At 40.5% G+C, this 288,358-nt stretch overlaps 3 protein-coding genes and 1 pseudogene across 13 annotated transcripts; 2 read left to right on the top strand and 2 right to left on the bottom strand.

Annotated features, from left to right (window-relative positions):
* Window positions 1-48,353: 48,353 nt before the first annotated feature.
* On the bottom strand, window positions 48,354-54,791 carry LOC148977685 (uncharacterized). Of its 7 annotated transcripts, none has more exons than XM_089134053.1 (16): window positions 54,283-54,791; window positions 54,046-54,117; window positions 53,219-53,508; window positions 52,990-53,014; window positions 52,775-52,884; window positions 52,153-52,278; window positions 51,893-52,010; window positions 51,570-51,632; window positions 51,071-51,125; window positions 50,805-50,896; window positions 50,492-50,609; window positions 50,281-50,388; window positions 50,034-50,199; window positions 49,689-49,823; window positions 48,821-48,974; window positions 48,354-48,442 (listed from the first exon to the last, which is right to left on the bottom strand). In XM_089134053.1, exons 4-13 carry the CDS (start codon window positions 52,996-52,998, stop codon window positions 50,102-50,104), a joined length of 897 nt encoding a protein of 298 aa, XP_088990179.1. In that variant the 5' UTR covers window positions 52,999-53,014; window positions 53,219-53,508; window positions 54,046-54,117; window positions 54,283-54,791; the 3' UTR covers window positions 48,354-48,442; window positions 48,821-48,974; window positions 49,689-49,823; window positions 50,034-50,101. The 7 variants fall into 7 exon arrangements, with proteins under 7 accessions (XP_088990179.1, XP_088990178.1, XP_088990177.1 ...); XM_089134052.1 differs by having other exon boundaries at window positions 52,990-53,120; XM_089134051.1 differs by lacking the exon at window positions 52,990-53,014 and having other exon boundaries at window positions 54,323-54,791.
* Window positions 54,792-99,312: 44,521 nt separating this feature from the next.
* On the top strand, window positions 99,313-101,592 carry LOC148977686 (uncharacterized; annotated as a pseudogene).
* Window positions 101,593-110,577: 8,985 nt separating this feature from the next.
* Window positions 110,578-243,265, bottom strand: LOC120492429 (neuronal pentraxin-1). Of its 5 annotated transcripts, none has more exons than XM_089134058.1 (7): window positions 242,770-243,265; window positions 242,218-242,422; window positions 193,367-193,486; window positions 188,618-188,737; window positions 112,249-112,493; window positions 111,898-112,077; window positions 110,578-111,796 (listed from the first exon to the last, which is right to left on the bottom strand). In XM_089134058.1, exons 1-7 carry the CDS (start codon window positions 243,184-243,186, stop codon window positions 111,575-111,577), a joined length of 1,509 nt encoding a protein of 502 aa, XP_088990184.1. In that variant the 5' UTR covers window positions 243,187-243,265; the 3' UTR covers window positions 110,578-111,574. The 5 variants fall into 5 exon arrangements, with proteins under 5 accessions (XP_088990184.1, XP_088990183.1, XP_088990186.1 ...); XM_089134057.1 differs by having other exon boundaries at window positions 242,218-242,425; XM_089134060.1 differs by lacking the exons at window positions 188,618-188,737; window positions 193,367-193,486 and having other exon boundaries at window positions 242,770-243,264.
* A 23,475-nt stretch (window positions 243,266-266,740) lies between these two features.
* Window positions 266,741-272,595, top strand: LOC120484925 (uncharacterized). Its single transcript, XM_089134609.1, has 7 exons — window positions 266,741-266,920; window positions 267,068-267,185; window positions 267,991-268,116; window positions 269,318-269,913; window positions 270,244-270,403; window positions 271,915-272,050; window positions 272,378-272,595. Exons 1-7 carry the CDS (start codon window positions 266,741-266,743, stop codon window positions 272,406-272,408), a joined length of 1,347 nt encoding a protein of 448 aa, XP_088990735.1. The 3' UTR covers window positions 272,409-272,595.
* Window positions 272,596-288,358: the final 15,763 nt, after the last annotated feature.

Here is a 288,358-nt window from a genome sequence, read left to right on the forward strand (position 1 = left end):
CTTTGGGTCACCTAAGAGGGGGCTCCCGGCGACCAAACAAACTATAAGTAACTGGATTGTCCAGGCTATTACTGAGGCTTACAAGGTGCGTGGGGTTCCTTCACCTTTGGCCTTAAGGGCTCACTCGACTAGAGGCATGGCTTCCTCTAGGGCCCTTCTGTCGGGAGTACCTCTGCAGGAGATTTGTGAGGCAGCCGGCTGGGCTACCCCGCATACTTTCATCAGGTTTTACAGTCTCAGCCTTCCCAGTACGCCCGGTGCACACGTACTCGGCCCTTGCTGAGTGCCTAATCAGTTTCACTCTGGGGCGGGTCTGTTCGGTGCGTGGCCTAGTGGGTACTCGTTCCCCAAAGAGTCGATTTTATCGACGCAGTGTTGAGTTCCCTCGATAGGGAACGTCTCGGGTTATGACTATAACCCTTGTTCCCTGAGAAGGGAACGAGACACTGCGTCGTGTTGCCACGCCCGCTTTTCAGACCCTTGAGCGTCTTGCTTCATCGCGAGGCTAGTGTGTGTTGTGACAGCGTCACTTTTATACTTCCGGGTATGCCGTCACATGTTACGTCACGACGCAACACCAATCAGGATTGGATTAGTTTCATTCATACTTCAGAGGCGCACGCTTAGGGAGCATCCCCAAAGAGTCGATTTTATCGACGCAGTGTCTCGTTCCCTTCTCAGGGAACAAGGGTTATAGTCATAACCCGAGACGTTTCATCGCATTGCATGACCTATCTAAATTGTTCCTCGTTATGTATGCATGCAATAACTATCCTCTGTGCAATGAAAAGAAAACACCTAAGATGTGTTTCATCGCATTGCATGACCTATCTAACTTGTTCCTCGTTATGCATATACACGCAATAACTCGCTCTGTGCAGTGAAAAGAAAACACCTAAAAGATGTGTTTCAGTGCATTGCATGACAGATCTAACTTGTTTCTCTTTATGCATATGCAGGCAATAACTCGCTCTGTGCAGTGAAAAGAAAACACCTAAGATGTGTTTCAGTGCATTACAAGACATATCTAACTTGTTACTCGTTATTGCATATGCACGAAATAACTAACCTCTGTACAATGAAAAGAAAACACCTAAGATGTGTTTCATTGCATTGTATGACATATCTAACTTGTTCCTCGTTATGCATATGCACGCAATAACCTCTGTGCAATGAAAAGAAAACAACTAAGATGTGTTTCAATGCATTGCATGACCTATCTAACTTGTTCCTCGTTATGTATGCATGCAATAACTATCCTCTGTGCAATGAAAAGAAAACACCTAAGATGTGTTTCATCGCATTGCATGACCTATCTAACTTGTTCCTCGTTATGCATATCCACGTAATAACTAACCTCTGTGCAATGAAAAGAAAACACCTAAGATGTGTTTCATCGCATTGCATGACCTATCTAACTTGTTCCTCGTTATGCATATGCACGCAATAACTAACCTCTGTGCAGTGAAAAGAAAACACCTAAGATGTGTTTCAGTGCATTGCATGACAGATCTAACTTGTTTCTCGTTATGCATATACACGCAATAACTCGCTCTGTGCAGTGAAAAGAAATCACCTAAGATGTGTTTCAGTGCATTACATGACATATCTAACTTGTTACTCGTTATGCACATGCACGGAATAACTAACCTCTGTACAATGAAAAGAAAACACCTAAGATGTGTTTCATTGCATTGCATGACATATCTAACTTGTTCCTCGTTATGCATATGCACGCACAACGCATTCTCACCCCAAGGCATCACCTTTGACCATGCTTCAATATTTGACGTTTTAGGCGCCCTTTAGCGTCACTTACATGACGCGATCCTACGGCGTCATCTAACTGACGCTAAAGGAAAGCGTCAGTTAGAGGACGCGGTCAGGTTTAGGTGTGGGGTGGGGGTAGGGTACACGCGATCCTAGGGCGTCATCTAACTGACGCTAAAGGGCGCCTAAAGCGTCAGATATTGAAGCATGTCCAAATGCTTCCTAAGGCGTCAGTTAAGTGACGCCTTGGGGGTGAGAATGGGCTGGCACGCAATAACCTCTGTGCAATGAAAAGAAAACAACTAAGATGTGTTTCAATGCATTGCATGACCTATCTAACTTGTTCCTCGTTATGTATGCATGCAATAACTATCCTCTGTGCAATGAAAAGAAAACACCTAAGATGTGTTTCATCGCATTGCATGACCTATCTAACTTGTTCCTCGTTATGCATATCCACGTAATAACTAACCTCTGTGCAATGAAAAGAAAAGACCTAAGATGTGTTTCATTGCATTGCAAGATAGATATAACTTGTTTCTCGTTATGCATATGCACGCAAATAGCTAACCTCTCTGCAGTGAAAAAGAAAACACCTAACATGGGTTTCAGTGCATTGCATGACATATCTAATTTGTTCCTCGTTACACATATGCACGCAATAACTAACCTCTGTGCAATGAAAAGAAAACACCTAAGATGTGTTTTCTCGCACTGCATGACATATCTAACTTTTTCCTTGTTATGAATATGCACGCAATAACTAACCTCTGTGCAATGAAAAGAAAGCACCTAAGATGTGTTTCATCGCATTGCATGACCTATCTAACTTGTTCCTCGTTATGCATATCCACGTAATATCTTACCTCTGTGTAATGAAAAGAAAACACCTAATATGTGTTTCATTGCATTGCATGATAGATACAACTTGTTTCTCGTTATGCGTATGCACGCAAATAACTAACCTCTCTGCAGTGAAAAGAAAACACCTAACATGGGTTTCAGTTCATTGCATGACATATCTAACTTGTTCCTCGTTATGCATATGCACGCTATAACTAACCTCTGTGCAATGAAAAGAAAACACCTAAGATGTGTTTTATCGCACTGCATGACATATCTAACTTGTTCCTTGTTATGATTATGCACGCAATAACTAACCTCTGTGCAATAAAAAGAAAACAAATGAGATGTGTTTCGTGGCATTGCATGATAGATATAACTTGTTTCTCGTTATGCATATTCACGCAAAAACCTCTCTGCAGTGAAAAGAAAACACCTAACATGGGTTTCAGTGCATTGCATGACATATCTAACTTGTTCCTTGTTATGATTATTCACGCAATAACTAACCTCTGTGCAATGAAAAGAAAACACCTGAGATGTGTTTTATCGCACTGCATGACATATCTAACTTGTTCCTTGTTATGATTATGCACGCAATAACTAACCTCTGTGCAATGAAAAGAAAACACCTGAGATGTGTTTCGTCGCATTGCATGACATATCTAAATTGTTCCTCGTTGCAATGAAAAGATATAACGTGATTTTTCATGCATTTCTATTTTACAAACTAATTTATTTGTGCACAGACGAGAAAACAACACATGAGCTTTACAGTGCATAGTATAGCTATTGAACTCATTTCTGGTAAAAGGGACCTCAGAAGTTTTTAAACAATATAAGCTTATTAGACACCTTTTGATGATATATAAGCTATATAAAGGTTGAACTACAGAACATAGTTCTGGCCCACGAGTACTAGATCTTAAACTTTCTAAACATGCTCATTGACTCCTTTTGCTGTTACTGCTGTTATTGTTATCTGACCCATTGAACTCATTTCTGGTCAAAGGGTACTTGATCATTAGGTTACTATACATTGATATTTACTACTTATGATGTTTTATGAGCAGGAAGATATTTGAACATATACTGAACATATATCTGTCCCACGAGTACCTGATATTGAACTTTCTATACATACTAAATAGACTACTTCTTATGCTACTTCTTAGACTACTTCCTAGGCCTAGAGGTTCCTTATTGACTCACAAACATAGTCCTTGCCGACGAGTACTAGGTCTCGAACTTTTTGTATAAATTCTCATAGACTCCTTTTGATGCTTCTTAAGGCATATAGAATGTCCATATCTTAAGTATTTAACTCATATCTGGTCAAAGGGTCCTCAAAAGTTTTTAAACAAGAAAAACTTTTAGACTCCTTCTGATATTACATGAGCTATAGATAGGTTCCTTTTTGACCTACTGAACATAGTTCTGGCCCACGAGTACTTGATCTTGAACATTCTAAACATACTCATTAACTTTTTGTCATCAACTTTTGAAGTTACTGAAGCCATACAAGAGTCCTTATTTTAACTACTGAACATATTTCTGGCTAAGGTGTTCTTTGAAAATCAGGATACTATACAGAATGACCTCTTATCATGTTATTTTAGCCAGACAGATATTTGACCTACAGACTGTTCTTGCCCATGTGTACTTGATCTTGAACTTTCTACATACTCATAGACTCCTTTTGATGGTTCCTAGGCCATATAGAATTGTCCACATCTGACCTATTGAAATTATTTCTGAAAAACTTATGGGCTCCTTTTGATGATATATAAATCAATTGCCAAAAACATTATAAAAACTCTATAGTAATTTGGACACTACCAACCACCTAGAAACACCACAGGAACCACACAGACTACCATAGTAACCACCTAAATCACCCTAGCAACCACCCAGAACACCTTAGCAACACTCTAGCAACCGCCTAGCAACCACCCAGAACACCTTAGCAACACCCTAGCAATTAACCAACCCTAGCCACCACCTAGCAACACCCAAGCAACCACCCAGAACACCCCAGCAACCACCTAGCAACACCCTAGTAACCACCCAGAACACCCTAGCAACACCCTAGCAACCACCCTGAATACCCTAACAACCACCTAGCAACCACCCAGAACACTGTAGCAACCACCGGGAACACCCTAGCAACCGGGTGGTGAGATTTGCCACTGCAAGCAGCACTTCACATTTTCTTCTGGAAATGTGCCATAAATGTGTTACATAGGTCAAAAATTGACCCATGTATAGCTAATACAACATCAGAAGGACTCTATAAGTTTATATTGTTATGGTAAAAGGGTCCTCAAAAGGTTTAAAACAATATAAACATATTGATTAGTTTATATCATATTACATTATATTACAAAAAGAATTTATTAGTTAAGAGCTAATTCATGCCCAAAAACATTACAGAAACTCTTTAGTAACCATATGTGAACACTACCAACCACCTGGTAACACCATAGCAACAACCCAGAATACCATAGTAACGACCTAAAACACCCTAGCAACCACCCAGCAACCAACACCAACAAACAAGAACACCCCAGCAACCACCTAGCAACACCCTAGCAACCATCCAGAACAACCTGGCAACCGCCTAGCAACATTAGCACCCAGCAACCACATAAAAACACCATAGCAACCACCCAGAATACCCTAACAACCACCTAGCAACCACACAGAACACCCTAGCAACCGGGTGGTGAGATTTTCCACTTCAGGCTCAACTTTACATTTTCTTCTAGAAATGTGCCATAAATGTGTTCCTGGTGGTCAAAAATGTATCTATGTATATCTAATATAACATCAGAAGAAGTCTAAAAGTTTACATTGTTTTAAACTTTTTGAGGAACCTTTGACCAGAAATGAGTTCAATGACATCACGAGAAGTAAATCTATCGGTATATTAACTCACAGATCAAGTACCCGTGGGACATAAATGTGTTCCTGAAGGTCAAAAATTGTCCTATGTATATCTAATATAATTGACCAATGTATATCTTATATAACATCAGAAGGAGGTCAAATATTTGTCTGGCTGAAATTGCATCATGAGAAGTAAATCTCTCGGTATACTCACCCATACCCGTGTATAATATGAATATCAAGTACCCGTGGGCCATAAATGTGTTCCTGGAGGTCAAAAATTGACCTATGTATAGCTAATATAACATCACAATCTATAAGTTTATATTGTTTTAAACTATTTTGAGGAACTTTTCACCAGAAATGAGTTCAATAGGTCAGATATGGACTTCTCTATGGCTTCTTAGGAAGCGTCTATTGGAGTCTATGAGTCTGTATGGAAAGTTCAAGATCAAGAACTTTTGGGCCAGAAACATGTTCAGTAGGTCAAATATTTGTCTGGCTGAAATGACATCATGAGATGTAAATCACTCTGTATATTAACCCACAGATCAAGTACCCGTGGGCCATAAAAGTATTCATGGAGGTCAAAAATTGACCTATGTAATATAACATCAGAATGTTATATTACATAGTCTATGAATATGTATGGAAAGTTCAAGATCTAGTACTTTTGGGCCAGAAACATGTTTAGTAGGTAAAATATTTTTCTGGCTGAAATGATATCATGAGAAATAAATCTCCAACCAACCAGAACACCCTAGCAACCACCAAGCAACAGCATAGCAACCACCCAGAACACCCTAGAAACAAACCAGAACAACCCAGCAACCACACAGAACACCTTCGCAACCACCCAGAATACCCTAGCAACTGCCTAGCAACACCCTAGCAACCACCCAGAACAGCTTCGCAACCACCCGGAATACCCTAGCAACCACCCAGAACACCTTCGCAACCACCCAGAATACCCTAGCAACCGCATAGCAACACCATCGCAACCACCCAGAATACCCTAAAAAAAAAAACCTACCAACCACCCAGAACACCGTAGCAACCTCCCAGAACACCCTAGCAACCGGGTGCTGAGATTTGCCGCTTCAAGCTCCACTTCACATTTTCTTCAGGAAATGTGCCATAAATGTGTTCATGGAGGTCAAAATTGACCTATGTATATCTAATATAACATCAGAAGGAGTCTAAAAGTCTATATTGTTTTAAACTTTTTGAGAAAGCTTTGACCAGAAATGAGTTCAATATGTCAGATATGGACTTCTCTGTGGCTTAGGAATCATCTGTTGGAGTCTATGAGTATGTTTGGAAAGTTCAAGATCAAGTACTTTTGGGCCAGAAACATGTTCAGTAGGTCAAATATTTGTCTGGCTGAAATGACATCATGAGATGTAAATCTCTCGGTATATTAACCCACAGATCAAGCACCCATGGGCCATAAAAGTGTTCATGGAGGTCAAAAATTGACCTATGTAATATAACATCAGAATGTTATATTGCATGGTCTATGAGTATGTATGGAAAGTTAAAGATCAAGTACTTTTGCGCCAGAAACATGTTCAGTAGGTCAAATATTTGTCTGGCTGAAATGACATCATGAGATGTAAATCTCTCGGTATATTAACCCACAGATCAAGCACCCATGGGCCATAAAAGTGTTCATGGAGGTCAAAAATTGACCTATGTAATATAACATCAGAATGTTATATTACATAGTCTGTGAGTATGTGTGGAAAGTTCAAGATCAAGTATTTTTGGACCAGAAACATGTTCAGTAGGTAAAATATTTTTCTGGCTGAAATGACATCATAAGACGTAAATCTCCAACCAACCAGAACACCCTAGCAACCACCAAGCAACAGCCTAGCAACCATCCAGAACACGCTAGAAACAAACCAGAACACCCCAGCAACCATCTGGCAACACCCTAGCAACCACCATTAACACCCCAGTAATCGCCTAGCAACACCCTAGCAACCGCATAGCAACACCATAGCAACCACCCAGAATACCCCAACAACCGCCTAGCAACACCCTAGCAACCACCCAGAACACCTTCGCAATCACCCACAATACCCTAGCAACCGCATAGCAACACCATAGCAACCACCCAGAATACCCTAAAAAAAAACACCTAGCAACCACCCAGAACACCGTAGCAACCTCCCAGAACACCCTAGCAACCGGGTGCTGAGATTTGCCGCATCAAGCTCCACTTCACATTTTCTTCTGGAAATGTGCCATAAATGTGTTCCTTGTGGTCAAAAATTGATCTATGTATATCTAATATAACATCAGAAGAAGTCTAAAAGTTTACATTGTTATAAACTTTTTGAGGAACCTTTGACCAGAAATGAGTTCAATGACATCACGAGAAGTAAATCTATCGGTATATTAACCCACAGATCTAGTACCCGTGGGACATAAATGTGTTCCTGGAGGTCAAAAATTGAATATATATCTAATATAATTGACCAATGTATATCTTATATAACATCAGAAGGAGGTCAAATATTTGTCTGGCTGAAATTACATCATGAGAAGTAAATCTCTCGGTATACTCACCCATAGATCAAGTACCCGTGGGCCTTAAATGTGTTCCTGGAGGTCAAAAATTGACCTATGTATAGCTAATATAACATCAGAAGGAATCTATAAGTTTATATTGTTTTAAAATATTTTGAGAAACTTTTCACCAGAAATGATTTCAATAGGTCAGATATGGACTTCTCTATGGCTTCTTAGGAAGCATCTATTGGAGTCTATGAGTCTGTATGGAAAGTTCAAGATCAAGAACTTTTGGGCCAGAAACATGTTCAGTAGGTCAAATATTTGCCTGGCTGAAATGACATCATGAGATGTAAATCTCTCGGTATATTAACCCACAGATCAAGTACCCGTGGGCCATAAAAGTATTCATGGAGGTCAAAAATTGACCTATGTAATATAACATCAGAATGTTATATTACATAGTCTATGAATATGTATGGAAAGTTCAAGATCTAGTACTTTTGGGCCAGAAACATGTTTAGTAGGTAAAATATTTTTCTGGCTGAAATGACATCATGAGAAATAAATCTCCAACCAGAACACCCTAGCAACCACCAAGCAACAGCATAGCAACCACCCAGAACACCCTAGAAACAAACCAGAACAACCCAGCAACCACCCAGAACACCTTCGCAACCACCCAGAATAACCTAGAAACCGCCTAGCAACACCCTAGCAACCACCCAGAACAGCTTCCCAACCACCCAGAATACCCTAGCAACCACATAGCAACACCCTAGCAACCACCCAGAATACCCTAGCAACCGCATAGCAACACCATAGCAACCACCCAGAATACCCTAAAAAAAAAACTACCAACCACCCAGAACACCAAAGCAACCTCCCAGAACACCCTAGCAACCGGGTGCTGAGATTTGCCGCTTCAAGCTCCACTTCACATTTTCTTCAGGAAATGTGCCATAAATGTGTTCATGGAGGTCAAAATTGACCCAGAAATTAGTTCAATATGTCAGATATGGACTTCTCTATGGCTTAAGAAGCATCTGTTGGAGTCTATGAGTATGAATGGAAAGTACAAGGTCGAGTACTTTTGGGCCAGATATATGTTCAATAGGTCAAATATATTTCTGGCTGAAATGACATCATGAGAAGCAAAGCTCTCGGTACATTAACCCAAACATCAAATACCCGTGGACCATAAATGTGTTTCTGGAGGTCAAAAATTGACCTATGTATAGCTAATGTAACATCAGGAGTCTACAAGTTTATATTGTTTAAAACCTTTTGAGGATCCTTTGACCAGAAATGAGTTCAATAGGTCAGATTTGGACTTCTCTATGGCTTAGGAAGCGTCTGTTCGAGTCTATGAGTATGTTTGGAAAGTTCAAGATCACGTACTTTTGGGCCAGAAACATGTTCAGTAGGTCAAATTTTTGTCTGGCTGAAATGACATCATGAGAAGTAAATCTCTCGGTATAATAACCCACGTACCAAGGACCCGTGGGCCATAAAAGTGTTCCTGGAGGTCAAAAATTGACTTATGTAATATAACATCAGAAGGAGTCTTATAAGTTTATATCGTTTTAAAGTTTTTGAGGAACCTTTGAACCAGAAATTAGTTCAAAAGGTCAGATATGGACTTTTCCATGGCTTAGGAAGCATTTATTGGAGTCTATGAGTATGTATGGAAAGTTCAAGATCAAGTACTTTTGGGCCAGAAATATGTTCAGTATTTCAAATATCTTTCTGGCTGAAATAACATCATGAGAAGGATCAATTAATTACCCACAGGCTAGAAACATGTTCAGTAGGTCAAAAAGGAACCTATGTATATAACATCAGATTGAGTCTATCAGTTGATATTATTTAAAAACATTTGAGGAAACATAGACCAGAAATTAGTACAATAGGTCAGATATGGACTTCTCTATGGCTTAAAATCAAGTACCCGTGAGCCAGAAATATGTTCACTAGGACAAAAAGGAACCTATCTATAGCTTACAAATCATCAAAAGTCAATAAGTTAATATTTATTAAAACCTTTGAGGACCCTTTGACTCTTTCGCATGGATTCTACTACTAATTCTTTTGTCCACTGACGAAAAAACATCACTTGAGCGGTCGTGCAATGCAATAACTTACTCGTTCCTTTGTGCAACAGAGGAACGCATGCAATATCTAACTCATTCCGTTGTTCAACGAAAACACATCTAACGTCTAACGTTGTGCATTAAAGAATATGCACGCAATAACTAACATGTTTCTCTGTGCAATGAAAAGAAAACACCTAATATGTTTCATTGGATTGCATAACAATCTAACTTGTTCTTCGTTGCAATGAAAAGGCATAACGTGATGTTTTCTCGTCTGTGCACAAACAATCTAGTTTGTAAAATAGAAATGCATGCGAAAGCACATGAATACATTTTCTTTTCATTGCAAAGAGTAACAAGTTCGATATTTTATGCATTGCAATAAAACAACACCCGTTGCTTTGTGCAATGAAGAGATGTGGATTGTGCATGAAGAACGTTGTGCATCAAAAATACCATATATGTAATATGCACTTTATTGCATTCAAGAACTAAACCCTTCCTTAGTGCATTGACTGGATAACGTGTGTTGTTTCATTGCAATTCTTACATTTTCTAACTTATTTTTCTTTGCAATGAAAAGAAAGATAAAACACGCGTGCTTTCCATGCATTTCCATTCTATAACTAATTAATTTGTGTTTTGACGAGAAAACATCAAAAGAGCGATCGCTTTACAATGCACACACTAACTTGTTCCTTTGTGCAACGAAGAGATTTGCAATTCTTGTGCTTTAGGATTGCATTGCACATGCACACGATAACTAACCTCTGTCAAATGAAAAGAAAACACCTAAGATGTGTTTCATTGCATTGCATGACATATCTAACTTGTTCCTCGTTATGCATATGCACGCAATAACAAACCTCTGTGCAGTGAAAAGAAAACACCTAAGATGTGTTTCATCGCATTGCATGACATATCTAACTTGTTCCTCGTTATGCATATGCACGCAATAACTAACATCTGTGCAGTGAAAAGAAAACACCTAAGATGTGTTTCAGTGCATTACATGACATATCTAACTTGTTACTCGTTATGCATATGCACGGAATAACTAACCTCTGTACAATGAAAAGAAAACACCTAAGATGTGTTTCATTGCATTGCATGACATATCTAACTTGTTCCTCGTTATGCATATGCACGCAAAAACCTCTGTGCAATGAAAAGAAAACAACTAAGATGTGTTTCAATGCATTGCATGACCTATCTAACTTATTCCTCGTTATGTATGCATGCAATAACTATCCTCCGTGCAATGAAAAGAAAACACCTAAGATGTGTTTCATCGCATTGCATGACCTATCTACCTTGTTCCTCGTTATGTATGCATGCAATAACTATCCTCTGTGCAATGAAAAGAAAACACCTAAGATGTGTTTCATCGCATTGCATGACCTATCTAACTTGTTCCTCGTTATGCATATGCACGCAATAACTAACCTCTGTGCAGTGAAAAGAAAACACCTAAGATGTGTTTCAGTGCATTGCATGACATATCTAACTTGTTCCTCGTTATGCATATGCACGCAATAACTAACCTCTGTGCAGTGAAAAGAAAACACCTAAGATGTGTTTCATCGCATTGCATGACCTATCTAACTTGTTCCTCGTTATGCATATGCACGGAATAACTAACCTCTGTACAATGAAAAGAAAACACCTAAGATGTGTTTCATTGCATTGCATGACATATCTAACTTGTTCCTCGTTATGCATATGCACGCAATAACCTCTGTGCAATGAAAAGAAAACAACTAAGATGTGTTTCATCGCATTGCATGACCTATCTAAATTGTTCCTCGTTATGTATGCATGCAATAACTATCCTCTGTGCAATGAAAAGAAAACACCTAAGATGTGTTTCATCGCATTGCATGACCTATCTAACTTGTTCCTCGTTATGCATATACACGCAATAACTCGCTCTGTGCAGTGAAAAGAAAACACCTAAAAGATGTGTTTCAGTGCATTGCATGACAGATCTAACTTGTTTCTCTTTATGCATATGCAGGCAATAACTCGCTCTGTGCAGTGAAAAGAAAACACCTAAGATGTGTTTCAGTGCATTACAAGACATATCTAACTTGTTACTCGTTATTGCATATGCACGAAATAACTAACCTCTGTACAATGAAAAGAAAACACCTAAGATGTGTTTCATTGCATTGTATGACATATCTAACTTGTTCCTCGTTATGCATATGCACGCAATAACCTCTGTGCAATGAAAAGAAAACAACTAAGATGTGTTTCAATGCATTGCATGACCTATCTAACTTGTTCCTCGTTATGTATGCATGCAATAACTATCCTCTGTGCAATGAAAAGAAAACACCTAAGATGTGTTTCATCGCATTGCATGACCTATCTAACTTGTTCCTCGTTATGCATATCCACGTAATAACTAACCTCTGTGCAATGAAAAGAAAACACCTAAGATGTGTTTCATCGCATTGCATGACCTATCTAACTTGTTCCTCGTTATGCATATGCACGCAATAACTAACCTCTGTGCAGTGAAAAGAAAACACCTAAGATGTGTTTCAGTGCATTGCATGACAGATCTAACTTGTTTCTCGTTATGCATATACACGCAATAACTCGCTCTGTGCAGTGAAAAGAAATCACCTAAGATGTGTTTCAGTGCATTACATGACATATCTAACTTGTTACTCGTTATGCACATGCACGGAATAACTAACCTCTGTACAATGAAAAGAAAACACCTAAGATGTGTTTCATTGCATTGCATGACATATCTAACTTGTTCCTCGTTATGCATATGCACGCACAACGCATTCTCACCCCAAGGCATCACCTTTGACCATGCTTCAATATTTGACGTTTTAGGCGCCCTTTAGCGTCACTTACATGACGCGATCCTACGGCGTCATCTAACTGACGCTAAAGGAAAGCGTCAGTTAGAGGACGCGGTCAGGTTTAGGTGTGGGGTGGGGGTAGGGTACACGCGATCCTAGGGCGTCATCTAACTGACGCTAAAGGGCGCCTAAAGCGTCAGATATTGAAGCATGTCCAAATGCTTCCTAAGGCGTCAGTTAAGTGACGCCTTGGGGGTGAGAATGGGCTGGCACGCAATAACCTCTGTGCAATGAAAAGAAAACAACTAAGATGTGTTTCAATGCATTGCATGACCTATCTAACTTGTTCCTCGTTATGTATGCATGCAATAACTATCCTCTGTGCAATGAAAAGAAAACACCTAAGATGTGTTTCATCGCATTGCATGACCTATCTAACTTGTTCCTCGTTATGCATATCCACGTAATAACTAACCTCTGTGCAATGAAAAGAAAAGACCTAAGATGTGTTTCATTGCATTGCAAGATAGATATAACTTGTTTCTCGTTATGCATATGCACGCAAATAGCTAACCTCTCTGCAGTGAAAAGAAAACACCTAACATGGGTTTCAGTGCATTGCATGACATATCTAATTTGTTCCTCGTTACACATATGCACGCAATAACTAACCTCTGTGCAATGAAAAGAAAACACCTAAGATGTGTTTTCTCGCACTGCATGACATATCTAACTTTTTCCTTGTTATGAATATGCACGCAATAACTAACCTCTGTGCAATGAAAAGAAAGCACCTAAGATGTGTTTCATCGCATTGCATGACCTATCTAACTTGTTCCTCGTTATGCATATCCACGTAATATCTTACCTCTGTGTAATGAAAAGAAAACACCTAATATGTGTTTCATTGCATTGCATGATAGATACAACTTGTTTCTCGTTATGCGTATGCACGCAAATAACTAACCTCTCTGCAGTGAAAAGAAAACACCTAACATGGGTTTCAGTGCATTGCATGACATATCTAACTTGTTCCTCGTTATGCATATGCACGCTATAACTAACCTCTGTGCAATGAAAAGAAAACACCTAAGATGTGTTTTATCGCACTGCATGACATATCTAACTTGTTCCTTGTTATGATTATGCACGCAATAACTAACCTCTGTGCAATAAAAAGAAAACAACTGAGATGTGTTTCGTGGCATTGCATGATAGATATAACTTGTTTCTCGTTATGCATATTCACGCAAAAACCTCTCTGCAGTGAAAAGAAAACACCTAACATGGGTTTCAGTGCATTGCATGACATATCTAACTTGTTCCTTGTTATGATTATTCACGCAATAACTAACCTCTGTGCAATGAAAAGAAAACACCTGAGATGTGTTTTATCGCACTGCATGACATATCTAACTTGTTCCTTGTTATGATTATGCACGCAATAACTAACCTCTGTGCAATGAAAAGAAAACACCTGAGATGTGTTTCGTCGCATTGCATGACATATCTAAATTGTTCCTCGTTGCAATGAAAAGATATAACGTGATTTTTCATGCATTTCTATTTTACAAACTAATTTATTTGTGCACAGACGAGAAAACAACACATGAGCTTTACAGTGCATAGTATAGCTATTGAACTCATTTCTGGTAAAAGGGACCTCAGAAGTTTTTAAACAATATAAGCTTATTAGACACCTTTTGATGATATATAAGCTATATAAAGGTTGAACTACAGAACATAGTTCTGGCCCACGAGTACTAGATCTTAAACTTTCTAAACATGCTCATTGACTCCTTTTGCTGTTACTGCTGTTATTGTTATCTGACCCATTGAACTCATTTCTGGTCAAAGGGTACTTGATCATTAGGTTACTATACATTGATATTTACTACTTATGATGTTTTATGAGCAGGAAGATATTTGAACATATACTGAACATATATCTGTCCCACGAGTACCTGATATTGAACTTTCTATACATACTAAATAGACTACTTCTTATGCTACTTCTTAGACTACTTCCTAGGCCTAGAGGTTCCTTATTGACTCACAAACATAGTCCTTGCCGACGAGTACTAGGTCTCGAACTTTTTGTATAAATTCTCATAGACTCCTTTTGATGCTTCTTAAGGCATATAGAATGTCCATATCTTAAGTATTTAACTCATATCTGGTCAAAGGGTCCTCAAAAGTTTTTAAACAAGAAAAACTTTTAGACTCCTTCTGATATTACATGAGCTATAGATAGGTTCCTTTTTGACCTACTGAACATAGTTCTGGCCCACGAGTACTTGATCTTGAACATTCTAAACATACTCATTAACTTTTTGTCATCAACTTTTGATGTTACTGAAGCCATACAAGAGTCCTTATTTTAACAACTGAACATATTTCTGGCTAAGGTGTTCTTTGAAAATCAGGATACTATACAGAATGACCTCTTATCATGTTATTTTAGCCAGACAGATATTTGACCTACAGACTGTTCTTGCCCATGTGTACTTGATCTTGAACTTTCTACATACTCATAGACTCCTTTTGATGGTTCCTAGGCCATATAGAATTGTCCACATCTGACCTATTGAAATTATTTCTGAAAAACTTATGGGCTCCTTTTGATGATATATAAATCAATTGCCAAAAACATTATAAAAACTCTATAGTAATTTGGACACTACCAACCACCTAGAAACACCACAGGAACCACACAGACTACCATAGTAACCACCTAAATCACCCTAGCAACCACCCAGAACACCTTAGCAACACTCTAGCAACCGCCTAGCAACCACCCAGAACACCTTAGCAACACCCTAGCAATCAACCAACCCTAGCCACCACCTAGCAACACCCAAGCAACCACCCAGAACACCCCAGCAACCACCTAGCAACACCCTAGTAACCACCCAGAACACCCTAGCAACACCCTAGCAACCACCCTGAATACCCTAACAACCACCTAGCAACCACCCAGAACACTGTAGCAACCACCGGGAACACCCTAGCAACCGGGTGGTGAGATTTGCCACTGCAAGCAGCACTTCACATTTTCTTCTGGAAATGTGCCATAAATGTGTTACATAGGTCAAAAATTGACCCATGTATAGCTAATACAACATCAGAAGGACTCTATAAGTTTATATTGTTATGGTAAAAGGGTCCTCAAAAGGTTTCAAACAATATAAACATATTGATTAGTTTATATCATATTACATTATATTACAAAAAGAATTTATTAGTTAAGAGCTAATTCATGCCCAAAAACATTACAGAAACTCTTTAGTAACCATATGTGAACACTACCAACCACCTGGTAACACCATAGCAACAACCCAGAATACCATAGTAACGACCTAAAACACCCTAGCAACCACCCAGCAACCAACACCAACAAACAAGAACACCCCAGCAACCACCTAGCAACACCCTAGCAACCATCCAGAACAACCTGGCAACCGCCTAGCAACATTAGCACCCAGCAACCACATAAAAACACCATAGCAACCACCCAGAAATGAGTTCAATATGTCAGATATGGACTTCTCTGTGGCTTAGGAATCATCTGTTGGAGTCTATGAGTATGTTTGGAAAGTTCAAGATCAAGTACTTTTGGGCCAGAAACATGTTCAGTAGGTCAAATATTTGTCTGGCTGAAATGACATCATGAGATGTAAATCTCTCGGTATATTAACCAACAGATCCAAGTACCCGTGGGCCATAAAAGTGTTCATGGAGGTCAAAAATTGACCTATGTAATATAACATCAGAATGTTATATTGCATGGTCTATGAGTATGTATGGACAGTTAAAGATCAAGTACTTTTGGGCCAGAAACATGTTCAGTAGGTCAAATATTTGTCTGGCTGAAATGACATCATGAGATGTAAATCTCTCGGTATATTAACCCACAGATCAAGCACCCATGGGCCATAAAAGTGTTCATGGAGGTCAAAAATTGACCTATGTAATATATAACATCAGAATGTTATATTACATAGTCTGTGAGTATGTGTGGAAAGTTCAAGATCAAGTATTTTTGGACCAGAAACATGTTCAGTAGGTAAAATATTTTTCTGGCTGAAATGACATCATAAGACGTAAATCTCCAACCAACCAGAACACCCTAGCAACCACCAAGCAACAGCCTAGCAACGATCCAGAACACGCTAGAAACAAACCAGAACACCCCAGCAACCATCTGGCAACACCCTAGCAACCACCATTAACACCCCAGTAATCGCCTAGCAACACCCTAGCAATCGCATAGCAACACCATAGCAACCACCCAGAATACCCCAACAACCGCCTAGCAACACCCTAGCAACCACCCAGAACACCTTCGCAACCACCCACAATACCCTAGCAACCGCATAGCAACACCATAGCAACCACCCAGAATACCCTAAAAAAACACCTAGCAACCACCCAGAACACCGTAGCAACCTCCCAGAACACCCTAGCAACCGGGTGCTGAGATTTGCCGCATCAAGCTCCACTTCACATTTTCTTCTGGAAATGTGCCATAAATGTGTTCCTTGTGGTCAAAAATATATCTATGTATATCTAATATAACATCAGAAGAAGTCTAAAAGTTTACATTGTTATAAACTTTTTGAGGAACCTTTGACCAGAAATGAGTTCAATGACATCACGAGAAGTAAATCTATCGGTATATTAACCCACAGATCTAGTACCCGTGGGACATAAATGTGTTCCTGGAGGTCAAAAATTGAATATATATCTAATATAATTGACCAATGTATATCTTAAATAACATCAGAAGGAGGTCAAATATTTGTCTGGCTGAAATTACATCATGAGAAGTAAATCTCTCGGTATACTCACCCATAGATCAAGTACCCGTGGGCCTTAAATGTGTTCCTGGAGGTCAAAAATTGACCTATGTATAGCTAATATAACATCAGAAGGAATCTATACGTTTATATTGTTTTAAAATATTTTGAGAAACTTTTCACCAGAAATAATTTCAATAGGTCAGATATGGACTTCTCTATGGCTTCTTAGGAAGCATCTATTGGAGTCTATGAGTCTGTATGGAAAGTTCAAGATCAAGAACTTTTGGGCCAGAAACATGTTCAGTAGGTCAAATATTTGCCTGGCTGAAATGACATCATGAGATGTAAATCTCTCGGTATATTAACCCACAGATCAAGTACCCGTGGGCCATAAAAGTATTCATGGAGGTCAAAAATTGACCTATGTAATATAACATCAGAATGTTATATTACATAGTCTATGAATATGTATAGAAAGTTCAAGATCTAGTACTTTTGGACCAGAAACATGTTTAGTAGGTAAAATATTTTTCTGGCTGAAATGACATCATGAGAAATAAATCTCCAACCAGAACACCCTAGCAACCACCAAGCAACAGCATAGCAACCACCCAGAACACCCTAGAAACAAACCAGAACAACCCAGCAACCACCCAGAACACCTTCGCAACCACCCAGAATAACCTAGAAACCGCCTAGCAACACTCTAGCAACCACCCAGAACAGCTTCCCAACCACCCAGAATACCCTAGCAACCACATAGCAACACCCTAGCAACCACCCAGAACACCTTCGCAACCACCCAGAATACCCTAGCAACCGCATAGCAACACCATAGCAACCACCCAGAATACCCTAAAAAAAAAAACTACCAACCACCCAGAACACCAAAGCAACCTCCCAGAACACCCTAGCAACCGGGTGCTGAGATTTGCCGCTTCAAGCTCCACTTCACATTTTCTTCAGGAAATGTGCCATAAATGTGTTCATGGAGGTCAAAATTGACCTATGAATATCTAATATAACATCAGAAGGAGTCTAAAAGTCTATATTGTTTTAAACTTTTTGAGAAACCTTTGACCAGAAATGAGTTCAATATGTCAGATATGGACTTCTCTGTGGCTTAGGAATCATCTGTTGGAGTCTATGAGTATGTTTGGAAAGTTCAAGATCAAGTACTTTTGGGCCAGAAACATGTTCAGTAGGTCAAATATTTGTCTGGCTGAAATGACATCATGAGATGTAAATCTCTCGGTATATTAACCAACAGATCCAAGTACCCGTGGGCCATAAAAGTGTTCATGGAGGTGTAAGAAATTACAGTCTGCTCTGATCAAACTTCCACTCCAATATAGATTATATTGAAATGTTCCTTCACTTGAAAGAGCTTATTTATCATAGAATCAATTCCTTACAATCTTAAACAAAATCACAGAGTCATGGTTATCACCTATAGAGTGGGAAAGACAGTGGGTATTCAAGAACCATCTTGATTAGGGAGTTTCTGAGAGATATTATCACCTTTAAACATTTGACCGTATCAGTCTAACACTTGTATCGTTCTCTTCGATTTACATTTAAAGACAGAGTTTGGAATAACAAAGACATAGACACGGAGGCACCACTTGTCTCGTTCTCTTCAATTTACATTTAAAGACAGAGTTTCAGCTCCACGCTGATAGAGAAGACGAATCTGTTTGTCTTGATTTACATTTAAGAGAAAGCTTCATTTACATGCTGAGAGGGAAGACAGATGTAAGACTGTATAAAATGTTTGCGCTGGGATGAGCTCGGGTTGCTTTGTGTGCCTTGCCACTGCTATGCTGTAATAAACTTCATTTTTGAGATCTTCGAAGTCCACTTCATTTTTTCTTACATTGGCGAGCCACCCTTCCAGGAGGTTTACAACAAAAAGCGGGGAAAAGGTAAGAAAAAAAAGCTGTTTTCTTTCATTTATGCTGTTTTGTCAGGAAACCCCTTGTTTTAAAAAAATCTAGAAAAGGAAAATTTAAGGACAGAAGAGAATTTGGTTTATTCAGTCTTAGCAGGAGGAGTTGTTAAGCCTATTCTGTACAATTTTGTTTAAGATTCTAACGGAACTGAATCAACCCGAAGATAGTGTGGTGACAGAGTTGTATTAGAATTGTTGTTTCTAAAGTAATTGAAACAAAGTGCTTAAGTGTTAAGTTTCTAAAGTAACTGAAACTTGGGATCGGTCTCTAATAATTCTGTTGAGATTCTAAAGTAAGTGAATAAACCCGTCCCGAAGTAGTGTGGTGGCAGAATTATATTAGATTTGTTGTTTCTAAAGTAACTGAAACAAATGTGTATGTTTCTAACGTATTATGTTGGTGAAGTTGTTATAATTCTGAGGAAATTCTAAAGTAATTGAATCGACCCGACGCAGTGTGGTCACAGAATTATTTCACAACTATTGTGTGTTAGGAGGAGTTGTTAAGCCTATTCTGTACGATTTTGTTTAAGATTCTAACGGAATTGAATCAGCCTGAAGCAGTGTGGCGGCAGAGTTGTGTTGGAATTGTTGTTTCTAAAGTAATTGAAACAAAGGGCTTAAGTGTAAAGTTTCTAAAGTAACTGAAACTTGGTGTTGGCCTCTTATAATTCTGTTAAGATTCTAAAGTAAGTGAATAAACCCGAAGTAGTGTGGTGGCAGAATTATATTTGATCAGTTGTTTCTAAAGTATCCGAAACAAAAGTGTATGCAGCCTACTTGAAACCGATTGTGAAGTCGTAATAATTCTGAAAAAATTCTAAAGTAATTGAATAGATCCGACGCAGTGTGGTCACAGAATTATTTCACAACGATTGTGTTTTGTATAGTAGATTAGTGAGTCTGACACCGTGACTGTGTGAAATTTAAAACAAAAAATCCGAAGCAGTGTGGTAGTGTTTTAAATTTTAAAAATATTGTTTAAGCCCAAAGTTCTGTGGATAAGTCAACTGTTTTAAGAAAATAACATAAAACCCGACGTAGTGTGGTTTTGTCCGACGTACTGTGACAGTGTTATTTTTTTTAAACTGTTTTGTTCAGTGAAATTTATGGTTTAAAAAGACTGTGGCCATGGTTAAGTTAAGCCTCAGGTAGTGTGGCTATCTTGTTCATTTGCGTCCGAAGTAGGCTACTGGAGCTGTGAATAATTATACGAATGGTAGTTATTTAAAATCAGACTTTGTGAATAACTATTAGATCACGAGATAGTCTAAAGCCAGATAAAACTTTTGAAAATGGAAGAAATTATTGTGAAATACATCGCTAAACATGGTTCTCAGGGAATGTTTGACGGAATAGAGAATATTGTTGATAAACCATATGAGTGGGCGATCTCTAAGTTTGAAAATGATCCCAAAATGCCTAAGAACAAAAATGGGAAAATTGCTAATGCACTTCAAGCTTTTTTTGCTTCATACAAAGTAACTAGGAGGAGAGTAGATGAGTTAGAGGCTGAAAATTAGCGACTCAGTGTTGGGGTGATTTCTACAAAAAATTACCTGGCTAGTGAAACGATATGGAAAGAAGAAAAGGTCAAGATGCAGAATGAGATCGCACTTCTTAGAACTAACAATAGTATGCTCAAATCATCTGTGGAAATATTGTCCAAAAATTTGGAGGAAGCAAAGGCAGCTTGTCAGTTCATGATAAAGAGTGACACAACTGAGAAAAACCATAGTAACACATTGTTAGATGTCAGATTGTGTAACCCAGTTCCAGAAATGCCAGATTTGCAGGAAGATAGAGCTGAGGGTTGGGAAAAAGATTCTCTGTCATTCAGTAGCCAATACTCAGACTGTAGAGTCAGATTTCCCATGGCCCCAGTCCATACTACGACGACTATGCATGCTAGTGAAGGTAGAGAAGAGCCAATGACCTCTACCATAGTCCGAGGATTTAATCCAACTGAACTAGAAACTATGATCAAGAATATTGGTAAATTTGATTCTGCCAAACAAGATCCATTAGATTTTCTGAAAAACTTGGAGGAATATGCTGAAGTGTACAATTTAACAGATGGTGAGGTGTGTGTTGTGTTAAGAATGTGCTTGCCTGACACTTTGTCTGGAGCCTTAACTCAGAAAGTAAAGGACAGAAATGCTAATAAGTCAGAGAGGAAAAAGGCACTGCTTGAAGTCTTAGGTGTGATGTCAGTTAATTGGGATAGAATATCTGAGATGCGCATGAGGAAAGGGGAGCATCCAGCAGCTTTTTCAGAACGATTATTGGAGATGTTTAAAACTTTCAGTGGCAATCCTGATATTACTAAGAATGATGTCAGTTTCAAGACTGCCTTGATTAACAAATGTGACCCACTCACCCGGTCTGCTGTGACAATGCTTGTGACTCCACTCTCTGAATACACTGACATTATTGGTAAAATGACACAGTTTTACAACAATAATACTAATAGTCAAATGAAAACGGTCAAATCTAGACATCCAGTTGCTGCCGTTGGCGGGAGAGAATGTTGGTCTAATGGTTTCCATCATAGACCAAGGATATTTGCAAGAATAAATTCAGAAGGTGTTGTTATTTGCTATGCATGTGGAAAAGCTGGTCACATTGCTAGACATTGTCAAGACAATGAGAGACCTCTACAAAGCTTTGTCTGTCATGCATGTGGAAAGGATGGTCACATTGCAAGGCACTGTTTGGAGAAAAGAAAGGAAGATCAGGAAGTTGTTTGTTTTGCTTGTGGGGCACAAGGCAAGAAGGTGTCACTTGTCACACAAAAGAAAGTTGAGCTATCATGGTTTGCTTAAGAAAATAGGCAATTTAGAAACCCAGTTGGCAATGTTGAAAGGAAACAAAGAAGCGATTCACACCTTGTCCAACGTATCACCGCATGAGCAACAGGAATGTAGCTCAGTCTCAAGCAGATGCTGATACAAATTAGAATTAGGTTTATGATAGTAACACGTTTTAGAAAAGGATTTACTATCAAAAGGGGGGTGATTCTTTATGCAGTTGTAATTTATAACAAATGTTTTAATGACATTATGTTTAGGAATATATATTTTTTTGTTTTAAATGTTACCAATGTTTGATGTTTTGAGATTAAATTTCTGTGACTTTGATGTTTAAATGTGAAAAGATGATTGTGGGGGAAACGGGGGGCAACCTCTTCTTTTGGTCATTGTTTCAGATATAAGCATCGAGATGTTTGCCTGAAACGTGTAACCTCCTGGAGAAAGATGACATGGTCGTTTGAAGGACGAGAAAGAAGTAGAACCAGTGGAGCCAGGGGATTCTCTCAAGAAAAAGAACAGAATACAGAGATTTCCAGACCTGCAAGATCCAGAACTCCAGGCTTAAGAGACCTAGAAACCCTGAGACCCACCATGGGATGGATGGAACTGATGAAGAGGCACAGACTCGAGCACAACAATGACTGCGTCTTCTAGAAGAACTTATGGTCCATGTGAAAAAGAATAGACAATGAGAAAAGAAACAAGAAGAGATCAAACCATTTCAGAGACTATAGACAGCAGTCTTTGCACATGGAAAACAAGTGGGCAGAGGACATACCCACTCTAAGAAATGCACAAAGACACAAAGACTGAACATGAAGAGACAAGTATATGCATACTCATTTGCATTAGATATATTGTTGTCAAGTGGATGCACACATGTGGATAAAGGATGTCCACACTGAGAAAATGAAAAACCACACACACCCACACACACACACACACACACACACACACACACACACACACACACACACACACACACACACACACACACACACACACACACACACACACACACACACACACACACACACACACACACACACTCACTATATTGTCTATTGATTGCTGATTGTTTGAGTTATCAAAGCTAAAACAAAATGCTAACATCACTGATACACATTGTGAAGAAAAAAAAAAAACGAAGTTTTGACAAAAACAAATGCATGATGGAGACTTGGCTATTGCCTATACTGGTTTACTTTGAGATGTAACCTTTAAAACTGCTGTTTGTGTATGTATCATTCTTATTATCGGTCAGTGCGTTAGGTTATGTTGTATGTGTTCCATGTTGAAACGTCAGGTTGAAGATAATTCTATGATCAATATTGGACGTTCCCGTTGTATGTGATGGTTCTTGATTACCTCTCTCAAACCCAAATATTTTTCAAAAAAAAATAAAAAAAAATCTTAACACAAACTATGATAGGTCTGCTCAAGTGAAGTAGAGCTGTAACCAGTGTGCATGAGGTGTCATTCCTATGACGGGTAAGACTTCTCCGATGGCCATAGGGGGGCAACCTAAGCCAGGGTGGCACCGCCACTGGGCACCTGCCCACCAGGAAAGGGAGGTGTTATTTAGGAAAAGGGAGTGGATGTGATGCTACTTGTGGCCAAGAGCATCAAAGGGGGGAATCTGTAAGAAATTACAGTCTGCTCCGATCAAACTTCCACTCCAATATAGATTATATTGAAATGTTCCTTCACTTGAAAAGCTTATTTATCATAGGATCAATTCCTTACAATCTTAAACAAAATCACAGAGTCATGGTTATCACCTATAGAGTGGGAAAGACAGTGGGTATTCAAGAACCATCTTGATTAGGGAGTTTCTGAGAGATATTATCACCTTTAAACATTTGACCGTATCAGTCTAACACTTGTATCGTTCTCTTCGATTTACATTTAAAGACAGAGTTTGGAATAACAAAGACATAGACACGGAGGCACCACTTGTCTCGTTCTCTTCAATTTACATTTAAAGACAGAGTTTCAGCTCCACGCTGATAGAGAAGACGAATCTGTTTGTCTTGATTTACATTTAAGAGAAAGCTTCATTTACATGCTGAGAGGGAAGACAGATGTAAGACTGTATAAAATGTTTGCGCTGGGATGAGCTCGGGGTTCATTCTGACGCTGGTGAACCCAAGGTGCTTTGTGTGCCTTGCCACTGCTATGCTGTAATAAACTTCATTTTTGAGATCTTCGAAGTCCACTTCATTTTTTCTTACAGAGGTCAAAAATTGACCTATGTAATATAACATCAGAATGTTATATTGCATGGTCTATGAGTATGTATGGAAAGTTAAAGATCAAGTACTTTTGGGCCAGAAACATGTTCAGTAGGTCAAATATTTGTCTGGCTGAAATGACATCATGAGATGTAAATCTCTCGGTATATTAACCCACAGATCAAGCACCCATGGGCCATAAAAGTGTTCATGGAGGTCAAAAATTGACCTATGTAATATAACATCAGAATGTTATATTACATAGTCTGTGAGTATGTGTGGAAAGTTCAAGATCAAGTATTTTTGGACCAGAAACATGTTCAGTAGGTAAAATATTTTTCTGGCTGAAATGACATCATAAGACGTAAATCTCCAACCAACCAGAACACCCTAGCAACCACCAAGCAACAGCCTAGCAACCATCCAGAACACGCTAGAAACAAACCAGAACACCCCAGCAACCATCTGGCAACACCCTAGCAACCACCATTAACACCCCAGTAATCGCCTAGCAACACCCTAGCAACCGCATAGCAACACCATAGCAACCACCCAGAATACTCCAACAACCGCCTAGCAACACCCTAGCAACCACCCAGAACACCTTCGCAACCACCCACAATACCCTAGCAACCGCATAGCAACACCATAGCAACCACCCAGAACACCGTAGCAACCTCCCAGAACACCCTAGCAACCGGGTGCTGAGATGCCGCATCAAGCTCCACTTCACATTTTCTTCTGGAAATGTGCCATAAATGTGTTCCTTGTGGTCAAAAATTGATCTATGTATATCTAATATAACATCAGAAGAAGTCTAAAAGTTTACATTGTTATAAACTTTTTGAGGAACCTTTGACCAGAAATGAGTTCAATGACATCACGAGAAGTAAATCTATTGGTATATTAACCCACAGATCTAGTACCCGTGGGACATAAATGTGTTCCTGGAGGTCAAAAATTGAATATATATCTAATATAATTGACCAATGTATATCTTATATAACATCAGAAGGAGGTCAAATATTTGTCTGGCTGAAATTACATCATGAGAAGTAAATCTCTCGGTATACTCACCCATAGATCAAGTACCCGTGGGCCTTAAATGTGTTCCTGGAGGTCAAAAATTTACCTATGTATAGCTAATATAACATCAGAAGGAATCTATAAGTTTATATTGTTTTAAAATATTTTGAGAAACTTTTCACCAGAAATGATTTCAATAGGTCAGATATGGACTTCTCTATGGCTTCTTAGGAAGCATCTATTGGAGTCTATGAGTCTGTATGGAAAGTTCAAGATCAAGAACTTTTGGGCCAGAAACATGTTCAGTAGGTCAAATATTTGCCTGGTTGAAATGACATCATGAGATGTAAATCTCTCGGTATATTAACCCACAGATCAAGTACCCGTGGGCCATAAAAGTATTCATGGAGGTCAAAAATTGAACTATGTAATATAACATCAGAATGTTATATTACATAGTCTATGAATATGTATGGAAAGTTCAAGATCTAGTACTTTTGGGCCAGAAACATGTTTAGTAGGTAAAATATTTTTCTGGCTGAAATGACATCATGAGAAATAAATCTCCAACCAGAACACCCTAGCAACCACCAAGCAACAGCATAGCAACCACCCAGAACACCCTAGAAACAAACCAGAACAACCCAGCAACCACCCAGAACACCTTCGCAACCACCCAGAATAACCTAGAAACCGCCTAGCAACACCCTAGCAACCACCCAGAACAGCTTCCCAACCACCCAGAATACCCTAGCAACCACATAGCAACACCCTAGCAACCACCCAGAACACCTTCGCAACCACCCAGAATACCCTAGCAACCGCATAGCAACACCATAGCAACCACCCAGAATACCATAAAAAAAAAACTACCAACCACCCAGAACACCAAAGCAACCTCCCAGAACACCCTAGCAACCGGGTGCTGAGATTTGCCGCTTCAAGCTCCACTTCACATTTTCTTCAGGAAATGTGCCATAAATGTGTTCATGGAGGTCAAAATTGACCTATGAATATCTAATATAACATTAGAAGGAGTCTAAAAGTCTATATTGTTTTAAACTTTTTGAGAAACCTTAGACCAGAAATGAGTTCAATATGTCAGATATGGACTTCTCTATGGCTTCTTAGGAAGCATCTATTGGAGTCTGTGAGTCTGTATGGAAAGTTCAAGATCAAGAACTTTTGGGCCAGAAACATGTTCAGTGGGTAAAATATTTTTCTGGCTGAAATGACATCATGAGAAGTAAATCTCCAACCAACCAGAACACCCTAGCAACCACCAAGCAACAGCGTAGCAACCATCCAGAACACCCTAGAAACAAACCAGAACACCCCAGCAACCATCTGGCAACACCTTATTAACCACCATTAACACCCCAGCAATCGCCTAGCAACACCCTAGCAACCGCATAGCAACACCATAGCAACCACCCAGAATACCCCAGCAACCGCCTAGCAACACCCTAGCAACCACCCAGAACACCTTCGCAACCACCCAGAATACCCTAAAAAAACACCTAGCAACCACTCAGAACACCGTAGCAACCTCCCAGAACACCCTAGCAACCGGGTGCTGAATTTGCCACTTCAAGCTCCACTTCACATTTTCTTCTGGAAATGTGCCATAAATGTGTTCATGGAGGTCAAAATTGACCTATGTATATCTAATATAACATCAGAAGGAGTCTAAAAGTTTATATTGTTTTAAACTTTTTGAGAAATCTTTGACCAGAAATTAGTTCAATATGTCAGATATGGACTTCTCTATGGCTTAGGAAGCATCTGTTGGAGTCGAGTATGAATGGAAAGTACAAGGTCAAGTACTTTTGGGCCAGATATATGTTCAGTAGGTCAAATATATTTCTGGCTGAAATGACATCATGAGAAGCAAAGCTCTCGGTACATTAACCCAAACATCAAATACCCGTGGACCATAAATGTGTTTCTGGAGGTCAAAAATTGACCTATGTATAGCTAATGTAACATCAGGAGTCTACAAGTTTATATTGTTTAAAACCTTTTGAGGATCCTTTGACCAGAAATGAGTTCAATAGGTCAGATTTGGACTTCTCTATGGCTTAGGAAGCGTCTGTTCGAGTCTATGAGTATGTTTGGAAAGTTCAAGATCAAGTACTTTTGGGCCAGAAACATGTTCAGTAGGTCAAATTTTTGTCTGGCTGAAATGACATCATGAGAAGTAAATCTCTCGGTATAATAACCCACGTACCAAGGACCCGTGGGCCATAAAAGTGTTCCTGGAGGTCAAAAATTGACTTATGTAATATAACATCAGAAGGAGTCTTATAAGTTTATATCGTTTTAAAGTTTTTGAGGAACCTTTGAACCAGAAATTAGTTCAAAAGGTCAGATATGGACTTTTCCATGGCTTAGGAAGCATTTATTGGAGTCTATGAGTATGTATGGAAAGTTCAAGATCAAGTACTTTTGGGCCAGAAAAATGTTCAGTATTTCAAATATCTTTCTGGCTGAAATAACATCATGAGAAGGATCAATTAATTACCCACAGGCTAGAAACATGTTCAGTAGGTCAAAAAGGAACCTATGTATATAACATCAGATTGAGTCTATCAGTTGATATTATTTAAAAACATTTGAGGAAACATAGACCAGAAATTAGTACAATAGGTCAGATATGGACTTCTCTATGGCTTAAAATCAAGTACCCGTGAGCCAGAAATATGTTCACTAGGACAAAAAGGAACCTATCTATAGCTTACAAATCATCAAAAGTCAATAAGTTAATATTTATTAAAACCTTTGAGGACCCTTTGACTCTTTCGCATGGATTCTACTACTAATTCTTTTGTCCACTGACGAAAAAACATCACTTGAGCGGTCGTGCAATGCAATAACTTACTCGTTCCTTTGTGCAACAGAGGAACGCATGCAATATCTAACTCATTCCGTTGTTCAACGAAAACACATCTAACGTCTAACGTTGTGCATTAAAGAATATGCACGCAATAACTAACATGTTTCTCTGTGCAATGAAAAGAAAACACCTAATATGTTTCATTGGATTGCATAACAATCTAACTTGTTCTTCGTTGCAATGAAAAGGCATAACGTGATGTTTTCTCGTCTGTGCACAAACAATCTAGTTTGTAAAATAGAAATGCATGCGAAAGCACATGCATACATTTTCTTTTCATTGCAAAGAGTTGTTCGATATTTTATGCATTGCAATAAAACAACACCCGTTGCTTTGTGCAATGAAGAGATGTGGATTGTGCATGAAGAACGTTGTGCATCAAAAATACCATATATGTAATATGCACTTTATTGCATTCAAGAACTAAACCCTTCCTTAGTGCATTGACTGGATAACGTGTGTTGTTTCATTGCAATTCTTACATTTTCTAACTTATTTTTCTTTGCAATGAAAAGAAAGATAAAACACGCGTGCTTTCCATGCATTTCCATTCTATAACTAATTAATTTGTGTTTTGACGAGAAAACATCAAAAGAGCGATCGCTTTACAATGCACACACTAACTTGTTCCTTTGTGCAACGAAGAGATTTGCAATGCTTGTGCTTTAGGATTGCATTGCACATGCACACGATAACTAACCTCTGTCAAATGAAAAGAAAACACCTAAGATGTGTTTCATTGCATTGCATGACATATCTAACTTGTTCCTCGTTATGCATATGCACGCAATAACTAACCTCTGTGCAGTGAAAAGAAAACACCTAAGATGTGTTTCATCGCATTGCATGACATATCTAACTTGTTCCTCGTTATGCATATGCACGCAATAACTAACATCTGTGCAGTGAAAAGAAAACACCTAAGATGTGTTTCAGTGCATTACATGACATATCTAACTTGTTACTCGTTATGCATATGCACGGAATAACTAACCTCTGTACAATGAAAAGAAAACACCTAAGATGTGTTTCATTGCATTGCATGACATATCTAACTTGTTCCTCGTTATGCATATGCACGCAAAAACCTCTGTGCAATGAAAAGAAAACAACTAAGATGTGTTTCAATGCATTGCATGACCTATCTAACTTGTTCCTCGTTATGTATGCATGCAATAACTATCCTCTGTGCAATGAAAAGAAAACACCTAAGATGTGTTTCATCGCATTGCATGACCTATCTACCTTGTTCCTCGTTATGTATGCATGCAATAACTATCCTCTGTGCAATGAAAAGAAAACACCTAAGATGTGTTTCATCGCATTGCATGACCTATCTAACTTGTTCCTCGTTATGCATATGCACGCAATAACTAACCTCTGTGCAGTGAAAAGAAAACACCTAAGATGTGTTTCAGTGCATTGCATGACATATCTAACTTGTTCCTCGTTATGCATATGCACGCAATAACTAACCTCTGTGCAGTGAAAAGAAAACACCTAAGATGTGTTTCATCGCATTGCATGACCTATCTAACTTGTTCCTCGTTATGCATATGCACGGAATAACTAACCTCTGTACAATGAAAAGAAAACACCTAAGATGTGTTTCATTGCATTGCATGACATATCTAACTTGTTCCTCGTTATGCTTATGCACGCAATAACCTCTGTGCAATGAAAAGAAAACAACTAAGATGTGTTTCAATGCATTGCATGACCTATCTAACTTGTTCCTCGTTATGTATGCATGCAATAACTATCCTCTGTGCAATGAAAAGAAAACACCTAAGATGTGTTTCATCGCATTGCATGACCTATCTAACTTGTTCCTCGTTATGCATATCCACGTAATAACTAACCTCTGTGCAATGAAAAGAAAACACCTAAGATGTGTTTCATTGCATTGCGAGATAGATATAACTTGTTTCTCGTTATGCATATGCACGCAAATAGCTAACCTCTCTGCAGTGAAAAGAAAATACCTAACATGGGTTTCAGTGCATTGCATGACATATCTAACTTGTTCCTCGTTAGGCATATGCATGCAATAACTAACCTCTGTGCAATGAAAAGAAAACACCTAAGATGTGTTTTCTCGCACTGCATGACATATCTAACTTTTTCCTTGTTATGAATATGCACGCAATAACTAACCTCTGTGCAATGAAAAGAAAGCACCTAAGATGTGTTTCATCGCATTGCATGACCTATCTAACTTGTTCCTCGTTATGCATATGCACGCAAATAACTAACCTCTCTGCAGTGAAAAGAAAACACCTAACATGGGTTTCAGTGCATTGCATGACATATCTAACTTGTTCCTCGTTATGCATATGCACGCTATAACTAACCTCTGTGCAATGAAAAGAAAACACCTAAGATGTGTTTTATAGCACTGCATGACATATCTAACTTGTTCCTTGTTATGATTATGCACGCAATAACTAACCTCTGTGCAATAAAAAGAAAACACCTGAGATGTGTTTCGTGGCATTGCATGATAGATATAACTTGTTTCTCGTTATGCATATGGACGCAAATGCACGCAAAAACCTCTCTGCAGTGAAAAGAAAACACCTAACATGGGTTTCAGGGCATTGCATGACATATCAAACTTGTTCCTCGTTATGCAAATGCACGCTATAACTAACCTCTGTGCAATGAAAAGAAAACACCTAAGATGTGTTTTATCGCACTGCATGACATATCTAACTTGTTCCTTGTTATGATTATGCACGCAATAACTTACCTCTGTGCAATGAAAAGAAAACACCTGAGATGTGTTTCGTTGCATTGCATGACATATCTAAATTGTTCCTCGTTGCAATGAAAAGATATAACGTGATTTTGCATGCATTTCTATTTTACAAACTAATTTATTTGTGCACAGACGAGAAAACAACACATGAGCTTTACAGTGCATAGTATAGCTATTGAACTCATTTCTGTTAAAAGGGACCTCAGAAGTTTTTATTTAATATAAGCTTATTAGACACCTTTTGAGGATATATAAGCTATACAAAGGTTCCTATTTGACCTACTGAACATAGTTCTGGCCCATGAGTACTAGATCTTAAACTTTCTAAACATGCTCATTGACTCCTTTTGCTGTTACTGCTGTTACTGTTATCTGACACATTGAACTCATTTCTGGTCAAAGGGTACTTGATCATTAGGTTACTATACATTGATATTTACTACTTATGATGTTTTATGAGCAGGAAGATATTTGAACATATACTGAACATATCTGTCCCACGAGTACCTGATATTGAACTTTCTATACATACAAAATAGACTACTTCTTATGCTACTTTTTAGACTACTTCCTAGGCCTAGAGGTTCCTCATTGACCCACAAACATAGTCCTTGCCGACGAGTACTAGGTCTCGAACTTTTTGTATAAATTCTCATAGACTCCTTTTGATGCTTCTTAAGGCATATAGAATGTCCATATCTTAAGTATTTAACTCATGTCTGGTCAAAGGGTCCTCAAAAGTTTTTAAACAAGAAAAACTTTTAGACTCCTTCTGATATTACATGAGCTATAGATAGGTTCCTTTTTGACCTACTGAACATAGTTCTGGCCCACGAGTACTTGATCTTGAACATTCTAAACATACTCATTAACTCCTTTTGATGTTACTGAAGCCATACAAGAGTCCTTATTTTAACTACTGAACATATTTCTGGCTAAGGTGTTCTTTGAAAATCAGGATACTATACAGAATGACCTCTTATCATGTTATTTTAGCCAGACAGATATTTGACCTACAGACTGTATTTCTTGCCCATGTGTACTTGATCTTGAACTTTCTACATACTCATAGACTCCTTTTGATGGTTCCTAGGCCATATAGAATTGTCCACATCTGACCTATTGAAATTATTTCTGAAAAACTTATGGGCTCCTTTTGATGATATATAAATCAATTGCCAAAAACATTATAAAAACTCTATAGTAATTTGGACACTACCAACCACCTAGAAACACCATAGGAACCACACAGACTACCATAGTAACCACCTAAATCACCCTAGCAACCACCCAGAACACCTTAGCAACACTCTAGCAACCGCCTAGCAACCACCCAGCAGGGGCGTGGTAGTGGGGGGAAAAGTGGACCTGACTACCCAGGGCCCCGTCTAGGGAGAGGGCCCTTTGAAATGCCACCAATTTTTAAAATTTTTTTTTTAAACCTAATTAGAATTAATTGGGCCCTCCAATTGATGTCATTAATAATAATTTAAAAAAAAATATTGACCAAAATGAACTCAGTGCCAGACACTCTGGACCCCCTTCCAAATGGTTTAGTCCGCAACGCGTCGACCGCCCATAGACGCAGCGGGCGGCAAACAAGTAATAACGCAGTGAGTCTAGAGCCTGTAACGGGAGCCTGATCTGATCATGCTGTGCAAAAAGCCCAAATCGGGCTTTAAAAAAAAGAAAGAGAGGAAAGAAAAAGATGGGAGGCAGAATGCGGGGAAGCAGCTGATGACTGCTTTCTTCCCAAAAGGTGAACTGAGTTTGCTATATGCAGCTAACGTTACATCCAATTAAAGTTAACGTAACTTAGTCAACTCCAGACAGCTGCTGCTAATGCAGGGTTCCAGACTGCGACCAAATTGGTCTCATATGCGACCATTTTTTTGAGAATTTGATTGTGCGAGTTAAAATTGTATGTGATGTGGTCGCGTCGCATATATACGAGTGGACGCTCGCGCAAAAGAACACCGACCGTTGTATCAGCTGCTGCAGACTGCAGTCCGTAACTTATGTTCAAAACGAACGAGTAGGCTACATCATGAATCCATTTTCCAAACCGTGTTTTTGACTTATCCTGAATCACTACGCCTGTTATAAGTGTTTATATTCGGACTATTTTTTTATCCCGGATTCCCGGGGTTGACTCGGATGCGAAGTTGCCCAGTGACTGCGTGACTCGCCATAGACATTATGGAGAGAAGTAGCTCCGGCAACAGTGTTCTTCCGCAAGACACATAGACGTCACGCACGCATTGCACACTGATGGTGGAACACGCCAATTACGAATTCATGAATAAAAATATAAAAATTAAAATGTCTCAGGAAACAAATTATTACAAAATGCAGGAGGTAAGGAGTGTGAGATTTCTGATTTTTGAACTAACTTATAAAATTTGATAACGAAAAATCTGTTTTAGCTTGTTGTAATACTCTAATCTTTTAAAATGTAATGTACCAACCTGATCTCACAGAATTCCGTGAAATGAACACGGACTCTTAACTCAAAATCCGTTGCAGTGTCACGGATTTGCCAAAAAATCCGTGATGTGCCCACGGAATTGATGCCTATGTAAGTCAATGACAGGCAGCATCCGTGGTCTACACACGGGCTGTTACAATACCTGCGCGCTCCCCCAATTGACGTCGTTTTATAATTTGGAAAGATATATTCTGAATTTACTTAAAGTACTTTACTTTACATATTTGATTTTAACTTGATATTGCATTGTTCTGTCGTCGTTTGATCGCTAGGATAACGTCTGGTCACCCTGAATTCCGTGACCGTACCACGGAATATTCGGTGGTCGCCACAGATTGGTTCACCGTTACTGGACGATATTGCTGCTGATTTTGATACTTTAGGTTGGCTATTCAAGCTGTCTGGGTTTGTGATGCATGTAGTCTAATTAAACTGTGAACTTTTGTATCTTCCCTGACCAGTTATAGCATTTTGCTTATTGACAAATGATGGGACCACGGGTTTCTTCCGTGACCGTACCACGGAATATTCGGTGGTCGCCACAGATTGTTTCACTTTCACTGGACGAGGTTGCCTATTGCTGATTTTGACACTTTAGGCTATTCAAGTTGTCCGTGTTTGTGATGCATGTAGTCTAATTAAACTGTGAACTCCTTATCTGACCAGTTTCTAGCTTTTGCTTTTTGACAAATTCTGTGATGGCACCACGGATTCTTCCGTGATGGGCCCACGGGTTTCTTCCGTGACCGTACCACGGAATATTCGGTGGTCGCCACACCTTTACTGGACGATATTGCTGCTGAGTTTGATACTTTAGGTTGGCTATTCAAGTTGTCTGGGTTTGTGATGCATGTAGTCTAATTAAACTGTGAACTTTTTATCTCCCCTGACCAGTTTCTATAGCCTTTTGCTTATTGACAAATTCCGTGATGGCACCACGGGTTTCTTCCGTGACTGTACCACGGAATATTCGGTGGTCGCCACAGATTGTTTCACCTTTACTGGGCGATATTGCTGCTGGTTTTGACACTTTAGGCTATTCAAGTTGTCCGTGTTTGTGATGCATGTAGTCTAATTAAACTGTGAACTTCTTATCCCCTGCAGTTTGTACAGCCTTTTGCTTATTGACAAATTCTGTGATGGCACCACGGATTCTTCCGTGATGGGACCACGGGTTTCTTCCGTGACCGTACCACGGAATATTCGGTGGTCGCCACAGATTGTTTCACCTTCACTGGAGATTGCCTATTGCTGATTTTGACACTTTAGGCTATTCGAGTTGTCTGTTCGCGATGAAATGTAGCCTCATTAAACTGTGAACATATTATCTCCCCTGATCATTTTGTGTATAACAGTTTTCCACATTGTCAAATTCTGAATCCGTGATGGACACACGGATAACTGGCAGGCTCGATCAATCAAACTCCCCATCCATCAGCCTGGTGTAAATAATATTTGGACTAATTTACTTTTTTTTTTTTTTACTTTAATTTACTCAATTGACAGATAGGCATATACAGACAACGAAAAAAATGATAAAGACTTATAATAAATTAATGTTAAATCGGACGTGTTGCCATGGCGGCGACCCCACGGCACTTTCGCGGTTTTTCCGTCATTGCGTGGATCCCCTCTACCAATCGGTATGTATCTCAGACCTGCTACTTATTTACTAAATATAAATGTTGAAATATAAGTTTTAATGCGTTTTAGATCGCTTGTAGGCTATTGTTCATTGCTAAATATTTGACATGATATCGTGTCTGTAAATAACGTTAGCTGCTAACGTTAGTTGTTTTTCTCTAAAAAAAAGTATGCATTTTAAGAAATATTTAAAAGACGTTTTCTCAAAATTATTATTTTTTTGTCATTCTCCAGTAACGTTACCAACATATCATCCTCTGTAGCACCATGTACACCAAAGAAATATAGTGAAAATCGTTTATTTTTGATGAAAAGTGAGATGAAAGCATAACGTTAACGTTAGGCCCTATCCTGAAATCCATCTGATATTCTTTTTCCATCTTGTGTAAACTAAATGAAAAAATAATTTTCCACCTGGATTTATCATGTGTTCAGATTTGTTACCGAAAATATATATGCAAAATTGTGCATATTTAATGAGATATTTCCTATTTTGCATAATTAAACATACAAATTTCAAAAACTTATAATACATTGTTTTTATATACTTGTGTAATTAATCAACTGAGGAAGGTTCATGGTGATCATGGTAATAGATTCATTTATTTTAAAAATTTTACCCTATTCACCTTTAGTGTCTCGCAATGTAGACATTATTTTTTTTTTCTCAGAGATGCATCTAATTATGCTTTCTTGTCTGTTCTACAGATTATTTGCATCTTATCTCCATTTCTCTGTCTCTATTTCAGTTTTATATAGAAAACAAAGGCACTTTTAAGAGCCACTCTTTCAATTTCTCTCTCACTCTGTTTCTCTCTAGTCTCTCTCTCTCTCTCTCTCACACTCTCTCTCACTCACACACACACACGCACGCACGCACGCACGCACACACACGCACGCACGCACGCACACACACTCATCTTCATATTTGTACTGTTTGTCTATTGTCTGTATTTTTGTATTGTATCTGTGCACCATGTCGGAAAACCACTCAGCAGCCTTTGAAGATCCCAATGAGGCCAGGGTGAGATATTTTGTAACTTTACACCCATATCTATGTCAAATAACTATTGGTACTACATATTCTTTGTTTGTTGTAGTTGCTGTTGAGGTATGATGTTCTAGACATTTACGTAATGTATTATGGAGTAGTGTAGTATTTTATATCTTGTAGTTTTTGAGTTGTGTTTTTTATTGTTACTTACTAAAAAAGCATCCATCAAACATAACCATAAGTTAGTTATCAAAGTCTGATATTTCGATGTTTGGAGTAAATCCAGTAACTTACTAAAACTTTATTATAACTGAACCTGGTTGAAGTCATGTTTGTGACAGACATTATGCCTCCTGTCTGGTTTACAGCATCAAAACATGTCAAAAGGTGGAGGGCTCAAGAAGACCTGCCCAGCATGCAAAATAACATTTTTAATAGCTTCAAGAAGTGCCCTATGTGCAAGGCCCCACAGCCTAAAAATGTGCGCCTAAACAAAAAGATTGAAAAATTCGAGCAAAAAAAAAAAAGGGTTGCCAACACAAAAAAAATCAGGTGACCTCACATTTGTGGGATGATGCCATCATTTTGGTAAGTAACTTTTCTTGTTCTATGTCACCATAGTCCAGTTATTTTGGGGTACTGGGGAGACTTTCTGGTTTTGACTGAGACAAGATAATGCATTAACATATTTATGGAAGCTATTTATTCAACAGTTTTACCATCTTAAAGATCAAAATCTTGAATACAGCTATTCCTTGTGATGTTCCAAAAGCCTGCTTCTACGCTAAATATTTCTTGTTGACCTGCATTTGTGTCCCAGCTTTGTGCTATTGTGATAAGCAGACAAAGATCCATACACAGCCACACCAAAGCACTTGTAATTGAAATGTTTTAAATGTTTTTTGTTTTGTTTTTATCTTTAGATAGAGAAGCTGCACGCAGTTGGCTGGAAGACTTTGCTCCTGGTGGAATATCCACACAAGAAGGCCAAAATGATCTTACCTAAAGATGAATTGTTGAGCAAAGGTGCACAGAGATGTGTGCAAAACATTTATGAAATTTTTTAAATGATGGTTGAAGGTAAAACTATATTTATATACTATAAACTTTATATATGTATTTTTTTATATATTATTATTTAGGGGTAGATGGTGTTGAGCAATCAATGATTGTAAATAGTAAGGGCAACTGTGCTTCTCTGTGTATCTGAGGCTTGTGGATTTTGTATTATTTTGCCTTAGCTTTCACTTTTTGACCTAATTGCGTAAAGTACATTTTTTGTGTGTGTTTGTATTCTTCTAGTGAATCCAGAACAGGCAACAGACAGTAGCCATGAGCCTGAGGAGGCTACTGTCATTCTAAATTTTGAGATAACGAACCCATTAAGAGAACAAGGTGCGTTTGGCTTGATTTGGTGCCTTCACTTTATTGTGTTCTCTGAGATTTTTGTGAAAATATGCATTAGCAGCAGATGTCTTTTCACTACACCTATTTAAACTTTTATAAGACACAATGTCACCATGTCACTCATCCTCAGATTCAGTAGCCACAATATCCGTGGACCAGGGGACTGTGGCTGTGGGTGATCAATCTCCTACTGGACAAGGTCTTAAGCTCTTCAGCTTTATTTAGGTTCTTTCACAAAATTCACAACGATTTCATTTTAGCTCAAAATAATTCCTAAATGATGTTAAAATTACCTCATTAGAGATTAGCCCAATTATTTTTTCTTCTCCTAAAATGTTGAGATGCTTTCACCCCTAAGATTCTTTGTGAATATAGACCCTAATTGTACTGTGTGTTATATAATCTGTGTATACACGTTAGAGAGACAACATCTTCTTTTCACTCATTCTCATCCTCAGATTTGACAAGTGGCATGACTTTGGACCAGGGGGCTGGGACTGAGGGTGGTCCAGAATTGTTGCTAAGCCCTCCTCCTACAGTACAAGGTTTTACAGTGTCTGAGTTCTTCCAACCATAGTCCTGTTATTTGAGCTCACTGTATGCTGCTGTCAGTGGGAACAAGAACGAGAGAATTTGGTACAACATAGAGCTCATGGTCTCAGATGGTTTGCTATGTAGTCTATGCTATACCAAATTCTCTTGTTCTTCTTCCTACCAACAGCACTTGGGAAGTTCAAACAACAAGGCTATGGTGGGATGATGTACTCTGTAGTATCGCTTTAATATCTTTTTTTTTTTTTCAGGTCTCTGTTATGACCTAATTGTATGTATATTATGATGATAGTCAATGCTGTCTCTTCACTCATTTTAGATTCAGTAGCCACAATTTCTGTGGACCAGGAGGCTGGGACTGTTGCTGTGGCTTATCAACCTCCTACTGGACAAGGTCTTAAGCTCTTCAGCTTTATTTATGTTCTTTATCTTTGAAAGAATATGCTTAAGCTTCAAATATCTGTGCTGTACTGAACCAAGTCTATTTGTTTATATAGGGAAAAGGCGAAATCAGAGGAAGAGAGGTCTGAAATCTGACATCTGATATTCTGTCATCTTTTACATTATCAACACAAAGTATTAATTTAATTGTTGTGCGGGTATTCCTGATATTATTGTTTTAATTAATTTCCATATGGATTGAATGCATAGTGTTCATACTGTAGATAAGCAAGTTTTCAAGTATTAAGTATTTTCCAAGGCTACAATTGCATTTGGATTATTATTTATCATTTCTCTTATGTTGTACAGTGAGAACAAAAGATTGCCCCCACAACAATCGGGATGTGCACCCATACCGTGGGATAATACGGACAAGCAGAGAAAGGTAGGATTGGAGAGGTAGTTAGATTGTGTTATCTGATATGATGTCTTCCCTACAGAAAATACATCTTGGCTAGCATGTTTTGAAACTGGTTTGGAGGATATGCATAGTAAAACTAGGGGTTGTAAGCTCATTTATGGCTATTTCGGGGAGGAGCATGTGCGCACAATCTTCCGGTGACTGGGATTTATAAAGTGAATTTTGTGCAGGTTCTGGTGTACGAACGGTTTTATAAGTCTAAAAAAATTTTTGTGAATGCCATTTTTGCCTTTCGGCCACACATACACTTTTATTAAGGATCCTACACACACAGTTTTATAAATGAGGCCCCACGAACCTATCCATTGGGATATTTGTTTTCTGCTTTAACCAATCGCTACTTGGTCGTATGTTACATGCTGGAACGCACCATTTCTCTTTCAGCCCACTCTAGCTTAGACCATCCAGCAACCAGCATAATTTTTCTGCAAGGTTTAAACTACAGCTAACTTCATATAAAACTGTGAAAAGGTATTTGATTAAAAAATTAGAAGTTGTCCTGCATCACGGGGTGTCAGTAACTGAGTGCTAGTGCTCCTTCTTGGGCACACTACTCAAGGCCCAAGACACTTTATAAGCAACATGCCACTGAACCATGTTCAAGTTACTTAGCATCATAAATTAAATTAAAGTGTACCTTAATAGGTGGGACCTGCAACATCTGCTTAGATGTCAACAAAGCTAACCACTGTATCTGTTATAATGCAGTGCAGGAAGCAGGATCCAAATGCAGCAGTTTTTTATTAAATAAACTAGAACAATGACTAAGACTAAGAATAAACTTGAACTATGACAAAGGCTAAGACTCCAGAACAAAACCGACAACATGCAACAGAACAACATACAGAACACACAAAGACTGAACTAGCCGCATGGCTTAAATACAAAGGCAAACAAGCTAAACGAGATAATGAGGGGAGTGGCTAATCAGAGACACCTAGTAAGACTAATAGACATAACGGGAACTGCTAAACATGGAAAAAGACGGGAACACAGACAAGGAAACATGACAGAACAAATAGTGCCAATTGGCTTTATGCCCAGCTGCACTACTTCCTGAACTTCAGCCAGCTCCTTGTTTCCTGTCTCCCATTATTGGCCAAATTGATTAATTCAGGTGTGCCTGACCTCAGTAGTCATGGCAACAATAATCAGACACCTGAATTAATCAAGCTTGGCCAATAATGGCAGACAGGAAACAAGAAGCTGGCTGATCAGGAAGTAGTGCAGCTTGGCATAAACCCAATTGTATCACCAGGGAATTCTTAGTTGTCCCTTGGATAAAATTTGCCCTTGATCCATGTCTCTAAATATTTATTTTTAAATGCCTAGAAATATCCTTTAAAGGTCCTTATACAGTATTTGATGTGGAGAAAGGAACCCTCTTCCCTGTTAACTACATGATGTTTGCTATCCTGACAGACTATTGCCTGCAAGTAATCAGAATATGGACCTGATTGTTGTTCTGGGAAATATTCTCGTTCCTATTATCTTTACCGGTAGTCGTGGAAGACTGGTTAAAAAAAAAACTGGTTAAAAAACGACCACTGCTCAGAAAGACAAAGGACCTTGCTGGAAATGAACATTTGACCTCCCCCTCATACAGTCTCACCTAATCTGCATTTCATTCTCTCTCAAGAAACATATGGTTATAATGTGAATGATTATCATTGAGTATTACGTTTAGTATCATTTAAAATGTCTCAGAGTGAATGGTACAAATGTCTCATTTCCAAATAAGTACAACAAAATGTAATAAGGTTTTTAGAAGTTTTTAGAAAACTGGCACACAAAGGAAGATGGCAAAGGTTTTATTAGATAAATTATTGAAAAGCACACTAAATTGGGTTAGAAATTGTTTGTGTAGGGAACCCTTTTATTGGTGCATTCTCTATAACAATCATGCATTAGAGAACTCGAAAACTAGATGTCACATCTCGAGGGGTTTTCCTCTTACAATAATTACTGAAATTATTTGAAAACTGATCAAATGTCAATCCAAATCATTCCTTTTAAGTTTACATTGTAAATCTGTATCCAATATTTCATGTTACACATTTTCATGTTTTTTTTTTTTTTGTTTTTTTTTTGTCTTCCACAGGGGAAGACCGAACTCCTGTACGACTGGATGCCCTGCGATCTATGGTATGGTACCCTTGCTTGGACAGTTCACCCTTAGGCTACGTTCACACTGCAGGGGCTCAATTGACCTTATGCACAGCTGCACTACTTCCTGAACTTCAGCCAGCTCCTTGTTTCCAGTCTGCCATTATTGGCCAAACTTGATTAATTCAGGTGTGCCTGATTATTGTTGCCATGACTACTGAGGTCAAGCACACCTGAATTAATCAATTTGTCGAATAATGGCAGACAGGAAACAAGGAGCTGGCTGAAGTTCAGGAAGTAGTGCAGCTGGGCTTATAAAAAAATAAAAATAAAAAATTTGCAAGGCCATTCACATTTCCAATTAATTGCGACCTTTTGTGTAGTTAATTGCATATCTCCTGTGTAAACGTGAAATGACCCAGAATTGACCCGCATGCACAGAAGAGTACTTGTTTGCAGAAGTTCTGATAAGAGCCCTCGAGTTTGGCCTGAATAGAGCTGTCCCCCCAAATATTAATTAAATCATAAACCTCGCTTTACTTCCATTGACTAGTCTCAGCATCGTCCCCTATAGTTGTTGTTTATCTTCTTATTCCCGCCTACTTGAAAGCACAATTATGACGTTTGTCGCGTATCAATGACGTGCGGGTCGGATACATGTGACCGGGCCGTTCAGACTGAAGTCGCATTTCAAAAGATTGGATACATATCGGATTTGGACCACATACCCTATTGGCCTGGGTCGCATTTGAAAAGATCGGATCTGTGTCGTTCAGACTGTCATGAAAAGATTAGATACAGGTCACATAGGGTCAAAAAAATCCGAATTGGTCCCTTTCAGCCTGCAGTGTGAACGTAGCCTTAGTATACCACATTTTTTACATTGCAATGCACAAAACAAACCTTCCAGCAACTTCAAAGACAACACGATGCATGGCAAGCAACTAAACCAGTTGGTTAGAACCACTGTGTTTGACAGATGACATTGAGCCAAAAATTAAAAAAAAAGGAAAATAAACATGTCTCAAGTGTATTTTGACATTGTAGATTCAAAGGGAACTGCTGAATAAGAACAATTGACTTATAGCCAATTGATAGTTGTAATGGATATACCTAAAGTTTGCCACACCCTTGACTATTCATTACCAACCCTACTATCACTGAGTGCTACATTGGCTTTAAGCGAGGCCAGACAAGATTGCATTATAAAAATTCAGTTTTTAAGTCTTTGCAATCTACTTTATACTACTGTGTACTCTATGTACAACTATCTTAATTTGATTAGGTTATGAATTAACAGTTGTAAATGGTGTTGTCTAGAATTTTTTCTTTGTTTATTAAAAAACTCTAGGTGCTATTTTCAAGCCTATGGTTAATCTTAAAGGACAACGCTGGTGCAAAATGAAGTTTTGGTCTACTTACACATTTGGTACATAGTCACCGTTGTCTGAGATTTGTTTTCATGATTATCGAATGTAAAGAGTTTTATCTCTAAAAATTGTTTAGCTTATAATGCTAGTATATGGGGCATATGGAGTAATGAAAATAAAAATCGCTAGTTTATACCACTAACAAGGTTCAAAATAGCCCCACACTAACACAGTAACATAATGAGGGTCCATACATGCAAAACGAAACATTGAGAACGTAAGTGTACAGAGCGTTTAATAAGAAGAAACTTTGTAAAGACAGTCCACTTCGTGTATACAGGCAGCAGCCATCTTTGGAAAACAGTCTCGAGCAGTCGAACCATGAACGCTGAGCCAAGTTTTGGCTCGTTCACATCTCACCGGCGCATTTGGCTCGGTGTTCGTGGTTCGATTGTCAAGACTGTTTTCCAAAGATGGCTCCTGTCTGTATACACAAAGTGAACTGTCTTTATAAAGTATCTTCTTATTCTCTTCTATTCTCAAATTCTAGTTCTCAATGCTTCGTTTTGCATATAGGGACCCTGATTATGCTACCGTGTTAGTGTGGGGCTATTTTGAGCCTTGTAAGTGGTATTAACTAGTGTTTTTTTTTATTTTCATTACTCTAAGCCCTATAAACTAGCATTATAAGCTAAACAGTTTTTAAAGATACAACTCTTTACATTTGCTAATCATGAAAACAAATCTCAGGGAACGGTTGACTATGTACCAATGTGTAATTAATTTTGCGCCGGAGTTGTCCTTTAACATCACTCCTATTGAATACCTTGTCTTTCATCTTAATTACTGTTCTCTATTATTGTGTAATCGTGTAGTGTAGATGTTACAGCATTGAATGTTAAGTCATTATTCATACCTTTTTCACTAACCATTTATCTCTTGTATTTTTTAGCGGGAAAACCTGGCCTCCAACCTGGCAGATGGCTTGATACTCACTCCAGTTTTATTTTGTTTCTGTCATAATACCTACACAAAAGTTAAATCCAAATTGATCCTTGGCTAGATTGTTTTTTATGATATTTTGTTCATTTTTTTTGGTAGGTTTGTATTGTTTTAATAAAGATTTGTATTTACTAAGCTTTTCCGTGTCATGTCTAACAGACATCACTCCCACTCATGTGACCTAGCAGAGATCTTTGTGTAGTAATTTTAATAATAGGATGTACATGAAGACTTGAATAAATATACTAAGCTTTTCTTTTAGTAGGCATCATACTAACAGCATTTGGGCTTGTTGGTATGAAGGACTGGGGACATTTGTATTACACATGACAGTTTTTTTTCTAATCTCTTGTATGTTGACTGTTATTATTGGGAATCCATTTCATTTGATTCCTTCCTCCATCTGTCAAAGACTGGTACACACTATATAACGTCCCGTTCAAGTCGCACACCAGTCTTCATTTGTTGTACCAATGGTTACATTGCAGAAGAGTTTGTGCTGTTAAGTAACAAATGTTTACTTTGGTCTCTAAAATGGGAACTTGGGGCCCGGGTGTGTTGCCAGGTAAAAAAAGGACACTGCAGCCAGGCTGTGGGCAGTTGACGGACAGTAACTTGGGGCCCTATCTTGCACCCAGCGCAATTGACTTTGTACAGCATGTATCATTCCTATTTTGCACACAGCAGACTTTTCCCTCCACAGACGCAAACATTCCCTGGAGCTAATTTACAGGTTTAGAAAACAATCACGCCACTCAACAGGAAAAGCCTAGTCTAAAGTCAGTGGCGAGTTGCGCATGTTATTCATGCTATTTTAAGGGCACCTGGTTGGCCATAATCAATGTAGCGTGTGCACAACGAGCATACACTTTGCTTTTCTCATGTACACACAGATGCAGCAGTTTTCATTTTTTATAAAACCATGAACATTTTTACAAGGAAACATTCACAAATGAGGGGAATCATTGTTGTGTCCATGAAGATGTGAAAAACAGGCATAAATCTAGCTTACACATTCATCCAAATTTTTATACGCCTGTTTGAACAAAGCTAATTTGGGTGGGTTGCTATGGGAGATGGGCCCCATACAATGCCACGTGTTTTTCCAGCCCTGACGAGAACGTTGCTCTCCTCGCTTGTGAAGTGCTCCTTGCACACGCATGGAAAATCCTCCAATATAATAATTGGAAAGCGCACCTGCTCCTAAAGGGATAGTGAGATGTCGCTCTGATCTGGTTTATTTCATGTTAGGCCCAAACCACACCTATGAACAATGTAGCTACTTCATTTTAGATTTGCGTTGCACCCAAGAATCCCGTTGGTAGGCTATAATAGCAACAGCACCCAAGGTCCGGCCACAAAGTTACTGTTTCATGTTTTTATGTTTTAGATGTTAAAATAGGGCTCTTTCTTTGTCTCTCAAACATGGTTCAAGTTATGTATGAAATGGGGCTCAGCTCAATAACAGTCAGTCACTGTTGAATTGCAATGACTTTAAACAACAAAGCAAAATGCTCCAGGTCAAGGGATGAAATGCCATACAGTAATCTAAGACAAAGCAGGCTGTTGTATACAATGAATCTTCATATTAATTCCTAATATAATACACTACAGTACGTGCTAGAGGTGAATACACTCTAGATGTGATTAATATGGATTCTGTCCTCCATTAATTTTTTTTCAATTGGGATGTTTGCTAATGCCAGCCATAATGGGCAGAATGAATCTGCCTTATGTACAGTGTATCCTCTACAGGTTCTTTTTCATCCTTCCTCCAGTGTCCTCACTGTCCCATCAGTTTCCTCATCATTGTGGTAGTTATACTGTAACTGGCTAGTCTACTGTATTTCTAAGTCACATGTATAATGTCCTTTTCCCTCTTGATGTTCAGCAGACCATCTTTATAGAAATCACTAACTAGACTTAGACAAATGTACACTTTAACATGGGTAGAGTAAATGCTGACAAAATACTGAATTTGTCCTTGCATGATAGTGATTAAGCTGATGTGTATCCAGGGGAGGGCTGGGTCAAAATAATATACAATGAAATAAGACTTAATTAGGGGGCAGGAGGATTACAACAAGAAGACTTTTGTGTCAATCCTTTCTAATTTCCATCAAGTGTGACTGTCTGTCATTCCTTCCATACCAGGTAGTGATGAATAAGATATATGGCATTATAGAAGAGTTTGTTTACACATAACATGTCCAGATCATGTCTGATTAATGTGTTGTTATGTTAATGTTAATATGATGTTAATATCCCATTTCAATTAATTCATTATGCCTTATGTGAGACGCCATAAATGTAAAAATATCAGGGCTCAACTAATAACTGGGATTTGGCCTCCTCCTCCTCAGGATGAAATTTGCTGGTGGTACTTCATTCTACATCCCAATTATCCTCCATGGAGCACTGAGACTCATACTATATCTGATGGGACTGATGATGGGGGTATCATCTGCAAACTTGATCTTGGTCGTTTCTCCTCCAGCAGTAGGAGCAATAACTGTACTGTACTGCTGCTGGTGATTTGTACTACTGATCCTCGTGACCCGTCCTGCGCCACCCATGAACCCATGTCTTGTGCCACCTGTCCTATTCACTGTGCCACTGACTTGCTGTCCCATGCACTGACCTGCACAACTCATTTTGTTTTGTGACACTTGCCTACTCTCACATGGCACTCACTCAATATCCCATCTGATGTGCCTACTGTCCGTCATTAGTCACTGTCCAATGGGTTAGGTTTAGGATTAGGTTAAGGGTCAGGTTTTTAACATTTTGTAAGTCTCACGGGACATAGACTAGTGGTACAGGACAATAAGTGAGTGGGGCAGGACAGTGTACAGGACAGACGAGTGGCACGAGCCACCAGCAGCAGTATAATACAGTGTTTGCTCCTATTACCTCTCTACAGCCTTATGGTGGCCTATCTGTATTGATGTTTCCATATTGTTAAAATTGACCAATTTAATTATATGAAAGTATCAAGTGACACAGATCTATATTGCTGTTCATGACTTGCAGGCTGGAGAACAGATTGAGGATCTATCATGTTATATGCTAAGCTATGCACGCATAGGTGTTAATTGACTCCAAATGTAGCAGAGTAAACAGCCAGGTTGATGGCATTTTCCACAGCCTGGTAAGCAAACTGATAGGGATCCATGATTGATGATACAATAGTATGTAGCATGAATGCAGACCAAAAAGTCATTTTTTTTTTTGGTTTTTTTTATCCAAATCAAGTAAAATCAGAATCAAGTCAATAATTTTTTTTTTATCCAAATCAAGTAAAATCAGAATAAACATGGACTTGGAGCTTATCATAACTTTTAAAGACACATTCTACTTTCCATTTTCAGAAAAAAAGGGTGTCTGGCAGATATAGGCTTAGTCAATGAGGAGTTGGTCGGCTGGTAAATTGAGAAATGTCCAGGGATGAGAGATATGAGACTGTGAAAAGTGTGAGTGCTGGTGTTCTAACATGCAGCTTAATTATACTTTCAGACACTGGCTACGACCTTGTTGTCCTGTTTCCAACTCTGAACCTATCACCACTAATACTGAAATGATCACTTTTTTCATGTTAATTTAAATACTATCCTGCTTAAATACATTGGTTTTGAATATATGAAAAACAAGATTAATGGGTTTTTATCAAATCTCTGATCTGTCAAGTCAACACAGCGCGTTAAGTACTGCCAAGTGACACCAGGTCCCATGGACAATTTTTGACTTTTGATTTCACCAGTGCCACGTCTGCATCCTGAAGAGTTTTTATATTATGACAGTATAATGTAAAATGTAGATTTTGAATAAAGACTACAAGGCAATTATGTACTTTATGCACTTTTTACAATCACAAATTATTTACACTTTCAAATTCATTCAAGTTTATTGTAGCCATTTCCAGTTGAAGAAATCTATCTTTGTGTGCTCACATGTACCACAAAACACATCTGACACAAGAAAATTCAATAGAGCATAAATGAGCTCCCTATTGTCCTTTAAGTGCTAAAGTTGAGGTTGAAATGTCACAGTCCAGAATGCATAAAACAGTCCACCCAGAGGGCCAATCCATTCAGTCAATATTGCAATTATATTACACACTCATGATTGAAGTATATGAAGTTGCAGTGCAAAATAATTTCACAATTAACAACACCTAATGTTGATAACTGAATTATCATAGGGTTAGTGCATATTTACATGTCTGATAGCTTGGGGGTTAGCCTGCTAATAAAAGGTAGCCAGAGTCTGGCCATTCTGCAGCGATAAATTATTGCTTGCTGGAGGTTGTTGAAGACAAGCTGGAAATTGTTGAAGTTGAAAAAGAAAGGATCAGCAGATTTTAAAAACAAAACAGAGTGGTCTCCTTTCTAATCTTCTTCTGACTCTGGACTACTAAGGTTATATTCGTCATCAGTGTCCGATCTGCATTCTGTGTCCTGTATCTGGAGGTCATCAACTATAGCACTATACGTGCTCACAGCTTGTTGGCATAAACTCTCCAGTGCATAAGACCTCCGCATGAGGACACTTTTGAAACCAGCTGCAGCATCCTCTGACAAGTCACCAAAATCTGTAACATACATAAACATGGGAATTACTAATATTGTTCAAAAATTATAGCATGTAGAACCACATATGACATAAAAATGTTACTTGTTCTCAAATTCAATTGAACTCAAATTCATTGAAACTGTATGTTTAACATCCTATATACGGTACCCTTAAACGTCGGTTATATTGACGATCCTGGGACGTCATACAACTGACGCTTTACCTTTAATGTCGGTTAGGTGACGGGGTAGGTTTAGGATCCGGTAACGTCATCTAACCGATGTTTAAGGGTACCCTAAAAAGGCAGATGTTGACGTATGGTCAAAAGACGTCCCAAGACATCAGTTATATGACGTCTTGGGATGAGACTGCGCTGTAATAGCCAATCACAATTTACCTTTAATTTTCCGATTGGTTGATTTTGTGGCACACTTGTAACGCTCTTGCACGTTGAGCGAGCATGTCAAGAGTTGAGCGCGCACAGAATTAAGAGGTTGAGAGAGAGAGAGAGGGACTTGACAGGAGTGCAGAGAATAAGTTTGAGAGAGCACCTGTAAACAGAGTGAGAGGGGTTATTATTGCACGTGCATATGGCTAATAGCAAATACATTTATTGAGCACAGAATCATTTTTTTTTCTTTGCTCAAACAATTTTTTTTTTTTGCGATTGTTAATTTCTGTTCAAAATATAATGCATTGGGGGGGGGGGGGGGGGGGGGGCTAAACAAAGTGTGAGGGTGGAGCAGAGTCGTACAACTAATGTAGAAAACAATAAAACTTGTGGCTCTTTTCCACTGACTGGTACCAGATCCACTTGACTCTTTTGGTTCCACCTCTGTTGAAGTTCCAACAATGATGTGCAGATAGCTCTGTGGTCATTGTTATTGCTAGCATCATGTTAACGTTCTGAGCAGGTCCTCAACAGCAGCTTAGAGTTAGCGAGACAGGACAGCCGATAGAGTAAATATTGCTCCCCAAAAACATGTCTGTAATGCGATGATTTCAGAATACTGTTGATTTTATCTGTTCTGCTGTAGTGATTGCTGTTACAAACTTTTACAAAATGGTGATGCAAAGATAGTTCACTTCAGTATCGCTATAGCAACCGGTTCCATGAAATGGTACTTTTATGCAGTAGAAAATTAAACCAAAAATTTGAAACCAAACCAAGTAGTCATGTTGAGGTGAGTGGAACCAATACCATTCAATGGAAAAGGGACTATACATATGTTAGTGAGGAAAAAAAAAATCCAAATTTGACTTACAGCCCATTCTGATGTTCTCTTTCAGCTTCTCCACTCCCTTTATCTCCTTATGGAGAGATGTGATGTGCTGAGACATCTCCTTAACCAGGATGCTCTGCTCCTCCTCAAGAGACCGTTTTAACCTGAAGGAGTGACCTTTAGGTAGTGGGAATAGATGGAAATATGAAAAAGTGATTTAGTATTTACGATTAAGTTATAAACTAAAACATATGAGAGAGAGAGAGAGAGAGAGAGAGAGGGAGAGAGAGAGAGAGAGAGGGAGAGAGAGGGAGAGAGAGAGAGGGAGATTTTGCAGTATACAGACAGGTATACATTTTCAAGAACATGTCAGGACTACCACCATACCATCCTCACGTCTCTCCCAAGGCAGGATGTAGTCCTCTGTCGAATTTGAGCCCAACTCCTCATCAATTTTATCTTCTGCAATAGCATTGTACAGCTGGATCTTTTGTTTCATTTTTTTTTAATTCTCTTATTTTTCTTCTTTTTCTCTGTCTTGTCTGGTTGCTATCTGCAAAGCGAAATAAGAAAACTATCAGGAAAACTGTTTTTGTTTGTTTGCAATGTGCCATTTGAATATCAGTCAACCAACCATGCTGACGATAGAGTTCCTGCTTCTTGCGTAGCAGAGCCACTATGATGCTCTCTATCTCAGCCCTGAGATCCTCTGTTGCTCCCTGTTCTGCTGTGCTCCCTGGCTCTTAATAGGAAACACAATTATTTCAGAAATTGTTTAATTTAAAAATGTCTGATCACCTTAAGTAGTTAATATTTGAATAAACTAATTAACAGATGTGATTTACCTGTGACTGTCCACTGCTGAACATCACACACCCACTGCTGTGCTGTTTGTTCAGTGATGTCATTCTTCTGGCGGAAATCACTGAAGCTGGCAACTTCCAGCTTTACCTTCTCGGAAATCTTTAAATCACACAAAAATAAAAAATACCATACAAGCTTTCAGACAATACCGAGATCAAATTGAAATTCCATAACCTACAGTTTATAAATTAATAGATGAATGAGCTTATTACAGATGGATAGACGCCAGCTCTGCAGTTTGTTGTTAAAATGTATGTTGTGTCAGGCAAAAGGACCATTGGGAAATGCCCTTACTTTGATGTATCTGCAGGCTAAGACTTTATGAAGGTTCTCTGTCTTTTTTCTGTTCCACCCCATGGCCTGTTGCGTAAGCATATTCTCTCTCCCTGATTACAAAAAAATATGCATGCATGATTGGATCAGTTTACATGAGAAAGACCATTGCAGTTAGACATGACCAAACACAAAAATTACTTTAGTGCAAGGATAACATGAAAATTACATTTTAGAAGTCAGAAATACCTCATCATAGTGTATGGTTTGTATTGTGTCATACCAACCTGCCTTTGTCATGTACTTTGTGACAAGAGCTGCCCTGGATAGAAAGCTGTTTACCTAGATAAACAATACAGAAATTAATGTATTCCTATATAACATAAAAAAAAAAATGTATGTATATGTGAACATGTAGCCATACTGTTTTATTGTTTGTCTTATTGTTTAACTAATATCTTATCAGATAATGCAGATAATGAATTTGCAGATAATGAATTTCCCTAACATGATCAAATGAGTGTATATAATTAAATAGTGAAGCTCAGAGGGAACAAAGCTTGAAATAGTGATGCATCATGCATAAAACACCACTGCTCACTTCACTTTTTTATTTCAACAAAATATGTGTTGCAACTACAGTTCAGATCGTGCTCTGATGGTCATTCGAGCAAGCATAGATCTTTGTTTGGTACCCTGATGTACTTTATCCTTCACACACTGCTTAAATGTATCAGTAAAATCTCCTATATCTACATAGTTACAATAATGTCTGTAATAACATACTTGCTCAACTTCCTCTCCAACAGTGTTCCCTGCTCCATCCTGATTCATACCGCCCCATCTCACCTGCAACAGTGTTGGATTAATTTCATACCATAACTTTAAATAATGTCATTTATTATGTGCACATTCAAATCTTTTTCACTTTAAAGGTGTCATATTTTATCTGCATAATATACTACACAAGATATACTAATCACAGACTTACAACTTAGTATATTACTACTAATAACAATTTAAAATAATAAAAAACAATCATTGCACGACTTCTAGCACTAGCTGCCTGCTGGCTACTGTTGCATCTAAATTTCAGTAATTTGAGGTACCTCGCATTTTGCTGTATGAGCTTTGGCATGCATCACACTAAGAAATGGCCTCATTTCCATCAGTGGTTGAAGATCGGATGATTCTTCAGTCGCTTTGCTTAGGTATGGCTGCCAGTACCTAAAAAGAAGCACAGCATTAGTAGGCATTAACTAATACTTTGCCTGGCCATCAATATAAAATGACTGAAAAAAAAAAACAGGCACTTGCCATTTAATGTACAGTAGGTTGACCAAGTTTCAATATGAAAGAGAAAAATTACCTGCAGACAACATCCATGCAGAAGAAAGTGACATTGGCCCTCTCTGACAATTGTTTCTGTAAAAACATTGGGTCGGCAAAGACCTCGCCACGGTAGTGGTCCAGTCCACGCAGCAATATCCCGTGTCTGATGCACAAGAGGACAATATTTTTAATGATCTGTTTACACAATAAGACCTGTGGAAAACAGAGCTAATCAAAAACCTCTATTCAAAGCTTAAATCCATTTGCACATACGCACGCACACAAACACTCATCCCCATCAATCCTCAATCGCAAACACTCATCCCCATCAAGTAATTTATTTTAAAAATAAATAAAGTGATGAAGCCAATCAGTATATGGGGATGATTGGGAGGCCATGATGGACAGAGGCCAAGGAGCAAATTTGACCAGGATGTCGGCATTACACCCGACTCTTTTTGAAGGACAACCTGGGATTTTTAATGACCACAGAGTCAGGACCTCAGTTTAACATCTCATCTGAAGGACGGAAAGGACTTTACTTCCCATTAGGAAATACCTGACTCTGAACCTGACTCTGATGCATTTATCCACAATTGAGTTTCCACAGGGTGTGACAAGTGCAAGTACAATTGCATACTTCTGATCTACCCACATACCTGCAGACTGCCACTTGTATGCCCTCTTCATCTATTTTGGACGATGATTTTTTTGACATCTCCTTACTTGCCCTGAACCTTGAAACGCCACATGTTCCACTGTTATCTGCCTGTAAAGTTAGATATCACTCATCTTAACAAATAGAAAACAGAAAAGACAAACAAACAAACATAAACAATAGATATACTGTCTTAATATGCAGTATTAGACATACTCTTGTCATGCTGCTGCCTCTGATGCTGGACAATAAAAGTCATTTACTTCACACATCACATCTTCTGTATGTTTGCAAAAACAATATTCGAAAAAACTTTTCTGGAACGTATCTGCACAGACATTCCCTGGCTATGACATAAAAAATTTTTAGTGTTTACAGAAAATAAATATCACAATATTAGATACATTAATATGATTATGTGTTACAATGATTCAAGCAGATTTACCCTTCCAGCCTGAACAGAACGGTGCTCCAGTAGCTTTAAAAAGGCATGCCTTGACATCGAAGGAGCCGAAACTTTAATGTGAGCAAAAGCGTCGAAGACGTCAAACCTATATAGTGCATTTTTGGTTGACATCTCTTTCAGCGGACAGTTTAGCATCAAGCAGCACTGGCCTTGCTGCTTTTGCCCTTGTATCAGCGTGTAGCTGCCGCTGTGCCCATGCTGTTTTTTTTCAGCTGCCACATTAACCTCAACTGAGTCAAGCGTGTCCCTCAGCTATTGAAGACGTGTATCTAAAAAAAATAAATGAAAATAAATAACTGTTAAACAACCCTTCGATTGAGTGAAGGCACAATAGGTAAAATTGACTGAATGGTACAACAATAATTATTAAAATCTGACATTGACCAAGCCATACATGACAGTGTCCATTCAATGTTGGTTTAATGTACTGTATATGGATTTGATCATGGTATCACGAACCATTGTATCACAATGGTTTCACAAAACGTGTAATATGCTTCCGATAATAGACCAGTTTGAAATGAAGAGTAGGAGTGTCTATCACTCCCCAAAATAGGAAAAAATTTCTAAAAGCGAGCTATGCAAAAGCAATGAGTGCAGAATTGTAAAAATTTATAATATAATGCACATTCTTTCTACAACAACAAAATACAAATACAAACACAAACCACTTTTAATGTAGTTACGTGGAGAAGAAGTGTGAGACATCAACAACAATGAATCGAGGAAAAGTTTACAGGGTCATTAGAAAAGTTGTTGATATGGAGGGATAGGAAATGTTATAGGGATTATACAGACATACTGACCAAGACTTGCAGTCATCTCTTCTTCGATGTGAGGGACTTCCTCAGACACTGTGATCACTTGAACTTCAGAAGCTGTAAAGGCCAATGCAATAGGTTATCTATTCTATCAGGGTCTTACTGTAAAGCATCATATATTTCACCCCAGAAAATTCACAAAATTCCATCATACATCTCACCAGCATTTAGATATTAGATAATAATCATTATTAAACTATAACAGTGTAATAAACAACGAACCTAATGCACAACGTTTTTTGTTTTTTTTGACGTTTCTTACGTCTGTTACTTGTGGCCGCTGCGCTTGCGACTGCTTTCCCTCTCTTAGTCCTCTTTCTTTTTTGAGGGACATGGCTTCCCATTGCAGCCTATATGAAAATAAAATATTAATGTTTTCTAATAGAATATCAGACTTATGGTTATGTTTGGACTTTGGACGCAAAGTAACTAACATTAAAAAAACACAAAACTAAAACTACAAGACATAAAATACTACACTACTCCAATGTCCATTAAATGTCAAGAACATCAACAGCAACTACAACAAACAATCTGTAATACCAATAGTTATTTGACATAGATATGGGTGTAAAGTTGTCAAAATTTTCAGCAGCCATATGCCATCTGACCTCACTAGGATCTTCGAAGACTGCTGGGTGGTTTTCCGACATGGTGCATGCACAGATACAATACAAAAATACAGACAATAGACAAACAGTACAAATATGAAGATGAGTGTGTGCGTGCGTGCGTGTCTGTGTGAGTGAGAGAGAGAGAGAGAGAGTGTGTGTGTGTGTGTGTGTGTGTGTGAGAGAGAGAGACTAGAGAGAAACAGTGAGAGAGAGATTGAAAGAGTGGCTCTTAAAAGTGCCTTTGTTTTCTATATAAAACTGAAATAGAGACAGAGAAATGGAGATAAGATGCAAATAATCTGTAGAACAGACAAGAAAGCATAATTAGATGCATCTCTGAGAAAAAAAAATTAATGTCTACATTAATGTGAGACACTAAAGGTGAATAGGGTAAAATTTTTAAAATAAATGAATCTATTACCATGATCACCATGAACCTTCCTCAGTTGATTAATTACACAAGTATATAAAAACAATGTATTATAAGTTTTTGAAATTTGTATGTTTAATTATGCAAAATAGGAAATATCTCATTAAATATGCACAATTTTGCATATATATTTTCGGTAACAAATCTGAACACATGATAAATCCAGGTGGAAAATTATTTTTTCATTTAGTTTACACAAGATGGAAAAAGAATATCAGATGGATTTCAGGATAGGGCCTAACGTTAACGTTATATGCTTTCATCTCACTTTTCATCAAAAACAAACGATTTTCACTATATTTCTTTGGTGTACATGGTGCTACAGTACAGAGGATGATATGTTGGTAACGTTACTGGAGAATGACAAAAAAAATAATTTTGAGAAAACGTCTTTTAAATATTTCTTAAAATGCATACTTTTTTTTAGAGAAAAACAACTAACGTTAGCAGCTAACGTTATTTACAGACACGATATCATGTCAAATATTTAGCAATGAACAATAGCCTACAAGCGATCTAAAACGCATTAAAACTTATATTTCAACATTTATATTTAGTAAATAAGTAGCAGGTCTGAGATACATACCGATTGGTAGAGGGGATCCTCGCAATGACGGAAAAACCGCGAAAGTGCCGTGGGGTCGCCGCAATGGCAACACGTCCGATTTAACATTAATTTATTATAAGTCTTTATCATTTTTTTCGTTGTCTGTATATGCCTATCTGTCAATTGAGTAAATTAAAGTAAAAAAAAAAAAAGTAAATTAGTCCAAATATTATTTACACCAGGCTGATGGATGGGGAGTTTGATTGATCGAGCCTGCCAGTTATCCGTGTGTCCATCACGGATTCAGAATTTGACAATGTGGAAAACTGTTATACACAAAATGATCAGGGGAGATAATATGTTCACAGTTTAATGAGGCTACATTTCATCCCGAACAGACAACTCGAATAGCCTAAAGTGTCAAAATCAGCAATAGGCAATCTCCAGTGAAGGTGAAACAATCTGTGGCGACCACCGAATATTCCGTGGTACGGTCACGGAAGAAACCCGTGGTCCCATCACGGAAGAATCCGTGGTGCCATCACAGAATTTGTCAATAAGCAAAAGGCTGTACAAACTGCAGGGGATAAGAAGTTCACAGTTTAATTAGACTACATGCATCACAAACACGGACAACTTGAATAGCCTAAAGTGTCAAAACCAGCAGCAATATCGCCCAGTAAAGGTGAAACAATCTGTGGCGACCACCGAATATTCCGTGGTACGGTCACGGAAGAAACCCGTGGTGCGATCACGGAATTTGTCAATAAGCAAAATGCTATAGAAACTGGTCAGGGGAGATAAAAAGTTCACAGTTTAATTAGACTACATGCATCACAAACCCAGACAACTTGAATAGCCAACCTAAAGTATCAAACTCAGCAGCAATATCGTCCAGTAAAGGTGTGGCGACCACCGAATATTCCGTGGTACGGTCACGGAAGAAACCCGTGGGCCCATCACGGAAGAATCCGTGGTGCCATCACAGAATTTGTCAAAAAGCAAAAGCTAGAAACTGGTCAGATAAGGAGTTCACAGTTTAATTAGACTACATGCATCACAAACACGGACAACTTGAATAGCCTAAAGTGTCAAAATCAGCAATAGGCAACCTCGTCCAGTGAAAGTGAAACAATCTGTGGCGACCACCGAATATTCCGTGGTACGGTCACGGAAGAAACCCGTGGTCCCATCACGGAAGAATCCGTGGTGCCATCACAGAATTTGTCAATAAGCAAAAGGCTGTACAAACTGCAGGGGATAAGAAGTTCACAGTTTAATTAGACTACATGCATCACAAACACGGACAACTTGAATAGCCTAAAGTGTCAAAACCAGCAGCAATATCGCCCAGTAAAGGTGAAACAATCTGTGGCGGCACCGAATATTCCGTGGTACGGTCACGGAAGAAACCCGTGGTCCCATCATTTGTCAATAAGCAAAATGCTATAACTGGTCAGGGAAGATACAAAAGTTCACAGTTTAATTAGACTACATGCATCACAAACCCAGACAGCTTGAATAGCCAACCTAAAGTATCAAAATCAGCAGCAATATCGTCCAGTAACGGTGAACCAATCTGTGGCGACCACCGAATATTCCGTGGTACGGTCACGGAATTCAGGGTGACCAGACGTTATCCTAGCGATCAAACGACGACAGAACAATGCAATATCAAGTTAAAATCAAATATGTAAAGTAAAGTACTTTAAGTAAATTCAGAATATATCTTTCCAGATTATAAAACGACGTCAATTGGGGGAGCGCGCAGGTATTGTAACAGCCCGTGTGTAGACCACGGATGCTGCCTGTCATTGACTTACATAGGCATCAATTCCGTGGGCACATCACGGATTTTTTGGCAAATCCGTGACACTGCAACGGATTTTGAGTTAAGAGTCCGTGTTCATTTCACGGAATTCTGTGAGATCAGGTTGAATGTACATTTGAATGTTTAATGATTTTTAAAAGATAGAAATATGATGCTAATAGAAAAATGACAGACACAGAAGATTATGATTCAAATGTAAATAGATAGATTGAATGTAATTCAAATGTAAAATTCTTAAAATTAACGATTAAAATTACTGTCCAAAATCCATGAAAATCCTGAAATTTGGCAATGATAATTAATATATTACAGGTATTTATGGTAAGCCTTTGCTGGCTTTGGTCCATTAAAACCACTATTCATCGGCATGCATTGATTAATCCCATGGCATGTAGCAAAAAAAATAAAAAATAACCGCGACGAAATCAAATGCTGATGCGACCAACTGAGAAAGTTGGTAGCATCAGTTTAACCTGGTTTCTGAGGGTACAGTTGTCTCTCGTGTTCTTGTGTTCTCCTATTTAAAAATAAATGTTTTTCATTTAAAACTTGCATCAGTATCATGGATCAAAATGTTAGTACACAAAACCGATGTAGCCTAAGGTTTAAAGGTATTTGAGCACAAGTAGGCCAAATGCATCAATTCAGGTGGTGAATGAAAGAACCAGTCATTACTATAATCTGATTTTATTATTTAAACACTGTTTATATTTGTTTATATTCAAATAATTAAAAAAATACATTTCATTCAAAATTGAATTTTCACTTTGCTAACCCGCATCGTAAAATGCCATGTGCAGGGGGCCCATTGACATTGAGAGTGTACAGGGCCCAGAATTTGGTGCTACGCCCCTGCCACCCAGAACACCTTAGCAACACCCTAGCAAGCAACCAACCCTAGCAACCACCTAGCAACACCCAAGCAACCACCCAGAACACCCTAGCAACCACCTAGCAACACCCTACTAACCACCCAGAACACCCTAGCAACACCCTAGCAACCACCCGGAATACCCTAACAACCACCTAGCAACCACCCAGAACACTGTAGCAACCACCGGCAACACCCTAGCAACCGGGTGGTGAGATTTGCCACTGCAAGCAGCACTTCACATTTTCTTCTGGAAATGTGCCATAAATGTTTCACATAGGTCAAAAATTGACCCATGTATAGCTACAACATCAGAAGGACTCTATAAGTTTATATTGTTATGGTAAAAGGGTCCTCAAAAGGTTTCAAACAATATAAACATATTGATTAGTTTATATCATATTACATTATATTACAAAAGAATTTATTAGTTAAGAGCTAAATCATGCCCAAAAACATTACAGAAACTCTTTAGTAACCATATGTGAACACTACCAACCACCTGGTAACACCATAGCAACAACCCAGAATACCATAGTAACGACCTAAAACACCCTAGCAACCACCCAGCAACCAACACCAACAAACAAGAACACCCCAGCAACCCTAGCAACCATCCAGAACAACCTGGCAACCGCCTAGCAACATTAGCATCTAGCAACCACATAAAAACACCATAGCAACCACCCAGAATACCCTAACAACTACCTAGCAACCACACAGAACACCCTAGCAACCGGGTGGTGAGATTAGCCACTTCAGGCTCAACTTCACATTTTCTTCTGAACATCCGCTATGCTAATTATTTCCCATCTGCCTTTCTGCTGTTATCTCGGGACGCTTGTCCCGAGAAAAATGGAGTTCGTCAGGTCCAGTTTTGTGTCCAGCCTCTCACGGGGATTTCGGATGCCCCAACGCCTGTGATGAGACGACTCAACGCCTGTGAAGAGACGACTCAACGCCTGCGATATGTTATGGCGCCGTTTGATTCATAAACAATATTTATATTTAATATTTATATTTAAACAATATGAATGTAAGCCAGAGGAGAACTGGCCCCCGACTGAGCCTGGGTTCTCCCAAGGTTTTTTCTCCATCCAATCTGATGGAGTTTGGTTCCTTGCCACTGTCGCCTTGCTTTTGGCTTGCTTTGAGCTTGCTCAGTTGGGGTTATTTAGTGTTTAGCAATGTTGTTGATCTATGTTGTGCTACTTTCATGTTATCAGTGTGAAGCTGCTTTGATACAATCTGTATTGTGAAAAGCGCTATATAAATAAATGTGATTTGACTTGACATGACTTTCTTCTGGAAATGTGCCATAAATGTGTTCCTGGTGGTCAAAAATTGATCTGTGTATATCTAATATAACATCAGACGAAGTCTAAAAGTTTACATTGTTTTAAACTTTTTGAGGAACCTTTGACCAGAAATGAGTTCAATGACATCACGAGAAGTAAATCTATCGGTATATTAACTCACAGATCAAGTACCCGTGGGACATAAATGTGTTCCTGGAGGTCAAAAATTGACCTATGTATATCTAATATAATTGACCAATGTATATCTTATATAACATCAGAAGGAGGTCAAATATTTGTCTGGCTGAAATTACATCATGAGAAGTAAATCTCTCGGTAAACTCACCCATAGATCAAGTACCCGTGGGCCATAAATGTGTTCCTGGAGGTCAAAAATTGACCTATGTATAGCTAATATAACATCAGAAGGAATCTATAAGTTTATATTGTTTAAAACTATTTTGAGGAACTTTTCACCAGAAATGAGTTCAAAAGGTCAGATATGGACTTCTCTATGGCTTCTTAGGAAGCATCTATTGGAGTCTATGAGTCTGTATGGAAAGTTCAAGATCAAGAACTTTTGGGCCAGAAACATGTTCAGTAGGTCAAATATTTGTCTGGCTGAAATGACATCATGACATCTAAATCTCTCTGTATATTAACCCACAGATCAAGTACCCGTGGGCCATAAAAGTATTCATGGAGGTCAAAAATTGACCTATGTAATATAACATAAGAATGTTATATTACATAGTCTATGAATATGTATGGAAAGTTCAAGATCTAGTACTTTTGGGCCAGAAACATGTTTATTAGGTAAAATATTTTTCTGGCTGAAATGACATCATGAGGAATACATCTCCAACCAACCAGAACACCCTAGTAACCACCAAGCAAGAGCATAGCAACCACCCAGAACACCCTAGAAACAAACCAGAACAACCCAGCAACCACCCAGAACACCTTCGCAACCACCCAGAATACCCTAACAACCGCCTAGCAACACCATAGCAACCACCCAGAACAGCTTCGCAACCACCCAGAATACCCTAGCAACCACATAGCAACACCCTAGCAACCACCCAGAACACCTTCGCAACCACCCAGAATACCCTAACAACCGCATAGCAACACCATAGCAACAACCCAGAATACCCTAAAAAAGCACCTAGCAACCACCCAGAACACCGTAGCAACCTCCCAGAACACCCTAGCAACCGGGTGCTGAGATTTGCCGCTTCAAGCTCCACTTCACATTTTCTTCAGGAAATGTGCCATAAATGTGTTCATGGAGGTCAAAATTGACCTATGTATATCTAATATTACATCAGAAGGAGTCTAAAAGTCTATATTGGTTTAAACTTTTTGAGAAACCTTTGACCAGAAATGAGTTCAATATGCCAGATATGGACTTCTCTGTGGCTTAGGAATCATCTGTTGGAGTCTATGAGTATGTTTGGAAAGTTCAAGATCAAGTACTTTTGGGTCAGAAACATGTTCAGTAGGTCAAATATTTGTCTGGCTGAAATGACATCATGAGATGTAAATCTCTCGGTATATTAACCAACAGATCCAAGTACCCGTGGGCCATAAAAGTGTTCATGGAGGTCAAAAATTGACCTATGTAATATAACATCAGAATGTTATATTGCATGGTCTATGAGTATATATGGAAAGTTCAAGATTAAGTACTTTTGGGCCAGAAACATGTTCAGTAGGTCAAATATTTGTCTGGCTGAAATGACACCATGAGATGTAAATTTCTCTGTATATTAACCCACAGATCAAGTACCCATGGGCCATAAAAGTGTTCATGGAGGTCAAAAATTGACCTATGTAATATAACATCAGAATGTTATATTACATAGTCTGTGAGTATGTGTGGAAAGTTCAAGATCAAGTATTTTTGGACCAGAATTATGTTCAGTAGGTAAAATATTTTTCTGGCTGAAATGACATCATGAGAAGTAAATCTCCAACCAACCAGAACACCCTAGCAACCACCAAGCAACAGCCTAGCAACCATCCAGAACACCCTAGAAACAAACCAGAACACCCCAGCAACCATCTGGCAACACCCTAGCAACCACCATTAACACCCCAGCAATCGCCTAGCAACACCCTAGCAACCACATAGCAACACCATAGCAACCACCCAGAATACCCCAGCAACCGCCTAGCAACACCCTAGCAACCACCCAGAACAACTTCGCAACCACCCAGAATACCCTAGCAACATCATAGCAACACCATAGCAACCACCCAGAATACCCTAAAAAAAAACCTAGCAACCACCCAGAACACCCTAGCAACCGGGTGCTGAGATTTGCCGCTTCAAGCTCCACTTCACATTTTCTTCTGGAAATGTGCCATAAATGTGTTCCTGGTGGTCAAAAATTGATCTATGTATATCTAATATAACATCAGAAGAAGTCTAAAAGTTTACATTGTTTTAAACTTTTTGAGGAACCTTTGACCAGAAATTAGTTCAATGACATCACGAGAAGTAAATCTATCGGTATATTAACCCACAGATCAAGTACCCGTGGGATATAAATGTGTTCCTGGGGGTCAAAATTTGACCTATGTATATCTAATATAATTGACCAATGTATATCTTATATAAAATCAGAAGGAGGTCAAATATTTGTCTGGCTGAAATTACATCATGAGAAGTAAATCTCTCGGTATACTCACCCATAGATCAAGTACCCGTGGGCCATAAATGTGTTCCTGGAGGTCAAAAATTGACCTATGTATAGCTAATATAACATCAGAAGGAATCTATAAGTTTATATTGTTTTAAACTATTTTGAGGTACGTTTCACCAGAAATGAGTTCAATAGGTCAGATATGGACTTTTCTATTGCTTCTTAGGAAGCATCTATTGGAGTCTATGAGTCTGTATGGAAAGTTCAAGATCAAGAACTTTTGGGCCAGAAACATGTTCAGTAGGTCAAATATTTGTCTGGCTGAAATGAAATCATGAGATGTAAATCTCTCGGTATATCAACCCACAGATCAAGTACCCGTGGGCCATAAAAATTTTCATGGAGGTCAAAAATTGACCTATGTAATATAACATCAGAATGTTATATTACATAGTCTATGAATATGTATGGAAAGTTCAAGATCTAGTACTTTTGGGCCAGAAACATGTTTAGTAGGTAAAATATTTTTCTGGCTGAAATGACATCATGAGAAATAAATCTCCAACCAACCAGAACACCCGAGCAACCACCAAGCAACAGCATAGCAACCACCCAGAACACCCTAGAAACAAACCAGAACAACCCAGCAACCACCCAGAACACCTTCGCAACCACCCAGAATACCCTAGCAACCGCCTAGCAACACTCTAGCAACCACCCAGAGCAGCTTCGCAACCACCCAGAATACCCTAGCAACCACATAGCAACACCCTAGCAACCACCCAGAACACCTTCGCAACCACCCAGAATACCCTAGCAACCGCATAGCAACACCATAGCAACCACCCAGAATACCCTAAAAAAAACCTACCAACCACCCAGAACACAGTAGCAACCTCCCAGAACACCCTAGCAACCGGGTGCTGAGATTTGCCACTTTAAGCTCCACTTCACATTTTCTTCAGGAAATGTGCCATAAATGTGTTCATGGAGGTCAAAATTGACCTATGTATATCTAATATAACATCAGAAGGAGTCTAAAAGTCTATATTGTTTTAAACTTTTTGAGAAACCTTTGACCAGAAATGAGTTCAATATGTCAGATATGGACTTCTCTGTGGCTTAGGAAGCATCTGTTGGAGTCTATGAGTATGTTTGGAAAGTTCAAGATCAAGTACTTTTGGGCCAGAAACATGTTCAGTAGGTCAAATATTTGTCTGGCTGAAATGACATCATGAGATGTAAATCTCTCGGTACATTAACCAACAGATCCAAGTACCCGTAGGCCATAAAAGTGTTCATGGAGGTCAAAAATTGACCTGTGTAATATAACATCAGAATGTTATATTACATAGTCTGTGAGTATGTGTGGAAAGTTCAAGATCAAGTATTTTTGGACCAGAAACATGTTCAGTAGGTAAAATATTTTTCTGGCTGAAATGACATCATGAGAAGTAAATCTCCAACCAACCAGAACACCCTAGCAACCACCAAGCAACAGCCTAGCAACCATCCAGAACACTCTAGAAACAAACCAGAACACCCCAGAAACCATCTGGCAACACCCTAGCAACCACCATTAACACCCCAGCAACTGCCTAGCAACACCCTAGCAACCACCCACAACACCTTCGCAACCACCCAGAATACCCTAACAACCGCATAGCAACACCATAGCAACCATCCAGAATACCCTAAAAAAACACCTAGCAACCACCCAGAACACCGTAGCAACCTCTCAGAACACCCTAGCAACCGGGTGCTGAGATTTGCCACTTCAAGCTCCACTTCACTTTTTCTTCAGGAAATGCGCCATAAATGTGTTCATGGAGGTCAAAATTGACCTATGTATATCTAATATAACATCAGAAGGAGTCTAAAAGTTTTTTATTGTTTTAAACTTTTTGAGAAATCTTTGACCAGAAATTAGTTCAATATGTCAGATATGGACTTCTCTATGGCTTAGGAAGCATCTGTTGGAGTCTATGAGTATGAATGGAAAGTACAAGGTCAAGTACTTTTGGGCCAGATATATGTTCAGTAGGTCAAATATATTTATGGCTGAAATTACATCATGAGAAGCAAAGCTCTCGGTACATTAACCCAAACATCAAATACCCGTGGACCATAAATGTGTTTCTGAAGGTCAAAAATTGACCTATGTATAGCTAATGTAACATCAGGAGTCTATAAGTTTATATTGTTTAAAACCTTTTGAGGATCCTTTGACCAGAAATGAGTTCAATAGGTCAGATATGGACTTCTCTATGGCTTAGGAAGCATCTGTTGGAGTCTATGAGTATGTTTGGAAAGTTCAAGATCAAGTACTTTTGGGCCAGAAACATGTTCAGTAGGTCAAATATTTGTCTGACTGAAATGACATCATGACATCTAAATCTCTCTGTATATTAACCCACAGATCAAGTACCCGTGGGCCATAAAAGTATTCATGGAGGTCAAAAATTGACCTATGTAATATAACATAAGAATGTCATATTACATAGTCTATGAATATGTATGGAAAGTTCAAGATCTAGTACTTTTGGGCCAGAAACATGTTTAGTAGGTAAAATATTTTTCTGGCTGAAATGACATCATGAGAAATACATCTCCAACCAACCAGAACACCCTAGTAACCACCAAGCAAGACCATAGCAACCACCCAGAACACCCTAGAAACAAACCAGAACAACCCAGCAACCACCCAGAACACCTTCGCAACCACCCAGAATACCCTAGCAACCGCCTAGCAACACCCTAGCAACCACCCAGAAAAGCTTCGCAACCACCCAGAATACCCTAGCAACCACATAGCAAAACCCTAGCAACCACCCAGAACACCTTCGCAACCACCCAGAATACCCTAGCAACCGCATAGCAACACCATAGCAACAACCCAGAATACCCTAAAAAAACACCTAGCAACCACCCAGAACACCGTAGCAACCTCCCAGAACACCCTAGCAACCGGGTGCTGAGATTTGCCGCTTCAAGCTCCACTTCACATTTTCTTCAGGAAATGTGCCATAAATGTGTTCATGGAGGTCAAAATTGACCTATGTATATCTAATATAACATCAGAAGGAGTCTAAAAGTCTATATTGTTTTAAACTTTTTGAGAAACCCTTGACCAGAAATGAGTTCAATATGCCAGATATGGACTTCTCTGTGGCTTAGGAATCATCTGTTGGAGTCTATGAGTATGTTTGGAAAGTTCAAGATCAAGTACTTTTGGGCCAGAAACATGTTCAGTAGGTCAAATATTTGTCTGGCTGAAATGACATCATGAGATGTAAATCTCTCGGTATATTAACCAACAGATCCAAGTACCCGTGGGCCATAAAAGTGTTCATGGAGGTCAAAAATTGACCTATGTAATATAACATCAGAATGTTATATTGCATGGTCTATGAGTATGTATGGAAAGTTCAAGATTAAGTACTTTTGGGCCAGAAACATGTTCAGTAGGTCAAATATTTGTCTGGCTGAAATGACATCATGAGATGTAAATCTCTCGGTATATTAACCCACAGATCAAGTACCCATGGGCCATAAAAGTGTTCATGGAGGTCAAAAATTGACCTATGTAATATAACATCAGAATGTTATATTACATAGTCTGTGAGTATGTGTGGAAAGTTCAAGATCAAGTATTTTTGGACCAGAAACATGTTCAGTAGGTAAAATATTTTTCTGGCTGAAATGACATCATGAGAAGTAAATCTTCAACCAACCAGAACACCCTAGCAACCACCAAGCAACAGCCTAGCAACCATCCAGAACACCCTAGAAACAAACCAGAACACCCCAGCAACCATCTGGCAACACCCTAGCAACCACCATTAACACCCCAGAAATCGCCTAGCAACACCCTAGCAACCGCATAGCAACACCATAGCAACCACCCAGAATACCCCAGCAACCGCCTAGCAACACCCTAGCAACCACCCAGAACAACTTCGCAACCACCCAGAATACCCTAGCAACCGCATAGCAACACCATAGCAACCACCCAGAATACCGTAAAAAAAACACCTAGCAACCACCCAGAACACCCTAGCAACCGGGTGCTGAGATTTGCCGCTTCAAGCTCCACTTCACATTTTCTTCTGGAAATGTGCCATAAATGTGTTCCTGGTGGTCAAAAATTGATCTATGTATATCTAATATAACATCAGAAGAAGTCTAAAAGTTTACATTGTTTTAAACTTTTTGAGGAACCTTTGACCAGAAATTAGTTCAATGACATCACGAGAAGTAAATCTATCGGTATATTAACCCACAGATCAAGTACCCGTGGGATATAAATGTGTTCCTGGGGGTCAAAAATTGACCTATGTATATCTAATATAATTGACCAATGTATATCTTATATAAAATCAGAAGGAGGTCAAATATTTGTCTGGCTGAAATTACATCATGAGAAGTAAATCTCTCGGTATACTCACCCATAGATCAAGTACCCGTGGGCCATAAATGTGTTCCTGGAGGTCAAAAATTGACCTATGTATAGCTAATATAACATCAGAAGGAATCTATAAGTTTATATTGTTTTAAACTATTTTGAGGTACGTTTCACCAGAAATGAGTTCAATAGGTCAGATATGGACTTTTCTATTGCTTCTTAGGAAGCATCTATTGGAGTCTATGAGTCTGTATGGAAAGTTCAAGATCAAGAACTTTTGGGCCAGAAACATGTTCAGTAGGTCAAATATTTGTCTGGCTGAAATGAAATCATGAGATGTAAATCTCTCGGTATATCAATCCACAGATTAAGTACCCGTGGGCCATAAAAGTTTTCATGGAGGTCAAAAATTGACCAATGTAATATAACATCAGAATGTTATATTACATAGTCTATGAATATGTATGGAAAGTTCAAGATCTAGTACTTTTGGGCCAGAAACATGTTTAGTAGGTAAAATATTTTTCTGGCTGAAATGACATCATGAGAAATAAATCTCCAACCAACCAGAACACCCGAGCAACCACCAAGCAACAGCATAGCAACCACCCAGAACACCCTAGAAACAAACCAGAACAACCCAGCAACCATCTGGCAACACCCTAGCAACCACCATTAACACCCCAGCAATCGCCTAGCAACCGCATTGCAACACCATAGCAACCACCCAGAATACCCCAGCAACCGCCTAGCAACACCCTAGCAACCACCCAGAATACCTTCGCAACCACCCAGAATACCCTAAAAAAACACCTAGCAACCACCCAGAACACCGTAGCAACCTCCCAGAACACCCTAGCAACCGGGTGCTGAGATTTGCCGCTTCAAGCTCCACTTCACATTTTCTTCAGGAAATGTGCCATAAATGTGTTCATGGAGGTCAAAATTGACCTATGTATATCTAATATAACATCAGAAAGAGTCTAAAAGTCTATATTGTTTTAAACTTTTTGAGAAACCTTTGACAAGAAATGAGTTCAATGACATCACGAGAAGTAAATCTATCGGTATATTAACCCACAGATCAAGTACCCGTGGGACATAAATGTGTTCCTGGAGGTCAAAAATTGACCTATGTATATCTAATATAATTGACCAATGTATATCTTATATAACATCAGAAGGAGGTCAAATATTTGTCTGGCTGAAATTACATCATGAGAAGTAAATCTCTCGGTATACTCACCCATAGATCAAGTACCCGTGGGCCATAAATGTGTTCCTGGAGGTCAAAAATTGACCTATGTATAGCTAATATAACATTAGAAGGAATCTATAAGTTTATATTGTTTTAAACTATTTTGAGGAACTTTTCACCAGAAATGAGTTCAATAGGTCAGATATGGACTTCTCTATGGCTTCTTAGGAAGCATCTATTGGAGTCTATGACCCCGTTTACACCTGGTATTAAAATGCGATCTGTATCCAGATAAGTTATCCGGATAATAAGTACTGATTCCATTTACACCTGGCCACATAAATGTGTTTTTGCAAAACGGATATAAATCCGATCTTCACCTCCTGCGTTATATGCAGATTTATTGGATTGCACGCCACCAAAAGCAACAGATCTGAGCGGCATTTTATTGATCATCCGCTAATTTCCAAATCAGAGACATCAATAAGAGAGAGTGGCAACAGGCCTGGTAAGATAATTTCGTTTCTTTACTTGAAGATGTGTTAACTGCGTCTGTGACTTACTTTCACTTTTATTTGCGATGTTTGCACGTTGAATAGACGCTCAGCTGCTCATCTGCGGTGATGCGTGTCGCGTGTCGCATCTGACTAGGCTATAACATGACGTATAGCCTATATAACACGCTCTCACTCGTTTATTTTTTAGCATTTTTGGGAGGAGTAAAATATACATATGTGGTTTCAACAACCAGATTGCGTTTACACCTAGTAAAGATCCGGACACAATGCGAGCCAGACTACCTCCAGATGTGGTCAGGCAGATCCGATCACGATCCGATCACAACGCGTTTACACCTTGCATTAACATGCGTTTTTTATTATCCGGATAACTTATCTGGATACAGATCGCATTTTAATACCAGGTGTAAACGGGGTCTATGAGTCTGGATGGAAAGTTCAAGATCAAGAACTTTTGGGCCAGAAACATGTTCAGTAGGTCAAATATTTCTCTGGCTGAAATGACATCATGAGATGTAAATCTCTCGTTATATTAACCCACAGATCACGTACCCGTGGGCCATAAAAGTATTCATGGAGGTCAAAAATTGACCTATGTAATATAACATCAGAATGTTATATTACATAGTCTATGAATATGTATGGAAAGTTCAAGATCTAGTACTTTTGGGCCAGAAACATGTTTAGTAGGTAAAATATTTTTCTGGCTGAAATGACATCATGAGAAATAAATCTCCAACCAACCAGAACACACTAGCAACCACCAAGCAACAGCATAGCAACCACCCAGAACACCCTAGAAACAAACCAGAACAACCCAGCAACCACCCAGAACACCTTCGCAACCACCCAGAATACCCTAGCAACCGCCTAGCAACACTCTAGCAACCACCCAGAGCAGATTCGCAACCACCCAGAATACCCTAGCAACCACATAGCAACACCCTAGCAACCACCCAGAACACCTTCGCAACCACCCAGAATACCCTAGCAACCGCATAGCAACACCATAGCAACCACCCAGAATACCCTAAAAAAAACCTACCAACCACCCAGATCACCGTAGCAACCTCCCAGAACACCCTAGCAACCGGGTGCTGAGATTTGCCGCTTTAAGCTCCACTTCACATTTTCTTCAGGAAATGTGCCATAAATGTGTTCATGGAGGTCAAAATTGACCTATGTATATCTAATATAACATCAGAAGGAGTCTAAAAGTCTATATTGTTTTAAACTTTTTGAGAAACCTTTGACCAGAAATGAGTTCAATATGTCAGATATGGACTTCTCTGTGGCTTAGGAAGCATCTGTTGGAGTCTATGAGTATGTTTGGAAAGTTCAAGATCAAGTACTTTTGGGCCAGAAACATGTTCACTAGGTCAAATATTTGTCTGGCTGAAATGACATCATGAGATGTAAATCTCTCGGTATATTAACCCACAGATCAAGTACCTGTGGGCCATAAAAGTATTCATGGAGGTCAAAAATTGACCTATGTAATATAACATCAGAATGTTATATTACATAGTCTATGAATATGTATGGAAAGTTCAAGATCTAGTACTTTTGGGCCAGAAACATGTTTAGTAGGTAAAATATTTTTCTGGCTGAAATGACATCATGAGAAATAAATCTCCAACCAACCAGAACACCCTAACAACCACCAAGCAACATCATAGCAACCACCCAGAACACCCTAGAAACAAACCAGAACAACCCAGCAACCACCCAGAACACCTTCGCAACAACCCAGAATACCCTAGCAACCGCCTAGCAACACCCTAGCAACCACCCAGAACAGCTTCGCAACCACCCAGAATACACTAGCAACCACATATCAACACCCTAGCAACCACCCAGAATACCTTCACAACCACCCAGAATACCCTAGCAACCGCATAGCAACACCATAGCAACCACCCAGAATACCCTAAAAAAAACACCTAGCAACCACCCAGAACACCGTAGCAACCTCCCAGAACACCCTAGCAACCGGGTGCTGAGATTTGCCGCTTCAAGCTCCACTTCACATTTTCTTCTGGAAATGTGCCATAAATGTGTTCATGGAGGTCAAAATTGACCTATGTATATCTAATATAACATCAGAAGGAGTCTAAAAGTTTATATTGTTTTAAACTTTTTGAGAAATCTTTGACCAGAAATTAGTTCAATATGTCAGATATGGACTTCTCTATGGCTTAGGAAGCATCTGTTGGAGTCTATGAGTATGAATGGAAAGTACAAGGTCAAGTACTTTTGGGCCAGATATATGTTCAGTAGGTCAAATGTATTTATGGCTGAAATAACATCATGAGAAGGATCAATTAATTTTCCCATAGGCTAGAAACATGTTCAGTAGGTCAACAAGGAACCTATGTCAGATTGAGTCTATCAGTTGATATTATTTAAAAACAATTGAGGAAACATAGACCAGAAATTAGTACAATAGGTCAGATATGGACTTCTCTATGGCTTAGAATCAAGTACCCGTGAGCCAGAAATATGTTCACTAGGACAAAAAGGAACCTATCTATAGCTTACAAATCATCAAAAGTCAATAAGTTAATATTTATTAAAACCTTTGAGGACCCTTTGACTCTTTCCCATGGATTCTACTACTAATTCTTTTGTGCACTGACGAAAAAACATCACTTGAGCGGTCGTGCAATGCAATAACTTACTCGTTCCTTTGTGCAACAGAGGAACGCATTCAATATCTAACTCATTCCGTTGTTCAACGAAAACACATCTAACGTCTAACGTTGTGCATTAAAGAATATGCACGCAATAACTAACATGTTTCTCTGTGCAATGAAAAGAAAACACCTAATATCTAGTTTCATTGGATTGCATAACAATCTAACTTGTTCTTCGTTGCAATGAAAAGGCATAACGTGATGTTTTCTCGTCTGTGCACAAACAATCTAGTTTGTAAAATAGAAATGCATGCGAAAGCACATGCATACATTTTCTTTTCATTGCAATGAGGAACAAGTTCGATATTTTATGCATTGCAATAAAACAACACCCGTTGCTTTGTGCAAATGAAGAGATGTGGATTGTGCATGAAGAACGTTGTGCATCAAAAATACCATATATGTAATATGCACTTTATTGCATTCAAGAACTAAACCCTTCCTTCTGCTTTGACTGGATAACGTGTGTTGTTTCATTGCAATTCTTACATTTTCTAACTTATTTTTCTTTGCAATGAAAAGAAAAGATAAAACACGCGTGCTTTTCCATGCATTTCCATTCTACAACTAATTAATTTCTGTTTTGAAGAGAAAACATCAAAAGAGCGATCGCTTTACAATGCACAGACTAACTTGTTCCTTGTGCAACGAAGAGATTTGCAATGCTTGTGCTTTAGGATTGCATTGCTCATGCACTCGATAACTAACCTCTGTCCAATGAAAAGAAAACACCTAAGATGTGTTTCATTGCATTGCATGACATATCTAACTTGTTCCTCGTTATGCATATGCACGCAATAACTAACCTCTGTGCAGTGAAAAGAAAACACCTAAGATGTGTTTCATCGCATTGCATGACATATCTAACTTGTTCCTCGTAATGCATATGCACGCAATAACTAACTTCTGTGCAGTGAAAAGAAAACACCTAAGATGTGTTTCAGTGCATTACATGACAGATCTAACTTGTTTCTCGTTATGCATATACACGCAATAACTCGCTCTGTGCAGTGAAAAGAAAACACCTAAGATGTGTTTCAGTGCATTGCATGACAGATCTAACTTGTTTCTCGTTATGCATATGCACGCAATAACTTGCTCTGTGCAGTGAAAAGAAAACAACTAAGATGTGTTTCAATGCATTGCATGACCTATCTAATTTGTTCCTCGTTATGTATGCATGCAATAACTATCCTCTGTGCAATGAAAAGAAAACACCTAAGATGTGTTTCATCGCATTGCATGACCTATCTAACTTGTTCCACGTTATGCATATGCACGCAATAACTAACCTCTGTGCAGTGAAAAGAAAACACCTAAGATGTGTTTCAGTGCATTGCATGACAGATCTAACTTGTTTTTCGTTATGCATATGCACGCAATAACTCGCTCTGTGCAGTGAAAAGAAAACACCTAAGATGTGTTTCAGTGCATTACGTGACAGATCTAATTTGTTTCTCGTTATGCATATGCACGCAATAACTCGCTATGTGCAGTGAAAAGAAAACACCTAAGATGTGTTTCAGTGCATTACATGACATATCTAACTTGTTACTCGTTATTCATATGCACGGAATAACTAACCTCTGTGCAATGAAAAGAAAATACCTAAGATGTGTTTCATTGCATTGCATGACATATCTAACTTGTTCCTCGTTATGACATGCACGCAATAACCTTTGTGCAATGAAAAGAAAACAACTAAGATGTGTTTCAATGCATTGCATGACCTATCTAACTTGTTCCTCGTTATGTATGCATGCAATAACTATCCTCTGTGCAATGAAAAGAAAACACCTAAGATGTGTTTCAGTGCATTGCATGACAGATCTAACTTGTTTCTCAATATGCATATGCGTGCAAATAGCTCTCTGCAGTGAAAAGAAAACACCTAACATGGGTTTCAGTGCATTGCATGACATATATAACTTGTTCCTCGTTATGCATATGCACGCTTTAACTAACCTCTGTGCAATGAAAAGAAAACACCTGAGATGTGTTTCGTCGCATTGCATGACATATCTAACTTGTTCCTCATTGCCATGAAAAGATATAGCGTGATTTCGCATGCATTTCTATTTTACAAATTTATTTGTGCACAGACGAGAAAACAACACATGAGCTTTACAGTGCATAGTATAGCTATTGAACTCATTTCTGGTAAAAGGGACCTCAAAAGTTGTTAAGCAATATAAGCTTATTAGACACCTTTTGATGATATATAAGCTATACAAAGGTTCCTATTTGACCTACTGAACATAGGTTACTATATCATTAGGTTACTATACATTGATATTTACTACTTATGATGTTTTATGAGCCGGAAGATATTTGAACATATACTGAACATATATCTGTCCCACGAGTACCTGATATTGAACTTTCTATACATACAAAATAGACTACTTCTTATGCTACTTCTTAGACTACTTCCTAGGCCTAGAGGTTCCTCATTGACCCACAAACATAGTCCTTGCCGACGAGTACTAGGTCTCGAACTTTTTATATAAATTCTCATAGACTCCTTTTGATGCTTCTTAAGGCATATAGAATGTCCATATCTTAAGTATTTAACTCATGTCTGGTCAAAGGGTCCTCAAACTTTTTGTTGCCAAAAACATTATAAAAACTCTAAAGTAATTTGGACACTACCAACCACCTAGAAACACCATAGGAACCAAACAGACTACCATAGTAACCACCTAAATCACCCTAGCAACCACCCAGAACACCTTAGCAACACTCTAGCAACCGCCTAGCAATCACCCAGAACACCTTAGCAACACCCTAGCAAGCAACCAACCCTAGCAACACCCAAGCAACCACCCAGAACACCCTAGCAACCACCTAGCAACACCCTAGTAACCACCCAGAACACCCTAGCAACACCCTAGCAACAACTCGGAATATCCTAACAACCACCTAGCAACCACCCAGAACACTGTAGCAACCACCGGGAACACCCTTGCAACCGGGTGGTGAGATTTGCCACTGCAAGCAGCACTTCACATTTTCTTCTGGAAATGTGCCATAAATGTGTTACATAGGTCAAAAATTGACCCATGTATAGCTAATACAACATCAGATGGACTCTAGAAGTTTTTATTGTTATGGTAAAAGGGTCCTCAAAAGGTTTCAAACAATATAAACATATTGATTAGTTTATATTATATTACATTATATTACAAAAGAATTTATTAGTTAAGAGCTAAATCATGCCCAAAAACATTACAGAAACTCTTTAGTAACCATATGTAAACACTACCAACCACCTGGTAACACCATAGCAACAACCCAGAATACCATAGTAACGACCTAAAACACCCTAGCAACCACCCAGCAACCAACACCAACAAACAAGAACACCCCAGCAACCACCTAGCAACACCCTAGCAACCATCAAGAACAACCTGGCAACCGCCTAGCAACATTAGCACCTAGCAACCACATAAAAACACCATAGCAACCACCCAGAATACCCTAACAACCACCTAGCAACCACACAGAACACCCTAGTAACCGGGTGGTGAGATTTGCCACTTCAGGCTCAACTTCACATTTTCTTCTGGAAATGTGCCATAAATGTGTTCCTGGTGGTCAAAAATGTATCTATGTATATCTAATATAACATCAGAAGAAGTCTAAAAGTTTACATTGTTTTAAACTTTTTGAGGAACCTTTGACCAGAAATGAGTTCAATGACATCACGAGAAGTAAATCTATCGATCCAAGTACCCGTGGGCCATAAAAGTGTCAAAAATTTACCTGTGTAATATAACATCAGAATGTTATATTGCATGGTCTGTGAGTATGTGTGGAAAGTTCAAGATCAAGTATTTTTGGACCAGAAACATGTTCAGTAGGTAAAATATTTTTCTGGCTGAAATGACATCATGAGAAGTAAATCTCCAACCAACCAGAACACCCTAGCAACCACCAAGCAACAGCCTAGCAACCATCCAGAACACCCTAGAAACAAACCAGAACACCCCAGCAACCATCTGGCAACACCCTAGCAACCACCATTAACACCCCAGCAACCGCCTAGCAACACCCTAGCAACCACCCAGAACACCTTCGCAACCACCCAGAATACCCTAACAACCGCATAGCAACACCATAGCAACCACCCAGAATACCCTAAAAAAAACACCTAGCAACCACCCAGAACACCGTAGCAACCTCCCAGAACACCCTAGCAACCGGGTGCTGAGATTTGCCGCTTCAAGCTCTACTTCACATTTTCTTCTGGAAATGTGCCATAAATGTGTTCATGGAGGTCAAAATTGACCTATGTATATCTAATATAACATCAGAAGGAGTCTAAAAGTTTATATTGTTTTAAACTTTTTGAGAAATCTTTGACCAGAAATTAGTTCAATATGTCAGATATGGACTTCTCTATGGCTTAGGAAGCATCTGTTGTAGTCTATGAGTATGAATGGAAGGTCAAGTACTTTTGGGCCAGATATATGTTCAGTAGGTCAAATATATTTATGGCTGAAATTACATCATGAGAAGCAAAGCTCTCGGTACATTAACCCAAACATCAAATACCCGTGGACCATAAATGTGTTTCTGAAGGTCAAAAATTGACCTATGTATAGCTAATGTAACATCAGGAGTCTATAAGTTTATATTGTTTAAAACCTTTTGAGGATCCTTTGACCAGAAATGAGTTCAATAGGTCAGATAAGGACTTCTCTATGGCTTAGGAAGCATCTGTTGGAGTCTATGAGTATGTTTGGAAAGTTCAAGATCAAGTACTTTTGGGCCAGAAACATGTTCAGTAGGTCAAATTTTTGTCTGGCTGAAATGACATCATGAGAAGTAAATCTCTCGGTATAATAACCCACATACCAAGGACCCGTGGGCCATAAAAGTGTTCCTGGAGGTCAAAAATTGACCTATGTAATATAACATCAGAAGGAGTCTATAAGTTTATATCGTTTTAAAGTTTTTGAGGAACCTTTTCACCAGAAATTAGTTCAAAAGGTCAGATATGGACTTTTCCATGGCTTAGGAAGCATTTATTGGAGTCTATGAGTATGTATGGAAAGTTCAAGATCAAGTACTTTTGGGCCAGAAATATGTTCAGTAGGTCAAATATCTTTCTGGCTGAAATAACATCATGAGAGGGATCAATTAATTACCATTAATTACCCATAGGCTAGAAACATGTTCAGTAGGTCAAAAAGGAACCTATGTATATAACATCAGATTGAGTCTATCAGTTGATATTATTTAAAAACATTTGAGGAAACATAGACCAGAAATTAGTACAATAGGTCAGATATGGACTTCTCTATGGCTTAGAAACAAGTACCCGTGAGCCAGAAATATGTTCACTAGGACAAAAAGGAACCTATCTATAGCTTACAAATCATCAAAAGTCAATAAGTTAATATTTATTAAAACCTTTGAGGACCCTTTGACTCTTTCGTATGGATTCTACTACTAATTCTTTTGTGCACTGACGAAAAAACATCACTTGAGCGGTCGTGCAATGCAATAACTTACTCGTTCCTTTGTGCAACAGAGGAACGCATTCAATATCTAACTCATTCCGTTGTTCAACGAAAACACATCTAACGTCTAACGTTGTGCATTAAAGAATATGCACGCAATAACTAACATGTTTCTCTGTGCAATGAAAAGAAAACACCTAATATCTAGTTTCATTGGATTGCATAACAATCTAACTTGTTCTTCGTTGCAATGAAAAGGCATAACGTGATGTTTTCTCGTCTGTGCACAAACAATCTAGTTTGTAAAATAGAAATGCATGCGAAAGCACATGCATACATTTTCTTTTCATTGCAATGAGGAACAAGTTCGATATTTTATGCATTGCAATAAAACAACACCCGTTGCTTTGTGCAATGAAGAGATGTGGATTGTGCATGAAGAACGTTGTGCATCAAAAATACCATATATGTAATATGCACTTTATTGCATTCAAGAACTAAACCCTTCCTTATGCTTTGACTGGATAACGTGTGTTGTTTCATTGCAATTCTTACATTTTCTAACTTATTGTTCTTTGCAATGAAAAGAAAAGATAAAACACGCGTGCTTTTCCATGCATTTCCATTCTACAACTAATTAATTTCTGTTTTGACGAGAATACATCAAAAGAGCGATCGCTTTACAATGCACACACTAACTTGTTCCTTGTCCAACGAAGAGATTTGCAATGCTTGTGCTTTAGGATTTGCATTGCACATGCACACGATAACTAACCTCTATCTATTGAAAAGAAAACACCTAAGATGTGTTTCAATGCATTGCATGACCTATCTAACTTGTTCCTCGTTATGCATATCCACGTAATATCTAACATCTATGCAATGAAAAGAAAACACCTAATATGTGTTTCATTGCATTGCACGATAGATACAACTTGTTTCTCGTTATGCGTATGCACGCAAATAACTAACTTCTCTGCAGTGAAAAGAAAACACCTAACATGGGTTTCAGTGCATTTCATGACATATCTAACTTGTTCCTCGTTATGCATATGCACGTAATAACTAACCTCTGTGCAATAAAAAGAAAACACCTAAGATGTGTTTCATTGCATTGCATGATAGATATAACTTGTTTCTCGTTATGCATATGCACGCAAAAACCTCTCTGCAGTGAAAAGAAAACACCTAAGATGTGTTTCAGTGCATTGCATGACATATCTATTTTGTTCCTCGTTAAGCATATGCACGCAATAACTAACCTCTGTGCAATGAAAAGAAAACACCTAAGATGTGTTTCAGTGCATTGCACGACATATCTAACTTGTTCCTCGTTATGCATATGCACGCAATAACTAACCTCTGTGCAATGAAAAGAAAACACCTAAGATGTGTTTCAGTGCATTGCACGACATATCTAACTTGTTCCTCGTTATGCATATGCACGCAATAACTAACCTCTGTACAATGAAAAGAAAACACCTAAGATGTGTTTCAGTGCATTGAACAGGAGCATCTAACTTGGTCCCCGTTATGCATAAGCACGCAATAACTAACTTCTGTGCAATGAAAAGAAAACACATCTTAGCTGTTTTCTTTTCATTGCACAGAAGTTAGTTATTGCGTGCTTAAGCATAACGAGGAACAAGTTAGATATGTCATTCAATGCACTGAAACACATCTTAGCTGTTTTCTTTTCATTGCACAGAGGTTATTTGTTGTGTGCTTATGCATAACGAGGAACAAGTTAGATATGTCATGCAATGCACTGAAACACATCTTAGGTGTTTTCTTTTCATTGCACAGAGGTTAGTTATTGCGTGTATATGCATAACGAGGAACAAGTTATATCTATCATGCAATGCACTGGAACACATCTTAGGTGTTTTCTTTTCATTGCACAGAGGTTAGTTATTGCGTGCTTATGCATAACGAGGAACAAGTTAGATATGTCGTGCAATGCAATGAAACACATATTCGGTGTTTTCTTTTCATTGCACAGAGGTTTTTTTATTGCGTGGATATGCATAACGAGGAACAAGTTAGATATGTCGTGCAATGCGATGAAACACATCCTAGGTGTTTTCTTTTCATTGCACAGAGGTTAGTTATTGCGTGGATAGTTATAACGAGGAACAAGTTAGATATGTCATACAGTGCGATGAAACACATCTTAGGTGTTTTCTTTTCACTGCACAGAGGTTAGTTATTGCGTGCATATGCATAACGAGGAACAAGTTAGTTTTGTCGTGCAATGCACTGAAACACATCTTAGGTGTTTTCTTTTCAGTGCACAGAGGTCATTTATTGCGTGCATAATTATAACGAGGAACTAGCTAGATATGTCATGCAATGCAATGAAACACATCTTAGGTGTTTTCTTTTCAGTGCACAGAGGTCATTTATTGCGTGCATAAGCATAACGAGGAACAAGTTAGATATGTCGTGCAATGCAATTAAACACATCTTAGGTGTTTTCTTTTCATTGCACAGAGGTTAGTTATTGCGTGCTTATGCATAACGAGGAACAAGTTAGATATGTCATGCAATGCAATGAAACACATCTTAGGTGTTTTCTTTTCACTGCACAGAGGTTACTTATTGCGTGTATATACATAACGAGGAACAAGTTAGATATGTCATGCAATGCACTGAAACACATCTTAGGTGTTTTCTTTTCTTTGCACAGAAGTTAGTTATTGCGTGTATATGCATAACGAGGAAGAAGTTAGATATGTCGTGCAATGCACTGGAACACATCTTAGGTGTTTTCTTTTCTTTGCACAGAAGTTAGTTATTGCGTGCTTATGCATAACGAGGAACAAGTTAGATATGTCGTGCAATGCACTGAAACACATCTTAGGGGTTTTCTTTTCATTGCCCAGAGGTTAGTTATTGCGTGGATAGTTATAACGAGGAACAAGTTAGATATGTCATGCAGTGCGATGAAACACATCTTAGGTGTTTTCTTTTCACTGCACAGAGGTTAGTTATTGCGTGCATATGCATAACGAGGAACAAGTTAGATATGTCATGCAATGCACTGAAACACATCTTAGGTGTTTTCTTTTCAGTGCACAGAGGTCATTTATTGCGTGCATAAGCATAACGAGGAACTAGCTAGATATGTCATGCAATGCAATGAAACTTATCTTAGGTGTTTTCTTTTCAGTGCACAGAGGTCATTTATTGCGTGCATAAGCATAACGAGGAACAAGTTAGATATGTCGTGCAATGCAATTAAACACATCTTAGGTGTTTTCTTTTCATTGCACAGAGCGAGTTATTGCGTGCATATGCATAACGAGAAACAAGTTAGATCTGTCATGCAATGCACTGAAACACATCTTAGGTGTTTTCTTTTCACTGCACAGAGCGAGTTATTGCGTGTATATGCATAACGAGGAACAAGTTAGATATGTCGTGCAACGCACTGAAACACATCTTAGGTGTTTTCTTTTCATTGCCCAGAGGTTAGTTATTGCGTGGATAGTTATAACGAGGAACAAGTTAGATATGTCATGCAGTGCGATGAAACACATCTTAGGTGTTTTCTTTTCACTGCACAGAGGTTAGTTATTGCGTGCATATGCATAACTAGGAACAAGTTAGATATGTCGTGCAATGCACTTAAACACATCTTAGGTGTTTTCTTTTCAGTGCACAGAGGTCATTTATTGCGTGCATAAGCATAACGAGGAACTAGCTAGATATGTCATGCAATGCAATGAAACACATCTTAGGTGTTTTCTTTTCAGTGCACAGAGGTCATTTATTGCGTGCATAAGCATAACGAGGAACAAGTTAGATATGTCGTGCAATGCAATTAAACACATCTTAGGTGTTTTCTTTTCATTGAACAGAGGTTAGTTATTGCGTGCATATGCATAACGAGGAACAAGTTAGATATGTCATGCAATGCAATGAAACACATCTTAGGTGTTTTCTTTTCACTGCACAGAGGTTATTTATTGCGTACATATGTATAACGAGGAACAAATTAGATATGTCATGCAATACACTGAAACACATCTTAGGTGTTTTCTTTTCATTGCACAGAAGTTAATTATTGCGTGTATATGCATAACGAGGAACAAGTTAGATATGTCATGCAATGCACTGAAACACATCTTAGGTGTTTTCTTTTCTTTGCACAGAAGTTAGTTATTGCGTGCTTATGCATAACGAGGAACAATTTAGATATGTCGTGCAATGCAATGAAACACATCTTAGGTGTTTTCTTTTCATTGCACAGAGGTTAGTTATTGCGTGTATATGCATAACGAGGAACAAGTTAGATATGTCGTGCAATGCACTGAAACACATCTTAGGTGTTTTCTTTTCATTGCCCAGAGGTTAGTTATTGCGTGGATAGTTATAACGAGGAACAAGTTAGATATGTCATGCAGTGCGATGAAACACATCTTAGGTGTTTTCTTTTCACTGCACAGAGAATAATTATGGCGTGCATATGCATAACGAGGAACAAGTTAGATATGTCGTGCAATGCACTGAAACACATCTTAGGTGTTTTCTTTTCATTGCACAGAGGTCATTTATTGCGTGCATATGCATAACGAGGAACAAGCTAGATATGTCATGCAATGCAATGAAACACATCTTAGGTGTTCTCTTTTCACTGCACAGAGGTTAGTTATTGCGTGCATATGCATAACGAGGAACAAGTTAGATATGTCGTGCAATGCAATTAAACACATCTTAGGTGTTTTCTTTTCATTGCACAGAGGTTAGTTATTGCGTGCTTATGCATAACGAGGAACAAGTTAAATATGTCATGCAATGCTATGAAACACATCTTAGGTGTTTTCTTTTCACTGCACAGAAGTTAATTATTGCGTGTATATGCATAACGAGGAAGAAGTTAGATATGTCGTGCAATGCAATGAAACACATCTTAGGTGTTCTCTTACGAGAGGTTCTCTCGTATTGCGTAAGCTAGCTTACGCTACGGGAAAGATTCATCTTTGCTGAGAAGTTGAAGCCAAAAAATTATTCCATAATTTTGTAATCATTGTCAACGCAGTCTCTTCTGAGGCAGACCATGAGCGGGCTAGCTAGCGGCTCATTGGTTCGCTCAGAGAGAATGCACGAACCTATGGGAGAGCGGCGCTGAGTCCGCGGCCAATGAGCGGACGGCGCTCGCTCACTGCGTCACAGCCCGCCAAAAGGGGCGTGGCTACAGTGTATAAAGGTCGCTCTCCCAGCTCGTTCGTTGATTCTTTTTCATTCAGCGAGCTACACGCATCCGCTGTCCTGGGAAGAAGCCGCCGTCGTTGAGAAGGCACCGTCTAGCGAGCTCCGGAGTCTGAGGAAGCCGGCCGTCTGCCACCTTCAGCCGCCCAGCAAGCTAGCGCCATCCGACGCGTATCCTTTTATATTCCATTCTAAAAGAGCACGAGCGTCTTTTTAAAGATGCCTCGTAATTCCTGCGGCTCATGCCGCTCTCCGCTCGAGGATGGAGACCGCCACCCCATCTGCGCTCTCTGTCTCGGAGTGGAGCACGCAGAACTCGCCCTCGCCAACGGAGGATGCGACCACTGCGAGGACCTGCCGCTGTCAACCCTGCGGGCTCGACTACAGGCGGTCAAAACCGCTCCAGCGCCGCCTCTCACTTCGCCGCGGAAGAAAAAACGCCGCTCCCAGAGGCCGCCGGAGCCCCCTGCGGATCCATGTGGGCCGCCGCCGCCGCCCACCGACCGCTCTCCCTCTCCGCCCCTGCCGGACTTACAGTTGCCGCCGAGCGGAGTTGTCGCCTCCGATGACACCGCGGATGAGAAGGACTCTTGTTCGCTGCACGCTTCGGACAGCGAGGATTGGTCGTCGATCGGCTCATCGACGAGAGAGTCTGCGGGGACCCGCGCCGGCATCGAAGAGGAACTAACGCGCCTCCTTTCACAGGCCGTTAGCCGCCTGGGTCTCGAGTGGTCTCCTCCCCCTGAGCAACCACCGAACCGCATGGATGGGAAGTTCCTGCACCGGCGTCCGGCCCCCGCCTGCAGCCGGGCTGCACCTTTCCTGCCTGAGCTTCACAGCGAGCTCACGAAATCCTGGAATGCTCCTCTCTCGGCTCGTAATCGCTCTGATGTGTCCGCTTCGCTGCGCTCAGTGGACGGAGCCGCCGAGAAGGGTTATACTGCCATGCCGCCCGTCGAGGACTCGGTCGCCGCTCATCTCTGCCCGCCCTCTGCTAGATGGCGGTCTTCTCATACGCTTCCCTCTAAAGCGTGCAGAGCGACCTCTAACTTCCATGCCCGCGCCTATTCCGCCGCCGGTCAGGCCGCTTCAGCGCTGCATTCGATGTCTGTCCTCCAGGTGCTCCAGAGCGACATCTTGTGCGAAATGGCGAGCAGCGGGAGGCAACCGCCCGTCCTTTCGGATCTGAGAAGGGCTACGGATCTTTCCCTTCGCGCCACTAAAGCCGCCGCACAAGCTCTGGGGAGATGCATGGCCGCCCTCTGTGTCGCCGAGAGACACTTATGGCTCACGCTTACCGACATGGGAGAGTCAGAACGCGCCGCGTTCCTCAACGCGCCTATTTATCCTACCGGGCTCTTCGGATCTGCCGTCACGGGCATCGTTGACCGCTTCTCCGAGGTACAAAAAGCGACTCAGGCCATGAACTTGTTCCTGCCCCGCCGCTCGAGCTCTTCGACGGGCCGCTCTCACGAGCCGCCTGCCAGAACCCCACAGCAGCGCCCGCCTCAGCAAGCTCAGCAGCCCCAGCGCAGACAGGGCGGCCGCCCTCGCTCTCGCTCAGACAGCCGCCGCAGACAGCCTCCTCCTCGGGGGCCTCGACCCAAGATCGCGCTGAAGCCCGATCAACAGAAGTCTGCCTAGCACAGCTGAGAAAAAGACGGCTTTCTCCCGCTGCGGCCGGACCACCGTCAAAGCTTCGCCCACTGTTAGTCCCCGTCTCACCGCTGACTGCAGTAGTGTTTACCGCCACAAACAAGCCGGTTTCCCTGCCCGCTTGCGAGCGACTAAAAGCCGTTTTCACGGCTACCCAGAGAGTTCACAAAAAGAGCATAAAAGCCTCAAGTGTAAAAAATGTGCCCACAACCATGTGCTCACGTACACACACAAGCACTTTATGCCCAGGGTCTCTCACAGAGCCCATTCTCACGGAGCGTGCACTATCCGCTCCAGTAGCAGAGAACATAAGCACGCCCACGAGCCCGTGCGCGTGTCCCCCCTCTGCCCGCTCTGTCTCACGGCCCATAAACTCCTCTCTGAGTGTAAGTCCCGTTGCCTTCCACATTATAAGCGTGCCCACACCCAGTGTCCAGCCCGCTATGTGCAGCAATCAGGGCGAAATCGCCATTCAACCACTAGCCGCATGCTACGAAGCGTGGGAAGCCATCCCCGGCATCTCCCCGTGGGTTTTAAGCATAATAAAGAATGGGTATCGATTACAGTTTCGTCGCCGCCCGCCACGCTTGCGCGTGCGGCTCGAATCCACTGTCAGCCCGGCTGCTATGAACACGCTTCGCTAAGAAATAGCCAAGCTACTGCAGAAGGGCGCTATAGAGAGAGTCCCGCCATCTATGACCGAGTCGGGGTTTTACGGCCGTTATTTTCTGGTTCCCAAGAAAGACGGCGGCCTCAGGCCGATCTTAGATCTCAGGGCTTTGAACAAAGCGCTCATGAAGAGACCGTTCAAAATGCTCACAGTCAGGAAACTCCTCGCGCACGTCCGCCAGGGGGACTGGTTCATCTCTCTAGACCTGAAAGACACCTATTTTCAGATCCAGATAAACCCTCATCACAGGCCATTGCTACGTTTCGCCTTCGAGGGCCAAGTTTACCAGTATGCCGTTCTCCCGTTCGGCCTATCCTTAGCACCCCGTACGTTCATGAAGTGCATGGATACAGCGCTCGCCCCCCTGCGAAGTCAGGGGCTGCGCATACTGAATTATCTGGACGACTGGCTGATTCTAGCAGATTCCCAGACGGAGCTGCTGTCGCACCGCACAGTTCTCCTCAACCATCTGGAAGCGCTGGGACTCTCTGTCAACTGGACAAAGAGCTCTCTCCAGCCCAGTCAAACTATTTCGTTCCTTGGAATAGATTTGAACTCTATCACTATGACGGCTCGCTTATCCACACAGCGCGCGCGCCGTGTTCAGCGCCTAGACGCCTCGTTTCAGATGGGTACCCATACATCCCTGAAATCGCTTCAGAGGATGCTGGGTCATATGGCTTCAGCCTCCGCTGTGCTACAGCTGGGTCTTCTGCACATGCGCCCCCTTCAACTCTGGTTAAAGAGCCGCGTATCCCACCACGAGTGGACGACGGGCCGCCAGATGATCAGGATTACTCAGACATGTATCACTGCACTGCAGCCATGGGCAGTAAGCGAGTGGTTTCAGAGGGGCGTTACCATGGGAACCTTTTCTCGCCGGAAAGTTATCTCGACAGACGCATCCAACTCGGGTTGGGGAGCGGTTTGCGAGGGCTCACCGGCCGCCGGCCAGTGGTCGAGCCACGAGAGTTCCCTACACATAAACTGTCTGGAAATGATCGCGGTCGAGAACGCGCTGCTGTGTTTCCTCCCGCGCATAAACGGTCACCACGTCCTGATTCGCTCCGACAATATGGCCGTGGTATCATACATCAACCGTCAGGGCGGCGTCAGATCCAAGAATCTCTTTCATCTGACACGCCGCATCCTATTGTGGTCCCAGAGTCACCTGCTCTCGCTCAGAGCGACGCACGTGCCGGGCCATCTGAACGACGGTCCAGACAGGCTGTCCAGGAACCTGGTCTCCCCCGGAGAATGGTCCCTGCACTCTCAAACAGTCCATACGCTGTGGCGCCTATTCGGCAGAGCGGAGATAGATCTTTTCGCGTCAGAAGAGAACGCTCACTGCCCAATATTCTTTTCAAAGAGCGAGGACGCGCTAGCCCAGGATTGGCCCCGCCGCCCGCTCTATGCTTTTCCCCCGATTTCTCTGCTACCGCAGGTCATTCAGAGAATCAGGGACTCACGCCACTCGGTGCTCCTCATAGCCCCGCGCTGGGAGAATCAGATTTGGTTCCCGGAGCTAACGCGGCTGTCACAGACAGCCCCGTGGCCCATTCCAATCAGAGCAGATCTCCTCACTCAAGCCCGCGGCTCGATCTGGCATCCCCATCCACAGCGCTGGGCGCTTCATGCATGGGTGACCAACGACTACGCGTCGAATTGCCAGAAGGGGTTTTGAACACGATCAAACACGCCAGAGCGGATTCTACCAGAAAGCTCTATGCTGCAAAATGGTCTGTGTTCTCCAAATGGTGCACCGACAAGAATTTGGACCCACGGACGTGCGAGGTTTCGTCTTTGCTAGTGTTCCTTCAGGAGATACTGGATAAGGGCAGGTCCCCATCCACTCTTAAGGTTTACGTGGCAGCCGTCGCGGCGTTCGTTGAACCCCGGCGCGCCCAGTCTCTGGGCAAAGACGAGCTAATCATCCGCTTCCTCAGGGGAGCCAGAAGGATGAACCCCCCTCGCCCCCCTACGGTGCCGGTCTGGGATCTTTCTATAGTTCTAGAAGCTCTGAAAGCCCCACCGTTTGAACCACTTGAGTCCGTGGAGCTAAAATACCTCTCGTTAAAAACCGTTCTTCTGACGGCTCTCGCCTCAGTAAAACGTGTGGGGGACATTCACGCGCTGTCTTCGAGCGCCGCGTGCCTAGAGTTTGGACCGAGTGACTCCATAGTCATTCTAAAGCCTAGACACGGTTATGTTCCAAAAGCGATTGGTACCCCTTTCAGGGCGCAAGTGATCTCTCTATCGGCGCTGCCTGCATCCGATAGCGAACGTGACGCTGACCGCCTCTGCCCGGTTCGGGCTATCAGAGTGTACACTACACGCGTTGCCACGTTCAGACGCTCGGAGCAGCTGTTTGTGTCGTTCGGTGGCCGCACCAAGGGACTAGCCGCCTCGAAACAGACCCTATCCAGGTGGATAGTAGACGCGATTGCCTCTGCTTATGCCGCTAAAGACCTGCCTTGCCCTCTGGGCATCAGGGCTCATTCCACCAGAGGCATGGCCTCATCGTGGGCATGGTCCTGCGGGATTTCCATCCACGACATTTGTGTGGCTGCGGGATGGGCCTCCCCCTCCACTTTTGTCAGATTTTATAACTTGGAAGTTCCAGCCTTACAGGCTAAAATTCTGGCGGTCTAGTACTCACAGCCCTCCTATAGAAGCCGCACTATCGGGAGTTCCATCACAACCGGCTCACCCCTTGTGTTCCCCTATGTGCTTATGCATTAGCCTACACATCACGGCCCGCCTTCGCCGGCCGCCTTTGGGCGTTTTTGCACTAGATGATAACGGCCGCTATGCTGGCCGCCGTATTATCTTCATCCACTTATAGATTCCCCCGGTGTTTTCCCCTGGGATGCTTAGTGGTTACTTAGCGCGCACGGCGTTGACCAGGTGTTCCCGTAGCGTAAGCTAGCTTACGCAATACGAGAGAACCTCTCGTAAGAGAACGAATTGGTTACCTAACGTAACCTCGGTTCTCTCTAGATGAGGGAACGAGTATTGCGTTCCTGGCCGTGCTTGCGCCACTAGCGTTTCGCTTCATGCTACAGAATCAACGAACGAGCTGGGAGAGCGACCTTTATACACTGTAGCCACGCCCCTTTTGGCGGGCTGTGACGCAGTGAGCGAGCGCCGTCCGCTCATTGGCCGCGGACTCAGCGCCGCTCTCCCATAGGTTCGTGCATTCTCTCTGAGCGAACCAATGAGCCGCTAGCTAGCCCGCTCATGGTCTGCCTCAGAAGAGACTGCGTTGACAATGATTACAAAATTATGGAATAATTTTTTGGCTTCAACTTCTCAGCAAAGATGAATCTTTCCCGTAGCGTAAGCTAGCTTACGCAATACTCGTTCCCTCATCTAGAGAGAACCGAGGTTACGTTAGGTAACCGATTCGTTTTCTTTTCATTGCACAGAGGTTAGTTATTGCGTGTATATGCATAACGAGGAACAAGTTAGATATGTCGTGCAATGCACTGAAACACATCTTAGGTGTTTTCTTTTCATTGCACAGAGGTTAGTTATTGCGTGGATAGTTATAACGAGGAACAAGTTAGATATGTCATGCAGTGCGATGAAACACATCTTAGGTGTTTTCTTTTCATTGCACAGAAGTTAATTATTGCGTGTATATGCATAACGAGGAACAAGTTAGATATGTCATGCAATGCAATGAAACACATCTTAGGTGTTTTCTTTTCACTGCACAGAGGTTATTTATTGCGTGCATATGTATAACGAGGAACAAATTAGATATGTCATGCAATACACTGAAACACATCTTAGGTGTTCTCTTTTCACTGCACAGAGGTTAGTTATTGCGTGCATATGCATAACGAGGAACAAGTTAGATATGTCGTGCAATGCAATTAAACACATCTTAGGTGTTTTCTTTTCACTGCACAGAAGTTAATTATTGCGTGTATATGCATAACGAGGAACAAGTTAGATATGTCGTGCAATGCACTGAAACACATCTTAGGTGTTTTCTTTTCATTGCACAGAAGTTAGTTATTGCGTGTATATGCATAACGAGGAAGAAGTTAGATATGTCGTGCAATGCAATGAAACACATCTTAGGTGTTTTCTTTTCATTGCACAGAGGTTAGTTATTGCGTGTATATGCATAACGAGGAACAAGTTAGATATGTCGTGCAATGCACTGAAACACATGTTAGGTGTTTTCTTTTCATTGCACAGAGGTTAGTTATTGCGTGGATAGTTATAACGAGGAACAAGTTAGATATGTCATGCAGTGCGATGAAACACATCTTAGGTGTTTTCTTTTCATTGCACAGAAGTTAATTATTGCGTGTATATGCATAACGAGGAACAAGTTAGATATGTCATGCAATGCAATGAAACACATCTTAGGTGTTTTCTTTTCACTGCACAGAGGTTATTTATTGCGTGCATATGTATAACGAGGAACAAATTAGATATGTCATGCAATACACTGAAACACATCTTAGGTGTTTTCTTTTCATTGCACAGAAGTTAATTATTGCGTGTATATGCATAACGAGGAACAAGTTAGATATGTCATGCAATGCACTGAAACACATCTTAGGTGTTTTCTTTTCATTGCACAGAAGTTAGTTATTGCGTGTATATGCATAACGAGGAACAAGTTAGATATGTCGTGCAATGCACTGGAACACATCTTAGGTGTTTTCTTTTCTTTGCACAGAAGTTAGTTATTGCGTGTATATGCATAACGAGGAACAAGTTAGATATGTCGTGCAATGCAATGAAAAACATCTTAGGTGTTTTCTTTTCATTGCACAGAGGTTAGTTATTGCGTGTATATGCATAACGAGGAACAAGTTAGATAGGTCGTGCAATGCACTGAAACACATCTTAGGTGTTTTCTTTTCATTGCACAGAGGTTATTTATTGCGTGGATAGTTATAACGAGGAACAAGTTAGATATGTCATGCAGTGCGATGAAACACATCTTAGGTGTTTTCTTTTCACTCCACAGAGGTTAGTTATTGCGTGCATATGCATAACGAGGAACAAGTTAGATATGTCGTGCAATGCACTGAAACACATCTTAGGTGTTTTCTTTTCATTGCACAGAGGTCATTTATTGCGTGCATATGCATAACGAGGAACAAGCTAGATATGTCATGCAATGCAATTAAAAAACATCATCGGTGGTGTTTTCTTTTCACTGCACAGAGGTTAGTTATTGCGTGCATATGCATAACGAGGAACAAGTTAGATATGTCGTGCAATGCAATTAAACACATCTTAGGTGTTTTCTTTTCATTGCACAGAAGTTAGTTATTGCGTGCTATGCATAACGAGGAACAAGTTAGATATGTCATGCAATGCAATGAAACACATCTTAGGTGTTTTCTTTTCACTGTACAGAAGTTAATTATTGCGTGTATATGCATAACGAGGAACAAGTTAGATATGTCATGCAATGCACTGAAACACATCTTAGGTGTTTTCTTTTCATTGCACAGAAGTTAGTTATTGCGTGTATATGCATAACGAGGAACAAGTTAGATTTGTCATGCAATGCACTGAAACAAATCTTAGGTGTTTTCTTTTCATTGCACAGAAGTTAGTTATTGCGATTATATGCATAACGAGGAACAAGTTAGATATGTTAGATATAATAGTAAGTTAGTTATTGCGTGTATATGCATAACGAGGAACAAGTTAGATATGTCATGCAATGCACTGAAACACATCTTAGGTGTTTTCTTTTCATTGCACAGAAGTTAGTTATTGCGTGCATATGCATAACGAGGAACAGTTAGATATGTCGTGCAATGCAATGAAACACATCTTAGGTGTTTTCTTTTCATTGCACAGAGGTTAGTTATTGCATGGATAGTTATAACGAGGAACAAGTTAGATATGTCATGCAATGCACTGAAACACATCTTAGGTGTTTCATTGCATTGCACAGAGGTTAGTTATTGCGTGTATATGCATAACAAGGAACAAGTTAGATATGTCATGCAATGCACTGAAACACATCTTCGGTGTTTTCTTTTCATTGCACAGAAGTTAGTTATTGCGTGCATATGCATAACGAGGAACAAGTTAGATATGTCGTGCAATGCAATGAAACACATCTTAGGTGTTTTCTTTTCATTGCACAGAGGTTAGTTATTGCGTGGATAGTTATAACGAGGAACAAGTTAGATATGTCATGCAATGCAATTAAATACATCTTAGTTGTTTTCTTTTCATTGCACAGAGGTTAGTTATTTTGTGCTTATGCATAACGAGGAACAAGTTAGATATGTCGTGCAATGCAATGAAACACATCTTAGGTGTTTTCTTTTAATTGCACAGAGGTTAGTTATTGCGTGGATAGTTATAACGAGGAACAAGTTAGACATGTCATGCAATGCAATGAAACACATCTTAGTTGTTTTCTTTTCATTGCACAGAGGTTAGTTATTGCGTGCTTATGCATAACGAGGAACAAGTTAGATATGTCGTGCAATGCAATGAAACTTATCTTAGGTGTTTTCTTTTCATTGCACAGAGTTTAGTTATTGCATGCATAGTTATAACGAGGAACAAGTTAGATATGTCATGCAATGCACTGAAACACATCTTAGGTGTTTCATTGCATTGCACAGAGGTTAGTTATTGCGTGTATATGCATAACGAGGAACAAGTTAGATATGTCATGCAATGCACTGAAACACATCTTAGGTGTTTTCTTTTCATTGCACAAAGGTTAGTTATTGCGTGGATAGTTATAACGAGGAACAAGTTAGATGTGTCGTTCAATGCACTGAAACACATCTTAGGTGTTTTCTTTTCATTGCACAAAGGTTAGTTATTGCGTGGATAGTTATAACGAGGAACATTTTAGATGTCTGTAGACATCTACACGACACATCTAACTTGTTCCTCGTTATAACTATCCACGCAATAACTAACCTTTTTGCAATGAAAAGAAATTACGGTAACACTTTAGAATACTCTTACTTACTGCAGAATTAATAAGGAATTATTGACGAACTAATAGGTAATTCTTCATCAACTACTTCTTCACTACTGTTAACTACTAAGGAAGATGTGTTAACTAATCAGTATGTAATATAATTTTATGATTGTGTTAAGTATCAGTTAGTTAATCAATAACTAATGAATTCTGTCATACCTCCTGAAGAACTACTACTAATTATCTACTAATTAAGGTTCAAGAAAAATAACTAAGAAGTAACTACTGAACAGTCATACAAAACTAACCTCAGATTATTTGTATATTTTATATACAGTACTGTGTGTGTCTGTTTTCCTCAGCATAGAATGCCACTGAGTAAATTCATGTATTTGAGGCAACGACTGAGGGAAACTGAAAATATAGAGAACTTATTAGTAATTAATAAATAAGTATCAAATAATTCTGCAGGAATTACTTAGAAGCTGGAACAGTATTCTAAAGTGAAAATATAGGGAACCCATTAGTAATTAATAAAGAATTATCCAATAATTATCTAGGAATTAGGCTACTTATAATCTGAAACAGTCTTCTAAAGTGAAAATATAAGGAACTTATTAGTAATTAATAAATAACTTTTAAATAGTTCTTCAGGAATTACTTAAAACCTGGAACAGTATTCTAAAGTGACAATACAGGGAACCCATTAGTAATTAATAAATAATTATCAAATTAATTATCTAGGAATTAGGCTACTTATAACCTGAAACAGTCTTCTAAAGTAAAAATATAAGGAACTTATTAGTAATTAATAAATAATTATTAGATAGTCCTTCAGGAATTACTTAGAACCTGAAACAGTATTCTAAAGTGACAATATAGGGAACCCATTAGTAATTAATAAAGAATTAACACATACTTCAGACTCAAATCAAACTTACTGTAAATAAAAAAAATATTAGCACATATATATTAACGTAATCATCTAAATCTTTGTAAAATACACGACAGTTACTTGCGACAAAGGCGAAGAGAAGTGAAAAAGGCAACAGTGGCAAGGAACCAAAACTCCATCAGGTGACAGAATGGAGAAAAAAACCTTGGGAGAACCCAGGCTCAGTGTATGTGGCTACCGCCGTATTGCCGGAACTTGAATGGTGCAAAAGAAGTTTAAAATGTATAAGAACTAAGTATAATAATAAGGTGTTATATACATGAGATGTTTTTGCTTATTTGCAAATCATAGCCTAAGGTAAATGTCTGCACTTATTTTTCTTATTAGTGCTGAAGAATGACAAACTGAATACTGTGTATGACTGTTAATTAGTAGTTACTTCATAGTTATTTTTCTTGAACCTTAATTAATAGATAATTAATAGTAGTTCTTCGGGAGGTATGACAGAATTCATTAGCTATTGATTAACTAACTGATACTTAACACAATCATAAAATTATATTACAAACTGATTAGTTAACACATCTTCCTTAGTAGTTAACAGTAGTGACTTAAGTGTTAATAAAGAATTACCTATTAGTTCTTTATTAATTCCTTATTAGTTATGCAGTAAGTAAGATACAGTATTCTAAAGTGTTACCGAAATTACCTAAGATGTGTTTCAGTGCATTGCATGACATATATAACTTGTTCCTCGTTATGCATATGCACGCAATAACTAACCTCTGTGCAGTGAAAAGAAAACGGTCAGGGGATCTCTGGATAATCCGTAGTTCGTTTGTAATTATGAAACGAAAATACCATTTTTTGTTTTTTGTTTCAAATAGAAAAACCAAATAACCGTTTTTGTTGTCAGAATCAAAAAACGAAAAACCAATTAAAAACTGACTAATAACTGAACCAATATAACTTTTTTAGTACAACTAAAGTAGCACTGTGTATGAAAAACACTTTAGGTAACTAAAATAAAAATTAATAAAATAATAGCTCTGGTTGTTAGGGAGAATTAAACATTTGTAAGAGCATTGGTGAATAGGGCCTACAGCTATGTATGCTATGAGCAGGGCTCTGCATTGCAACTCTTTCAATAGCATATATGGCCTAACATGTTTTACAAGCATAGTGGGTGAGTGAAGACTCAAATACTGTAAATGTTATAAGGTTATATTATACTTTGATACATTTATATAGTTCCTCTTCCAGGTTGTGGTTATTAGCCTCTGCAGTGGACAGATGTAGATTTAGCCAGAGCCAGGATGTCATTGTACAAATACAGCCTCCTCCTGAGAGCAACACATTCCCTTTGTTGTGTTTTACATCTACTGAAGTTAAAGATAATAAATAATGCTCTCCAATCTTTTTTTACATAAAGTGTGGTGTTGGTTGTGTGTGGAAGTGAAAGAGTTGCAATGCAGAGCCATGCTTCACTGTACCGTTGTACAATATGATGTACATTTGTAATTAAAGTCATAAGCTGACATCATCCAATTCCACAAAAGCAGTGCCACAAAATCCACAAAGATGTGGCTTAACATAAACCATACATATCTGAAAGTGACAATAATTAAGGCCCTTTTATGGTGCCAGAGGAAGGAGTGGTGTTCTGCTTTGTCCTGTCCAGCATTTATTTGAAGAGAGAGTGATGGTAGGTGAAGGGGCCAGTCCTGCTACTATCATCAGTCCTTAAACCCTGCACACAGTGGACAGGCTCACATCCTCCAGGACAGGTATTGGGGAAACTCTGGGAGGCCCTGACACGAGTACCAGGGAGAAAAACTAAATGCCAAAAAACTAAAAGTAAAAAACTAAACACTTTTATTTTACTTTACACAAGTACCAAAAGTACAGAGCACTGCCTCTACCTGGTGGTTCATCAAACAGAATTAAACCCCCCAAAAGCGCTAAAAGATCTGAAAGTCCCAGTTCATTTTTGACCGAGTAATGCTGGGTTTCACACACAAGTATAGGTCTACATAACTAATGAGAACTACAAGCTGCATTAACCCTTGTGCATCCTTATGGACATTTTTGTCCTTTTCAGTTTTTTTTATCACTTTACCTGTGTTAATGCTAATTTGGCACAGGTGTGTATTTTCATGGAATTTTACTATTTCACCGCCATTTTCTTAAAAAAATAATAATGATTTTGCATTAGGTACAAAAAATACTCCCTATCTGCGCCCTTTGGACAAAAATGTTCCCATTGAAACCGCAATTTTTAATCCCAGGGTCATTTAACTATAAAATGATGCAATCTTTGTTAAGAGGCTTTTATTCTGTTGGCAAGGCTCCAAAAGTTTAATTTTTACTATTTTTTTTATCAGATGGTGCCAGTTGTCCAGGTTTGGCCTATAAAACAAATATTGCTTTATTCCTGTTTTCTGCTTATTAACGATAATTGTGTGGGTGGATGTCAGTGTGTGGTTTGTTTGTATGTGTGTAATACATTTTTGTGTGTGTGTATATGTGTTTGTGTGCTTGTAATATTTGAGAGAGAAAAACTCATTTGCAAATCTAAAATCCAATCACTGTGTGCACCAGTGGAGTTTTGCTGGCACCCAGTGGGGAAAATCTGTTAGTGCACCCAAACAAACTCTTACTGAAAGCTCTTTTTTTTTTTAGATAGGCCTATCCAACTCAAATTTGGAACACAACCTATTCAGATTCATGGCTTTGATTTTCTTGCAGTTTTTGAGTTCAACCTGATTTATAAAATATATATTTTATAAATCATATTTTTTTATAAATAATTTTCATAAACTTATACCTATATACCTTTTTTTTTTTTGGATTTACTACTTATTATTTTAATTTAGCTTTAGTTTACTTCAGCAATAATCTGCCATGGGTCTTCTTTAAAATGATACCAACTTAAGTCTGTGCTCCAAGCTTCACATTTCTATGACAGTTTTTTGACACTGACATTTTTGTCCTCTATATAATTGATGCACAAGGGTTAAAAATATTTAATCTACTTAACTAACATAATAATATTACACTGGAGAAAAATGCAAAGGAAAAATAAAGAGAGTTTTTAGCAGCTATGCTATTATAGCGATAGAAAAGGGAGCTGGAAGGCAGGTGAAGTTCAGTTTTTTATTTTAAAAAAATATGATTTATAAAATATATATTTTATAAATTGTGTTTTTGCACAGTGACATCCTGGCTCTGGCTAAATCTACATCTGTCCACTGCAGAGGCTAATAACCACAACCTGGAGGAGGAACTATAAATGTATAAAAGTATAATATAACATTTACAGTAGGTTTTAGTCTTCACTCACCCACTATGCTTGTAAAACATTTTAGGCCATATATGCTAGTGAAAGAGTTGCAATCCAGAGCCCTGCTCATAGCATACATAGCTGTAGGCCCTATTCACCAATGGTTTTACAAATATTTAATTCTCCCTAACAGCCAGAGTTATTATTTTATTTGTTTGAATTTTTATTTCAGTTAACTAAAGTCTTACTCACACCCAGTGCTACTTTAGTTATACTAAAAAATGTTATATTAGTTCAGTTTTAGTCTACCATCACCTCGCTAACTGTAGTTACTTTTATTTTGAAAGTGTTTCCGGTTACATTCGCTTCCAAATAAGGAATGGACCACGTGACTTCCGTTTTTGGTTTATAAACAAAAGTTCAAAGACTCACTTCATTCTTTGTTCAAAAATGAATAACGATAAAATGATCGCCAAAAAACGAAAATCGGGCAGTTTTTAATTTGTTTTTCGTGTTTTGATTCTGACACCAAAAACGGTTATTTGGTTTTTCTATTTGAAACAAAAAACAGAAAAACGGTATTTTCGTTTTATAATTACAAACGAATTACGGATTATCCAGAGATCCCCTGACCCTTCAACGGGTCTGGTAGCAGATAGTTGGACAATGGACATGAAAGTGCGTGAAAGTATATCCACTATTAATAACATGCGGTGGATAGCTGATAGCTTGCGTTTATTGTCGATAAGACTTGCACACCAGCGCAGAACGCGGAGAGAAACCAGCGCACATTTCACTGACTCCTATATGATCAGTTTGAAACGCGACTCAGTGGTTTACAGTGGCGTTTCCTTTTGTATGCATAACAGGTGACAATTCAAATGTTTAAAACAAATGTTATATAACATGGATGCTGCTCTTAGATAGCTACTGATCTACTGATAAAGTCATCAATTTTGAATTATTCTTAAATCAAACAAAAGGGGCCCATGTAAACGCAGTGAGCTACATCTCACGCAATGGAGCACAGAAGAATCATATGCCCATTCAAACAGCACCGGTCATGCCCATGGTCCTGGTGATATTTCCCCATATAATTGATATTATATCTCCCCAAACCTTATTAAATAGGTAGGCTTATAGCTACATCATCATATATGTCAAGTTCTTAATATTAATCGATAAACTACTCAGTTATTATAATAATAAGGCACTGTTATCAGTAAAAAATGAACAAAAGTCAATAAGTCATTAAAAGTCAAAATCTTAATACAGAATGCATGGCGTGGGATGCGAGGCTCACTCGATTACATGCCCAATTGTTTAATTTAAGAATAATTCAAAATTGGTGCCTTGTGATTAATCAGTGTCTAAGAGCAGCATCTCGCACACAAAACGCGACTCAATGCGCGGTTTACATTCGCGTTTCCTTACGCAGTTATGCATACGAAATGAGGAAACGAATGTAAACCGCGTTTTGAGTCGCGTTTTGTGCGCGAGTATCATCGAAAATAAATGCAAGCCAAACGCAAGCTATCAGCCCTATCCACCGCATTTACATTGTTATAAATAGTGGATACTTTCACGCGCTTTCATGTCCAAGTATCTGCTATCAGACCCGTTGAAGTGCAGTTTCTGTTCATGTGTGTTAACCCTATTTAGCCTACCCTAGGCTACAGTTAGGGTGATACACATCTATATGGGGAGGCTGCAGACCTGGAGCCGGCAGTTTTACGCCCCTGACAGTTTTACGCCCCTGACAGTTTTAAGCCCCTGTTGTTCCTGATGCGTCCAGTAGGGGGAGAAGGATATATGGCGAAATAACGTAAAACGACGCTGGAAACAAACACATTAATAACCGTCTAGACTTCAACTAATTTTTATGTATTTGTTTATTTAAATAAACGTTATAGACAGTGGATTTATCTGCACTATAAGGATTAAAACATCCAGATGTTCAGTTGGGCTTCACTCAGGCTAATACACATAGTTGAATCAGATGGACAAAGTAATGATATTTGACCTACTGAAGAAATAATTATTTTAAACTGTTTTATATACAGGAAACTGACTGTTATATGTTGTTGTGAAGTATATAAAGTTACATTTATGTACCATATTTAGCCTTGAGATATGCAGTACTTAATCATATGGATCCTTAATGAAATATCTGCTGAAATATTTACAATTGGTCATCATACAGCTAGAACAGTGTCCTACATAACATTTAATGAAGGCAAACACAATTTAACCCTTTTCTAAAATTCCAAGGGCCATTTAAAAGAAAGAGACAATGTTTTTGTTCACAAAAAAGGTTATTTATTTACAAAAGAAGCTAAAGTTGAATAGTGGTAGAAACAATGGTTATAAAATAATAGCACAATGTCATGGTTGAACATTTTTTGGGGGTTCAAAAGATAGGTGTTTATAAAAGTTTAGAGACAGAGCAGATACACACCTTAATGAGATACAAGTTAAAAAGAAGAACTAAAGACAGAGTATGATAAAACACACATTAAGTGCACATACATTTTAGTCCAGATCAGTTAGCTATTTTAAGAAAACTGTATGATATACATTCGAAAATTAGATCGTCTCATTTATAAAAAAACAAAACAAAAACAACTTAAACCAAAATATACATTTAAACCATATGGGCCAAAGTTTTTAATGTGGGCTTTATAATGCATTTATGTTTGTATGTATTATGTTTGTAAAACAAATATTAGAGTTAGTGTGCAGTTTGAATCTTTACTTAGAGAGATTTTCATTCAAATACATACATACATACAAACATGCCTATTATAAATGTGTTTGTGTACACATCATAAACTGTAATTAACACATTTCCAATATCCACTGTAATGTTGCTCCAGAAACCACGTGGAGTAGGCTATGTTTAAATGCAAGGAGTAAACTGGGTCTTACCAGTAGATGCCATGTCACGCAAGGTAAAGACAGACAAGATAAAAAATAAAAATTAAATGAATTTTAAAAGTGAGTGAGACAGAGCAGATAAAGAGTAGACTAGGGCAGCTTTTAAACCTATATGTGGTTAAGTTTGCTAAGTTTGAGCCGACAGAACATCAACCTGACCATCAAGTAGCCAACTTTTATTGTCTCTCGAAATAATAGACTTTATAACAGTTTTTTACCTTCTCTTTGTTACTATTTTCAGAACCTTGATGTGCATTTTGATCATTGGTTGTGAGTTTTGTGTCTAGAGTTTTGAAAAATGACATTTTAAAAACTCTAACCGTTTTCTCAATTGCTTGGATACAATATACATAAAACTTAGATCCTTTGTTCATTCAACAAAAATCACCTGTTCAATATGACACAACTTAATATCAAAGTACTATTTCAAAAGGCAATTCACACATTGCATTTCAAATGAGTGTCTATTCATTTCCTTACAATGATCTAACTATCAATTGATACAACTGCTCAAAATGATAACTGTTGCATGACACACAATCTTCCATGTTTACAGTAAATCATGAAAGTTTCAAGATAATGAGATTCAATAAATCTATGTTGTGATTGTAGTGTTTTGCATCAATATATCACACACTTTGTTGAATGATTCTTCTATGTGTGTATTATTCCTACTACTGCAGCCTACTTTACAGAGATGTGTTTACTGTACATGTGCCATAATGAAACCTGTATCACCTATTTTCTTCTACAACATTTAATGATTGTACGAAAAATGACAGTGAAACTAACGGTTGCTTGTGTGTGGGTGATAGTTTTGTTTAGGCCTATTTCACAGTAAATTTGTTTTTTGAACCAATGATTGTGCAAGTGCAAGATTTCTTTAAAGATGTGAATGCACTTTGCAATGTTTTGAACATTAGACAGCCTGTATTACAAGTGATAACCGTTTTGAGTTTTGTGTCTAGAGTTTTGAAAAATGACATCAAGGTTATAGACCCAATTTAAATTATAGACCCATCTTTTGAATTGACATCGAATCTTAGCTTATCGTTTAGAAACAATCAATATTGCATCATTACAATTCAATCAACAACAATAACTTTAGCAGATTATTTAAAATACCTCAATTCATGTCGCTTCTAGAAGGTCTGATGCTATAGATCTGTAATGAAATAGGACTAGGCTCATATAACGTCATTAGTGTAGTCTCCCCCTACTGGACGCATCAGGAACAACAGGGGCTTAAAACTGTTGGGGCGTAAAACTGTCAGGGGCGTAAAACTGCCGGCTCCAGGTCTGCAGCCTCCCCCTACTCATACACATGACTTAAAATGTGATATTGCCTGGACAGCTCTTGCGTTTCGTTTGGTCACACACCACAAGGTGTCACTGTGGCCTCAAAGCTTCAGCACTGCCATTCTGAGGTCGATTGTTGATGTCTGCGTTAAAACACGCCGCCCTCATTAGAATACGGAGGAAGAAATGTTGGAATAAATAAATGTGGAAATAATTAAATGTGGAAATAAATAAATGTAGAAATAAATAAATGTGAAAATAAATAAATGTAGACATAAAAACATAAATACATAAATGAATGTGGAAATAAATAAAAGTGGAAATAAATAAATGAATAAATGTAGAAATAAATAAATAAATAAATAAATGTGTGAAAAAATACAATTATACATAAATATGGAAATAAAAATATAAATACTCATTTATTTGTACTTTTTTACATTTCTTTGTATATTTAATTATGTATTTATTTTTGTATTTTTGCTTTTTTACATTTCTTCGTATATTTATTTATGTCTATATTTATTTTTAATTAAGTCAGCTTTGGCATTCCATATTCCCCTGACTGTTCCGGGAAAAGATTCAAAGCTTCGAGAGTGTCGAGAACAGCGCCATCTGGTGCTTATTTAAAATAAAGCAGCCAGAAGCTCTGGCAGATGAAGCAACCACAACACACCACAGAGTTTCAATGTTATGTGTACAAATAAAAACATTACATGTTTGTGTTTGATTTGTTAATTTGATAAATTCATTTTCCCATTAAAGTGTGACAATAAAATATAATATAAGCTTATATTATTCAATAAGATTTAATGTAGGCCTACTCCCTCTCTCTCTCTCTCTCTCTCTCTCTCTCTCGCAGTGTCAACAATAAGAAACATGAATAAATGAGTAAAAGAACAAATAAAAGTAACCATCACAATAAACACATGCATACACAAGTCAACAACACATGAAACAAAGCTTTATTCAAACTACAAGCATGTATTTACAGGCGCTGAACACGACATCCTACTGAGAGATAGAGGGTCAGAGATAGAGGGTCTCGTAAGGGCAGGTGGAGAGATGGAGGGTCTCGTAAGGGCAGGTGGAGTGATTGAGGGTCTCGTAAGGGCAGGTGGAGAGATGGAGGGTCTCGTAAGGGCAGGCGGAGTGATGGAGGGTCTCGTAGAGGCAGGTGAAAAGATGGAGGGACTTGTAAGGGCAGGTGGAGTGATAGAGGGTCTTGTAAGGGCAGTTGGAGAGATGGAGGGTCTCATAAGGGCAGGTGGAGTGATGGAGGGACTCATAAGGTCAGGTGGAGAGATGGAGGGACTCATAAGGGCAGGTGGAGAGATGGAGGGACTCATAAGAGCAGGTGGAGCGATAGAGGGTCTCGTAAGGGCAGGTGGAGCGATAGAGGGTCTCGTAAGGGCAAGTGGAGTGATGGAGGGACTCATAAGGGCAGGTGGAGAGATGGAGGGACTCATAAGAGCAGGTGGAGAGATGGAGAGACTCGTAAGGGCAGGTGGAGCGATAGAGAGTCTCGTAAGGGCAGGTGGAGAGATGGAGGGTCTCGTAAGGGCAGGTGGAGTGATGGAGGGACTCATAAGGGCAGGTGGAGAGATGGAGGGACTCATAAAGGCAGGTAGAGCGATGGAGGGTCTCGTAAGGGCAGGTGGAGAGATTGAGGGTCTCGTAAGGGCAGGTGGAGTGATAGAGGGTCTCGTAAGGGCAGTTGGAGAGATGGAGGGACTCATAAGGGTAGATGGAGAGATGGAGGGACTCATAAGGGCAAGTGGAGAGATGGAGGGACTCATAAGGGCAAGTGGAGCGATAGAGGGACTCGTAAGGGCAGGTGGAGAGATGGAGGGTCTTGTAAGGGCAGGTGGAGCAATAGAGGGTCTCGTAAGGGCAGGTGGAGAGATGGAGGGACTCATAAGGGCAGGTGGAGTGATGGAGGGTCTCGTAAGAGCAATACTGTGCTCAAAAATCTACAGGAGAGTTTCAATACTATTCAATATTCCTTCCAAAACCTTCAGTTGTTGTTAAATTCTGGTAAAACTAAGTGTATGCTTTTCAACCGTTCTCTGCCAACACCTGCTTGTCTACCTTACATCACCACGCTGGATGGGTCCGAGTTAGAATTTGTTGATACATATAAATACCTAGGTGTTTTGTTAGACAGTTCTCTTTCCTTCCAGCCGCACATTAATAAACTAAGTTCTAAAATTAAATCTAGAATTGGCTTTCTTTTCCGCAACAGGGCCTCTTTTACTTATGGTGCCAAACTTGCTTTTGCGAAAAATACTATTATTCCAATGTTCGATTTTGGCGATGTCATCTATAGAACTGCCATACTCTTTGCTGAAAAAACTGGACGTGATCTACCATAGCGTTATACACTTTGTTACTAATGTCCCTTACAACACCCACCACTGCAAGCTCTATGCATTAGTTGGCTGGCTGTCATTAACTACTCAGCGTAGAGAGATCTGAGCAGTCTACGCAGTCCAGGCCACTGAAAAGGACAGAGATTAGTTACAAAAGTAGGTTGAAATGATTGGGCCTCCATTGCTATCGGAGGCAGTCTCACGCTAGCATCTGGTGCTGGAGGCCACTGAAAAGGTGCTGGAGGCCACTGAAAAGAAAAAAGGATTATTCTAAACAGCAGGAGCCATGTTCTGATATGCTGAGGGGAAGTCGGGAGGCCTGGTTTCAACCAAAGCTGCAGCCTGCTGGCGAGGTCTGACAGCAGAAGGAACTGGGGAGTGGCCCAAGCTTGCTGAAGACCTGCCGCTGTGGTTTGATGCTGGAAGAGAACTAGATTTGGTATGCTGAGATAGTGGTGTTGTCGAGCAAGGTAATCCTGAGCTTTGCTTTGCCTAATGGTCCATTTGGGGGCCAGCATGGACTTCGGAGTGAGGTTAGTTGATTGCAATGATAGGACATGTAGTTCCGCTTTGTTCATCCTTCGCGAGAACTGAACATCCAAAATTGATCAGCGCTTGCCTCAATCCTAAAATGTCCACTTCCCAATAGGTGGAATTGTTGGGACGGCCGAGTGATGGGAAGAAGCCGGGGAGGGATTGTGATGTCTCGCTGGTGGAGGCGAGGGCTGGCCTCTGCATCTAGACGAGCGTGTAGCTGTTCGGGCAGGCAGGCGGCCGCGTGGAGAAGCCCAGGCATGGTTGAGATGTTGGGCGGAGAAGGAGTGGTCCTTGTGTCAGCTGATTGCGACTGAGGATCCGGTGAGAAGTTAGATTCATCGTTGGATGGGAAGAGCTGGAGTTTAGACATGAACTGAGGTAAGTTTGCTGTATATATACCTGTTATCTCATTGATTGGGAGTGTGCTCCAATCGTGTCTAATTAGGCTTGATTACCTGAATGTGCTCCACATGTTTAATTAAGTTTAATTATCTGAATGTGCTCCTCCCGAACTTTGTTAATAAAACATATACTCAGTACAACAGGACATGAAATAGCAAAACATGATTGGAACAGACAAGTTGGTACAGGATCAACTATGGTTTTATGGTATAAAGATTTTTGAAACCTCATTACAAAGAGAATGTGGAAAAATTTGAGGGAAGTATATCGGAAAATTCAGAATTGATTGAGGGAGGAAGAGATGAAGGAAGAGCAGAGATAATACATTTATGAATATTATCAATCTTGGAGCTGAAAAAATCAAGAAACTTATTTCAGAGGTGAGTTGAAACTGGAACAGTTGAAGAACTGTTACATTTGAGTAGTTTGTTAATAGAATTAAACTATTGTCTTGGGTTATTGTGATTGTTGTCAATGATTTGTGCAAAATAAGCAGACCTTGCCGATGCAATTTGGGTCCTATATTCAAGTAAATGTTCCTTCCAGGCCTGGTGAAAGACAGTCAAGCTAGACATACGCCACCTACGCTCCATTGTACGGCACAAAGCCTTCATAACACGCAGATTCTCATTATACCAGGGAGAAGAACGACCGAAGGAAACCAGTCAGATTTCAAAGGTGCAAATAAGTCCAGGCCAGACGAGAGAACAGAATTTAACATTAGAACTTGATCCTCCAATGCATGAGATGGAGAAAAAACGCTCAAGGAAGAACCAATAAAATAAGAGAAATCAGAGGGTTCAATCGATCTAGAGTATGGCCTTTTTTTAGGTATAGGACAGTCCACTAGCTGGTTCAAATCGAAGCACTCCAATAAAGATAAAAACTCTTTTGTTGTTGTTGAATCTTTTATGTCCTTATGGGTGTTAAAGTTCCCCAAAATTAAAGTTCTCTCAAATTTGAGGCATAGCAAACCCATTGAAAGGGGTCCTCTGAGAAACAGAAACTAGAAATCCACAGGATATATACTGTAGATGTTTTAGTTGTAGTGTGTTTTCCTTGAGTATAAAATGAATGAACGAATGAATATAAAATGAATAGTCTAAAATGCTGAAAAAATGCCATAATATTGTCAGTTTATTCTCTTTCTAGTTGAGATTAATCTCAGTAATAAGCTGCACACAAGCAGTTAAGTGGTGTTTTTATATTTTTATATTATTTTAATATTTTTACCTCTTATATAAATCAGAACTGAATTTTTGTTTTAGATGAACAATTACTTTAATTTACATGGAGCTTGAAATGTTGTGATCACATGACCAGCTGAATACTGTTGTATTATGGGACACTGGTGTAAGGACTTTGGCTAGGCAACTCAACTATCCCCCCCCCCCTCCCCCCCCCAGGGGGTTTCTGAAACACACACACACACACACGAGCCCCTCCCCCCCACACACACACTAGAGGCCAAGCTAGGACAAGGAAGTGTCCGATTTCATGCAACCTTTTTGAACACAGAAAGAGGTTATTTGCCATGTTACAGACACTTAACGGTTAATATATTTAATGTATTTTTATATGTGTTTGTGTTGTCCATGTTCCATTGGAATAACTATGACTTTGTCATTTATGCATTTTACATATAACTGTCTATTCCCAGAAGTCCTACGTATAGTTCTTGGTCTTGTTTTAATTCTCTTGGTCCCGCTGAATTAATCAGATACAAGAAATTATAGTAAAATGTATGATTCTCTATATGTACCAGCTTTTCCTTTAGTAAGGACCAAAAATTACCATCATTGTCAGAGCCTGGTGTTCTCAGATAAAAGGATTTATGACTTCTCAAATGAAGTTCAGAGAAGTGTGTCCCTCTCTCCCTCTCTCTAAATTCTAACTAAGGAGAAATGAATCCTTATTTACATACCTGTGCATTCTGTTATATATTCCCTTGAGAAATTGTATGAACAATGTATCCAATCTCCTTATCTCATGATGTGCCTTTTATTTTGTGTTTGATCAATGTTGTTTGAAAATGCTAATGGGATAATGTTTCAAACTCCACAAACTACGACTAACCAACATAATGTATGGCATATCTGGTACCCACCAACTGGTACAGGGAAGATTAATATGGACAAGTACATCCGTCAACAACTTGAATATTACCAGAATGTGCTCACAGTTTTTTCATTGAAGCTTTCCTCACCCCTCCTACACATGCCCACGTGCATCCCTTTAGAGAACAAAGGACCATAAAAGAAGGCTTCCCGCGTGCACTCTCCGATTGGCTCCAGCCAACAGGAAGAGGATGGATTTCTCCAAGGTGATAAACGTGGGAGCGCGGCTCCGCCCATTCTCTTCTGAACATTCCAGCGCTCCTTCAGCATGTAAACCTCACGGGAATCTGATCCGACCATGGATCTTTTCTTTTGTTCGTCTAAAGTTTGTCTCTTCTTTAAGTTAACTTTACCAAGTTCGACTCCCAGGAAAGGGAGTGGACTTTGCCGAACTATTTCCTCGGGTAAAGTCACCTCAAAGACTTTAAGCCTTTCAAACACTCGCGCCGAATGCCAACGAACGCCACGTGACTTCCCACGGAACAAAGGAGCCACGCGCAAGCGACCAACCATGCACGCGGCTGCGCTCCACGTGATGCACGCATGCAGGACAGCACTTCCAGTCGACACGCGGCCCGAACGGGCCGAGCAACGAGCCCGCTACTCACACAGACCAAATATGCTCTGCAAGTATACCTTCTTTTAAAGCTTCTAAGGAGCATTAAGAAAGTGTTTTCATGTTGTTCAGAAAGGTTAACTGACTGTCTTGGTGAATGTAAACCTGTCTCTTCCTCTCTCCATGCTCTTGCTCTCTCTCCCTCTATATACTCCCTCTCTCTCCAACTCACTTGCGCGTATCCATTGTCTAAATGCCCCACGTCATCTTAGTTCGTGTTTTAATGTTTGTAAATACATGTATCATTGTAACGTAGTAAATGCTTAAGTAGTTGCTTTATTAAATGCAATTATGCTCATGTCTGACTGAATCATTGTCTTGCTCATGATACAAGTCCCTGAAGTGTCGATCAAATGCTGCAAAGCTCAAAAATACCTTAAAGGGTATATTTGTTTATAGAGCAGGAAGACTAATTCTTATGGCAACAGAATTTGTTTTCACAAACTCTATAAATTAATTGAGCTAATTAATTTTACTTGTCTTGTAAAACGTGGTCCGTGTAATTGATTGCAATTAATTTGTGGTTAATTGCAGAGACGCACATGTATGCATACAGGTAAAATTAATAAAGCCTCCCTAAATGGGAGATTTATTAACATGTAAGACTGGTCTGATCCAAATCTGTATGAATAATTATTAATTATGTAAGGGTTAATGCCTGACGAGGTGTCCATTGTCAGGTTTTAATGGACGACGGCGAGGCGTGAACCGGCCGACGCGGAGCGGAGGACGGTTGCCTCCGCCGAAGTCCATTAAAACCTGACAATGGACCCCTCGAAGGGCATTAACCCGCTTATACCATGGTCACTTGCCAAATAAAACATTTTTAAAACATTAGCTGCTAGTTTATATTTTAATTAGGCTAAATCAAGTTTTTACAAATAATAACTCGCCTGGTTTATTTAGCAACCAGAGATATTTATAGTCCGCTCAGCTTGTAGAACCCTTCAGGTTCAAAAATGCATTTTTTTTTTCATGAAACACAAAGGTAGGCATAGTTATTATTATTTTTTTAATTACACATAAAACAATTAATCAAACAGGCTTCTTAGGCTTGAAACGCTGTACTCTCCTCCTGACTTGGTTGTCTGGACTGCTGCGTAAAAGGGTCTCATTCAGAGCAGCAGCAGTGTAATTTTCTTTGCGACGTTTCTCCATTTTATTTACATTTTTTCTTTCTTCAGCAGCATCCCAGTCGTCAAAGTTGTCATATTCTCCATAAATGTTAAAAGAAATAACGAAGTCGCTCATTGTTGTATTAGTAGGCTATGGAATATCTAACTAACGTTAGATGTTTGTTTTGATAGAGCAAATTGTTAACGGATACTTTGACTGCCGGTTACTCACAGCTGTTGTGGGCAGCGCATTTATTTATTCATTTCGAATGGTAAACAGGCAGTTTCACCAGAACTACTTTACTAGGTGTCCTCTATCACTTTTTAACGGACACCCTGCAGCCAATCAGAATCGAGTATTCACCCAGACCATGGTAAAACAATTATTAATTATGATATGCATATTCCCCCTTGATCAGACCCGAACAGAGTCTCTACACTGGGATATAAGTGAAGTTCACAAGCATAATTTCGGAGGAGTGAACCCATTTAATCTTTCAATTAACTGCAGTTGCATATAAGCAGCCGCTCACCTTCTTCTGGCATCAGCTGTTTTGGCATCCCTCCACCTCCCCAACTCCACTAACTTAATTTAGGCATCTTGCTACCATACTCCTCATCCAAGCATTTGTAGTCACACTGGAGGGTATATCTAAGCTTGAGTTGAAGCTGCTTCCTCGAGCCCCTCCACTGCGGACTGCAAGCCAAATACGCTTAACCATATTAGCAGATTATATTGGCATCATTAATTGTTGCTTTGTGTGATGCTACATTGAGACCACTAGGTGTCAATATGAATCTAAATACGACTGCCATATCAGCCAGCAAAATTTGAACTAAACAAAACATTTTTGCACCTTTAATATTTTTCCTATTTCTTGATGACATAAGTGAGCCACATACACTGCATCTCTAAAATGTTTCAGAAAATAAAAAAAATAAAAAAATCACAATAGTTTGATAAACTATTAATTGGTTTGGTTATATAAGATTTTCATTCTGTTTTGCAGTTATTACCTCTATTTTACCTTAATCATAATTTTGTCTTTCATAATGCCTACAGAAGCACAAAATGCCCTGTGCACACTGATTGAACATGCATGTTCGAAATTATAACCATTTCTTTTACAGCAATGCAGTCTTTTACTGTATACACAAAACCAAGATAGAGAGGGCAGTGTAAACAAAAACAAATGTCCCAAGTGCACAAACTTAGAGTGAGTAAGATGATGAGAGAATGATAGATTTTAGGGTATCAAGCTCATTTATATAAAATTTAAGACATATGTGACCCTGAATCACAAAACCAGTCACGGGTATCATTGTGCGACTTTTGTGATTCAGGGTCACATACGTCAATAATACATTGTACGGGTCAAAATAAATTATTATATTTTGTCATTTTCCTAACATAAATATATAAAACATGTATGCTTATGAGTAAATGCAGCACAATTGCGAACATAAATGGACAACTTTAAAAGGCAATTTTCTCAATGTTTTGATTTTTTTGCACCCTCAGATTTCAAATTTTCAAATAGTTGTATCTCGGCCAAATATGGTTCTATCCTAACAAACACTACATCATCTCATCAAGCTGAATAAATATGCTTTTATTCATGTATAAATCTCAATTATAAAATATTGACCCATTTGTGTCACAGTCTGCGTCTGCACCATCCTGTCTGCGTCTCCTGCACTACACTTCCCATGATCCTCTCGTCTGCACACCTGAACTCACTCCCTCATCAGCCTCCCGTTCAGCGTCCTGTTTCATCTGTTTCACCTGTTTGCACCTCATTATGTCTGATTCATCTGTGTATTTAGTTCCCTCATTTTTACTCTGTCTTTGTCGGCCGTTGTCTATTGATGTTTGGTGTTAGCCCGTGTGGCGCCTTTGTTCCTGTCTGCCTGCCTGTTTATATATATATATATATATATATATATATATATATTAAAACCCTTGTTCTTCCCGATACTCCGGTCTCCTCGTTCCTCTGCCAGAGCCACACCGTGACAGTACGACCGACCGCAAAAGAAAAGGAGATGGACCTCGTTGCTGCAGTCAATCTGCTCTGCTTAGAGCAGGGGAACCGCTCACTCGAGGACCACTTGGCGGATTTCCTCTCCCTCGTCCCAGCCACATCTTTCCCGGACGACAGCCTCTGCAGCTTCCTATATGCTGGCCTCAACACCGCCACCAGAGAGCTGTTGTCTGGGGAGGGTCCTCTGTGGAACTTCGCTGCCTATGTGGAGTGGGTGCTGGTGTCATGTGGATCTTCTTTCACCGTTGACGACGGCACCAGCCCCACTCCAACGCCCGAGATCTCCTCATCGCTGGTTCCGCCCAGCTCCGTCCAGCCCGAGCTTTCCTCATCGCTGGTTCCGCCCAGCCCCATCCAGCCAGAGACCGTCCAGACCGTCCAGCCCGCGCCAGAGACCGTCCAGCCCGCGCCAGAGACCGTCCAGCCCGCGCCAGAGACCGTCCAGCCCGCGCCAGAGACCGTCCAGCCAGAGCCCGAGACCGTCCAGCCAGAGCCCGAGACCGTCCAGCCAGAGCCCGAGACCGTCCAGCCAGAGCCCGAGACCGTCCAGCCAGAGCCCGAGACCAGGATCCCACCCAGCCTCCCTCTCCCACCTCCTCCCGTCACGCAGCCGTCAGCCCTTCCGTCTGCCAGCTCCCCTGACCCAGCCTGGTCGTGGGATCCCCGGTTTTCGCCTCCCGCCTCCTCCTCCTGGACACTTCCTCGGCCCATTGTCCCATCTGCTCCCCCGTGGCTCTTACCTCCCTCAGCTCCTCCATGGCCCCTCAGTCCACCACCTCGGCCAGGCTCCTTCGACCCTCCGGATTCCCTTCGCTCCCTCGTCATCCTCCCTTCACCTTTGGACTTCCTTCCCTTGGCTCCGCCCCGTCATGTCACCCCCCCCGGTTCTGTCGGACTCCTCACTCCCTCCAGTCACCCGTCAGTCCTCACTCCCTCTGGCCTCACCGTGTCCCTCTGTGCCCCTGTCATCACTTTGGTCACCTGAGCCTGCGGGGTCACCATGTTCCCTCAGTCCCTCATCAGCACCACACGTCGTCAGTCCCTCAGCTTCACCTTGGTCTCCTCTCCCATCTGCTCCGCCCCTGTCAGTCGGCCCCCTGGTGTCGTCAGCCCCTTTTCCATCGGCTCCACCAGGGGTCCTCCCTCCATCGGCTCCGCCCTGGTCTCGCCCTCAGCCTGCTCCGCCCTGGCCACGCCCTCAGCCTGCGCCGCCCTGGCCACGCCCTCAGCCTGCTCCGCCCTGGTCTCGCCCTCAGCCTGCTCCGCCCTGGTCTCGCCCTCAGCCTGCTCCGCCCTGGCCACGCCCTCAGCCTGCTCCGCCCTGGCCACGCCCTCAGCCTGCTCCGCCCTGGCCACGCCCCGCCCAGCCCTCAGATCGTCCCCCCTCCTTCCCCTGTTCTGCGGCGTGAGGTCACGCCTCCCGGGAGGGGGGAGTTCTGTCACAGTCTGCGTCTGCACCATCCTGTCCGCGTCTCCTGCACTACACTTCCCATGATCCTCTCGTCTGCACACCTGAACTCACTCCCTCATCAGCCTCCCGTTCAGTGTCCTGTTTCATCTGTTTCACCTGTTTGCACCTCATTATGTCTGATTGATCTGTGTATTTAGTTCCCTCAGTTTTACTCTGTCTTTGTCTATTGATGTTTGGTGTTAGCCCGTGTGGCGCCTTTGTTCCTGTCTGCCTGCCTGTTTATATATATATATATATATATATATATTAAAACCCTTGTTCTTCCCGATACTCCGGTCTCCTCGTTCCTCTGCCAGAGCCACACCGTGACAATTTGACTGGTTTTGTGGTCCAGGGTCACATATCTGTTTATCTATTGATTTATACTTTATCCCAACTCTCTACTGAACAGTAATTGAGTAATGACTGCAGAAGTAAAATGCTATTTATATATACTGTATATCACAATTTTATTACAAAAATTATATATTTATCATCGTTCAGTAGTGCCATGCTTTTCGCATATCAATACAGTAAAAAACCCAACCCAAAACAATCGAAGCAGATGTCAGCATTGATGTTGGAGCATTTGATAATTAATGCTGTTAATGTACAAATGACATTCCTAGAACAGAGTAAAACACACCAGAGCCTTAACTATCGCTGTTGAACACACTTCAGAAAACAGTAATGCATCAATAAAAGCTAAATGTTATTGCATAACACAAAGAGTAAGCAAACAAAAAGTGTGTGCTGAACTGATACATCAATTCAAGGCACTCAGGCTGTAAGCATGTTGGCAACTAAATGACATTCTTACAGAAACATCAGTGAGATCACTGGAATCAAATTCAGCAAGTGCCATCCTTCTAAACTTCTTTTTCCAAGTAAATAAATAATTTTCTCCCATCCTATTTTCAAGTCCATGACAGTGCAAGATCCGGTGGGAATGGGGTACCGATATTAAATAAACCGTCATTTTAAATGGTGACGATTTGTGATTGGGTTATCAGCAATGTGTGATCATTGGGAAAAAACACAAGAGTTATATTATGATGCACTGTTGCATTACTGCCCAAAATGCTGCAAAGAGACAGTTCTTCAGTTGTTGGCCCCTTTAAATAAATATAAGAATGAAAAAATAAGCAAACTGTGTCCACATGCAAAAAAAAAAGCAGCAAAAATATTGCTAATGCTAACCTGGAGTAAAACTGTCGCTTTGAGGTTGGCAAGACAATCAACAGGAAACTATTTCATTAAGACAAATAAAATATTCTAGTTTTGCACAGAAATATTTAGGTATTCATAGAAACCCCAGATGTATGCATACCTTTGAATGTTATATCAAGAACTGTTTTTTTTTTTTTTTTTTTTTTCACGAACATCAAACTAAGGACAAGAAAGACAAAAACTAGAAACATTGGATCTGGCCCCTCTGCAGTTCAGTTGAGTTGACGGCAGGGCTCAAAAGTCCATTTAGTGGCTCCACCGAACACATCGATATTACACTCCAACCATGATAACACATTGCCAGCTTGTGTTCTGTTGTTGCAGGTTGCCAGGTTGTAAATTTCACCACCTGTCAATTTTCTATCCCATATACTGAAGTTCGCCAGTTCACCTACAAAGGCTTGGGTTGCATCGAAACCTCCACCAAGTGTGTCCTGCAAGTACAAAAAACAACCAAATTAAATATTAGGTAGCTAAACAGCAGGCAATTTTCTTTTTCTACATAAATTAAGCCTAATAGGACTAATAGTCTTACCTGCTCCTGACCTAAGACCAGCACACCATTGGGTTTGATTGGATGGTAGGGTGCCAGATTTTCTCCAGTTCCACGCAGAACACCATCCTGAAATGCTTCCCATACTCCATCACGAGTAGTCCATGTTATGCAGATGTGATGCCATTTACCATCGTTGATAATGAAAGGTAATTTTGCAACCTGTAAAGTTATACTGTAGATTACTCAAATGGCTCTTCTTTTTTAAAAGACCAAATGACTTAGCAAACTCAGAGATACATATTGACATATATCTACTGTATAATACAGCCCCTAACAATCATGTAATCAATCAGCCATTATATAATTGCATTATTGTTTCTGACACGGTACCTTATCATTTATGAGAATCTCCATTGGATTGTTCCCCCATTCTATGAGAACAAGCTCATTGGCTTGTCCAGGAACAGCATAGGAGAAGGGTGTTCCTACCCCGGGTGATGCGTTGGATTTTATCCACAAGCAGAAAGAGAAGGCATACATTTCTGGTAGACTTTTTTTCACTTTGGCATACATGTAATTTGTTCTTAAGGGGAACGTTATCTGAAATGTGTCCAGTGGCCTGTTACCTTTTGAACCTGCAGAGTAAAAAGTAATAATGTTAAAATTTAACAATCTTAATCTCCTTCCAGGGCTCCAGACTGCGACCAAATGGTCGCATTTTGCAACCAAAATTTGAGAGGGTGCGACTGAATTTTACATCCAGTCGCACCTATGCGACCAGTAAATTTGCCACACATTAAACACATTGGTAAAGCGAAGGGGCGCGTCAATGAATCCGTGACAAGAATAGCGGGAAGGAGACGGAGACAAATATCACAACATGATGTGCGTCTGAGCAATCAGTACGGTGTACATTTTAGGACATCCTCAGACCTCAGACATATGAAGACAAGGCATCATGCCTCAGACTAAAAGGCTTCAGCTATTGGACAAAACGGCATCACGCCTCAGACTGAAAAGCTTCAGGTCTCAGGAAAAACAATGTCAGGTGTCAGGTCTCGTACATTTAGGCATCAGACAAAACAGCCTCAGACAAAAAGGCATCAGGCAAAACAGCCTCAGACTAAAAGGCATCAGACAAAACAGCCTCAGACAAAAAGGCATCAGGCAAAACAGCCTCAGACTAAAAGGCACCAGGCAAAACAGCCTCAGACAAAAAGGCATCAGGCAAAACAGCCTCAGACTAAAAGGCATCAGACAAAACAGCCTCAGACAAAAAGGCATCAGGCAAAACAGCCTCAGACTAAAAGGCATCAAGACAAAACAGCCTCAGACTAAAAGGCATCAGGCAAAACAGCCTCAGACTAAAAGGCATCAGGCAAAACAGCCTCAGACTAAAAGGCATCAGGCAAAACAGCCTCAGACTAAAAGGCATCAGGCAAAACAGCCTCAGACTAAAAGGCATCAGATCAGACATAAAGGCATCAGTTCGCATTGGCCCGCCCCTTGTGACGTCACGTGTACACGCGGTTCATAGCTCGAAAGAACCAAAGAAAGCTTTACTTCACAATAGTTTGCACAAATATGTCATCTAACATTTTAAACGTGCAAATAAAACTCGCGAAATGCATGTTCTCTTCTGCATACAATGAAATAAGTGTAACATTTAATTAGAGCATATATATCACTAAGATTTTTTCTAATGTTGTAAAGTGTAGCCTAATTTCTCCCTGTGATTAAAGCTAATTTTTCAGCATCATTTTCAGTTTTACTCCAGTGTCACATGATGATCCTTCAGAAAACACTCTAATATGATGATTTAATGATCAAGAAACATTCATTAGGGCCCAAGCCCTGAAGGGGCGAAGGCCCTATTGTTTTCCTTGGGATTATTTTTCTTCACTATTATTATTATTAGGGCCCAAGCCCTGAAAGGGCGAAGGCCCTATTGTTTTCCTAACGATTATTATTATTAGGGCCCAAGCCCTGAAAGGGCGAAGGTCCTATTGTTTTCCTAACGATTATTATTATTAGGGCCCAAGCCCTGAAAGGGCGAAGGCCCTATTGTTTTCCTAACGATTATTATTATTATTATTATTTATACGACTATTTGGGCACTTTTGGGGCCCTTAACATGCTCAAAAACTCTTGAAACTTTGCACACGGGTCAGAATCCGCGGCCATCAGGGCCGGGCTGAAGATGGTACCCGGGCGTGGCAGGGGGGCTAGACAGCGCCCCCTGGAACGGGGTCCGAAAACTTGGTCCATAAATCAAACACGCTTGCATGTAATAATATGAAACTCGGTGCACATGTTGATCTCATCGTTCATATATACCTCAAACTATTACTTTTTACCCCAGCCCAACAGGAAGTCGGTTATTTAGGGTTGTTCATAAAACACTCGCAATGGAATTTGAAGTACTCCTCCTAGAGAATTCAAACACACGGCACGAAACTCGGTCAGCATGAAGTCAAGGCATTGAGGATGAAAGTTTGCGAGGGGATTTTTGATATCTCAAACGGTTTGGCCGTGGCGAGGAAACGAAATTATGGCGAGAAACGTGAAACAGGAAGTGTGTTATAACTTCAGCATACATTAACTGATCTTGATGAAACTTCAGCAGTGTGTTCGCTGTAAGAGGACGATCACATGGATGTGACTATTGTGAGTCAAAGTTATAGCGCCACCAACTGGCAGCAGGAAGTGTGTCACTTTCAAAATGCTTTGAAATCACCCTCTTATTTTTACCCGATTTGCTTCAAACTTAATCTGTATAATGTAAATACATAGAAGATGAAGACCTGTGAATGGATTCTTGATATCTTTGATACTGTTTCCGTGGCAACGCATCAAACTTTAAAATTCTTTTTTTTGATGATTTTGAGACTCTTAGCGGCTTTTGGGGCCCTTAACGGGTTTGAAAACTCTTGAAACTTTGCACACAGGTCAGATCCCACAGCCATCAGAGCCGGGCTGAAGATGGTACCTGGGTGTGGCAGGGGGGCTAGACAGCGCCCCCTGGAACGGGGTCCGAATACTTGGTCCATAAATCAAACACGCTTGAATGTAATAATATGAAACTCGGTACACATGTTGATCTCATCGTTTCATCTATACCTCACACTCTTACTTTTTACCCCAGCCCAACAGGAAGTCGGCTATTGAGGTTTGTTTGTAAAACGCTCGCAATGGAATGTGCAATACTCCTCCTAGAGAATTCAAACACACGGCACGAAACTCGGTCAGCATGAAGTCAAGGCATTGAGGATGAAAGTTTGCGAGGGGATTTTTGATATCTCAAACGGTTTGGCCGTGGCGAGGAAACGAAATTATGGCGAGAAACGTGAAACAGGAAGTGTGTTATAACTTCAGCATACATTAACTGATCTTGATGAAACTTCAGCAGTGTGTTCGCTGTAAGAGGACGATCACATGGATGTGACTATTGTGAGTCAAAGTTATAGCGCCACCAACTGGCAGCAGGAAGTGTGTCACTTTCAAAATGCTTTGAAATCACCCTTTTATTTTTACCCGATTTGCTTCAAACTTAATCTGTATAATGTATACGGCAGATGTAGACCTGTGAATGGATTCTTGATATCTTTTAAACTGTTGCCGTGGCAACGCATCAAACTTTACCATTCTTTTAGGATGCTTTTGAGACCCTTAGCATGCTTCAAATCGCATGAAACTCGACAGACACATCACATTTATTAGCCAGTAGACATGTGCAAAGTTTCAGAAACGGGCGTGGTGAGGGCTCAGTAGCACCACCTTTTGACAAAAGTGGGGTTGTTAGTTTTAACTAGAGTTACAAAAATCGGTATGTATATTGTACTCCTCGAGCCGGACAACTTTCTAATTGGCACTCATTAGCTAGGACCCACAGAAAGTCAGATATCTTTGTTTGAATGTAGAGAAAATCTTAGAATTTTGCCAGTCTCTCAGTGTCTCTCTGTGTAAGTGAGAGGAGGGGCGCCTGTCAGGTTAATTTTAACCCTTTATTTGCTGTGTGCGACTTCTCTGGCATTTTCGGGGGCCTTAACATCCTCTAAAACTCTTGAAACTTTGCACACGGGTCAGAACCCATGGCCATCAGGGCCGGGCTGAAGCTGGTCATCGGGCGTGGCAGGGCGGCTCGACAGCGCCCCCTGGACTGGGATTAGAACATTTGTCCATAAATCAAACACACTTGCGTGAATTAATATGAAACTCGGTACAATTATAGATCACATCAGGCCAAACAACTTTCGTGCTCTAAGTTTTACGACAATTAAAATGGAAGTTGAGAATTATGGGTTGTTTGAATAGTTGTCCTAGGAGAAATGCATCAAATTACAACGCATATGTTTACCAATCACAACCAAACTCGGTGTGCAAGAAGTCAAGACATTGAGGATGAAAGTTTGTGAGGGGATTTTTGATATCTCAAACGGTTTGGCCGTGGCGAGGAAACGAAATTATGGCGAGAAACGTGAAACAGGAAGTGTGTTATAACTTCAGCATACATTAATATATCTTGATGAAACTTCATCAGTGTGTTCGCTGTAAGAGGACGATCACATGGATGTGACTATTTCGAGTCAAAGTTATAGCGCCACCAGCTGGCAGCAGGAAGTGTGTCACTTTCAAAATGCTTTGAAATCAACCTCTTATTTTTACCCGATTTGCTTCAAACTTCATCTGTATAATGTAAATACATGGCAGATGAAGACCTGTGAATGGATTCTTGATATCTTTGATACTGTTGCCGTGGCAACGCATCAAACTTTAAAATTCTTTTTTTTTTGATGATTTTGAGACTCTTAATGGCTTTTGAGGCCCTTAACGGGTTTGAAAACTCTTGAAACTTTGCACACAGGTCATATCCCACAGCCATCAGGCCCGGGCTGAAGATGGTACCTAGGCGTGGCAGGGGGGCTAGACAGCGCCCCCTGGAACGGGGTCCGAAAACTTGGTCCATAAATCAAACACGCTTGCATGTAATAATATGAATGAAAAACTTCATCTGTATAATGTAAACAGATGAAAAACTTCATCTGTATAATGATGAAAAACAGATGAAAAACTTCATCTGTATAATGTAAACATACGGTAGATGTAGACCTGTGAATGGATTCTTGATATCTTTTAAACTGTTGCCGTGGCAAAGCTTCAAACTTTGAAATTATTTTAGGATGCTTTTGAGACTCTTAGCATGCTTGAAATTGCATGAAACTCAACAGACACATCACATTTATTAGCCAGTAGACATGTGCAAAGTTTCAGAAACGGGCATGGTGCAGGGACTAAATCAGGGACCTTTTGACAAAAGTGGGGTTGTTATTTTTATCTACAGTTACAAAAATCGTTATATACATTGTACTCCTCAAGCCAGACAACTTTCTAATTCATAGTCATTAGCTCAGACCAAGAGGAAGTCAGATATTTTGGTTTGAATATGGTGAGACTCTCTCTGAGCCTACGTCCGTGTATGGCAAGCCCTTTTAACATTTAAAAGCTAAGTTTGCCTATCCGGAAATTAACATTGTAGATATCAACAATGTCTTTCTGTCTAGTCGTAATTACATTTTGGATAGTTTGTATTATTATTTAAGATATCTGTAACATAATTGTGACTAGTCAAAATGACAGAGTATGGCAAGCCGTTTTAACATTGTAGATATCAACAATGTCTTTCTGTCTAGTCGTAATTACATTTTGGATAGTTTGTATTATTATTTAAGATATCTGTAACATAATTGTGACTAGTCAAAATGACAGAGTATGGCAAGCCGTTTTAACATTTAATCATGAAAGGGCCAAAGCCTTCGGCACCGCCACCCCGGTGCCTTTAGGTAACTAAAGGAGCCGGGGTTGCGGTGCCACCGGCTTGGGCCCGCCATCGCTGCTCGCAGCTATATTTATTAGGGCCCAAGCCCTGAAAGGGCGAAGGCCCTATTGTTTTCCTTAGGATTATTCTTTTCTATTATTATTATTATTATTATTAGGGCCCAAGCCCTGAAAGGGCGAAGGCCCTATTGTTTTCCTTAGGATTATTATTATTATTAGGGCCCAAGCCCTGAAAGGGCGAAGGCCCTATTGTTTTCCTAACGATTATTATTATTATTATTATTTATACGACTATTCGGGCACTTTTGGGGCCTTTAACATGCTCAAAAACTCTTGAAACTTTGCACACGGGTCAGAACCCGCGGCCATCAGGGCCGGGCTGAAGATGGTACCCGGGCGTGGCAGGGGGGCTAGACAGCGCCCCCTGGAACGGGGTCCGAACACTTGGTCCATAAATCAAACACGCTTGCATGTAATAATATGAAACTCGGTACACATGTTGATCTCATCGTTTCATCTATACCTCGTGCTTTTACTTTTTACCCCAGCCCAACAGGAAGTCGGCTATTTAGGGTTGTTCGTAAAACACTCGCAATGGAATTTTTAATACTCCTCCTAGAGCTTTGATCCAAATTCGACGAAACTCGGTCAGCGTGAAGTCAAGACATTGAGGATGAAAGTTTGCGAGGGGATTTTTGATATCTCGAACGGTTTGGCCGTGGCGAGGAAACAAAATCATGGCGAGAAACGTGAAACAGGAAGTGTATCATAACTTCAGCACACATCAACCGATCTTGATGAAACTTCAGCAGTGTGTTCGCTGTAAGAGGACGATCACATGGATGTGACTATTGTGAGTCAAAGTTATAGCGCCACCAACTGGCAGCAGGAAGTGTGTCACTTTCAAAATGCTTTGATATCACCCTTTTATTTTTACCCGATTTGCTTCAAACTTCATATGTATAATGTAAACATACGGCAGATGTAGACCTGTGAATGGATTCTTGATATCTTTGAAACTGTTGCCGTGGCGACCCATCAAACTTTACCCTTCTTTTAGGATGCTTTTAGGATGCTTTTGAGACCCTTAGCATGCTTCAAAATGCATGAAACTCGACAGACACATCACATTTATTAGCCAGTAGACATGTGCAAAGTTTCAGAAACGGGCGTGGTGAGGGCTCAGTAGCGCCACCTTTTGACAAAAGTGGGGTTGTTAGTTTTAACTAGAGTTACAAAAATTGGTATGTATATTGTACTCCTCGAGCCGGACAACTTTCTAATTTACACTTATTAGCTAGGACCCACAGAAACTCAGATATTTTTGTTTGAATATGGTCACTCTGAGCCTACATGTCTCTGTGTCTTTGGCTGTCTTTGGCTGTCTTTGGCTGTCTGTGTGTGTGTGTGTGCCTGTGTGTGTGTGTGTGTGTGCAGGGGGAGGGGGCTTAACCATTTCACTGCTGTGTGTATGACCTGCATAAAGAAAATACATTTCTCAAGCCTGGTATTTTTTAAATAAGTTTTTATTTTTGTTTTTTATAAGTAAAGACATATAACTAGTTGAATTGTAGTGCATTGACAATAGTTTTATATAATTAGTTTATTAATCAGATTAACTTGGTCAATAAACTTGGTCTGAAAATTTGGTCCATAAATCAAACACACTTGCATGTAATAATATGAAACTTGGTACACATATAGATCTCATCGTTTCATATATAGCCTACTTCACACTCTTACTTTTTACCCCAGCCCAACAGGAAGACGGCTATTTAGGGTTGTGTTTAAAACACATGCAATGGAATTTAAAGTATTGCTCCTAGAGCACTGAACCAAATTCGACAAAACTCGATCAGCGTGAAGTCAAGACATTAAGGATGAAAAGGTGCCAAGGGATTTTTTATATCTCGAACGGTTTGGCCGTGGCGAGGAAACAAAATTATGGCGAAAAACATGAAACAGGATGTGTGTTATAACTTCAGCATACATTAACTGATCTTGATGAAACTTCAGCAGTGTTTTCGCTGTAAGAGACCGATCACATGGATGTGACTATTGTGAGTCAAAATTATAGCGCCACCAACTGGCAGCAGGAAGTGTGTCACTTTCAAAATGCTTTGAAACCACTCTCTTATTTTTAACCGATTTGCTTCAAACTTCATCTGTATAATGTAAATACACGGCAGATGTAGACCTGTGAATGAATTTTTGATATCTTTGATACTGTTGCCGTGGCAACGAATCAAACTTTAACATTCTTTTTTGATGCTTTTGGGACTCTTAGCATGCTTGAAATTGCTTGAAACTCAACAGATACATCACATTTATTAGCCAGTAGACATGTGCAACTATGGCAAAAGATTAAAGTAATGTCAAAAAAGTAAACACTAAAAGCCTCATATCTTCTAAAAATGTAATTATACATCATTTGTTTCTAAATTAAATTATACAAATATTATAACTTCCCCAATTTTTCCTTTTTTCATTTAAGAATTATGTTTACGTTCAAAAACAGCCAGAATTGTTGTAAAATTCATAAAAAAATAATAATCTGAGTCATACGTAGTGCTATACTGCCCTCTTGTGTTCAATATCAGGTAGGCCTATTGTGTATATTCCCACCGGTTAATCAACGTGTGACTCCGCTGGGACTTGGGAGCTTTTAAATCGCTTACTTAAAACCGAAAGTCGAAATACGGATGTCCGCACAAGACATTAATGGTGTGGAGTAGAGCGAGCATTTTAAATAAATTCCTATTAAGTAGGATTGAACTAAACAGAAAGAATGTTCACTCTGTTCTGCTGGTTCCTCGCTGGTGGATCATATGATTACTTTGTCATAATCTATGACAAAAATGCTATTATAAACCATATTAATAATAGATAATACACATTGCTCTTATTTTTGAAAAATACATTCATGAAAAACAAGATAACAAAAATCATAAAAAAATATAGCCATGGCTGCTATAAATGTTTGAAATGCATAGGACAGATGTTTAATGACGCAGCAACATATAATTGAAAGGCAATTAATAATCTGTCATTACGTCACTGCATTATGATATTACGGCTCCAATACGGTGCAGCACAAAGCACTTATGTGCATCCCGAGCGGAGAATGATGTGCTTGAAGCCACATGAAGTTACAGCGCAGTGAGTCCGTATTGAAAAGTTCAAAGCACAAAGGAAATACATATTTATGAACAGTGTATTATACATTATCTATCTATGCAATAGTTTATTGAGCCTTTTCTTTTAAAGGTTTTAAATTTCAGTTACTGTGTGCGTGAAGAACAATTATAGTGCTCTGACTCTAGTGTTGTGATCTAACCGACAGCGTCCGACACCCGGTAGAAAGTAACACGGTTAAGTTACAGTCCAGCAAGAAAAAGTTTCTTCATTCGAAAATATAGACCTTTAGACCTTTATCTTAAAGATCCAGTATAATAGGATTAACATTCAATCATCTTGAAGATCGTTTCATCATTGACTGTAACCGAATGTGACGTGCTGTTTGAATGCTGAATGGAGAATGACTGACAGGCGCAGAGAGGGAAAAGTTTGTGTTCTTGAATTTAATGACTTAAATATTAATTTCTATATCACATAATAGCTTCAGAACACTAATAATACAGTACACAAAAACTTTATGGTACTTTAGAAAGTTTTTGTGCCTTTGTGCCTAACATAGAATAGTATATATGCACAATATAGAATTTGAATCAGCCTCGTCAAAGATGGCAGTGTCAGAGCCGATACCGATCCTGAGTATCTAATCGGCGCACTTCTTTTCAACAGTCAAATTGAAATTGAAATTGAAATTGCTTGAAACTCAACAGATACATCACATTTATTAGCCAGTAGACATGTGCAAAGTTTCAGAAACGGGCATAGTGCAAGGACTAAATAGCGCCACCTTTTGACAAAAGTGGGGTTGTTAGTTTTATCTACAGTTACAAAAATCGCTATATACATTGTACTCCTCAAGCCGGACAACTTTCTAATACATAGTCATTAGCTCGGACCAAGAGGAAGTCAGATATTTTGGTTTGAATATGGTGAGCCTCTCTCTGAGCCTACGTCCCTGTATGGCAAGCCCTTTTAACATTTAAAAGCTAAGTTTGCCTGTCCGGAATTAACATTGTAGATATCAACAACGTCTTTCTGTCTATTCGTAATTACATTTTGGATAGTTTGTATTATCATTTAAGATATCTGTAACATAATTGTGACTAGTCGAAATGACAGAGTATGGCAAGCCGTTTTAACATTTAATCATAAAAGGGCCAAAGCCTTCGGCACCGCCACCCGGGTGCATTTAGGTAACTAAAGGAACCGGGGTTGCGGTGCCACCGGCTTGGGCCCGCCATCGCTGTTCGCAGCTATATTTATTATTATTATTATTATTATTATTATTTATACGACTATTCGGGCACTTTTGGGGCCCTTAACATGCTCAAAAACTCTTGAAACTTTGCACACGGGTCAGAAACCGCGGCCATCAGGGCCGGGCTGAAGATGGTACCCGGGCGTGGCAGGGGGGCTAGACAGCGCCCCCTGGAACGGAGTCCGAAAACTTGGTCCATAAATCAAACATGCTTGCATGTAATAATATGAAACTCGGTGCACATATAGATCTCATCGTTCATGTATACCTCATACTATTACTTTTTACCCCAGCCCAACAGGAAGTCGGTTATTTAGGGTTGTTCATAAAGCACTCGCAATGGAATTTGCAATACTCCTCCTAGAGAATTCAAACACACGGCACGAAACTCGGTCAGCATGAAGTCAAGGCATTGAGGATGAAAGTTTGCGAGGGGATTTTTGATATCTCGAACGGTTTGGCAGTGGCGAGGAAACGAAATTATGGCGAGAAACGTGAAACAGGAAGTGTGTCATAACTTCAGCATACATTAACTGATCTTGATGAAACTTCAGCAGTTTGTTCGCTGTAAGAGGACGATCACATGGATGTGACTATTGTGAGTCAAAGTTATAGCGCCACCAACTGGTAGCAGGAAGTGTGTTACTTTCAAAATGCTTTGAACTCACCCTTTTATTTTGACCCGATTTGCCTCAAACTTCATCTGTATAATGTAAATGCATAGCAGATGAAGACCTGTGAATGGATTCTTGATATCTTTGATACTGTTGCCGTGGCAATGCATCAAACTTTAAAATTCTTTTTTTTGATGATTTTGAGACTCTTAGCGGCTTTTAGGGCCCTTAACGGGTTTGAAAACTCTTGAAACTTTGCATACAGGTCAGATCCCACAGCCATCAGGCCCGGGCTGAAGATGGTACCTGGGCGTGGCAGGGGGGCTAGACAGCACCCCCTGGAAGGGGGTCCAAAAACTTGGTCCATAAATCAAACACGCTTGCATGTAATAATATGAAACTCGGTACACATGTTGATGTCATCTTTTCATATATACCTCACACTCTTACTTTTACCCCAGCTAGACATGAAGTCGGTTATTTAGGGTTGTTCATAAAACACACACAATGGAATTTGCAATACTCCTCCTAGAGAATTCAAACACACGGCACGAAACTCGGTCAGCATGAATTCAAGAAACTGAGGATGAAATTTTGCGAGGGGATTTTTGATATCTCGAACGGTTTGGCCGTGGCGAGGAAATAAAATTATGGCGAGAAACGTGAAACAGGAAGTGTGTTATAACTTCAGCATACATTAACTGATCTTGATGAAACTTCAGCAGTGTGTTCGCTGTAAGAGGCCGATCACATGGATGTGACTATTGTGAGTCAAAGTTATAGCGCCACCAACTGGCAGCAGGAAGTGTGTCACTTTCCAAATGCTTTAAAATCATCCTTTTATTTTGACCCGATTTGCTTCAAACTTCATCTGTATAATGTAAATACATGGCAGATGAAGACCTGAGAATGGATTCTTGATATATCTGATACTGTTGCCGTGGCAACGCATCAAACTTTGAAATTATTTTAGGATGCTTTTGAGACTCTTAGCATGCTTGAAATTGCATGAAAATCAACAGACACATCACATTTATTAGCCAGTAGACATGTGCAAAGTTTCAGAAACGGGCATGGTGCAGGGACTAAATAGCGCCACCTTTTGACAAAAGTGGCGTTGTTAGTTTTATCTACAGTTACAAAAATCGGTATATACATTTTAATCCTCAAGCCGGACAACTTTCTAATTCATAGTCATTAGTTTGGATCAAGAGGAAGTCAGATATTTTGGTTTGAATATGGTGAGCCTCTCTCTGAGCCTACTGTACGTCCCTATATGGCAAGCCCTTTTAACATTTAAAAGCTAAGTTTGCCTATCCGGAATTAACATTGTAGATATCAACACCCCACCTTTTGACAAAAGTGACTAGTCTTAATTACATTTTGAATAGTTTGTATTATCATTTAAGATATCTGTAATGTAATTGTGACTAGTCGAAACAACAGATAGAGTATGGCAAGCTGTTTTAACATTTCATTTAATCATGAAAGGGCTAAAGCCTGCGACACCGCCACCCCGGTGCCTTTAGGTAACTAAAGGAACCGGGGTTGCGGTGCCACCGGCTTGGGCCCGCCATCGCTGCTCGCAGCTATATTTATTATTATTATTATTTTTCTTACGACTATTCGGGCACTTTTGGGGCCCTTAACATGCTCGAAAACTCTTGAAACTTTGCACACGGGTCAGAACCCGCGGCCATCAGAGCCGGGCTGAAGATGGTACCCGGGCGTGGCAGGGGGGCTCGTCAGCGCCCCCTGGAATGGGGTCCGAACACTTGGTCCATAACTCAAACACGCTTGCATGTAATAATATGAAACTCGGTACGCATGTTGATCTCATCGTTTCATCTATACCTCGCGCTTTTACTTTTTACCCCAGCCCAACAGGAAGTCGGCTATTGAGGTTTGTTTGTAAAACGCTCGCAATGTTATTTGAAATACTCCTCCTAGAGCTTTGATCCAAATTCGACGATACTCGGTCAGCGTAAAGTGAAGACATTGAGGATGAAAGCTTGTGTGGGGATTTTTGATATCTCGAACGGTTTGGCCGTGGCGAGGAAACGAAATCATGGCGAGAAACGTGAAACAGGAAGTTTGTTATAACTTCAGCATACATTAACTGATCTTGATGAAACTTCAGCAGTGTGTTCGCTGTAAGAGGACGATCACATGGATGTGACTATTGTGAGTCAAAGTTATAGCGCCACCAACTGGCAGCAGGAAGTGTGTCACTTTCAAAATGCTTTGATATCACCCTTTTATTTTTACCCGATTTGCTTCAAACTTCATATGTATAATGTAAACATACGGCAGATGTAGACCTGTGAATGGATTCTTGATATCTTTGAAACTGTTGCCGTGGCGACGCATCAAACTTTACCCTTCTTTTAGGATGCTTTTAGGATGCTTTTGAGACCCTTAGCATGCTTCAAAATGCATGAAACTCGACAGACACATCACATTTATTAGCCAGTAGACACGTGCAATGTTTCAGAAACGGGCGTGGTGAGGGCTCAGTAGCGCCACCTTTTGACAAAAGTAGGGTTGTTAGTTTTATCTACAGTTACAAAAATCGGTATGTATATTGTACTCCTCGAGCCGGACAACTTTCTAATTGACACTCATTAGCTAGGACCCACAGAAAGTCAGATATGTTTGTTTGAATGTGGTCTTGCTTAATCTGAGCCTACATCTCTGTCTTTGCCTGTCTGTGTATGTGTGTGTGTTTGTAGGGGGAGGGGTCTTAACCATTTCACTCCTGTGTGTATGGCCTGCATAAAAAATAAATGCCTTAAGCCTGGTATTTTTTTAAATAAGTTTTTTATTTTTTATAAGTAAAGGCATATAACCAGTTTAATTGTAGTGCATTAATAGTTTTATATAATTAGTTTATTAATTAAATTAACTTGGTCCATAAACTTGATCTGAAAATTTGGTCCATAAATCAAACACACTTGCATGTAATAATATGACTTGAGTGTTAATCACATCATGTTTTCAGTTTGAATATAAAATATATAAATTATGTAAAAAAAATAAAGTTGATCCAGCTGGAGCGCAGGCTGAGAATAGCGCTGTCATGACTGGATCACGAGATCATCAGTCATGCCCTCTCATACCTTACGCGCACACCACGCCCACTTACATCAACATGTCAGCCGGAGGGATAACGAGGGTCGTCGTCGCTTTTGGATTCAAGAATTTCTTACAACAAGATGGCAAAAGAACAGCGCTTTGCAAGACATGCAACGTTAAGATCGCGGACAGTCAGATGACAACCTCCAATTTCGTCCGTCATTTGAAGAGCCATTCTGCCCACTGTGCCCAGTAAGTGCTTGTCAATTTGTTAATGTTATCTGGTTAGCTCGTTCGTAGTTAGCTAGCTAATGTAAGTTAAAGGAGAACTCCGGCGCAAAATTACACATTGTTACCTAGTCAACCGTTATCTGAGATTTGTTTTCATGACTGCCGAATGTAAATAGTTTTATCTATAAAAACAGTTTAGCCTATAAGTGACGTCCGACATTCTGCATATTGTGTTATTTTGTTAAGCCCCACTAAAGGCATAAAAAACTGTAAAGCACAATCAAGTTTTCACACTATATTCCAAGACTTCTAAAGTCATTCAATAGCTTAATGTGTGGTAAAATTAATATTTTAGTCTCTAAGTTAAAGTTAACGGAAAGTCATCTCGCCTCAGTCATTCTCCATGCATCAGCATTAGCGCGTCGCGTTCGGTTGCGACAGTAACACGACGACACTCTCTTCAAGATCAATGTTCCCAATATTATACTTTATTTGTAGATAAGGCATAAAGGTCTATGATTTGCATAAAATGACTATCTTGCTGGAGTGGAGTTTATTGCCCTTTAGAATACACTAAGCATTAGTGCTGCACGATTAATTATATCGCAGTCGTAATAGCGATCTCAAACCTATGCAATTATATAACGCAAAATGCCGCGATTTTATATGAAATAAACAAAGTAGGGCTATTAGCGCAGCATCTCTTCTTTTTTGTCATCCTTTGACTAGTGTTACAAGATCCCCCTCTTATTGGTTCAAATGCCTTTTCGCATTTTGCACGACAAGAAGTGAAAAGCTGCCTGTGAGTGCCCTAGATTAGAATAGATGAGACTCGCATAATGCGCATGCACTGACCGTGTGCCAGCCCAGAATAAACAGTTCTCTTTCGAGCTTGAACGAACAATAGCACACACAATTATGCCAAAATGTGATTTTGTCTAGTATCTTCATAACATAAGAAAAGTCTATGGATGAAAAGAGTTGTGCTATGAGGCGCGTGTGAGATCCGCGTCTCGGCAACGGGTGCTCTTAAAGGGCCAGCAGCGAATAAAGCGTTCTTTCAGTAAAGTTAAAAGAACAAAGGGAAATTAGAAAATTACTCACTGATCTTGAGTAAAGAACTTTTGTAGCTTTAATAAGGATTATTATATATATAATTTATGATTCAGGCAGCGCAGACTGTTTGATAACTTTATTCAATTTCTGTACCTGTTAAGACAGGAAGGGCACAGGTAAATATGTTTTTTATTATGGGTTTATGTGGGGATTGTTTGAAGTTCACTTAATTTAAAAGCTGTTATATATTTTTTTTAAGCGTAATAATTTTTTTAAAAGTTGATGGCTTTCAATTGATGGAATCACTGTAATGTTGGTTTGGTTGATGGTTTATTGATCATTATAGGTGTTATCAATCATTTATTGTTGTTGTTCTTTTTAGTTTGAGTTGAGAAATAAACATTAATCTGTGTGTGCATTTTACTTTAGAACCAAGCAAGTTGGACTCATGAAACCATTTTATTATATCGGAGTCGCAAATCGCAATTGCAATATTGGCTCAATAATGGCAATATGACATTTTCCCAAATCGTGCAGCCCTACTAAGCATAGATTATAGATACCATCCCTTCGCTATGTTCTTTTCAATGTGAAGCGTTGCGTGCTGTGACTTGGTGTTGCTTCAAGTGCATCATTCTGCACACGGGATGCGCATGATTGCTTATAATACTTTGGGGAGACAAGGGGGCGTGGCCTAAGGGAATAGCACTCGTGATGTTAAGTGATGTTACCCCGCCATCACTGATACAACCTTTAGCAGTCATGTTTTTGCTTCTTGAGAGAGAGAGAAAGTGTGTGTGTGTGTGTGTGTGTGTGAGCAATGGCGGTTCTAGGCGGGGGCCTGGGGGGGCCAGTGCCCCTGCGACAACAAGCTTGGACCCCCTTGTGGCCCCCTAAATGTGGAGTCAGTGTGAAATATTTTTTTATAGTGTGTCACGCATTGAGCATGACAGTCACTCGTTTCAGTCTTTTGTCTCACACTCCCGTCACACATTGTATTTCTCATGCGGAAAAACTATTAATAATATATTTTTAATATACGCAATTTCTCTGGCCGCGCCGCTCTCACGTGAGAATCAAGCGCGTCTCGCCTGGAGTTCAGCAGTCGACCCTGCTACGCATCAGCCAATCAAAAAAAGAGAAGTGCTACTACATTGGTTGTTAGTTTTATCTACAGTTACAAAAATCGGTATATACATTGTACTCCTCAAGCCGTACAACTTTCTAATACATAGTCATTAGCTCGGACCAAGAGGAAGTCAGATATTTTGGTCTGAATATGGTGAGCCTCTCTCTGAGCCTACGTCCCTGTATGGCAAGCCCTTTTAACATTTAAAAGCTAAGTTTGCCTGTCCGGAATTTACATTGTAGATATCAACAACGTCTTTCTGTCTAGTCGTTACACTTTGGATAGTTTGTATTATCATTTAAGATATCTGTAACATAATTGTGACTAGTCGAAATGACAGAGTATGGCAAGCCGCTTTAACATTTAATCATGAAAGGGCCAAAGCCTTCAGCACCGCCACCCGGGTGCCTTTAGGTAACTAAAGGAACCGGGGTTGCGGTGCCTCCGGCTTGGGCCCGCCATCGCTGCTCGCAGCTATATTTATTATTATTTATACGACTATTTGGGCACTTTTGGGGCCCTTAACATGCTCAAAAACTCTTGAAACTTTGCACACGGGTCAGAATCCGCGGCCATCAGGGCCGGGCTGAAGATGGTACCCGGGCGTGGCAGGGGGGCTAGACAGCGCCCCCTGGAACGGGGTCCGAAAACTTGGTCCATAAATCAAACACGCTTGCATGTAATAATATGAAACTCGGTGCACATATAGATCTCATCGTTCATATATACCTCAAACTATTACTTTTTACCCCAGCCCAACAGGAAGTCGGTTATTTAGGGTTGTTCATAAAACACTCGCAATGGAATTTGAAGTACTCCTCCTAGAGAATTCAAACACACGGCACGAAACTCGGTCAGCATGAAGTCAAGGCATTGAGGATGAAAGTTTGCGAGGGGATTTTTGATATCTCGAACGGTTTGGCCGTGGCGAGGAAACGAAATTATGGCGAGAATCGTGAAACAGGAAGTGTGTCAGAACTTCAGCATACATTAACTGATCTTGATGAAACTTCAGCAGTTTGTTTGCTGTAAGAGGACGATCACATGGATGTGAATATTGTGAGTCAAAGTTATAGCGCCACCAACTGGCAGCAGGAAGTGTGTCACTTTCAAAAAGGCTTTGAAATAACCCTCTTATTTTTACCCGATTTGCTTCAAACTTAATCTGTATAATGTAAATACATAGCAGATGAAGACCTGTAAATGGATTCTTGATATCTTTGATACTGTTGCCGTGGCAACGCATCAAACTTTAAAATTCTTTTTTTTGATGATTTTGAGACTCTTAGCGGCTTTTGGGGCCCTTAACGGGTTTGAAAACTCTTGAAACTTTGCACACAGGTCAGATCCCACAGCCATCAGAGCCGGGCTGAAGATGGTACCTGGGTGTGGCAGGGGGGCTAGACAGCGCCCCCTGGAACGGGGTCCGAACACTTGGTCCATAAATCAAACACGCTTGAATGTAATAATATGAAACTCGGTACACATGTTGATCTCATCGTTTCATCTATACCTCACACTCTTAATTTTTACCCCAGCCCAACAGGAAGTCGGCTATTGAGGTTTGTTTGTAAAACGCTCGCAATGGAATGTGCAATACTCCTCCTAGAGAATTCAAACACACGGCAGGAAACTCGGTCAGCATGAAGTCAAGGCATTGAGGATGAAAGTTTGCGAGGGGATTTTTGATATCTCGAACGGTTTGGCCGTGGCGAGGAAACGAAATTATGGCGAGAAACGTGAAACAGGAAGTGTGTTATAACTTCAGCATACATTAACTGATCTTGATGCAACTTCAGCAGTGTGTTCGCTGTAAGAGGACGATCACATGGATGTGACTATTGTGAGTCAAAGTTATAGCGCCACCAACTGGCAGCAGGAAGTGTGTCACTTTAAAAAAAAATTTTGAAATCACCCTTTTATTTTTACCCGATTTGCTTCAAACTTAATCTGTATAATGTAAATATACGGCAGATGTAGACCTGTGAATGGATTCTTGATATCTTTTAAACTGTTGCCGTGGCAACGCATCAAACTTTACCATTCTTTTAGGATGCTTTTGAGACCCTTAGCATGCTTCAAATTGCATGAAACTCGACAGACACATCACATTTATTAGCCAGTAGACATGTGCAAAGTTTCAGAAACGGGTGTGGTGAGGGCTCAGTAGCACCACCTTTTGACAAAAGTGGGGTTGTTAGTTTTAACTAGAGTTACAAAAATCGGTATGTATATTGTACTCCTCGAGCCGGACAACTTTCTAATTGACACTCATTAGCTAGGACCCACAGAAAGTCAGATATCTTTGTTTGAATGTAGAGAAAATCTTAGAATTTTGCCAGTCTCTCAGTGTCTCTCTGTGTGAGTGAGAGGAGGGGCGCCTGTCAGGTTAATTTTAACCCTTTATTTGCTGTGTGCGACTTCTCTGGCATTTTCGGGGGCCTTAACATCCTCTAAAACTCTTGAAACTTTGCACACGGGTCAGAACCCATGGCCATCAGGGCCGGGCTGAAGCTGGTCATCGGGCGTGGCAGGGCGGCTCGACAGCGCCCCCTGGACTGGGATTCGAACATTTGTCCATAAATCAAACACACTTGCGTGAATTAATATGAAACTCGGTACAATTATAGATCACATCAGGCCAAACAACTTTCGTGCTCTAAGTTTTACGACAATTAAAATGGAAGTTGAGAATTATGGGTTGTTTGAATAGTTGTCCTAGGAGAAATACATCAAATTACAACGCATGTGTTTACCAATCACAACCAAACTCGGTGTGCAAGAAGTCAAGACATTGAGGATAAAAGTTTGTGAGGGGATTTTTGATATCTCAAACGGTTTGGCCGTGGCAAGGAAACGAAATTATGGCGAGAAACGTGAAACAGGAAGTGTGTTATAACTTCAGCATACATTAACATATCTTGATGAAACTTCATCAGTGTGTTCGCTGTAAGAGGACGATCACATGGATGTGACTATTTCGAGTCAAAGTTATAGCGCCACCAACTGGCAGCAGGAAGTGTGTCACTTTCAAAATGCTTTGAAATCAACCTCTTATTTTTACCCGATTTGCTTCAAACTTCATCTGTATAATGTAAATACATGGCAGATGAAGACCTGTGAATGGATTCTTGATATCTTTGATACTGTTGCCGTGGCAACGCATCAAACTTTAAAATTCTTTTTTTTTGATGATTTTGAGACTCTTAATGGCTTTTGAGGCCCTTAACGGGTTTGAAAACTCTTGAAACTTTGCACACAGGTCATATCCCACAGCCATCAGGCCCGGGCTGAAGATGGTACCTAGGCGTGGCAGGGGGGCTAGACAGCGCCCCCTGGAACGGGGTCCGAAAACTTGGTCCATAAATCAAACACGCTTGCATGTAATAATATGAATGAAAAACTTCATCTGTATAATGTAAACAGATGAAAAACTTCATCTGTATAATGATGAAAAACAGATGAAAAACTTCATCTGTATAATGTAAACATACGGTAGATGTAGACCTGTGAATGGATTCTTGATATCTTTTAAACTGTTGCCGTGGCAAAGCTTCAAACTTTGAAATTATTTTAGGATGCTTTTGAGACTCTTAGCATGCTTGAAATTGCATGAAACTCAACAGACACATCACATTTATTAGCCAGTAGACATGTGCAAAGTTTCAGAAACGGGCATGGTGCAGGGACTAAATAGCGCCACCTTTTGACAAAATTGGGGTTGTTATTTTTATCTACAGTTACAAAAATCGTTATATACATTGTACTCCTCAAGCCAGACAACTTTCTAATTCATAGTCATTAGCTCAGACCAAGAGGAAGTCAGATATTTTGGTTTGAATATGGTGAGACTCTCTCTGAGCCTACGTCCGTGTATGGCAGGCCCTTTTAACATTTAAAAGCTAAGTTTGCCTATCCGGAAATTAACATTGTAGATATCAACAATGTCTTTCTGTCTAGTCGTAATTACATTTTGGATAGTTTGTATTATCATTTAAGATATCTGTAACATAATTGTGACTAGTCAAAATGACAGACTATGGCAAGCCGTTTTAATATTTAATCATGAAAGGGCCAAAGCCTTCGGCACCGCCACCCCGGTGCCTTTAGGTAACTAAAGGAGCCGGGGTTGCGGTGCCACCGGCTTGGGCCCGCCATCGCTGCTCGCAGCTATATTTAGGGCCCAAGCCCTGAAAGGGCGAAGGCCCTATTGTTTTCCTAACGATTATTATTATTATTATTATTATTTATACGACTATTTGGGCACTTTTGGGGCCCTTAACATGCTCAAAAACTCTTGAAACTTTGCACACGGGTCAGAATCCGCGGCCATCAGGGCTGGGCTGAAGATGGTACCCGGGCGTGGCAGGGGGGCTAGACAGCGCCCCCTGGAACGGGGTCCGAAAACTTGGTCCATAACTCAAACACGCTTGCATGTAATAATATGAAACTCGGTACACATGTTGATCTCATCGTTCATATATACCTCAAACTATTACTTTTTACCCCAGCCCAACAGGAAGTCGGTTATTTAGGGTTGTTCATAAAACACTCGCAATGGAATTTGAAGTACTCCTCCTAGAGAATTCAAACACACGGCACGAAACTCGGTCAGCATGAAGTCAAGGCATTGAGGATGAAAGTTTGCGAGGGGATTTTTGATATCTCGAACGGTTTGGCCGTGGCGAGGAAACGAACTTATGGCGATAATCGTGAAACAGGAAGTGTGTCAGAACTTCAGCATACATTAACTGATCTTGATGAAACTTCAGCAGTTTGTTTGCTGTAAGAGGACGATCACATGGATGTGAATATTGTGAGTCAAAGTTATAGCGCCACCAACTGGCAGCAGGAAGTGTGTCACTTTCAAAATGCTTTGAAATCACCCTCTTATTTTTACCCGATTTGCTTCAAACTTAATCTGTATAATGTAAATACATAGCAGATGAAGACCTGTGAATGGATTCTTGATATCTTTGATACTGTTGCCGTGGCAACGCATCAAACTTTAAAATTCTTTTTTTTTGATGATTTTGAGACTCTTAGCGGCTTTTGGGGCCCTTAACGGGTTTGAAAACTCTTGAAACTTTGCACACAGGTCAGATCCCACAGCCATCAGAGCCGGGCTGAAGATGGTACCTGGGTGTGGCAGGGGGGCTAGACAGCGCCCCCTGGAACGGGGTCCGAACACTTGGTCCATAACTCAAACACGCTTGCATGTAATAATATGAAACTCGGTACACATGTTGATCTCATCGTTCATATATACCTCAAACTATTACTTTTTACCCCAGCCCAACAGGAAGTCGGCTATTGAGGTTTGTTTGTAAAACGCTCGCAATGGAATGTGCAATACTCCTCCTAGAGAATTCAAACACACGGCACGAAACTCGGTCAGCATGAAGTCAAGGCATTGAGGATGAAAGTTTACGAGGGGATTTTTGATATCTCGAACGGTTTGGCCGTGGCGAGGAAACGAAATTATGGCGAGAAACGTGAAACAGGAAGTGTGTTATAACTTCAGCATACATTAACTGATCTTGATGAAACTTCAGCAGTGTGTTCGCTGTAAGAGGACGATCACATGGATGTGACTATTGTGAGTCAAAGTTATAGCGCCACCAACTGGCAGCAGGAAGTGTGTCACTTTCAAAATGCTTTGAAATCACCCTTTTATTTTTACCCGATTTGCTTCAAACTTCATCTGTATAATGTAAATATACGGCAGATGTAGACCTGTGAATGGATTCTTGATATCTTTGAAACTGTTGCCGTGGCAACGCATCAAACTTTACCATTCTTTTAGGATGCTTTTGAGACCCTTAGCATGCTTCAAATCGCATGAAACTCGACAGACACATCACATTTATTAGCCAGTAGACATGTGCAAAGTTTCAGAAACGGGCGTGGTGAGGGCTCAGTAGCACCACCTTTTGACAAAAGTGGGGTTGTTAGTTTTAACTAGAGTTACAAAAATCGGTATGTATATTGTACTCCTCGAGCCGGACAACTTTCTAATTGACACTCATTAGCTAGGACCCACAGAAAGTCAGATATCTTTGTTTGAATGTAGAGAAAATCTTAGAATTTTGCCAGTCTCTCAGTGTCTCTCTGTGTGAGTGAGAGGAGGGGCGCCTGTCAGGTTAATTTTAACCCTTTATTTGCTGTGTGCGACTTCTCTGGCATTTTCGGGGGCCTTAACATCCTCGAAAACTCTTGAAACTTTGCACACGGGTCAGAACCCATGGCCATCAGGGCCGGGCTGAAGCTGGTCATCGGGCGTGGCAGGGAGGCTCGACAGCGCCCCCTGGACTGGGATTCGAACATTTGTCCATAAATCAAACACACTTGCGTGAATTAATATGAAACTCGGTACAATTATAGATCACATCAGGCCAAACAACTTTCGTGCTCTAAGTTTTACGACAATTAAAATGGAAGTTGAGAATTATGGGTTGTTTGAATAGTTGTCCTAGGAGAAATACATCAAATTACAACGCATGTGTTTACCAATCACAACCAAACTCGGTGTGCAAGAAGTCAAGACATTGAGGATGAAAGTTTGTGAGGGGATTTTTGATATCTCAAACGGTTTGGCCGTGGCGAGGAAACGAAATTATGGCGAGAAACGTGAAACAGGAAGTGTGTTATAACTTCAGCATACATTAACATATCTTGATGAAACTTCATCAGTGTGTTGGCTGTAAGAGGACGATCACATGGATTAGACTATTTCGAGTCAAAGTTATAGCGCCACCAACTGGCAGCAGGAAGTGTGTCACTTTCAAAATGCTTTGAAATCAACCTCTTATTTTTACCCGATTTGCTTCAAACTTCATCTGTATAATGTAAATACATGGCAGATGAAGACCTGTGAATGGATTCTTGATATCTTTGATACTGTTGCCGTGGCAACGCATCAAACTTTAAAATTCTTTTTTTTTGATGATTTTGAGACTCTTAATGGCTTTTGAGGCCCTTATCGGGTTTGAAAACTCTTGAAACTTTGCACACAGGTCATATCCCACAGCCATCAGGCCCGGGCTGAAGATGGTACCTAGGCGTGGCAGGGGGGCTAGACAGCGCCCCCTGGAACGGGGTCCGAAAACTTGGTCCATAAATCAAACACGCTTGCATGTAATAATATGAATGAAAAACTTCATCTGTATAATGTAAACAGATGAAAAACTTCATCTGTATAATGATGAAAAACAGATGAAAAACTTCATCTGTATAATGTAAACATACGGTAGATGTAGACCTGGGAATGGATTCTTGATATCTTTTAAACTGTTGCCGTGGCAAAGCTTCAAACTTTGAAATTATTTTAGGATGCTTTTGAGACTCTTAGCATGCTTGAAATTGCATGAAACTCAACAGACACATCACATTTATTAGCCAGTAGACATGTGCAAAGTTTCAGAAACGGGCATGGTGCAGGGACTAAATAGCGCCACCTTTTGACAAAAGTGGGGTTGTTATTTTTATCTACAGTTACAAAAATCGTTATATACATTGTACTCCTCAAGCCAGACAACTTTCTAATTCATAGTCATTAGCTCAGACCAAGAGGAAGTCAGATATTTTGGTTTGAATACTCTCTCTGAGCCTACGTCCGTGTATGGCAAGCCCTTTTAACATTTAAAAGCTAAGTTTGCCTATCCGGAAATTAACATTGTAGATATCAACAATGTCTTTCTGTCTAGTCGTAATTACATTTTGGATAGTTTGTATTATCATTTAAGATATCTGTAACATAATTGTGACTAGTCAAAATGACAGACTATGGCAAGCCGTCTTAACATTTAATCATGAAAGGGCCAAAGCCTTCGGCACCGCCACCCCGGTGCCTTTAGGTAACTAAAGGAGCCAGGGGTTGCGGTGCCACCGGCTTGGGCCCGCCATCGCTGCTCGCAGCTATATTTATTATTATTATTATTATTTATACGACTATTCGGGCACTTTTGGGGCCCTTAACATGCTCAAAAACTCTTGAAACTTTGCACACGGGTCAGAACCCGCGGCCATCAGCGCCGGGCTGAAGATGGTACCCGGGCGTGGCAGGGGGGCTAGACAGCGCCCCCTGGAACGGGGTCCGAAATCTTGGTCCATAAATCAAACACGCTTGCATGTAATAATATGAAACTCGGTACACATGTTGATCTCATCGTTTCATCTATACCTCGTGCTTTTACTTTTTACCCCAGCCCAACAGGAAGTCGGCTATTTAGGGTTGTTCGTAAAACACTCGCAATGGAATTTTTAATACTCCTCCTAGAGCTTTGATCCAAATTCGACGAAACTCGGTCAGCGTGAAGTCAAGACATTGAGGATGAAAGTTTGCGAGGGGATTTTTGATATCTCGAACGGTTTGGCCGTGGCGAGGAAACAAAATCATGGCGAGAAACGTGAAACAGGAAGTGTATCATAACTTCAGCACACATCAAACGATCTTGATGAAACTTCAGCAGTGTGTTCGCTGTAAGAGGACGATCACATGGATGTGACTATTGTGAGTCAAAGTTATAGCGCCACCAACTGGCAGCAGGAAGTGTGTCACTTTCAAAATGCTTTGATATCACCCTTTTATTTTTACCCGATTTGCTTCAAACTTCATATGTATAATGTAAACATACGGCAGATGTAGACCTGTGAATGGATTCTTGATATCTTTGAAACTGTTGCCGTGGCGACGCATCAAACTTTACCCTTCTTTTAGGATGCTTTTAGGATGCTTTTGAGACCCTTAGCATGCTTCAAAATGCATGAAACTCGACAGACACATCACATTTATTAGCCAGTAGACATGTGCAAAGTTTCAGAAACGGGCGTGGTGAGGGCTCAGTAGCGCCACCTTTTGACAAAAGTGGGGTTGTTAGTTTTAACTAGAGTTACAAAAATTGGTATGTATATTGTACTCCTCGAGCCGGACAACTTTCTAATTTACACTTATTAGCTAGGACCCACAGAAACTCAGATATTGTTGTTTGAATATGGTCACTCTGAGCCTACATGTCTCTGTGTCTTTGGCTGTCTTTGGCTGTCTGTGTGTGTGTGTGTGTGTGCCTGTGTGTGTGTGTGTGCAGGGGGAGGGGGCTTAACCATTTCACTGCTGTGTGTATGACCTGCATAAAGAAAATACATTTCTCAAGCCTGGTATTTTTTAAATAAGTTTTTATTTTTGTTTTTTATAAGTAAAGACATATAACTAGTTTAATTGTAGTGCATTGACAATAGTTTTATATAATTAGTTTATTAATCAGATTAACTTGGTCAATAAACTTGGTCTGAAAATTTGGTCCATAAATCAAACACACTTGCATGTAATAATATGAAACTTGGTACACATATAGATCTCATCGTTTCATATATAGCCTACTTCACACTCTTACTTTTTACCCCAGCCCAACAGGAAGACGGCTATTTAGGGTTGTGTTTAAAACACATGCAATGGAATTTAAAGTATTGCTCCTAGAGCACTGAACCAAATTCGACAAAACTCGATCAGCGTGAAGTCAAGACATTAAGGATGAAAAGGTGCCAAGGGATTTTTTATATCTCGAACGGTTTGTCCGTGGCGAGGAAACGAAATTATGGCGAGAAACATGAAACAGGATGTGTGTTATAACTTCAGCATACATTAACTGATCTTGATGAAACTTCAGCAGTGTTTTCGCTGTAAGAGACCGATCACATGGATGTGACTATTGTGAGTCAAAATTATAGCGCCACCAACTGGCAGCAGGAAGTGTGTCACTTTCAAAATACTTTGAAAACACTCTCTTATTTTTAACCGATTTGCTTCAAACTTCATCTGTATAATGTAAATACACGGCAGATGTAGACCTGTGAATGAATTTTTGATATCTTTGATACTGTTGCCGTGGCAACGAATCAAACTTTAACATTCTTTTTTGATGCTTTTGGGACTCTTAGCATGCTTGAAATTGCTTGAAACTCAACAGATACATCACATTTATTAGCCAATAGACATGTGCAACTATGGGAAAAGATTAAAGTAATGTCAAAAAAGTAAACACTAAAAGCCTCATATCTTCTAAAAATGTAATTATACATCATTTGTTTCTAAATTAAATTATACAAATATTATAACTTCCCCAATTTTTCCTTTTTTTCATTTAAGAATTATGTTTACGTTCAAAAACAGCCAGAATTGTTGTAAAATTCATAAAAAAATAATAATCTGAGTCATACGTAGTGCTATACTGCCCTCTTGTGTTCAATATCAGGTAGGCCTATTGTGTATATTCCCACCGGTTAATCAACGTGTGACTGCGCTGGGACTTGGGAGCTTTTAAATCGCTTACTTACAACCGAAAGTCAAAATACGGATGTCCGCACAAGACATTAATGGTGTGGAGTAGAGCGAGCATTTTAAATAAATTCCTATTAAGTAGGATTGAACTAAACAGAAAGAATGTTCACTCTGTTCTGCTGGTTCCTCGCTGGTGGATCATATGATTACTTTGTCATAATCTATGACAAAAATGCTATTATAAACCATATTAATAATAGATAATACACATTGCTCTTATTTTTGAAAAATACATTCATGAAAAACAAGATAACAAAAATCATAAAAAAATATGGCCATGGCTGCTATAAATGTTTGAAATGCATAGGACAGATGTTTAATGACGCAGCAACATATAATTGAAAGGCAATTAATAATCTGTCATTACGTCACTGCATTATGATATTACGGCTCCAATACGGTGCAGCACAAAGCACTTATGTGCATCCCGAGCGGAGAATGATGTGCTTGAAGCCACATGAAGTTACAGCGTATTGAGTCCGTATTGAAAAGTTCAAAGCACAAAGGAAATACATATTTATGAACAGTGTATTATACATTATCTATCTATGCAATAGTTTATTGAGCCTTTTCTTTTAAAGGTTTTAAATTTCAGTTACTGTGTGCGTGAAGAACAATTATAGTGCTCTGACTCTAGTGTTGTGATCTAACCGACAGCGTCCGACACCCGGTAGAAAGTAACACGATTAAGTTACAGCAATAAAGTCCAGCAAGAAAAAGTTTCTTCATTCGAAAATATAGACCTTTAGACCTTTATCTTAAAGATCCAGTATAATAGGATTAACATTCAATCATCTTGAAGATCGTTTCATCATTGAATGTAACCGAACGTGACGTGCTGTTTGAATGCTGAATGGAGAATGACTGACAGGCGCAGAGAGGGAAAAGTTTGTGTTCTTGAATTTAATGACTTAAATATTAATTTCTATATCACATAATAGCTTCAGAACACTAATAATACAGTATACAAAAACTTTATGGTACTTTAGAAAGTTTTTGTGCCTTTGTGCCTAACATAGAATAGTATATGCACAATATAGAATTTGAATCAGCCTCGTCAAAGATGGCAGTGTCAGAGCCGATACCGATCCTGAGTATCTAATCGGCGCACTTCTTTTCAACAGTCAAATTGAAATTGAAATTGAAATTGCTTGAAACTCAACAGATACATCACATTTATTAGCCAGTAGACATGTGCAAAGTTTCAGAAACGGGCATAGTGCAAGGACTAAATAGCGCCACCTTTTGACAAAAGTGGGGTTGTTAGTTTTATCTACAGTTACAAAAATCGGTATATACATTTTACTCCTCAAGCCGGACAACTTTCTATTACATAGTCATTAGCTCGGACCAAGAGGAAGTCCGATATTTTGGTTTGAATATGGTGAGCCTCTCTCTGAGCCTACGTCCCTGTATGGCAAGCCCTTTTAACATTTAAAAGCTAAGTTTGCCTATCCGGAATTAAGATTGTAGATATCAACAACGTCTTTCTGTCTAGTCGTAATTACATTTTGGATAGTTTGTATTATCATTTAAGATATCTGTAACATAATTTTGACTAGTCGAAATGACAGAGTATGGCAAGCCGTTTTAACATTTAATCATGAAAGGGCCAAAGCCTTCGGCACCGCCACCCGGGTGCCTTTAGGTAACTAAAGGAACCGGGGTTGCGGTGCCACCGGCTTGGGCCCGCCATCGCTGCTCGCAGCTATATTTATTATTATTATTAGGGCCCAAGCCCTGAAAGGGCGAAGGCCCTATTGTTTTCCTTAGGATTATTATTATTAGGGCCCAAGCCCTGAAAGGGCGAAGGCCCTATTGTTTTCCTAACGATTATTATTATTATTATTATTATTTATACGACTATTTGGGCACTTTTGGGGCCCTTAACATGCTCAAAAACTCTTGAAACTTTGCACACGGGTCAGAATCCGCGGCCATCAGGGCTGGGCTGAAGATGGTACCCGGGCGTGGCAGGGGGGCTAGACAGCGCCCCCTGGAACGGGGTCCGAAAACTTGGTCCATAACTCAAACACGCTTGCATGTAATAATATGAAACTCGGTACACATGTTGATCTCATCGTTCATATATACCTCAAACTATTACTTTTTACCCCAGCCCAACAGGAAGTCGGTTATTTAGGGTTGTTCATAAAACACTCGCAATGGAATTTGAAGTACTCCTCCTAGAGAATTCAAACACACGGCACGAAACTCAGTCAGCATGAAGTCAAGGCATTGAGGATGAAAGTTTGCGAGGGGATTTTTGATATCTCGAACGGTTTGGCCGTGGCGAGGAAACGAACTTATGGCGATAATCGTGAAACAGGAAGTGTGTCAGAACTTCAGCATACATTAACTGATCTTGATGAAACTTCAGCAGTTTGTTTGCTGTAAGAGGACGATCACATGGATGTGAATATTGTGAGTCAAAGTTATAGCGCCACCAACTGGCAGCAGGAAGTGTGTCACTTTCAAAATGCTTTGAAATCACCCTCTTATTTTTACCCGATTTGCTTCAAACTTAATCTGTATAATGTAAATACATAGCAGATGAAGACCTGTGAATGGATTCTTGATATCTTTGATACTGTTGCCGTGGCAACGCATCAAACTTTAAAATTCTTTTTTTTTGATGATTTTGAGACTCTTAGCGGCTTTTGGGGCCCTTAACGGGTTTGAAAACTCTTGAAACTTTGCACACAGGTCAGATCCCACAGCCATCAGAGCCGGGCTGAAGATGGTACCTGGGTGTGGCAGGGGGGCTAGACAGCGCCCCCTGGAACGGGGTCCGAACACTTGGTCCATAACTCAAACACGCTTGCATGTAATAATATGAAACTCGGTACACATGTTGATCTCATCGTTCATATATACCTCAAACTATTACTTTTTACCCCAGCCCAACAGGAAGTCGGCTATTTAGGGTTGTTTGTAAAACGCTCGCAATGGAATGTGCAATACTCCTCCTAGAGAATTTAAACACACGGCACGAAACTCGGTCAGCATGAAGTCAAGGCATTGAGGATGAAAGTTTTCGAGGGGATTTTTGATATCTCGAACGGTTTGGCCGTGGCGAGGAAACGAAATTATGGCGAGAAACGTGAAACAGGAAGTGTGTTATAACTTCAGCATACATTAACTGATCTTGATGAAACTTCAGCAGTGTGTTCGCTGTAAGAGGACGATCACATGGATGTGACTATTGTGAGTCAAAGTTATAGCGCCACCAACTGGCAGCAGGAAGTGTGTCACTTTCAAAATGCTTTGAAATCACCCTTTTATTTTTACCCGATTTGCTTCAAACTTAATCTGTATAATGTATACGGCAGATGTAGACCTGTGAATGGATTCTTGATATCTTTTAAACTGTTGCCGTGGCAACGCATCAAACTTTACCATTCTTTTAGGATGCTTTTGAGACCCTTAGCATGCTTCAAATCGCATGAAACTCGACAGACACATCACATTTATTAGCCAGTAGACATGTGCAAAGTTTCAGAAACGGGCGTGGTGAGGGCTCAGTAGCACCACCTTTTGACAAAAGTGGGGTTGTTAGTTTTAACTAGAGTTACAAAAATCGGTATGTATATTGTACTCCTCGAGCCGGACAACTTTCTAATTGGCACTCATTAGCTAGGACCCACAGAAAGTCAGATATCTTTGTTTGAATGTAGAGAAAATCTTAGAATTTTGCCAGTCTCTCAGTGTCTCTCTGTGTAAGTGAGAGGAGGGGCGCCTGTCAGGTTAATTTTAACCCTTTATTTGCTGTGTGCGACTTCTCTGGCATTTTCGGGGGCCTTAACATCCTCTAAAACTCTTGAAACTTTGCACACGGGTCAGAACCCATGGCCATCAGGGCCGGGCTGAAGCTGGTCATCGGGCGTGGCAGGGCGGCTCGACAGCGCCCCCTGGACTGGGATTAGAACATTTGTCCATAAATCAAACACACTTGCGTGAATTAATATGAAACTCGGTACAATTATAGATCACATCAGGCCAAACAACTTTCGTGCTCTAAGTTTTACGACAATTAAAATGGAAGTTGAGAATTATGGGTTGTTTGAATAGTTGTCCTAGGAGAAATGCATCAAATTACAACGCATATGTTTACCAATCACAACCAAACTCGGTGTGCAAGAAGTCAAGACATTGAGGATGAAAGTTTGTGAGGGGATTTTTGATATCTCAAACGGTTTGGCCGTGGCGAGGAAACGAAATTATGGCGAGAAACGTGAAACAGGAAGTGTGTTATAACTTCAGCATACATTAATATATCTTGATGAAACTTCATCAGTGTGTTCGCTGTAAGAGGACGATCACATGGATGTGACTATTTCGAGTCAAAGTTATAGCGCCACCAGCTGGCAGCAGGAAGTGTGTCACTTTCAAAATGCTTTGAAATCAACCTCTTATTTTTACCCGATTTGCTTCAAACTTCATCTGTATAATGTAAATACATGGCAGATGAAGACCTGTGAATGGATTCTTGATATCTTTGATACTGTTGCCGTGGCAACGCATCAAACTTTAAAATTCTTTTTTTTTTGATGATTTTGAGACTCTTAATGGCTTTTGAGGCCCTTAACGGGTTTGAAAACTCTTGAAACTTTGCACACAGGTCATATCCCACAGCCATCAGGCCCGGGCTGAAGATGGTACCTAGGCGTGGCAGGGGGGCTAGACAGCGCCCCCTGGAACGGGGTCCGAAAACTTGGTCCATAAATCAAACACGCTTGCATGTAATAATATGAATGAAAAACTTCATCTGTATAATGTAAACAGATGAAAAACTTCATCTGTATAATGATGAAAAACAGATGAAAAACTTCATCTGTATAATGTAAACATACGGTAGATGTAGACCTGTGAATGGATTCTTGATATCTTTTAAACTGTTGCCGTGGCAAAGCTTCAAACTTTGAAATTATTTTAGGATGCTTTTGAGACTCTTAGCATGCTTGAAATTGCATGAAACTCAACAGACACATCACATTTATTAGCCAGTAGACATGTGCAAAGTTTCAGAAACGGGCATGGTGCAGGGACTAAATAGCGCCACCTTTTGACAAAAGTGGGGTTGTTATTTTTATCTACAGTTACAAAAATCGTTATATACATTGTACTCCTCAAGCCAGACAACTTTCTAATTCATAGTCATTAGCTCAGACCAAGAGGAAGTCAGATATTTTGGTTTGAATATGGTGAGACTCTCTCTGAGCCTACGTCCGTGTATGGCAAGCCCTTTTAACATTTAAAAGCTAAGTTTGCCTATCCGGAAATTAACATTGTAGATATCAACAATGTCTTTCTGTCTAGTCGTAATTACATTTTGGATAGTTTGTATTATTATTTAAGATATCTGTAACATAATTGTGACTAGTCAAAATGACAGAGTATGGCAAGCCGTTTTAACATTGTAGATATCAACAATGTCTTTCTGTCTAGTCGTAATTACATTTTGGATAGTTTGTATTATTATTTAAGATATCTGTAACATAATTGTGACTAGTCAAAATGACAGAGTATGGCAAGCCGTTTTAACATTTAATCATGAAAGGGCCAAAGCCTTCGGCACCGCCACCCCGGTGCCTTTAGGTAACTAAAGGAGCCGGGGTTGCGGTGCCACCGGCTTGGGCCCGCCATCGCTGCTCGCAGCTATATTTATTAGGGCCCAAGCCCTGAAAGGGCGAAGGCCCTATTGTTTTCCTTAGGATTATTCTTTTCTATTATTATTATTATTATTATTAGGGCCCAAGCCCTGAAAGGGCGAAGGCCCTATTGTTTTCCTTAGGATTATTATTATTATTAGGGCCCAAGCCCTGAAAGGGCGAAGGCCCTATTGTTTTCCTAACGATTATTATTATTATTATTATTTATACGACTATTCGGGCACTTTTGGGGCCTTTAACATGCTCAAAAACTCTTGAAACTTTGCACACGGGTCAGAACCCGCGGCCATCAGGGCCGGGCTGAAGATGGTACCCGGGCGTGGCAGGGGGGCTAGACAGCGCCCCCTGGAACGGGGTCCGAACACTTGGTCCATAAATCAAACACGCTTGCATGTAATAATATGAAACTCGGTACACATGTTGATCTCATCGTTTCATCTATACCTCGTGCTTTTACTTTTTACCCCAGCCCAACAGGAAGTCGGCTATTTAGGGTTGTTCGTAAAACACTCGCAATGGAATTTTTAATACTCCTCCTAGAGCTTTGATCCAAATTCGACGAAACTCGGTCAGCGTGAAGTCAAGACATTGAGGATGAAAGTTTGCGAGGGGATTTTTGATATCTCGAACGGTTTGGCCGTGGCGAGGAAACAAAATCATGGCGAGAAACGTGAAACAGGAAGTGTATCATAACTTCAGCACACATCAACCGATCTTGATGAAACTTCAGCAGTGTGTTCGCTGTAAGAGGACGATCACATGGATGTGACTATTGTGAGTCAAAGTTATAGCGCCACCAACTGGCAGCAGGAAGTGTGTCACTTTCAAAATGCTTTGATATCACCCTTTTATTTTTACCCGATTTGCTTCAAACTTCATATGTATAATGTAAACATACGGCAGATGTAGACCTGTGAATGGATTCTTGATATCTTTGAAACTGTTGCCGTGGCGACCCATCAAACTTTACCCTTCTTTTAGGATGCTTTTAGGATGCTTTTGAGACCCTTAGCATGCTTCAAAATGCATGAAACTCGACAGACACATCACATTTATTAGCCAGTAGACATGTGCAAAGTTTCAGAAACGGGCGTGGTGAGGGCTCAGTAGCGCCACCTTTTGACAAAAGTGGGGTTGTTAGTTTTAACTAGAGTTACAAAAATTGGTATGTATATTGTACTCCTCGAGCCGGACAACTTTCTAATTTACACTTATTAGCTAGGACCCACAGAAACTCAGATATTTTTGTTTGAATATGGTCACTCTGAGCCTACATGTCTCTGTGTCTTTGGCTGTCTTTGGCTGTCTTTGGCTGTCTGTGTGTGTGTGTGTGCCTGTGTGTGTGTGTGTGTGTGCAGGGGGAGGGGGCTTAACCATTTCACTGCTGTGTGTATGACCTGCATAAAGAAAATACATTTCTCAAGCCTGGTATTTTTTAAATAAGTTTTTATTTTTGTTTTTTATAAGTAAAGACATATAACTAGTTGAATTGTAGTGCATTGACAATAGTTTTATATAATTAGTTTATTAATCAGATTAACTTGGTCAATAAACTTGGTCTGAAAATTTGGTCCATAAATCAAACACACTTGCATGTAATAATATGAAACTTGGTACACATATAGATCTCATCGTTTCATATATAGCCTACTTCACACTCTTACTTTTTACCCCAGCCCAACAGGAAGACGGCTATTTAGGGTTGTGTTTAAAACACATGCAATGGAATTTAAAGTATTGCTCCTAGAGCACTGAACCAAATTCGACAAAACTCGATCAGCGTGAAGTCAAGACATTAAGGATGAAAAGGTGCCAAGGGATTTTTTATATCTCGAACGGTTTGGCCGTGGCGAGGAAACAAAATTATGGCGAAAAACATGAAACAGGATGTGTGTTATAACTTCAGCATACATTAACTGATCTTGATGAAACTTCAGCAGTGTTTTCGCTGTAAGAGACCGATCACATGGATGTGACTATTGTGAGTCAAAATTATAGCGCCACCAACTGGCAGCAGGAAGTGTGTCACTTTCAAAATGCTTTGAAACCACTCTCTTATTTTTAACCGATTTGCTTCAAACTTCATCTGTATAATGTAAATACACGGCAGATGTAGACCTGTGAATGAATTTTTGATATCTTTGATACTGTTGCCGTGGCAACGAATCAAACTTTAACATTCTTTTTTGATGCTTTTGGGACTCTTAGCATGCTTGAAATTGCTTGAAACTCAACAGATACATCACATTTATTAGCCAGTAGACATGTGCAACTATGGCAAAAGATTAAAGTAATGTCAAAAAAGTAAACACTAAAAGCCTCATATCTTCTAAAAATGTAATTATACATCATTTGTTTCTAAATTAAATTATACAAATATTATAACTTCCCCAATTTTTCCTTTTTTCATTTAAGAATTATGTTTACGTTCAAAAACAGCCAGAATTGTTGTAAAATTCATAAAAAAATAATAATCTGAGTCATACGTAGTGCTATACTGCCCTCTTGTGTTCAATATCAGGTAGGCCTATTGTGTATATTCCCACCGGTTAATCAACGTGTGACTCCGCTGGGACTTGGGAGCTTTTAAATCGCTTACTTAAAACCGAAAGTCGAAATACGGATGTCCGCACAAGACATTAATGGTGTGGAGTAGAGCGAGCATTTTAAATAAATTCCTATTAAGTAGGATTGAACTAAACAGAAAGAATGTTCACTCTGTTCTGCTGGTTCCTCGCTGGTGGATCATATGATTACTTTGTCATAATCTATGACAAAAATGCTATTATAAACCATATTAATAATAGATAATACACATTGCTCTTATTTTTGAAAAATACATTCATGAAAAACAAGATAACAAAAATCATAAAAAAATATAGCCATGGCTGCTATAAATGTTTGAAATGCATAGGACAGATGTTTAATGACGCAGCAACATATAATTGAAAGGCAATTAATAATCTGTCATTACGTCACTGCATTATGATATTACGGCTCCAATACGGTGCAGCACAAAGCACTTATGTGCATCCCGAGCGGAGAATGATGTGCTTGAAGCCACATGAAGTTACAGCGCAGTGAGTCCGTATTGAAAAGTTCAAAGCACAAAGGAAATACATATTTATGAACAGTGTATTATACATTATCTATCTATGCAATAGTTTATTGAGCCTTTTCTTTTAAAGGTTTTAAATTTCAGTTACTGTGTGCGTGAAGAACAATTATAGTGCTCTGACTCTAGTGTTGTGATCTAACCGACAGCGTCCGACACCCGGTAGAAAGTAACACGGTTAAGTTACAGTCCAGCAAGAAAAAGTTTCTTCATTCGAAAATATAGACCTTTAGACCTTTATCTTAAAGATCCAGTATAATAGGATTAACATTCAATCATCTTGAAGATCGTTTCATCATTGACTGTAACCGAATGTGACGTGCTGTTTGAATGCTGAATGGAGAATGACTGACAGGCGCAGAGAGGGAAAAGTTTGTGTTCTTGAATTTAATGACTTAAATATTAATTTCTATATCACATAATAGCTTCAGAACACTAATAATACAGTACACAAAAACTTTATGGTACTTTAGAAAGTTTTTGTGCCTTTGTGCCTAACATAGAATAGTATATATGCACAATATAGAATTTGAATCAGCCTCGTCAAAGATGGCAGTGTCAGAGCCGATACCGATCCTGAGTATCTAATCGGCGCACTTCTTTTCAACAGTCAAATTGAAATTGAAATTGAAATTGCTTGAAACTCAACAGATACATCACATTTATTAGCCAGTAGACATGTGCAAAGTTTCAGAAACGGGCATAGTGCAAGGACTAAATAGCGCCACCTTTTGACAAAAGTGGGGTTGTTAGTTTTATCTACAGTTACAAAAATCGCTATATACATTGTACTCCTCAAGCCGGACAACTTTCTAATACATAGTCATTAGCTCGGACCAAGAGGAAGTCAGATATTTTGGTTTGAATATGGTGAGCCTCTCTCTGAGCCTACGTCCCTGTATGGCAAGCCCTTTTAACATTTAAAAGCTAAGTTTGCCTGTCCGGAATTAACATTGTAGATATCAACAACGTCTTTCTGTCTATTCGTAATTACATTTTGGATAGTTTGTATTATCATTTAAGATATCTGTAACATAATTGTGACTAGTCGAAATGACAGAGTATGGCAAGCCGTTTTAACATTTAATCATAAAAGGGCCAAAGCCTTCGGCACCGCCACCCGGGTGCATTTAGGTAACTAAAGGAACCGGGGTTGCGGTGCCACCGGCTTGGGCCCGCCATCGCTGTTCGCAGCTATATTTATTATTATTATTATTATTATTATTATTTATACGACTATTCGGGCACTTTTGGGGCCCTTAACATGCTCAAAAACTCTTGAAACTTTGCACACGGGTCAGAAACCGCGGCCATCAGGGCCGGGCTGAAGATGGTACCCGGGCGTGGCAGGGGGGCTAGACAGCGCCCCCTGGAACGGAGTCCGAAAACTTGGTCCATAAATCAAACATGCTTGCATGTAATAATATGAAACTCGGTGCACATATAGATCTCATCGTTCATGTATACCTCATACTATTACTTTTTACCCCAGCCCAACAGGAAGTCGGTTATTTAGGGTTGTTCATAAAGCACTCGCAATGGAATTTGCAATACTCCTCCTAGAGAATTCAAACACACGGCACGAAACTCGGTCAGCATGAAGTCAAGGCATTGAGGATGAAAGTTTGCGAGGGGATTTTTGATATCTCGAACGGTTTGGCAGTGGCGAGGAAACGAAATTATGGCGAGAAACGTGAAACAGGAAGTGTGTCATAACTTCAGCATACATTAACTGATCTTGATGAAACTTCAGCAGTTTGTTCGCTGTAAGAGGACGATCACATGGATGTGACTATTGTGAGTCAAAGTTATAGCGCCACCAACTGGTAGCAGGAAGTGTGTTACTTTCAAAATGCTTTGAACTCACCCTTTTATTTTGACCCGATTTGCCTCAAACTTCATCTGTATAATGTAAATGCATAGCAGATGAAGACCTGTGAATGGATTCTTGATATCTTTGATACTGTTGCCGTGGCAATGCATCAAACTTTAAAATTCTTTTTTTTGATGATTTTGAGACTCTTAGCGGCTTTTAGGGCCCTTAACGGGTTTGAAAACTCTTGAAACTTTGCATACAGGTCAGATCCCACAGCCATCAGGCCCGGGCTGAAGATGGTACCTGGGCGTGGCAGGGGGGCTAGACAGCACCCCCTGGAAGGGGGTCCAAAAACTTGGTCCATAAATCAAACACGCTTGCATGTAATAATATGAAACTCGGTACACATGTTGATGTCATCTTTTCATATATACCTCACACTCTTACTTTTACCCCAGCTAGACATGAAGTCGGTTATTTAGGGTTGTTCATAAAACACACACAATGGAATTTGCAATACTCCTCCTAGAGAATTCAAACACACGGCACGAAACTCGGTCAGCATGAATTCAAGAAACTGAGGATGAAATTTTGCGAGGGGATTTTTGATATCTCGAACGGTTTGGCCGTGGCGAGGAAATAAAATTATGGCGAGAAACGTGAAACAGGAAGTGTGTTATAACTTCAGCATACATTAACTGATCTTGATGAAACTTCAGCAGTGTGTTCGCTGTAAGAGGCCGATCACATGGATGTGACTATTGTGAGTCAAAGTTATAGCGCCACCAACTGGCAGCAGGAAGTGTGTCACTTTCCAAATGCTTTAAAATCATCCTTTTATTTTGACCCGATTTGCTTCAAACTTCATCTGTATAATGTAAATACATGGCAGATGAAGACCTGAGAATGGATTCTTGATATATCTGATACTGTTGCCGTGGCAACGCATCAAACTTTGAAATTATTTTAGGATGCTTTTGAGACTCTTAGCATGCTTGAAATTGCATGAAAATCAACAGACACATCACATTTATTAGCCAGTAGACATGTGCAAAGTTTCAGAAACGGGCATGGTGAGGGCTCAGTAGCGCCACCTTTTGACAAAAGTGGGGTTGTTAGTTTTAACTAGAGTTACAAAAATTGGTATGTATATTGTACTCCTCGAGCCGGACAACTTTCTAATTTACACTTATTAGCTAGGACCAGAGAAATGACAGAGTATGGCAAGCCGTTTTAACATTTAATCATAAAAGGGCCAAAGCCTTCGGCACCGCCACCCGGGTGCATTTAGGTAACTAAAGGAACCGGGGTTGCGGTGCCACCGGCTTGGGCCCGCCATCGCTGTTCGCAGCTATATTTATTATTATTATTATTATTATTATTATTTATACGACTATTCGGGCACTTTTGGGGCCCTTAACATGCTCAAAAACTCTTGAAACTTTGCACACGGGTCAGAAACCGCGGCCATCAGGGCCGGGCTGAAGATGGTACCCGGGCGTGGCAGGGGGGCTAGACAGCGCCCCCTGGAACGGAGTCCGAAAACTTGGTCCATAAATCAAACATGCTTGCATGTAATAATATGAAACTCGGTGCACATATAGATCTCATCGTTCATGTATACCTCATACTATTACTTTTTACCCCAGCCCAACAGGAAGTCGGTTATTTAGGGTTGTTCATAAAGCACTCGCAATGGAATTTGCAATACTCCTCCTAGAGAATTCAAACACACGGCACGAAACTCGGTCAGCATGAAGTCAAGGCATTGAGGATGAAAGTTTGCGAGGGGATTTTTGATATCTCGAACGGTTTGGCAGTGGCGAGGAAACGAAATTATGGCGAGAAACGTGAAACAGGAAGTGTGTCATAACTTCAGCATACATTAACTGATCTTGATGAAACTTCAGCAGTTTGTTCGCTGTAAGAGGACGATCACATGGATGTGACTATTGTGAGTCAAAGTTATAGCGCCACCAACTGGTAGCAGGAAGTGTGTTACTTTCAAAATGCTTTGAACTCACCCTTTTATTTTGACCCGATTTGCCTCAAACTTCATCTGTATAATGTAAATGCATAGCAGATGAAGACCTGTGAATGGATTCTTGATATCTTTGATACTGTTGCCGTGGCAATGCATCAAACTTTAAAATTCTTTTTTTTGATGATTTTGAGACTCTTAGCGGCTTTTAGGGCCCTTAACGGGTTTGAAAACTCTTGAAACTTTGCATACAGGTCAGATCCCACAGCCATCAGGCCCGGGCTGAAGATGGTACCTGGGCGTGGCAGGGGGGCTAGACAGCACCCCCTGGAAGGGGGTCCAAAAACTTGGTCCATAAATCAAACACGCTTGCATGTAATAATATGAAACTCGGTACACATGTTGATGTCATCTTTTCATATATACCTCACACTCTTACTTTTACCCCAGCTAGACATGAAGTCGGTTATTTAGGGTTGTTCATAAAACACACACAATGGAATTTGCAATACTCCTCCTAGAGAATTCAAACACACGGCACGAAACTCGGTCAGCATGAATTCAAGAAACTGAGGATGAAATTTTGCGAGGGGATTTTTGATATCTCGAACGGTTTGGCCGTGGCGAGGAAATAAAATTATGGCGAGAAACGTGAAACAGGAAGTGTGTTATAACTTCAGCATACATTAACTGATCTTGATGAAACTTCAGCAGTGTGTTCGCTGTAAGAGGCCGATCACATGGATGTGACTATTGTGAGTCAAAGTTATAGCGCCACCAACTGGCAGCAGGAAGTGTGTCACTTTCCAAATGCTTTAAAATCATCCTTTTATTTTGACCCGATTTGCTTCAAACTTCATCTGTATAATGTAAATACATGGCAGATGAAGACCTGAGAATGGATTCTTGATATATCTGATACTGTTGCCGTGGCAACGCATCAAACTTTGAAATTATTTTAGGATGCTTTTGAGACTCTTAGCATGCTTGAAATTGCATGAAAATCAACAGACACATCACATTTATTAGCCAGTAGACATGTGCAAAGTTTCAGAAACGGGCATGGTGCAGGGACTAAATAGCGCCACCTTTTGACAAAAGTGGCGTTGTTAGTTTTATCTACAGTTACAAAAATCGGTATATACATTTTAATCCTCAAGCCGGACAACTTTCTAATTCATAGTCATTAGTTTGGATCAAGAGGAAGTCAGATATTTTGGTTTGAATATGGTGAGCCTCTCTCTGAGCCTACTGTACGTCCCTATATGGCAAGCCCTTTTAACATTTAAAAGCTAAGTTTGCCTATCCGGAATTAACATTGTAGATATCAACACCCCACCTTTTGACAAAAGTGACTAGTCTTAATTACATTTTGAATTGTTTGTATTATCATTTAAGATATCTGTAATGTAATTGTGACTAGTCGAAACAACAGATAGAGTATGGCAAGCTGTTTTAACATTTCATTTAATCATGAAAGGGCTAAAGCCTGCGACACCGCCACCCCGGTGCCTTTAGGTAACTAAAGGAACCGGGGTTGCGGTGCCACCGGCTTGGGCCCGCCATCGCTGCTCGCAGCTATATTTATTATTATTATTATTTTTCTTACGACTATTCGGGCACTTTTGGGGCCCTTAACATGCTCGAAAACTCTTGAAACTTTGCACACGGGTCAGAACCCGCGGCCATCAGAGCCGGGCTGAAGATGGTACCCGGGCGTGGCAGGGGGGCTCGTCAGCGCCCCCTGGAATGGGGTCCGAACACTTGGTCCATAACTCAAACACGCTTGCATGTAATAATATGAAACTCGGTACGCATGTTGATCTCATCGTTTCATCTATACCTCGCGCTTTTACTTTTTACCCCAGCCCAACAGGAAGTCGGCTATTGAGGTTTGTTTGTAAAACGCTCGCAATGTTATTTGAAATACTCCTCCTAGAGCTTTGATCCAAATTCGACGATACTCGGTCAGCGTAAAGTGAAGACATTGAGGATGAAAGCTTGTGTGGGGATTTTTGATATCTCGAACGGTTTGGCCGTGGCGAGGAAACGAAATCATGGCGAGAAACGTGAAACAGGAAGTTTGTTATAACTTCAGCATACATTAACTGATCTTGATGAAACTTCAGCAGTGTGTTCGCTGTAAGAGGACGATCACATGGATGTGACTATTGTGAGTCAAAGTTATAGCGCCACCAACTGGCAGCAGGAAGTGTGTCACTTTCAAAATGCTTTGATATCACCCTTTTATTTTTACCCGATTTGCTTCAAACTTCATATGTATAATGTAAACATACGGCAGATGTAGACCTGTGAATGGATTCTTGATATCTTTGAAACTGTTGCCGTGGCGACGCATCAAACTTTACCCTTCTTTTAGGATGCTTTTAGGATGCTTTTGAGACCCTTAGCATGCTTCAAAATGCATGAAACTCGACAGACACATCACATTTATTAGCCAGTAGACACGTGCAATGTTTCAGAAACGGGCGTGGTGAGGGCTCAGTAGCGCCACCTTTTGACAAAAGTAGGGTTGTTAGTTTTATCTACAGTTACAAAAATCGGTATGTATATTGTACTCCTCGAGCCGGACAACTTTCTAATTGACACTCATTAGCTAGGACCCACAGAAAGTCAGATATGTTTGTTTGAATGTGGTCTTGCTTAATCTGAGCCTACATCTCTGTCTTTGCCTGTCTGTGTATGTGTGTGTGTTTGTAGGGGGAGGGGTCTTAACCATTTCACTCCTGTGTGTATGGCCTGCATAAAAAATAAATGCCTTAAGCCTGGTATTTTTTTAAATAAGTTTTTTATTTTTTATAAGTAAAGGCATATAACCAGTTTAATTGTAGTGCATTAATAGTTTTATATAATTAGTTTATTAATTAAATTAACTTGGTCCATAAACTTGATCTGAAAATTTGGTCCATAAATCAAACACACTTGCATGTAATAATATGACTTGAGTGTTAATCACATCATGTTTTCAGTTTGAATATAAAATATATAAATTATGTAAAAAAAATAAAGTTGATCCAGCTGGAGCGCAGGCTGAGAATAGCGCTGTCATGACTGGATCACGAGATCATCAGTCATGCCCTCTCATACCTTACGCGCACACCACGCCCACTTACATCAACATGTCAGCCGGAGGGATAACGAGGGTCGTCGTCGCTTTTGGATTCAAGAATTTCTTACAACAAGATGGCAAAAGAACAGCGCTTTGCAAGACATGCAACGTTAAGATCGCGGACAGTCAGATGACAACCTCCAATTTCGTCCGTCATTTGAAGAGCCATTCTGCCCACTGTGCCCAGTAAGTGCTTGTCAATTTGTTAATGTTATCTGGTTAGCTCGTTCGTAGTTAGCTAGCTAATGTAAGTTAAAGGAGAACTCCGGCGCAAAATTACACATTGTTACCTAGTCAACCGTTATCTGAGATTTGTTTTCATGACTGCCGAATGTAAATAGTTTTATCTATAAAAACAGTTTAGCCTATAAGTGACGTCCGACATTCTGCATATTGTGTTATTTTGTTAAGCCCCACTAAAGGCATAAAAAACTGTAAAGCACAATCAAGTTTTCACACTATATTCCAAGACTTCTAAAGTCATTCAATAGCTTAATGTGTGGTAAAATTAATATTTTAGTCTCTAAGTTAAAGTTAACGGAAAGTCATCTCGCCTCAGTCATTCTCCATGCATCAGCATTAGCGCGTCGCGTTCGGTTGCGACAGTAACACGACGACACTCTCTTCAAGATCAATGTTCCCAATATTATACTTTATTTGTAGATAAGGCATAAAGGTCTATGATTTGCATAAAATGACTATCTTGCTGGAGTGGAGTTTATTGCCCTTTAGAATACACTAAGCATTAGTGCTGCACGATTAATTATATCGCAGTCGTAATAGCGATCTCAAACCTATGCAATTATATAACGCAAAATGCCGCGATTTTATATGAAATAAACAAAGTAGGGCTATTAGCGCAGCATCTCTTCTTTTTTGTCATCCTTTGACTAGTGTTACAAGATCCCCCTCTTATTGGTTCAAATGCCTTTTCGCATTTTGCACGACAAGAAGTGAAAAGCTGCCTGTGAGTGCCCTAGATTAGAATAGATGAGACTCGCATAATGCGCATGCACTGACCGTGTGCCAGCCCAGAATAAACAGTTCTCTTTCGAGCTTGAACGAACAATAGCACACACAATTATGCCAAAATGTGATTTTGTCTAGTATCTTCATAACATAAGAAAAGTCTATGGATGAAAAGAGTTGTGCTATGAGGCGCGTGTGAGATCCGCGTCTCGGCAACGGGTGCTCTTAAAGGGCCAGCAGCGAATAAAGCGTTCTTTCAGTAAAGTTAAAAGAACAAAGGGAAATTAGAAAATTACTCACTGATCTTGAGTAAAGAACTTTTGTAGCTTTAATAAGGATTATTATATATATAATTTATGATTCAGGCAGCGCAGACTGTTTGATAACTTTATTCAATTTCTGTACCTGTTAAGACAGGAAGGGCACAGGTAAATATGTTTTTTATTATGGGTTTATGTGGGGATTGTTTGAAGTTCACTTAATTTAAAAGCTGTTATATATTTTTTTTAAGCGTAATAATTTTTTTAAAAGTTGATGGCTTTCAATTGATGGAATCACTGTAATGTTGGTTTGGTTGATGGTTTATTGATCATTATAGGTGTTATCAATCATTTATTGTTGTTGTTCTTTTTAGTTTGAGTTGAGAAATAAACATTAATCTGTGTGTGCATTTTACTTTAGAACCAAGCAAGTTGGACTCATGAAACCATTTTATTATATCGGAGTCGCAAATCGCAATTGCAATATTGGCTCAATAATGGCAATATGACATTTTCCCAAATCGTGCAGCCCTACTAAGCATAGATTATAGATACCATCCCTTCGCTATGTTCTTTTCAATGTGAAGCGTTGCGTGCTGTGACTTGGTGTTGCTTCAAGTGCATCATTCTGCACACGGGATGCGCATGATTGCTTATAATACTTTGGGGAGACAAGGGGGCGTGGCCTAAGGGAATAGCACTCGTGATGTTAAGTGATGTTACCCCGCCATCACTGATACAACCTTTAGCAGTCATGTTTTTGCTTCTTGAGAGAGAGAGAAAGTGTGTGTGTGTGTGTGTGTGTGTGAGCAATGGCGGTTCTAGGCGGGGGCCTGGGGGGGCCAGTGCCCCTGCGACAACAAGCTTGGACCCCCTTGTGGCCCCCTAAATGTGGAGTCAGTGTGAAATATTTTTTTATAGTGTGTCACGCATTGAGCATGACAGTCACTCGTTTCAGTCTTTTGTCTCACACTCCCGTCACACATTGTATTTCTCATGCGGAAAAACTATTAATAATATATTTTTAATATACGCAATTTCTCTGGCCGCGCCGCTCTCACGTGAGAATCAAGCGCGTCTCGCCTGGAGTTCAGCAGTCGACCCTGCTACGCATCAGCCAATCAAAAAAAGAGAAGTGCTACTACATTGGTTGTTAGTTTTATCTACAGTTACAAAAATCGGTATATACATTGTACTCCTCAAGCCGTACAACTTTCTAATACATAGTCATTAGCTCGGACCAAGAGGAAGTCAGATATTTTGGTCTGAATATGGTGAGCCTCTCTCTGAGCCTACGTCCCTGTATGGCAAGCCCTTTTAACATTTAAAAGCTAAGTTTGCCTGTCCGGAATTTACATTGTAGATATCAACAACGTCTTTCTGTCTAGTCGTTACACTTTGGATAGTTTGTATTATCATTTAAGATATCTGTAACATAATTGTGACTAGTCGAAATGACAGAGTATGGCAAGCCGCTTTAACATTTAATCATGAAAGGGCCAAAGCCTTCAGCACCGCCACCCGGGTGCCTTTAGGTAACTAAAGGAACCGGGGTTGCGGTGCCTCCGGCTTGGGCCCGCCATCGCTGCTCGCAGCTATATTTATTATTATTTATACGACTATTTGGGCACTTTTGGGGCCCTTAACATGCTCAAAAACTCTTGAAACTTTGCACACGGGTCAGAATCCGCGGCCATCAGGGCCGGGCTGAAGATGGTACCCGGGCGTGGCAGGGGGGCTAGACAGCGCCCCCTGGAACGGGGTCCGAAAACTTGGTCCATAAATCAAACACGCTTGCATGTAATAATATGAAACTCGGTGCACATATAGATCTCATCGTTCATATATACCTCAAACTATTACTTTTTACCCCAGCCCAACAGGAAGTCGGTTATTTAGGGTTGTTCATAAAACACTCGCAATGGAATTTGAAGTACTCCTCCTAGAGAATTCAAACACACGGCACGAAACTCGGTCAGCATGAAGTCAAGGCATTGAGGATGAAAGTTTGCGAGGGGATTTTTGATATCTCGAACGGTTTGGCCGTGGCGAGGAAACGAAATTATGGCGAGAATCGTGAAACAGGAAGTGTGTCAGAACTTCAGCATACATTAACTGATCTTGATGAAACTTCAGCAGTTTGTTTGCTGTAAGAGGACGATCACATGGATGTGAATATTGTGAGTCAAAGTTATAGCGCCACCAACTGGCAGCAGGAAGTGTGTCACTTTCAAAAAGGCTTTGAAATAACCCTCTTATTTTTACCCGATTTGCTTCAAACTTAATCTGTATAATGTAAATACATAGCAGATGAAGACCTGTAAATGGATTCTTGATATCTTTGATACTGTTGCCGTGGCAACGCATCAAACTTTAAAATTCTTTTTTTTGATGATTTTGAGACTCTTAGCGGCTTTTGGGGCCCTTAACGGGTTTGAAAACTCTTGAAACTTTGCACACAGGTCAGATCCCACAGCCATCAGAGCCGGGCTGAAGATGGTACCTGGGTGTGGCAGGGGGGCTAGACAGCGCCCCCTGGAACGGGGTCCGAACACTTGGTCCATAAATCAAACACGCTTGAATGTAATAATATGAAACTCGGTACACATGTTGATCTCATCGTTTCATCTATACCTCACACTCTTAATTTTTACCCCAGCCCAACAGGAAGTCGGCTATTGAGGTTTGTTTGTAAAACGCTCGCAATGGAATGTGCAATACTCCTCCTAGAGAATTCAAACACACGGCAGGAAACTCGGTCAGCATGAAGTCAAGGCATTGAGGATGAAAGTTTGCGAGGGGATTTTTGATATCTCGAACGGTTTGGCCGTGGCGAGGAAACGAAATTATGGCGAGAAACGTGAAACAGGAAGTGTGTTATAACTTCAGCATACATTAACTGATCTTGATGCAACTTCAGCAGTGTGTTCGCTGTAAGAGGACGATCACATGGATGTGACTATTGTGAGTCAAAGTTATAGCGCCACCAACTGGCAGCAGGAAGTGTGTCACTTTAAAAAAAAATTTTGAAATCACCCTTTTATTTTTACCCGATTTGCTTCAAACTTAATCTGTATAATGTAAATATACGGCAGATGTAGACCTGTGAATGGATTCTTGATATCTTTTAAACTGTTGCCGTGGCAACGCATCAAACTTTACCATTCTTTTAGGATGCTTTTGAGACCCTTAGCATGCTTCAAATTGCATGAAACTCGACAGACACATCACATTTATTAGCCAGTAGACATGTGCGAAGTTTCAGAAACGGGTGTGGTGAGGGCTCAGTAGCACCACCTTTTGACAAAAGTGGGGTTGTTAGTTTTAACTAGAGTTACAAAAATCGGTATGTATATTGTACTCCTCGAGCCGGACAACTTTCTAATTGACACTCATTAGCTAGGACCCACAGAAAGTCAGATATCTTTGTTTGAATGTAGAGAAAATCTTAGAATTTTGCCAGTCTCTCAGTGTCTCTCTGTGTGAGTGAGAGGAGGGGCGCCTGTCAGGTTAATTTTAACCCTTTATTTGCTGTGTGCGACTTCTCTGGCATTTTCGGGGGCCTTAACATCCTCTAAAACTCTTGAAACTTTGCACACGGGTCAGAACCCATGGCCATCAGGGCCGGGCTGAAGCTGGTCATCGGGCGTGGCAGGGCGGCTCGACAGCGCCCCCTGGACTGGGATTCGAACATTTGTCCATAAATCAAACACACTTGCGTGAATTAATATGAAACTCGGTACAATTATAGATCACATCAGGCCAAACAACTTTCGTGCTCTAAGTTTTACGACAATTAAAATGGAAGTTGAGAATTATGGGTTGTTTGAATAGTTGTCCTAGGAGAAATACATCAAATTACAACGCATGTGTTTACCAATCACAACCAAACTCGGTGTGCAAGAAGTCAAGACATTGAGGATAAAAGTTTGTGAGGGGATTTTTGATATCTCAAACGGTTTGGCCGTGGCAAGGAAACGAAATTATGGCGAGAAACGTGAAACAGGAAGTGTGTTATAACTTCAGCATACATTAACATATCTTGATGAAACTTCATCAGTGTGTTCGCTGTAAGAGGACGATCACATGGATGTGACTATTTCGAGTCAAAGTTATAGCGCCACCAACTGGCAGCAGGAAGTGTGTCACTTTCAAAATGCTTTGAAATCAACCTCTTATTTTTACCCGATTTGCTTCAAACTTCATCTGTATAATGTAAATACATGGCAGATGAAGACCTGTGAATGGATTCTTGATATCTTTGATACTGTTGCCGTGGCAACGCATCAAACTTTAAAATTCTTTTTTTTTGATGATTTTGAGACTCTTAATGGCTTTTGAGGCCCTTAACGGGTTTGAAAACTCTTGAAACTTTGCACACAGGTCATATCCCACAGCCATCAGGCCCGGGCTGAAGATGGTACCTAGGCGTGGCAGGGGGGCTAGACAGCGCCCCCTGGAACGGGGTCCGAAAACTTGGTCCATAAATCAAACACGCTTGCATGTAATAATATGAATGAAAAACTTCATCTGTATAATGTAAACAGATGAAAAACTTCATCTGTATAATGATGAAAAACAGATGAAAAACTTCATCTGTATAATGTAAACATACGGTAGATGTAGACCTGTGAATGGATTCTTGATATCTTTTAAACTGTTGCCGTGGCAAAGCTTCAAACTTTGAAATTATTTTAGGATGCTTTTGAGACTCTTAGCATGCTTGAAATTGCATGAAACTCAACAGACACATCACATTTATTAGCCAGTAGACATGTGCAAAGTTTCAGAAACGGGCATGGTGCAGGGACTAAATAGCGCCACCTTTTGACAAAATTGGGGTTGTTATTTTTATCTACAGTTACAAAAATCGTTATATACATTGTACTCCTCAAGCCAGACAACTTTCTAATTCATAGTCATTAGCTCAGACCAAGAGGAAGTCAGATATTTTGGTTTGAATATGGTGAGACTCTCTCTGAGCCTACGTCCGTGTATGGCAGGCCCTTTTAACATTTAAAAGCTAAGTTTGCCTATCCGGAAATTAACATTGTAGATATCAACAATGTCTTTCTGTCTAGTCGTAATTACATTTTGGATAGTTTGTATTATCATTTAAGATATCTGTAACATAATTGTGACTAGTCAAAATGACAGACTATGGCAAGCCGTTTTAATATTTAATCATGAAAGGGCCAAAGCCTTCGGCACCGCCACCCCGGTGCCTTTAGGTAACTAAAGGAGCCGGGGTTGCGGTGCCACCGGCTTGGGCCCGCCATCGCTGCTCGCAGCTATATTTATTATTATTATTATTATTTATACGACTATTCGGGCACTTTTGGGGCCCTTAACATGCTCAAAAACTCTTGAAACTTTGCACACGGGTCAGAACCCGCGGCCATCAGCGCCGGGCTGAAGATGGTACCCGGGCGTGGCAGGGGGGCTAGACAGCGCCCCCTGGAACGGGGTCCGAAATCTTGGTCCATAAATCAAACACGCTTGCATGTAATAATATGAAACTCGGTACACATGTTGATCTCATCGTTTCATCTATACCTCGTGCTTTTACTTTTTACCCCAGCCCAACAGGAAGTCGGCTATTTAGGGTTGTTCGTAAAACACTCGCAATGGAATTTTTAATACTCCTCCTAGAGCTTTGATCCAAATTCGACGAAACTCGGTCAGCGTGAAGTCAAGACATTGAGGATGAAAGTTTGCGAGGGGATTTTTGATATCTCGAACGGTTTGGCCGTGGCGAGGAAACAAAATCATGGCGAGAAACGTGAAACAGGAAGTGTATCATAACTTCAGCACACATCAAACGATCTTGATGAAACTTCAGCAGTGTGTTCGCTGTAAGAGGACGATCACATGGATGTGACTATTGTGAGTCAAAGTTATAGCGCCACCAACTGGCAGCAGGAAGTGTGTCACTTTCAAAATGCTTTGATATCACCCTTTTATTTTTACCCGATTTGCTTCAAACTTCATATGTATAATGTAAACATACGGCAGATGTAGACCTGTGAATGGATTCTTGATATCTTTGAAACTGTTGCCGTGGCGACGCATCAAACTTTACCCTTCTTTTAGGATGCTTTTAGGATGCTTTTGAGACCCTTAGCATGCTTCAAAATGCATGAAACTCGACAGACACATCACATTTATTAGCCAGTAGACATGTGCAAAGTTTCAGAAACGGGCGTGGTGAGGGCTCAGTAGCGCCACCTTTTGACAAAAGTGGGGTTGTTAGTTTTAACTAGAGTTACAAAAATTGGTATGTATATTGTACTCCTCGAGCCGGACAACTTTCTAATTTACACTTATTAGCTAGGACCCACAGAAACTCAGATATTGTTGTTTGAATATGGTCACTCTGAGCCTACATGTCTCTGTGTCTTTGGCTGTCTTTGGCTGTCTGTGTGTGTGTGTGTGTGTGCCTGTGTGTGTGTGTGTGCAGGGGGAGGGGGCTTAACCATTTCACTGCTGTGTGTATGACCTGCATAAAGAAAATACATTTCTCAAGCCTGGTATTTTTTAAATAAGTTTTTATTTTTGTTTTTTATAAGTAAAGACATATAACTAGTTTAATTGTAGTGCATTGACAATAGTTTTATATAATTAGTTTATTAATCAGATTAACTTGGTCAATAAACTTGGTCTGAAAATTTGGTCCATAAATCAAACACACTTGCATGTAATAATATGAAACTTGGTACACATATAGATCTCATCGTTTCATATATAGCCTACTTCACACTCTTACTTTTTACCCCAGCCCAACAGGAAGACGGCTATTTAGGGTTGTGTTTAAAACACATGCAATGGAATTTAAAGTATTGCTCCTAGAGCACTGAACCAAATTCGACAAAACTCGATCAGCGTGAAGTCAAGACATTAAGGATGAAAAGGTGCCAAGGGATTTTTTATATCTCGAACGGTTTGTCCGTGGCGAGGAAACGAAATTATGGCGAGAAACATGAAACAGGATGTGTGTTATAACTTCAGCATACATTAACTGATCTTGATGAAACTTCAGCAGTGTTTTCGCTGTAAGAGACCGATCACATGGATGTGACTATTGTGAGTCAAAATTATAGCGCCACCAACTGGCAGCAGGAAGTGTGTCACTTTCAAAATACTTTGAAAACACTCTCTTATTTTTAACCGATTTGCTTCAAACTTCATCTGTATAATGTAAATACACGGCAGATGTAGACCTGTGAATGAATTTTTGATATCTTTGATACTGTTGCCGTGGCAACGAATCAAACTTTAACATTCTTTTTTGATGCTTTTGGGACTCTTAGCATGCTTGAAATTGCTTGAAACTCAACAGATACATCACATTTATTAGCCAATAGACATGTGCAACTATGGGAAAAGATTAAAGTAATGTCAAAAAAGTAAACACTAAAAGCCTCATATCTTCTAAAAATGTAATTATACATCATTTGTTTCTAAATTAAATTATACAAATATTATAACTTCCCCAATTTTTCCTTTTTTTCATTTAAGAATTATGTTTACGTTCAAAAACAGCCAGAATTGTTGTAAAATTCATAAAAAAATAATAATCTGAGTCATACGTAGTGCTATACTGCCCTCTTGTGTTCAATATCAGGTAGGCCTATTGTGTATATTCCCACCGGTTAATCAACGTGTGACTGCGCTGGGACTTGGGAGCTTTTAAATCGCTTACTTACAACCGAAAGTCAAAATACGGATGTCCGCACAAGACATTAATGGTGTGGAGTAGAGCGAGCATTTTAAATAAATTCCTATTAAGTAGGATTGAACTAAACAGAAAGAATGTTCACTCTGTTCTGCTGGTTCCTCGCTGGTGGATCATATGATTACTTTGTCATAATCTATGACAAAAATGCTATTATAAACCATATTAATAATAGATAATACACATTGCTCTTATTTTTGAAAAATACATTCATGAAAAACAAGATAACAAAAATCATAAAAAAATATGGCCATGGCTGCTATAAATGTTTGAAATGCATAGGACAGATGTTTAATGACGCAGCAACATATAATTGAAAGGCAATTAATAATCTGTCATTACGTCACTGCATTATGATATTACGGCTCCAATACGGTGCAGCACAAAGCACTTATGTGCATCCCGAGCGGAGAATGATGTGCTTGAAGCCACATGAAGTTACAGCGTATTGAGTCCGTATTGAAAAGTTCAAAGCACAAAGGAAATACATATTTATGAACAGTGTATTATACATTATCTATCTATGCAATAGTTTATTGAGCCTTTTCTTTTAAAGGTTTTAAATTTCAGTTACTGTGTGCGTGAAGAACAATTATAGTGCTCTGACTCTAGTGTTGTGATCTAACCGACAGCGTCCGACACCCGGTAGAAAGTAACACGATTAAGTTACAGCAATAAAGTCCAGCAAGAAAAAGTTTCTTCATTCGAAAATATAGACCTTTAGACCTTTATCTTAAAGATCCAGTATAATAGGATTAACATTCAATCATCTTGAAGATCGTTTCATCATTGAATGTAACCGAACGTGACGTGCTGTTTGAATGCTGAATGGAGAATGACTGACAGGCGCAGAGAGGGAAAAGTTTGTGTTCTTGAATTTAATGACTTAAATATTAATTTCTATATCACATAATAGCTTCAGAACACTAATAATACAGTATACAAAAACTTTATGGTACTTTAGAAAGTTTTTGTGCCTTTGTGCCTAACATAGAATAGTATATGCACAATATAGAATTTGAATCAGCCTCGTCAAAGATGGCAGTGTCAGAGCCGATACCGATCCTGAGTATCTAATCGGCGCACTTCTTTTCAACAGTCAAATTGAAATTGAAATTGAAATTGCTTGAAACTCAACAGATACATCACATTTATTAGCCAGTAGACATGTGCAAAGTTTCAGAAACGGGCATAGTGCAAGGACTAAATAGCGCCACCTTTTGACAAAAGTGGGGTTGTTAGTTTTATCTACAGTTACAAAAATCGGTATATACATTTTACTCCTCAAGCCGGACAACTTTCTATTACATAGTCATTAGCTCGGACCAAGAGGAAGTCCGATATTTTGGTTTGAATATGGTGAGCCTCTCTCTGAGCCTACGTCCCTGTATGGCAAGCCCTTTTAACATTTAAAAGCTAAGTTTGCCTATCCGGAATTAAGATTGTAGATATCAACAACGTCTTTCTGTCTAGTCGTAATTACATTTTGGATAGTTTGTATTATCATTTAAGATATCTGTAACATAATTTTGACTAGTCGAAATGACAGAGTATGGCAAGCCGTTTTAACATTTAATCATGAAAGGGCCAAAGCCTTCGGCACCGCCACCCGGGTGCCTTTAGGTAACTAAAGGAACCGGGGTTGCGGTGCCACCGGCTTGGGCCCGCCATCGCTGCTCGCAGCTATATTTATTATTATTATTAGGGCCCAAGCCCTGAAAGGGCGAAGGCCCTATTGTTTTCCTTAGGATTATTATTATTAGGGCCCAAGCCCTGAAAGGGCGAAGGCCCTATTGTTTTCCTAACGATTATTATTATTATTATTATTATTTATACGACTATTTGGGCACTTTTGGGGCCCTTAACATGCTCAAAAACTCTTGAAACTTTGCACACGGGTCAGAATCCGCGGCCATCAGGGCTGGGCTGAAGATGGTACCCGGGCGTGGCAGGGGGGCTAGACAGCGCCCCCTGGAACGGGGTCCGAAAACTTGGTCCATAACTCAAACACGCTTGCATGTAATTATATGAAACTCGGTACACATGTTGATCTCATCGTTCATATATACCTCAAACTATTACTTTTTACCCCAGCCCAACAGGAAGTCGGTTATTTAGGGTTGTTCATAAAACACTCGCAATGGAATTTGAAGTACTCCTCCTAGAGAATTCAAACACACGGCACGAAACTCAGTCAGCATGAAGTCAAGGCATTGAGGATGAAAGTTTGCGAGGGGATTTTTGATATCTCGAACGGTTTGGCCGTGGCGAGGAAACGAACTTATGGCGATAATCGTGAAACAGGAAGTGTGTCAGAACTTCAGCATACATTAACTGATCTTGATGAAACTTCAGCAGTTTGTTTGCTGTAAGAGGACGATCACATGGATGTGAATATTGTGAGTCAAAGTTATAGCGCCACCAACTGGCAGCAGGAAGTGTGTCACTTTCAAAATGCTTTGAAATCACCCTCTTATTTTTACCCGATTTGCTTCAAACTTAATCTGTATAATGTAAATACATAGCAGATGAAGACCTGTGAATGGATTCTTGATATCTTTGATACTGTTGCCGTGGCAACGCATCAAACTTTAAAATTCTTTTTTTTTGATGATTTTGAGACTCTTAGCGGCTTTTGGGGCCCTTAACGGGTTTGAAAACTCTTGAAACTTTGCACACAGGTCAGATCCCACAGCCATCAGAGCCGGGCTGAAGATGGTACCTGGGTGTGGCAGGGGGGCTAGACAGCGCCCCCTGGAACGGGGTCCGAACACTTGGTCCATAACTCAAACACGCTTGCATGTAATAATATGAAACTCGGTACACATGTTGATCTCATCGTTCATATATACCTCAAACTATTACTTTTTACCCCAGCCCAACAGGAAGTCGGCTATTTAGGGTTGTTTGTAAAACGCTCGCAATGGAATGTGCAATACTCCTCCTAGAGAATTTAAACACACGGCACGAAACTCGGTCAGCATGAAGTCAAGGCATTGAGGATGAAAGTTTTCGAGGGGATTTTTGATATCTCGAACGGTTTGGCCGTGGCGAGGAAACGAAATTATGGCGAGAAACGTGAAACAGGAAGTGTGTTATAACTTCAGCATACATTAACTGATCTTGATGAAACTTCAGCAGTGTGTTCGCTGTAAGAGGACGATCACATGGATGTGACTATTGTGAGTCAAAGTTATAGCGCCACCAACTGGCAGCAGGAAGTGTGTCACTTTCAAAATGCTTTGAAATCACCCTTTTATTTTTACCCGATTTGCTTCAAACTTCATCTGTATAATGTAAATATACGGCAGATGTAGACCTGTGAATGGATTCTTGATATCTTTGAAACTGTTGCCGTGGCAACGCATCAAACTTTACCATTCTTTTAGGATGCTTTTGAGACCCTTAGCATGCTTCAAATCGCATGAAACTCGACAGACACATCACATTTATTAGCCAGTAGACATGTGCAAAGTTTCAGAAACGGGCGTGGTGAGGGCTCAGTAGCACCACCTTTTGACAAAAGTGGGGTTGTTAGTTTTAACTAGAGTTACAAAAATCGGTATGTATATTGTACTCCTCGAGCCGGACAACTTTCTAATTGACACTCATTAGCTAGGACCCACAGAAAGTCAGATATCTTTGTTTGAATGTAGAGAAAATCTTAGAATTTTGCCAGTCTCTCAGTGTCTCTCTGTGTGAGTGAGAGGAGGGGCGCCTGTCAGGTTAATTTTAACCCTTTATTTGCTGTGTGCGACTTCTCTGGCATTTTCGGGGGCCTTAACATCCTCTAAAACTCTTGAAACTTTGCACACGGGTCAGAACCCATGGCCATCAGGGCCGGGCTGAAGCTGGTCATCGGGCGTGGCAGGGCGGCTCGACAGCGCCCCCTGGACTGGGATTCGAACATTTGTCCATAAATCAAACACACTTGCGTGAATTAATATGAAACTCGGTACAATTATAGTTCACATCAGGCCAAACAACTTTCGTGCTCTAAGTTTTACGACAATTAAAATGGAAGTTGAGAATTATGGGTTGTTTGAATAGTTGTCCTAGGAGAAATACATCAAATTACAACGCATGTGTTTACCAATCACAACCAAACTCGGTGTGCAAGAAGTCAAGACATTGAGGATGAAAGTTTGTGAGGGGATTTTTGATATCTCAAACGGTTTGGCCGTGGCGAGGAAACGAAATTATGGCGAGAAACGTGAAACAGGAAGTGTGTTATAACTTCAGCATACATTAACATATCTTGATGAAACTTCATCAGTGTGTTCGCTGTAAGAGGACGATCACATGGATGTGACTATTTCGAGTCAAAGTTATAGCGCCACCAACTGGCAGCAGGAAGTGTGTCACTTTCAAAATGCTTTGAAATCAACCTCTTATTTTTACCCGATTTGCTTCAAACTTCATCTGTATAATGTAAATACATGGCAGATGAAGACCTGTGAATGGATTCTTGATATCTTTGATACTGTTGCCGTGGCAACGCATCAAACTTTAAAATTCTTTTTTTTTTTTGGATGATTTTGAGACTCTTAATGGCTTTTGAGGCCCTTATCGGGTTTGAAAACTCTTGAAACTTTGCACACAGGTCATATCCCACAGCCATCAGGCCCGGGCTGAAGATGGTACCTAGGCGTGGCAGGGGGGCTAGACAGCGCCCCCTGGAACGGGGTCCGAAAACTTGGTCCATAAATCAAACACGCTTGCATGTAATAATATGAATGAAAAACTTCATCTGTATAATGTAAACAGATGAAAAACTTCATCTGTATAATGATGAAAAACAGATGAAAAACTTCATCTGTATAATGTAAACATACGGTAGATGTAGACCTGGGAATGGATTCTTGATATCTTTTAAACTGTTGCCGTGGCAAAGCTTCAAACTTTGAAATTATTTTAGGATGCTTTTGAGACTCTTAGCATGCTTGAAATTGCATGAAACTCAACAGACACATCACATTTATTAGCCAGTAGACATGTGCAAAGTTTCAGAAACGGGCATGGTGCAGGGACTAAATAGCGCCACCTTTTGACAAAAGTGGGGTTGTTATTTTTATCTACAGTTACAAAAATCGTTATATACATTGTACTCCTCAAGCCAGACAACTTTCTAATTCATAGTCATTAGCTCAGACCAAGAGGAAGTCAGATATTTTGGTTTGAATATGGTGAGACTCTCTCTGAGCCTACGTCCGTGTATGGCAAGCCCTTTTAACATTTAAAAGCTAAGTTTGCCTATCCGGAAATTAACATTGTAGATATCAACAATGTCTTTCTGTCTAGTCGTAATTACATTTTGGACAGTTTGTATTATCATTTAAGATATCTGTAACATAATTGTGACTAGTCAAAATGACAGACTATGGCAAGCCGTCTTAACATTTAATCATGAAAGGGCCAAAGCCTTCGGCACCGCCACCCCGGTGCCTTTAGGTAACTAAAGGAGCCAGGGGTTGCGGTGCCACCGGCTTGGGCCCGCCATCGCTGCTCGCAGCTATATTTATTATTATTATTATTATTTATACGACTATTCGGGCACTTTTGGGGCCCTTAACATGCTCAAAAACTCTTGAAACTTTGCACACGGGTCAGAACCCGCGGCCATCAGGGCCAGGCTGAAGATGGTACCCGGGCGTGGCAGGGGGGCTAGACAGCGCCCCCTGGAACGGGGTCCGAACACTTGGTCCATAAATCAAACACGCTTGCATGTAATAATATGAAACTCGGTACACATGTTGATCTCATCGTTTCATCTATACCTCGTGCTTTTACTTTTTACCCCAGCCCAACAGGAAGTCGGCTATTTAGGGTTGTTCGTAAAACACTCGCAATGGAATTTTTAATACTCCTCCTAGAGCTTTGATCCAAATTCGACGAAACTCGGTCAGCGTGAAGTCAAGACATTGAGGATGAAAGTTTGCGAGGGGATTTTTGATATCTCGAACGGTTTGGCCGTGGCGAGGAAACAAAATTATAGCGAGAAACGTGAAACAGGAAGTGTATCATAACTTCAGCACACATCAACCGATCTTGATGAAACTTCAGCAGTGTGTTCGCTGTAAGAGGACGATCACATGGATGTGACTATTGTGAGTCAAAGTTATAGCGCCACCAACTGGCAGCAGAAAGTGTGTCATTTTCAAAATGCTTTGAAATCACCCTCTAATTTTAACTCGATTTGCTTCAAACTTCATCTGTATAATGCAAATACATGGCAGATGAAGACCTGTAAATGGATTCTTGATATCTTTGAAACTGTTGCCGTGGCAACGCATCAAACTTTACCATTCTTTTAGGATGCTTTTGAGACCCTTAGAATGCTTGAAATTGCATGAAACTCGACAGACACATCACATTTATTAGCCAGTGGACACGTGCAAAGTTTCAGAAACGGGCGTGGTGAGGGCTCAGTAGCGCCACCTTTTGACAAAAGTGGGGTTGTTAGTTTTATCTACAGTTACAAAAATCGGTATGTATATTGTACTCCTCGAGCCGGACAACTTTCTAATTGACACTCATTAGCTAGGACCCACAGAAAGTCAGATATCTTTGTTTGAATGTAGAGAAAATCTTAGAATTTTGCCAGTCTCTCAGTGTCTCTCTGTGTGAGTGAGAGGAGGGGCGCCTGTCAGGTTAATTTTAACCCTTTATTTGCTGTGTGCGACTTCTCTGGCATTTTCGGGGGCCTTAACATCCTCTAAAACTCTTGAAACTTTGCACACGGGTCAGAACCCATGGCCATCAGGGCCGGGCTGAAGCTGGTCATCGGGCGTGGCAGGGCGGCTCGACAGCGCCCCCTGGACTGGGATTCGAACATTTGTCCATAAATCAAACACACTTGCGTGAATTAATATGAAACTCGGTACAATTATAGATCACATCAGGCCAAACAACTTTCGTGCTCTAAGTTTTACGACAATTAAAATGGAAGTTGAGAATTATGGGTTGTTTGAATAGTTGTCCTAGGAGAAATACATCAAATTACAACGCATGTGTTTACCAATCACAACCAAACTCGGTGTGCAAGAAGTCAAGACATTGAGGATGAAAGTTTGTGAGGGGATTTTTGATATCTCAAACGGTTTGGCCGTGGCGAGGAAACGAAATTATGGCGAGAAACGTGAAACAGGAAGTGTGTTATAACTTCAGCATACATTAACATATCTTGATGAAACTTCATCAGTGTGTTCGCTGTAAGAGGACGATCACATGGATGTGACTATTTCGAGTCAAAGTTATAGTGCCACCAACTGGCAGCAGGAAGTGTGTCACTTTCAAAATGCTTTGAAATCAACCTCTTATTTTTACCCGATTTGCTTCAAACTTCATCTGTATAATGTAAATACATGGCAGATGAAGACCTGTGAATGGATTCTTGATATCTTTGATACTGTTGCCGTGGCAACGCATCAAACTTTAAAATTCTTTTTTTTGATGATTTTGAGACTCTTAATGGCTTTTGAGGCCCTTAACGGGTTTGAAAACTCTTGAAACTTTGCACACAGGTCATATCCCACAGCCATCAGGCCTGGGCTGAAGATGGTACCTAGGCGTGGCAGGGGGGCTAGACAGCGCCCCCTGGAACGGGGTCCGAAAACTTGGTCCATAAATCAAACACGCTTGCATGTAATAATATGAATGAAAAACTTAATCTGTATAATGTAAACAGATGAAAAACTTCATCTGTATAATGATGAAAAACAGATGAAAAACTTCATCTGTATAATGTAAACATACGGTAGATGTAGACCTGTGAATGGATTCTTGATATCTTTTAAACTGTTGCCGTGGCAAAGCTTCAAACTTTGAAATTATTTTAGGATGCTTTTGAGACTCTTAGCATGCTTGAAATTGCATGAAACTCAACAGACACATCACATTTATTAGCCAGTAGACATGTGCAAAGTTTCAGAAACGGGCATGGTGCAGGGACTAAATAGCGCCACCTTTTGACAAAAGTGGGGTTGTTATTTTTTATCTACAGTTACAAAAATCGTTATATACATTGTACTCCTCAAGCCAGACAACTTTCTAATTCATAGTCATTAGCTCAGACCAAGAGGAAGTCAGATATTTTGGATTGAATATGGTGAGACTCTCTCTGAGCCTACGTCCGTGTATGGCAAGCCGCTTTAACATTTAAAAGCTAAGTTTGCCTATCCGGAAATTAACATTGTAGATATCAACAATGTCTTTCTGTCTAGTCGTAATTACATTTTGGATAGTTTGTATTATCATTTAAGATATCTGTAACATAATTGTCACTAGTCAAAATGACAGACTATGGCAAGCCGTTTTAACATTTAATCATGAAAGGGCCAAAGCCTTCGGCACCGCCACCCCGGTGCCTTTAGGTAACTAAAGGAGCCGGGGTTGCGGTGCCACCGGCTTGGGCCCGCCATCGCTGCTCGCAGCTATATTTATTATTATTATTATTATTTATACGACTATTCGGGCACTTTTGGGGCCCTTAACATGCTCAAAAACTCTTGAAACTTAGCACACGGGTCAGAACCCGCGGCCATCAGGGCCGGGCTGAAGATGGTACCCGGGCGTGGCAGGGGGGCTAGACAGCGCCCCCTGGAACAGGGTCCGAAAACTTGGTCCATAAATCAAACACGCTTGCATGTAATAATATGAAACTCGGTGCACATATAGATCTCATCGTTCATATATACCTCATACTATTACTCTTTACCCCAGCCCAACAGGAAGTCGGTTACTTAGGGTTGTTCATAAAACACTCGCAATGGAATTTGAAGTACTACTCCTAGAGAATTCAAACACACGGCATGAAACTCGGTCAGCATGAAGTCAAGGCATTGACGATGAAAGTTTGCAAGGGGATTTTTGATATCTCGAACGGTTTGGCCATGGCGAGGAAACGAAATTATGGCGAGAAACGTGAAACAGGAAGTGTGTTATAACTTCAGCATACATTAACTGATCTTGATGAAACTTCAGCAGTATGTTCGCTGTAAGAGGACGATCACATGGATGTGACTATTGTGAGTCAGAGTTATAGCGCCACCAACTGGTAGCAGGAAGTGTGTCACTTTCAAAATGCTTTGAACTCACCCTTTTATTTTTACCCGATGTGCTTCAAACTTAATCTGTATAATGTAAATACATAGCAGAAGAAGACCTGTGAATGGATTCTTGATATCTTTGATACTGTTGCCGTGGCAACGCATCAAACTTTAAAATTCTTTTTTTTATGATTTTGAGACTCTTAGCGGCTTTTGGGGCCCTTAACGGGTTTGAAAACTCTTGAAACTTTGCACACAGGTCAGATCCCACAGCCATCAGAGCCGGGCTGAAGATGGTACCTGGGTGTGGCAGGGGGGCTAGACAGCGCCCCCTGGAACGGGGTCCGAACACTTGGTCCATAAATCAAACACGCTTGCATGTAATAATATGAAACTCGGTACACATGTTGATCTCATCGTTTCATCTATACCTCACGCTCTTACTTTTTACCCCAGCCAAACAGGAAGTCGGCTATTGAGGTTTGTTTGTAAAACGCTCGCAATGGAATGTGCAATACTCCTCCTAGAGAATTCAAACACACGGCACGAAACTCGGTCAGCATGAAGTCAAGGCATTGAGGATGAAAGTTTGCGAGGGGATTTTTGATATCTCGAACGGTTTGGCCGTGGCGAGGAAACAAAATTATGGCGAGAAACGTGAAACAGGAAGTGTGTTATAACTTCAGCATAGATTAACTGATCTTGATGAAACTTCAGCAGTGTGTTCGCTGTAAGAGGACGATCACGTGGATGTGACTATTGTGAGTCAGAGTTATAGCGCCACCAACTGGCAGCAGGAAGTGTGTCACTTTCAAACTGCTTTGATATCACCCTCTTATTTTTAACCGATTTGCTTCAAACTTCATCTGTATAATGTAAAAATACAGCAGATGTAGACCTGTGAATGGATTCTTGATATCTTTGATACTGTTGCTGTGGCAACAAATCAAACTTTAACATTCTTTTTTGATACTTTTGGGACTCTTAGCATGCTTGAAATTGCTTGAAACAGATAGATACAGATAGCTCGACAGATACATCACATTTATTAGCCAGTAGGCATGTGCAACTTTGGCAAAAGATTAAAGTAATGTCAAAAAAGTAAACAGTAAACACTAAAAGCCTCATATCTTCTAAAAATGTAATTATACATCATTTGTTTCTAAATTAAATTATACAAATATTATAATTAAACCAGTTTTTCCCTTTTTTCATTTAAGAATTATGTTTACGTTCAAAAACAGCCAGAAAGGTTTTAAAATTCAGAAGAAGAAAAAATAATCTGAGTCATACGTAGTGCTATACTGCCCTCTTGTGTTCAATATCAGGTAGGCCTATTGTGTATATTCCCACCGGTTAATCAACGTGTGACTCCGCTGGTACTCGGGAACTTTTAAATCGCTTACTTAAAACCGAAAGTCAAAATACAGATATCCGCACAAGACATTAATGTTGTGGAGTAGAGCGAGCATTTTAAATAAATTCCTATTAAGTAGGATTGAACTAAACAGAATGAACGTTCACTCTGTTCTGCTGGTTCCTCGCTGTTGGCGCGCACAGTTATGAATGCTTGTGCAGCCATGAGTTTTAGTTTAATTTTAAAATTAGCGCAATTTCGGGATTTGTATTATTTGAATTTATTTTTAAAAAACACAATGTTGAGTTTTATTGTAACACTGTTTAATCGCGCCCACGGTTATATTTTGTATATTATATATAATTATAATGTATTTCTGTATAAAATAATACTACAATAAAAAACACATTTGTGACCGAACTGATCCAGCAAAATTAGTCACAGTGACCCAAATTTAAAAATTGAGATTTTGATATTAATGGAAAGAGGACACTGTAAGCTTTCAAATGATACCTTGGTCATACCTTGAATGGTTGTAACGATATACAGATTTGAATTCTGGTCGTCTGCCCTTTTTTTTCCAATTGAAAACCTAAGAAAATCGCTTTTAAAGTTTTTTTGCCCGTTTTTTTTTTTTTTTTTTTTTTGATATCTTTCAAAATCCATAGCATTTTAAGGGATAAACTATTTATTTTATATAGCTTAATTTGACCAAATAGATTAACATATAAATGCAATTTAACGAGGCTGAAACTCAACTTATTTTTAATTTTTTTGAAATAAATAATTAAAAAGTCACTTTTACAAAAATGTTCTAAAATCAGAAAGATTAAAGAGGAGTCAGAGAGAAATTCAGTTTTCATACGGATTAGCCCACATAAGCAGAGAGCAGTCTGTTTTCTTTCATTTTGAATGGTTGTGTTTAAAAGTAGACATTTCAATATATATGTCTGTGAGGATACCTTATACGCTGACTTTCGGTTCATGAGACAAGCTTCAGTTCACGTGCCGCGCGTCTCCGCGTCGTGATTAGGCCTAGCCTATTGTCTGCAATTTATTTCTTATTATTAAATCCTAGTAATTGGTTGATGAAACATTGATTTAAATTAAGATAATTATTTTAAAACGAAATTTACTTTAAAGAAAGGCTTTGTGCTTGCATGTTTAAGCTATGTGAAAGTTTTAGTGCTGCTTCCAGAGAACGGTCACGTTCGGATTGTTTTTCCTCATAAATGCGAACACGGAAAATAAAATAAAGATTTTATGTTCTGGAGAGAGTCAACCCTTCTTCATCCGGTGAGTATTACTTTTGGTTTGTGCAGTGTGGTTCACATAGGCCAATTTATTAAAATATTTAATTATCTGGGAATTGGATGCTGAAATTGCCCAATTTAAAAAAAAATTAGTAATAATTTAAGTTTTGTGGTGTAAGTCTACGTATTTTATAGGCTAATGTTAACTTCAAATAATACTAATAGTAATTTAAAGATGTTGTAGCTAGCATTGGGTCTGGACGTGAAGGATAACTTCGGGAGTTGAAGGGACGTGTCGGTGTCGTGATTCTGTCTTCTCACACCGCGACACAGGTTCGTGGATCTGAGTGTCGCGATCGTTACAGCCTTACGGCTATATTCTTCTTGCAGATAAATATACTCACGCAGTTTAGGTTAGAAGCCTCCAGTGAGTTCAACGTTTCAGGGGATACCCGGGAAATGCTCAGAGGTGACGAGGGGAGTTGAGAAGAGCAATGTTTATTTCAGCGAATTTAAAGCTTTGACAACTTTAATCGTTATTTAAATACCTTTACTCAATTATCTCGACTACGAAACCCTGTGAGATTATTTTTGAATGTCTGTTCTTTGAAATTAGCAAAAATATATATATATATATTTTTTTTGTTATTTCATGGTTTTTCCACATAATCGGCCCATATCTTAAAATGGAAGGTTGCAACTTCCGACTCATTTCGCCAGAGCGGGTCACATTTGATTTTTATTTTTTAAACAATGTAATGTGTAACCTAAAAATAAACAGATTATTTGATAAATGATATATTTAAATCTCCATATTGTAGCCTAATATCTGCAGGGCAGCCTAGTCTTAATAAATGTATGCTTCATTTTTCATTAGTAAATTTGATCAATAAATTCAATAATTTAGAATAATAAGACACTATAGGGCTGTTACCCTAGGTAAGGCTGATCAAATTAAATCGGTTACACAATAATGTTACGAGATTGGTTTAACAGGAGTCAATTAAAAATCGCTGTAAAGAACGATACTTTTAAACATAACCCTAAATCACCATAAGGTGTCGCCAGATGACCGTCTTAATGAACGAGTCATGGATTCAAAATGCTGAATCATTCAGTAATGAGAAAACACATTGCTTTGAGATGCGCGATGGGTCGCTGTGATCTTTGTTTAACTATTTTCTCTGCTGAAACAGAAAAAAAGTCAATATTGCATCTAAAAAGTCAATATTGCATCTAAAATGTAAGTGACTTGACTTGTGTGTGTGACTATGTTTGTTGTAGTGATAAGAGTTGCATCCTTGTTAAAGTTTAAGGCCTTGTGTTTTTGGATATATATGAAGAGTTCAGATGCAAAAGCCTCTAAATGCCATTTGAAATGTTCTTCTTTAATGATGATTTTTATCAAACTTGTATATTTAAGTTCAGTAATTTCACTTAAATAACAATTAATAGGTAATCATCATTGCCATTTAAGTGAAATCACTGAACTTAAATATACAAGCTTGATAAAAATGATCATTCTAGAAGAAAATTTCAAATGGCACTTAGAGGCTTTTGCATCTGAACTCTTCATATCTTTCTTTCTTTTTTTTTTCTTTTTTTACAAAATATGCATATAACCCATATATTTTAGATTTATTATTTGTTTTAAATTAAATTAAGATTGTATTTTTGGTAATTGAACCTGAATGAATTTAAAAATGAATGTGCTATATTTCAGATCATATATTTGTTTTTCTTAAAATTTGAACTAACTTTATTCTCAGCTGAATTATAAATATTTTATTTCTGTATGAATTAAAAACACATTTGATTTTTCTTTTTTAATCAATGTAGAATGTGTAACTGAAATATAAACAGATTAGGGCTCTGTTTGAGGACAAGTAACTAAAACCAATGCGACATGATGAATGTTTTTTTCCCAAACCATCTGAGTAACAGCTTACTTTTCTTTCTTACTATATTCTTTCTTACTATAAACTGTGCTGTAGAGCTTGCATCAGTCAAAGCAGGGTTACATTTTGCATGTCGTGCACAATAAACCTAAAGGCACCAGGGTGGCGGTGCCACCGGCTTCATATATATATGTATATATACAGTATATATATATATACAGTATATATATATATATATATATATAGCTGTGATCCACGATGAAGGGCCAAAGCCAGTGGCATGGCCACCCTGGTGCTTTTAGGTAACTAAGGAACCGGGGTTGCGGTGCCACCGGCTTGGGCCCTTCATCGCTGCTCGCAGCTATATTAATAATTATTATTTTACTACCTTTTGGGCACTTTTGGGGCCCTTAACGTGCTCGAAAACTCTTGAAACTTTGCACATGGGTCAGAACCCGCGGCCATCAGAGCCGGGCTGAAGCTGGTACCCGGGCGTGGTAGGGCGGCTCGTCAGCGCCCCCTGGAACGGGGTCCGAACACTTGGTCCATAACTCAAACACGCTTGTATGTAATAATATGAAACTCGGTACACATGTTGATCTCATCGTTTCATCTATACCTCACACTCTTACTTTTTACCCCAGCCCAACAGGAAGTCGGCTATTGAGGTTTGTTTGTAAAACGCTCGCAATGGAATGTCAAATACTCCTCCTAGAGCTTTGATCCAAATTCGACGAAACTCGGTCAGCGTGAAGTCAAGACATTGAGGATGAAAGTTTGCGAGGGGATTTTTTATATCTCGAACGGTTTGTCCGTGGCGAGGAAACGAAATCATGGCGAGAAACGTGAAACAGGAAGTGTGTTATAACTTCAGCATACATTAACTGATCTTGATGAAACTTCAGCAGTGTGTTCGCTGTAAGAGGACGATCACATGGATGTGACTATTGTGAGTCAAAGTTATAGCGCCACCAACTGGCAGCAGGAAGTGTGTCACTTTCAAAATGCTTTGATATCACCCTTTTATTTTTACCCGATTTGCTTCAAACTTCATATGTATAATGTAAACATACGGCAGATGTAGACCTGTGAATGGATTCTTGATATCTTTGAAACTGTTGCCGTGGCGACGCATCAAACTTTACCCTTCTTTTAGGATGCTTTTAGGATGCTTTTGAGACCCTTAGCATGCTTCAAAATGCATGAAACTCGACAGACACATCACATTTATTAGCCAGTAGACATGTGCAAAGTTTCAGAAACGGGCGTGGTGAGGGCTCAGTAGCGCCACCTTTTGACAAAAGTGGGGTTGTTAGTTTTAACTAGAGTTACAAAAATTGGTATGTATATTGTACTCCTCGAGCCGGACAACTTTCTAATTTAAACTTATTAGCTAGGACCCACAGAAAGTCAGATGTGTTTGTTTGAATGTGGTCTTGCTTAATCTGAGCCTACATCTCTGTCTTTGCCTGTCTGTGTGTGTGTGAGTGTGCAGGGGGAGGGGGCTTAACCATTTCACTGCTGTGTGTATGGCCTGCATAAAGAAAATACATTTCTCAAGCCTGGTATTTTTTAAATAAGTTTTTATTTTTATTTTTTATAAGTAAAGGCATATAACTAGTTTAATTGTAGTGCATTGACAATAGTTTTATATAATTAGTTTATTAATCAGATTAACTTGGTCCATAAACTTGGTCTGAAAATTTGGTCCATAAATCAAACACACTTGCATGTAATAATATGAAACTTGGTACACATATAGATCTCATCGTTTCATATATAGCCTACTTCACACTCTTACTTTTTACCCCAGCCCAACAGGAAGACGGCTATTTAGGGTTGTGTTTAAAACACATGCAATGGAATTTCAAGTATTGCTCCTAGAGCACAGAACCAAATTCGACAAAACTCAATCAGCGTGAAGACAAGACATTAAGGATGAAAAGGTGCCAAGGGATTTTTGATATCTCGAACGGTTTGTCCGTGGCGAGGAAACGAAATTATGGCGAGAAACATGAAACAGGATGTGTGTTATAACTTCAGCATACATTAACTGATCTTGATGAAACTTCAGCAGTGTTTTCGCTGTAAGAGACCGATCACATGGATGTGACTATTGTGAGTCAAAGTTATAGCGCCACCAACTGGCAGCAGGAAGTGTATAACTTTCAAAATGCTTTGAAACCACTCTCTTATTTTTAACCGATTTGCTTCAAACTTCATCTGTATAATGTAAATACACGGCAGATGTAGACCTGTGAAAGAATTTTTGATATCTTTGATACTGTTGCCGTGGCAACGAATCAAACTTTAACATTCTTTTTGATGCTTTTGGGACTCTTAGCATGCTTGAAATTGCTTGAAACTCAACAGATACATCACATTTATTAGCCAGTAGACATGTGCAACTATGGCAAAAGATTAAAGTAATGTCAAAAAAGTAAACACTAAAAGCCTCATATCTTCTAAAAATGTAATTATACATCATTTGTTTCTAAATTAAATTATACAAATATTATAACTTCCCCAATTTTTCCTTTTTTTCATTTAAGAATTATGTTTACGTTCAAAAACAGCCAGAATTGTTGTAAAATTCATAAAAAAATAATAATCTGAGTCATACGTAGTGCTATACTGCCCTCTTGTGTTCAATATCAGGTAGGCCTATTGTGTATATTCCCACCGGTTAATCAACGTGTGACTCCGCTGGGACTTGGGAGCTTTTAAATCGCTTACTTAAAACCGAAAGTCGAGATACGGATGTCCGCACAAGACATTAATGGTGTGGAGTAGAGCGAGCATTTTAAATAAATTCCTATTAAGTAGGATTGAACTAAACAGAAAGAATGTTCACTCTGTTCTGCTGGTTCCTCGCTGGTGGATCATATGATTACTTTGTCATAATCTATGACAAAAATGCTATTATAAACCATATTAATAATAGATAATACACATTGCTCTTATTTTTGAAAAATACATTCATGAAAAACAAGATAACAAAAATCATAAAAAAATATAGCCATGGCTGCTATAAATGTTTGAAATGCATAGGACAGATGTTTAATGACGCAGCAACATATAATTGAAAGGCAATTAATAATCTGTCATTACGTCACTGCATTATGATATTACGGCTCCAATACGGTGCAGCACAAAGCACTTATGTGCATCCCGAGCGGAGAATGATGTGCTTGAAGCCACATGAAGTTACAGCGCAGTAAGTCCGTATTGAAAAGTTCAAAGCACAAAGGAAATACATATTTATGAACAGTGTATTATACATTAGCTATCTATGCAATAGTTTATTGAGCCTTTTCTTTTAAAGGTTTTAAATTTCAGTTACTGTGTGCGTGAAGAACAATTATAGTGCTCTGACTCTAGTGTTGTGATCTAAACGACAGCGTCCGACACCCGGTAGAAAGTAACACGGTTAAGTTACAGTCCAGCAAGAAAAAGTTTCTTCATTCGAAAATATAGACCTTTAGACCTTTATCTTAAAGATCCAGTATAATAGGATTAACATTCAATCATCTTGAAGATCGTTTCATCATTGACTGTAACCGAATGTGACGTGCTGTTTGAATGCTGAATGGAGAATGACTGACAGGCGCAGAGAGGGAAAAGTTTGTGTTCTTGAATTTAATGACTTAAATATTAATTTCTATATCACATAATAGCTTCAGAACACTAATAATACAGTACACAAAAACTTTATGGTACTTTAGAAAGTTTTTGTGCCTTTGTGCCTAACATAGAATAGTATATATGCACAATATAGAATTTGAATCAGCCTCGTCAAAGATGGCAGTGTCAGAGCCGATACCGATCCTGAGTATCTAATCGGCGCACTTCTTTTCAACAGTCAAATTGAAATTGAAATTGCTTGAAACTCAACAGATACATCACATTTATTAGCCAGTAGACATGTGCAAAGTTTCAGAAACGGGCATAGTGCAAGGACTAAATAGCGCCACCTTTTGACAAAAGTGGGGTTGTTAGTTTTATCTACAGTTACAAAAATCGCTATATACATTGTACTCCTCAAGCCGGACAACTTTCTAATACATAGTCATTAGCTCGGACCAAGAGGAAGTCAGATATTTTGGTTTGAATATGGTGAGCCTCTCTCTGAGCCTACGTCCCTGTATGGCAAGCCCTTTTAACATTTAAAAGCTAAGTTTGCCTGTCCGGAATTAACATTGTAGATATCAACAACGTCTTTCTGTCTATTCGTAATTACATTTTGGATAGTTTGTATTATAATTTAAGATATCTGTAACATAATTGTGTCTAGTCGAAATGACAGAGTATGGCAAGCCGTTTTAACATTTAATCATAAAAGGGCCAAAGCCTTCGGCACCGCCACCCGGGTGCATTTAGGTAACTAAAGGAACCGGGGTTGCGGTGCCACCGGCTTGGGCCCGCCATCGCTGCTCGCAGCTATATTTATTATTATTATCAATGTTGAAAACAGTTGTGTAGTTGTGTTTGATGAATAGAAAGTTAAAAAGAACAGCATTTATTTAAAAAAAATATTTTCTAACATTATAAATGTCTTTACTGTAACTTTGATCAGTTTATTCATCCTTGATGAATAAATGTTTTTATTTATTAGGGCCCAAGCCCTGAAAGGGCGAAGGCCCTATTGTTTTCCTTAGGATTATTAGGGCCCAAGCCCTGAAAGGGCGAAGGCCCTATTGTTTTCCTTCCGATTATTTTTTATTAGGGCCCAAGCCCTGAAAGGGCGAAGGCCCTATTGTTTTCCTAACGATTATTATTATTATTAGGGCCCAAGCCCTGAAAGGGCGAAGGCCCTATTGTTTTCCTAACGATTATTATTAGGGCCCAAGCCCTGAAAGGGCGAAGGCCCTATTGTTTTCCTTAGGATTATTATTATTATTAGGGCCCAAGCCCTGAAAGGGCGAAGGCCCTATTGTTTTCCTTAGGATTATTATTATTAGGGCCCAAGCCCTGAAAGGGCGAAGGCCCTATTGTTTTCCTTGCGATTATTTAGGGCCCAAGCCCTGAAAGGGCGAAGGCCCTATTGTTTTCCTTGGAATTCTTTATTAGGGCCCAAGCCCTGAAAGGGCGAAGGCCCTATTGTTTTCCTTGGGATTATTTTTCTTTACTATTATTATTATTATAATTAGGGCCCAAGCCCTGAAAGGGCGAAGGCCCTATTGTTTTCCTTAGGATTATTCTTTTCTATTATTATTATTATTATTATTATTATTATTATTATTATTATTATTATTATTTTTCTTACGACTATTCGGGCACTTTTGGGGCCCTTAACATGCTCGAAAACTCTTGAAACTTTGCACACGGGTCAGAACCCGCGGCCATCAGAGCCGGGCTGAAGATGGTACCCGGGCGTGGCAGGGGGGCTCGTCAGCGCCCCCTGGAATGGGGTCCGAACACTTGGTCCATAACTCAAACACGCTTGCATGTAATAATATGAAACTCGGTACGCATGTTGATCTCATCGTTTCATCTATACCTCGCGCTTTTACTTTTTACCCCAGCCCAACAGGAAGTCGGCTATTGAGGTTTGTTTGTAAAACGCTCGCAATGTTATTTGAAATACTCCTCCTAGAGCTTTGATCCAAATTCGACGATACTCGGTCAGCGTGAAGTCAAGACATTGAGGATGAAAGCTTGTGTGGGGATTTTTGATATCTCGAACGGTTTGGCCGTGGCGAGGAAACGAAATCATGGCGAGAAACGTGAAACAGGAAGTTTGTTATAACTTCAGCATACATTAACTGATCTTGATGAAACTTCAGCAGTGTGTTCGCTGTAAGAGGACGATCACATGGATGTGACTATTGTGAGTCAAAGTTATAGCGCCACCAACTGGCAGCAGGAAGTGTGTCACTTTCAAAATGCTTTGATATCACCCTTTTATTTTTACCCGATTTGCTTCAAACTTCATATGTATAATGTAAACATACGGCAGATGTAGACCTGTGAATGGATTCTTGATATCTTTGAAACTGTTGCCGTGGCGACGCATCAAACTTTACCCTTCTTTTAGGATGCTTTTAGGATGCTTTTGAGACCCTTAGCATGCTTCAAAATGCATGAAACTCGACAGACACATCACATTTATTAGCCAGTAGACATGTGCAAAGTTTCAGAAACGGGCGTGGTGAGGGCTCAGTAGCGCCACCTTTTGACAAAAGTGGGGTTGTTAGTTTTAACCAGAGTTACAAAAATTGGTATGTATATTGTACTCCTCGAGCCGGACAACTTTCTAATTGACACTTATTAGCTAGAACCCACAGAAAGTCAGATATTTTTGTTTGAATATGGCCACTCTGAGCCTACATGTCTCTGTGTCTCTGTGTCTTTGGCTGGCTGGCTGTCTGTCTGTGTGTGTGTGTGTGTGTGTGTGCAGGGGGAAGGGGCTTAACCATTTCACTGCTGTGTGTATGACCTGCATAAAGAAAATACATTTCTCAAGCCTGGTATTTTTTAAATAAGTTTTTATTTTTATTTTTTATAAGTAAAGGCATATAACTAGTTTAATTGTAGTGAATTGACAATAGTTTTATATAATTAGTTTATTAATCAGATTAACTTGGTCAATAAACTTGGTCTGAAAATTTGGTCCATAAATCAAACACACTTGCATGTAATAATATGAAACTTGGTACACATATAGATCTCATCGTTTCATATATACTTCACACTCTTACTTTTTACCCCAGCCCAAAAGGAAGTCGGCTATTTAGGGTTGTGTTTAAAACACATGCAATGGAATTTAAATTATTGCTCCTAGAGCACTGAACCAAATTCGACGAAACTCGATCAGCGTGAAGTCAAGACATTACGGATGAAAAAGTGCCACGGGATTTTTGATATCTCGAACGGTTTGGCCGTGGCGAGGAAACGAAATTATGGCGAGAAACATGAAACAGGATGTGTGTTATAACTTCAGCATACATTAACTGATCTTGATGAAACTTCAGCAGTGTTTTCGCTGTAAGAGACCGATCACATGGATGTGACTATTGTGAGTCAAAGTTATAGCGCCACCAACTGGCAGCAGGAAGTGTGTCACTTTCAAAATGCTTTGAAATCACTCTCTTATTTTTAACCGATTTGCTTTAAACTTCATCTGTATAATGTAAATACTCGGCAGATGTAGACCTGTGAATGAATTTTTGATATCTTTGATACTGTTGCCGTGGCAACGAAACAAACTTTAACATTCTTTTTTGATGCTTTTGGGACTCTTAGCATGCTTAAAATTGCTTAAAACTCAACAGATACATCACATTTATTAGCCAGTAGACATGTGCAACTATGGCAAAAGATTAAAGTAATGTCAAAAAAGTAAACACTAAAAGCCTCATATCTTCTAAAAATGTAATTATACATCATTTGTTTCTAAATTAAATTATACAAATATTATAACTTCCCCAATTTTTCCCTTTTTCATTTAAGAATTATGTTTACGTTCAAAAACAGCCAGAATTGTTGTAAAATTCAGAAAAAAATAATAATCTGAGTCATACGTAGTGCTATACTGCCCTCTTGTGTTCAATATCAGGTAGGCCTATTGTGTATATTCCCACCGGTTAATCAACGTGTGACTCCGCTGGGACTTGGGAGCTTTTAAATCGCTTACTTAAAACCGAAAGTCGAAATACGGATGTCCGCACAAGACATTAATGGTGTGGAGTAGAGCGAGCATTTTAAATAAATTCCTATTAAGTAGGATTGAACTAAACAGAAAGAATGTTCACTCTGTTCTGCTGGTTCCTCGCTGGTGGATCATATGATTACTTTGTCATAATCTATGACAAAAATGCTATTATAAACTATATTAATAATAGATAATACACATTGCTCTTATTTTTAAAAAATACATTCATGAAAAACAAGATAACAAAAATCATAAAAAGATATAGCCATGGCTGCTATAAATGTTTGAAATGCATAGGACAGATGTTTAATGACGCAGCAACATATAATTGAAAGGCAATTAATAATCTGTCATTACGTCACTGCATTATGATATTACGGCTCTAATACGGTGCAGCACAAAGCACTTATGTGCATCCCGAGTGGAGAATGATGTGCTTGAAGCCACATGAAGTTACAGCGCATTGAGTCCGTATTGAAAAGTTCAAAGCACAAAGGAAATACATATTTATGAACAGTGTATTATACATTATCTATCTATGCAATAGTTTATTGAGCCTTTTCTTTTAAAGGTTTTAAATTTCAGTTACTGTGTGCGTGAAGAACAATTATAGTGCTCTGACTCTAGTGTTGTGATCTAACCGACAGCGTCTGACACCCGGTAGAAAGTAACACGATTAAGTTACAGCAATAAAGTCCAGCAAGAAAAAGTTTCTTCATTCGAAAATATAGACCTTTAGACCTTTATCTTAAAGACCCAGTATAATAGGATTAACATTGAATCATCTTGAAGATCGTTTCATCGTTGACTGTAACCGAATGCGACGTGCTGTTTGAATGCTGAATGGAGAATGACTGACAGGCGCAGAGAGGGAAAAGTTTACGTGTTCTTGAATTTAATGACTTAAATATTAATTTCTATATCACATAATAGCTTCAGAACACTTATGATACAGTACACAAAAACTTTATGGTACTTTAGAAAGTTTTTGTGCCTTTGTGCCTTACATAGAATAGTATATGCACAATATAGAATTTGAATCAGCCTCGTCAAAGATGGCAGTGTCAGAGCCGATACCGATCCTGAGTATCTAATCGGCGCACTTCTTTTCAACAGTCAAATTGAAATTGAAATTGCTTGAAACTCAACAGATACATCACATTTATTAGCCAGTAGACGTGCAAAGTTTCAGAAACGGGCATGGTGCAAGGACTAAATAGCGCCACCTTTTGACAAAAGTGGGGTTGTTAGTTTTATCTACAGTTACAAAAATCGGTATATACATTTTACTCCTCAAGCCGGACAACTTTCTATTACATAGTCATTAGCTCGGACCAAGAGGAAGTCCGATATTTTGGTTTGAATATGGTGAGCCTCTCTCTGAGCCTACGTCCCTGTATGGCAAGCCCTTTTAACATTTAAAAGCTAAGTTTGCCTATCCGGAATTAACATTGTAGATATCAACAACGTCTTTCTGTCTAGTCGTAATTACATTTTGGATAGTTTGTATTATCATTTAAGATATCTGTAACATAATTTTGACTAGTCGAAATGACAGAGTATGGCAAGCCGTTTTAACATTTAATCATGAAAGGGCCAAAGCCTTCGGCACCGCCACCCGGGTGCCTTTAGGTAACTGAAGGAACCGGGGTTGCGGTGCCACCGGCTTGGGCCCGCCATCGCTGCTCGCAGCTATATTTATTATTATTTTGCTACCTTTTGGGCACTTTTGGGGCCCTTAACGTGCTCGAAAACTCTTGAAACTTTGCACACGGGTCAGAACCCGCGGCCATCAGAGCCGGGCTGAAGATGGTACCCGGGCGTGGCAGGGCGGCTCGTCAGCGCCCCCTGGAACTGGGTCCGAACACTTGGTCCATAACTCAAACACGCTTGTATGTAATAATATGAAACTCGGTACACATGTTGATCTCATCGTTTCATCTATACCTCACACTCTTACTTTTTACCCCAGCCCAACAGGAAGTCGGCTATTGAGGTTTGTTTGTAAAACGCTCGCAATGGAATGTCAAATACTCCTCCTAGAGCTTTGATCCAAATTCGACGAAACTCGGTCAGCGTGAAGTCAAGACATTGAGGATGAAAGTTTGCGAGGGGATTTTTGATATCTCGAACGGTTTGTCCGTGGCGAGGAAACGAAATCATGGCGAGAAACGTGAAACAGGAAGTGTGTTATAACTTCAGCATACATTAACTGATCTTGATGAAACTTCAGCAGTGTGTTCGCTGTAAGAGGACGATCATATGGATGTGACTATTGTGAGTCAAAGTTATAGCGCCACCAACTGGCAGCAGGAAGTGTGTCACTTTCAAAATGCTTTGATATCACCCTTTTATTTTTACCCGATTTGCTTCAAACTTCATATGTATAATGTAAACATACGGCAGATGTAGACCTGTGAATGGATTCTTGATATCTTTGAAACTGTTGCCGTGGCGACGCATCAAACTTTACCCTTCTTTTAGGATGCTTTTTGGATGCTTTTGAGACACTTAGCATGCTTCAAATTGCATGAAACTCGACAGACACATCACATTTATTAGCCAGTAGACATGTGCAAAGTTTCAGAAACGGGCGTGGTGAGGGCTCAGTAGCGCCACCTTTTGACAAAAGTGGGGTTGTTAGTTTTAACTAGAGTTACAAAAATTGGTATGTATATTGTACTCCTCGAGCCGGACAACTTTCTAATTTACACTTATTAGCTAGGACCCACAGAAAGTCAGATATTTTTGTTTGAATATGGCCACTCTGAGCCTACATGTCTCTGTGTCTCTGTGTCTTTGGCTGGCTGGCTGACTGGCTGGCTGTCTGTGTGTGTGTGTGTGTGCAGGGGGAGGGGGCTTAACCATTTCACTGCTGTGTGTATGACCTGCATAAAGAAAATACATTTCTCAAGCCTGGTATTTTTTAAATAAGTTTTTATTTTTATTTTTTATAAGTAAAGGCATATAACTAGTTTAATTGTAGTGAATTGACAATAGTTTTATATAATTAGTTTATTAATCAGATTAACTTGGTCAATAAACTTGGTCTGAAAATTTGGTCCATAAATCAAACACACTTGCATGTAATAATATGAAACTTGGAACACATATAGATCTCATCGTTTCATATATACTTCACACTCTTACTTTTTACCCCAGCCCAACAGGAAGTCGGCTATTTAGGGTTGTGTTTAAAACACATGCAATGGAATTTAAATTATTGCTCCTAGAGCACTGAACCAAATTCGACGAAACTCGATCAGCGTGAAGTCAAGACATTAAGGATGAAAAAGTGCCACGGGATTTTTGATATCTCGAACGGTTTGGCCGTGGCGAGGAAACGAAATTATGGCGAGAAACAAGAAACAGGATGTGTGTTATAACTTCAGCATACATTAACTGATCTTGATGAAACTTCAGCAGTGTTTTCGCTGTAAGAGACCGATCACATGGATGTGACTATTGTGAGTCAAAGTTATAGCGCCACCAACTGGCAGCAGGAAGTGTGTCACTTTCAAAATGCTTTGAAATCACTCTCTTATTTTTAACCGATTTGCTTCAAACTTCATCTGTATAATGTAAATACACGGCAGATGTAGACCTGTGAATGAATTTTTGATATCTTTGATACTGTTGTCGTGGCAACGAAACAAACTTTAACATTCTTTTTGATGCTTTTGGGACTCTTAGCATGCTTGAAATTGCTTGAAACTCAACAGATACATCACATTTATTAGCCAGTAGACATGTGCAACTATGGCCAAAGATTAAAGTAATGTCAAAAAAGTAAACACTAAAAGCCTCATATCTTCTAAAAATGTAATTATACATCATTTGTTTCTAAATTAAATTATACAAATATTATAACTTCCCCAATTTTTCCCTTTTTTCATTTAAGAATTATGTTTACGTTCAAAAACAGCCAGAATTGTTGTAAAATTCAGAAAAAAATAATAATCTGAGTCATACGTAGTTGTCACGGATCCATCTGCGTCAGCACCAGATACCTGCACTCCGCCCACTCGTTCCGGTTCCCCTGACTACTAATCATCATCACCTGTCGTCACCACCTGCCATCACTTATCCGGACTATCATCCACTCCATATATACTCACCTCATTCAGTCACTCACTGTCTGGTCTCGTCTCAACCACGATTACAGACTCGCTATCGCTACATTACGTTCCTGATACCACTTACCTGCATTGTATCTCCAACCCGTCATTCTCCCGTCTGTTCCGGTCCCTGGTCCCCGTCTGCTGCCAGTCCTCTTCAGTCTCCAAGCTCCGCTGTTCCGGTCAGCTCTCCATTCATCCGTTCCTGTTCAGATAAGGAAAACATCATCAGACTGTTCATACTCTCATCAACTTCAACTAGCACGCTACTTACCATCCTGTGACTGTCATTCAATAAACCTTGTTCAAACTCACCCGTCTGTGCCATTCTGTTCTGTGACAGAAGACCAGACCAACCTAAAACATGCTTCAACCTACGCCCGCAACCACCACGGGCACGAGTTCCCCATCGACAGCACCTCTTCCCCGGACTAGTGCATCTGTGATCGCTACTTCCACCGTAGCCTTTTCCTCTGCTGCTGCCTCTGTATGTCCCATGGCCCAACCAGCGCCCTTCTCTGGCGAGGAGGAGGAGTGCAGCGGCTTCCTTCTGCAGTGCGAGCTCTACATAAAAATGATTCCATCCTCGTTCCCCACTGAAGAATCGAAGGTCGCTTTCTTTATCTCCCTTCTCCGGGGTCGGGCTCTTCAATGGGCTCATGCCCTATGGAAAGATCGTGGGCCTGTCACCAGAACCTTCGCCTCATTCTCCAATCACTTCCTGGAAGTGTTCTCACAATCTCTGCACTCGATCTCCGTGCAGGATCAGCTGTTTCGTTTGAAGCAAGGGAGATCGTCAGTGGCTGCATATGCTCTGCAGTTCCGGACCCTCGCCGCTTCGCTGGGATGGAATGAGTCTGCACTTATCACTGCATACCGCCACGGTCTGAATCCCGACATTCGTCTCCAGTTAGCCATCTACGACGACACAGTGGGTATCGAGAGCATTATACAGCGATCCATCCGCATCGACCAACGCCGCACTGCCTGCCAGCTAGATAGCCCTGCACCTCCGCCTCCTCGCCCATCTGCCGCTTACAGTCCTCCAGCACCAGAGCCGATGGAGATCGGGTCTGCTCGCCTACCGATCTCCGAGCGCAATCGCCGTATAACCAACGGACTTTGTCTATATTGCGGAGCTGCTGGACATATGTTATCCACCTGTCCCATTCGTCCACCTCGACCCGCAGTGAGTACAGTTCAGTTACCCCTATCCATATCGAATATGAAATATACATCTGCTACTATCACATATATGAATCGTTCCCTTCCAGTTCAAGCGCTAATTGACTCCGGATCCGCCGGTAACTTCATCTCACTCACCACTCTCCATCGGCTCCAAACGAAGCAACGTACCATTCCTCACACCCTTCACGTTCAATCCATCGTCGGAAAACCTCTTGGCCGTGGCCGGATTGGACACCGCAGCCCGGATCTAGGGCTGGAGATCGGCTGGCTTCACAAGGAGGCAATTTCCTTTCTGGTGCTGGAGGGCTCGACGGCTGAGATCATCCTGGGACGCCCGTGGTTGGAACTCCATTCACCACATATTCAATGGTCAACCGGTGAGGTCCTACAGTGGGGTGAAGAATGCCACAATCATTGTCTGCCTGCCATTTCCAAGTCCATTATCCGTCCAGTCACTCCGGTTCAGGAAATCTCTCTCTCCGCCACCTCCGTGGAAGATTCTTCTGCTGTGCCCCCCACGGACATTCCTCCACCTTACCGGGCGTTCCAGGAGATCTTTGATAAACAGCTGGCAACCACTTTACCACCTCATCGGCCATGGGACTGTGCGATCGACCTGCTGCCTGGGGCGGTCCTACCGCGAGGTATGATCTATTCTCTGTCCATCCCGGAGCAGAAGGCCATGGAGGAGTACATCCAGGAAGCCTTAAGTCAAGGATTTATTCGACCATCCACGTCCCCTGCCGCATCAAGCTTCTTCTTCGTGGGCAAGAAGGACGGAGGCTTGCGCCCCTGCATCGATTACCGTATTCTCAATCAATCCACCGTCAAATACCGCTATCCCCTTCCTCTGGTCCCCGCCGCTCTGGAACAACTCCGTGGGGCTACTGTCTACTCCAAACTCGATCTCCGGAGCGCATACAATCTCATCCGCATCCGTGAAGGTGACGAGTGGAAGACAGCGTTCATCACCCCCGCGGGGCACTACGAGTACCTCGTCATGCCCTTCGGATTGTCCAACGCACCCGCCGTGTTCCAGGGGTTCATGAACGAGATCTTCAGAGACCTACTACACCAATTTGTCATCATCTATATCGATGATATCCTCATATACTCTCCCGATCTACCCACTCATATCCGCCATGTCCAAACCGTACTCCAACGCCTCAGAGACCATCAACTCTTCCTGAAACTAGAAAAGTGCGAATTCCATCGAACCACCGTTCAGTTCCTGGGCTACCTCATCACTCCCCGCGGTATAACCATGGACCAGAGGAAGGTGGATGCCGTTAACAACTGGCCACAACCCACCTCTCGGAAAGACCTTCAACGGTTCCTTGGGTTTGCTAACTTCTATCGCCGCTTCATCAAAAACTTCAGTCAGACCTGCTTCCCTCTCACTAATCTCCTCAAGGGCGGGGCCAAGTCTCTGTCCTGGAACACCGACTCCACACGGGCGTTTGACAGCTTGAAAAGGGCCTTCAGCTCCGCTCCTACCCTCTCCCTTCCCAATCCAGCTCTACCCTTCATCGTGGAAGTGGATGCCTCCACCTCTGGGGTAGGAGCGGTTCTTTCTCAGCGGCAGGGGACTCCTTTGCAACTCCATCCATGTGCCTTCTATTCCAAGAAACTGTCCCCGGCGGAGCAGAACTATGATATCGGCAACCGAGAGCTGCTAGCCATCAAACTGGCCTTGGAGGAATGGAGACACTGGCTGGAGGGGGCTCAACATCCGTTTACAGTTATCACGGACCACCGGAATCTCGAATACCTCCGGGAGGCTAGAAGACTCAATCCCCGTCAAGCTCGCTGGGCCCTCTTTTTCACCCGCTTCAACTTCTCTGTTACCTACCGCCCTGGACACAAAAATGTAAAAGCAGACGCATTATCACGACAGTTCCAGCCCAACTCTCCTCCTCTAAGTCCCGAGACCATCCTCCCTCCAGCCATCGTCGTCAGTCCCATTCAGTGGAGTATGGACGATCACATTTCAGATGCCACTCAAGCCGAACCTGCTCCGCCGGGAGGTCCAGAGGGACGGGTTTACGTCCCGACACGCCTACGCCTGTCCCTCATGGACTCAGTACATACCTCTCCGGGCTCTGGACACCCAGGCAGCCAAGGAACTCTCTCGCTCGTCCAACAGCGTTACTGGTGGCCGGGTATGGCCCAGGATATCTCCCGATACGTCAGGGGATGCTCAGTCTGTGCCATGGCCAAGGTTCCCCGTCATCTTCCTGAAGGCAAGCTCACTCCCCTACCAATCCCCACTCGACCCTGGTCCCATCTGGGGGTCGACTTTGTCACCGACCTTCCCCGTTCCCACAATCATACCTGCATTCTTGTGGTAGTCGACCGATTCTCCAAGGCCTGCAAACTCATTCCTCTCCCTGGCCTTCCCACTGCCTTTGAGACTGCTGAAGCACTATTCCAATACGTTTTCAGAAACTTTGGAATCCCCGAGGATGTCGTATCTGACAGAGGTCCACAATTTATCTCCCGTGTATGGAAGGCCTTCTTCAATCTCCTGGGCGTTTCCGTCAGTCTTACGTCAGGATACCACCCCCAGTCCAACGGCCAGACTGAGCGGAAGATCCAGGAAATCGGGAGATACTTACGGTCATACTGCCACGACCATCAGGACTGCTGGAGCCGCTACCTGCCGTGGGCCGAGTATGCACAAAACTCTCTCCGTCAATCCACCACAGGGCTCACACCCTTCCAGTGCATACTCGGGTACCAACCTCCACTGTTTCCCTGGTCCGGTGAACCATCAGATGTTCCAGCAGTCCACCACTGGTTCCAGACGAGCGAGAGGGTCTGGGACTCAGCCCACACTCACCTCCAGCGGGCTGTTCGCAGACACAAGACCCAGGCGGATGTTCGACGTGCCTCAACTCCCCAATACCATCCGGGTCAACTGGTCTGGCTCTCCACCCGGGACATCCGTCTCCGACAGCCCTGTCGTAAGCTGAGTCCCAGATACATCGGTCCGTTCGCCATACAGAGGCAGATCAACCCCGTCACCTATCGACTCACTCTTCCAGCTCACTACCGCATCGCACCTACATTCCATGTCTCCCTCCTCAAGCCCTATACTAATCCTCTCACTCCTTCCTCCCCAGGGTCTGGTGCTGCGGACGTGCCCCCTCCTCCTGTGGATCCGGAGGATGATAACATCTACCAAGTGCGAGAGATCCTCGACTCCCGGCGACGGGGCGGCCTTCTGGAATACCTCGTCGATTGGGAAGGTTTTGGGGTGGAAGAGAGATGTTGGGTTCAGCGGGAGGACATTCTTGATCCCACCCTACTCCAGGACTTCCATTCGGCCCATCCAGGTCGTCCTGCACCCAGGGGCCGTGGCCGTCCCCGTCGTCGGTCCCGCCCGCCAGCTGGAGCTGGCCGTGGGGGGGGGGGTACTGTCACGGATCCATCTGCGTCAGCACCAGATACCTGCACTCCGCCCACTCGTTCCGGTTCCCCTGACTACTAATCATCATCACCTGTCGTCACCACCTGCCATCACTTATCCGGACTATCATCCACTCCATATATACTCACCTCATTCAGTCACTCACTGTCTGGTCTCGTCTCAACCACGATTACAGACTCGCTATCGCTACATTACGTTCCTGATACCACTTACCTGCATTGTATCTCCAACCCGTCATTCTCCCGTCTGTTCCGGTCCCTGGTCCCCGTCTGCTGCCAGTCCTCTTCAGTCTCCAAGCTCCGCTGTTCCGGTCAGCTCTCCATTCATCCGTTCCTGTTCAGATAAGGAAAACATCATCAGACTGTTCATACTCTCATCAACTTCAACTAGCACGCTACTTACCATCCTGTGACTGTCATTCAATAAACCTTGTTCAAACTCACCCGTCTGTGCCATTCTGTTCTGTGACAGTAGTGCTATACTGCCCTCTTGTGTTCAATATCAGGTAGGCCTATTGTGTATATTCCCACCGGTTAATCAACGTGTGACTCCGCTGGGACTTGGGAGCTTTTAAATCGCTTACTTAAAACCGAAAGTCAAAATACGGATGTCCGCACAAGACATTAATGGTGTGGAGTAGAGCGAGCATTTTAAATAAATTCCTATTAAGTAGGATTGAACTAAACAGAAAGAATGTTCACTCTGTTCTGCTGGTTCCTCGCTGGTGGATCATATGATTACTTTGTCATAATCTATGACAAAAATGCTATTATAAACTATATTAATAATAGATAATACACATTGCTCTTATTTTTAAAAAATACATTCATGAAAAACAAGATAACAAAAATCATAAAAAGATATAGCCATGGCTGCTATAAATGTTTGAAATGCATAGGACAGATGTTTAATGACGCAGCAACATATAATTGAAAGGCAATTAATAATCTGTCATTACGTCACTGCATTATGATATTACGGCTCTAATACGGTGCAGCACAAAGCACTTATGTGCATCCCGAGCGGAGAATGATGTGCTTGAAGCCACATGAAGTTACAGCGCATTGAGTCCGTATTGAAAAGTTCAAAGCACAAAGGAAATACATATTTATGAACAGTGTATTATACATTATCTATCTATGCAATAGTTTATTGAGCCTTTTCTTTTAAAGGTTTTAAATTTCAGTTACTGTGTGCGTGAAGAACAATTATAGTGCTCTGACTCTAGTGTTGTGATCTAACCGACAGCGTCTGACACCCGGTAGAAAGTAACAAGATTAAGTTACAGCAATAAAGTCCAGCAAGAAAAAGTTTCTTCATTCGAAAATATAGACCTTTAGACCTTTATCTTAAAGACCCAGTATAATAGGATTAACATTGAATCATCTTGAAGATCGTTTCATCATTGACTGTAACCGAATGCGACGTGCTGTTTGAATGCTGAATGGAGAATGACTGACAGGCGCAGAGAGGGAAAAGTTAACGTGTTCTTGAATTTAATGACTTAAATATGAATTTCTATATCACATAATAGCTTCAGAACACTTATAATACAGTACACAAAAACTTTATGGTACTTTAGAAAGTTTTTGTGCCTTTGTGCCTTACATAGAATAGTATATGCACAATATAGAATTTGAATCAGCCTCGTCAAAGATGGCAGTGTCAGAGCCGATACCGATCCTGAGTATCTAATCGGCGCACTTCTTTTCAACAGTCAAATTGAAATTGAAATTGCTTGAAACTCAACAGATACATCACATTTATTAGCCAGTAGACGTGCAAAGTTTCAGAAACGGGCATGGTGCAAGGACTAAATAGCGCCACCTTTTGACAAAAGTGGGGTTGTTAGTTTTATCTACAGTTACAAAAATCGGTATATACATTTTACTCCTCAAGCCGGACAACTTTCTATTACATAGTCATTAGCTCGGACCAAGAGGAAGTCCGATATTTTGGTTTGAATATGGTGAGCCTCTCTCTGAGCCTACGTCCCTGTATGGCAAGCTCTTTTAACATTTAAAAGCTAAGTTTGCCTATCCGGAATTAACATTGTAGATATCAACAACGTCTTTCTGTCTAGTCGTAATTACATTTTGGATAGTTTGTATTATCATTTAAGATATCTGTAACATAATTTTGACTAGTCGAAATGACAGAGTATGGCAAGCCGTTTTAACATTTAATCATGAAAGGGCCAAAGCCTTCGGCACCGCCACCCGGGTGCCTTTAGGTAACTAAAGGAACCGGGGTTGCGGTGCCACCGGCTTGGGCCCGCCATCGCTGCTCGCAGCTATATTTAGGGCCCAAGCCCTGAAAGGGCGAAGGCCCTATTGTTTTCCTTAGGATTATTATTATTATTATTATTATTATTATTATTTATACGACTATTCGGGCACTTTTGGGGCCCTTAACATGCTCAAAAACTCTTGAAACTTAGCACACGGGTCAGAACCCGCGGCCATCAGGGCCGGGCTGAAGATGGTACCCGGGCGTGGCAGGGGGGCTAGACAGCGCCCCCTGGAACGGGGTCCGAAAACTTGGTCCATAAATCAAACACGCTTGCATGTAATAATATGAAACTCGGTGCACATATAGATCTCATCGTTCATATATACCTCATACTATTACTTTTTACCCCAGCCCAACAGGAAGTCGGTTATTTAGGGTTGTTCATAAAACACTCGCAATGGAATTTGAAGTACTACTCCTAGAGAATTCAAACTCACGGCACGAAACTCGGTCAGCATGAAGTCAAGGCATTGACGATGAAAGTTTGCGAGGGGATTTTTGATATCTCGAACGGTTTGGCCATGGCGAGGAAACGAAATTATGGCGAGAAACGTGAAACAGGAAGTGTGTTATAACTTCAGCATACATTAACTGATCTTGATGAAACTTCAGCAGTGTGTTCGCTGTAAGAGGACGATCACATGGATGTGACTATTGTGAGTCAGAGTTATAGCGCCACCAACTGGCAGCAGGAAGTGTGTCACTTTCAAAATGCTTTGAACTCACCCTTTTATTTTTACCCGATGTGCTTCAAACTTAATCTGTATAATGTAAATACATAGCAGATGAAGACCTGTGAATGGATTCTTGATATCTTTGATACTGTTGCCGTGGCAACGCATCAAACTTTAAAATTCTTTTTTTTTATGATTTTGAGACTCTTAGCGGCTTTTGGGGCCCTTAACGGGTTTGAAAACTCTTGAAACTTTGCACACAGGTCAGATCCCACAGCCATCAGAGCCGGGCTGAAGATGGTACCTGGGTGTGGCAGGGGGGCTAGACAGCGCCCCCTGGAACGGGGTCCGAACACTTGGTCCATAAATCAAACACGCTTGCATGTAATAATAAGAAACTCGGTACACATGTTGATCTCATCGTTTCATCTATACCTCACGCTCTTACTTTTTACCCCAGCCAAACAGGAAGTCGGCTATTGAGGTTTGTTTGTAAAACGCTCGCAATGGAATGTGCAATACTCCTCCTAGAGAATTCAAACACACGGCACGAAACTCGGTCAGCATGAAGTCAAGGCATTGAGGATGAAAGCTTGCGAGGGGATTTTTGATATCTCGAACGGTTTGGCCGTGGCGAGGAAACAAAATTATGGCGAGAAACGTGAAACAGGAAGTGTGTTATAACTTCAGCATACATTAACTGATCTTGATGAAACTTCAGCAGTGTGTTCACTGTAAGAGGCTGATTACATGGATGTGACTATTGTGAGTCAGAGTTATAGCGCCACCAACTGGCAGCAGGAAGTGTGTCACTTTCAAAATGCTTTGATATCACCCTCTTATTTTTAACCGATTTGCTTCAAACTTCATCTGTATAATGTAAAAATACAGCAGATGTAGACCTGTGAATGGATTTTTGATATCTTTGATACTGTTGCTGTGGCAACAAATCAAACTTTAACATTCTTTTTTGATACTTTTGGGACTCTTAGCATGCTTGAAATTGCTTGAAACAGATAGATACAGATAGCTCGACAGATACATCACATTTATTAGCCAGTAGGCATGTGCAACTTTGGCAAAAGATTAAAGTAATGTCAAAAAAGTAAACAGTAAACACTAAAAGCCTCATATCTTCTAAAAATGTAATTATACATCATTTGTTTCTAAATTAAATTATACAAATATTATAATTAAACCAGTTTTTCCCTTTTTTCATTTAAGAATTATGTTTACGTTCAAAAACAGCCAGAATGGTTTTAAAATTCAGAAGAAGAAAAAATAATCTGAGTCATACGTAGTGCTATACTGCCCTCTTGTGTTCAATATCAGGTAGGCCTATTGTGTATATTCCCACCGGTTAATCAACGTGTGACTCCGCTGGGACTCGGGAACTTTTAAATCGCTTACTTAAAACCGAAAGTCAAAATACAGATATCCGCACAAGACATTAATGTTGTGGAGTAGAGCAAGCATTTTAAATAAATTCCTATTAAGTAGGATTGAACTAAACAGAATGAACGTTCACTCTGTTCTGCTGGTTCCTCGCTGTTGGCGCGCACAGTTATGAATGCTTGTGCAGCCATGAGTTTTAGTTTAATTTTAAAATTAGCGCAATTTCGGGATTTGTATTATTTGAATTTATTTTTAAAAAACACAATGTTGAGTTTTATTGTAACACTGTTTAATCGCGCCCACGGTTATATTTTGTATATTATATATAATTATAATGTATTTCTGTATAAAATAATACTACAATAAAAAACACATTTGTGACCGACCTGATCCAGCAAAATTAGTCACAGTGACCCAAATTTAAAAATTGAGATTTTGATATTAATGGAAAGAGGACACTGTAAGCTTTCAAATGATACCTTGGTCATACCTTGAATGGTTGTAACGATATACAGATTTGAATTCTGGTCGTCTGCCCTTTTTTTTCCAATTGAAAACCTAAGAAAATCGCTTTTAAAGTTTTTTTGCCCGTTTTTTTTTTTTTTTTTTTTTTGATATCTTTCAAAATCCATAGCATTTTAAGGGATAAACTATTTATTTTATATAGCTTAATTTGACCAAATAGATTAACATATATAAATGCAATTTAACGAGGCTGAAACTCAACTTATTTTTTAATTTTTTTGAAATAAATAATTAAAAAGTCACTTTTACAAAAATGTTCTAAAATCAGAAAGATTAAAGAGGAGTCAGAGAGAAATTCAGTTTTCATACGGATTAGCCCACATAAGCAGAGAGCAGTCTGTTTTCTTTCATTTTGAATGGTTGTGTTTAAAAGTAGACATTTCAATATATATGTCTGTGAGGATACCTTATACGCTGACTTTCGGTTCATGAGACAAGCTTCAGTTCACGTGCCGCGCGTCTCCGCGTTGTGATTAGGCCTAGCCTATTGTCTGCAATTTATTTCTTATTATTTAATCCTAGTAATTGGTTGATGAAACATTGATTTAAATTTAGATAATTATTTTAAAACGAAATTTACTTTAAATAAAGGCTTTGTGCTTGCATGTTTAAGCTATGTGAAAGTTTTAGTGCTGCTTCCAGAGAACGGTCACGTTCGGATTGTTTTTCCTCATAAATGCGAACACGGAAAATAAAATAAAGATTTTATGTTCTGGAGAGAGTCAACCCTTCTTCATCGGGTGAGTATTACTTTTGGTTTGTGCAGTGTGGTTCACATAGGCCAATTTATTAAAATATTTAATTATCTGGGAATTGGATCTCCTCCATAATGCTGAAATTGCCCAATTTAAAAAAAAAAAATAGTAATAATTTAAGTTTTGTGGTGTAAGTCTACGTATTTTATAATGTTAACTTCAAATAATACTATAGTAATTTAAAGATGTTGTAGCTAGCATTGGGTCTGGACGTGAAGGATAACTTCGGGAGTTGAAGGGACGTGTCGGTGTCGTGATTCTGTCTTCTCACACCGCGACACAGGTTCGTGGATCTGAGTGTCGCGATCGTTACAGCCTTACATAGGCTATATTCTTCTTGCAGATAAATATACTCACGCAGTTTAGGTTAGAAGCCTCCAGTGAGTTCAACGTTTCAGGGGATACCCGGGAAATGCTCAGAGGTGACGAGGGGAGTTGAGAAGAGCAATGTTTATTTCAGCGAATTTAAAGCTTTGACAACTTTAATCGTTATTTAAATACCTTTACTCAATTATCTCGACTACGAAACCCTGTGAGATTATTTTTGAATGTCTGTTCTTTGAAATTAGCAAAAAAAACCTTTTTTTTTTTTTTTTTTTTGTTATTTCATGGTTTTTCCACATAATCGGCCCATATCTTAAAATGGAAGGTTGCAACTTCCGACTCATTTCGCCAGAGCGGGTCACATTTGATTTTTATTTTTTAAACAATGTAATGTGTAACCTAAAAATAAACAGATTATTTGATAAATGGTATATTTAAATCTGCATATTGTAGCCTAATATCTGCAGGGCAGCCTAGTCTTAATAAATGTATGCTTCATTTTTCATTAGTAAATTTGATCAATAAATTCAATAATTTAGAATAATAAGACACTATAGGGCTGTTACCCTAGGTAAGGCTGATCAAATTAAATCGGTTACACAATAATGTTACGAGATTGGTTTAACAGGAGTCAATTAAAAATCGCTGTAAAGAACGATACTTTTAAACATAACCCTAAATCACCATAAGGTGTCGCCAGATGACCGTCTTAATGAACGAGTCATGGATTCAAAATGCTGAATCATTCAGTAATGAGAAAACACATTGCTTTGAGATGCGCGATGGGTCGCTGTGATCTTATCATCTTTGTTTAACTATTTTCTCTGCTGAAACAGAAAAAAGTCAATATTGCATCTAAAAAGTCAATATTGCATATAAAATGTAAGTGACTTGACTTGTGTGTGTGACTATGTTTGTTGTAGTGATAAGAGTTGCACCCTTGTTAAAGTTTAAGGCCTTGTGTTTTTGGATATATATCTTTCTTTCTTCTTTTTTCTTTTTTTACAAAATATGCATATAACCCATATATTTTAGATTTATTATTTGCTTTAAATTAAATTAAGATTGTATTTTTGGTAATTGAACCTGAATGAATTTAAAAATGAATGTGCTATATTTCAGATCATATATTTGTTTTTCTTAAAATTTGAACTAACTTTATTCTCAGCTGAATTATAAATATTTTATTTCTGTATGAATTAAAAACACATTTGATTTTTCTTTTTTAATCAATGTAGAATGTGTAACTGAAATATAAACAGATTAGGGCTCTGTTCGAGGACAAGTAACTAAAACCAATGCGACATGATGAATGTTTGTTTCCCAAACCATCTCAGAGTAACAGCTTACTTTTCTTTCTTACTATATTCTTTCTTACTATAAACTGTGCTGTAGAGCTTGCATCAGTCAAAGCAGGGTTACATTTTGCATGTCGTGCACAATAAACCTAAAGGCACCAGGGTGGCGGTGCCACCGGCTTCATATATATATGTATATATACAGTGTATATATATATATATATATATATATATATATATATATAGCTGTGATCTGCGATGAAGGGCCAAAGCCAGTGGCATGGCCACCCTGGTGCTTTTAGGTAACTAAGGAACCGGGGTTGCGGTGGCACCGGCTTGGGCCCTTCATCGCTGCTCGCAGCTATATTTATTATTATTATTATTATTATTTATACGACTTTCGGGCACTTTTGGGGCCCTTAACATGCTCAAAAACTCTTGAAACTTAGCACACGGGTCAGAACCCGCGGCCATCAGGGCCGGGCTGAAGATGGTACCCGGGCGTGGCAGGGGGACTAGACAGCGCCCCCTGGAACGGGGTCCGAAAACTTGGTCCATAAATCAAACACGCTTGCATGTAATAATATGAAACTCGGTGCACATATAGATCTCATCGTACATATATACCTCATACTATTACTTTTTACCCCAGCCCAACAGGAAGTCGGTTATTTAGGGTTGTTCATAAAACACTCGCAATGGAATTTGAAGTACTACTCCTAGAGAATTCAAACACACGGCACGAAACTCGGTCAGCATGAAGTCAAGGCATTGAGGATGAAAGTTTGCGAGGGGATTTTTGATATCTCGAACGGTTTGGCCGTGGCGAGGAAACGAACTTATGGCGAGAAACGTGAAACAGGAAGTGTGTCAGAACTTCAGCATACATTAACTGATCTTGATGAAACTTCAGCAGTTTGTTTGCTGTAAGAGGACGATCACATGGATGTGAATATTGTGAGTCAAAGTTATAGCGCCACCAACTGGCAGCAGGAAGTGTGTCACTTTCAAAATGCTTTGAAATCACCCTCTTATTTTTACCCGATTTGCTTCAAACTTAATCTGTATAATGTAAATACATAGCAGATGAAGACCTGTGAATGGATTCTTGATATCTTTGATACTGTTGCCGTGGCAACGCATCAAACTTTAAAATTCTTTTTTTTTGATGATTTTGAGACTCTTAGCGGCTTTTGGGGCCCTTAACGGGTTTGAAAACTCTTGAAACTTTGCACACAGGTCAGATCCCACAGCCATCAGAGCCGGGCTGAAGATGGTACCTGGGTGTGGCAGGGGGGCTAGACAGCGCCCCCTGGAACGGGGTCCGAACACTTGGTCCATAACTCAAACACGCTTGCATGTAATAATATGAAACTCGGTACACATGTTGATCTCGTCGTTCATATATACCTCACACTCTTACTTTTTACCCCAGCCCAACAGGAAGTCGGCTATTGAGGTTTGTTTGTAAAACGCTCGCAATGGAATGTGCAATACTCCTCCTAGAGAATTCAAACACACGGCACGAAACTCAGTCAGCATGAAGTCAAGGCATTGAGGATGAAAGTTTGCGAGGGGATTTTTGATATCTCGAACGGTTTGGCCGTGGCGAGGAAACGAAATTATGGCGAGAAACGTGAAACAGGAAGTGTGTTATAACTTCAGCATACATTAACTGATCTTGATGAAACTTCAGCAGTGTGTTCGCTGTAAGAGGACGATCACATGGATGTGACTATTGTGAGTCAAAATTATAGCGCCACCAACTGGCAGCAGGAAGTGTGTCACTTTCAAAATGCTTTGAAATCACCCTTTTATTTTTACCCGATTTGCTTCAAACTTAATCTGTATAATGTAAATATACGGCAGATGTAGACCTGTGAATGGATTCTTGATATCTTTTAAACTGTTGCCGTGGCAACGCATCAAACTTTACCATTCTTTTAGGATGCTTTTGAGACCCTTAGCATGCTTCAAATCGCATGAAACTCGACAGACACATCACATTTATTAGCCAGTAGACATGTGCAAAGTTTCAGAAACGGGTGTGGTGAGGGCTCAGTAGCACCACCTTTTGACAAAAGTGGGGTTGTTAGTTTTAACTAGAGTTACAAAAATCGGTATGTATATTGTACTCCTCGAGCCGGACAACTTTCTAATTGACACTCATTAGCTAGGACCCACAGAAAGTCAGATATCTTTGTTTGAATGTAGAGAAAATCTTAGAATTTTGCCAGTCTCTCAGTGTCTCTCTGTGTGAGTGAGAGGAGGGGCACCTGTCAGGTTAATTTTAACCCTTTATTTGCTGTGTGCGACTTCTCTGGCATTTTCGGGGGCCTTAACATCCTCTAAAACTCTTGAAACTTTGCACACGGGTCAGAACCCATGGCCATCAGGGCCGGGCTGAAGCTGGTCATCGGGTGTGGCAGGGCGGCTCGACAGCGCCCCCTGGACTGGGATTCGAACATTTGTCCATAAATCAAACACACTTGCGTGAATTAATATGAAACTCGGTACAATTATATATCACATCAGGCCAAACAACTTTCGTGCTCTAAGTTTTACGACAATTAAAATGGAAGTTGAGAATTATGGGTTGTTTGAATAGTTGTCCTAGGAGAAATACATCAAATTACAACGCATGTGTTTACCAATAACAACCAAACTCGGTGTGCAGGAAGTCAAGACATTGAGGATGAAAGTTTGTGAGGGGATTTTTGATATCTCAAACGGTTTGGCCGTGGCGAGGAAACGAAATTATGGCGAGAAACGTGAAACAGGAAGTGTGTTATAACTTCAGCATACATTAACATATCTTGATGAAACTTCATCAGTGTGTTCGCTGTAAGAGGACGATCACATGGATGTGACTATTTCGAGTCAAAGTTATAGCGCCACCAACTGGCAGCAGGAAGTGTGTCACTTTCAAAATGCTTTGAAATCAACCTCCTATTTTTACCCGATTTGCTTCAAACTTCATCTGTATAATGTAAATACATGGCAGATGAAGACCTGTGAATGGATTCTTGATATCTTTGATACTGTTGCCGTGGCAACGCATCAAACTTTAAAATTCTTTTTTTTTGATGATTTTGAGACTCTTAATGGCTTTTGAGGCCCTTATCGGGTTTGAAAACTCTTGAAACTTTGCACACAGGTCATATCCCACAGCCATCAGGCCCGGGCTGAAGATGGTACCTAGGCGTGGCAGGGGGGCTAGACAGCGCCCCATGGAACGGGGTCCGAAAACTTGGTCCATAAATCAAACACGCTTGCATGTAATAATATGGATGAAAAACTTCATCTGTATAATGATGAAAAACAGATGAAAAACTTCATCTGTATAATGTAAACATACGGTAGATGTAGACCTGGGAATGGATTCTTGATATCTTTTAAACTGTTGCCGTGGCAAAGCTTCAAACTTTGAAATTATTTTAGGATGCTTTTGAGACTCTTAGCATGCTTGAAATTGCATGAAACTCAACAGACACATCACATTTATTAGCCAGTAGACATGTGCAAAGTTTCAGAAACGGGCATGGTGCAGGGACTAAATAGCGCCACCTTTTGACAAAAGTGGGGTTGTTATTTTTATCTACAGTTACAAAAATCGTTATATACATTGTACTCCTCAAGCCAGACAACTTTCTAATTCATAGTCATTAGCTCAGACCAAGAGGAAGTCAGATATTTTGGTTTGAATATGGTGAGACTCTCTCAGAGCCTACGTCCGTGTATGGCAAGCCCTTTTAACATTTAAAAGCTAAGTTTGCCTATCCGGAAATTAACATTGTAGATATCAACAATGTCTTTCTGTCTATTCGTAATTACATTTTGGATAGTTTGTATTATCATTTAAGATATCTGTAACATAATTGTGACTAGTCAAAATGACAGACTATGGCAAGCCGTCTTAACATTTAATCATGAAAGGGCCAAAGCCTTCGGCACCGCCACCCCGGTGCCTTTAGGTAACTAAAGGAGCCAGGGGTTGCGGTGCCACCGGCTTGGGCCCGCCATCGCTGCTCGCAGCTATATTTATTATTATTATTATTATTATTCATACGACTATTTGGGCACTTTTGGGGCCCTTAACATGCTCAAAAACTCTTGAAACTTTGCACACGGGTCAGAATCCGCGGCCATCAGGGCCGGGCTGAAGATGGTACCCGGGCGTGGCAGGGGGGCTAGACAGCGCCCCCTGGAACGGGGTCCGAAAACTTGGTCCATAAATCAAACACGCTTGCATGTAATAATATGAAACTCGGTGCACATATAGATCTCATCGTTCATATATACCTCAAACTATTACTTTTTACCCCAGCCCAACAGGAAGTCGGTTATTTAGGGTTGTTCATAAAACACTCGCAATGGAATTTGAAGTACTCCTCCTAGAGAATTCAAACACATGGCACGAAACTCGGTCAGCGTGAAGTCAAGGCATTGACGATGAAAGTTTGCGAGGGGATTTTTGATATCTCAAACGGTTTGTCCGTGGCGAGGAAACGAAATCATGGCGAGAAACGTGAAACAGGAAGTGTGTTATAACTTCAGCATACATTAACTGATCTTGATGAAACTTCAGCAGTGTGTTCGCTGTAAGAGGACGATCACATAGATGTGACTATTGTGAGTCACAGTTATAGCGCCACCAACTGGCAGCAGGAAGTGTGTCACTTTCAAAATGCTTAGATATCACCCTTTTATTTTTACCCGATTTGCTTCAAACTTCATATGTATAATGTAAACATACGGCAGATGAAGACCTGTGAATGGATTCTTGATATCTTTGAAACTGTTGCCGTGGCGACGCATCAAACTTTACCCTTCTTTTAGGATGCTTTTAGGATGCTTTTGAGACCCTTAGCATGCTTCAAATTGCATGAAACTCGACAGACACATCACATTTATTAGCCAGTAGACATGTGCAAAGTTGCAGAAACGGGCGTGGTGAGGGCTCAGTAGCGCCACCTTTTGACAAAAGTGGGGTGGTTAGTTTTAACTAAAGTTACAAAAATTGGTATGTATATTGTACTCCTCGAGCCGGACAACTTTCTAATTGACACTTATTAGCTAGGACCCACAGAAAGTCAGATATTTTTGTTTGAATATGGCCACTCTGAGCCTATATGTCTCTGTGTCTCTGTGTCTTTGGCTGTCTATGTGTGTGTGTATCTGTCTGAGTGTGTGTGTGCAGGGGGAGGGGGCTTAACCATTTCACTGCTGTGTGTATGACCTGCATAAAGAAAATACATTTCTTAAGCCTGGTATTTTTTAAATAAGTTTTTATTTTTTATAAGTAAAGGCATATAACTAGTTTAATTGTAGTGCATTGACAGTAGTTTTATATATTAGTTTATTAATCAGATTAACTTGGTCAATAAACTTGGTCTGAAAATTTGGTCCATAAATCAAACACACTTGCATGTAATAATATGAAACTCGGTAAACATATGGATCTCATCGGTTCATGTATACTTCACACTCTTACTTTTTACCCCAGCCCAACAGGAAGTTGGCTATTTAGGGTTGTTTGTAAAAAAAAACATGCAATGGAATAATTTAAAGTACTTCTCTAGAGAATTCAAAGAAATGCCACAAAACTCGATCAGCGTGAAGTCAAGACATTGAGGATAAAAAATTGCCAGGGGATTTTTGATACCTCGAACGGTTTGGCCGTGGCGAGGAAACAAAATTATGGCGAGAAACATGAAACAGGAAGAGTGTTATAACTTCTGCATACATTAACTGATCTTGTTGAAACTTCAGCAGTGTGTTCGCTGTAAGAGGACGATCACATGGATGTGACTATTGTGAGTCAAAGTTATAGCGCCACCAACTGGCAACAGAAAGTGTGTCACTTTCAAAATGCTTTGAACTCACCCTATTATTTTTTCCCCGATTTGCTTCAAACTTCATCTGTATAATGTAAACATACGGCAGATGTAGACCTGTGAATGGATTCTTGATATCTTTGATACTGTTGCCATGGCATAAACTTTACCATTCTTTCAGAATCACTTCGGGCGATAGTTTAAACTCAAAATCATAAATAGGGCTATAATGCACTCTTGTGTCATTATTTTTCTATATTTATTACGTATGTGACAGAGGATGTTATTTTATTGCGAGTGTACACAAATATAGGTAAACAGTTTGCAGTCTGAATGTTGTCCTTTATGAACAAAATAACGGATTATGTTTCCTGTTTCCACTGTTCACACACACACACACGCACACTCCGGCTTGAGAGAGGCGCGCGCGTCGAAGTGTGTGTGTGAGAGAGAGGGGGGGGGCATTGTACTCCTCAAGCCAGAGAACTTTCTAATTCATAGTCATTAGTTTGGATCAAGAGGAAGTCAGATATATTGGTTTGAATATGGTGAGCCTCTCTCTGAGCCTACTGTACGTCCCTATATGGCAAGCCCTTTTAACATTTAAAAGCTAAGTTTGCCTATCCGGAATTAACATTGTAGATATCAACACGCCACCTTTTGACAAAAGTGACTAGTCTTAATTACATTTTGAATAGTTTGTATTATCATTTAAGATATCTGTAATGTAATTGTGACTAGTCGAAACGACAGATAGAGTATGGCAAGCTGTTTTAACATTTCATTTAATCATGAAAGGGCCAAAGCCTGTGACACCGCCACCCCGGTGCCTTTAGGTAACTAAAGGAACCGGGGTTGCGGTGCCACCGGCTTGGGCCCGCCATCGCTGCTCGCAGCTATATTTAGGGCCCAAGCCCTGAAAGGGCGAAGGCCCTATTGTTTTCCTTAGGATTATTAGGGCCCAAGCCCTGAAAGGGCGAAGGCCCTATTGTTTTCCTTAGGATTATTCTTTTCTATTATTATTATTATTATTATTATTTTTCTTACGACTATTCGGGCACTTTTGGGGCCCATAACATGCTCGAAAACTCTTGAAACTTTGCACATGGGTCAGAACCCGCGGCCATCAGAGCCGGGCTGAAGATGGTACCTGGGCGTGGCAGGGGGGCTCGTCAGCGCCCCCTGGAATGGGGTCCGAACACTTGGTCCATAACTCAAACACGCTTGCATGTAATAATATGAAACTCGGTACGCATGTTGATCTCATCGTTTCATCTATACCTCGCGCTTTTACTTTTTACCCCAGCCCAACAGGAAGTCGGCTATTGAGGTTTGTTTGTAAAACGCTCGCAATGGTATTTGAAATACTCCTCCTAGAGCTTTGATCCAAATTCGACGATACTCGGTCAGCGTGAAGTCAAGACATTGAGGATGAAAGCTTGTGTGGGGATTTTTGATATCTCGAACGGTTTGGCCGTGGCGAGGAAACGAAATCATGGCGAGAAATGTGAAACAGGAAGTTTGTTATAACTTCAGCATACATTAACTGATCTTGATGAAACTTCAGCAGTATGTTCGCTGTAAGAGGACGATCACATGGATGTGACTATTGTGAGTCAAAGTTATAGCGCCACCAACTGGCAGCAGGAAGTGTGTTACTTTCAAAATGCTTTGATATCACCCTTTTATTTTTACCCGATTTGCTTCAAACTTCATATGTATAATGTAAACATACGGCAGATGTAGACCTGTGAATAGATTCTTGCTATCTTTGCAACTGTTGCCGTGGCGACGCATCAAACTTTACCCTTCTTTTAGGATGCTTTTAGGATGCTTTTGAGACCCTTAGCATGCTTTAAATTGCATGAAACTCGACAGACACATCACATTTATTAGCCAGTAGACATGTGCAAAGTTGCAGAAACGGGCGTGGTGAGGGCTCAGTAGCGCCACCTTTTGACAAAAGTGGGGTTGTTAGTTTTATCTACAGTTACAAAAATCGGTATGTATATTGTACTCCTCGAGCCGGACAACTTTCTAATTGACACTCATTAACTAGGACCCACAGAAAGTCAGATATGTTTGTTTGAATGTAGAGAAAATCTCAGAATTTTGCCAGTCTCTCAGTGTCTCTCTGTGTGAGTGAGAGGAGGGGCGCCTGTCAGGTTAATTTTAACCCTTTATTTGCTGTGTGCAACTTCTCTGGCATTTTCGGGGGCCTTAACATCCTCTAAAACTCTTGAAACTTTGCACACGGGTCAGAACCCATGGCCATCAGGGCCGGGCTGAAGCTGGTAACCGGGCGTGGCAGGGTGGCTCGACAGCGCCCCCTGGACTGGGATTCGAACATTTGTCCATAAATCAAACACGCTTGCATGAATTAATATGAAACTCGGTACAATTATAGATCACATCAGGCCAAACAACTTTCGTGCTCTAAGTTTTATGACAGTTCAAATGGAAGTTATTTATGAATTATGAATTATGGGTTGTTTGATTAATTGTCCTAGGAGAAATACATCAAATCACAATGCATGTGTTTACCAATCACAACCAAACTCGGTGTGCATGAAGTCAAGACATTGAGGATGCTCAATTCCGGACGGATTTTTGATATCTAGAACGGTCTGGCCGTGGCGAGGAAATGAATTTTATGACTAAAAATGGACACATAAAGTGTGTTATAACTTTGCTCAATTTACCTTCAGTTACAAAACTTACCACGTATATTGTTCTCGTCAAGCCGATCAACTTTCCAATTTAAAGTCATTCGCTCTGAGCAACAGAAAGTCAGATATTGTAGTTTGAATGGATTTATTTCCCCTGCGATTCTCTCTCTCTCTCTCTTTCTCTCTCTGTGTGTGTGTGGGTGTGTGTGTCTGTATGGGGAGGGGAGGGCTGTTGTCTGTGTTTATGTGTGTGTGTGTGGCTGGCTGTGATTTTTCCTACAAGTCCTTGTTTCTAAGTCCTTGTCTTTTTGCATAACAATTTTGCATAACAATATTTTTAAATGACAAAATAGGCATATGACCCCCATCTTTTAAATGTATAGATTGCTTTAAATAAAAGTAAGATTGTATTTGTAATTGAAGTTGAATGAATTTAAAATTCATGTGCTATATTTCAATATATTTGTTTTCCTTAAGATTTTTAAAACACTAACTTCATTCTTATCTGAATTACAAATTTGTTTCTGTATAAAATAATACTCTGACTAAAAACACATTTGATGTTTTTTTTTGGTATTTTTATTTACATGTATTTATTTGTGTGTGTGTGTGTGTGTGTGTGTGTGTGTGTGTGTGTGTGTGTGTGTGTGTGTGTGTGTGTGTGTGTGTGTGTGTGTGTGTGTGTGTGTGTGTGTGTAAAGTGCAGGGTTTTTTTTAGATAAAGTAGAATTTCTATAACTATGTGTTGAACTAATGAATCACTCTTGTGTGTGTTAAACACAATCTACTTAATACAGACAACTTCATTATAAAGATAAATAACAAATCCAAAAAATATATGATTATAATCTATGACAAAAAAAGCCATTACAAACTATATTAATGGAAAATACACATTGCTCTTTGTATTGTTGTAAAATATTCATGAAAAACAAGATAACAAAAATCAAAAAGATAAATTATTTTAGATATAGCCATGTTTTAAATGTATAGCAGAGATGTTAATTGAGACAGCAACATACAAACTTTCTAGAACAACATGGACCTGGATAGCTGGTTTTTATGGAGGACAGTGAAGAGGAAGAGGGTGCAAATCAAACAGCTCATTCTCAGACTACACAGCAAACAGCTTAAGTTTTTAGTGCTTTGTTTGAGGTTTTTAGTGCTCTGTCCTATCTATTATCAACATATAATAGATGGAACAGAACAAGAAAGGCAATTAATAATCTGTCATTGCGTCACTGCATTATGATATGAAAGGCTCAGTACAGTGTGGCACAAAACGCTTATGCGCATCCCGAGTGGAGAATGATGCGCTTAAAGCCACATGGGGTTACAGCGCACAGCGCATCGAGTCCGCATTGATGCAAGCTCTACAATACACTTCTTTTTGATAGTCAAAGCGGGGGTTACGTTTTTACACGTCGTACAGAATAACCCTAAAGGCACCAAGGTGGCGGTGCCACCGGCTTTATATTAAATATAAATATAGCTGTGAGCAGCGATAAAGGGCCAAAGCCGGCGGTACCACCATCCCGGTGCCTTTGGGTAACTAAAGGCATCGGGGTTGCGGTGCCACCGGCTTGGGCCCGCAATCGCTGCTCGCAGCTATATTTATTATTATTATTATTATTTATACGACTATTCGGGCACTTTTGGGGCCCTTAACATGCTCAAAAACTCTTGAAACTTTGCACACGGGTCAGAAACCGCGGCCATCAGGGCCGGGCTGAAGATGGTACCCGGGCGTGGCAGGGGGGCTAGACAGCGCCCCCTGGAACGGGGTCAGAAAACTTGGTCCATAAATCAAACATGCTTGCATGTAATAATATGAAACTCGGTGCACATATAGATCTCATCGTTCATATATACCTCATACTATTACTTTTTACCCCATCCCAACAGGAAGTCGGTTATTTAGGGTTGTTCATAAAACACTCGCAATGGAATTTGCAATACTCCTCCTAGAGAATTCAAACACACGGCACGAAACTCGGTCAGCATGAAGTCAAGGCATTGAGGATGAAAGTTTGCGAGGGGATTTTTGATATCTCGAACGGTTTGGCCGTGGCGAGGAAACGAAATTATGGCGAGAAACGTGAAACAGGAAGTGTGTCATAACTTCAGCATACATTAACTGATCTTGATGAAACTTCAGCAGTTTGTTCGCTGTAAGAGGACGATCACATGGATGTGACTATTGTGAGTCAAAGTTATAGCGCCACCAACTGGTAGGAGGAAGTGTGTCACTTTCAAAATGCTTTGAACTCACCCTTTTATTTTGACCCGATTTGCCTCAAACTTCATCTGTATAATGTAAATACATACCAGATGAAGACCTGTGAATGGATTCTTGATATCTTTGATACTGTTGCCGTGGCAATGCATCAAACTTTAAAATTCTTTTTTTTGATGATTTTGAGACTCTTAGCGGCTTTTGGGGCCCTTAACGAGTTTGAAAACTCTTGAAACTTTGCATACAGGTCAGATCCCACAGCCATCAGGCCCGGGCTGAAGATGGTACCTGGGCGTGGCAGGGGGGCTAGAAAGCGCCCCCTGGAAGGGGGTCCAAAAACTTGGTCCAAAAATCAAACACGCTTGCATGTAATAATATGAAACTCGGTACACATGTTGATGTCATCGTTTCATATATACCTCACACTCTTACTTTTACCCCAGCTAGACATGAAGTCGGTTATTTAGGGTTGTTCAAAAAACACACACAATGGAATTTGCAATACTCCTCCTAGAGAATTCAAACACACGGCACGAAACTCGGTCAGCATGAAGTCAAGAAACTGAGGTTGAAATTTTGCGAGGGGAATTTTGATATCTCGAACGGTTTGGCCGTGGCGAGGAAATAAAATTATGGCGAGAAATGTGAAACAGGAAGTGTGTTATAACTTCGGCATACATTAACTGATCTTGATGAAACTTCAGCAGTGTGTTCGCTGTAAGAGGCCGATCACATGGATGTGACTATTGTGAGTCAAAGTTATAGCGCCACCAACTGGCAGCAGGAAGTGTGTCACTTTCCAAATGCTTTAAAATCATCCTTTTATTTTGACCCGATTTGCTTCAAACTTCATCTGTATAATGTAAATACATGGCAGATGAAGACCTGAGAATGGATTCTTGATATATCTGATACTGTTGCCGTGGTAACGCATCAAACTTTGAAATTATTTTAGGATGCTTTTGAGACTCTTAGCATGCTTGAAATTGCATGAAAATCAACAGACACATCACATTTATTAGCCAGTAGACATGTGCAAAGTTTCAGAAACGGGCATGGTGCAGGGACTAAATAGCGCCACCTTTTGACAAAAGTGGCGTTGTTAGTTTTATCTACAGTTACAAAAATCGGTATATACATTTTACTCCTCAAGCCGGACAACTTTCTAATTCATAGTCATTAGTTTGGATCAAGAGGAAGTCAGATATTTTGGTTTGGATATGGTGAGCCTCTCTCTGAGCCTACTGTACGTCCCTATATGGCAAGCCCTTTTAACATTTAAAAGCTAAGTTTGCCTATCCGGAATTAACATTGTAGATATCAACACGCCACCTTTTGACAAAAGTGACTAGTCTTAATTACATTTTGAATAGTTTGTATTATCATTTAAGATATCTGTAATGTAATTGTGACTAGTCGAAACGACAGATAGAGTATGGCAAGCTGTTTTAACATTTCATTTAATCATGAAAGGGCTAAAGCCTGCGACACCGCCACCCCGGTGCCTTTAGGTAACTAAAGGAACCGGGGTTGCGGTGCCACCGGCTTGGGCCCGCCATCGCTGCTCGCAGCTATATTTTTCCTTAGGATTATTCTTTTCTATTATTATTAGGGCCCAAGCCCTGAAAGGGCGAAGGCCCTATTGTTTTCCTAAGGATTATTTATTATTAGGGCCCAAGCCCTGAAAGGGCGAAGGCCCTATTGTTTTCCTAAGGATTATTTATTATTATTATTTTGTAACCTTTTGGGCATTTTTGGGGCCCTTAACGTGCTCGAAAACTCTTGAAACTTTGCACATGGGTCAGAACCCGCGGCCATCAGAGCCGGGCTGAAGCTGGTACCCGGGCGTGGCAGGGCGGCTCGTCAGCGCCCCCTGGAACGGGGTCCGAACACTTGGTCCATAACTCAAACACGTTTGTATATAATAATATGAAACTCGGTGCACATGTTGATCTCATAGTTTCATCTATACCTCGCGCTTTTACTTTTTACCCCAGCCCAACAGGAAGTCGGCTATTGAGGTTTGTTTGTAAAACGCTCGCAATGGAATGTTAAATACTCCTCCTAGAGCTTTGATCCAAATTCGACAAAACTCGGTCAGCATGAAGTCAAGACATTGAGGATGAAAGTTTGCGAGGGGATTTTTTATATCTCGAACGGTTTGGCCGTGGCGAGGAAACGAAATCATGGCGAGAAACGTGAAACAGGAAGTGTGTTATAACTTCAGCATACATTAACTGATCTTGATGAAACTTCAGCAGTGTGTTCGCTGTAAGAGGACGATCACATGGATGTGACTATTGTGAGTCAAAGTTATAGCGCCACCAACTGGCAGCAGGAAGTGTGTCACTTTCAAAATGCTTTGATATCACCCTTTTATTTTTACCCGATTTGCTTCAAACTTCATATGTATAATGTAAACATATGGCAGATGTAGACCTGTGAATGGATTCTTGATATCTTTGAAACTGTTGCCGTGGCGACGCATCAAACTTTACCCTTCTTTTAGGATGCTTTTTGGATGCTTTTGAGACCCTTAGCATGCTTCAAATTGCATGAAACTCGACAGACACATCACATTTATTAGCCAGTAGACATGTGCAACGTTTCAGAAACGGGTGTGGTGAGGGCTCAGTAGCGCCACCTTTTGACAAAAGTGGGGTTGTTAGTTTTATCTACAGTTACAAAAATCAGTATGTATATTGTACTCCTCGAGCCGGACAACTTTCTAATTGACACTCATTAGCTAGGACCCACAGAAAGTCAGATATGTTTGTTTGAATGTAGAGAAAATCTCAGAATTTTGCCAGTGTCTCAGTGTCTCTCTGTGTGAGTGAGAGGAGGGGCGCCTGTCAGGTTAATTTTAACCCTTTATTTGCTGTGTGCAACTTCTCTGGCATTTTCGGGGGCCTTAACATCCTCTAAAACTCTTGAAACTTTGCACACGGGTCAGAACCCATGGCCATCAGGGCCGGGCTGAAGCTGGTAACCGGGCGTGGCAGGGCGGCTCGACAGCGCCCCCTGGACTGGGATTCAAAAATTTGTCCATAAATCAAACACACTTGCATGAATTAATATGAAACTCGGTACAATTAAAGATCACATCAGGCCAAACAACTTTCGTGCTCTAAGTTTTATGACAGTTCAAATGGAAGTTATTTATGAATTATGAATTATGGGTTGTTTGAATAATTGTCCTAGGAGAAATACATCAAATCACAATGCATGTGTTTACCAATCACAACCAAACTCGGTGTGCATGAAGTCAAGACATTGAGGATGCTCAATTCCGGACGGATTTTTGATATCTCGAACGGTCTGGCCGTGGCGAGGAAATGAATTTTATGACTAAAAAAGGACACATAAAGTGTGTTATAACTTTGCTCAATTTACCTACAGTTACAAAACTTACCACGTATATTGTTCTCGTCAAGCCGATCAACTTTCCAATTTAAAGTCATTCGCTCTGAGCAACAGAAAGTCAGATATTGTAGTTTGAATGGATTTATTTCCCCTGCGATTTTCTCTCTCTCTCTCTCTCTCTCTCTCTCTCTCTCTGTGTGTGTGTGTGTGTGTGTGGGTGTGTGTGTCTGTGTGGGGAGGGGAGGGCTGTTGTCTGTGTTTATGTGTGTGTGTGTGTGTGTGGCTGGCTGCGATTTTTCTTACAAGTCCTTGTCTCTAAGTCCTTGTCTTTTTGCATAACAATTTTGCATAACAATATTTTTAAATGACAAAATAGGCATATAACCCCCATCTTTTAAATGTATAGTTTGCTTTAAATAAAAGTAAGATTGTATTTGTAATTGAAGTTGAATGAATTTAAAATTCATGTGCTATATTTCAATATATTTGTTTTCCTTAAGATTTTAAAACACTAACTTCATTCTTATCTGAATTACAAATATTTGTTTCTGTATAAAATAATACTCTGACTAAAAACACATTTGATGTTTTTTTTTTTGGATTTTTATTTACATGTATTTATGTGTGTGTGTGGTGTGTGTGTGTGTGTGTGTGTGTGTGTGTGTGTATAAAGTGCAGGGTTTTTTTTAGATAAAGTAGAATTTCTATAACTATGTGTTGAACTAATAAATCACTCTTGTGTGTGTTAAACACAATCTACTTAATACAGACAACTTCATTATAAAGATAAATAACAAATCCAAAAAATATATGATTATAATCTATGACAAAAAAAGCCATTACAAACTATATTAATGGAAAATACACATTGCTCTTTGTATTGTTGTAAAATATTCATGAAAAACAAGATAACAAAAATCAAAAAGATACATTATTTTAGATATAACCATGTTTTAAATGTATAGCAGAGATGTTAATTGAGGCAGCAACATACAAACTTTCTAGAACAACATGGACCTGAATAGCTGGTTTTTATGGAGGACAGTGAAGAGGAAGAGGGTGCAAATCAAACAGCTCATTCTCAGACTACACAGCAAACAGCTTAAGTTTTTAGTGCTTTGTTTGAGGTTTTTAGTGCTCTGTCCTATCTATTATCAACATATAATAGATAGAACAGAACAAGAAAGGCAATTAATAATCTGTCATTGCGTCACTGCATTATGATATGAAAGGCTCAGTACAGTGTGGCACAAAACGCTTATGCGCATCCCGAGTGGAGAATGATGCGCTTAAAGCCACATGGAGTTACAGCGCACAGCGCATCGAGTCCGCATTGATGCAAGCTCTACAATACACTTCTTTTTGATAGTCAAAGCGGGGGTTACGTTTTTACACGTCGTACAGAATAACCCTAAAGGCACCAAGGTGGCGGTGCCACCGGCTTTATATTAAATATAAATATAGATGTGAGCAGCGATAAAGCGCCAAAGCCGGCGGTACCACCATCCCGGTGCCTTTGGGTAACTAAAGGCATCGGGGTTGCGGTGCCACCGGCTTGGGCCCGCAATCGCTGCTCGCAGCTATATTTATTATTTTGTAACCTTTTGGGCATTTTTGGGGCCCTTAACGTGCTCGAAAACTCTTAAAACTTTGCACATGGGTCAGAACCCGCGGCCATCAGAGCCGGGCTGAAGCTGGTACCCGGGCGTGGCAGGGCGGCTCGTCAGCGCCCCCTGGAACGGGGTCCGAACACTTGGTCCATAACTCAAACACGTTTGTATATAATAATATGAAACTCGGTGCACATGTTGATATCATAGTTTCATCTATACCTCGCGCTTTTACTTTTTACCCCAGCCCAACAGGAAGTCGGCTATTGAGGTTTGTTTGTAAAACGCTCGCAATGGAATGTTAAATACTCCTCCTAGAGCTTTGATCCAAATTCGACAAAACTCGGTCAGCATGAAGTCAAGACATTGAGGATGAAAGTTTGCGAGGGGATTTTTGATATCTCGAACGGTTTGGCCGTGGCGAGGAAACGAAATCATGACGAGAAACGTGAACCAGGAAGTGTGTTATAACTTCAGCATACATTAACTGATCTTGATGAAACTTCAGCAGTGTGTTCGCTGTTAGAGGACGATCACATGGATGTGACTATTGTGAGTCAAAGTTATAGCGCCACCAACTGGCAGCAGGAAGTGTGTCACTTTCAAAATGCTTTGATATCACCCTTTTATTTTTACCCGATTTGCTTCAAACGTCATCTGTATAATGTAAACATACAGCAGATGTAGACCTGTGAATGGATTCTTGATATCTTTGAAACTGTTGCCGTGGCGACGCATCAAACGTTACCATTCTTTTAGGATGCTTTTGAGACCCTTAGCATGCTTGAAATTGCATGAAACTCGACAGACACATCACATTTATTAGCCAGTAGACACGTGCAAAGTTTCAGAAACAGGCGTGGTGAGGGCTCAGTAGCGCCACCTTTTGACAAAAGTGGGGTTGTTAGTTTTATCTACAGTTACAAAAATCGGTATGTATATTGTACTCCTCGAGCCGGACAACTTTCTAATTGACACTCATTAGCTAGGACCCACAGAAAGTCAGATATGTTTGTTTGAATGTGGTCTTGCTCAATCTGAGCCTGCTGTCTTTGCCTGTCTGTGTATGTGTGTGTGTTTGTAGGGGGAGGGGTCTTAACCATTTCACTCCTGTGTGTATGGCCTGCATAAAAAATAAATGCCTTAAGCCTGGTATTTTTTTAAATAAGTTTTTTATTTTTTATAAGTAAAGGCATATAACCAGTTTAATTGTAGTGCATTAATAGTTTTATATAATTAGTTTATTAATTAAATTAACTTGGTCCATAAACTTGATCTGAAAATTTGGTCCATAAATCAAACACACTTGCATGTAATAATATGACTTGAGTGTTAATCACATCATGTTTTCAGTTTGAATATAAAATATATAAATTATGTAAAAAAAATAAAGTTGATCCAGCTGGAGCGCAGGCTGAGAATAGCGCTGTCATGACTGGATCAGAGATCATCAGTCATGCCCTCTCATACCTTACGCACACACCACGCCCACTTACATCAGATCACATCAACATGTCAGCCGGAGGGATACCGAGGGTCGCTTTCGGATTTAAGAATTTCTTACAACAAGATGGCAAAAGAACAGCGCGCTTTGCAAGACATGCAACGTTAAGATCGCGTACAGTCAGATGACAACCTCCAATTTCGTCCGTCATTTGAAGAGCCATTCTGCCCGTAAGTGCTTGTCAATTTGTTAATGTTATCTGGTTAGCTCGTTCGTAGTTAGCTAGCTAATGTAAGTTAAAGGAGAACTCCGGCGCAAAATTACACATTGTTACCTAGTCAACCGTTATCTGAGATTTGTTTTCATGACTGCCGAATGTAAATAGGTTTATCTATAAAAACAGTTTAGCCTATAAGTGACGTCCGACATTCTGCATATTGTGTTATTTTGTTAAGCCCCACTAAAGGCATAAAAAACTGTAAAGCACAATCAAGTTTTCACACTATATTCCAAGACTTCTAAAGTCATTCAATAGCTTAATGTGTGGTAAAATTAATATTTTAGTCTCTAAGTTAAAGTTAACGGAAAGTCATCTCGCCTCAGTCATTCTCCATGCATCAGCATTAGCGCGTCGCGTTCGGTTGCGACAGTAACACGACGACACTCTCTTCAAGATCAATGTTCCCAATATTATACTTTATTTGTAGATAAGGCATAAAGGTCTATGATTTGCATAAAATGACTATCTTGCTGGAGTGGAGTTTATTGCCCTTTAGAATACACTAAGCATTAGTGCTGCACGATTAATTATATCGCAGTCGTAATAGCGATCTCAAACCTATGCAATTATATAACGCAAATTGCCGCGATTTTATATGAAATAAACAAAGTAGGGCTATTAGCGCAGCATCTCTTCTTTTTTGTCATCCTTTGACTAGTGTTACAAGATCCCCCTCTTATTGGTTCAAATGCCTTTTTGCATTTTGCACGACAAGAAGTGAAAAGCTGCCTGTGAGTGCCCTAGATTAGAATAGATGAGACTCGCATAATGCGCATGCACTGACCGTGTGCCAGCCCAGAATAAACAGTTCTCTTTCGAGCTTGAACGAACAATAGCACACACAATTATGCCAAAATGTGGTTTTGTCTAGTATCTTCATAACATAAGAAAAGTCTATGGATTAAAGGGTTGTGCTATGAGGCGCGTGTGAGATCCGCGTCTCGGCAACGGGTGCTCTTAAAGGGCCAGCAGCGAATAAAGCGTTCTTTCAGTAAAGTTAAAAGAACAAAGGGAAATTAGAAAATTACTCACTGATCTTGAGTAAAGAACTTTTGTAGCTTTAATAAGGATTATTATATATATATAATTTATGATTCAGGCAGCGCAGACTGTTTGATAACTTTATTCAATTTCTGTACCTGTTAAGACAGGAAGGGCACAGGTAAATATGTTTTTTATTATGGGTTTATGTGGGGATTGTTTGAAGTTCACTTAATTTAAAAGCTGTTATATATTTTTTTTAAGCCTAATAATTTTTTAAAAAGTTGATGGCTTTCAATTGATGGAATCACTGTAATGTTGGTTTGGTTGATGGTTTATTGATCATTATAGGTGTTATCAATCATTTATTGTTGTTGTTGTTGTTTTTAGTTTGAGTTGAGAAATAAACATTAATCTGTGTGTGCATTTTACTTTAGAACCAAGCAAGTTGGACTCATGAAACCATTTTATTATATCGGAGTCGCAAATCGCAATTGCAATATTGGCTCAATAATGGCAATATGACATTTTCCCAAATCGTGCAGCCCTACTAAGCATAGATTATAGATACCATCCCTTCGCTATGTTCTTTTCAATGTGAAGCGTTGCGTGCTGTGACTTGGTGTTGCTTCAAGTGCATCATTCTGCACACGGGATGCGCATGATTGCTTATAATACTTTGGGGAGACACGGGGGCGTGGCCTAAGGGAATATCACTCGTGATGTTAAGTGATGTTACCCCGCCATCGCTGATACAACCTTTAGCAGTCATGTTTTTGCTTCTTGAGAGAGAGAGAAAGTGTGTGTGTGTGTGTGTGTGTGTGTGTGTGAGCAGTGGCGGTTCTAGGCGGGAGCCTGGGGGGGCCAGTGCCCCTGCGACAACAAGCTTGGACCCCCTTGTGGCCCCCCTAAATGTGGAGTCAGTGTGAAATATTTTTTTTATAGTGTGTCACGCATTGAGCATGACAGTCACTCGTTTCAGTCTTTTGTCTCACACTCCCGTCACACATTGTATTTCTCATGCGGAAAAACTATTAATAATATATTTAATATACGCAATTTCTCTGGCCGCGCCGCTCTCACGTGAGAATCAAGCGCGTCTCGCCTGGAGTTCAGCAGTCGACCCTGCTACGCATCAGCCAATCAAAAAAAGAGAAGTGCTACTTAATAGCCAATCAGAAAAGGGCACTATTGTATCTGGGTAAAATTTAACGCAACAACCAATGAAAAAAAGCATATCCTGGAATTGTTCATATGATTCTGTTACAACATCTTCCGAAAGTTTCTTCACCCGTCCCACAGATGAAACTAATCACTGGAGCTCCGAACATCACTTAGAGCACGGAGTAAGTCATGATCTCCTGTTTTAATGTTACAACAAATTCACAACTTGTTTGACAAAAACTATGACAACTTGACTGATGTAAGATGAATCTTTCCCGTAGCGTAAGCTAGCTTACGCAATGCTCGTTCCCTCATCTAGAGAGAACCGAGGTTACGTTAGGTAATCGATTCGTTTCCCATTTAATTAGTATCAGTCTGTAACTTAGAAAACAGTTTTACAGCCTGTTCACTGACAACACCTGCTCAGAACAAGTAGTCTAGGCCTAGTCATCTTATTACACGAATCACGATGACTGACATATTGTCACATTATAAACATCTCTCTCTCCAAATAGGCTTAATAATTTTATTAGCACTAGATAAATTAAAGTGTAATGCATAGTCGATTTTAAAACATCTCTCTCTCCAAATAGGCTTAATAATTTTATTAGCACTAGATAAATTAAAGTGTATTGCATAGTCGATATTATAGGTCACTTTTAAAATCATGTCATATTTTATAATTATATCCTGGCCAAGGATGCATTAATTATTGCTTCTGTCTTTCAAAGATGTCAGGAAAAAAACAATTATAAAAAAGCTCATTCACCCTGAGAGGAAAGCCCCCTAAAAAGGCCAGTTTAGAGGATAATTTGCTGATATTTTTGCAAAAAAAAAAAAAAAAAAACCCCACAAAAATCGTAGATTAATTTGTAAAAAATTATATATATATATATATATATATACATACTGTATATACAATGTAAAAAAATAAAATGGAAATTCAAATACAGACTGATATATGTAATGCAAATGTAAAAATATAATGGAAATGCAAATTGTTGGATAATTATAAACATGGTATTTTGCTTATTTATGCATTCAGTGCAGTGCAGAAAATGATAAGGTCTAAATGTAACTGGCCCCTCTAACAGTACAACTGGCCCCAGCTTGGCCCCCCCAGTTGAAATGGTCTAGAACCGCCACTGTGTGTGTGTGTGTGTGTGTGTGTGTGTGTGTGAGAGAGAGAGAGAGAGAGAGAGAGAGAGAGAGAGGAGAAATGTAACAAAGTTTAATATTGTTTGTAAACTGTGTTTGAGAGAGAGGAAGGTGTTCAGAGAGTCTGTAGGATGTTAAGCTGTTATTTGTTTTATGGACTCAATGTTGAAAATTTAAAACATTTCAAACACACTGTTGGCAGAAGTGAAAAATAAATAATTTTATGAAGTTACAATTTTGTTTGATTCCATGGTGTATTTTACTGAACATGAGTATTTGCAATGCAAATTATTGTAATTTACTGGCAAATACTTATCTTGTCTTTTCATTTTATTAAGATCAGATTCTGCATGTAAAATTAAAATAATAAGGTGACTTGACTTGCACTTGACTTAACCTACTACAAGACTTGACTTGACTTGACATAGCCTGTGACTTGACTTGACTTGCCCCCCCCCCCCCCCCCCAAAAAAAAATACTTGGGACTTACTTGAGACTTGACGGTTAAGACTTGAGACTTACTTGAGACTTGCGTGACCTGCGCCCATCTCTGCTCTAAGTTTTAAGACAGTTCAAATGGAAGTTGGGAATTATGTGTTGTTTGAATAAATCTCCTAGGAGAAATACATCAAATTACAACGCATGTGTTTACCAATCACCACCATACTCGGTGTGCATGAAGTCAAGACATTGAGGATGCTCAATTCCGGACGGATTTTTGATATCTCTAACGGTTTGGCCGTGGCGAGGAAAATAATTTTATGACTAAAAAAGGACACATAAAATGTGTTAACTTTGCTCGTTTTACCTACAGTTACAAAACATGCCACGTATATTGTTCTTGTCAAGCCGATCAACTTTCTAATTAACAGTAAGAAGCTCAGACCAAAAGAAAGTCAGATATTGCAGTTTGGATGTGTATCTTGTCTCTATCAGTGTCTGTATGGGGAAGAGGGAGGGGGGGGGGGGGGTTGCTGGTGTCTGCGTTTATGTGTGTGTGTGTGTGGCTGACTGTAGATTTTTTCTGCAAGTCCTTATCTTTTTGCATAACAATTTTGTATTTTTTTAAATGACAAAATATGCATATAACCCTAATCTTTTAAATGTATAGTTTGCTTTAAATAAAAGTAAGATAAATTGGTAAACTACAAATTGGTAATTGAAGCTGAATGAATTTAAAATTAATGTGCTATATTTCAATACATTTGCTTTCCTTAATATTGTAAAACACTAACCTCATTTATATGTGTGTGTGTGTGTGTTTGTATGTATATATATTTTGCAAAGCCCTCACTGATGCAAGCTCTTCTGCACACTTCTCTTCGACAGTCAATGCGGAGGTTAAGTTTTTGCACGTCGTGCAGAATAACCCTCTTTATATATATATATATATATATATATATATATATATACTTAAAAAAGCGGGGGTTAAGTTTTTGCACGTCGTGCAGAATAACACTAAAGGCACCATATATATACTTAAAAGTGGGGTTGTTAGTTTTATCTACAGTTACAAAAATCGGTATATACATTGTACTCCTCAAGCCGTACAACTTTCTAATACATAGTCATTAGCTCGGACCAAGAGGAAGTCAGATATTTTGGTCTGAATATGGTGAGCCTCTCTCTGAGCCTACGTCCCTGTATGGCAAGCCCTTTTAACATTTAAAAGCTAAGTTTGCCTGTCCGGAATTAACATTGTAGATATCAACAAAGTCTTTCTGTCTAGTCGTTACACTTTGGATAGTTTGTATTATCATTTAAGATATCTGTAACATAATTGTGACTAGTCGAAATGACAGAGTATGGCAAGCCGTTTTAACATTTAACTCTTTCCCCGCCAGCGTTTTAAAAAAAAGTTGCCAGCCACCGCCAGGGTTTTTGACGATTTTCGCTAAATTTGAATGCCCCCGCTGAATATTTTCTTCCATGAATATATGAAGATGATATATATAAAAATAAAGATCTGAGCCTCTGCTTTTAGGCAAAAAAAACGTTTTTATTTTATCTTCATCTGTTCTTTTTTTATTGCCTCTTGAACAGAGGTAGGTTTTGTCAAAAACACAACATTTTGGACAAAAAACTGAGAAAAAGGTGTTTTTATCAAACAAGTGCATTTAAAAGCAGAATACATTCAGATGTTGTTTCCTTCATATATAAAACTTTCCAAAATAAATTAAAAACATAAAATAAATGTAAAATATATCAAATTTCCCAGGATGTAAGGGAAATGTAACTTTTGCAATAAAACTTCTGCCTCTGCCTCTCTGTGTTCTACCTATGAATAATTGGAATTACAATAAACAGGCCTAGACACACACACACACACACACACACAAATACATATTACAATGTGGTAAATGTGCACAAAGAGAGAAATAATTTGACAATTACACCTTCATATTTAGACAGCCACACATAAATGCCTGCACACACACATACATAATATAGTGTCATAATATTATACGATCTATCTGCGGCACGTCCATGGCTAGCATGAACATGTGCATCTCTCTTACTGACTACTTCGTCCCGATCAGATTCAGAATTATCAAATAAAGAGTGATCGGACTCCGAGTCCATTAACCTCCAGTACTTCAGCCATATACCTCCGCATTGTCTGTCTGATACATTCTCACTACTCCACTGTTTGAGACGATTGCAATCTGTTTCTCTAAACAAAGAGTTGCGCAATCATTCAGGACATGCGCGCAGGTCTTCCTTACCGTATACCACCTAAAACACGGATACCCGGAAAATTCCGTGTTTGGCGCAGATGCGTTTTTTCATTAAACACGGAAAATTCCGTGTTTGGCGGGGAAAGAGTTAATCATGAAAGGGCCAAAGCCTTCGGCACCGCCACCCGGGTGCCTTTAGGTAACTAAAGGAACCGGGGTTGCGGTGCCTCTGGCTTGGGCCCGCCATCGCTGCTCGCAGCTATATTTATTATTATTATTATTATTTATACGACTATTCGGGCACTTTTGGGGCCCTTAACATGCTCAAAAACTCTTGAAACTTTGCACACGGGTCAGAACCCGCGGCCATCAGGGCCGGGCTGAAGATGGTACCCGGGCGTGGCAGGGGGGCTAGACAGCGCCCCCTGGAACGGGGTCCGAAAACTTGGTCCATAACTCAAACACGCTTGTATGTAATAATATGAAACTCGGTACACATGTTGATCTCATCGTTCATATATACCTCAAACTATTACTTTTTACCCCAGCCCAACAGGAAGTCAGTTATTTAGGGTTGTTCATAAAACACTCGCAATGGAATTTGAAGTACTCCTCCTAGAGAATTCAAACACACGGCACGAAACTAGGTCAGCATGAAGTCAAGGCATTGAGGATGAAAGTTTGCGAGGGGATTTTTGATATCTCGAACGGTTTGGCCGTGGCGAGGAAACGAAATTATGGCGAGAATCGTGAAAAAGGAAGTGTGTCAGAACTTCAGCATACATTAACTGATCTTGATGAAACTTCAGCAGTTTGTTTGCTGTAAGAGGACGATCACATGGATGTGAATATTGTGAGTCAAAGTTATAGCGCCACCAACTGGCAGCAGGAAGTGTGTCACTTTCAAAATGCTTTGAAATCAACCTCTTATTTTTACCCGATTTGCTTCAAACTTCATCTGTATAATGTAAATACATAGCAGATGAAGACCTGTGAATGGATTCTTGATATCTTTGATACTGTTGCCGTGGCAACGCATCAAACTTTAAAATTCTTTTTTTTTGATGATTTTGAGACTCTTAGCGGCTTTTGGGGCCCTTAACGGGTTTGAAAACTCTTGAAACTTTGCACACAGGTCAGAACCCGCGGCCATCAGAGCCGGGCTGAAGATGGTACCTGGGTGTGGCAGGGGGGCTAGACAGCGCCCCCTGGAACGGGGTCCGAACACTTGGTCCATAAATCAAACACGCTTGAATGTAATAATATGAAACTCGGTACACATGTTGATCTCATCGTTTCATCTATACCTCACACTCTTACTTTTTACCCCAGCCCAACAGGAAGTCGGCTATTGAGGTTTGTTTGTAAAACGCTCGCAATGGAATGTGCAATACTCCTCCTAGAGAATTCAAACACACGGCACGAAACTCGGTCAGCATGAAGTCAAGGCATTGAGGATGAAAGTTTGCGAGGGGATTTTTGATATCTCGAACGGTTTGGCCGTGGCGAGGAAACGAAATTATGGCGAGAAACGTGAAACAGGAAGTGTGTTATAACTTCAGCATACATTAACTGATCTTGATGAAACTTCAGCAGTGTGTTCGCTGTAAGAGGACGATCACATGGATGTGACTATTGTGAGTCAAAGTTATAGCGCCACCAACTGGCAGGAGGAAGTGTGTCACTTTCCAAATGCTTTAAAATCATCCTTTTATTTTGACCCGATTTGCTTCAAACTTCATCTGTATAATGTAAATACATGGCAGATGAAGACCTGAGAATGGATTCTTGATATATCTGATACTGTTGCCGTGGCAACGCATCAAACTTTGAAATTATTTTAGGATGCTTTTGAGACTCTTAGCATGCTTGAAATTGCATGAAAATCAACAGACACATCACATTTATTAGCCAGTAGACATGTGCAAAGTTTCAGAAACGGGCATGGTGCAGGGACTAAATAGCGCCACCTTTTGACAAAAGTGGCGTTGTTAGTTTTATCTACAGTTACAAAAATCGGTATATACATTTTACTCCTCAAGCCGGACAACTTTCTAGTTCATAGTCGTTAGTTTGGATCAAGAGGAAGTCAGATATTTTGGTTTGAATATGGTGAGCCTCTCTCTGAGCCTACTGTACGTCCCTATATGGCAAGCCCTTTTAACATTTAAAAGCTAAGTTTGCCTATCCGGAATTAACATTGTAGATATCAACACGCCACCTTTTGACAAAAGTGACTAGTCTTAATTACATTTTGAATAGTTTGTATTATCATTTAAGATATCTGTAATGTAATTGTGACTAGTCGAAACGACAGATAGAGTATGGCAAGCTGTTTTAACATTTCATTTAATCATGAAAGGGCTAAAGCCTGCGACACCGCCACCCCGGTGCCTTTAGGTAACTAAAGGAACCGGGGTTGCGGTGCCACCGGCTTGGGCCCGCCATCGCTGCTCGCAGCTATATTTATTATTATTATTTATACGACTATTCGGGCACTTTTGGGGCCCTTAACATGCTCAAAAACTCTTGAAACTTTGCACACGGGTCAGAACCCGCGGCCATCAGGGCCGGGCTGAAGATGGTACCCGGGCGTGGCAGGGGGGCTAGACAGCGCCCACTGGAACGGGGTCCGAACACTTGGTCCATAAATCAAACACGCTTGCATGTAATAATATGAAACTCGGTACACATGTTGATCTCATCGTTTCATCTATACCTCGTGCTTTTACTTTTTACCCCAGCCCAACAGGAAGTCGGCTATTTAGGGTTGTTCGTAAAACACTCGCAATGGAATTTTTAATACTCCTCCTAGAGCTTTGATCCAAATTCGACGAAACTCGGTCAGCGTGAAGTCAAGACATTGAGGATGAAAGTTTGCGAGGGGATTTTTGATATCTCGAACGGTTTGGCCGTGGCGAGGAAACGAAATCATGGCGAGAAACGTGAAACAGGAAGTGTGTTATAACTTCAGCATACATTAACTGATCTTGATGAAACTTCAGCAGTGTGTTCGCTGTAAGAGGACGATCACATGGATGTGACTATTGTGAGTCAAAGTTATAGCGCCACCAACTGGCAGCAGGAAGTGTGTCACTTTCAAAATGCTTTGATATCACCCTTTTATTTTTACCCGATTTGCTTCAAACTTCATATGTATAATGTAAACATACGGCAGATGTAGACCTGTGAATGGATTCTTGATATCTTTGAAACTGTTGCCGTGGTGACGCATCAAACTTTACCATTCTTTTAGGATGCTTTTGAGACCCTTAGCATGCTTGAAATTGCATGAAACTCAACAGACACATCACATTTATTAGCCAGTGGACACGTGCAAAGTTTCAAAAACGGGCGTGGTGAGGGCTCAGTAGCGCCACCTTTTGACAAAAGTGGGGTTGTTAGTTTTATCTACAGTTACAAAAATCGGTATGTATATTGTACTCCTCGAGCCGGACAACTTTCTAATTGACACTCATTAGCTAGGACCCACAGAAAGTCAGATATGTTTGTTTGAATGTAGAGAAAATCTCAGAATTTTGCCAGTCTCTCAGTGTCTCTCTGTGTGAGTGAGAGGAGGGGCGCCTGTCAGGTTAATTTTAACCCTTTATTTGCTGTGTGCGACTTCTCTGGCATTTTCGGGGGCCTTAACATCCTCGAAAACTCTTGAAACTTTGCACACGGGTCAGAACCCATGGCCATCAGGGCCGGGCTGAAGCTGGTAACCGGGCGTGGCAGGGCGGCTCGACAGCGCCCCCTGGACTGGGATTCGAACATTTGTCCATAAATCAAACACACTTGCATGAATTAATATGAAACTCGGTACAATTATAGATCACATCAGGCCAAACAACTTTCGTGCTCTAAGTTTTATGACAGTTCAAATGGAAGTTATTTATGAATTATGAATTATGGGTTGTTTGAATAATTGTCCTAGGAGAAATACATAAAATTACAACGCATGTGTTTACCAATCACAACCAAACTCGGTGTGCATGAAGTCAAGACATTGAGGATGCTCTATTCCGCACGGATTTTTGATATCTCGAACGGTCTGGCCGTGGCGAGGAAATGAATTTTATGACTAAAAAAGGACACATAAAGTGTGTTATAACTTTGCTCATTTTACCTACAGTTACAAAACTTGCCAAGTATATTGTTCTCGTCAAGCCGATCAACTTTCCAATTTAAAGTCATTCGCTCTGGGCAACAGAAAGTCAGATATTGTAGTTTGAATGGATTTATTTCCCCTGCGATTCTCTCTCTCTCTCTCTCTCTTTCTCTCTCTCTCTCTCTCTCTCTCTCTCTCTCTCTCTCTCTCTCTCTCTGTGTGTGTGTGGGTGTGTGTGTCTGTGTGGGGAGGGGAGGGCTGTTGTCTGTGTTTATGTGTGTGTGTGTGGCTGGCTGCGATTTTTCCTACAAGTCCTTGTCTCTAAGTCCTTGTCTTTTTGCATAACAATTTTGCATAACAATATTTTTAAATGACAAAATAGGCATATAACCCCCATCTTTTAAATGTATAGTTTGCTTTAAATAAAAGTAAGATTGTATTTGTAATTGAACTTGAATTAATTAAAAATTCATGTGCTATATTTCAATATATTTGTTTTCCTTAAGATTTTAAAACACTAACTTCATTCTTATCTGAATTACAAATATTTGTTTCTGTATAAAATAATACTCTGACTAAAAACACATTTGATGTTTTTTTTTTGTATTTTTATTTACATGTATTTGTGTGTGTCTGTGTGTGTGTGTGTGTGTGTGTGTGTGTGTGTGTATGTGCGTGTGTGCGTGTGTGTGTGTGTGTGTGTGTGTGTATAAAGTGCAGGGTTTTTTTAGATGAAGTAGAATTTCTATAACTATGTGTTGAACTAATAAAATCACTCTTGTGTGTGTTAAACACAATCTACTTAATACAGACAACTTCATTATAAAGATAAATAACTAATCCAAAAAATATATGATTATAATCTATGACAACAAAAGCCATTACAAACTATATTAATGGAAAATACACATTGCTCTTTGTATTGTTGTAAAATATTCATGAAAAACAAGATAACAAAAATCAAAAAGATAAATTATTTTAGATATAGCCATGTTTTAAATGTATAGCAGAGATGTTAATTGAGGCAGCAACATACAAACTTTCTAGAACAACATGGACCTGGATAGCTGGTTTTTATGGAGGACAGTGAAGAGGAAGAGGGTGCAAATCAAACTGCTCATTCTCAGACTACACAGCAAACAGCTTAAGTTTTTAGTGCTTTGTTTGAGGTTTTTAGTGCTCTGTCCTATCTATTATCAACATATAATAGATGGAACAGAACAAGAAAGGCAATTAATAATCTGTCATTGCGTCACTGCATTATGATATGAAAGGCTCAGTACAGTGTGGCACAAACCGCTTATGCGCATCCCGAGTGGAGAATGATGTGCTTAAAGCCACATGGAGTTACAGCGCACAGCGCATCGAGTCCGCATTGATGCAAACTCTACAATACACTTCTTTTTGATAGTCAAAGTGGGGGTTATGTTTTTACACGTCGTACAGAATAACCCTAAAGGCACCAAGGTGGCAGTGCCACCGGCTTTATATTAAATATAAATATAGCTGTGAGCAGCGATAAAGGGCCAAAGCCGGCGGTACCACCATCCCGGTGCCTTTGGGTAACTAAAGGCATCGGGGTTGCGGTGCCACCGGCTTGGGCCCGCAATCGCTGCTCGCAGCTATATTTTTATTTATTTCCCCCCAAATATAAAACAAAAATTCTTACTGACCCCAAACTTTTAAACGGTAGTGTTTAATGTTACAAAAGCTTTAGATTTCAGATAAATGATGTTCTTTTGAAAGATTCTTTTGTTCTTTTGCTGTTCTCTCTTCAAAGAATTTTGGGAAAAAAAATGTACACACCTGTTTTCAACACTGATAAACATAATAAATGTTTCTTGAGCATCAAATCATCATATTAGAGTGATTTCTGAAGGATCATGTGACACTGAAGCCTGGATTAATCATGCTGAACGTTCAGTTTTAATCACAGGAATAAATTACACTTTAGGCCTACTGTATATTCACATACTGCCCTACAAAGGCAAAGCGCAGTAACTACACATTTGGTCAAAAATGACTGAGTACTTGTAATGGGCTTTATGACATGTGTTCTGTCTTGTGAAAAAATATCTGGGTTCAATTATGTCCCATTTCGGAGATGCATTACCACAAAATTATCTACCCATAACATGTTTGACTGGCTGGTATAAAAAACTTAAAAGGCCTTTTTCCCCGTTTCTTTGTTTGCATAGGCCTAGTTACTGCACTTAGCCTTTGTAGGGCAGCATAGAAAACAGATGAATCGTTGAATAATATTTCACAATATTACTGTTTTTTTATCAAATAAATGCAGCCTTGGTGAGCAGAAGATAATTTCAAAAACATTTTAAAAATCTTTGTGTTAGGCTATATAGGCTATCGTTCATAAATGTTTTAATTAAATGTTACACTAATTTCATTGTATGCAGAAGAGAACTTGCATTTCGCGAGTTTTATTTGCACGTTTAAAATGTTAGATGACATAATATGTGCAAACTATTGTGAAGTAAAGCTTTCTTTGGTTATTTCGAGCTATGAACCGCATGTACACGTGACGTCACAAGGGGCGGGGCAATGCGAACCTCCAAACTCCATCTGAGTCCGTTTCGCCTGATGCCTTTATGTCTGATGCCTTTTAGTCTGAGGCTGTTTTGCCTGATGCCTTTTAGTCTGAGGCTGTTTTGCCTGATGCCTTTTTTTCTGAGGCTGTTTTGTCTGATGCCTTCTGAGGCTGTTTTGTCTGATGCCTTTTAGTCTGAGGCTGTTTTGCCTGATGCCTTTTAGTCTGAGGCTGTTTTGCCTGATGCCTTTTAGTCTGAGGCTGTTTTGTCTGATGCCTTTTTGTCTGAGGCTGTTTTGTCTGATGCCTTTTAGTGTGAGGCTGTTTTGCCTGATGCCTTTTTTTCTGAGGCTGTTTTGTCTGATGCCTAATTGTACGAGACCTGACACCTGACATTTTTTTTCCTGAGACCTGAAGCTTTTTAGTCTGAGGCGTGATGCCGTTTTGTCCAATAACTGAAGCCTTTTAGTCTGAGGCATGATGCCTTGTCTTCATATGTCTGAGGTCTGAGGATGTCCTAAAATGTACACCGTAAATCAGCGATCTATCGACTCGTTAGTCGTTACAGCGAATGCAAACAAAATGAAAGTGGAACGAATATGATTAGGACTAGAGGTCGACCGATTCATCGGATTTGCCGATTAATCGGCACCGATAGTTGATTGGTGGAACTATCGTTATCGGCAAAAATCCGCACCGATAGTTATTTCCTGGTTTCGTCCGGTGCTGGGGCGGCTGAGAAGTACGCGCTGTCATTCATACACAGTACGAGAGAGCTGAGAAGGGTCTGCTGGCATCATGCAGTACAAGAGCGGCCTCTAGAGGTGTCATAAAAACTATCAACTGATGCCTCGTGTTGTTTATTTCGACACGTGACACTGCGCGCTGCACTGAGATCGTGCGCTGTGTGGAGAGTGGAGATCTCTGACATCTGATGCGCGTGCTAAAGCACGGACAGCGAAAAGGTACAGGGAATTTTGTCATATCATTATAAACGGATGAATTTGTTGACTAAATGCTGCATTAGTAGAGAAAGAACCGCACAACAGTATGTTTGTTTGCCTTCGAGAGTGGCTGAGAGGACGCACATCAGTACCTCAAGCGGTTAAAACACTGACACAAAAATACACCTAAGTCCGACCCGAATGTTTAATGTCACAAATTGTTACCATCTATTTGCATTAGTTTATATCCAGCTGGTCACTTTGATGCATTCATTATGCAGCGACGTTGCATATAAGCTAGAGACGTATGATAGCAAACTGATATGTTCATACAGCCGACAAAAACAAACGATTCAGAGAAGCATTCGATTTCGGTTCTTTTTTCACCATCACTTTAATACATATTTATTTTGATTAAATATTCTTTAAGTTCTATGAAATACAGGGCTCCAGACTGCGACCAAATAGTCGCATTTTGCGACCAAAATTTGAGAGTGTGCGACTGAATTTTACATCCAGTCGCACATGTGCGACCGGTAAATTTGCCACACGTTAAACGCATGGTAAAGCGTGGAAGGGACGCGTCAATGAATCCGTGACAAGAATAGCGCGATTAAACGTCTGTGGGAACATGAGAGACGGAGTGAGACAGAGACAAATATCACAAAGTGCGTCTGAGCAATATGCGATCTATCGACACGTTACCTAGCAGCGAATACAAACAAAGTGAAAGTGGAACTAAAATACGCAACTCATATAGGCTATGCTTCACGGACCGTTGGCGTTTTTATTAGGTTGGACCAATAATAGACAGAGCAGCGCATAGTGGAGCCCCCCGAACCACCGACAGTAATAAAGGCCCGAACTTGCCAGTCGCTGGTTAACACATTAATAACATTAACTAAGGTTAATAACTGCTGTTCATTGTTTGTTAATTAACATACTACATTTTTAAATTAAGGTTCTCTTACGAGAGGTTCTCTCGTATTGCGTAAGCTAGCTTACGCTACGGGAAAGATTCATCTTTGCTGAGAAGTTGAAGCCAAAAAATTATTCCATAATTTTGTAATCATTGTCAACGCAGTCTCTTCTGAGGCAGACCATGAGCGGGCTAGCTAGCGGCTCATTGGTTCGCTCAGAGAGAATGCACGAACCTATGGGAGAGCGGCGCTGAGTCCGCGCCCAATGAGCGGACGGCGCTCGCTCACTGCGTCACAGCCCGCCAAAAGGGGCGTGGCTACAGTGTATAAAGGTAGCTCTCCCAGACTAGTTCGTCGATTCTTTTTCATTCAGCGAGCTACACGCATCCACTCTCCTGGGAAGAAGCCGCCGTCGTCCCTCTCCGCCCCTGCCGGACTTACAGTTGCCGCCGAGTGGCCGCTCTGTCGCCTCCGACGACACCGCGGATGAGAAGGACTCTTGTTCGCTGCACACTTCTGACAGCGAGGATTGGTCGTCGATCGGCTCATCGACGAGAGAGTCTGCGGGGACCCGCGCCGGCATCGAGGAGGAACTAACGCGCCTCCTTTCACAGGCCGTCAACCGCCTGGGTCTCGAGTGGTCTCCTCCCCCCGAGCAACCATCGAACCGCATGGATGGGAAGTTCCTGCACCGGCGCCCGGCCCCCGCTTGCAGCCGGGCTGCACCATTCCTGCCTGAGCTACACAAAGAGCTCACGAAATCCTGGAATGCCCCTCTTTCGGCTCGTAACCGCTCCGATGTGACGGAGCCGCCGAGAAGGGTTATACTGCCATGCCGCCTGTCGAGGACTCGGTCGCCGCTCATCTTTGCCCGCCCTCTGCTAGATGGCGTTCTTCCCATACGCTTCCTTCTAAAGCGTGCAGAGCGACCTCCAACTTCCATGCCCGCGCCTATGCCGCCGCCGGACAGGCCGCTTCAGCGCTGCATTCCATGTCAGTCCTCCAGGTGCTCCAGAGCGACATCTTGTGCGAAATGGCGAACAGCGGTAGGAACCCGCCCATCCTTTCGGATCTGAGAAGCGCTACGGATCTTTCCCTTCGCGCCACTAAAGCCGCCGCACAAGCCCTGGGGAAATGCATGGCCGCCCTCTGTGTCGCTGAGAGACACTTATGGCTCACGCTTACCGACATGGGAGATTCAGAACGCGCCGTGTTCCTCAACGCGCCTATATCTCCGACCGGGCTCTTCGGATCTGCCGTCACGGGCATCGTTGACCGCTTCTCCGAGGTACAGAAAGCGACTCAGGCCATGAACTTGTTCCTGCCCCGCCGCTCTAGCTCTTCGGCAGGCCGCTCTCATGAGCCACCTGCCAGAACCCCACAGCAGCGCCCGCCTCAGCAAGCTCAGCAGCCCCAGCGTAGACAGGGCGGCCGCCCTCGCTCTCGCTCTGACAGCCGCCGCAGACAGCCTCCTCCCCGGGGGCCTCGACCCAAGATCGCGCTGAAGCCCGATCAACAGAAGTCTGCCTAGCACAGCTGAGAAAAAGACGGCTCTCTCCCGCTGCGGCCGGACCGCCGTCAAAGCTTCGCCCACTGTTAGTCCCCGTCTCACCGCCGACTACAGTAGAGTTCTCCGCCACAATCAAGCCGGTTTCCCTGCCCGCTTGCGAGCGACTAAAAGCCGTTTTCACGGCTACCCAGAGAGTTCACAAAAAGAGCATAAAAGCCTCAAGTGTAAAAAATGTGCCCACAAGCATGTGCTCACTTACACACACAAGCACCATATGCCCAGGGTCTCTCACAGAGCCCATTCTCATGGAGCGAGCACTATCCGCTCCAGTAGCAGAGAACATAAGCACGCCCACGAGCCCGTGCGCGTGTCCCCCCTCTGCCCGCTCTGTCACACGGCCCATAAACTCCTCTCTGAGTGTAAGTCCCGTTGCCAACCACATTATAAGCGCGCCCACACCCAGTGTCCAGCCCGCTAAGTGCAGCAATCAGGGTGAAATCGACATTCAACCGCTAGCCGCATGCTGCGAAGCGTGGGAAGCCATCCCCGGCATCTCCCCGTGGGTTTTAAGCATAATAAAGAATGGCTATCGATTACAGTTTCGCCGCCGCCCGCCACGCTCGTGCGTGCGGCTCAAATCCACTGTCAGCCCGGCTGCTATGAACACGCTTCGCTTAGAAATAGCCAAGCTACTGCAGAAGGGCGCTATAGAGAGATTCCCGCCATCTATGACCGAGTCGGGGTTTTACGGCCGTTATTTTCTGGTTCCCAAGAAAGACGGCAGCCTCAGGCCGATCTTAGATCTCAGGGCTTTGAACAAAGCGCTCATGAAGAGACCGTTCAAAATGCTCACAGTCAAGAAACTCCTCGCGCACGTCCGCCAGGGGGACTGGTTCATCTCTCTAGACCTGAAAGACGCCTATTTTCAGATCCAGATAAACCCTCATCACAGGCCATTCCTACGTTTCGCCTTCGAGGGTCAAGTTTACCAGTATGCCGTTCTCCCGTTCGGCCTATCCTTAGCACTCCGTACGTTCACGAAGTGCATGGATACAGCGCTCGCTCCCCTGCGAGGTCAGGGGCTGCGCATTCTGAATTATCTGGATGACTGGCTGATTCTAGCAGATTCCCAGACGGAGCTTCTGTCGCACCGCACAGTTCTCCTCAACCATCTGGAAGCGCTGGGACTCTCTGTCAACTGGACAAAGACCTCTCTCCAGCCCAGTCAAACTATTTCATTCCTTGGAATAGATTTGAACTCTGTCACAATGACGGCTCGCTTATCCACACAGCGCGCGCCGTGTTCAGCGCCTAGCCGCCTCTTTTCAGATGGGTACCCACACATCCCTGAAATCTTTTCAAAGGATGCTGGGTTATATGGCTTCAGCCTCCGCTGTGCTACAGCCGGGTCTTCTGCACATGCGCCCCCTTCAACTCTGGTTAAAGAGCCGCGTATCCCACCGCGAGTGGACGACGGGCCGCCAGATGATCAAGATTACTCAGACATGTATCACTGCACTGCAGCCATGGTCAGTAATCGAGTGGTTTCAGAGGGGCGTTACCATGGGGACTTTTTCTCGCCGGAAAGTCATCTCGACAGACGCATCCAACTCGGGTTGGGGTGCGGTTTGCGAGGGCTCACCGGCCGCCGGCCAGTGGTCGAGCCACGAGAGTTCCCTACACATAAACTGTCTGGAAATGATCGTGGTCGAGAACGCGCTGCTGTTTTTCCTCCCGCGCATACACGGTCACCACGTCCTGATTTGCTCCGACAATATGGCCGTGGTATCATACATCAACCGTCAGGGCGGCGTCAGATCCAAGAATCTCTTTCATCTGACACGCCGCATCCTATTGTGGTCCCAGAGTCACCTGCTCTCGCTCAGAGCGACGCACGTACCGGGCCATCTGAACGACAGTCCAGACATGCTGTCCAGGAACCTGGTCTCCCCCGGAGAATGGTCCCTGCACACTCAAACAGTCCAAACGCTGTGGCGCCTATTCGGCAGAGCAGAGATAGATCTTTTCGCGTCAGAAGAGAACGCTCACTGCCCAATATTCTTCTCAAAGAGCGAGGACGCGCTAGCCCAGGATTGGCCCCGCCGCCCGCTCTATGCTTTCCCCCCGATTTCTCTGCTACCGCAGGTCATTCAGAGAATCAGGGACTCACGCCACTCGGTGCTCCTCATAGCCCCGCGCTGGGAGAATCAGATTTGGTTCCCGGAGCTTACACGGCTGTCACAGACAGCCCCGTGGCCCATTCCAATCAGAGCAGATCTCCTCACTCAAGCCCGCGGCTCGATCTGGCATCCCCACCCACAGCGCTGGGCGCTTCATGCATGGGTGACCAACGACTACGCGTCGAATTGCCAGAAGGGGTTCTGAACACGATCAAACACGCCAAAGCGGATTCTACCAGAAAGCTCTATGCTGCAAAATGGTCTGTGTTCTCCAAATGGTGCACCGACAAAAATTTGGACCCACGGACGTGCAAGGTTTCGTCTTTGCTCGTGTTCCTTCAGGAGATGCTGGATAAGGGCAGGTTCCCATCCACTCTTAAGATTTACGTGGCAGCCGTTGCGGCGTTCGTTGAACCCCGGCGCGCCCAGTCTCTGGGCAAAGACGAGCTAATCATCCGCTTCCTCAGGGGAGCCAGAAGGATAAACCCCCCTCGCCCCCATACGGTGCCGGTCTGGGATCTTTCTATAGTTCTAGAAGCTCTGAAAGCCCCACCGTTTGAACCACTTGAGTCCGTGGAGCTAAAATACCTCTCGTTAAAAACCGTTCTTCTGACGGCACTCGCCTCAGTAAAACGAGTGGGGGACATTCACGCGCTGTCTTCGAGCGCCGCGTGCCTGGAGTTTGGACCGAATGACTCCATAGTCATTCTAAAACCTAGACACGGTTATGTTCCGAAAGCGATTGGTACCCCTTTCAGGGCGCAAGTGATCTCTCTATCGGCGCTGCCTGCATCCGATAGCGAACGTGACGCTGACCGCCTCTGCCCGGTTCGTGCTTTCAGAGTGTACACTACACGCGTTGCCGCGTTCAGACGCTCAGAGCAGCTGTTTGTGTCGTTCGGTGGCCGTACCAAGGGTTTAGCCGCCTCGAAACAGACTCTATCCAGGTGGATAGTAGACGCGATTGCCTCTGCTTATGCCGCTAAAGACCTGCCTTGCCCTCTGGGCATCAGGGCTCATTCCACCAGAGGCATGGCCTCATCGTGGGCATGGACTCGTTCCCTCATCTAGAGAGAACCGAGGTTACGTTAGGTAACCGATTCGTTTTTATTTGTTAACCATAGTTAAAACTCTACGAACTAACATGAATGATCAAGGTGAAATTGTATTGCTCAAATATTAATGCTGTAAACATTTATATTGCATAATGCACATAGTTCATGTAAACTAGCTAATAAATCTTTGTTAACAAATTGGACTTGCAACATGTTATAGCTAAAGAAACACATTTAACATATTTTAATGTTTAAATTATTTTCAGATGGCAAATTTTGTTATTATTTGAAACGTCTTTTTTATTCATTAGGTTGGCTTGAAAAAGAACAGTTAAACAGTTACATTTGGAATGTTTAATTTGTTATTTAGAGTATTATTTTTTGTTTGTTTGAAAGAATGCCTTTTATGCCAGCTTTTTTGTATTTTTATAATAAAGTTCAGCACTGTTTTACTTGGAGTGTTATGTTTGTTTTTATCCAGTATCAATTTTAAAAACTATCGGTTGATTAATCGGTTATCGGCAAGTACAGCCCAACCTAGCTATCGTTATCGGTAAAATCCAATATCGGTCGACCTCCAATTAGGACCGTGGAGCAGCAGCAGCGATCCGAACCATTGACGGTAAAATAAAGCCCCGAATTTGCCAGTCGCGGGCCGATCTCGCTCACGCAACTACTGTTACTAGGAGATCCAGTGAAGAAATCCATTGAATTCGCCTCAGAATTAATAACATCAACACCACGAGATCCAGTGAGAAACATATCAGATATATAAACCATATCAGATCAAACAGCGCTGACGTGGAAACAAGGAGAAACACTTGGCTTTCAGTCCACAAATCAGCCAAACAGAACCATGGATTTAGGCTAATGTAGTAAGTTAAATCTAACCATAAATATGATAATGTGTAAGAAATAGTCAAATGCTTACAAGTAGCCTACATCTTTTCCCAGCACTTCAATATCATTTATAAATGTTTTATTTTTTTGTATTTTTTATGTGATTACCAACACATTTTTTGTTAATCCTTTAAAGATTGTCCTAAAACGAAAAATTAAGATGTTGGAAAACTCTTATTTAAACACTTTAAAAATAATAATAATACCATTGTAAACAGTAGGATGTTTATTAGCTATTTTCACTCCATATACATATTTTCACTACTTTTATTAATTAATATTAAGACATTATAAATGATAATAACTAAAGTTAATTTCATCTACACCCTAAATTAAGCTTAGTGATTTATTGTCAGCCCTAGTGCTACCAGAATTTTTTTTTTTGTCCTGTGAACTTAAAATAAAACAGCATATCATAATGTTAAGTCTATTTATTATTAAAGAATTTTTCAGTATTACAGTTATTTTGGGGGAAATTTGAATAATTGCATTGCAAGCTGATTTAAGGTGTGCCCCTAAATTTTCTGCTTGCGCTCTGAAAATTTTCAGTCAGGGGCAACAGCGCTCCTAGTAAAAAAAGTTAGTCTGGAGCCCTGCCTTCTCCTTCTCTCCCTCCCTCTCTCTCTCTCTCTTTCTCTCTCTCTCTCTCTCTCTCTTTAAATATGAATATGAAAACGTTTACAGCATGCTGAAAATTAATGGAACTCTGACTAGACCTTTTTCTGTAAATAGGGGAGTGAGACAAGGCTGTAATTTATCTGGCCTTTTGTACACAATTTCCATTGAACCAATGTTGAGGATGTTGAGACAGAAGCTGCAAGGATTGACAGTTCCATCATCTTGTCTCTCGAATACTCCATCAGTTAAACTAACAGCTTATGCCGACGACATCACAGTGATCATTAGATCTGAAGATGATGTTAAACATCTAATCTCATGTCTTAACATCTATGAGAGTGCATCTTCGGCATGTGTCAATTGGGAAAAAAACAGACACTTTATTATTAGGTCATTGGCTAAATCAGAATTTACCACAACTCTCACATCAGTGCCCTTGGAATAAAGAAGGTGTAAAGATACTTGGACTGTTTTTCGGGACTGAACAGTGTATGGACAAAAATTGGGAAGGTCTTTTAGAAAAAGTGACAGGCAAGCTCCAGAGATGGAAATGGATTCAAGCCCAGCTTTCGTTCAGAGGCAGAGTGTTAGTAGTGAACAATCTATGTTGTCAATCTAACAATCCTCAATGCTGTGGCATCGTCTAACAGTGTTGGACCCTCCCAAAGAGCTTTTATTGCAACTTCAAAAAGCCTTTGTTGACTTTTTTTGGGGAGGTCATTATTGGCTCCCTCCAGGAGTTTTGTGTCTACCAGTTATTGAGGGCGGTCAAGGACTAATTCATTTAGCCTCTAAGGTGAAAGCCATGAGGTTACAGACTGCCCAAAAACTACTTTATTCTTCTGACTCTGTACCATGGATCAGCTTTGGTCATGCCATTCTACGAGAGAAAAACAAGATGGGTTTGGATAAACAAATATTTCTGAACCCAACAAATGTTGTAAAGGACATGTTTAAGATCAAGTTTTATGGATCTGTGTTTGAAGCCTGGAGTGATTTCAAGTCAGAGCGAAAAGAACATTTTGGCTTTAATGAACCACTTTTTCATAATCCTTGGCTTTCCCATACTTATAATATGTCTTGCATTGATTTTTCTAGCTTTGTTTTAGCCAGTGTAACTAAAGTTGGAGATTTGATTGACTTGACTAATAGAGAGTGGTTTTCAGTACAATATTTAACTAAAAAGATTGGAGGTGTAACAGGTACATAAAGTGTACTGTTAAATGTATTTATAGTTTATTAGAATTCCCACAAAATTGTTTGTTGACATATACCTGATATTACTGCCTAAGTGAAGTCGAGTGTCTTTCCCTTTAATTGATGTGATGTCATGAGTCAATATAATTTCCTGTTCTGTCTCCTCCTCTTCCTCTTTGCACTGGTGATGCAGTGAGAGGTGAGGTTATTTTAGGCTCCTGATAATCATCTTTAATCGTAATCTTAATTGTTGTTTTTATGTCTAAATTTTCAATCTAATTCCTGTGTATAATGTTATTTTACTTATCTGTGTGGCTATTTCCGTAATTTTGTCCCGATTAAGTGATGTTTTAACATCTGGGCCTAAAGGTGAAATGAGAGCACGTGTGACAAGTGTACATCACATTTGTTTTATAGAGCTAGAGAGGGCGATTCTCACTAAGAGGCTGATTACATTTTATTTGTGCATCAGGTATGTCTTCTGTTATACGTTTATGTTTTATATGCATTTTATTGTGATTCTTTCTCTTTGCACTGGTGATGCAGTGAGAGAGCTAGAGAGGGCGATTCTCACTAAGAGGCTGATTACATTTTATTTGTGCATCAGAATAAAAGATCGCTGAAACTGCTGAGTCCTGTCCTGTTCTTCCCACGTGAATGAAAAACACAACGCAGAAAAAGAGACCAGTTACAGAGGCAGATCAGAGAGAATTGTTGGGAATATATTGAAGAATTTGAAAACACATTTTCCTACATCTTTGTGGGAATATATAGACAATTTTATGTCTGGTACAAATTTTTCAGAAGTTCTTTTTCCTGTACTGTATATAACATCACAGGTAGACCAAGATGACAACAATGACAATAATGCGAACTTGTTGCTTTCATTTAAAGGTTTACAAGGTCTTCCTTTTTCGGTTGTGAACAAGCAAAATTTATATAATGTTTGTGTAAAGTCTTTCTTTGCTGGACAGTTAAGAGAGAGGGGAGATACAAAATGGAGATCTCATCTTTCATTGACTGAGAATAAATCACCTTCATGGCGATTACTGTACAAAAACCCCCTACCAAAAAGGTCTGGCGATTTACAGTGGCGGATTTTGCATTGTGCATTACCAACAAAAGTTTTTTTGTTTAAATGTGAATATTCAGATTCTTCTTTTTGTAATTTATGTAATGAACCTGACACAGTTTTTCATGTTTTTTGTGAATGTTGTAAATTATCTCCACTTTTAAGTGTTTTGGACAGAATTTTGAGTAGTTTAGGGATAATTTTTTCAAAAACAGTGTTTATTTTTGGTTGTAAGTATTCTCGCAATATGTGGGAAATCGGTACGTTTTCGAATTTTTTGTTTGGTCAAGCAAAATTAGCCATTTGGAAAGCTCATAGAAGCGAAATAGAAGGACAAGGAGTAAACATGGTTAATTTATTTAGGGCCTTAGTCGAATCCAGAATAAGATTAGAATATGAATTTAATAAAATTAATGGTAATCTTCCAATATTTGAGAGGAAATGGTGTGTAAATAAGAGTTTAACTTTTATAGAAGACGAAGACCTCTTTTTTAAATGGTAATGTTTTGATAAATAAGGTTTTATAGATGTTAAGGTTTTTTTTTAATGATGGAATAAATTGCTTTAAAAGTCTCTCTCTCTCTCTCTCTCTCTCTCTCTCTCTCTCTCTCTCTCTCTCTCTCTCTCTCTCTCTCTCTCTCTCTCTCTCTCTCTCTCTCTCTCTCTCTCTCTCTCTCTCTCTCTCTCTCTCTCTCTCTCTCTCTCTCTCTCTCTCTCTCTATTCAACAAGGACTTCTAAATAAAGGCTAGTACCCAAATGCTTCCATTGCTTGTATCTACTGCTCTGATGCTTAATTGATGTAGGCTGTTCTTATACTATACATTACACTACTATAAATTACTTGTTTTTATTTTACAATGAAACCCACAGTAAAATTAAAGTAGTTTTAATTTAAAAAAATCACACAACTTAGGGGTAAACCAACCAAAGTCATGCAATCAATCAATCAATCAATAAAAGTAGAATTTGCATTCTTTCTTTTTAATTTGTGAAACTGGTGATTATAAAATTGCTTTGACTCTCGCATGCTGGGCCGAGCTGGCTGCGCTTTGAGAAGCAAACTTTACACAGCTATTCAGAGAAGACCTACTAGCTTTGAGAATGACCAAAACTCTAATTATCCCATTAGGCTACATAGCTGTTTATTAGCTCAAAATGCTAAGCAATGCAGCTCCCCCGCAAACCATCCTTTGCGCCATTACACGCTTACATGTATTTACTCTAACTACCTTGCTTCTCAAACACATAATTATTGTAGTGTATAGCCTAGTTCAAATTATTTGCCTCTCACAAATAAGTAAAATGTATAATGGAAAGACATCTCATACCTTTCTCCAGGTCGTTAATTCTCTGATGTAAGGAGGTGAGAGTTGACTCCACTCGATTGCGCTGATCTGTGTCGTTCCTCTGTCCGGGTTTTCTCTCATCCACATTATTGACCCGGGAGAACACCTGCTTCTCCATATCCTCGATCTTATTTTGAAGCAGATCTTTAAGGCTGTTCGCCTGGACAGAGACGTTGTTCCTGTTGTACTGCTACGGGAAAACATGAGATGGGAGGGTGCTTATTCAAACGAATACTTTAAAACGCACACATGGGAAACTTTTAAGAAACTATAAGCCAATTTCAGGCTTAGCGCAGCCTGCCGTGAACCAGTGACACATTGATTAAATCTGCTAAAGACCTCCACACCAAATCTTCCGACCCCATTAATATTACCAAATCTGGCTTAAAATATTTTAACAATGTAATTTATCATGCATTGCATAAGTTTGTGTAGGCCTATTTAAAGAAATGCGGGACATGACCAATTAAGAAATACACTAGATGGAGTCACACGTCTTAAGCTGAAAAGTCCAAATCATTATGTCATGTATACCTCCAAGTTTTCCAATCTTTGTTTAAGGGTGGCTAAAGTCAGCCCGAGTTGGGTTAGAGTATCTGTCGGGCCGCGGGAGACGTCTCCCATCGTGTTTTTGCCCGATTCTTTCCTATGACCTCCAGTCACGGGCTCCAGAACATTTTGACTCTCACAGCGGCTCAACTTGGAAGTTAGTTCCCTGATCGTCTCCTTTTGATTCATGATAGTTTCTTTCTGCTGTAGGACTGTCTCTCTCAATTGCATTACTGTAGTCTTCAGATCCTCCTTTGGCCCGCTGTTCTGCATGGTGGCTGCGCACAGGTCCATATCCTTAGGCACGGATGTGCAAATGAACTGTGTCTGTCCGAAATCTTGCAAAGATCTCTCCAAATATGTAAGAGAAATTAGAAAAAGTGTCCATGATATTGTCTCCATTGCGGATTGTCTTCTTGGTCAATGTGAAGCGTGAGTAACGTGTTGTTTCACCACCACTGAGATGACTCTATCTAGGCAGCTCGTGTGGGTTTATATATAGGACAGGAGAGGCGCAGGTCAGCTGCAGCGCGCTCTCCAATCATGTCAAGTGTATTTCTTAAAGGGATAGTTCACTTTGAAATTAATTTTTGATATGTTTTAGCTTACCCCAAGGGCATCCAAGATATAGGTGTCTTTGTTCCACAGCAGGGGCGATTCTAGGGTCAGAGCTTTAGGGGTGCTGAGCACCCAATGAGCCCCACTGCCACCACCCACATTTTACACCCATATACGCTCCCTCTCTCTCTTCATTTTATTTATTTAATTAGTTATTTGTAAGGGGGACAGTGTACACATTAATCAACATTAGAACAATGAAAATGTACCCGAGTTAGATAAAAGAGCTAATTTTCATCTGTAGTTCCCCTGCCAGCAGTAAAAAAAGGCAACCTTAAAGATATGAACAAATTTGTTAAACTATGTTGGGTGGACTCTGTAGTCTGTTCCTCTAGGGGGGTTCGGGGGCATGCTCCCCGGCTAGAAAATTTTGTACATTTTAAGGTTAAATGCATCAATCTCATGCTCTTTGAGAGATCAAAATTAAGAGCTTCAACTCATGAACTGCTCGTTGAACAAAGAAAAAGCATTGATTTGTACCAGGACAATAAACAGGGCTCAAACATCTTTTTAGTTGAGTCTCAGTCTACATTACATTATCAATGGTGTTTTAGGATCCCAAACAATTATTATAATAATAATTTATATAATTATTCCTATGATGTAAAATCCATATAGCCTATAAATGTACTATATAAGTGGAAATGAAAACTTTCAAAAGTATATTTTAGTCAACATTACACTATAGGAAAATTAAAATACTTTTATCCTATTTATACACTTGCAAGAAATAAACCTGTAAGCTTTTATTTAGGAGAAAATACCAGATATATAACCATGCTGATCGCGTGAGCAAAGTGCACACTTTTCTTTAAATCACCCAGCAAAATTGGATGCCTATTCTTAAAGTCTTGTGCTGTTTTATATAGGCAAAAAGCCATGGATTCTGAAGATTCACAATCTCATCATTTAATGTTGTTTTTAGTTTTTTATTGTTTTTATTAATAATCATAATCATTAGTATTATGCATGTGATTTACACTTTTCATATACATTTTTTATACTTTTCATATATCATTCATAATCATTTATAATCTACATTTACTGTGGAAGACTTTTAGAGTTTGGGGGACCTTGGGGGGAAGTTGAGTGTATTATGTTTCTTTCCGTGGAGCAGAATATACATTTCAATGATTGATGGAGAGCAGATGTTTCTGGAACAGCTATATGTACTGTGTAAGTTCTTTGTTTGGACAGAGAGAGGAAAAATACAGAGAGGCAACAAGGACGATCTTTGCTGGTCCATTATACTCTCTCTCCCTTATGTCTTATATAAATTGGTAAAATAAATAACATATATTGGCAGAATGACTGGTGTCTTTTCATTAAATTAAATAACAAGGGGAAACGAAGATTTTAAATCTACATTTTTGGCGTCACACGAAAAGGACCGCATACCCAGGCATTCGTCTCAATCATTTCAGGTAAGACTTTTTTTTCCTTTCTAAAAAGTTTAAGTCTGCCTGATGATTAGAGACAGTGACTGAAATGCTGAAAAGAACTGTGTTATTTTAAGTACCAGTTGTTTTGCCAATGAATATGGGACATAAGGAAAAATTATATAAAAAATAATCAGATTAAATAATCAAATTGAATTAGGCTTATTTAAGGTTCTCTGAAAAGTAAACCTCAGACAATATTTGAAATGCTGGGATAGAGATGGATCTTTTTTAGAAAAAAAAAACATCTAGTCAGAAATTTGGAATTAGCTGTAAAACGGTTAAGCTAGTAAAATTTGCTTGGTTATAACTGCGACGTGGTTGGATAGTGGCGGGACTGTTTAAAGAAGGCAGAGTAATCCCTAAAACATCCAACACACCGAAGATTCGTTCTCAGAAGGAGACGAGGGAAGTTAACACAAGCGATACTTAATTGACCAAAGCGGTTAAATGTGGCGGGACTGTTTTAAAAATGATGGCAGAGTAATCCCTAAAACATTGTAACACGCTAGAGTTATACAAGTATAAAAGGCGCCCTTGTAACTAGCTAGGATCGTGGGCATTCTGAACCTGACCGTAAAGCTGTTCAAATATTTGAGGAGACTGATCCGAGTTAACTTTAAGGAAAAAAAATAAATACCAAAGAAATTAATCTGAGATAAAATCCAAAATATTTGAAAAGAAAGGAAAAAAAAGAGAAACATTTTGAGTTTTAAAAAGAAAACTAAAATACTGAAAAGCATTAGAGTTAACTTTTCTTTACATTTTTCTTTTGTTCTGTGAGTGAGGGTCAGAGAAAGAGAGTGAAGCAGCCCCTCCCTTCAGAATTGCCCTGTACCTTCACACACACACATCCAGTTGGAGAGGGAGAGAAGCAGGGAGCCCCATACACACATATTTAGACACACACACATAGGCTGCAGCTCTGAGCACACACACACATACATACACAGACAGCCTGCAGCTCTGAGCATACACACAGACGCATCACATAGGCTGCAGTTTCACACATACATACCCCTCCCGTATAATTCACACACACATATAGGCACACATACATCCCTGCTGGTCTGAGTTAACAGACTGTTCTGAGTTAACAGACTGTTCTGAGTGCAGAAACTTTGAAACACTTTGAAAATGGCAGCAAGTGTCTGTACCAGCAGCACAATAGCTGAATGGTATCTTGAAAAGAAGAAGAACAAGAAACTAACTAAACTTTTGAAAAAAGGACTGGACATTAATGCATCTATGAATGAGCAGTTAAGCTGGTTCGAGTCCCAAAAAGACAAGATAAAATCAAAAGCATTTCCAATTTTAGCAGCTAATTGGATTGTGAAACAAGGTGGAATTTGTTGCGACATAAATGGTGGTCCGGTTCCGCTTGTTGAAGTTATGCAGCCTCAGCTTGAAGCATACCACAAATTAAACAAAATCATGTCCATCACATGTCCAGAGAAGGAAAACACAACCAGTGATGATTTATTTGATCCAGATTGGACAAATATAATAACTGAAGCTGAAAGGAAATATTCACAAGCACCAGTGAAATCCGCGACAACAATAACGCCTCCACCTTACAAACCAATTTATCCACCTTTGCCTGAACAATATACAAGTTCATCTAAACCTCTGACGCAGCCTCAAGCTTCAAGATCAAACGGAGGTCCAGTTGACAAAATGTATATTGCATCTGCACAAGCAGCTCCAATAATAACAAGATCTAAATCAGCCCAGCCAAGCAGAGACATGATGAGATGTACACCAGCTCATAATTATGGATCTGACTGGGGTGATGAGACAAGAGATGATGACGTGATTACAATTGACAAAATCGGTCCTGAATTTTCTTCACCTGTGATTAAAAGGGAAGAGTCGCAACCTGAGATGATGACCGAAGAAAGACCATTTACTCCGGGAGAACGACAAGCCATTCTCTCAGCCTTGCCTCCTCTGAAGAGACAAGATCCAAACACAGAGTTTTGGCGAGAATTAGACTCCCTGGTTGAAGCACATCAAATGACACTAAAAGACATTCACACCATTGTGAAAGCTAAAATCCCAAGGGACCGATGGGAACGCCTGCCAGCGTCGATAACAACAGCCCAATGGGTAGACTTGTGGGTTGATGGCCAAGGACGACCCCTGGGTCTTTGGCAAACATTAGATGTATTCCGAAAGGAAATCCAAGAAATCTTGGGAAGCGGTAAAATTCCATTCACTTCAGTGACATTGATTAAGCAAAAGGATGATGAATCTCCAGACGAATATGCTCTGCGTAAGTGGAACACTTATGAGAGATGGGCTCTCTGCGCTAAGAAACAACCTGACAGAGATGATGTACAATTCACTGACACACTTGTGGATGGGTTTAGCTCTAAATACCAACAAGCGTTATCACTTGGAGTCAATCCAGGCGAAACATATGACCAAATTATGCAATGGGCTGGCCGTCTAGAGATGGCGATGAGATCAAACAAGGAAGAAGGAAACAAGACAAATCGAAAAGGAGTGGCAACAGCTCAATACAACATGGATACAAAGAATAAGATTGTTGTTTGCGGCAATTGTGGAAAGCGTGGCCACTCAAGAAAAGACTGCTGGGCTAAAGGTGGTGGAGCAGAAGGTCAAGGTCCATCATTTAAACAAGTCACTGCGAAAAATCATGATGAAACCTCTCAAGGGAAGACATGGACAGAAGCACAAGTCCGTCAACTCATAGAGGGAATTATGCGTCCGCAATAGGAATCAGCGGCCCCCTGTATTAGTAAGAAAAGAGACAATCGCCTTTTCATCAATGCATTAATAGGGGGCCACCCATGTGATATCCTGGTTGACACAGGAGCCTCAATTTCAATAACAGATCTGAACCTACCTACAACAGATGAAACTATGGAAGTTGAAGGAGTTGGAGGAGGTATCACAACATTTCATAAAAGTATCCAAGTTCCACTACAAATACATGAAGATGAAGTTGTATGGACATCTTTCTGGGTGGGACCGAATTCACAAGGAAGCCTCATTGGCATGGACATACTTCCATTGTTGAACATGATCATCTTCACTGACAGTCGTCAAATCGCTACAACAGCTGGGATAATACCACACGAAGATCGCACATGTAATTTGAGTTCAGTTGGTGCAGCAAAACCAATCATCAGAGACTGGACCAAAGACGGTGTGTGGGGTCTTCTGTGCAGTTTACATCCAGAAGTTTGGGCTAAACACAAATTTGATTGTGGCAAAGCCAACATTGACCCTGTTGTTATTGAAGGGCCGACACATGCCCCTCATAAACAATACCCTATCCGACCTGAAGCAAGACGAGCCGTGGAAGAGATAGTGGCAGACTTGGAAGCTGAAGGGATCATCAGACAAACTTCATCAACCACTAATAGTCCTGTCTGGCCTGTCAAGAAATCGGATAACTCATGGAGATTAACCATTGATTACACAAGACTCAACAGTGTAACACCAAAACCGCATCCTATTGTGGCCAATCCTGCCACCATTCTGAATGATATTCCAGGAAATGCAAGAATTTTCACAGTACTAGATGTACTGTCTGCTTTCTGGTCTATACCTATTGACGAAAAATCTCAAGAGAAACTTGCCTTCACAGTGGGTGCAAAACAGTATGTCTGGAACAGACTCCCACAAGGACTTAATATTTCTCCTGTGGTATTTCACAGAACTTTGGATCAGTTCTTAACTGAGCAAAAAGCTGAAATCGAGAGTTCAGGAAGTGTTTGCCTCCAATACGTGGATGACTTGTTAATTGCAAGCCCAGATGAAAACAGCCACATATTTGCTCTGAATATTGTCCTACAAGCCCTTAAGAAAGGAGGATTCAAAGTCAACCCCGACAAAGCACAGCTGGCCAAAACCAAGGTTATCTACTTGGGCCAAGAAATATCTGTCGAGGGAAGGAGACTGACAACAGAGCGTGTGGAGGCATTACGGCAACTTCCAAAACCTCTAACAGTTACAGGAATGAGGAAAGTTATGGGACTTTTCAACTATTGTCGTCAGTATATTCCTGATTTTGCCAGCATCACCAGCCCCCTCATTGACTTGTACAAGGGAGGAAAGCCTGGAATGGAACAGATAAACTGGACACCGGAAGCTGAGGAAGCATTTACTTCAATGAAAGAAAAACTGACTTCAGCCCCAGCCTTGGGACTTCCTGATGGACGATTGCCGTTTCATTTGTGGACCAGGGTGGGAGATGAGACGTACTCAGCAGTACTGTGTCAAAAACCAGGTGATCGATACAAACCAGTTGGATACTTTTCCACAAAGATTCCTGTTACAATGATTGGTCAACCACGATGTATACAAGCTCTCGATGGTGCCACATGGGCAGTGGATGCTGTGGAAAATTTGATAGGAGCACAAACAATCATATTGCATACTCCACACAGTATAGTGACGTTGCTGAACAACACAAACATCAAGACCATTACTGATGCAAGGAGAGCAAAATGGGAAGCAACTTTGTTGAACAAGGATTTGAGAGTGGAAATCATCAGAGACACATCCCTTAACCCTGCAACGATGATGATCGAACCACACGAGGGAACACCACATGAGTGTGAAAAACAAGTAGAAGAAGAAAGTCTTGGTCCTGTTAGTCCAACACCTCTTGAAAATCCAGACAAGGAGTTATGGGTCGATGGATCCAGTTACTATGTTGATGGAAAACGACATACTGGATGGGCTGTAGTGGAAGCTGATGGAAATGTCGTGAAGAAAGGAGCTCTTTCTGGGCATTTTTCAGCACAAGTAGCTGAGCTCATAGCACTTGCAGAAGCTTTCGAATTATCGGAAGGACAACGAGTCAACATCTACACAGATAGTCGTTATGCTTTTGGAGTGGTCCATGACTACCTTGCCCTGTGGAAAAAACGTGGACTTATCACCAGCAATGGGAGCGAAATACAACATGCTTCCATAATTCGTCGTTTGATTGCAGCATGTCACCTACCCAGAGAAGCAGCCGTGATCAGAGTAAAATCACATCAATCTGACAAGTCCAAAGAAAGTCAAGGAAACACGGCAGCAGATGCAGCGGCCAGAGAAGCAGCACTACTTCCTCTTACTCCTGTTACCTTGGTAAAGGAAAACACCGAAGATAATCCTGAGCTCCGCCTTCTGTCATATCAAACTGAGACAGATGAAGAGAAAGAACAATGGATAAAAGCGGGAGCGAAAGAGGATGATCAAGGTATCTGGAGAATTCCAACAGGACAAGTGGTGATGCCTATCGGAACAAGAAGGGAGCTAATGCAGCTGTATCATGGAGAAGTACATGCTGGAGCAAAAGCAATGAAAGCTCAAATCAGCGAGACGTGGTGGTGGCCACGAATGATGAGAGACATTGATGATTACTGTAGAAGATGCTTGATCTGTCTGAAAGCAAATGTTGGAAAATCTGTAAAGGTGCGGATGTCACATGCACCCAGACCAACAGGTCCATGGACACATCTCCAAATCGATTTCACAGGACCTTTGTCACCCAGTGGAGGGTACCAATACATTCTAGTAATCATGGACAGATTTACTAGATGGGTGGAAGCATTCCCAACAAAAACCTGCACTGCTGAAGCAGCCGCACGAGTGATGGTTGAACAAGTCTTTCCTCGCTGGGGTCTTCCATATGAACTTGATTCTGACAATGGAACTCACTTCACTGGAAAACTGATGAAGGAAGCAATGAAGTTGATGGGGATTAAACAGAAGTTTCACATCCCATATAGACCTGAGTCTTCAGGCCTAGTGGAACGGATGAACAGATCGTTGAAAACCGCTCTTACCAAGGCCATTCTGCAAACTGGCCAAGGATGGCATAAGTTGTTACCCGCAATTTTGTGGAATCTGAGAGCAACCCCGAACAGAGTGACGGGACTGACTCCTTTTGAACTGATGACTGGAAGAGCAATGGTTCTGCCTCCTGATGCTCCGCCGCCTGCGGGAACAGGAGGAGACTCTACTTTGTTCCAAGAGAAGCTACGACGCTATCTTGCAATGCTGGACAAAGCAATCAAAGACAATAATAAGAAAGTGCGAGAAGCTCAACAGCAATGGGATGAAAAACATACCACTACTGACATTCCACACATTCCTGAGTTAGGCAGTTTTGTTATGGTCAAACGTATTCCCAGGAAAGGTTTAGAACCTAGGTGGGAGGGGCCATATGAGGTACTCTTAACAACAGATACAAGTGTCTGCCTAAAAGGGAAGGGTGTAGGAACAGATAGATGGTATCATTGGTCACAAGTTAAACCTTGCTTAGTGAATGAACAAAATGATGAAGGCTTAGGACCTGAGATTGAGCACTGTTCACTCATTAACTTTGGGAAAAAGGAGTGATGATTAATTATTTTTCTGCTTCCATTTCAGGAATCAATTCCATTGACATTGATTAGAGATGGTCGCAAGTTATTCTCGATACACAACGACAATGGTATGCTTGTTTTTAATTTTACTTGGCATTTACCAAGGAAGCCAAGCTTTATGGACTCCTCGAGTTCAAGAAATTACTCGGAATGCAACCCTGAAATCTGGCCAACGTTTTACTCTACCCTTTATTTCCAGATGGGGATTATGGGATTGGGTGCCACGTAATGATAAAGACCTTGCTAAATATCGAGTGGGCATCTACGGTGGATGTAACTTTCACCACCAATGTTACAAAAGCAGAGTAATTTGGCCGGTGAAAGATGGGGGGTATACCGGTAGTGCTCAAAGACGAGAAATTTGTTCAAAAGAACAATGTGAAATTGTGGGGTTAAACCTCATAACATCTACTGATGTGGAAATTAATTTCATTTTGAATCGTACCCACATGCTTACAATATGGGATTCATTAGCCCTAGGCTGTATCTATCCCATAGTGTTACCATGTGAGGGGTTTCTATGGGATGCTACCTCCAGGACAACTAGATTCAAGGGAAATTACATACGAGTTTGGCATTCGGAAGATGCGAATGAATATTGTGAGACTGAATTAGAAACTGGGGAAATTGGACGGTGTTTTTATCTTTCTGCGGGAAAGACAAACAAAGCTAAAACATGCCCAAGTACAACTATTGCACCAGCTCATGGTATATTGTTAGCAAAGGAAACCAAAACCTTGATAAACGAAGCTCATATGGTGTGACAACGCATTAATTATAACTTGATGTCTCTTCTTACTGTTTATGATCAGTCCTATTGTGGAAATTTCACAAAAATTAGGAGCTGGTTGGAAAAAGAAATTAAATATTATACCTCTAAGGATCCTCTTGGAAGTCGAAATCGTAAATCTCGAAGTATATGGGGAGACATAGCGGGGGTATTTGGCTCTGTCAATTCAATTAGTAATACTGCTCAGCTGAACCAAGTAAGTGAGTACTCTCAGTGGGTGGGAACAATGACTGGCAAAGGACTTACTGAGACTCTTCAAGGTTCTCTACATATTATAGCAGCGGGTCAGCATCTTAATGACGCAGCGAGGGAATTGGCAGATGCATTAGTGAAATCGTCTAATTTTGAGACACATCGTGCAGCGTGTTTATTTTTGGCTCAGAATTTGAAGGATCAAATGGTAGAGGATATTCAGGTTATTCGAATGGGTCAAGTTCCTGAGCGAATAGCGGGATCTTTGTTATTGGTTTTTGGAGAACAACTTAATTTGACTTCTGCTAAACATGCTCCATTAGTTAAAATCGCAATCAATGAAGATTTGTTGTCAGGTTCTGGAACATTACCTTTGATTATGGTCTGGCCTCAATATGGGAAACGCAATATTATGACAGTTAGACGATTCCAAATAAATGGGGGTTAGACAAGGAAATTCAGTAATTAGATTGGGAAGGAATGGATATTGGGCTGAAGGTGAAACACCAATGATTTCTACTACAGACTGTTGTATTGAGGAACATGAGTGGGTAATTTGCTCATGTTCTACAATGTTTAGTCTGTCTCTTAATGGATCTGCAGTTTGGGAAGTAGTTCCTTTAGATCAAGCCACAGGTGCATGGCAGGTGTCAGAAGCACAGTGGTGTATATTACATGACGGAATAAATGAAAATATGATATACGGAGGAAAGCTATGTCCAATTCCTTCTGATCCATTTTGCGTTGAGATTCTCTATCCTCTTCAATTGGGTGGAATTCATGTTCCACATGTACAATTGTTGCAGTTAGATCCACAGTGGTGGAAAAATGATTTGGTGGAAGAGAGGAATTATGAACTCTTTGAAATGGTTAAGAGAGTTAAAGCAAGCGTTAAGGCAGCTCAAGAGGAGGGAATTCAAGCAATGGGTCATGTTATCGTAGCGAATGGAGTAGCTAAATTGATGTCTGAGAGGAAATTAGCTCGAATTCCAGGGAATTTAACATGGTTGGAATGGATAGTTTTGACTATGGTAGGAGTTTTTGTGTTTCTGTTAGTAATAAAACTTATCATATATGTGATAAGAAAGAGAAGTACCAAACCTTTTAGATTGGTTATTATTAACAAAATGGATAAAGCCGAGAATGGAAAATTCGGAGTGAGATAGGAGATTTTTTACACTACACTACTTACAAAACACAACCTCACAAACAATGAACACCCGCTTACTGATTTACAACCCCAAGGGATAGGACCCTTTAACATCAACGTTTATTTTAATTTCTTATTTTGGCTCGGAACTGGGGGATTTAATTAGTTAACGAGTTAATTAATTAATGAGTCCAGGCACGGGCAGAAGACTTTTTTAGTTTTTCTTTTCTTAGATGATTGGGGTTCATTTTAAATGCTTACACATAGATGTTAAATGACACATAGTATGCGGGGACATACCATGGGTTGGGTTTGTGTTTGTTATTTGTTTTCTTTTCTGTTTCAATTCTTTTGTCTTCTATGTCTATGTCTTGGTCTACTATTTCTCCTCAACACTATCACTTCAATAGGTTGGCCACCTGGAGATGATGGTGTGGAACTGACGGCCGTAGTTCCAGAGGAGGGACTGAAGATTCACAATCTCATCATTTAATGTTGTTTTTAGTTTTTTATTGTTTTTATTAATAATCATAATCATTAGTATTATGCATGTGATTTACACTTTTTTTAATATACATTTTTTATACTTTTCATATATCATTCATAATCATTTATAATCTACATTTACTGTGGAAGACTTTTAGAGTTTGGGGGACCTTGGGGGGAAGTTGAGTGTATTATGTTTCTTTCCGTGGAGCAGAATATACATTTCAATGATTGATGGAGAGCAGATGTTTCTGGAACAGCTATATGTACTGTGTAAGTTCTTTGTTTGGACAGAGAGAGGAAAAATACAGAGAGGCAACAAGGACGATCTTTGCTGGTCCATTATACTCTCTCTCCCTTATGTCTTATATAAATTGGTAAAATAAATAACATATATTGGCAGAATGACTGGTGTCTTTTCATTAAATTAAATAACAAGGGGAAACGAAGATTTTAAATCTACAGATTCGATTTTAGTTTGTTGGCAAAATATAACACTAGAGCCCTTGGTAACACTTTACAATAAGGTTCGTTAGTTAACATTAGTTAACTACATTAGTTAATATGAACTGATAATGAATAGCACATATACAGCATTTGTTAATCTTTGTTAATGTTATTTTCAACATTTACTAATACTTGATTAAAATCTTGTTAACATTAGTTAATGCACCGTGAACTAACATGAACAAACAATGAACAGCTGTATTTTCATGAACTAACATTAACAAAGATGAACAAATGCAGTAACAAATGTATTGCTCATGGTTAGTGCATGTTAGTAAATAAATTAACGTCTCGGTTACGGATGTAACCCTCGTTCCCTGAGTAGGGAACGGAGACGTTACGTCAGAAGTGACGGAGATTGGGGGTTTCGCATAGAAAGCCAATCCTCTTCGAGTATTTGAAAACGAGCCAATGGCATGCAATGCCTTGGGGCTGCGGAAATTTGCATAGCGTACTCCGCCCTACTCCATGAGTATAAAAGGAGGAAGTGAACGCAACCGCAGTATGTCTTCGCTGAGGAGCCAAGACTGAACTCGGCGTCTACCCAGCGGTACAGCAGAAGTGGCAGGGAGACGTTTTATCAGGGAACGAGGGTTACATCCGTAACCGAGACTTTCCCTTTCGTAGTCACTTCGAGTTACGTCAGAAGTGACGGAGATTGGGGGTCTGTGCCATCACGCCATCTTCAAGCTGTCTTCCAGTGCCCTGCGAAAGTCCCCTGAGCCTTACCTTCTTTTTTTTTTTTTTACAGGGATCCCACTTTGACACAGGATTACCAAGGTACACTGGGAAACATATCCCGGGAGGGACATGCTATAGATGCCTACCGAAGGAGGACTTACAATACACATATGGCCGTATAGGAACGCATATGGAGATCACTGGAGCACCAACCGTAGGTGGCTACTAGAATTTAACTCCAGGGGTGGCAGATGGCTTGCCAAGGGAAGACACATGCTCAGAGAGGCTTACAGTGGATAATACACATGAGACGGTTACCGTGGGGAACCGTGCACATGGAGGCACCTAGGCATCCAGAGCAACAGCAGTGGTGCCCGCATCGCCGGTGCTGGAGGACTCAAGGCTTCAATGGAAGAACTGAGGAGATATCGCACTTATCCAGTCCGAGGAGTGGAATGGCGAGCAAGCGAAGACACCTAAGCGGGTCCAGTACTGGCGGAAGCGAGTACGTGAGAGGACACCGGCTCAATTCGCAGATTATAGAATCTGGCGAAGGTGTTGGGTGTCGCCCAGCCTGAATGGGCCGTCACACCAAGGGGGCACGGACGGCCTTGCTGCTGGTAAGACAAAGCAATGGCGTCCACTATCCAGTGGGACAGCCGTTGCTTTGAGAGAGCCCTTCCCTTCTGGCTCCCCCCATGACAGACAAAGAGCTGGTCTGAGGTCCTGAAACACCGCGTTCTGTCGACGTAGGTGCGGAGAGCACGTACCGGACAGAGCAGTGCCAAGGCTGGGTCTGCCTCCTCCAGGGGCAGCGCTTGCAGGTTCACCACCTGGTTTCGGAAGGGAGTGGTGGGAACCTTGGGCACATATCCAGGCCGGGGTCTCAGGATCACGTGAGAGTAAGCCGGCCCGAACTCCAGGCACGCTTCGTCAACGGAGAATGCGTGCAGTTCCCCCACCCTCTTGATGGAGGCCAATGCAACCAGGAGTGCTGTCTTCATGGACAGAAACTTTAACTCTACCGATTGCAAAGGCTCAAAGGGATGCCTCTGCAGTGCACTTAAAACTACCAAGAGGTCCCAAGAGGGTACGAGGGGAGGACGAGGCGGATGTAGCCTCCTCGCTCCCCTCAGGAACCTGATGACCAGGTCGTGCTTCCCTAAGGACTTACCTTCCACTGCTTCATGAGAAGCGGCAATGGCCGCGACGTAAACCTTAAGGGTGGAGGGCGACAGCCTGCGCTCCAACCCTTCTTGCAGGAAGGAAAGCATGACCGCGATCGAACATCTCCGGGGGTCTTCTCCGCGAGAAGAACACCAATTGACGAAGAGGTTCCACTTCAACGCATAAAGGTGTCTCGTGGACGACGCTCTTGCGGAAGTGATGGTTGCCGCCACCGCAGGTGGCAGCGAACTCAAACCTGCCTCGTCCCGTCCAGGAGCCACACGTGCAGCCTCCAAAGATCGGGACGAGGGTGCCACAGAGTGCCCCGTCTCTGAGAGAGTAGGTCCTGTCTCAGAGGAATAGGCCAAGGAGGTGCTGTCGCGAGGAGCATGAGTTCGGAGAACCACGTCTTGGTGGGCCAATAGGGGGCTACCAGCAAGACCCTCTCCTCGTCCTCCTTGATCTTGCACAACACCCGTGCAAGGAGGCTCACTGGGGGAAACGCATACTTGCGTGGGCCCCGTGGCCAGCTCTGCGCTAGTGCATCTGAGCCGAGCGTACCCTCGGTCAGGAAATAAAACTGGGCGCAGTGGGATGAGTCCCGAGAGGCGAACAGATCTATCTGTGCCTCCCCGAACTGGTCCCAAATCGGCTGGACCGACTGGGGATGGAGTCGCCATTCGTCGGAGATGGGACGGACCCGTGACAGTTTGTCGGCTGCCAGGTTCCGGTCTCCAGGAATGTATACTGCACGAAGGGACCTCAGGTGCTTCTGACTCCATAACAAGAGGTGGCGGGCAAGCTGCGACAACCGGCGTGAGCGTAGACCGCCCTGGTGGTTGATGTACGCTACTGCCGTAGTGTTGTCTGAACGGACAAGCACATGCTGGCCCGTGAGCAACGCTGTGCAGGGCGAGCCGTACTGCCAGCAGCTCGAGGCAACTGATGTGCATGAGGCGCTGGGTTCCTGTCCAGGAACCCGCGGCTGCATGCCCATTGCACATGGCACCCCAACCCGTGGTAGACGCATCCGTGGAGACAACGAGATGCTTGGAAACTCGATGAATAGGGACGCCGGTCCGTAAGAAGCTGAGGTTCGACCACGGGAAGAAGGTTCGGCGGCATGCTGGAGTCACTGGAACTCGGAGCGAACCGCGATGCCATGCCCACCTCGGGACTCGATCGCGAAGCCACAGCTGAAGCGGTCTCATATGAAGCAAACCGAGCGGCGTTGCTGCGGCCGCGGATGCCATATGCCCCAGGAGCCTCTGAAATAGTTTCAGTGGAACCGCACTCTTGCCCTCGAACTGTCGAAGACAAGTCAGCAGTGAGTGCGCGCGCTCGTTCGTGAGCTGCGCGGACATGGCGACCGAGTCTATCTCCATGCCGAGAAAAGAGATCCTCTGCACGGGGCAAAGTTTGCTCTTTTCCCGGTTGACCCGAAGGCCCAGACGGGCTAGGTGCCGGAGCACCAGGTCTCTGTGTTCGCAAACCTGAGCTCGAGAGTGTGCCAGTATCAGCCAGTCGTTGAGATAGTTCAGGATGCGAACCCCGTGCTCGCGAAGGGGAACAAGGGCTGCCTCGACGATCTTCGTGAAGACGCGAGGGGACAGAGCTAACCCGAATGGGAGAACCGTGTACTGATATGCCTGGCCCTCGAAAGCAAACCGAAGAAACGGTCTGTGTCGAGGCAAAATGGAGACATGAAAGTATGCGTCCTTCAGGTCGATCGCTGCAAACCAATCCTGAAACCGAACGCATTCGAGAATGCGTTTGGCTGTGAGCATTTTGAACGGTAGTCGATGGAGAGAACGGTTCAAAATGCGCAGGTCCAGGATCGGTCGTAACCCACCGGTCTTTTTGGGGACAATGAAGTAGGGGCTGTAAAACCCGGACCTCATCTCGGCTGGAGGGACCGTCTCGATTGCACCCTTCGCCAGCAGGGTCGCAATCTCCGCTCTCATGACCGGGGCATTGCCACCGACCATCGTGGAGCGAACTCCCCCGAAACGGGGAGGAGACCGTGCGAACTAAATCGCGTAGCCGAATCTGATCGTTCTGATGACCCAGCGGGACAGCCCGGGCAGCTCTAGCCAGGCTTCCAGGAAGTGAACCAGCGGGGTCATCCGAACCACAGACGTCCCCCCGGAGGGGCAGCGAGGCGGGTCGACCGGCATGCGCGCAGGAGTTACCCCGCCCGGATGCACCGTCGAAGCCCGCTCCCCGACAGAAGAGACCAGGGAAGGCAGAGCGTTCCACGGGGGTCTGTTCTGCCGGGGGTCTGGCGATAGAGGGGGAAGGGAGGGGCGTAGCCCGGGGACGACACACGCTCCCTTCCGCGCCCTCAGAGACAGAGAGGAATGAGTGGGCTGACGCACTGGGACGTCGAGCGCACCCAATCCTGTCTGTGTGCTCAGTGATGATGTCAAGTCTTTCTTTAACCAACTCAGGGTGCTGCCCACCTGTGGGTGAGCAGCGGGGAGCTGAGAACAAAAGATTCTCCCCCGGCCCTCCACCGGGGGAAGGAGGGGGCCTGCTACCGCCTCCTGGGAAAAACTCAACTTCATCACTGAGCAGCCCGTCTCAGGAACGTCGCTTAGCCTGGCGTTTAGCGGGGCGTGCGGCCTGAGGGGGCTGTGACGCCTGCCTGCGGCCTCCTCCACGCCGTGGCCTGGATGAAGGCTGCTGCTGGGGCCGGGCAGGAGGGAGGGGAGCCGCGGGGGGGCGTCCTCGGCGGCGAGCAGCGGGAGGCATCTGTGCCGACGACTGGGTGGAGGCAGCAGCTGGTCGTCGGGGCAGAATATGTTTGATTGCCTCCGTCTGCTTCTGGGCAGTGGAGAACTGCTGGGCAAAGTCCTCGACTGCACCGCCGAAAAGGCCAACCTGGGAGAGTGGGGCGTCGAGCAGACGAGTCCGCTCAGCGCTCCGAGTGTCTGCCAGGTTGAGCCAGAGATGACGCTCCTGGACCACACTGGTGGCCATCACCTGACCAACGGCGCGAGAGGCCACTTTCGTCGCCCGGAGAGCAAGGTCAGTGGCGGACCGCAAATCTTTGAATGCCGTTGGATCAGTCCCGCCCTCGTGCATATCTCTGAGCAGCTTCGCTTGGAAGACGTGCAAAGTGCTCATCGCATGCAAAGCGGTGGCCGCCTGTCCCGCCGCTCTATAGAAACGCGCCGCCATAGCAGACGAGAACCTACAGGCTTTGGATGGGTGCTTAGGAGGACCCCGGGAGGAGGCGCTCTGTGGACACAGCTGCATCGCAACAGAGCGCTCCAGCGGGGGCATCCCAGTGTACCCACGGGCGGCCCCACCATCGAGGGGGGGAAAGGCGGGGGAGAGATCGCGCTCTCGAGTGGACAGGGGAGCCCCCCAAGAGCGCGATAACTCCACATGCAGCTCGGGGAAGAAAGGCAATGGAGTTGGCCGTGGCCTTGCGGCGGCAGCTTTGTCCAAAAACCAATCATCCATCCGTGAGAGATCGGGGCAGGGCGGAGGGTTCCACTCTAACCCGATACTCCCAGCGGCTCGAGACAGCATGGCCGTCAGCTCGGGATCCGACACGGGCAACGCTGGCACTCCCGAAGGAGGCAACGCAGCCGCATCCTCATCTCCCGAGGACTCTAGCCCGCCTAGTGATGCTGTGATCGACATCGCATCATCATCTGGAGCGCTGCCCGAAGCAGCCGGTACCACCGAAGAAGCGGCCGACTGAATCGAACTAACGCTCGCTGGCTCTCGCACTGAGGCGGGAGGTGTGGCCCGAGGAATCGTCGGGGCTTTGTTCCACACCGTCACCATGAAATCACCAGGTCCCCGGGTCGACGGGCCCCCCGTGAGGGAAGCCGATCGAGTAGGGGGGACCGGGACTCTCACTTTAGTCAGATCATTGAGTCTCGACCTCAGTGTAGAGATGGTCATGTTCCCACAGAAGGAACATGAGTCATCCACGAACGCTGCTGCTGCATGCTGAATGCCCAGGCATACAAAGCAGCGATCGTGACCATCAGATGACGATAGAAATCGACCACACCCAGAAGAACACGGGCGAACCATCTTTAAAAAGACGTGCCACGTGCAGCTCTTTCAATGAGAGGAGGAAATTCACTCTTTTCAGCGCTGAGGCGACCAGGGAGAAGCGCAAAGTCTGGCAGACCACTGCTCAGATCGCAGGCGATGCAGAATCTCGCTGGGTACCGCCGTCACACCAACACTGAAGAGGACGCTCGTCTCGAAGAGTCTTGAACAGTGAGAATGGCTTTCAGGAGTGAAGAGGTTCTCTTGGCTCCGAAGCGAAAACATACTGCGGTTGCGTTCACTTCCTCCTTTTATACTCACGGAGTAGGGCGGAGTACGCTATGCAAATGTCTGCAGCCCCAAGGCATTGCACGCCATTGGCTCGTTTTTAAATACTCGAAGAGGATTGGCTTTCTATGCGAAACCCCCAATCTCCGTCACTTCTGACGTAACTCGAAGTGACTACGAAAGGGAACAAAAAGACCTCCCAAGAAATCATCAGTTGTAAAACGCAAGTGCCAGGGGACAACTAAGGGTGCTGCTTCAAAAAGATCAAGGACCTCTGTTAAAACAATTTTCTAGATCATGGCATTACTACACAATATGTCCGAAGAGTGTTTAAAGTCCGAACTGTATCTGTTTACTGTACCGCTAACACAAACATCGATTGAAAAAAACACTTATATAGAAGTTTTACCGTTATCTGCGATTTCGGACACATCGCAATGGTGTTTTTGCGTGTCAAAATCACTAACCCAGATGGTTCGCACATCGCAGACGGCGATCCTGTAGGATTTGTGAATTTTCCGGCAGCGTCTATTTTCTCGCAAGTGGATGTGTCACTTGGGGACCGCTTAATTTCGCAGAGCACTAGTACCTATCCGTATCGCTGCATTTTTGAATGTCTTACCAATTATGGTAAAGACACGCTTGAAACGCTTTTCTCAGCAGGGCTCTTTTATAAAGATACAGCTTCAAGGATGGATGAGGCCGACCCAAGTGGAGGAAATCGTGGTCTGACGAAGAGAGCGGCATTCACCAATGCTAGTAATGTGGTTGAGCTACTAGCACCTGTTCACAGTGATATCTTCTTTCAAGGGAAGCTTTTGCTTAACGAATTGGATATTAGAATTTGCATGACAAGGGGTGAAGACGAATTCTGTCTGACGAGGAGTAATGCTATAGCTTATAAAGTGAACATTGTGTCGGCATCGATATTTGTGAAAAAAGTGACTGTGTCGCCAGCCGTGACACTGGCTCATGCACAAGCTCTACTCTCAACCACTGCCAAGTACCCCATTGACAGAGTGTGTCTGAAAAACTTCTCAATACCCACTGGTTCACGTGTCTGCAATCAAGAAAACTTTTTTTTAGGGACTCTACCAAAATCATTGATTATAGGGATGGTTGATAATGATGCATTTGTTGGGGCTTATGATAAAATCCATTTGCATTTAAGAATTATGATTTAGAGTTTATTGCTATTTATGCAGATGGAGTTCAATATCCTACAAAACCGCTGCAACCACAATATGAAAATGGTTCTGCAGTGCAGGAATTTTACCAGTAAGTATTGGCTTCTGGAAGACATTTTAAAAATCAGGCTCTATGTATTGATAGGGAGGATTTTCTGCACGGCTATACACTTTACGCATTCAATTTCACACCAGATGAGGAGTGTGGTCAGCATGTATCACTTATCAAAAGTGGGAATATTAGACTAGAAGCCCGTTTTAGACATCCACTACCACGCACAATAAACTTAATTGTTTACTCATTATTTGACAGCATGATTGAAGTGTCAAATCGCCGACAGGTCCTTGTTGATTACTATTGATACGTTAATATGAACACTGTACAGCTTACGGCCGTCATGGATAAGGTCTCATGCAATACATATTTTCTTGGAGTGCTACCGTGTGACCATCTACCTAAATCCACTTTAACAAAACTACCAGCAATGGTTTTAATCAACACACATCCTTCAGGACTCCCAGGAGAACATTGGTTGGCGATCTACATAAACGAGGATCGTGTAGGTTGTTTTTTCGACAGCTTTGGTAATAAACCAGATTACCCAGGTTTTCCTCCCATTATCAAGAACTTTTTAAATGTCAATTCTAGCGAAGTACAACATTCAACAGTGCAATTCCAAGATTTTTCATCAGATACATGTGGTCAGCTTTGTGTGTTCTTTCTCTATCACATGGTAAAGGGGTTTGATGAAATTGTATAGCAACAATCTTGTTAAAAATTACAAAATGGTCACACTATTTGTGAAAAAACTAAAACGAGTTCGATGTAATGACAATGTTTTCAAATGTATACAGTGTTTGGAAATTGGTGAAATGTTCTTGTCTCATGCTTAATATTTTTTTACAATAAAAAAACAAAAAAAACTACAGAGCATAAATGTGTTTTCTTTAAAAACATCTTTTATTACATATGCATAACATTCAATATTACACATCATAAGTTCTCAAAAATAATGATAAAATAAATAATAATAATGACAATAATAATACATACAATTAAGGCAAGGCAAGGCAAGTTTATTTATATAGCACATTTCATACACAGTGGCAATTCAAAGTGCTTTACATGGAAGAAATTAAAGAAGTCAGAATAATTAAAACAGTTTAGAATAAAAAAATCATAATAATAAAAATAAAATACAGTGTCGAAAATAAAATGTACAGTAACAGTCGGACAAACAGTGGCACAGTGCTCATTCAGTAAATGCAATCAATATAAATAAAAACAGTTAAGAGTAAAAATAAAATAAAATAAAGTAATACCCCTATCTGAGATGGAAGAGATTGAGCTGGTTTACGGTGCTATCAGTGCGATTAAAAATCACTTGTCAAGAGTGGGTGATTTGAATGCGATGTCTTCTGTATATTTTGATTGTGTCGGGGTGGTCGGATACGCTTTCTGTTTTTTATTCTTCTTAGATGAATCGTTTATAGTCAGAGTTGATTTGGATTTGAAAGAATTAACAGCATTTCTGACGCGGTGATTTGGTACCACAGAGTAAGGCATGTTTAAACTAGCAAAAGCCTCTAAAAACTCGTACCAAACACCGGGTCTCCGTTCGTCAGCAATGTTTTGCGGCGCTGTAATGCTTTTAACTAGATCAAGCATGTGTGAACCAGGGATTATCCTTCCTTTAAATACAAACTCACCCGACTCGGTCCATGATGTGATATCTTTAGTTTTAGACATTTTATCTAAAATGTAACGAACGTTTTTCACACTCCTCTGTGGTATATTCTTTAAAATCTCATCTTTATCATCAATTAATTCACTACGATCACTCAGATGTTGTCTAGATGCAGTGTCTTCTTCTTTTTCAAAACTGCCATGCTGTGGTATACTTAATGTTATTGTGGCAGATTCTTTATCCCCTTGTCTAGATAGTGTTAAAAACCTCTGTAAAACAGTAGTGTACATCTTAGCTTTTTCATGGTGATCCAGATCAGACCTTTGCAGAATATTTCTTACGGTCAGATCCAAGTCGTTCTCTACAACCTGGTGTATAGACTCTCGGGTGTTTGAAAATTTCAGTTTATCCAGCTGATGTTGTGGGAGTAAAAACATCTTCTCAGCATACTCCATTAAAAAAAAATATTTAGACGTAATCAAACTTGATATAAAAGGTATTGCTACCGATAATAACGGTAATAAAAATCCACCTTGCTGGTTGATGAACCGTCTTTTACGCCTAACACCAATCTTTTTATCAGCAACAATTTTGATCTCGCTTCTTCTCCTCTTCACTTTCTGATATTGTTGTGGTGTTAGTGGAATATTCCCAGCCAACACGTTTAAGTGGGGCCCATATGGGTTATACATGGGCTACAGGGGTACAGCGTGGGCATGGGCTCAAAATGGGCTTCTTATCTGGGGCCCACTTGGGTCAACTAAGTAGGTCCAACATGGGCAAACCCAGTTGGGCTCCCGATGTGGGCCCTAGTTAGTTCACTAATGGGAAATGAGTACATTGGCACTTTAAAATGTGACTTAATTCAATCTATCAAAAATCTACAAATGCCAACACAGTTGCAATTTTACTCAATTAGCTGCTATTTAAAGGATCAAGAAAGACCCTGCAGATCCTGTCACAGTGTGGTGCAGGCGGAAGAAGAGGAGTCAAAAGTTCTAATGCAAACTCACCATAAAATTCAAACATAGAAGACAGGCAGTACATACAAACACTTAATACAACGGTTACAGATACAGAAAAAAAGTCACACATACACACACACACACACACACACGCACAAAAAAAAAAAAAACACAATTTTACAAAACTTTTGCAGGACGGATCTCGCGAGATTTCATTACTCAATTCCCATCCCCCACTCTGTTCGCGCGCGCGAAGCACGCCACATTCACTCTTTTACCGGACATTCTCTCACTCACTGCTGCTGTCATTTTCGGGAATCTATTGGAAAATTCTCACTGTCAGCATAGTCAAGGTAAGAAATACATTTAAAAAATGAAATGTCAATCGATATTTGGTTAACATTGTTTTGAAAACATAAGCTTATTGTCACTTGTTCGTTAGAATGTCAGTTAGAATTTCAAATTCCCACGTGCAATATTTCCCTTATTTCTGGCGCCATGACCAAATTTGCTATTATAATAACATTCTTATTTTTTATATAATTGTTAATACATCAACTGTGTGTGTATTATAACAAATTATTTGGAGTTGAGACTCCAGCTTGTCATGTCATTTTAGCTTTTTTTTTTTTTTTAAAGTGTGCACATTCAACGAAATATTTGAATCCTCAAATGTTTATTTTTAAATAAATCTTTAATAAATGTCTATTTCGTCACAGAACACTGAAATATGAGATCTGAGAAGCTTTAACATCATAAGATTCTTTTCCCTCCCCCTTTATTTAGTGCAAATTAGTTCTTAGAAGTTCTCTGGGAGGTTTGGAAAAATAGCAGTTATTTATTAGTTAATAGTGAAGTACCACATTGAACTGAGTGCTATTTCATTGAGGCTGAGGCTATATCATTAGTCTGAGCCTTGTCAGTTAGTAGGCTAGTAGTTAATAGAATGTTAATAGTGTGTTACTGTGTAAGTTAACGTTAGTTATTCAATAATGATGGAAGAGTATTCTAAAGTGTTACTCAAAATATGAATCGTAATTAGAAAAATTTGATTATGTGTATATATATATATGGCATATAGGGGTATTTTCTCCAAACAAGTACAAATGTATCTATATGAATTACAAATTATTTTTAATTAAAATTAAAAATTTAAATACAATTAAAAATAAATAATACTAATTAGGTAATAATTAAATAATAATTAAGTTTATTAGCCATGTAAAATGTTTACATGGTACAATGACTGGTATGCTACTGTTTTTATTATTGCTTAACAAAAATTCACAATTTCAACGATTATCTTGATTTAATATCAGTTCCTTTGGATAAATATCAGGTACTGTTGTAGATATGTCCCGTGTTATATTAAATATAATGCGTTATATATCATAATCATAACAGACATTATAATAGTTTAATGATATAGGTAAAAATGTAATAAATGTGTAATATATTAATCATATTTAGCAAAATACTCCTCTCTATAGGAATTAAGTCCAACTAACATTCGTGCTATGGGTCATTAAAAGGCATCGTGAGGTAAATGTAATGTTAGGTGACATATGTTGTTCTCCAGCTGTTTTATGGACATCTTTCCGCAGTTGAAAAACACTGATCGATCAATTTTACGGTGATGTCAATTATGGCTTATGGATGACAGAGAAGCTAGTGTAAATAAGCTGTACAGCTTGGGACAGACACACTTTGATTAGTAAATTATAAGGCTGTTGTACTAACAGTAATGCATAATATGTAAATACATAAAATGAAAAATACAACACCTGTTGCTGTTTCTGCCTTATGTAAATCAGTTTGTATTTGGGTATTATTACCAACCAAACAAATTGTTATTAACATACAAATGATTTTGCCTAAATTAGAATTTTAACTGTTTGAAAGTCATATGCTTTTTTTTTTTTACAGAAAGTAATGGAGCATTCTCAGAGAACAAAGAGAAGAAAAATAGCTGCAAAAGTTGCTGAACATTTTCATTTTGTTTCACAACAGAATGAAATTAAACAACAGCATTTTAATTTGGGATCAGCCTATAATGAACCATTGGAGGATTCTGTTTATCACGATTGTGTCGAGGATGTAACAGAGAATGTAAAAAAAAGAATATCCCACAGAAATTTTTTATGATGCTTTGGACAATGACATATTTTATGATGGTTTTGAAAATGGGTTTGCTGACAATACCAGTGACTTTGACCTGGACTCTGTATGTTCTGATTCAGAACATGCGGCTTCAGACACACTAGATGACAAAAATGGTCTTGCAGAGTGGGCTGCAGAATACAATATCTCTCAAAATGCATTGTCTGCTCTTCTGAAAATTCTCAGACAAAAAGGCCTAAATGTGCCATTGGATGCTAGAACCCTAATGTCCACAGACCGCAAGTGTGATGCCAAAAATGTAGCAGGAGGAACATACTATCATTTTGGAATTAGGAATTCAGTTCTGGCAGAATTGGCATCTTTAGATTTTGATCTGAGAGATCTGACAAACACTCTCACGCTTAGAGTTAAAATTGATGGTCTACCTTTATTCCGCAGCAACAATGTAAGTTTGTGGCCAATTTTGGGTAGGATTAAGGAGATCCCAAATTCAAATGTGTTTGTGATTGGCTTATACTCAGGTGTGACAAAACCATCTAATGTGCAAGAGTATTTAAATGAATTTATTCAAGATGTTAAAGTTGTTGTACAGGAGGGTATTCAGTACAATGATGTGCATTTCACAGTTGCTGCTCCTGATGCATTCATATGTGATGCTCCAGCACGTGCGTTCCTCAAATGTGTGAAGGGTCACAATGGGTATTACGCATGTGAGCGCTGCACTCAAAAAGGTGTTCATGTAAATAGGAGAATGTCTTTTCCTGAGTTGTCTGCAGAACTAAGGACTGATCAGACATTTAGGGAAATGGGTTATGAAGAGCACCAAGTAGGAGTTTCACCCCTGTCTGAGTTAGATGTGGGGTTAGTCTCAAGTTTTGTGCTTGATTATATGCACCTTGTGTGTTTGGGGGCGATGTGCCAGTTGATTTATCTTTGGTTAAAAGGGCCTCTGAAATGCAGACAGTTAGAAATCTCACTACGGTTTCTGCATTCATGGCTTCTGTCAGTATTTACCGAGGAATTTTGCTAGGAAACCTAGGTCTCTTCTAGAAATTAGTATGTGGAAAGCAACTGAATTAAGGCAGTTTTTACTTTACACTGGCCCTGTTGTCCTACTTAAGAATATACCCGATACAATGTATAGAAACTTTATTCTTTTGTCTGTATCGATAAGAATTCTTCTTAGCCCTGATTTGTGCACTGACAACTGCGACTATGCCGAAGATATTTTGAAAATATTTGTCAAAGATTTTGGCATTATTTATGGCCTTGAATTTGTTGGATACAACATCCATTCCTTGATACACCTTGCCCAAGATGCGCGGAACTTTGGTCCTTTGGATGGCATTTCCTGCTTCCCATTTGAAACCCATTTAGGTAAGCTTAAAAAGATACGGAGGCCACAAAATCCTGTGCAGCAAATTGTTAGACGAATCCATGAGAAGCAGAGAGTGGCAAAACAGAAGAAAATATCAATTTCCTCTCCTCTCAAACAACTCCATTTCTCTGGACCAGTGACTGATGAACTTGGAACATGCCAGCAATACAGACAGTACAATGATGGAAAGACATTCATTTCTTGCTGTAAAGGTGATAACTGCAGTAAGCTGCAGTTTAAAGTGCGCGTTCTGGGAAAAGCAGGTAATGTGATTTTTTTTGAATGGTGACTAGTAATAATAATATTTATGTATCTAATAAAACTAGTAAGGCATGCTTCTGAAATAGTAGTTACTAATATTTATTGGTAAATGTCTATCACCTACAGCAAACTATGGCCTCGCCACAGCGAAGCTGTTGAAGTCTGAGGCGACCTCAGACTTGCAGACGGACTCAGATTCTGGAAGACGGATGGGAAAAGGGAAGCGCAAAAGAAGGTAAGACTATATTTCTTGCATACATAGATTTTGAAAGCAACAATTGTTCTTGAAAAGGATTAGATATTTTAAAGGGATAGTTCACCTTGAAATTAATTTCTGTTATGTTTTAGCTTACCTCAAGGGCATCCAAGATGTAGGTGTCTTTGTTCCCACAGTATTTTCAATTTAGATATTTTTCGGTCAAACCGTTGTTGTCTGTCAGTCATATAAATGCAGGTCGATGATCACCACCTCAAAGAGCATGCACAGAGAAGTCCAGATTAAACATGATTTAATGACTTGTAAACGTAAGTACACATTGATGGCCTAAGACACGAAACGAGCGGTTTGTGTGAGAAAACGAACAGTATTTATATAGTTTTTACCTCTTGTAACCACAGCCACGTCCAAGTACTCTGAGGGCGAGGGCGCTTCTGTCTGCGCAAGACAAGTAAAAACGATATAAATACTGTTCGTTTTCTCACACAAACCGCTCGTTTCGTGTCTTAGGCCATCAATGTGTACTTACATTTACGAGTCATTAAATCATGTTTAATCTGGACTTCTCTGTGCATGCTCTTTGAGGTGGTGACCATAGACCTGCATTATATGACTGACAGACAAGAACGGTTTGACCTAAAAATATCAAAATTGAAACTACTGCGGAAACAAAGACACCTACATGTTGGATACCCTTGAGGTAAGCTAAAACATGTCAAAAAATTATTTCAAAGTGAACTATCCCTTTAAGTAGCTTTAATAAGAATCAATGTATATTTAATTCATGAAGTGATGTCAATGTAGAGCTTCTTTAATGCTACTGTTAAATACACATACTGTAGCTCAAAAGTTTAAAGCACTGTTTATTTATTTTATTTTTGATTATTCATTATGCTATTTTTTCACATATTCTACTGCACATATACAGCTCTATTTTGAAACTTGTACAACTACTTAATTATGCTCTACATTTTGTGCATTTCAAGGCCAGTGTGTCTTGTCAAGCTCTGATGAGGAACTCGGTGGTGCTGGGCCTGATCATCCATCCAGTGTGCCTTTACCTCCACCAGTTCCAGAGAACCTCCAACCACAGGCTCCACACTCACTCAACACCCGTCCATTTATTCAACCACCTTCAATTCCGTTAACGGCTGTTGCTCCAGAACGCCCCAGTAGAGTTTTACAAGATGCCAGTTCTGCATTTAGAGATCTGCATTTACCTCCCCCAGTGCCAGAGAACCCTCAACCGGAGGATTCCCACTTGCACAGGACCCGTCCATTTATTCAGCCCTTTCCACCTGCAACACCTTTAACGGCTGTAACACCAGACCGCCCCAATAGAGTTCTGCAGGGTGCCAGTCCTGCATTTAGAGATGCCATGTTTGCACGTCTCCTTACCATCCTGGAGGAAATCAAGGAGACACAGAGGGTTCATGGGAGGATGATACAATCACTCCTCACACAACGGGATGCAAGTACAGTTGCAGCACTTCCAGAAGACATTGTTTTCCCCCTGAGGACGGTCTCGGATGTTGATGTAATGGAGCAAAAATTGGCAGACCCCACCTTCCACAAACGAGTGGTATGTTCTAATATGACCATTTTGCAGATTCACAGGACTAATCATTAACGTTTTTCCACGTAGAAATACTGTACAAAAGTCTTAGGCCTCCACCAATTTTGGGAGTGTTCCCTGGGAATTGTGGAAAAATAGAGTTGTATTTATGGACTCGATACACAATATACACAGTAGATTACTACTTCCAATATCAAAAACTGCAGCGGTATTAATAGCAAAAATAGCATAGGTATTAATCTATGGCGGCACGATTTGGGGGGAAATTTAATTGTGATTATTCAGGTTAACATTTTGTGTTGTCTCCCCCATTATGATAATCTTGTTTTTCCTTAGGTTGATGTGGTGGCAGAAATTGGAGGGAGAACTGTGGATGAAGCCACACGAAGGATGATGGCCTTCCTTTTGGACCACCCCCTATCAAGACAGTACAATTTTGTTGGCCGCCATGGGAAGCGAGAGTTTGGGGGGCTCAAACTGTTTGAAGTTGTCTATGGTATGTTTACTTGCTGTTTAACATATTAATGTGCAAACAGAGATTAGTCTTTAGAGTTGAGTACTTCATAAAACTATTTGATTGTATGGATATAATTGTCCATACTTGGACAGAATAGATATGGACAGATATGGACCAGGTATTCTGTCAATTCAGTGATAAGTAACTGTTAATTAGTGTTGTAGCAATCGCACAACTCATGGATTATAAAAAATAATAGCATTATTCAAACATTATTAAAGTACTACAAATAAAATAAGTACAATTATACAACTAGATAACTAGAATAGATAAATAGAATAGAACAAATTTTACAAATTAAAGGATAAGTTCACTTTTAAAAAAACTTTTGCTGATAATTTACTCACCCCCATGTCATCCAAGATGTCCATGTCTTTCTTTCCTCAGTCGAAAAGAAATTAAGGTTTTTGGTGAAAACATTCCAGGATTTTTCTCCATATTATGGACTTCAATGGGAACAAAAGGTTCAATGTCCAAAAGACAGTTTCAGTGCAGCTTCAAAGGGCTTTAAACGATTGCAGATGATGAATAAGGGTCTTTATACGTTTTTTATAAGCAAACATGGTCGCCTTGCTCTCTTATGCGATGTGCATTTGTTTGTGACCGCACATGACCGCGCATCACATAACAGCAAGACGATTATTTGTGTTTCATCAAAAACCTTAATTTCGACTGAAGAAAGAAAGACATGGACATCTTGGATGACATGAGGGTGAGTAAATTATTAGCAAAAGTTTTTTTTTTTAAGTAAACTAATTCTTTAAGTTAGGTCCAACAGCATGTACAGAAATGGGGGGATTACTCAGGGTTCAGCTTGAAGCCCTCCCCCTGGACAGTACTCCAATATGCATTACATGTGAACTTGTGAAATATTGCTCTGCTCTATTGTTTGTTTGCTTAAAGGGTTAGTTCATCCAAAAGTGAAATTTAAGTCATTAATTACTCACTCCCATGCTGTAACAACCCCGTAAGACCTTCGTTCATCTTCATAACACAAGATATTTTGATTAAATTTGAGGGGTGGATCTCTGCTATATAGGCTGCCTAAGGGATCGAAACTTGACGGCCCAGAAAGACAATGAAGAAAATGTTTAAACGTTCCATGTGACTACAATGGCTCAACTATAAGTTTATCAAGCGACAAGAATACTTTTTGTGTGAACAAACAAACAAAAAATAACGACTTTACACCCTATGTAGCAGTGATCCACCTCTCAAATTTAATCAAAAATGTCTTCATTTGTGTTCCAAAGACGAACGAAGGCCTTTCGGGGTTGGTACAGCATGGGGGTGAGTAATTAATGACTTAATTTTCAATTTTGGGTGAAGTAACCCTTTAATAAACCAGCAAAAATTGTTTATGACAGAATATTATATCTGATACCATTGTTGTATCTCCTGAAAAATATCAAGGTTGAGATATCTGCTTTGTTGTAAGGGCTCAAATGTGGAATTTAATCTCACTCTAATGCTCTTTATATATTTTACAGGAAGCTTGAAAAAAAATCCCCTTACAAACCAAATTAACAGAAGAGAGGCTGAAAAGGCTGTGTCCAAGTGGCTAATCGGTGCCAGGGACAGGGGAGGAAACCGTACTGCGAGGGCACGTGGTGGAGAGCAAGATAGGTAAAAGTCTTAAAATATGCTTATTTTTATGTGAAAATACAAACTTTAAAAACGACAAGAGTGGTAGTGCAAATCAATGCAAATTCATTGAGTAATCTGCACACCTGTAAACATATTGATTATGAGTGTTGTGGAAAAAAAACAGGAGACTGTCTAAACATTTAAGTAATTTATTGATAATGTTTTCTGTGTATTCGGCTGCAGAATTTAAGTAGACGATGTTGACTCTTCATCCAAAAGGCTAACCTGACAAATCTGTTTGAACTGAAAAGTAATAAAAAAAAAAACCTACATAATGGTTTATTCATTTATGTTCTCTTTTCAAAGGGCTGTTGGGAGAGCGACAACAGACGAGTGAGAAGCTGCACTGTTGTTTTGTTCGTGAAATGCTTAATTTTACAGTTCAGATATGCATATATAATCAATACAAGTTATGCCAAATAAAGTTTGTCAGAAGCTTTAACTTTTTGTATTATTTTTTTTTTATATTTGTCTTTTAATAAACTTGTACATGTGCAATTTCTAATAAAGTAAAGCTATAACTACTGGTTTTGGTTCATTGAATACATTTAACATTTTAGTGTAATTTAGTGCATAACATGTAATGTTTGTATTTAGGGGTTACTGTAAAATAAGGTAACCCAAACAGACAAATATGGTAGCCCATATATATAACCGTTGTGGCCCATAAGAGCCCTAGATAAGACCTATCTGGGTCCCATCATCAACCCACGTGGGCAGACTCCTGTAGGCCCTAAATAGGGGCTACTTGGGTTACCCATATGGGCACGATATGGAACCCATCAAGATCCCATCATCAACCCATCTGGGCTAACCCATGTAGGGCCTCCATGGAAACTGAGGACAAAATTAGCTGGGGCCCAGTTGGGTAGCCCAGGTGGGCCCCAGATATCAGCCCAAGTGCAACCCCTTTGGGGCCCACATGGGAGTGTTGGCTGGGTTACCATGGACTACGTTGAGTGCTACTTCACACAATGTCACAATGAGCTCATCTGTGGCTGCTTCTAAAATAACACGTCTTTGTTTAGGTGTGGCTTTTAATAACAATTTTAAAAGAGGTAGGTTTCTTAAAAGTTTTGCAGACATTTTTTCAAATCGCTCTCTCTCTCTCTCACGACGTCAATGTTTTCTTTTCTGAATGTACACAACTGGATATTGTGACAGTATATCTGTTCTGAGACGGTACTTCTCTGGTGTTTTCGCTTTAAAGTCAATCAATAGATAGCCGAAAGGAATGCTGGTCGCATTTTCATAACACTCCATAAAGTATTTTGTGTTTCTGGGGTACATCTGACGCGCTAACACATTAATTTGGGTATTGTCTCTCGGGTTTTTTAAAAAAAACAAATAATTAGTATTCAAACTGATGGTCCTGCTAGATTTACCTTGAAAAAACAAGTTTTGAACAATATATAAGGCACTCAAGTTTCTATGATGCACATAGTTGGTAAACAAACTCAAGTTGTAATTTGTAATTTTAAGAAAAACAAATATATGATCTGAAATATAGCACATTCATTTTAAATTCATTCAGGTTCAATTACCAAACATACAATCTTAATTTGATTTAAAGTAAATAATAAATCCAAAATAAATGGGTTGTATGCATATTTAAAAAAAAAAAAGAAGAAGATATATATCCAGTAAGACAAGACCTTAAACTTTAACAGGGGTGCAACTCTTATCACTGCAACAAACGTAGTCACACACACAAGACACGTCACTTACATTTTAGATGCAATATTGACTTTTTTCTGTTTCAGCAGAGAAAATAGTTAGACAAAGATCACAGCAAACCATCACACATCTCAAAGCAATGTGTTTTCTCATTACTGAATGATTTAGCATTTTGAACGAATGAATCCATGACTCGTTCATTAAGACGGTCGCCTGGCGACACCTTATGGAAATTTAGGGTTATGTTTAAAAGTATCGTTCTTTACAACAGCAGAATGAAAATAGAGACTAGTAGGTTAAAATGATTAAATGTTAAAATGGCTTGCCATACTATATCTGTCGTTTCGATTAGTCATAATTACATTACAGATATCTTAAATGACAATACAAACTATCCAAAGTTTGTAAAGTTTTCAGTCGAGCTGAAAAGAGGGCAAAAAAGGAGTATTACACCAAATTGAGGAATGAACTTGCAGACAACTCACTAAGTTAAAAAAAAATATGGTGGGGCATAGTAAATTCACTTTCAGGCAGAAGTGGTTTCACAAACATCCCAGTACCACCCACATCAGTGCCAGTTCAAACATTTTCTGTCAAACCTTCGCAGAGAAGTGTACTTTGCCCGATGCATCTGTGCATTCGTTGCCTCAGTGCCAGCAACCAACATCTTCTTTTGCCAATGTGCACTTCAAACCCAAAGACATTAGAAACATTCTTCGTAACCTTGATCCAGCAAAGGCAACGGGACCTGATGAAATTCCAACAAAAGTCCTTAGAGAATGTGCTGCGGAATTGGCCAGCCCCCTCAGTCGTCTCTTTCAAATTCTCTTCTCACATTGCTTGTTCCCCAAACAATGGAAAAACGCCAGAGTGATTCCAAAACACAAAAGAGACTCTAAATCAGATCCAACAAATTATCGTCCCATATCCCTCCTTTCAGTCCTTAGCAAAGTCATGGAATCCTCAGTTCATAAACAGCTCCAGGGCTACCTCTTCCGTCATAATTTAATTTCTATTAAACAGTATGGATTTAAACCGAACCACTGCACAGCAGACCTCCTTACAGTTCTATCGCAGACGTGGAACAACATCTTAGACAAAGAAGGTGAGGTGTATATTGTCGCACTAGACATTAAAGGAGCGTTCGACCAGGTTTGGCACAACGGTCTTCTGAATAAGCTTTCTGCAAAAGGTATAACTGGGCCACTACTTTCTTGGCTACAGAATTATCTGGAAGGAAGGTCCATCCAGGTCGTGCTCTCTGGTCAGTCCTCATCACCAAAACCAATCAACGCCTCTGTGCCCCAGGGATCGATTCTCGGCCCGCTATTTTTCTCCATCTTCATTGACGATGTTGTAGAACAGTGCAATAACAGCATTTTTCTATATGCGGATGATTCCACCATTTATGCCCCAATAACAGCACTTAATGGTCCCAATGTGGCAGCATCCTTAAATAAAGATCTGGAGAATATTCGCAGGTGGGAAGATACTTGGAAGGTCATGTTCGAACCCAGCAAATGCAAGGCTATGGTTCTGTCGAGAAAGAGGACTCCATCCCGTCCGGACCTGTTCTTTGGGACAACCAGAATAGATCTCTTTGAGCAGTTGAATATTCTGGGACTATGTATCGATAATAAGTTGATATGGAATAATCACCTGTCAAACATCTGTAAGCGTGCTGGACAGTGTCTTGGAGCTCTGCGCAGGCTGGCCAACAAGCTTGATGTCAAAGGTTGGGCCAATGTCTACAAGGCACAAGTCAGGAGTACCTTGGAGTACTCTTGCCTTGCCTGGATGAACGCATCACAGACCACCCTCGGGCAGATTGACAACATCCAGAAAAAGGCACTGAAAATCATTGGGGTGGATGAGGACACTGCCCTAAGGAAATATGCAATCAGTCAGCTCAACCATCGGAGAACTGTTGCAGCAACAACTGTGCTTTTCAAAATGCACACTGAAAACTGTCCAGAGGATCTCAAAGCTCTGCTACACCCACCAGATCTCGTCTGCCGAACCACTCGAAGAGCACGAGCAAGTCACGCACTAAAATTACCCAAGTCTAACACAAAATGCTTGGGAAGGAGCTTTCTTCATTCAGCTGTAACAACTTGGAACTGCCACCCCTCTACCGTAGTAGGTGAAATCACCTCAAAGAATATTCAGGCCTTCAAGAAGAGACTAAACAAACATCTCCTTAGCAAAAAACTGTGATATCTTGATGCTTATTGCCACTTATTACCACTGATGGGCAGTAACGCGTTAGAAGTAACGCGTTACTGTAATCCAATTACTTTTTTCTAGTAACGAGTAAAGTAAGGGATTACAATTGAAAAAACAGTAATTAGATTACCGTTACTTCCCCGTAAACAGCCTCCGTTACTGCGTTAATTAACCGTGATTTTGTTTAGTCAGACTGTCTCGTGACATGAGTCGTGCGTGAATAAAAATGATGTATGAGCGCCGCGACATCACTGAGAGACGACTAGAGTGCGGGAGAGAGCAGCCGAGCTGCCAACTCTCACACACGCTCACACGACACACCCCCGATTTCTCGAAGAAGAAAGCAGAAGTGACAATCCCGTCGGTCAAATGCCTGAAAGATGAGTATATCTATAAATCTAACCGTTGAGCCACATTTGTGATTGACTAGTTATACCGCAAATTAGTTAAAATCTCCCGGAATGTAGAGCGAGCGCGCATGCGAGACTGTGTTCCAAAGTCCAAACTTCGTATCGCGCACGACGAGGAGAGCGAGAGAGAGACTTGCGAACTATGCAGCAGAGAGCATCCTGATCTGGAAAATAGGACCCCCGTTGGAGAATGTCAAAATTCTACCTCAAATCTGAGCAAGCATGTCACGAGACAGCCTCATCCGGTTAACTAAAGCAGCAAGCCGGTACAGGAATGTGAAACTTACTGAAAAAAAACCCTGAACCCCCATCTGACATGACCGCTGCGGCAACATGCTGAAGGTACATAACCACTGTTTCAATCCGAAAGAAAAAAAAAAACAGAAAAAAACTTGAAGCCAAAATACGGCATGCAACAGCATTTTCTGTTTTGATCAACTAATTTTTGCTCCTCTCTGCACTTTACTGTTAAAAGACGTAAGTGTTAATAATTTGTAATATAGTCAGGAGTGACTTTCATGATTTTGTTGCTGTATTTTTACATCTATTCAAATGAAGGATTTCACAAAACATATTTATTTTATATGCTGGAATATATTAACAGAAGAAGGGCTGTCTTTATTTCATTAAAATATGGTGGAATGTGCAGAAAATAGGTTTAAATGTTCAACAATTTTCTTCTAGTCTGAGACTGTTGCATTTAATTTAATTTTTGCTCGATTCAATGTGCATAAAGTTAAAATATTGAAAGAAATAAAACAAGTTTTTAAAAAAAGAAAATGTTTAATTTGAATACATTTTAGATGGAATATGCAGAAAGAATAGAATTAGGCTGACAGGTCTAGCGTATTCAGGTCGTGCATCATGTTTTTAAAAAAGTAACTTAGTAAAGTAACTAGTAAAGTAACTAATTACTTTTGAAAATAAGTAATCAGTAAAGTAATTGGATTAATTTCTTGGAGAAGTAATCAGTAATCAGTAACTAATTACTATTTCCAAGTAACTTGACCAACACTGCTTATTACACATTCTTAGTTCTGAGTAGCTGCAGATCACGATAGGCTCTCAGGCCACAAACTGTTAAAGCCTATATCTGCCAAAGCACAAAAAAAAAAATCCAAAATGTAATTATGACTAGTCAGAAAGACGTTGTTGATATCTACAATGTTAATTCTGGAAAGTCAAACTTAGCTTTTAAATGTTAAAAGGGCTTGCCATACTTGCAGGAAAAATCTACAGTCAGCCACAGACAAACACAGACACCAGCGACTGAACTGTCGACTGAAGTTGTTTGGCCTGATGTGATCTATAAGTGTACCGAGTTTCATGTTATTACATGCAAGTTTATGGACCAAGTTTTTATATAAAACTATTGTCAATGCACTACAATTAAACTGGTTATATTATGCCTTTACTTATAAAAAATTAAAATAAAAACTTATTTAAAAAACATACCAGGCTTAAGAAATGTATTTTCTTTTTCTGCAGGCCAGACACACAGCAGTGAAATGGTTAAGCCCCCTCCCCCTGCACACACATACAGACAGGCACGCACACACACAGACAGGCAAAGACACAGAGACACGTAGGCTCAAAGAGAGCATGACCACATTCAAACAAAAATATCTGACTTTCTGTGGGTCCTAGCTAATAAGTGTAAATTAGAAAGTTGTCCGGCTCGAGGAGTGCAATATACATATCAATTTTTGTAACTCTAGATAAAACTAACGACCCCACTTTTGTCAAAAGGTGGCGCTAGTGAGCCCTCACCACGCCCGTTTCTGAAACTTTGCACATGTCTACTGGCTAATAAATGTGATGTGTCTGTCGAGTTTCATGCAATTTGAAGCATGCTAATAGTCTCAAAAGCATCTTAAAAGAATGGTAAAGTTTGATGCGTTGCCACGGCAACAGTTTCAAAGATATCAAGAATCCATTCACAGGTCTACATCTGCCGTATGTTTACATTATACAGATAAAGACTGAAGCAAATCGGGTTAAATTAAGAGGGTGATTTCAAAGCATTTTGAAAGTGACACACTTCCTGCTGCCAGTTGGTGGCGCTATAACTTTGACTCACAATAGTCACATCCATGTGATCGTCCTTTTACAGCCAACACACTGCTGAAGTTTCATCAAGATCAGTTAATGTATGCTAAAGTTATGACACACTTCCTGTTTCACGTTTCTCGCCATAATTTCGTTTCCTCGCCACGGCCAAACCGTTCAAGATATCAAAAATCCCCTCACAAACTTTCATCCTTAATGTCTTGACTTCACGCTGACCGAGTTTCGTTGAATTTGGATCAGAGCTCTAGGAGGAGTATTTCAAATTCCATTGTGTGTGTTTTACAAACAATCCTCAATAGCCGACTTCCTGTTGGTAAAAATTAAGAGTGTGATGTATATATGAAACGATGAGATCAACATGTGTACCGAGTTTCATATTATTAAATGCAAGCGTGTTTGATTTATGGACCAAGTGTTCGGACCCCATTCCAGGGGGCGCTGCCGAGCCCTCCTTCCACGCCCGGGTACCATCTTCAGCCCGGCCCTGATGGCCGCGGGTTCTGACCCGTGTGCAAAGTTTCAAAAGTTTTTGAGTATGTTTAGGGCCCCAAAAGTGCCTGAATAGTCGTTAGAAAAATAAAATAAAAAATATAGCTGCGAGCAGTAGGGTTGGGAACCGAGAACCGGTTCTTTTCCAGAACCGGTTGTGTTTTTGAAAAAATACCGGAACCGTGCAAAATTCCTAAGTTTCGGTTCCGAAAACGGTTCTGATGCCGATGCTATATCATCATGTGGGCGAAGTGCTGGGAGTAGAAGACGCCGTCTTATTCCTAAATGACAAAAACTTCACCACTGAAGTTGCGATTTGCTCTCACACGCGCTGCATTTGTCACACACAGACACACGCACGCTGCGCGCGCCGACCGCCGAGTCACTCTCTAGCCTACATTCAAATCTGTTTGCGCTGAGAGAGAGAGAGCAGTTGTCGATATGAAACTGCTTTACAATCACACAGTCTCAATATTTATTTGTTTCACATATTTAAATGATTTCCGTTACAGAATTAGTGAGATTATAGTTTGAGTAAACATCGACGGTAGTGGTCAAAACAGATGCAGTCCGTATATTTTTTGTGTTCAGAATTTACTAAATATATACAATGAGCGAGTACATCATAATGTTTTTTTTTCAAACCGTGTTTTTGTCTTATCTTGAATCACTACGTAAAGCCTGTAATAAGCGTTAATACTCGGACTTCTTGTTTAGACTGGCCGGCGGATCGCAGCTGCTGCGGAGTAGCCCAATGCCTGCGTGACTCGTCATGGACATAAACAGAGAGAAGTAGCTCCGGCAACAATGTTCTTCCGCAAGACGCATGCAGTTCTGTTTATTAACTGCTAGAGCGCCGATTTATCCAGTAATGAAATAAGTAAAGTCTTTATAAATCAATCATTCAAACCGTTTTAAAAAATAATCAGTTCTACACACATATGTGTGTTAAAGCATATTCTACTCCTTCTGAGAGGGTATTCTTCACTGTTGGAGATACAATAAAGGAGAGGTCTAAATTATTATAGAGAATGCAGAATTTTTTTATTTCCTTTATATATATATATATATATATATATATATATTTTTTTTTTTTTTTTTTTTTTGCAAAGATTGCTTAATAATATTTTGAGTTTGTTTACATTACCAGTCTGTTAAACTAATTTGTCAAGTACTATAAGAAATAAACACAAAAAGGATTGTGGATTTTTCTCTTACTAATATTTTTAATTGAATGGGAACCGGAACCGGAATCGTTTGGCGGAACCGGAATCGGAACCGGAAAATTTCTCACGATTCCCAACCCTAGCGAGCAGCGATGGCGGGCCCAAGCTGGTGGCACCGCAACCCCGGTGCCTTTAGTTACCTAAAGGCACCGGGGTGGCGGTGCCAAAGGCTTTGGTCCTTTCATGATTAAATGTTAAAACGGCTTGCCATACTCTGTCATTTCGACTAGTCACAATTTTGTTACAGATATCTTAAATGATAATACAAACTATCCAAAATGTAATTACAACTAGACAGAAAGACGTTGTTGATATCTACAATGTTAATTCCAGATAGACAAACTTAGCTTTTAAATGTTAAAAGGGCTTGCCATACAGGGACGTAAGCTCAGAGAGAGGCTTACCATATTCAAACCAAAATATCTGACTTTCTGTGGGTCCTAGCTAATGAGTGTCAATTAGAAAGTTGTCTGGCACGAGGAGTACAATATACATACTGATTTTTGTAACTGTAGATAAAACTAACCCCACTTTTGTCAAAAGGTGGCGCTACTGAGCCCTCACCACGCCCGTTTCTGAAACTTTGCACATGTCTGGCTAATAAATGTGATGTGTCTGATGAGTTTCATGCAATTTAAAGCATGCTAAGGGTCTCAAAAGCATCCTAAAAGAATGGTAAAGTTTGATGCGTTGCCACGGCAACAGTTTCAAAGATATCAAGAATCCATTCACAGGTCTACATCTCCCGTATGTTTACATTATGCAGATGAAGTTTGAAGCAAATCGGGTAAAAATAAAAGGGTGATATCAAAGCATTTTGAAAGTGACACACTTCCTGCTGCCAGTTGGTGGCGCTATAACTTTGACTCACAATAGTCACATCCATGTGATCGGCCCCTTACAACGAATACACTGCTGAAGTTTTATGAAGATCAGTTAATGTATAAAGAAGTTATGACACACTTCCTGTTTCACGTTTCTCACCATAATTTCGTTTCCTCGCCACGGCCAAACCGTTCGAGATATCAAAAATCCCCACACAAGCTTTCATCCTCAATGTCTTGACTTCACGCTGACCGAGTTTCGTCGAATTTGGATCAGTGCTCTAGGAGTAGTATTTCAAATACCATTGCGTGTGTTTTACAAAGAATCCTAAATAGCCGACTTCCTGTTGGGCTGGGGTAAAAAGTAAAAGTGCGAAGTATATATGAAACGATGAGATCTTCATGTTTACCGAGATTCAAATTATTACATGCAAGCGTGTTTGATTTATAGACCAAGTTTTCGGACCACATTCAAGGGGGCGCTGTCGAGCCCCCCTGCCACGCCCGGGTACCATCTTCAGCCCGGCTCTGATGGCCGCGGGTTCTGACCCATGTGCAAAGTTTCAAGAGTTTTTGAGCATGTTAAGGGCCCCAAAAGTGCCCGAATAGTAGTAAGAAAAATAATAATAAATATAGCTGCGAGCAGCGATTGCGGGCCCAAGCCGGTGGCACCGCAACCCCGATGCCTTTAGTTACCTAAAGGCACCGGGATGGTGGTACCGCCGGCTTTGGCCCTTTATCGCTGCTCACAGCTATGTTTATATTTAATATAAAGCCGGTGGCACCGCCACCTTGGTGCCTTTAGGGTTATTCTGTACGACGTGCAAAAACGTAACCCCCGCTTTGACTGTCGAAAAGAAGTGTATTGTAGAGCTTGCATCAATGCGGACTCGATGCGCTGTGCGCTGTAACTCCATGTGGCTTTAAGCGCATCATTCTCCACTCGGGATGCGCATAAGCGTTTTTTGCCACACTGTACTGAGCCTTTCATATCATAATGCAGTGACGCAATGACAGATTATTAATTGCCTTTCTTGTTCTGTTCTATCTATTATATGTAGATAATAGATAGGACAGAGCACTAAAAACCTCAAACAAAGCACTAAAAACTTAAGCTGTTTGCTGTGTAGTCTGAGAATGAGCTGTTTGATTTGCACCCTCTTCCTCTTCACTGTCCTCCATAAAAACCAGCTATTCAGGTCCATGTTGTTCTAGAAAGTTTGTATGTTGCTGCCTCATTTAACATCTCTGCTATACATTTAAAACATATATCAATTTTATAGCAGCCATGGCTATATCTAAAATAATGTATCTTTTTGATTTTTGTTATCTTGTTTTTCATGAATGTATTTTACAACAATACAAAGAGCAATGTGTATTTTCCACTAATATAGTTTGTAATGGCTTTTTTGTCATAGATTATGATCATATATTTTTTGGATTTGTTATTTATCTTTATAATGAAGTTGTCTGTATTAAGTAGATTGTGTTTAACACACACAAGAGTGATTTATTAGTTCAACACATAGTTATAGAAATTCTACTTTATCTAAAAAAACCCGCACTTTATATATTTACACACACACACACACACACACACACACACACATACATAAATACGTGTAAATAACAATGCAAAAAGAAAAATCAAATGTGTTTTTAGTCAGAGTATTATTTTATACAGAAACAAATATTTGTAATTCAGATAAGAATGAAGTTAGTGTTTTAAAATCTTAAGGAAAACAAATATATTGAAATGTAGCACATGAATTTTAAATTCATTCAGCTTCAATTACAAATACAATCTTACTTTTATTTAAAGCACACTATACATTTAAAAGATGGGGGTTATATGCCTATTTTGTCATTTTAAAAAAATACAAAATTGTTATGCAAAAAGACAAGGACTTAGAGACAAGGACTTGTAGGAAAAATCGCAGCCAGCCACACACACACACACACACACACACACACAAACACAGACAACAGCCCTCCCCTCCCCACACAGACACACACACCCACACACACACACAGAGAGAGAGAGAGAGAGAGAGAGAGAGAGAGAGTGAATCGCAGGGGAAATAAATCCATTCAAACTACAATATCTGACGTTCTGTTGCTCAGAGCGAATGACTTTAAATTGGAAAGTTGGTCGGCTTGACGAGAACAATATATGTGGCAAGTTTTGTAACTGTAGGTAAAATGAGCAAAGTTATAACACACTTTGTGTCCTTTTTTAGTCATAAAACTCATTTCCTCGCCACGGCCAGACCGTTCGAGATATCAAAAATCCGTCCGGAATTGAGCATCCTCAATGTCTTGACTTCATGCACTCCGAGTTTGGTTGTGATTGGTAAACACATGCGTTGTAATTTGATGTATTTCTCATAGGACAACTATTCAAACAACCCATAATTCCCAACTTCCATTTGAATTGTCGTAAAACTTAGAGCACGAAAGTTGTTTGGCCCGATGTGATCTATAATTGTACCGAGTTTCATATTAATTCATGCAAGTGTGTTTGATTTATGGACAAATGTTCGAATCTCAGTCCAGGGGGCGCTGTCGAGCCGCCCTGCCACGCCCGATGACCAGCTTCAGCCCGGCCCTGATGGCCATGGGTTCTGACCCGTGTGCAAAGTTTCAAGAGTTTTAGAGGATGTTAAGGCCCCCGAAAATGCCAGAGAGGTCGCACACAGCAAATAAAGGGTTAAAATTAACCTGACAGGCGCCCCTCCTCTCACTCACACAGAGAAACACTGAGAGACTGGCAAAATTCTAAGATTTTCTCTACATTCAAACAAACATATCTGACTTTCTGTGGGTCCTAGCTAATGAGTGTCAATTAGAAAGTTGTCCGGCTCGAGGAGTACAATATACATACCAATTTTTGTAACTGTAGATAAAACTAACAACCCCATTTTTGTCAAAAGGTGGCGCTACTGAGCCCTCACCACGCCCGTTTCTGCAACTTTGCACATGTCTACTGGCTAATAAATGTGATGTGTCTGTCGAGTTTCATGCAATTTAAAGCATGCTAAGGGTCTCAAAAGCATCCTAAAAGAATGGTAAAGTTTGATGCGTCGCCACGGCAACAGTTTCAAAGATATCAAGAATCCATTCACAGGTCTACATCTGCCCTATGTTTACATTATACAGATGAAGTTTGAAGCAAATCGGGGAAAAAATAAAAGGGTGATTTCAAAGCATTTTGAAAGTGACACACTTCCTGCTGCCAGTTGGTGGCGCTATAACTTTGACTCACAATAGTCACATCCATGTGATCGTCCTCTTACAGCAAACACACTGCTGAAGTTTCATCAAGATCAGTTAATGTATGCTGAAGTTATAACACACTTCCTGTTTCACGTTTCTCGCCATGATTTCGTTTCCTCGCCACGGACAAACCGTTCGAGATATCAAAAATCCCCACACAAGCTTTCATCCTCAATGTCTTGACTTCACGCTGACCGAGTTTCGTCGAATTTGGATCAAAGCTCTAGGAGGAGTATTTCAAATACCATTGCGAGCGTTTTACAAACAAACCTCAATAGCCGACTTCCTGTTGGGCTGGGGTAAAAAGTAAGAGCGCGAGGTATAGATGAAACGATGAGATCAACATGTGTACCGAGTTTCATATTATTACATGCAAGCGTGTTTGAGTTATGGACCGAGTGTTCGGACCCCGTTCCAGGGGGCGCTGACGAGCCCCCCTGCCACGCCCAGGTACCAGCTTCAGCCCGGCTCTGATGGCCGCGGGTTCTGACCCGTGTGCAAAGTTTCAAGAGTTTTCGAGCACGTTAAGGGCCCCAAAAGTGCCCAAAAGGTAGCAAAATAATAATAATACTAAAAAAGAAATATAGCTGCGAGCAGCGATTGCGGGCCCAAGCCGGTGGCACCGCAACCCCGATCCCTTTAGTTACCTAAAGGCACCGGGATTGTGGTACCGCCGGCTTTGGCCCTTTATCGCTGCTCACAGCTATGTTTATATTTAATATAAAGCCGGTGGTTCGTGGTTCATGATAACGTCTATAAGGTACTGCTGGTGATTGACCAATATCTTGTCCGCTATCACCCACAGGATGTGCTTGAAGTGAATGCAACGTACCTCTTATTGTTGTTGGATGAAACGTTCTTGGTGTAGGTAAGGCGTGGTGAGTATTTTGGCTGATTTGCTCTTCCAACCCCCATTCATTCCTAGATATCTGAAAAATGGTGGACTTCAAATCTTGCAGTTCATCAAAAAGAACTTTCTCATTTCTTTGTTGTTGTCTCATGAAACTTCTCATTTCTGTCAAAAATTCCTGTCCCATAACAACATTGTCCTTATCATCTCGAGGAGTACTAGATTTCCCAGTCTTGGGTCTTACCACCGGATCAGTCTTTTCTTGGATTTTTCCGGCTTGGTGTAACTTGCTTGCAATGGGTTCCTCCTGTGCATCAGCCCCTAGGTCTAAATCACCAAACTGAACTTCCTCTGTATCCTCATCTCCCTCTGAGAACAGCACAGGATGTGCTCTGGTAGTCCTTTGAGGACCAACATGCCCTTTAGCAGTCATCTCACAACTTCCAGTTATCCTCTTCTACTGCCAGTTCCCGCAGAGACGTCAAACTCCCACTTCTGACACCATTTGTGGTAAAGACAGTCTTAGCAATGGCCAGGCAGGCAGCAAGAAAAGGAAAAAACTCTGAAGTCTCACAAAGGTGATTTAATTTTCTTGTCAGGGCATGCTCCAAACAGTGTAATGAAGTTCCTTCCACCAAAACAAATGGTGGAAAAAATTTACCATTGAGCATTGGAGTGAGAGGCCAGTCTTGTTCTTGAGTAGAAAGCTCAAGTGCGAAGGAGTGCGACAGTGTACAGTGTACATTGACAGTGTTTCACTGGACAGTGGAGTGCGAAGGAGCTTTCACAGCACTTAAAGATATATTATGTCAAGAAGCAGTTTTGCAGAGCCCTGATTTCTGGAAGAAGTTTCTTGTGCAGGTGGATGCCTCAGATGTCGGACTGGGAGCAGTTTTGGCCCAAGGAGAGCCTGGGAGTGAGAGGCCAGTCTTGTTCTTGAGTAGAAAGCTCTTTGATCGAGAGAGAAGATATTCAACAATTGAAAAGGAAGGCCTTGCAATCAAGTGGGCTATTGACTCTCTCCGATATTACCTACTTGGGCGGGAATTCACCCTGCAAACTGATCACCGAGCTTTGAAATGGATGCAAACCATGCAGGATAGTAATTCGAGGATACTGCGCTGGTGTCTGGCTCTGCAACCGTATAAATTTACCATTGAGCATTGTCCAGGTAAGAAAAATCTCATTGCTGATTACTTATCACGGTTGCCCGACAAATCTCATCCAGAGAGGGAGGAAGGGAGAAATGTGATGAAGTGAGGTATGTAACTTTCAATTCAAAGAACCAAACCGTGGGTTTTGTGCTTAATATAATTTTATTTGTTGTTTGTCTTACACATGTCTCGAATGAAAGGTGTGCATTTCATTGCGATCCATTGTATGATGGTCTTAGCTGTTTGTGCCTGTAAATGAGAAAAGGTGAATGTAAAGTATACAAATAATGATTTGTTTGTTAATGGTGAATCTTTCTGTCTTACCTTCTCCCTGGAACTTCCTGAAAGGAGGGGCTCGCGAACAGGAAGCCTGATTTATACCACCCAAAGGAGGAGGAGTTCAAGTATTCAAAATGTTGAATGTTCTTACATTGAATGCATGTCTTTTAAGATTCTCGGTGGTTTTCATGATGAAAATAGAGCTTAAAAATTAAGATGCTAATACCAATGTTTGAATGTTGATGTTAAATATGATCTTATAAATAAGTTATGTAGATTGTATTTGAGACAGCCTTGCCATTGGTACGTTTGAATTTGAGGGGAGGAGCCTCAACTATAAAGAGTCTGATTGTTTGGACAAAAAGGGAGGCGGGTCACGTGGAATGAGAGAATCTGGAGCGTCGCGTCGAAGTGCAGCGAGATCTCCGACCGGCGGTGACGTGGAAGGGACGGACAACGCGAGTAGTCGATGGCGGCGGCCAATTCAAATAAGTCAAAAAATACGAATAAGAGAGATCGAGGAAATCGAAGTGGGAATGGATCAGAGACTCGAATGGAAGAAACAGGTGAAGAGGAAGATGATATGGAGGTAGGATGGACAAATGTCAAAACAGGAAAAAAGGTTAATAAAAAGAGGAAAAATAAGGAGGAAAGATCAGAAAGCAGTTCAATAGCTAGTGAGGAAGATGGGGAGGAACGAAGTAATAACAAGAATGAAGTTAGGATAATATTGAAGTTTAAAGGAGAGTTAGGAGTTTCGTGAGTTAATCCATTGACATTGACATATGAACTAAAAAAGCTGGTAGGAGAGATAGCTTTCGCAAAAGTGCTACAAGATGGAGCTTTAATGATAGCATGTAGGAATGAAGAACAAAAAAATAAAGCCATAAAAATAAAGACAGTTGGGAAACAGATGGTATTGAATTACAAGATTGTAGGACAAGAGTCATGGGTATATGGAGTAATAAATGGAATTCCGTTAGGAGTTACTATGGAGGAATTAAAACAGAATCTGGAAGGGGCAAAGGTCATAGATGCAGTCCGACTGCAAATGAACAGAGAAGGTAGAAGAATGGATAGCTTGTCAGTTCGTCTAAAATTGGAAGGAAAAGAAGTGCCAGATCGGATTAAGATGGGTTATATTAGTTATCCGATTAGGAAGTATATAGCCCCTCCTTTGAGGTGTTATAATTGTCAGAGATATGGACATACTGCGTCAGTGTGTAAATCTAAAATGAGGTGTGCGAGATGTGGAGGGGAACATGAATTTGGGAAGTGTGGAGAAGGAGTAGGATTGAAGTGCTGTAACTGTGGAGGTAGTCACAATGTGGCATATGGAGGTTGTGAGGTGAGGAAAAAGGCTGTGGAAGTGCAACAAGAAAAGGCAAGAAACAATCGAACTTATGCCGAAGCTGTGAAAATAGTAAAAGATAGAGATAGGCAAAAGGAGACTGAGAGATTGGAATATGGAAAAAGAAATGAAGGTGCAAGAAGAATTGAAGAAGAAGACAGAGTACCAGAAGATGTAATGCTAGCAAGTAAGAGAAATTTTGTACTATTCATGGTGGAGGTAATTAATTGTACAGCGCAAACAGAAAGGAGAACAGAAAAATTACAAATAATAGTAAAGGCAGCAGAGAGATTTCTAGATATTAAGGGATTGAAATGTGAAGATATAATGAAAAATCTTAATACAGAATTTCAGTCAAGCCAGGATTTAGGGGTTGGTTAGTATGTTAAATATTTTACAATGGAATGCCAGGAGCCTTTGTGCTAATGGTCAAGAGTTTAAAGGATATATAAACC

This window comes from Pimephales promelas, chromosome 8 (genome assembly GCF_988280905.1).
Source record: "Pimephales promelas chromosome 8, fPimPro1.hap1.1, whole genome shotgun sequence".
Classification (NCBI taxonomy): Eukaryota; Metazoa; Chordata; class Actinopteri; order Cypriniformes; family Leuciscidae; genus Pimephales; species Pimephales promelas.

Excerpts from the sequence above, each read along its gene's own strand:
- LOC148977685 (XM_089134051.1), bottom strand. The coding sequence starts at position 53,374 with ATGCTAAACTGTCCGCTGAAAGAGATGTCAACCAAAAATGCACTATAT. Across the intron at positions 50,610-50,804 it reads TAGCCTGCAGATACATCAAA|ATTTCCGAGAAGGTAAAGCT; the intron begins GTAAGGGCATTT and ends TGTGATTTAAAG. Across the intron at positions 50,389-50,491 it reads TCAGCAGTGGACAGTCACAG|AGCCAGGGAGCACAGCAGAA; the intron begins GTAAATCACATC and ends TTTCCTATTAAG.
- LOC120484925 (XM_089134609.1), top strand. The coding sequence starts at position 266,741 with ATGTCCACAGACCGCAAGTGTGATGCCAAAAATGTAGCAGGAGGAACA. Across the intron at positions 266,921-267,067 it reads CTTTATTCCGCAGCAACAAT|GAGGGTATTCAGTACAATGA; the intron begins GTAAGTTTGTGG and ends GTTGTTGTACAG. Across the intron at positions 270,404-271,914 it reads ACTGTTTGAAGTTGTCTATG|GAAGCTTGAAAAAAAATCCC; the intron begins GTATGTTTACTT and ends TATATTTTACAG.
- LOC120492429 (XM_089134057.1), bottom strand. The coding sequence starts at position 243,186 with ATGGAGACAATATCATGGACACTTTTTCTAATTTCTCTTACATATTTG. Across the intron at positions 242,426-242,769 it reads AAAGATTGGAAAACTTGGAG|CAGTACAACAGGAACAACGT; the intron begins GTATACATGACA and ends GTTTTCCCGTAG. Across the intron at positions 112,494-188,617 it reads GGGTTGGAGATACAATGCAG|GTTCAAAAGGTAACAGGCCA; the intron begins GTAAGTGGTATC and ends TTTACTCTGCAG.